Source organism: Euleptes europaea, chromosome 12 (assembly GCF_029931775.1).
Source record: "Euleptes europaea isolate rEulEur1 chromosome 12, rEulEur1.hap1, whole genome shotgun sequence".
Taxonomy (NCBI): Eukaryota; Metazoa; Chordata; class Lepidosauria; order Squamata; family Sphaerodactylidae; genus Euleptes; species Euleptes europaea.
The window spans coordinates 63,713,331-63,963,968 of record NC_079323.1 but is presented as its reverse complement, the minus strand read 5'-3'; the positions used below and the strand labels follow the sequence as shown (position 1 = coordinate 63,963,968).

General features: G+C 43.7%; 4 protein-coding genes and 1 non-coding gene across 5 annotated transcripts; all 5 read left to right on the top strand.

The window, feature by feature from the left end:
• Nucleotides 1-33,561: 33,561 nt before the first annotated feature.
• Nucleotides 33,562-36,751, top strand: ZBTB21 (zinc finger and BTB domain containing 21). The gene has a single exon (XM_056858409.1). The coding sequence runs from the start codon at nt 33,570-33,572 to the stop codon at nt 36,693-36,695; it is 3,126 nt and encodes a 1,041-aa protein (XP_056714387.1). The 5' UTR covers nt 33,562-33,569; the 3' UTR covers nt 36,696-36,751.
• A 13,423-nt stretch (nt 36,752-50,174) lies between these two features.
• On the top strand, nt 50,175-86,402 carry C2CD2 (C2 calcium dependent domain containing 2). Its single transcript, XM_056858234.1, has 14 exons — nt 50,175-50,453; nt 53,871-53,969; nt 59,369-59,488; nt 62,202-62,306; nt 65,321-65,443; nt 65,652-65,772; nt 67,472-67,580; nt 70,787-70,848; nt 71,771-71,898; nt 72,636-72,807; nt 73,906-74,019; nt 80,835-80,962; nt 82,381-82,684; nt 86,174-86,402. Exons 1-14 carry the CDS (start codon nt 50,175-50,177, stop codon nt 86,398-86,400), a joined length of 2,091 nt encoding a protein of 696 aa, XP_056714212.1. The 3' UTR covers nt 86,401-86,402.
• A 6,972-nt stretch (nt 86,403-93,374) lies between these two features.
• On the top strand, nt 93,375-157,247 carry PRDM15 (PR/SET domain 15). The gene is made up of 26 exons (XM_056858554.1): nt 93,375-93,383; nt 101,897-101,942; nt 107,211-107,304; nt 108,502-108,655; nt 109,609-109,861; nt 110,792-110,917; nt 111,649-111,747; nt 114,731-114,955; nt 126,708-126,843; nt 127,369-127,371; nt 128,171-128,349; nt 130,539-130,633; nt 130,999-131,086; nt 136,460-136,627; nt 138,257-138,351; nt 138,722-138,853; nt 142,078-142,212; nt 143,833-143,996; nt 144,752-144,831; nt 145,713-145,832; nt 146,788-146,919; nt 148,413-148,496; nt 148,626-148,801; nt 151,894-151,974; nt 155,094-155,303; nt 156,643-157,247. Exons 2-26 carry the CDS (start codon nt 101,906-101,908, stop codon nt 157,120-157,122), a joined length of 3,546 nt encoding a protein of 1,181 aa, XP_056714532.1. The 5' UTR covers nt 93,375-93,383; nt 101,897-101,905; the 3' UTR covers nt 157,123-157,247.
• Nucleotides 157,248-171,229: 13,982 nt separating this feature from the next.
• On the top strand, nt 171,230-171,301 carry TRNAG-ACC (transfer RNA glycine (anticodon ACC)). The gene has a single exon. It is a non-coding gene; the product is annotated as a tRNA-Gly (tRNA).
• A 48,693-nt stretch (nt 171,302-219,994) lies between these two features.
• Nucleotides 219,995-250,033, top strand: RIPK4 (receptor interacting serine/threonine kinase 4). The gene is made up of 8 exons (XM_056858365.1): nt 219,995-220,176; nt 236,524-236,815; nt 243,219-243,367; nt 244,558-244,607; nt 245,828-245,986; nt 247,103-247,206; nt 247,330-247,585; nt 248,769-250,033. The coding sequence occupies exons 1-8, from the start codon at nt 219,995-219,997 to the stop codon at nt 249,944-249,946; spliced, it is 2,370 nt and encodes a 789-aa protein (XP_056714343.1). The 3' UTR covers nt 249,947-250,033.
• Nucleotides 250,034-250,638: the final 605 nt, after the last annotated feature.

The following is a 250,638-nucleotide window of genomic DNA, read 5'->3' as shown; positions in this document are numbered from 1 at the left end:
TGGTATGGGCCTGATTGAGAACTGCTGTTTTGTTCAAAGCACATGTACAATCTTCCATTTGATGATGCTGTTAGCCTTATCCGCCTTTCATTTTAACGTGCACACAGGAGGGGAAAATTTCCTGAGTTCTCTGTGATAAAATATCGCTGTCCAAGAACTACTTCTATTTTAGCATTAGACTGCTTGTTCAGATTTTGAAGGGCAAAATGGCCTCAATCAAGTGATAGAAGAAGCATACTAGGGAAATTTCAAAGAAGAGTTTTTACATCGCTGGAGGATGTCACTGTGCTCCTTATTGCTGTGGTTACTACAATAAATCATGCACAGTGCAATGGAAACAAGTCCAGAGAGGCTTTTGGTGAAGAAATGAAAATAAATAGATTTGCCAGTCATTTTGGAAAGCAGAAAATATTCTGAACAACCATTTGCACAATTTGTCAGACCTTGGATTTTTCTCATCTGAACCAATTTCTCTTTCAGCCATATTACTGATAGGTTTTTATTTTACTTTGCCTTGATTTTTTTTACCTGTTCCATTCTACTAATTCCTTTCACATCTGAGGTTCATTCTTATAATTCCCTAAATATTTGGACCTTTCCTTTCATTTGCAGAATTCTGTTATCCAAACAGTTTCTTCTTCCTTCCCACTGCTGCGTTCCTTTATTATCACCCACTTGCTCCAAAATCAAGGCAGACATACTGATGAGGCTGGGTCCAGGCAATAATTTCTTGCATTGTCGATTGTATGATTTACTATGAAATTAAATTTGGAGGTATTATTTACAAAGAAGTGCAAAATTTATGGTCTGTGTTTGTTTGGTCTGCGACTGTCACTTGGCAACCCTACCTTGGTTAAGTCTACTGATCCCTCAGTTTGTCCGGTGGGAACACAGTCAGTGTGGCTTGCTGGCGTCAGATGCCTGATACAACAAAACATTCACATGAAAGCCCCCTTTGGGAGATGGAAAAATGGTATAGCATGCTAAAACAGAAATCCTGCTACTGCCATCATGGCTTCTCTACTGAAAATAGGTAAAATTTCTACCCAGTGCAATAGAGTCAGCTTGGTGTAGTGGTTAAGAGCGGTGGACTGTGGCTCAGAGGCAGAGCATCTACTTGGCATGCAGAGGGTCCCAGGTTCAATCCCTGGAATCTCCAGTTAAAGGGACTAGGCAAATCAGTGATGTGAAAGATTTCAGCCTGAGACCCTGGAGAACTGCTGCTGATCTTAGTAGGCAATACTGACTTTGATGGACCAAGGGTCTGATTCAGTATAAGGCAGCTTCATGTGTTCATGTGTGTTCAAAATCTAGGTCAGAGATTATCAAGTGGCAACCCACTGGCAGCATCTGGCTCTCACCCCTGTTCTATATGGCTCTGTCTCCATTCTGAATCTGGACCCTGCCCTAGAGCAGCAAACACCAAATACTATTTAATATTCCAGGCGCCCCTCATTTCCCACTATGAAAGAACTGTAATGAAAAAATTAAATGAAAAGAAGGAGGAGAAGGATGGTTTTTATATGCCGACTTTCTCTGCCACTTAAGGGAGACTCAAACCAGCTTACTATCACCTTCCCTTCCCCTCCCCACAGCAGACACCCTGTGAGGTAGGTGGGGCTGAGAGTGTGTGACTCGCTCAAGGTCACCCAGCTGGCTTAGTGTGTAGGAGTGAGGAAACAAATCCAGTTCACCAGATTAGTCTCCGCCGTTCATGTGGAGGAGTGGGGAATCAAACCCAGTTCTCCAGATCAGACTCCACACTCCAAGAGATGCTGTGTTTCAGTCAAGGAGATCTTATTTGCCAGTTACTTTTAATTAAACATCAAAGTGACAAATGGGAGAGAAGGGGGGACAGATGTAGAAACAGAGGAGGTGTCAAAAACTGTTAGGAATATACAGTGGTGGACCTACATTTTTGGGACCCTGAAACTTCAACTGTTATGGAGGCCACTTCACAACCAGCAACAATAAGGCAACATCCAACAAGGTCCAAAGGGCCTTGCTGCCCTTGCAAGGACCTTGAGGTCCAAATGGTGGAGAACAAGGTGGTGGGGTGGAGTTCTTGAAAATGGGCTATACATTGAGCCCCTTCCCACCAGCAACGAGGTCTGGGTAACCACTGTTGTTATCTTCTTCATTTGGGTTGTTCTATGGCAGATGTATTGGTTCATTCTCTAACAGAGAGGCAGCAGGTCATCAGAGGCGGCTCGTTAGGCTAAAGAGATGAAAATCTGATTTTTGTTGTTAAAATGCACAAGTGAGATGAGTGCAGCCTGAATTGAGAATTCAGATTTTTTTAATGGTTCCAATTGGCTCTAGCCCAGGGGTGGGGAACCTCCGGCCCGCGGCATCATTGGTTGCGGCCTGCGGATTCTCCCATGGAAGCCACCGCCATTCCAGCCGCAGGGCCAGGTGCGTGTGTGTGTGTGAAGCCGGGAAGAGTTCCCCCGATCGCACGGGTGAGTGGGTGAATGTGATCCTGGGCCAGAGAGAGAGAGTGAATGTGTGTGTCTGTGTGTGTGAGAGAGATCCCGATGCGGGGGAGGGTGCTTCCCCCGATCGTGCGGGTGAGTGCGTGTGTAAGATCCCGGGACGCTGCGCAGCCCGGGAAGAGAGAGAGTGAGAGTGTGTGTGTCTGTGTGTGTGTGAAAGAGAGATCCCCATGCGGGGGGGTGCTTCCCCCGATCATGCCGGTGAGTGCGCGTGCAAGATCCCTAGACGCTACGCAGCCCGCGGAGAGAGAGAAAGAGTGTGTGTGTCTGTGTGTGTGTGTGAGAGAGATCCCCGTGTGTGTGCGGGGATGCTTCCCCCAATCCTTCCTTCTTTTCCTTCTTTCTTTCCTTCCTTCCTTCCCTCCCTCCTCTGCATAGCCTCTCCTAGGGTTGCCAACCTCCAGGTGGTAATCAAAAAACGGCTTGCAAGTGCTAAGTAGGGAGTGTGAAAATCAAGAAAGTAGCACAAGACAATTCTTTCTATAATAAGAAGACCAAACTATAGCAATTAATGCTATTAAGAATATGTATTGGAAACATACAAAGAACAAAATTCTGGAGAAAAAAGTATCACATAGGTAATTAAGACCCCAACTTTCAATAAGGGCTTTACAATACAAATATGAGCCCAAATTCTCAATCCTTATTCAGTCTATATAAATAATTTCATAAAGTGCATGAGTGAACCATGGGAACAATACTCAGTCCTTATAGAGTCCGCATGAATAATTTCATAAAGTGCATCAGTAGGTCGCAAAAGCAAGATGAAGGGCAATGGAAATCCGGTATAATTCCATTTTGTGCAGTCTTTTTCAAGCCTTCAATCTTTTTGTGCACTATTCTGCAAAAAATACACATGGTTCTACGATATGCCATTCATTATAAAATGTTCATAAATAGATAGAATAAATAATTAAAAGATCATACCAGTCAATTCACATAGGAGTGTACCCTTTCCTTGTATCTGGACGGCAAAGTAAGACGTCTGAATCAGTAACTCTGTCACGTCATTAAAAAGGGTTTCAGAACAAGCAAACTCATTACCGTATTAACTCTATATGAGGCACCATGAAGTTTTTTAAGTGCCACATATCTGAATAGTAAAAAACTTACAGATAACTAGAAAGGTCCATGAAGTTTTTTAAAGTGCCACATATCTGAATAGTAAAAAACTTACAGATAACTAGAAAGGTCCATGAAAGTATTAAGACCATTTGGAATCAGAGAATTGAACATGAATATAAAACGAGACTCCTGTTGAGACATAAGACGGTCTACATCAACAGTGGAGAAGGGCCTGCCCTTATATTGCCAGACAACAAAAAACTGCAGTTCAAAATCTTGGTGCTTCTTTTCTAGATAGTGGACGGTAAGGTGGCGCCTCCAAATTCCGATTCCGTATGCGGGACCTATGCTCTTGTATTCTGATTTTAATAGCTCTTTTCGTTTTGCCAACATAAAGAAGGCCACATGGGCATCTGATAATAACATATTTACTGTTACAATTAGTAAAAAAATTTAATGTAAATTTAAAGCCCGTTTTTTCGTCCCAGAATTCCTTGACTTGCAGCGCCTGCGCACATGCGTTGCAGTCACCGCACCTAAAATGGCCGGCAGTAAGGGCAGAGGGCTGTATGATGGTGCAATCTGATTTAGTTAATTTGTCCCTTAAAGAGCCCGTTCTTCGTAGCCCGAATTGGGGTGGTGTGGAGCACCCTGGGATCTCCTTTACTAAGTGCCAATGTTTGGCAATAATTTTTTGAATTTCTCTGGATTTATCACTATATTGAAGTGCTGCAGTGATGCCTGTTGCTTTATTTTTGTTCGGAGCACATGTAAGTAATTCTTTTCTGTCTTTGTTGTCCGCTCGTGACTTGAACTGCTGTAAAATTGGCTCTGGGAAATCTCTCTGTAATAAAGTATTGTTTAATAAATTAGCAGCCTCCTGGTAGTCCTCATTATTAGTTGCATTACGTTTAAGACGTAAAAACTGACCATATGGTAAATTCCTCTTGATGTGGCCGGGATGAAAGGAATTAAAGTGCAAAAGTGCTCCCCTATCTGTCGGCTTCCTAAAGGGTCTAACTGCTAGAGTGGATTCCTGAGTAATGAATACTGTAATGTCTAAAAAATTGACTTGTTTAAAAACTGAGGTGGCTGTAAATTTGATAGCTGGATTTCTGTCATTTAACCATGTTAAAAATTCAGAGAAAGTGTTTGCAGGATGAAGAATTAGAAAAATGTCATCAATAAAACATTTAAAAAATACAAGATTGGAAGAAAAAGGATTGTTATTGTAAATGTATGTTTTCAAAATGCGACATAAATATGTTGGCAATAGTGGGGGCACATGCACAACCCATGGCAACACCTCGTTGTTGAACATACAATTGTTCTTGAAACCGAAAGATATTGCTTTCTAACACTAAATCTAAGAGACTTAAAATAAAGTGGGTGGGAAGAGTGGTGTTATCCCTAGAGTTTAAAAGATTTTCTATAATTTCTCTAGCCTCACTTAGAGGTATACTCGTATAAAGTGCTGTCACATCAAGTGTTGCCAGCAGTGCATTCTCAGGAATAGTAATATTTTCTACAAGGTTTATGAAATGTTTAGTATCTGAAATATAGGATGGGGTTTCTGTACTATATTTTTGTAAATGGTATTCAAGAAACTTAGCTATAGGGTCTGTGATAGAATTGATGCCAGCTATTATAGGCCGGCCTGGTGGAGGGAAGCCTTTGTGGATTTTTGGTAGGGTGTAAAACACCGGTACCTTTGGACATTTATTAATTAAAAAGTCAGCTTCTTGTTTACTTATGTAATCCATAGCTAGAGCCTCATGTACAGTGGTCCTAACACTGAGCATTATTCTACCAGAGGGGTCACTAGCTGTAAATTTGATAGCTGGATTTCTGACATTTAACCATGTTAAAAATTCAGAGAAAGTGTTTGCAGGATGAAGAATTAGAAAAATGTCAGCTCTTTTAATTATTTATTCTATCTATGTATGAACATTTTATAATGAATGGCATATCGTAGAACCATGTGTATTTTTTGCAGAATAGTGCACAAAAAGATTGAAGGCTTGAAAAAGACTGCACGAAATGGAATTATACCGGATTTCCATTGCCCTTCATCTTGCTTTTGCGACCTACTGATGCACTTTATGAAATTATTCATGCGGACTCTATAAGGACTGAGTATTGTTCCCATGGTTCACTCATGCACTTTATGAAATTATTTATGTAGACTGAATAAGGATTGAGAATTTGGGCTCATATTTGTATTGTAAAGCCCTTATTGAAAGTTGGGGTCTTAATTACCTATGTGATACTGTTTTGCTCCAGAATTTTGTTCTTTGTATGTTTCCAATACATATTCTTAATAGCATTAATTGCTATAGTTTGGTCTTCTTATTATAGAAAGAATTGTCTTGTGCTACTTTCTTGATTTCCACACAACCTCCAGGTGGTGGCTGGAGACCTGGCAACCCTTACCTCTCTCCCACCCCCCACCCCCCGCTGGGAGATCTACACCTGGTATGGCCCCCGAATGATGTTATAAATGTGCAAATGGCCCTTGGCAGGAAAAAGGTTCCCCGCCCCTGCTCTAGCCTAAGGGCTGACCTGCAGAACTATTAAGCTGTGCACCAATGAAGGATTCGAGGATCCAGCTGCCAAAATGTAGGCTATGAATAGATTCTGGCAAGCTTAGTCAGCCTTTACAGCTGGGGGTTCAGGTGCTGCAAGCCCCCAAGAAAATTTTGAAATTTGACCAATTACAGAGACATTTTGAGTCCATAGGAAATGGGTATTAGAGCATATTCTAAGGTCAATATTAAATACTTCAACCCATTGGCTTATGATTCTATAACTAAAATAACCTTATTTTAATAACAAACACTTAAAAAAACTCCATCGATTTTGTTGAAAAATTCACTACTTAAAAAAAAAGTTGCTTCAGGACCCCTCCAGGATTTGGGGCCCTGAAGCTTAAACTTCATTAGTTTCATAGTAGATCTGCCACTGGGAATACAACTTAAAGGGGTAAAAATCTAATCTTGGACATATGAGTAGTAAAGCATGTGAACATGAATTTTGGTAAACATTCCCTTTAAAAGCTCTTCTGCTCAGGTAACTCAAGGCTCTGCCTTTAATAAGCCTTCCCCTGAACAGCTCCCACAGCACCTTATTAACTTGTTTATTCTTTTCAGCCTTCTGCATTCAAGTCAAATGTGCTACACAAATAATGATTACAAAAGCAAAGCAAAATATATTTCTTTTCACAACTTTCAAATCAGTACAAAGGTTTACGGAGTGCCATTTTACTGCTGGTTTCAGTATTTTGCTACGCCTGTTAGGAACAATAGCAATTTCTGCTTTATAAGTTTAAATAGGGGACTAGAGCAACTGTCCTATGGGGAGCGGTTAAGACACTTAGGGCTGTTTAGCTTGGAAAGAAGGCGGCTAAGGGGAGACATGATAGAGGTCTATAAAATTATGTATGGTTTGGAGAGAGTGGACAGGGAGACACTTTTCTCCCACTCTCATAATACCAGAACATGGGGTGATCTGTTGAAGCTGGAGGGTGAGAGATTCAAAACAGATAAAAGGAAGTATTTTTTCACACAACGCATAGTTAAATTGTGGAACTCCCTGCCCCAGAATGTGGTGATGGCTGCCAGTTGGAGGGCTTTAAGAGGGGAGTGGATGTATTCATGGAGGAAAGGGGTATTCACGGCTATTAGTCAAAATGACTACTAGTCATGCTGCATACCTATTCTCTCTAGTATCAGAGGAGCATGCCTATTATTTTGGGTACGGTGGAACACAGGCAGGATGGTCCTGCTGCGGTGGTCTTGCTTGTGGGCTTCCTAGAGGCACCTGGTTGGCCTCTGTGTGAACAAACTGCTGGCCTTGATGGACCTTGGTCTGATCCAGCAGGGCTTTTCTTATGTTCTTATGCATACTAGTCATGGTGCATACCTATTCTCTCCAGGATCGAAGGATCATGCCTAATATATTAGGTGCGGTGGAACACGGGCAGGACAATGCTGCTGCAGTTGTCTTGTTTGTGGGCTTCCTAGAGGCACCTGGTTGGCCACTATGTGAACAGACTGCTGGACTTGATGGGCCTGGGTCTGAACCAGCAGGGCCTTTCTTATGTTCTTTCTTATGTTCTTAAATAGCCAACTGCAGTATGAGAAACTGACACCTAAATCTGGAGTACCGTATATACTCGCGTATAAGCCGAGTTTTTCAGCCCCAAAAATGGGCTGAAAAAGCCGGCCTCGGCTTATACGCGGGTCAATACGGGGGGAGGGAGGAGGGAAACTTACCGCCGTCGCCGCCACCGCCGGGCCCGTGCCACTTCCTGCCGCCGGGAGCGGCCTGGGGCAGCCTCCTGCAGCCGCAGGATGGCTGCCCCGGCCCCCGCCGCCATTTTTCCCGGGCGGGAGGGGCCTTGGGCAGCCTCCTGCAGCCGCAGGAAGGCTGCCCCGGCCCCCCGGCCCCCGCCGCCATTTTTCCCGGGTGGGAGGGGCCTTGGGCAGCCTCCTGCAGCCGCAGGAAGGCTGTCCCGGCCCCCCCGGCCCCCGCCGCCATTTTTCCCGGGCGGGAGGGGCCTGGGGCAGCCTCCTGCAGCCGCAGGAAGGCTGCTCCGGGTCCCCCTGGGCCTCGCCGCCGCTTCCTCCCGCCGGGAGCGGCCTGGGGCAACCTCCTGCAGCCGCAGGAAGGCTGCCCAGGCCCCCCCGGGCCGCGCCGCCGCCGGACCCTCGCCGCTGGAGAGCCCTGTCAGGTAAGCCTGCGGGGGGGGGAGGGGTTATAAGCCGACCCTCGGCTTATACGCGGGTGCCTAATTTTTCCCCATTTTTGGGGAGAAATTAGGCACCTCGGCTTATACGCGGGTCGGCTTATACATGGGTATATACGGTAAGTTTATTTTAGTCATCTAGCTGATTTTTTGCATTTCACTAGCACAGACCAAAACACATTGAGGCTGGAAGAAAAAATATTGTTTATAAAGTGTCAGCAGCTGATCTTCTCATCTATTAGTGTATTGTATTCTTTAAATGTTTGATTCCAAAACATGATTAAACTGGGCTCAATCACTGACAGAGTTAATTAAAGCAAAATATCAGTCAGAAAACATTCCGATATGGATAAGAAAGGAGAAGACAGTCTATTACTAGGTTTTGCACCCACCAGTAACTAAATGGAATTTGTCCACCTCCCCTGCCAACATAAGCAGCTTCTCCAACAGATTTTACAGTTACAAAAGCAGATGAAGCAATTTATTTTGAGCAGCTGTCTCACAGCTTTATGCATACTTAAAATAAATCACAGCCTCAAATAGCTCATACTAAGGGATAGTGTGGCTATTTTCCTGCACAGATTGATCTCCGCATAAGGTTATCACCCTCCAGGTGGGGTTTGGAGTTCTCCTGGAATTACAACTGAACTCCAGACTACAGAGATCAGTTTCCCTGGGGAAAATGGCAGCTTCAGAGAGTGGGCTCCATGGAATTACATCCCTACTAGCTCTCCCCTCTCCAGACTCTGCCCTCCATGGGCTCTTTCCCCAAATCTCCTGGAATTTCCCAAGCAACAGTTGGTGACCATAGGCTGGAAGGTCATATGAAAATGCTATGTTCTCTGTTTTGATCATCATTTATATCTATGGGCTTCGATCCCACCTAGAATTGCCACATGCACAAGGGCAGGGGATGATGTTCACTGATTCTCCCCTCCCATGGAAGTCCAAAAATTTGTTTCTGCAGGGTTGATAACTCCCCAGGAACAGTTGAGGGTGGGGAAGAGTTCTTCTGTGGGAGGGGGGAATCAGCAAAAATCTCCCCCTCACTCCAAAAGAAATTCCAATCAACACTCATTGCTTCAAGTAGCCATTGCTTCTATCACAATGACTATTTTTATGAGATATACTTTTTTATACAGTTTTTGAGACAGTTATTACAATGTAATAGTTTTTGAATGTTTTTAAACCGAACTGTTCATCAGCGAGAAAAGTAACAGTGATTTAAAGAAAAACATAAACCCTTACAAACAGCCAAATGGGAAATACATGCCTGTTCTACTACGAGTTTTTTTAATAAATCCAGATTTTCACATAAGCTTGATCTCTATATCTCAGTGTAAGGAAAACATGGAGTTAGCTCACCACAGTGGGCAGAATAGCAATTTGAACATGGGAGAGGCAGGTTCAAACTTGCACACTAGGTACTCTTAGGAAGTCCCTCTCCCTCAGCCTAACCTGCTTCACTGGGCTTCTGTAAACACATACTATACAGAATGTGTTATAACCTGTCCTTGGAACAGGGCAGGAAATGAATGAGGCTGAATCACATTCCTACAAGAAGGAGTAGCTGAAGATTTCTCTCTACTGTAGAGGTCAATGTAAAGCCCTAGACAGTAACGAGCTTTTAAACAAGGGCAGGGGATGATTTTCACTGATTCTCCCCTCCCATGGAAGTCCATAAATCTGTTTCTGCAAGACAGAGAACCCCCAGGAACATCTGAGGGTGGGGCAGAGTTCTTCTCTGGGAGGGGGGATTCAGCAAGATTTCACATGCAAGAGCAGAGGGACCCTAGCTTGTTTCATGGGAAATAAAGTGGTTGAGGTACAGAGTACTGAGGTGCCCTTAGAATTGAAAGCCATCTTAAGGGCCATATGGGAAGTCCCTGGGAACATAACTGAGCCTCTGGCCTTCCAAAAGCCTCCCCCTTGAATAATGGGAAAATGGATCTCAAGAAGGTTGCTAACAATGAAATAACAAGTACAATATGAGTACTATCTTCCACACAGCCTATTTATTTTTTGTGGGGGAGAGAATAGTGTACACCTTTCCAGCAAGCCAAACAGGCACAGCAAGGCAGATAAAACACTTACAAGCTCACCTTCAATAACTTAAGAAAACAAGAGGAAGAGTATAGCTACCCAGATTCTCAAATCAACCAAGTAAATATATGCTTAATTGCTGATAGGGTTGCCAGGTCCCCCCGGCCACAGGTTGGGCCACAGATCCAGGTTGGGAAAGGACCTTCTCAATTGTGACACCAAAACTTTGAAACTCTCTTCCTAGGGAGATTTTTTTTTTAATATCCCAATGTTGCTGTATTCCGCCAGTGGATGAAGACTTTGTTTTGTTTGGTGTACTCCCAGTAACTCTTATTGGCCCTTCTACCCCAGGATGTGTTGTGTTTTCAAGTTTACCTGTTTTTATTCAATTGTATAAATATTTTAAATGTGCTTTAATGTTTGGCTGTTCGCCACCTTAGGGACCCTGTTTGGGTGAAAAGGTGGCAAAGAAATGTTTTAAATAAAATAAAAATAAACTAATTAACAATAAAAAAAGTAACACATTTGATTGCAGAAACTGACATTTTTCCAATATCAAAGAAGGAATCCATGAGGTATTAAAATGTAATAAAATAGGGTCATGATGAATTGGGCCATGCATCCTTCCAACAAACTTAAGATTAACATAAGAGAGCCCTAGCAAATAAGATAAGTGTCCCTTTGCCTTCCATTTAGAGGACCAATCTATCCATTGTATCTAAGGATATAAGTTTTGGTACTAAAATCAATGCGGTGGAGAATTCAGGGGCACGTGCTAATCTGGGTTAGTTCTCTTTTAATAAATGACGAGTTTGACTCCATAAATTATCTATAGGATGCAAATTTCCCTGTCCCCCCTGTTTTGGAACTACAAAATCTGATGTATCGGGTTGTTTACAAAAAAAAAATGGAGTAATGAGTCAAGCTGTTTATACATTTTACTCACAGTCTGAACTATTAAAAGTGTTTGGGAAGCCAAAAATTCAAAGTCCTTGGAACAAATCTTTAAATATTGTTCTTTAGTGAAATTTGTTTCTGGTGGCTTAGGTGTTGAGGAAAGAGATATTTTAGTCTCATTAGTAATATTTGCATCTGTTAATAGTGGAGCTTTATCACTGGGGAGTAAAGGTGATTTGAGCAAATAGTGGGAGAACTATTTTTTTGCCCCAATATGCATTGCTTTACACTTGCTCACATTGAATCTCATTTGCCATTTTAATGCCCATTCTTCCAGTTTGTAGAGATCCTTTTGGAGCGCTTAACAGTCCGATTTTGTTTTAACCACCCTAAATAATTTGGTGTCATCTGCAAACTTGGCTACCTTGCTGTTCACCCCCAACTCCAGGTCACTGATGAACAGGTTGAAAAGCACCGGTCCCAACACAGATCCCTGAGGGACCCCACTGTTCATATCCCTCCATTGTGAGAACTGACCATTGATTCCTACTCTCTGCTTCCCAAGGTCACCCAGCAGGCTTCATGTGGAGGAGTGGGGAATCCAACCCGGTTCTCCAGACTGAAGTACATCACTCTTGACCACTACACAACACTAGCTCTCATGCTTGCCTAGTAGTAAACCCTGCTGGACAAAGTGGGACTTATTTCCAAGTAAACTTGCATATGATCAGTTTGTATGAATACAACCTATCTTATTTTAATGAGAAGCTAGTCAAGTGCTATGAATTTTTCATTCCCTGCTACATTTTATGCATTCAACCAGAGGACCTGAGTACTCATAACAAGCTTTTGTTACTTCCTGAAAAGAAAACCTCAATGAACGGCGACTGCCAACGAAAGCACAGCTAAAGCCACACTACAATACAAGCAGCTTTACCCAAGGCATTCTCAACCCCTCCCCCCGAGACGGAACATGGGGATAAGAATCCTGCCCTACTTGATGTAGCTGTTGTGTAAGGACAAGATTGTGCAGGGGGTTGGACTAGATGATCCTGGTGGTCCCTTCCAACTCTGATTCTAACATGCTCACGCATGGGGGATCGCCTTAGGTCGCTTCGAAGCACAATGTAAATATTAAGGGAGACTTTTACTATTTGGGAAAATCTCAAGGTATTTCCCAACCCGGAGCTGGCAATCCTATTTAGACATTTGCCAAAAGGGAAGAAGACAGGCCCACGTGCCCAGCCTCGGCTTGATAGTCCGACTGACTGCTCAGCTCCTAACCATTCCCTCCGTGCTTTCTTTCATTTGAATTTCGGTGCGGGTCAAGGAGACGGACCGCCTTCTGGCGCGACACCCCATCAAGGTCTGCCGTGGGGACAGCCTGATGTCGACTCTTTCCAATCACCTGCGGCTCTGGGGGGAAACACCTGACCGCGCCCCGGGCGCAAAGCCCCCGCCACCCCGCGGCCCAATTCCTGATGGGCGGCAAGGGAATCGATCAGCAGGCGGGTTGTTATGAAAGGCTATTGAAGCTGGCGTGGGAGCCGGGAGCGATAGTTAGAGGCTTGCTTGGCAACGCTGGGTAGCAGCTTTTCGACTGTTCAAAGCGGAAAGGAGAGCAGTCTCACGAGCTCTTGTCTCAATTACGTGCTGTAATGTGGGGTGGGGGAGGTTGCTATAGGAAAACTGGACTGGGAGCAGCAATTTTAACATAGGGCGAAAATGCACGGTCGCTTGAGCCTCCTTTCTTCCCTGTTCCAGCCAGGATGCAGCCAGGATCGAACGCACGAAGGTGCGTTCGATCCTGGCTGCATCCTGGCTGGAACAGGGAAGAAAGGAGGCTCAAGCGACCGTGCGTTTTCGCCCATAGTCAAGGATCGTTGCTGGAGATCGTAACGTATAGGGCGAAAACGCACGGTCGCTTTAGACTCCTTTATTCCCTGTTTCAGCCAGGATCGAACACATGCGTTTTTGCCGAACGTGCGTTCGATCCTGGCTGAAACGGAATAAAGGAGGCTAAAGCGACCGTGCGTTTTCGCCCATACTGTTATATTCATTACTCGAAAGTCTTCCCGTTTCCAATAAATGGCTGGTTTAAAACCTGACCTGCACTGGCTTTTGAACCCCGCTGTTAAGGAAACCCACTGCAGAAATTTCCTTTAAAGAAAAAGTTAAATCGGTAACCCTTTGAACGGACATGATTAAACTGCTTTAAAATGTTTTCAGTGTGGATAGATTTTTGCGGGGAGAGGGAAAGGAAAAATATACCAGCAATTAAGTGCAGACAAGGCCCTGACCTGAATGGCCCTGGCTAGGCCGTTCTCGTCAGAACTTGGAAGCTAAGCAGGGTCACACTCATTAGTATTTGGATGGGAGGCCACCAAGGAATACCAGTTGTTATGCAGAGGAAGGCAATGGCAAACCCCCTCTGTTAGTCTCTTGCCCTGAAAAACCCATAAGGGGTCGCCATAAGTTCGCTGCAACTTGACGCACATTACATACACACATAAGTGTAGGCAACAAAGGCAACACTTTTCATATTGTGGATCAGTTCATGGAATTTAAAAGAAGAGATTCATTAGAAAAACTTAGCTGTCATGGACAATGCCTTCAAGTCGCAGCCAACTTGAGGTTTTCAAGACAAGAGATGTTCAGGGATGATTTGCAATTGCCTGCCTCTACAGAGACCCTGCACTTCCCATTTCCTTACCCCCCCCCCTCTTATTTATTTCTACATCATAAACTTCTATTTATTATAGCCCTTATACAACCAAGATTTTTTGGGTGTGCTACAATAACTAATACTACCAATAATAGTTTTTGCAGTGCTAGTGACATTAGTACATAATTTTAATAACAAGAAGAATTTGAGAACCTGTAAAGCAGGGGTGGGGAACCTTTTTCCTGCCAAGGGCCATTTGCACATTTATGACATCATTCAGGGGCCATACCAGGTGTAGATATCCCGGTGGGGAGAGGCTAGGGCTGCCAGGTCTCCAGCCTCCACCTGGAGGTTGGTAAACCCAGGGGAGGCCACACAGAGAAGGCCTGCAGGGCGCCCCCGCTCCCCCCTCCCAGGCGGGAGAAAGAGGGAGAGAAAGGAGGAGTGACATAAAAAGAGGAAGAGAGAAAAGACTCCCCCCCACACACACACCCATGCATGCCGGCCCCACACCGGGCCCCAGTATCCATGCCCTCCGCCCCCAGAGTCCACAAAAGCCCCCCCCTGAAGCCCGATCGGCTCCCGCATGCATGCTCTGCCACCGGCAGCCACCTGCCTCTTTCCACACACCCCCACCTTGCTGCTCAACAGCCGACAGGCAGCGAGAGGGGCTTACAATGTGCCGTGGCATACCTGCACGCCGCGACTGTAGGGGGCAGCTTTGGGGGAAGCGTCCCTCCCCCTCCCCTCGCTGACCAACAGGCGAGAGGAGGTCCAAAGGGCGCAGCAGCGCCCCTGTAAGCCGCGGCCCCAGGAACACCCTTGGGGAGGGCCGCCCTGCACCCCTCCTCCGTGGCAGGGCTCTGGAGCTCCCGAGGGCCACAAAAAATGTCCTCGGGGGCCGCATACGGCCCCCGGGCCTGAGGTTCCCCATCCCTGCTGTAAAGAATTGTATGTGGGGGGGATCCACTGTGGAACATAGATCTGATGAGATCAGGCCAGCGCGGGCAGCTATCTTATTACTATTCTTAAGGAAAAGCTAGGTAAAACCTAGATCTATATTATTTTAGATGGATTCAACTGAATTTATATGACTTTTACGGTGAAAGAACACAAAACATTTTTTCCGTCCTCAAGTCCCATCTGACATGGCAACCCCTGGTGGGGTTTTCAAGGCAAGACATGCAGAGGTGACTTGCTGTTGTCTGGCTCCACGTCATGACCCTGGTATTCCTTGGAGGTCTTCTATCCAAAAGCTTTCCAGGGTCAACCCTGTTTAGCTTTTAAGATCTGACCAGATCAGGCTAGCTTGGACTATCCAGATTATGGCAACACAAAACATACGGAGGCTCATATTTTTGTCCATGGATAACATGAAGCTAGATACAAGGACAATTTTTGCTGAATGGGATGTACATCTGAGGAAATGTATTGAGAAACATTTCCTGTGGAAAGGGGAATTGTCAGTTTTGGGGGGGGGGATAGTGCTACATTAAAAACCAGTACAATCTTCATTTAATTTTGATTTAAAATGGTGAAAGCAACGTTTCAGCAGAGCAAATCAACTCTAAAATATCGCACCACGCAGGATTACACAAATGTCACATGATGCTGGATGCAACATTTTATAGCATATTTAGTATGCATGGATTTGATCGATGTGTATGGGCCTTCAGCATAACGGATTTATAAACTACCTATGAAGATCCTTATTGTGAATCTGTGTTTTTGTAGCACAGTAGTGGCACAATATATTGGCTGTCTGATTTTTGCAATGCAATCTGGCATATATGATAGCTTTGGGAGGTCACCATGGATCCATGCCAGAAATTTAAGCTCATGATTTGCTCACATGAAACTGCCTTATATTGTGACAGGCTATTGGTCTGTCAAGGTCAGTATTGCCTAATCTGACTGGCAGCAATTCTTCAAGGCCTTAGGTTGAACTAGGGTAGCCATCTACCAGGTGGGGCCTGGAGTTCTCCCAGAATTACAACTGATCTCTAGACTACAGAGTTCAGTTCCCCTAGAGGAAACTGCAGTTTTGGAAGGGTTACTCCATGGAATCACATCCCCACTGAGGTTCCTCCTGTTCCCAAACTCTGCCCTCCCCAGGCTCCACCCCTGAATCTCCAGGAATTTTGCAAGCTGGAATTGGCAACCCTGGGTTGAAGCCTTTCTCATCTCCTACTTCTTAAATCCTTTTGAAATAGAAATCCTGTGGATTAAACCTGGAACCTTCTTCATGAGAAGTAGATGCTTTATACACATTGAGGCCACGAGGCAGTGGATCTGTGGATTCTGCAATGAAATCTATGGGCACAGAAGAGAGTTGTGGTCGGATGGCGGAAATGTTAGTGTATATATGTATAAAACCCTTAACTCTGTCCCTAACTCTGTATCTTAAAGCAGGGTGTTACTCCATAATAGCATTATTAGGTGCTCATTCTATAGTGTGCAAATTTCACACAACCATGATCAAACTGATTGCAGAACAGGACGGTTTGAAGTTACTGCCTACAAATCCGAAGAAACTACTCAGATCCATGCGAGCACCTATGTTCTTGTACAAAAGCAATACGATGAAATGTTTTCATACTGACCTCACAGCTCAGGTTCGCTGTGGCAACCAAGGAGAACTAACCGAGCCCTCTGAATTGGCCAAGGGAGTTAGACAAGGTTGCCTCCTTGCTCCTCTCTTGTTTAACCTATACCTGAATGATATGACAACCAATTTCTCAGAGTTTTGCCACCCCCCAAAGCTTGCAAGTCATCCCACCCCGATTCTACTCTATGCTGACGATGAAGTTCTCCTGTCCCGCACAAGAATTGGTTTGAAAAGATCTTTGCAAACTTTTTCTGAGTACTGCTCTAGGGAAGGTCTTAAAATAAACCATCATAAATCTAAGATTATGATCTTCACTAAGAGGAGAAAAATGCCTCTTTTTCGCTGGGTATTAGATGGCTTTGAGGTTGACCAAGTCAAGGAGTTTGTTTACCTTGGCATTCTTTTTCCCCGTAACCTAAATTGGAATACCCATCAAAAAGCAGTGTCCAACAAAATTAAACCTTGGGTTGGTGCTATTGTCAATTTTTTTCACACCAAAGGTGGGAAATATATTCCAGGGGCTATTCAGGTTTTTAACCTGAAAATTACCCCAATTATCCTCTTTGGTGTTGCCATCTGGATTACAGTCATCAATGAATCTATAGATCGTCCACTGCTTCAGTTCTTATGAAAACTTCTAAATGCCCCTCGATGTGTTGCTGGCGTTACTCTTCGTTCCGAGTTTGGCCAAATGTCACTTGAAGCTAGGGCGTGGTTGGCCGCCTTTAAACTACACCTTAAACTGTGCTTTAGCACTGAGGGGTTCCTAGCTTCTCTGAAGCATGACCCTTTTAAATCCTCATGGCAAAAAAATCTTAGATGAGAAACTGGCGTTGTTGGGCTTCTCGCAGGATATGTTATCAGATCTTGGGAAAACTGAAGCTTTTGCCAAAATTAAAAAGCGCATTAAAGAGCTTGATTATAACAGCACTACTTTTCGTGCTCGTCGTGTCTGTTCATCCCAGTTCTTCGGAATACCCCCTCCACGTGGTCTGCCTGCCTATACATATTATCTGACAACTCCTCGTCTCTGTAGAGCTTTTTGCTTGGCTAGATTGAATGCTAACCCTTCTATGTTAATGCAGGGCAGAATTCTGAATATACCATACTCTGACAGGATCTGCCCTTGCTCTTCTGGCTCTATTGACTCATTAGCCCATGCCCTTTTGGAATGCCGCTTTTACGAGGATCTTCGATCGCACTATATTTCCCCCCTTTTAATATACAAATCCAATGCCTCTGTGACTGACATAATGCCTTTTTTACTAAGTGATAGGGACCCCAAGGCTACATTGTCAGTGGCAAGATTTGTTTCAGTCCTTATATCCCTCCAACACTAGATATATGCTGCTCAAGATCAATTGATCAAGGAGCTTCTAAGGGATAAAAGGAAAGGAAATGTTTGAACCATACTTTTTATGGTGCAATCTATGTAGGTGTGTTATTAGATAGAGTATTTTATGGGGATCTGATGTATCCACATGGAACTGTGACTTCACACTATGGTATTACCACAAAGTGCAGTACTCAAGAATATATAATGAAATTTATGCACAGTTGTGATCTTTGAATGGGGGGGGGGAGGTCCTTAGTAAAAATCACGAGGATCCCTGCTTTAGTGCTAAGGCAACATTATGTTTAGGGTTATTGGTTTCTCTGTGTGCGTGTGGTATGGCACATGCAAGTTGTGTTAGATTTCATGGTTATACCATGTAAAAATTATGAGGATCGCTACCTTGAATCCATGTTTTTTGTTCTATGGAAATGCCATAAAACGGTAGACCTGTGTTTTCTGTTGTGCAATCTATAGACATGGCTGTGATGTGTGATTTCATGGTGAATTTGAAGAAACTCTGTGTTAAAACAATGAGGATCCATGTTTTTGAGCTGTGGCTGTGCCATGAATTGCTGGATCTGTGGTTTTTGTGGTTAAGTTTATGGATATGTGTGATTTTATATGGTTTTTTGTTGAAGTCCATGTAAAAACCACGAGGATTCATGGCAAAATTTCTGTGGCGTATGCCTGCGATATGTAATTCGATGGTAATGGGGGGCTCCATTTAAAGATCACGTGGAGCCATGCTTTCAAATGCATTTTTGTGCTACAGCATGCCATGATGTGCTAGGGGGACAAGGATACGAGCGATAATACGATGGTGTTGTTAGTTCAGCATAAAGGTTCAGGACGATCTATTTGAAATCTAGAGCTCACTTTTACCCATTCTCTTTATGGGCGAAAACGCAGTTGCTTTAGCCTCCTTTCTTCCCTGTTCCAGCCAGGATTCAGCCAGGATCGAACGCACGAACAGGGAAGAAAGGAGACTAAAGCGACCATGCATTTTCGCCCTATGTAGACAGAATGGCGTGCGCTAAGGAGCAACCATCCAGATAAAAAGCTCTCCATACCCTAAACGTCATTCAGCGAGTTCTTTGAAGGCTGCTGTCGAGGCCCACTAGTGTAATGCCTGAAATCATTATTTGCTATGGGAAATGTATTAGAAATGTATTCTTTGATTTGAAATATATTCTTTGTAATCAATAAAGTATAATCTGCACTTATGAATATGCCATACTCAATATATAAGAGTTGGCATCTATGATTAAAGTTACACCAAGCACATATATGTTAAAGGCCTTGAGTATAAGAGGCCCAGCTTTGCTAGTTAGAAGCTAATTAGAGAATCCATAGAAGGCCCCAGTATGCTTTCATGAGCTGGCTCCCCACACATAGGGACCAGCTAGGAAAACTCCCTTAGTTAGTTCTGGCAGCTGGCAGAGTCCAAGGTAAGAATTGCAGAGACTTAGGATCAAACACAGAAGCACCTGACACTGGTGGGTCTTCTCTGCTCATTAGAGAGCATTAGATCACCACTTTCTCTGCAACGCCTTCAATTCTGTTATAGGTTATCTAGTTAACCTATAACAGAATTGAAGGCGTTGCAGAGAAAGTGGTGATCTAATGTTCTCTAACTAGATAAAATAAGATACCTATAAAGTAACCGAGTAGAGGGGGATTATACTGTTAGCAAAAGTATATACAATTAAATTTTGGACAGAAGAGAGTGTAGGGGAAGTCAACTTTTCTTTTTTATCTTTTAGACTGGAAATTCTTATAGATTTTACTCTATATTGTTAAAGCATTAATGAAAATTGATTTATGATGTATGCAATGAGAAAATAATAAAAAACTTTATTAAAAAAAATTCTGTTATAGGTTATGCTAATGTGGGGGTCCCAAGTATTGGGCAGTTGGGTCTTACGTGTGTATTACGCCTCTGTAACCACCCATTATCGAAGTCTATATTCATGCTTGCAACCCTTTGACGTGGGTGTGAATTGTCCTGCGCGTCGGGCAATTTTCACGTGTTTTGTGTATTGGCCCATAAAACAAACTGCTTTGAACCTTCAACCCCCTACTGTTTTATTGTGATTTAATATTGATACAATAAGACCGGCTTATCACTAGGAAGGGCTTCCGCGGAAGTCAGGAGCAGCAGAAGCAGCCAGGCTCGTCTTGTGCGAGGTGGGCGTGTGCGTGTCAAACACACAGGGAGAAGAACACAAAGGGCGAAAAGGCACGGTCGCTTGAGCCTCCTTTCTTCCCTGTCCCAGCCAGGATTCAGCCAGGATCGAATGCACGTCCGTGCGTTCAGTGCTGGCTGAACCCTGGCTGGAACAGGGAAGAACGTCCGTGCGTTCGATCCTGGCTGAATCCTGGCTGGGACAGGGAAGAACGTCCGTGCGTTCGATCCTGGCTGCATCCTGGCTGGAACAGGGAAGAACGTTCGTGCGTTCGATCCTGGCTGGAACCGGGAAGAACGTCCGTGCGTTCGATCCTGGCTGCATCCTGGCTGGAACAGGGAAGAAAGTCCGTGCATTCGATCCTGGCTGAATCCTGGCTGGAACAAGGAAGAACATCCGTGCGTTCGATCCTGGCTGAATCCTGGCTGGAACAGGGAAGAACGTCTGTGCGTTCGATCCTGGCTGAAACAGGGAAGAACGTACGTGCGTTTGATCCTGGCTGAATCCTGGCTGGAACAGGGAAGAACGTCCGTGCGTTCGATCCTGGCTGGAACAGGGAAGAACGTTTGTGTGTTCGATCCTGGCTGAATCCTGGCTTGGACAGGGAAGAAAGGAGGCTCAAGCGACCTTGCGTTTTCGCCCAAAGCTGGAGAAGGAAGCGACTCTTTCCCTTGTTCTCCATTTATTCATGGAAGGTTTTGGATTGGTAGCTCTCTACATGCACATTTTCCCCATCTGAATTCTGAAATATTGTCGAAGGCTTTCACGGTCAGAGTTTATTGGTTCTCATAGGTTATCCGGGCTGTGTAACCGTGGTCTTGGTATTTTCTTTCCTGACGTTTCGCCAGCAGCTGTGGCAGGCATCTTCAGAGGAGTAACACCGAAGGACAGTGTCTCTCAGTGTCAAGTGTGAAGGAAGAGTAATACATAGTCAGAAAGGGGTTGGGTTTGAGCTGAGTCATTGTCCTGCAAAAAGTATCAAAGGTAATGTGCTAATCATTGTCCTGTAAGTATCAAGATAATGTGTTAATGAGGGTGTGGTATGTTAATATGGAACCATTGTATCCCGAAGTGATCTGTTAATGTGTGAAATCCAAAGCTAATCTGCATGGCTATTGTGGACTGTAGTCTCTGTTAGTCTGGAGGTTTTCAAGACAGGAAGCCAAGCCTTATTCATTCTTAAACTCTCGTCTTCTTTTTTCTTTTTTTTAAAAGAGAAGAGGGTTTAAGAATGAATAAGGCTTGGCTTCCTGTCTTGAAAACCTCCAGACTAACAAAGACTACAGTCCACAACAGCCATGCAGATTAGCTTTGGATTTCACACATTAACAGATCACTTCAGGATACAATGGTTCCATATTAACATACCACACCCTCATTAGCACATTATCTTGATACTTACAGGACAATGATTAGCACATTTCTTTTGCAGGACAATGATTCAGCTCAAACCCAACCCCTTTCTGACTATGTATTACTCTTCCTACACACTTGACACTGAGACACTGTCCTTCAGTGTTCCTCCTCTGAAGATGCCTGCCACAGCTGCGGGCGAAACGTCAGGAAAGAAAATGCCAAGACCACGGTCACACAGCCCGGATCACCTACGAGAACCAATGAATTCTGAAAACTCTGCACGGCGGCTTATTGTTGAGTTTTGAGAAAATGGATGGGGGGAAAGTGCAAGAGTGGCAAAACCTTCCATGAATAAATGGCCCCAGAGGCATCGGGGGTGAGGGGTTTTTTTTCCCTGTACCTCAGCGTCCTGCAGACTTTCCGGCTTGAGTGCCTTCTCTCCTCGGCGGCCTACTCATTCCCCGCCGCTCCTAGCAACAGCCGGGCCGTTTCCCACTGGGGTTGGCCGGGCCGGGGCCGCCATGTCCCGCCAGCTCATGCTGGGAAAGGAGGTGCCGGGGCGGCGGCGGCCGGGGGGGAGAGAACCGCTTTTTCCTCGTCGCCCCCTCGCAGACAGGCGCTTCTGCGGCCCTTCCTCTCAGCCTCCCCCCGCCAACGCCAACCGCCGCCAACCGCCGCCGCCTGGCTCAAACTGACCAATGAGGACGTAGCGCACGTGACGAGCGTTCTCTGCGATGACCTCATCCCTGGTGTGGGATGACGTCAAATTCAAGATGGATGGAATCACGGCGGCGGCGGCCGCGCGCACGGGCGAACCGTAAAGGGAGGAAGGAGAAGGGGGGGGACCCCCGTCCGGTGGGGAGAAGGGTGAGTAACAGCCGCCGCCTCTGTCCGCTTGATCCCTCCTTGCACAAAGGCGCGGGTTCTCCCCCCCCCCCGTGCACAAAGGCGTATTTTCCTGACGTAACGCTGAGGTATGGTTTCTCCCCCACCCCTCCCCCCTCCGCGAGTAGGGCTGTGGTCCCCGATGCCTGAAGTGCGCCTGCGCTGCTGTGGCAGCCGCTCCCATGCAGCCAAAGGACAGGAGTGTGCAACGGGCATGCGCACTACGCGCCCAATTCAACGCAGCGGCGCGTGCCGCGCCGCTGCGTTGAATTGGGCGCGTAGTGCGCATGCCCGTTGCCCACTCCTGTCCTTTGGCTGCTTTTCCTTACTGAGTCTGCGCCGTGCCAGTGCCGGAGCGGTCGAGTGCGCATGCTCCGCGCACACGATGACAGGGAGATGGGTGTGGTGGGTTTGTGAGCCTCACGAGGTCATTTGCAAAAGGGGGATCCCCTCCCCCCTCCCCCACGTCATCTCCCCCCCCCTAAAAGAAACTGCACAGGAAATTAAAGGCAAAGCGAGCCGGTGTGCGCTTTCCCCGGTCGTTCATTCGTTTTATCACATCTGTGCAAGACTAATTAGGGTCACTCAGAGCTGGCGTGGAGGCTTCAGCAAGAATGGGCCCTAAACCTTCGGAAACACAGGAGCGTCACCCTAAAGTTAAAGTGGTTCCCAACCTTTTTTGGACCAGGGACCACTAGGACTTTTTTGTTCGGTGCAGGGACCCCAAGGTTCAAAATAAAATTCCGAGAATTTGAAAATAAACTTTAATCATAACTGCTAGTGAAACATTAAACTTGGAATAATATTTGAATATCTATTTTTACAATAGAGAACGTTTAATTGAAAATATTAATTTATTATGGGTTTATAACTTTGTTTCGCGGACCTTAGTTTAGTTCTTGCGGACCCCTGGCGGTCCATGGACCCCCGGTTGGGAACCAGTGCTTTAGATGCACTTTCCCCCCATCCATATTCTCAAAAATCAACAATATTATTAATTTATTATGGGTTTATAACTTTGTTTCGCAGACCTTAATTTAGTTCTCGTGGACCCCTGGGGGTCCATGGACCCCTGGTTGGGAACCAGTGCCCTAAACAGAGATGGGGCACGGGAGGGGGGACCAACCACACTCATGGCCAGAGTCACTTTAGTGTGAACTATTTCTGTTTCCAGGGCTGACCCCATAGCACTGAAAAACACGCCTGGGTCTGAATCCTCACCTTCCCAGCCTGATTCCTCATTAGCTCATGTTAGTCTTTGTTGGTTTACTTAACAGGGCCCGGGATGGTCCTGTTGCATGGTGAAAACTGTCGAGCCTGGGCGCAGTTGCTTGCTGGCTGCTGGGTCTGAGCTGGGCCCGGTGGCTGCAGAGGCTAGGCTGAACCCAGTGGCACAGGGCCAGTCCAGCTTGTGCAATGGGCACCACCACGCCATACCCACTTGCTAGGGGGGTTGGGCCAGGCCTGGTTGCACGGCGGCTGTCACTGGGGCAAGGGCATATGTGGTTGGGTTGAGACTGGAACGGGCCCAGTTGTGCAGGGCCCACTGCCAGCACCACAACCTGGGCCAATTGATGTGCGATGCTGTCCGTGGCCAGATGTGTGGTGCCCAACTGAGCTAGGCTCAGTGTGCCACTGCTGCCCACAGGCCCGGTTGCCACCAATCCAACATGGGTCTGATGGTACAGAGCCTGCCTACTGCACCTCAGTCCCTGTTGTGCTGCATGATGCTGCCAGTGTCAGACCTGGAGCCCTCATGCTCCGTGTAGTTCTACTGGGCCCAGTGCCCCTTTGTGCTGTGCCCACCTGATGGGCCCAGGCCTGGTTGCACAGTGGTCTCCAGGGCCAAGCTTTGTTGGGTGGTGTGTCATGTCTGCTGGGCCAGATCCAGTTGCTACTGGCCTGCTGGCCAGTAACAGCATCAAGCAGTCCATAGGTCCTTGCATGCTAGTTAACTGAGTGCTGGTTAACAAATCTTGGGCTGTAATATGTGTCAAGTTTAAATGGGAGCAAAGAGAGTAAGTAAATCTTATTTGAACAAAGAATAAATCTTGTTTGATGGGCTGTGGTAAGAAGAAAAACAACAGTTATTGTGATGTGAAAAGCTGGCATCTTATTCATATACTTACAAATAAATGTCAGTTTTTTCCTATCTGAAACCATATAATAACTGTTTTAAATATTCCCCTTGATATTGTACAGGTACAATTTAATGTGTTCAACAGGGAAAAGAAACCTTTTGTTTTCGTGTTAGGCCTTCTAGGAAGTGCTGCTCTGGCAAGCAAGTCTTTCCTGTACACACTGCTTTAATTGACATCAGACAAATTTTGATGTGTAAACAATTTGTTGCTCTGGGCATGGATTAATTACAAACTGTAGAGCTGTGGCCCACGTTCATTCTAACATGTGACGCTACTGTACCATGTTGGGCAAAATTGTGTTCAGGTATTTCACTTCAGTTTTATTAGAAGGATGTTTGACTGCCATCCATTCCATGGCATGGGCAGGACTGTATTCTGCTAGCTGCACACCATAAAATGTAGTGTGGCTTTTTGTGGTGTCACTCGTCTAGTTTTCCGTTTATGAAAACAAATATTAATGTCTGTTGTTTGCAAGGAAAAACAGGTGTCTAGGTAAAGCTTGAAAACGGTAGAGTTCTAGCACTTGCCATCTCTATTGCTTTCAATTAACTCTGTCACTGGAAGAAAAAAACAAAAATTTCTGGAGAACTGTTAACTTTATAGCATTCAAATGTCAGGATTCATGCAAAAGCAAAAATGCAAAATGGTTGAAAGTGTCAGAAAAAGTCCCTTGCTGCATGGAAGGATATGTGGACTGAGACTCCTAAGTTATAGCAGTTAAACTCATATGGAACAACTGCACTGATAGGGTGGCTATGACAGGAGGCTTCGATTAGTAGATAAGCATCTTAAAAATAAATACAGCACAATTTCTTTAGTTCAGGCCTTTTCCAGGGATCCAGGGTAGGTTATAATGTATATAAATTTATCTTTATACCTAACATGGCTCAAGTTTTCTAGTGAACTATGTTGTGCCAAATATATAGTAATCTTACCAGATTTTAATGGACCAAAATATTCATAACTGCAATCAGAGTAGACAACAATACATGTTTAAAATAAATATTTTCAGTTTTTACCACTTTTTCCTGTTTATTGGACCAGGACAAAAATAGCTGAGTTAGGTCTGCCAGGCAAAGCCTTCCAGCTGATGGGAGTGTGGGGGATACATGGGGCATGCTGTCAGTGACACTGTGATGCGACTTCTGGGGAAAACATGGAAGTGTGTCATGGCTCTCTGGGAATCAACTATAATTCTATGGTAAAACCATGGCATTTCTGGTTATTCGTAGAGAGGCATAGTTGCACTTCTGGGTTTTCCCTGGAAGTGACATAATGTTTTTGGCCTGCTGGCATTTTTTGTTTATTTTCTCCTGCTACTACTCTGAGGTTCAGAGCTAGTGGGTGAGGTGCCTGGCAACCCTGCTTAGAGTCCATGAGCTTACTTGAGGCTTTTGTGAAATTTTGTTTACTGTACAGCAGATCTTGTCATCTCAAGTAACTTTTGAAACTGTTTTGAAAGGTTTTTAAAAATGGTTTGCTGAAGGCATGGGAATCTGTTCACAAGATGCAGGAGTCCAAGGCCCCTTGTGGTGTGCATAGCACTTCAGAGTAATAAAGAAGCCCAGTCAGTCCCTATTCCAGGGTGCCTGCAACTTTAAAATCAACACAGGGCAAAGTAACAGAGGAGAGAAAGGAGGATGGAAGTGATGGCCATGTTCAGCTCAGCTACACATCCTGAGGCTTTGTTTATTTACTTCATTTATACCCCACCTTTCTCCCCATATGGGGCTCAAACTGGCTTCATTATTCTCCATTTTATCTTCAGAACAACCTTGTGGGGGAGGTTAGGCTGAGTGTGTGTGACTGGCCCAAGGGGTCACCCAGCAAGCTTCCATGGCAGAGTGGGGATTCAGACCTGGGTCTGCCATATCCTAGTCTGGCACTCTTTCCCCCCTTCCTTCAACATCCTTCTCAAAACTCACTTCTATGAAGCCTCTGACACATCTCCTTAATCTTATCCCATAATATAATTATGAAAGCCAGTAGTGGTGTAGTAGTTAAGAGTATCCTCATGTAAGCGTTTTGAGAGTAGGGTTCCCAGGTCAGTCTTCGCAACTGGCAGGAGATTTTTGGGGGCGGAGCCTGAAGAGGGCGGGGTTTGGGGAGGGACTTCAATGCCATAGAGTTCAATTGCCAAAGCGGCCATTTTTCTCCAGGTGAACTGATCTCTATCAGCTGGAGATCAGTTGAATTAGCAGGAAGCTGATTTTTTGTTTCATAAATATCAGAAAATGCCAATTTTTTACATACTACCCAAGATTCATAAAGCCATAAATCCCCCTCCCAGGAGGCCAATAATGTCTGGGATAAATGGGATTTTAGACCCCATTTCAAAATTTCTTGAACATCACCTGCATAGATATGCAATAGAAACTCCATCCTATATACTGGATACTGGCCACTTTATACAAAAGATAGAGGGCTTAAGAGTTCCCCCAAATGCAGTCTTAGCCACATACGATGTTGTATCACTGTATACTAATGTGCCTCTTGAGGAGGTTAGAATAGTTATCGAGGATAAATTAAATAGTCGTGATATTAAGAATCCACCTACGCACTTCCTAATGGACTTGCTGGACCTCCTTTTTGAGAATAACTATTTTAGGTTTAAACAATACCTGTACAGACAGATAAAGGGGGTTGCTATGGGCTCAGCGGTGGCACCATCTGTGGCTAATATTTTTATGATTAATTTTGAGTCATATATTTTTTGAATGATATTTTCAAACAGCACGTATTGTACTTTGCCAGATTTGTGGATGACTTGGTGATGATCATAGATAATGAAGCCAATTTTGAGTCACTCTCAATAATGTTAAATGCTGCTGACTCTAATATCAAATTTGATTGTAAAATGCATACTCACAGCATTAATTTCCTGGATGTTAATATAAATAAGAATAGCGAAGGGGAGATATGGATTTCACCATATAGGAAACCAACGGACAAGATGGCATTATTGCATTTTAATTCTAACCATCCTGGCCATTTAAGGCATAATCTTCCTTATGGCCAGATGCTGAGACTTAAAAGAAATTCCACAAGAAGGGAAGATTTTGATAGTGCAGCTTCGCAATTAAAGGCAACACTCACAAGAAGGGGCTATCCTACACCATTAATAGATCATGCTAAGGATCGAGCTGATACCCGGTCACATAAGGAATTATTTTCACGTAACAAAAGGGATCATAAGAGATTGATTTCCTCATTCCAGTACACTCCTTTGATTGGAAATGTCAGAAGGATTATAAATAAACATTGGCATGTTGTTGCCTCTCTTCCAGACTGCTCTGAACTACCACTTTGGGGATATAGAAGAACAGCATCCTTTAAGGATAGCTTGGTGCACACCGATAGAATCGATCCCCCCATGAAAACTAATAGAAGGGGTCACTATCGATGCGGCTCGTGTGTCATGTGTGCCTATGCTTTGCCAGTTAAAAGTTTTACTTGTGTTCAAACGGGATTCAAATTTGAGATAAAATCATATACAGATTGTAGCTCAGTCAATGTAATTTACGCCCTCCTCTGCCCATGCCAATTAATTTATGTAGGCATGACCAATCAATCGTTGAAACTAAGGATTGGCGCACATAGATCGCGTATCCGTAATCGCGTAATGGACACACCAGTGGTTTCTCATTTTGTCCAATTTAAACATCGGGATACCGATATAAGATTTTTTGCCTTATGGCAATATCAGAAGAAGCGGTTTGCCAAAGATAATGTGGATAAAATTCTTAGTCAGCAGGAGGCCTGCTTCATTACTATGATGAATACGGTAACTCCCAATGGTCTGAACGCCACCTGTGATTACTCAGCTTTTCTGTAACGCCGCCCTCACATTAATTATTGTAGCCCACATTACCCTTATAGTTTGGAAGAATCCTATTGAAACATATCCAGCATAATGTTACTGAAACATTGATTGTAAAGCATATGATAGGATGTATATTAAGACATGGAAAGTAGTTTATATTTGCTTTAAATGTATGAGAGTTTATATTTTATCATGTTTATATTTGCTTTAAATGTATGAGAGTCGCTGCATATATATGTTTAAAATAACCAATGACACTCTTTGATAAAATAATTTTTTTAAATGATTAAAATAGAAGAATCATTGGAACAGGAATTATAATAAGCATTGGAAATCTTCAAGCATCAACAAAGCGCAACGTGAAAACAAGAAACCTGCAAAGGAAAACAAAAAGATACTCAGAGGAGCAGAAAAATAAGTTAATTATAATTTATGGGACTATTTACTTACCAACTGAAGAAATTGACTTTGAAACAGGACACTTACCGGATCCCTGTCTTGCTTATTTGTAGTCCTTTTTTTTATTTATGTTATTACTGTAAAATTTGCAATTAAGGAAGTGTATGAACCATATGGTCCTTGTGAAGTAACAAATGACTATTACACATTAATTGTATTCGTCATATATTCTTGTGTTATTGGTCTATCTTTTTATTTTACTTAATGCCATAGTGACATACAGTTGACTAACTTTATTTTTGCGGTCCAAGTTGTGATATTATTGTGACTACCTGGCAGTTGGCAACCCTATTTGAGAGGAAGTTTGAGATGTAAGGGACAGCAGAGGGAGAAAGGGAGAAGTCATTTAACAGGAATGGGGTATTCAAACAGTTAAGAATAGAAGAGCAAATGACAAGGGCACAGGTGTACTGGGATGAAAGGGCAGAGCAGGGGTAGAGTCATGGGTTTGCATTGAAGGATAAGCGGTTTGTGCTGGATAATTGTTTCATTGAGGGAGGTGTAGGAAGAGGGAGAAGGAAAGGAAGCAGAGACGTCAGCACTGATAATTGTGTGCTTCAGGGATGAAGCTTGAAAAATCCAGTGACCCCAACGTGTTGCCCATAGACACCATGACATGTGTTTCCTGGCACCCGCCTCCTTCTTCATTAAAGCAAAGAGCTGGTCCTGGCTTTCTTCTACCTCACTGGAGCATATGCTTGAGCAGACTCCAGGAGGCATCACCTTTGTGTCTGCAGGGATCACCTATTCAGAGACATCTGTCTTCATCATAGTGTAATGCTTGGTTTAGAGCCTACCAATATTTTCAGGCCCCCGTGGGCAGTCATTTTGTGATTTTCGGCATCCCCCTCCAGTAGGTGGCCATTTTTGGTGCCCACCTGCTCAGTGTTCTAAAATTGTTTTAAGTGTCCAAAGGTTCAGCACATTTGAGCGTCCTTGCTTTAGGGAATCAGCGGTAGGGAATATGTGCTCAGGTATCTAAGTAGACAGGGAAATGGAAGAAAAAATAAAAGAGGATGACCTTAGTTCAGGGAAGTTAGTTCTTTTATCTCCACAAGCATTCTGCTGCACAAGAGCATGAATAAAAAAGGAGAGCTAGGGTGAGAATGATACAAATGAGTTGATGAATTAAAGAAGGAATGTGCAGCACTTAACAAGTGAGCAAGCAGGTTCTTTTTCCTAACTTTTTAAAAAAGGATGCTGAATTCTTAAGAGGTGGCTTGTGTTATCTTTTCCATGCCATCTGCTCTGTTCCAAATGTTTTTCCCCAGCTACTGCTCCTTCCACGTTTCCCACATATCTCCCCCCCCCGAATTAAAAAACAACAACCTTGGATGGTGATTTTTAGTGGGAAATAGGTGGCAGGGAAAACAGTAAACAGCCTCCTTAGAAAGAATTACTCAACATCTAATGTTTAGTTTGGTCCTGAATATAATATTGGGGTATTGAGAGTAGAAGTGGTTCTGAAAAGTTCAGGGAAATGGACCTAGGCAGACAATGGGAATCATAAGGTCCATTGCATTCAATCTGCAGAAATATAAGGGCTTCTTCACTGGCTGTTTCAGTAGTGCAGGAATTAGATTAGTATGGATAGGCAACCTAGGGTGTTTCCACACAGGTTATTTGCCTGAGTTTGATGCTGTTGGGAAGTATGTTTTTTTCCTGCTTCCCCACAGCATCATGGTGTATTCATGCACCTCCTAGGGTTTCCCCAGCTTTTTAGAAAAAATATTTCTCAAACCTGCTTTGCTCAGAAGTTTTGGGAAAGATAACAGCAAAGCCTGTGTTGCTGTTGTTTGGGTGGAAATGTTTGGATTTTCCTGGCCCCGCCCAAACAACAGCCATAACCCACAGTTGTAGTCATTCCCTCTCTGTACTATGGAGGGTTTTTCTTTTACTTGGTGATTTAATAGTGTTATCTTGATAGACCGTTATACCAAAACGTGCATCAGGTCTTTGTATTCCCAGCTTTAATTTTAAAAAAGTAAGTCTCTAGCCCTTTTCCTTGCTGAAATATATGGAATAAAGTGTATCTCTGCAACAAAATGGGCCAGAGACTTTTTTTAATGGTATATTGATATAATGCTATTAAATTGCTGATTAAATTAAAAACTACCAGGAAAACCTGCAGTGAGGAAGCCCTATTGCTGCCGTGGCTGCTAGTACAGTGCAGCAGCAACAGGGAACCACACAACTACGGTAGAATTGTAGCTTCCAAATGGCATTGCCCTTTTGGACAGCCCATGTAGCTTACCTTTGCTGGCTGGTCATCTACTAATACTGCTGGGCCTGTTGCTGTCAGTGCAGCTTGTGGTTATTTGGCAGGGAGCGGTGTTTTCAGGAAAGTTGAGCATGCCTACCTTTGCTGTACTTACTCTCACACATTCAAGAACCCAGAGATCCATATTGGGAAATTATGTATGAAGATATTGTTTTAATATACATTTTTTTCTCTTTCTTCCCCAGATTATCTGAGATACATACTTCAAAATAATTGCAAATCAGGATGTAAAGGAAATCTTGAGCCTAAACTTTCTGTCACTTCAAAATCTGAGACAAGTAAAAGCAACTTTTGTGGTAAGCTATATATTTTTTAAACACTGTTTAAGATTAGACTTCCAATCTAAGTCAAATGCAGTTGTGTAAAACTCCTACATGACTGCTTATGTTGTAGTGCAAACAAATGCACTCAGTGGTCTTCATGGCTTATATGCTATTCAGAAAAGTCACAGTGAAACAGCACTAGGTAAAACTGGAAGGGGAAACTTATGGATAAGTGGAAACAGACACATGGGTCCGCAGTTCACAGCTACACATGTTCAGTAATGGTTGATTATGTGTATATCATTACTCCCCCCACCCCCAGAGAAGGTTAGTGCTGTCATATATTGTTCCCAAGACCAGTCTGTGAGACACAGACAACACCCTCAAGCAGGACACTAAGCTAGTACATGTATAATTTGGTATCCTGAAGAAATGAAACTGTCATGTTGACTGAATCCATTTGTCCCCTTAACTCAGTCTTGTCGTAGCAGGCCAGTAGCTGCTGTTCAGTGTTTCAAGAAGAGGTCCATCCAAGCTCTGTTACCAGGCAGCTTTTAACTGGAGATGCCAGGGATCACTACATACATAAATGTATTCAGTACATTTTTATTTGGACCTTTCACAAGGTCAGCAAAGCCATTCAGAAATCAGAACTGTTATTGAGTTCTTGTGCATGTCTGTATAGTTCACTTCAGGATTTTTAAAGCAAAGGTAGAGAGGATTTGATAAGCTTGTGCAACAAGCAAAAGACACCTTGCCAAATGTTAACTACAGAACTGTCACAAGGAGACAAACAGGAAGGAAACAGCAAGGAAATGACAGAAGTGCACCTGGTCCTGATGCCTTAGGTAAACTGTCTTCAAAAGATAAGTTTAGGATAAAAACATTTATTCCTATAATAGATGCAGTTGAAGCCAATTTAAGAAGAAGAGTTACTGTGTACAGTGATGTTGCACAATGTTTTCCTGTCTTGCCAATCTGACAGCATCTAAGCAAGAAATTCAGCAAGGTGTTGAACTGTTGATAGACGCATACCCAGAAGATGTTGACCTGAAACTTACTGATGAATTTTTGCACTTCCACTTATACGTGAAACAAAGCCATAGGCCTACAGAAGACCAGTCACTGTCTCATACAGACCTTTATCAAATTACATACAAGGAAAAAATTCAGATGGCCTTCCCTAACGTGGAAGCAATCTTGCAGCTATTTCTTAGCTTAATGGTCACTAACTGCTCAGGAGAGAGGTCTTTTTTCAAGCCTCAAAAGAATTAAAAATGAATTAAGGGCCACAATGGTCATTTATGCATGGAAGTTTTACCTGAGGTTCATTGCTCGCTGGACCCACACTTTCCTGTTTGGAATCTATGCACCAGCAGTCTCCAAGCTCAAATCAAGTACCCAACCCTTTAAATGCTGCATTGTAATTGGCTTACTTGTAGTGCTTACTGTGAGAGAAAATCCCCCCCAACCCAATTGCCACATAAAAAAAGCATTTTAAGAACAACAACATAAAAAACGGAGCAATCTGAAAGGAGCAGGGGCAGAAATCCAAGCCTCAGTTTTAAAAAGATTTTCTTCTGCTCAGAAAGAGCTCCTAAGAAGCAGGAAATATTTCAATCCCCGCCTCTGGACATGCTGCTTTGTAATTGGCTGTAAGCAAAACCAAGCTTGTGCGCCCCACACTTTGCCTTATGCATGGGGATTTCACCCGGGCTTTGCTCAGGGAAGATGGAAGAGTCGGGTTAACAGAGGAATGGGAAGACTTGGACATTGCGAGGGCTGGCAGCAAGGTCATCTTTAATGGGTTAACCACTTTACAACACTGGCTGTCCAAGGACGGGATTTAATCTGTGTTTAGAAAATGTTGACACTATTATAAAATCTGATTTCAAATATCTTTCTGCTGTTAGGTCTTTATATTCATGTTTTATAGAAGACTTAGAAAACCCAAGCAAATTAATTGTGTGAACTGTACAATCCTAAGCATAGTTACATCCTTCTCAGCCCGTTGACTTCAATTTAGAAGGGTGTAACTCAATTTAGAATGGCACTGTTAATTATCCATCACAGGTGGGTGACAACTTCAAGATAGATTAACTATAAGCTGTGCAGAATCGTACTTGGCTGTTTTCTTCTTTATTTACCAGTTAGACCTGTCACAATTTTGTGTGGTAGTTTTATTAATTACTTTTCATTTAACCTGTTACAGGTGGGCTGGGGGAAACCCTGTTTTTAATATGTTTTCGTTCCATAAAAGTGTACCACAACCCCATTATGGTTCTTTCTGTTTTCTTGTCTTTCAGGTAAGCCTAAATCATGGAGGGTCTCCTACATTATATAAACCCTGCACATGCTATCTCTCTCTTAAGTGCTTTAAATGAGAAACGTCTAAAAGGGCAACTCTGTGATGTTGTTCTTATAGTGGGAGACCAAAAATTCCGAGCTCATAAAAACGTTCTGGCTGCCAGCAGTGAATACTTTCAGACTCTATTCACTAAAGAAAATGAGACTCAATCGGTGTTTCAGCTTGACTTTTGTGAACCAGATACTTTTGATAATGTACTAAACTACATTTATTCATCATCCTTGTTTGTGGAGAAAAGCAGCCTTGCAGCTGTGCAAGAAGTGGGGTACAGTCTTGGAATTTCTTTTCTTACTAACATTGTTTCTAAAAGTCCTCAAGCTCCTTTGCCTGCATGTCCCATTAAGAAAATAACGGTTCAGGAGGAAGAGGAAAGCACTTCTCAGAAACGAAGTGTGATAGTTTGTCAAAGTAAAAAAGAGGGGGGAAATGTTGGTCATACTCCGCATGAATTAAGCCATAGTTTTAATCTCTCGTCTTCAGTTGCCATAAAAAATAAGCAGGCGCAAGTAACACAGTCAACTGAGTTTCTGCACAGTCTACCACTAAATGAAAAGAAATGGTTGAAAGACAGTTTTTTAAGATACTCAAAGTGCCATGAAACTTCAAGTGCCCTGGATGACCAAAGTGGAACTAAAAGGAATGCAATATTATCACAGAAACCATTTTCAGACAAGGAAGTGGTAGCAACTGAACCAAGAGGAAAGTCAGCTGAAGTACCCTTGAAAAGGCCATGTCCACCAGTTGTATCTGCACGTAGTTCTTCAGAATCTACATTTTTGTTGAGAGAGACAGGGAAAGGAGCTGCTCCAGGGGAAGATAGAAATTTGCTATACTATTCAAAGTTAGGGTTAGTGATTCCATCTAGAGTACCTGTTCCTGAAAACCAAAGTATTGATAGGAGTGGACCGCTTGTAAAAAGTCTCCTAAGAAGGTCATTGTCCATGGATAGTCAGGTCCCTGTTTATTCATCTTCTGTTGACCTGAACCCTTCACATGTATCTTCAGCAATCAACAACACACAAGGGAGAACATTAAACATAATATCCCCAAAACCATCCATGAAAGAGTCTTCAGGAAAGGCAGCTGCTGATAACCAGACACAGGTAATTCACCCACATCGCCTTAGATCTTTTAGTGCTTCCCAGTCAACAGACAGGGAGATAACATCACCTCTTAGAGAAATACGGATAAAAACCGAGCCTCATAGCCCTCTTTCAGATCCTTCTGAAATTATAAGAGTTACAGTGGGTGATGCCTCATCTGCCAATAAAAGTCATCCTTTTAAAATTGAATATGACCATAGGGATTTGAGTAGACTTCCAGCTAAAAGAAGGTTTCAAGCAGACAGAAGGTTTCCAATCAAAAAAATTAAGGCGGATGAACATGCTTCCCCTGGGTCAGAGGACAATTTTGAGGAAAACTCAAATCCTGCACCCCTTGATGCTGACTTTCCAGATTCTGACATTAGCAAAGAAGAATATGGTGAATTTGAAGAAACAAAGCCTAACAAAAAGTTTAAGTGCAAACATTGCCTTAAGATTTTCAGGTCAACTGCAGGCCTTCATCGTCATGTCAACATGTACCACAATCCTGAAAAACCTTACGCTTGTGATATTTGTCATAAAAGATTTCACACAAACTTCAAAGTTTGGACACATTGCCAGACACAACATGGAATTGTGAAGAACCCCTCCCCTGCTTCCAGTTCACACGCTGTCTTGGATGAAAAATTCCAAAGGAAATTAATTGATATAGTGAGAGAGCGAGAGATTAAAAAGGCTCTGATTGTTAAACTAAGGCGTGGCAAGCAAGGTTTTCAGGGTCAGGCTGCTACACAAGCACAACAAGTCATCAAAAGAAACCTAAGGTCAAGAACCAGAGGAGCTTACATTTGTACCTACTGTGGGAAAGCCTATCGCTTCCTGTCACAGTTTAAGCAGCACATAAAAATGCATCCAGGGGAAAAAACAGTTGGAGTAAATAAGGTTCTTAAACCAAAAGAGGATATTCATGTTGAAAGCCCAGTAGAAAATAAAAAAGTTTACCAGTGTCGGCTTTGTAATGCTAAGCTTTCCTCTCTTATTGAACAGGGAAATCATGAGCGGCTCTGCCGGAATGCCACAGTTTGTCCTTACTGCAGTCTTCGATTTTCTTCACTAGAGTTGAAGCATGACCATGAAATTGCATGTGAGTACAAGAAGCTCACTTGTTTAGAGTGTATGCGCACTTTTAAATCCTCTTTCAGTATTTGGCGTCATCAGGTTGAAGTTCACAATCAGAATACCATGGCTCCAACTGAGAATTTTTCTTTACCAATTCTGGAACACAATGGTGAAGTTAGTAGTACTTCCAGATTGCATTCTCAGTCAGAGCCTAACAAGATGAACAACTTTGCCACAGCCAAAGAAGACAGTGTATTCAGTGATTCTTCAGAACAAATTAATTTTGATTCAGAAGATTCCTCATGTCTGCCTGAAGATTTAAGTGTCTCCAAACAGTTTAAAATTCAGATCAAAGAAGAACCTGCAGATGATATAGAGGAGGAGGTGGTCTCTGAAGCCAACCAGGAACCCAAGGGAGCAATTACTAATAAAGACACTGGTTTATGGCCTTGTGAAAAATGTGGGAAAATCTTTACAGTACACAAGCAGCTGGAGCGTCACCAAGAGCTTTTGTGCTCTGTGAAGCCTTTTATTTGCCATGTGTGTAACAAGGCGTTCCGAACCAACTTCCGCCTGTGGAGTCACTTCCAGTCCCATATGGCACAACCTACCGAGGAACCTGTTCACAAAGATCCTGACATGTGTGCACCAGCTAATTCTCCATCACCACCACCCTTGCCTCCTCCCCCACCACTTCCACAAATACAGCCTTTGGAACCCGATAGCCCTACAGGCTTGACAGAGACCCCTTCAGCTACTGAGAAATTATTTGTTCCACAAGAATCGGACACGCTCTTTTACCATGCTCCACCACTTTCAGCCATCACATTCAAAAGACAGTATATGTGCAAACTTTGCCACAGGACATTTAAAACAGCATTTAGTCTTTGGAGTCATGAACAGACACACAACTAAAAACATAAAGAATGCTGACAGAAAGGTTTAAAGGTCTCTTAAATTTCCATGTTGTTTCTGAAGCTATACAGTTGAAATTAAAATACTCTATCTCTCTCCATATAAATATCCAGGGGAAGCGACAGATTATATATATATATATAAAGGGACAGGAACACTGAACAATTAGAAATGTATGATTCTGCTGTGGGTGTGGAGATTAAGGTAAACTACATTATTGTTAGTAATTTGCTCATGTTTCTTGGTATTGTGTTCCAGGGTCTTCTAGTAACAGCATAATTAAGTAAAATCTGATTACATCTTCCTCATCCTGTGATACTGGTATATATGAATTCATATTAAGAGCAATTTAGGGATTCAAACTAATGAAATCCTGCAACTAGTTTATGGTTTTCACAGAAAACAACTCTTTCATGAGTTCCATATAAAAATCATCCAGGGGGGAAATTTAGTACCTTGCTGTGCTGACGTAGTTATTATGAAACATTAGCAATAACAAATAAAACCTCAAATTTGAATTAACTTGACCCTTATTGAAAACTTTGATAATTAATTGTTAAGAATGGATGGGGGTTTTGTTACTGGGATTTTTCTCTATGGAAGTTGTGCAAGATACCATACAATCTAAAGTTAGCAATATGTGGATACTTGGATTTTTTATACAAAGTAGCAGCCAGCTTGCCTCCATCCATTTAAAGAGTTTTTGAAGGAAGAGTATCAGAACAAAGTTACACTGCTTTATTCAATGTCTGAGGGGCTGATATTCTATAGATATTTTGGTAACTAGAGTTATTGTGATAAAGGAGCAGCCAGCTGTGTGTTCTAATGCAAACTATATTACTGTCTTTTAAATATCAAACAGCACTGCGTAAATTTCAAAAATTAAGTTGTATGTGGGTTTATTTCTGATTTGTATTGGTGTGGATGTGATTTATTAAGTGGAATGTATGAATATGCTAGTATTTGAAAAACAGGAGCAACTACAATTCCCTTAGGTGAATGTGGCACGCCTTGCCATGACTACAAGAATATTTTGACTAAAAGGTTAAAATGCAAATATTTACACATGTATAAGCAAATGAAGTAAAAATTCAAAATACCCATTAAATATACCTCCGTCAAATTGGAGGGATAAAGTGACGCAACAAATGTTGCATTTCATAAATATAGTACCTGCAATGAGCAGAATATTTTTTCCATCCTGCACGTCATGTGTTAGGCATTTTATTTTGTATATCTGTTTTAAAAAGAGTAATAGAGCCACAATCCAAATTTTGAATTAAGTATTAAGCTTTATTGATTTCATTGGTCTTGGTGTTGGATTGTGGTTGTAGACTGCCATAGTGACCCTGTTAAGAGAATCTAAATCCCATTCACTCTAGGGCACTGGTTCCCAACCGGAGGTCCATGGACCCCCAGGGGTCCGCGAGAACTAAATTAAGGTCCGCGAAACAAAGTTATAAACCCATAATAAATTAATATTTTCAATTAAAAGTTCTCTATTATAAAAAACATATTCAAATATTATTCTAAGTTTAATGTTTAACTAACAGTTATGATTAAAGTTTATTTTCAAATTCTCTGAATTTTTATTTTGAACCTTGGGGTCCCTGCACCGAACAAAAAAGTCCTAGGGGTCCCTCGTCAAAAAAAGGTTGGGAACCACTGCTCTAGGGCAACTTGCACACACATAACTGTGTGCATGTTGTAGTCATAACACATTTCTTAAAGAGCTGTGTGTACTCAAATGTATGTATACATCTTCTGCACATACAGGGTACTCATGAATTGGTTTCAACCACTGGGGAGCTGTGTATGCATATGGGTACTCTTGTATTTGGAGGAGTCAAATGGAGGGGATGGCAAGGTGTAGGTAGAGGAAGGCTTTCCCCCTTGAAATGGAAGAGTGGATTCATTAATATAGGTGTCTGCCAGGAACCACTGTTTTCTAATCAGGAATTCCAGATTAAAACTAACTCATTTCTGGTCCTTAAAGCCTTTGGGACCTTCTAACAGAGTGGGTTGGGACCTACAGCAAGGAAGAGGAATTAGCAAAAATTGGTTCCACCTTCATTCTTTCATGAGTGTTTAGTGTAGAGCTCATGCAAAAAGGGAAGCAGCAATTTATGCTGACTTTCCTTCTTGAGGTGAAGACCCTCGAAGCTGCTGCATCCTGCTGTGATCTTGAAGCTCCCTCAGGGAGAAATAATTCCAATGAACTCATTCCAGTCATGGTTCATTGAATCCAACCCTCTGTTTGCAAGGACTGCTGCATGTAGTAATAATCCCATAAAATTCCTTCATAGAAAGTAATCGTGTGCGCCTTTATATAGTTTGGGCTTCTCAGTTTCTTTTCTGAAAAACAGGACCTCACTTCTGCTACATCAGGAGCCATTGTTGAAAGTTGAGTTTTAAAAATAGTTTCCAATAAAGCATGAGGAACTTCTATTCTGAAAAACATACTGCCATGTGTGCATCTTCTGTTACACTATTTAAGGTTATGCTCCCAGTATTCAGGAAGATTTGAAAGGCATGACACGGCTTTCATGTGGAATAAAACATCAAGCTCTAAAAGTAAACATGAGGCCTGTCAACACAGATCACAAAGTAATTCTTTCAGCTAAGGCAGCTGAGGGAGAAATTCTTCTTGGAAATAAGTCTTGTTTTATTTTAGGGGGCCTACTCCCAGAAAAGTGTTATTAGGATTGCACTGTTAGTCTAGAAAACTCTAGTTTCACCACAGAGTTGTGATACTGTGTGGTTGGGGTCCCATCAGCTATGAGGCAGTAGAACAGTGAGAAATTTCCAAATGTTTTGATTTTTACTTAAAAGCAGTTTGCTGGGGGCTAGAAAATAGACCAAAACAGTGGCACTGGCGTGTGTGTTTAACTCCCTCCCCAAGTGTTTCCCCTTCCCCCTGACTGCAATTTCTCCTTCCTTTCCTCTTTAGTTTCACTGGGGAAAAAATCACAGCTACCTGTTGGGTTAGCAAACACCTGGCCTGCAATAAATGTGGTTTGTTTAAAACATGGTTTGTGTGACAAACTCCAGCTAGACTATTAAGGCATAAGGAATAAATCCTGGTTTGTCTGCTTCTACCTTCTCCCTGCCTATCCCAGCATGGGGAAACGCTTCCTATACTGCTGTCTCTGTTGCCAAGTAGCCACAAGGGGTTGATGAATTCATACATCACAACAAACTGGAATGACTATAAACTGTGGTTACCAAACCAGTTACAAACCCTGGAGTTTCTTGTTCTTGTTGCAGATATCATAACTAGTAAAGGTTTGATTGGACCACAGTTGTTCATGATGTCCAAATGGAGCTCAATATTCACAACAGCTCCTGGTCAGGCATATATGCATAGGTGTGGGAGAACAAGGCATCATAGGATCTTAGACTAGGACTGCAGATTAACCATAGCAGTATCTTTAGCTGTTTTATGACTGAAGCTTTCAGGTGCTTGGGGTATATACTGTGTCTTAGCTGCCTATGCTGCTAATGGATGGGACTTGTGGTATGGATTGTGTCCACAGTAGTAAGAAAGGGATGAGAATGAATGTTTGCTAACACCTGTGAAAACCTTTTTTAATTCAGTAAAAATCCATTTAGTTAGGCTCTTAATTAATTCCAATCCCATGCATGTTTTCCCAGAACTAAATTCAGTGGGATTTATTCTCAAGTAAGTACAATTAGGATTGCTGTTTTAAAGAGCAATCATAAGCAGGTCTATTCAGTAAGGCTTACTCCCAGGAAAGTGTGTTCAGGATTGCACAACTAATCTCATTCTATTTGCCAGTTTTTAAAAAAATGAGTCCATTGGTTTTGTTGGTGTGCTACCAGTGAACTCCAGTAATTCTCAAGTAATGTTTTCTTCTTATCCTAGAAGCTGAATGTGTTTAAAGCATGAGTAATGTTGTATTATGTTTAGTAAGGCATTTGTCAATAGAACAAGATTCATGCACAGTCTTTTAAAAATGTCATGTTTTTATTCAGTTAAAGCCAACCTCTTTTTTAAAAAAACTTGTGAGCCATGGCAAGTAACAGTAATAGTTAATCTTGAGTGTCAAAATAAAATGAAATCATGACAACAGTATGAATGTAATTCATTCTGCTTGTTGAAGTGGGACGCATCCACTACTGCGTAGATATCAACATTTTTCTTTGGAGCATGACCCGAGTGTTCAACTGCATAGTTTGGAAAAGCTGCAGCTGGTATATCTCTGATTCACACAGCACCTATCTCCACCTAAATGTGTGCCTGAGGATAGTAAAGGCTGCTCACGTACATAGAGAAAGATCACTGTGAAACTGGTCCTGGCAATTCCAGTTTTTCTATAAGAAGTACGACATGGTCAACATAGATTACCTGAATTCATGGCAGCAGGTCTTTAGTTGAAAAACTTCCTGACCTCAGTTCGCATCCTATAGAGTAACCAGTATTTTGTCTACTAGGACTCCTGTGCCTGTGACAGCTGTGAGCTAGGGAAACTTTTAATAGGTAAACCTTTTTCCAAGTATTGACTAGATGTTGCTGGAAATAATTTACTTGTTAAATTTCTGCTTGTAAGCCTGTCCACAAAAGTACTACCCCAGCCTAGTAAACATGCCTTCCAGGCCAAATACTTCACTAATTTTATTGTTGAGCAGAATTTATGTTTTAACATGAGTATTGCTGTGATATATTGGGGTAAAGTAAGATAAATAAATCATAAATACCAGGTTTTAAAAGTTGTGCTTCATTTTTTAAAAAGTAGGGCTCTTTCTAAAAAGTAATATATGCCATAAGATGTTTTTTGTTAGTTTCTAATGTTGAGAATTATAATTTTTTTCTTTTTTATATAAGTTTTTTTATTAACTAGGAGAAAATATATCTGTATCCCTGGAGCTCAATTTTTTTGGTAAAAGTATAGACGGGTTTCCTTTTGGCTTTATATTAAGTACTTTAAAAAGTCCTAGGAGTGTTTATTTTGGTGGAAACGAAAGAAATATGCTTCCACATATGAAAGATTAATATATGTTATAAATTATGGGGAAAAGTTAATTATATACATAAAATCTTGTTGAAGGAATATATTTAGTTAAGCCATAATAAAAATAAAATGGAAACTATTGATTTGTTATCATGCTTAATATTGCACCTATTTGATCGTAAAATACAGTGTTCTCTGCTAAAGAGGAGAAATACCTTGATACTCTATTTTTTATGAAATTTCCTGTTTTGTTATGAGATGAGAAAAACATGCAGGTTTTAAATACATAATGTATAGTTCTTTCTTTTATGTCTGTCAATAAATGGAACAAAATCCAGTCCTGTTGCAGATTGTCACTTAGGGGAAGTTCACATTAGCATGATTTATTGTTTTATTTATATTTATTTTATTATATTTATATCCTCCCTTCCCCTTTTCTAGGCAGGGCTCAAAAGTGGTCTTTTAAATTAACCACATAAAATAACTGGAGTACTGTTAGGCTAGAGAAGACACTAGGGACCTTCACTGATGTTAATATCAGAACCCAGGTCTTTCTTGTTCTAGTCTTAACACCACACTGGCTTTCTGTAAGCCATTTGCTCCAAAATAATTCTGATTTCTTTTAGAGAAGAATTTCAAAGTGATCAGCATATTACAGCTTGCTTCAGAAACACATATGGGAGATGTTTCCTTTGTTCACTCTTGCATTTACTACTTTTTCATATTGTACCACTTCTACCTACTTTTCACAGCATGAAAGTGATTCTTGGGCAGAACCCAATGGCTTTTCAAACCTATGGTGCTACTTCACTTTCTACTCTGGGACTGGGCTACCTAATGGTGGCCATTCACTGAATAATTCTCATGTATCAGAGGCTGCCAACAAGCACAGGAAAAACAGGGGGTGGGGAACCCCCAGAATGTGACTTAGGCAGGAGGTGTATGCTAGTTCTTACTGAAAGTGATGAGGTGACCTATCACTGCCCTCAGCGTATTCACTGTTCTTGTGCCCCTCAGTCATCTCTGTTTTAAATGGGTCATGCAGCCTTTGGGAGCCTTGGCTGAGAGGTGGGATATAATTAAAAAAAAATCAGGTTTTTAAATCCTACAAAACCTGCCAGATATTGTTGGTAGGAGTTGCCATAGGCAACAATACCCCCTTCAGGGTGGCAAAAACTTTCTTCGTGCTGTAATCCCGTTCCATTAGCAGTTACAGAACAGTCACAGGATATCTACTTATAGAGGACTTGGTAATGTTTGAATTGTCTTGCCTGAATATTAGAAATTTTCATGATGCAGTAGTTAGTTCATAACTGTTGCAAGCAGATGTAGAACTTTATCAGTCCAGTCTGTCTTTTTTTAGTGTCATATATTCTAATCTGAAATAATTTTGCACTGTTTAATTTCCCCCAATAAAGGAACCCATTCAAAATGAGCAGTCTGTAAGCTCCTTCACTGTGTTACTGTTGCCACTTTATATGACAGAAAATGTCTAAAATTATGAACTTCCTACGGTAATAAAATTATTTTTAGTATAAGACCCAGTCATTTCAATAGAATTCTAAATACACTTAAAATTGCAACTTTAGCACTTACTTGGTGGTCAGTTAAAAGATAAGATGTGAATTTTTGATAGCTCTGAAATCGAAGTTGTGTTGATTAGCACCACAACTTTAAAAGATCTTGTGGGGGAGGATTTCATGGCATTGAGATGGTAACATGCACAACCTGTTTCCTTTTTGGTGGCAATGATTTTCTTTCTAAAGGTCAAGTCACAATGGTTTTTTAAAATTAAAAGTAAATGGTTTTTTAAAATTAAAAGTAAAATAAAAAAACTGCAATTATAAGGCCCAACTTTCTTTATAGTATTCCTTTTACAAGAAAGATTTAAAACAAAATGTGTATTTTAGCTGCTTTAAAGTCACCTGGAGTAACCTTTGCCACCACACAACAAATACTATTCAAGTTCTATTGGAGTTGCTTCTGATTTTAAGAGAGTCTGTTTTTATAATTCTGTCTATCCTGTATACTTTATATACTGGTTTAATACAGCTGTGTTGAATTTTAAGTAGGAATACAATTAACTTTTTAGGACTGAGAATTCATAGTTTCACAACTCTTCTTGTAATGTAATGTTGCTGCTTTGTATTACTTTTCTACAGTATGTTTTCTTTACCTAGATCTTTATTAAGAAAGTTTGGAGTAAAATAAACTTGTTTCTTTTGAGTGATTGTGTCTCGTTTAGGAATCTGATATGAAGGGTGAGCTGTAAGCTTCGCTGAGGTTCCAGCCTCAGGGAGGAAAGAGTAAAACCCCCATTTGGGGAAAAGAGCAAGCTAGCCATAGTGGCTGTTATACGGCCCTTTCTCCACAGCTGCCTTGCTCTCCTCTAGATGCTTTGGCAATCTCACTGTCTGGTCTGATGTGCTGTGCCTCATGCTGAGGAGGGAGAGAGCAGAGTGGTGCACAAGGCATCCCGTAGTCATGTGGCTCTTTGGTTTATGGTAATTGTGAGTTGCGGAGTGACAACAATGACGGACTTAAGTTGTGTCTGCTCTAGCAGTTCTTCATGCACTTTGCTGGAGTAAGGAGGGGAGAATCCCATGAGTCTCAAGCAAGCATACATAATATTCCCAGGTAGGTGTCCCGTCTAGGCATTATTCAGGTATGTTTAGTTTTAACAAGACTGCTGCATCATGTGCTTCACTTCATAATCTCATGACAGTACGCACCTCATAAAAATAGTTTACCTCCCCAGTTGAACTCTTTAACTTTAGGAGTTCATACCCTGCTTTTCTCCCCAGTGGGGAATCCAAGACAGCTTACAATACTTTTCTTCCCTCCCTCCATTGTATCCTTACAACAGCCCTGTGGGGAAGGTTAAGTGAGAGAGAAAACGACTGGCCAAAGACCACCCAGTAAGGCCATTAACGCATGGGCATTTAAAAATATTTTTCTCCCTCCTCTGTAGTGCGCCTTTCGGTCACACATTCAAAAAAACTGAACGCATGGACCGATAAGGCGTGCTGGTGTGGAGAGAGGGAAGTGGGGTCCAGTCTGCCTCTGTGGGCAGAGGCAGGAAGGAGCCGCCGTCGCTCTGCCTTTCTCCGATGGAGGTGAGGGGGATGCCGGAGGGAGAGGAGGTGGCAGCAATTGGCTGGGCTGACAGCGGCAGCAGCTCCTTTGCCCTCCCTGACCACACGCCCCTCTCCCCCCCCCCCGCACCAGCCGGGGCTTTCAACCCACCTTACAGCAGCCTGCTACCAGGAGCCCACCATCAGAGATGGAGGTGCAGCAGCGGCGCACACTTCCAGCTGCTGCCTCCACCCGCCTTTGACTTACAACCACCTTTGACTTACAAGTGAGAGCCAGCGTGGTGTAGTGGTTAAGAGCTGCGGACTCTAATCTGGAGAACCAGGTTCGATTCCCCACCCCTCCACATGAAGCCTGGTGGGTGACCTTGGGCCAGTCACAGTTCTCTCAGAACTCTCTCAGCCCATGCAGAGGCAGGCCATGTCAAACCACCTCTGAATGTCTCTGGTCTTGAAAACCTTATGGGGTTGCCATAAGTCAGTTGTGACTTGACAGCACACACACACACATCAAAGTACAGCCACTTGCTGTGTTTATTTCTGTAAACAAAAAAGCACCCTGGAACAAACAACCCTGCAGAAATTAATTCAATTTGTGACTAGGAGCTTTTTGCACCAAACAAGGGAATCCATCAGGAGGTATTCAAGTATAAAACATCCAATTTCCCCCCCAGAAAACACTGATCCAGGGAAGCATTGTCAGGTGTTCTGGAGAGACACAGCTTCTCCTTTTCTACAGAAAGGTGACCTGTTATGGATTTTATGGAACTTGTATGAGTTATTAAACATGCAAAAAAAGGGAGGGGGTCATAAATGTCAATTGGCCGGGCCGTGGCGCGCCAGCCCAGATTGTGAGCAGGAGAGGGGTGGGGTGGCTGCCTCAGCTGGCTCAATGACCGGCTAAGAACTCTCAAGGGGCCAGATCTGGCCCATGGGCCATATGTTTGACATCTCTGCTCTAACAACTACACCTCACTGGCTCTATAACCATATAACTTAATTTCAATAACAGTTAAATACATCCTTAAATTGCTTCCACTGGAATCAATGGGAATTCAAAGTGTTTGCTGAACTGCGCCCTTCATCTGCTTTGTGACTCCTTCCCACTCCCACAGCTTACTTTGTAATCCAAGATTAATCACAAAAATTAAAACACACTGCGATGCGGAAGCATGTGCCTGTGAGAAATACACCTATCTCTCTACATTCTCCCATAAAACATGCAAGTGAGGATATTTGACATCTCCCTCCACTTTCAGCCCTCAGGTTTTGGGACTAGATTGATTATCCACATAATAGGGCAATCACACTACATTTTGACTTCAAGGCTTGGTGTCTCACTCCTGCATTACTGCAGAGGTCAGAGTTCCAAATGGATTACTCCCCTCTTCTACAATTTTTTGCAGGACTTCAGCTTCTACTTTCTCTCTCTGATACAGATAGAATAATTCTATAGTCTTTTTTGCTGAGTATAAAATAGTCCTATTTATTGAAATGCTTAGCATTTTTACAGCGCAATACACAAAGGGGGGTGGTGAAGTGCTGAAGAGGTGGCGTGACCCTGGCCCTGGCATAAATGGCACTTACCCTGGTGTGAGGGACATTTACGACGGCACCAGGGCACTAGCACTGGGGAGCAACGCAGCAGTGCCACACATGGGTGCTGGTGCAGCTGTGGCAGCCATGCACACCGGCACAACTCCGGTGCAAGGACTTGTGCCGGCGCCAAAGGGAGTGTGCCTGGGGGGTGGGTCTGGCATTAGTCAGCTCCCTGATCCCTTTGGCCACAGGTACGCCCATATCTGGCAGCACAAACATGCCAGTGAAAACGTAGGTGCAGGCCCAGAGAGCTGCATACTGCAGTTCAACGGAGGTTGAGGGAGTGTACCTGTCAGGTTGCTGGCTGCAGTGCAGCATGCTGCTCAGGAGGCAGCTTGGCTGTGCCATCCCCAGCCGCTGCGCAGCTAACCCGCCCCCTGCCCCCGGATTAAGCTGCCTGTGTCCAAATACGTAATGTGTATTATTCTTTAATCTTCACAACAGCCCCGAAAAGTAAGCTAATATTGTTGTAAGGAGGTGTGTATATATATAAGCTGAGAGAGTGGCATATCTAAGGCTATAAAATTAATTCCTGGCAGAAGCATCATTTGAGCTATGCTACACCAGCTCTCCATAAACCATTTAAAATTAAACATCAGGATTTCATATAAAGGCTACCTCTAATCACAACAGCATCCAGCAACAAGAAATCAACAAGGAACATGGGGGCATACAGTGAATGCACATGTGGGGGGAAAAGTGAAACTCAATTTTAAAAAGTCAATTGTAAAGAAATAATGTCAAACACTCCTGTGCTGAGGCTGAAACTACTTCTATTTGTGCAAGCATCCTTAACACTCAAAAATGTTCAACAGGCATTGGCTAATGTTTTGACAGAATGCTCATCAAGTGCACGTGAGCACACACGCGTACCCCGGTGCCTGCCTCCTTACCTTTCTGGCAGGAGTAGGGAGTGGGAACAATATCCCATGGGGGCTTGCTCTATAAACAAAGGGAAGGGCTCACATGGGACCCGTCTTTCCTGTAAATTGCCCTTTCCAATCTTCCCTATCTTGACTTCCTGCTGGGATCATGAGAGCTGTATCGTGGCCTCTCAAACTGAACTGGAAGGCTGAGGAAACTACAGCCCCATCAGCCACAGCATTTCAGTAAATTTTGAGCAGGTGCCTACAGTTACTGCAGTCTGACAACCTATGTGATGATGAATGCCTCTAGCTGCAGGGACATAAATACAAGTACAATGCTGCTTGTTTTAAATTGTGAACAAAAGAATGGGATGCTTGATGAGAGATAATGGGCCCTGCGAGCAGGGGAAGTTCTATTTCCAAGCATGTCATTGGTCAGGATTGCAACATCACAGGCTTCAAAGCACAAAAGGTTGAAATGCAATGGTAAATCAGCCTTCCTGCTTGGCCAGCCATCAGCTCAAAAACACAGCAACAGCACATTTAACGCTGCCTTTCAGCTTTTCACACATGCACATCAACAGAAGCAGGGTAGGAAAACGCTTCAAGTAATGTGTCTGAATGAAGGCTGGCCTTCATAAGGGGATAAGGCTGAAAGCAACATATGGAAAAAACTTTTATTGGGCTGACCTCTGTTGGTGGGAATATGAAAAAGGCTGCGCTTCAAATTCATCCTCTTGCTATATAAATTAAGATTTAAACCGAATGCGTGAGTTTCTGTTATGGTTGGGTCAATCAGCTTTTGACATTCTCAAAAAATAGTTGTGGCTCTACTGTTAGAACGTCTCATTTTAACAAGACAAACCAAGATCATGCAATTAAATAAGGTTTGCCGTAGTCCTGTGAGTATGCAAGTTTAACTAGGGAATGTTTTCTTTGGACTCAGTGCCAAACAATGTAAGATGCTGGGGCATCCCATGACTGGATTTTGCTGAAAATAGTAGACAGGGGAGCCTGTTGGGGAGCAGGGTTGTGGCGCTGTAGACAGGGGTGGGGTTAACTCTTGTCTCTGGGCCATTTCCCTGATTGAAAATGTCCTCCAGCTGCTTTTAGTCCCTTTAAGGGGGGGCGAGGAGCACAAACTGGGTCCATGTTTTTTCCCCCTCTACAGAGATTAAAATTAGCCCCCAGGGAGATTTCTAATCAGGAAAACAGCATGAGGGGGACAGTTAAGCACCCACCTTGCCAGCACCACGGCCGTCCACGTTAGGCTCCCCTGCAATTGCTTGCTGCAGTTAAATTACACATCCAGAAATCCAGCGATGGTCCACTGAAGAGTCTTAATTCCTTCAACGGCACTCAACACCAATGAATATTTTAACCCTATCTGACTTTTTTGTCAGAAGCCATGAAAGAAGGATTGTGGCCAGCTCCTTCCCTTTCACTACAAATATCCATAATAATCCAGGGTTCTTGACACTGTTGCAACTTGCATCATGGAAACCAGGCCTTGTCCACCCCCACCCCCAGATGACCATGGGACCAGTAGAGCAAGTCCAGTTCAATGCATTAATGTTTCAGTAGGCGCAGAGTGTTAAGCTGCAGTCCAAAGCTCTGCTCACGACCTGAGTTCAATCCCAAGGGAAGTCGGTTTCAGGTAGCCGGCTCAAGGTTGACTCAGCCTTCCATCCTTCCGAGGTCGGTGAAATGAGTACAGAGGAAAGCACTGGTAAACCACCTCTGTCGGTCTCTTGCCATGAAAACTCCCCCCAAAAAAGGGGTCGCCATAAGTCGGCTGCGACTTGAAGGCACTTTACACACACACAGCTCACTAACATTGCAGGGACTTGGGATTTAATATAAAACCGTGGTACCCACTTCACAGTTTTTGGAGAGCCACATTGCATTTGCCATCAACCAGAAGGGCCACAAAGCAACATTTTGCCCTGTGCACCACCCCACCAATCACACAATAATATAAAATATAACTATGAATATGAACTATATAACTTTTTTAATTACCACGTTACCTCTGAACATGTAGATTTGTCTCTTGCTGGCACACTTGCAGGCAGTCCTTGTATGTAGACAGAGGGGAAGGGCTTCCTTCTCTGCCCTTTCACTCTCTCCTCAGGCTCGACAGTGCAGGAGAGAGAGAGAGAGAGAGCCAAGGTACCCAGAGGACGGCAATCTGGTAGTACAGAAATGGGAGTAAAATCACCACATCATTGTGGCCAGCTTGCTCTTGCCCCTAGGACTGGCTGCAATGGTGGTAGTTTTACTTGGTCTCTTCCTCCTGACAGCTTTGAGAGCACAGAGGCTGCAAAGGCCAGCGAGGGTTTGCCATTTCCTTCCACCCTGGCATTATGTCCACAACTCAGAGAGGCATATGCAGCTTACAATCCTCCAGTCCCTCCAGTGTTTCAAAGGGGGAACCACCTGCCAGCCACAAGCCCTACCAGGAAATGGCCTTGCCCACTTTCCTGAAACATGGGGCTGGTACCACTTTGGGAACAGGGCCTCAGGCGGCAGGTCATAGAGCCCCATGTGGTTCCAAGTATCATCGATCTAAAGGCCATTCTGTCATTTGCCATCCTGTCAATGAAGCTGGTCAATTCATGATTTCAGGGTTTGCAAAAAAATGTATTATTAACCTGCATATCCTCAAGTTAATATGCACTTAGTGGTCTGTCTTGAAAGTACTAGACGGGGTGTGAATGAAAGACAAGGACCCGCAATGCACAGTGGGTAGCCGTGTTAGCCTGTCTGCAGTAGTAGAAAAGGGCCAGAGTCCAGTAGCCCCTTAAAGACTAGCAAAGCTGCCCCGCAGAGCAAGCGCGAGGCGCGGAGGCGCGCGCGCGCCTTGGACCAGCGCGCCCCACCCAGCCTCTGCTGCCCCGCCCCAGGGAAGGAGGGAGGGAGGTGTGGGGGCGCTGGGCATGGTCAGCCATGGCGTGGCCGGCGTGCTGGCTGGGCGCGCTCCCCGCCTGGCCCTGGCTGCTGCCCCTGCTCGCGGCCGCCCTGGCCGTCGCCCTGGCGCGGCGGGGCCTGGGGGCGCGAGGGCCCGCCGGGGGGGAGCCTCCTCCTCCGCCGCCCCCTCCTCCTGCCCCCGCAGCCCCTTCGGACGAGGCGGCCCTCCTCGCCTGGCTGCTGTCGCTGCCCGGCTGGAGGCGCGCGTGGCAGGACGCCTGGCTCGCGGCGCTGAACGGGGAAGCCGGGCGGAGGGAGGTAAGCGGGTCAGGCTGGCAGGGCGGGCACCGGCGGGGGCTCCTGGGGCGAAACGCGCGCGCTCGGTGCTCCCCGGGGGGGGGGCGGGTTGGCACCCAGGATTTGGGAAGCAGAAACTCGAAGCATGTCGGTCATTCCCAGGGGGTCGCCGTGTTAAGTCTGTCTGCTGCAGTCGAAAAGGGCAAGGGTCCAGGAGCCCCTGAAAGACTCACAAGAATATTTTCCTGGCAGGGTAGGAGTCTGTCTGCAGTAGTAGAAAAGGGCAAGAGGCCAGTAGCCCCTTAGAGACCAACAGAAATATTTTCTGGCAGGGTGTGAGCTTTCGTGGGCCACAGCTCCCTTCTTCAGATACAGCTAGGATGCGAATCCATCTGTCTTTGATTCCCAGTGGGTCGCCGTGTTAAGTCTGTCTGCAGTAGTAGAAAAGGGCAAGGGTCCAGGAGCCCCTTAAAGACTAACAAGAATATTTTCTGGCAGGGTGTGAGCTTTCGTGAGCCACAGCTCACTTCTTCAGATACAGCTCAAATGTGAATCCATCTGTCTTTGATTCCCAGTGGGTAGCCGTGTTAAGTCTGTCTGCAATAGTAGAAAAGGGCCAGAGTCCAGGAGCCCCTTAAAGACTAACAAAAACATTTTCTGGTAGGTAATTCCCAGTGGGTCGCCGTGTTAGTCTGTCTGCAGTAGTCGAAAAGGGCAAAAGGCCAATAGCCCCTTAGAGACTAACAAGAATATTTTCTGGCAGGGTGTGAGCTTTCGTGGGCCACAGCTCCCTTCTTCAGATACAGCTAGAAAGCGAATCCATCTGTCTTTGATTCCCAGTGGGTCGCCGTGTTAGTCTGTCTGCAGTAGTAGAAAAGGCAAAGGGTCCAGTAGCCCCTTAAAGACTAACAAGAATATTTTCTGGCAGGGTGTGAGCTTTCGTGAGCCACAGCTCCCTTCTTCAGATACAGCTAGAATGTGAAGCCATCTGTCTTTGATTCCCAGTGGGTCGCCGTGTTAAGTCTGTCTGCAGTAGTAGAAAAGGGCAAGGGTCCAGTCGCCCCTTAAAGACTAACAAAAACATTTTCTGGTAGGATATGAGCTTTCGTGAGCCACAGCTCCCTTCTTCAGATACAGCTAGAATGTGAATCCATCTGTCTTTGATTCCCAGTGGGTAGCCGTGTTAAGTCTGTCTGCAGTAGTAGAAAAGGGCCAGAGTCCAGGAGCCCCTTAAAGACTAACAAAAACATTTTCTGGTCGGTAATTCACAGTGGGTCGCCGTGTTAGTCTGTTTGCAGCAGTCGAAAAGGGCAAGAGGCCAATAGCCCCTTAGAGACTAACAAGAATATTTTCTGGCAGGGTGTGAGCTTTCGTGGGCCACAGCTCCCTTCTTCAGATACAGCTAGAATGTGAATCCATCTGCCTTTGATTCCCAGTGGGTAGCCGTGTTAAGTCTGTCTGCAGTAGTAGAAAAGGGCAAGGGTCCAGTAGCCCCTTAAAGACTAACAAGAATATTTTCTGGCAGGGTGTGAGCTTTCGTGAGCCACAGCTCCCTTCTTCAGATACAGCTAGAATGTGAATCCATCTGTCTTTGATTCCCAGTGGGTCGCCGTGTTAGTCTGTCTGCAGCAGTCAAGAAGGGCAAGAGGCCAGTAGCACCTGAAAGACTAACAAAAAATACCAGAAAATATTTGTGATAGTCTTTCAGGTGCTACTGGACTCTTTCCCTTTTCTACTACTCTAAGCATGTAGGTCGTCAGGTCCCCCAAATTGCTTAAGGCTTCCTTTGTCGGGGACTTGTGCTCTCCCCCTATTCTTGCAAGTAGTACTTCAAGGGGAGCTGTATGCAATCAACAGTCCAATAAGCATGGAGGCGCATTGAATGGAAGGTGCCGCGGATGGCTCTGCTTTCACAGCAGGTGCTTTCCTTGAAATGGGACTTTCCCCCAGAGGCAATCAGTATTCTAGTAAGACTAAACAAGCTGAAACTTGGGAACTACTTCAACGGACCATGGTGTGTTCTTAATATTTGGATTATATGGCATAGTTCTTTCTCTATTATATGACCCTCGAAATTGATGGTGTTTTCTCTCCCCTAAATCACTCACATGTAGTGTAGAAATAGCAGTGGAAATTTCAGGTGATACAAAACACAGCAGCAGTGGCATTAGCTGATACTTAACCGAATACAGAACCTTTATTGGCATTTACTGATACTTAACCATAATGAGCACATCCCTGGCTGCTGGTTTGTTTCCTGGCTCAGCTTAAGGTACTGGTCCCATCCTTTTTAAAGCCTCATGGCTTGGGTTCAAATAGCTGAAGGTCTGCTTCCACATGTCTCGTCCTGCCTGAGTGCTGCCAGAGATGGTGCTTTCCTGTGGGAACCAACTCTGTCTGATGAGGTTGTTCAGGAGGGGACCGGTGGTCAGACTTCTTCAGCTGTTCACCCTAAGCTCTGGAACTACCTCCACTAGGAGGTGAGAGAGGTTCTGTTCCTCATGGCCTTCCATACTAAAGACATTTCTATTCCAGAAGGACTTTGAGTTGAATTGACAATTGTAGGATGACTTCTTCTGGTTTCATAAATAATTGTTTAAAAAATTATTATTGAGTTTAATTATAGCTTGTAAGTCTTTGGATTTTTATTGAGGGTCTTTTTGGCTGAAAGTCAGCATGAGCAAATAGAATGAATGCTGTCGTAGTTTTGAACGCTGTTTTTTACATTGAGAGCTCACTTATTCATTTCCCCCCCTTAATCTGCCGTGCACTGTTACCTAATTTACATCTCTGCAGCTTGTTCAGTAATAGTAGCTTAATCTTTTAAAATAACAAATCAGATTATAAATTAGAGGGTGGGATATGGGCTAGGAAGCCAGCAAACTGTAGGAAAACTGATAGGAAAGTAACAATGCCTTGCATACGTACCTACATCCTTTCCAAGAGAGCAACTGCATCCTCTTTTGATGAGTTCACTGCCTGGCAGTGCAATGTGTTTTATTCCCTCTCCGAGCTTTCCAATCAAAACAATGCCATCATCTGGAAGTCAATGAAGTTCTATTTTGCTTCAGCTACTTCACTGAAACATCCTTAGACAGAAAGTTAATGTAGCAGCCAACACTGATGTCCAACATATAATGTATACATTGTTAAATTCAACTTTATTGCAATGAACATGATTGCAACACTTAGATTTCCACACTGGCTTGGGGAGTGCTTATGTCTTTTGCGATATCAGATGGCGACCACATCTGTGTGTAGAGAGTGTGTTCCGTTTAGCAAATTTTGTGTGTCATTTTAAGCATGGCTTTGTTCTTGTTCTCCCAATATTTGACTACTTTGAGTTGCTTAGAATGGTCTTGTGAACTTTCTTTATTAATTTTAAGAAGGCTATTAATAAAATAAGCCTGCCGCTTCTTTCTCCCCCATCCCTCCCAGGATTCATGCTTGTTCACATTTGAAGAAGATGCAGCTCCTCAGCCTCTTGAGCTTGTGGTGCAACAGGTTGTCAGTGTGGTAACGTCTGCTGAAGAAAAGGTAAATGGTGATTTTCCCTGCAGCGGTTTACTCTGAAGAGTCTTTCTTCCTCATTCATCTCCTCCTTATATTCTGAACAGGGATGCTAGAAAGGTTTCAAGGACAACTGGAAAACCATGCTTACTGTTTTTCCAGCATGGTAATTCCATATTTTCTGTACTAGCTTTTCTTTGCTTACCCATGTTCACTCTCTTATTGGGTTTACTGGAACAGAGAAAGCCAAAGTATTGGTGTAGATCCTCTGTGAAATGACAACAGTTCACTATCAGAATATTTCCTGTTTTGTGCAAATTTGTTTGTGTGGCTCACGTTGTGTTTGCAGAATTAAGACAGTTAGATTTGACTGTTACTACAACATATTAATGGCTGCTTCTGTGGAGAACTTTTATTCTCTCTGAAGACCTACTGGCAATCTTTCCAATGGAAAAAAAAACTGGCCTATGATGGTGACTAGTCACCAGTCAGACACAGGTATGCCAAGAATTCTGGAAGCAGACTAGCACACTCGTGTCTCTGAAAAGTAAACGAATACAAGTCCTGACATCAAAGTTGGTGCTGGAGTTTGTTATGAGAGTGTCTTGTGAGCAAGGTTACTAATGTCCGTGTGTGTGTGGAGGGGCGGTTCTACGTCTGCCTGTGTAAACATGAGTAGACCAAGGTGTTTCTTGTAGGCTGGTCATTAAGGACAGGATTACAGTCTTATCTCTATATTTTCTTGCTCCTCTTGGTTTAAGGCACACCCAGAACAAAGTTCACTTAATAGTGTGTGTAATTCCCAACAGTGTAAACTGAGGGAGTGGCACTCTAGATACTTTCACTTCATTATTAAAAGTAAATTTTAACTAGCAAACAGTCCAAATTTCCCTGGTTTGTTAATCACTTGATTGTTTCAAAATGGGAACTATTGATTGAAGAAGTATCATAGAGCAACAAAAATTCTCTGAGCATTTTTCTTGGTTAGAATTGACTTATCTTTACAAACAAAAGTAGAACTGGCAATGCCTAATACCCAACTGAAACCTTTACAAAAGAGTAAGTTGTGTGGCTAGCAGGATTCTTGATACATTGACTTTGCTGGTGAATTGTTTTTAATTATGCATAACCAGTGCATTGTGCAAGAACTCCTAAACATATAGCATTAGTGAAGATAAGAAAACGTGGACCTGATTAGTGTGTTGTAAGAAACTAATATATCACATATGTGCTGAGGATCCTCTCCCACAGCAGGCTGCATTTTGGCAAATCCTATTCCTGTTTTAAAAGTATATGCAACTGTAAATTCCAGAGTCCTTCCAGATATATCAACTCTGAGTAGGTACTAATTCCTAAAGAACTGTGAGAAAAAGCTTTTGATCTTTGTTAATAATTCTGAAAAATAAGATCTTGGCTGTAACTGAGGAAACAAAAATAGGTCTATGTTTGATGGGAGAATTTTAGCTTGAATGCATCTATTGGTTGGTGGCATTTACAGTAATCTTTTTGGTGCTTATATTTTAAGAGGCTTGAAATATTAAATAGCCACTCAATTAATATCTGATCTATAACTATAAAGTTAACAGAATCTTACGAGAAAACTATATGCTACTGAGGCGTGACCTAAGATCTTGAATTGGTGGCTCTGTGTGTGTGTGTAGGGGGGGATATCATTGTATAGCAAGATATTTCCTTCCTGCTTTTCCGCCAGAGTATCCAAAATATCTCTCTGAAGTAGTGTGCCATGAACAGTAGGCCTTCACAACTTGTGATCTGGCAAGCTGAATGCAATTCTGTGGCTATGAATTGTGGCCAGCCCAAGTAACAGTCTGTTTTTCAGTGCTAAATGGGAGGCAAAAACAGATTTATTGAGCTCCTTGTAGGCTACCATACATAACTGGGGGGCGGGGTGGGTTGCACTCAGCTCGTTAGATCACAAGTTAAGTAAGCCTGCTGTATGATCTGTTGACCAGTCAGTGGTCTGCTGCTTACTTGTTGATGCTTGCTAAATTTGGTGGAATGATTTTTTGGTGTGGTCTTGTGGTACCTTTACAGATTTATTATCCCTGTCCATGAAGATTTACAGCACGATCTCCTAATACTTAAGAGTCTCTTGTGTTTTGCTGTAGGAATAAACACAGCTAACTGTCCAGGATTTTTTTTTTACCGTGTTTAGGTCTTAACACTGCCTTTGCTGGCTGACTTTAATTTGTGTGAAGTTTATCTAACTTCAGTACTTTGTTGCCACAAAGGCCGCACCCACGATGCAAGGACTCACAAGTTCCCTGTTGCTGCTATAAATGCAGAGGTGCTCACACTGGCAACAGAGTAGCACCCACATGGGAGTTTTGGGTGCCGTTTCCTCTGTCACTCGCCATTTTTCCTCCACGTGCTATCAGAGAGCTGGTTCCATCAGTAATTGTTACTGGGCTGTAGCACAGTAATGTTATATCAATCTGTTGCCATGATCTGCTAGTTCATCTGAATTCTTAGATTTTATTTAAAGAAAAAGCAAACTGGAAATTCAGTGATGTAGCAATTTACTGATTTTTTTAAAAACCCTATGGTGGGGTGGTTGAGGCGAAGAAAATGGGGCAGATGTGTGGGACTTTCAGAAAATGCACACCTTTACATCCACATTGCATGCAAACACACTTTGTAATCTGTCTGGAAAAAGCAAAGCCAGGGAAAACAGGAAAGTATATGATGTTTGGATGCGTACAAACAACCCTGCCACAGTTTGGCATCCAAACTGGAGCAAAACCTCCATGTAGAAGCCAGCGATGAGTATCTTACTGGAGGCTGTATCCTGGGATACGTTAGCTTCCTATGCTAGCAGTTGCCAAACCACATAGTTAGCCACTGGTATGAGAAGGCATACCCCTATTCTCTCTCTGAACTGTAGCCTGAGCGCTCTGCCTGGCTATAATCTTTTAAATGCAGTTCTAAAGTATTCATGCACCTGACTGTATACTGGTTGGTGCCTAGAAGTGATGGGAATGCTGATTATGGAGGTATATATTTCAAATTGGCCTAGTTGCAGTGTAAAACACGGATCATAAGTGAATGTTGTAGAGGTATGAGATATGCTATTTCTTATCTCAGAATATTCACAGTCTTCTGAAACAGGAGCAGCCTGGCTTATCTGAGTTTCCACATTTTCACTAGAGACAAAAATCTACTGTGCAGAGTTTTCTCCCATTACTTTGCAAACCAGCTGCATTTGAAGGTTTTGAGCTGTCTGTTTCTTTGGGCTGAAGGGGAAAATCTGAAAGAGTATTGTAAATTAAAAGAAGCATATACATGATTAACTTCAAATTTGTGCAAAGCAAAACCATCCATCTGACTGGCTATCAAAGGATGGCTTGTGAAATCAAGATAATTCTCTACATGGAGAAAGGTGCTTGCATAACAAGTAATCAAATCTTGTAAGGGTTGTTCAGTAACTGAGGGGAAATGGTTTGGAATTCTGTGGCCAATCAAGCAGTTTTCTGGATTATATGTAGCTGGATAAACTGAAATAGCATTTAACTAGGAAAACCATGTGTTCTGTTCCCATGTTACTTCTAAAACCAGGTAAAATACTTTAGAAACTGTTCTTCAGTGCCTTATCTTGCAATAAGTTCTACTGTAAATTCAGCCAAAACAATACTACCATAAAGAAGTTTAGACACATTTTGCAGATTTTGAATAATGCAGCCATGAAGTAACTTAATATTTACCTGTTATGTGGATTGAGAGGTAAGTACTTTCAGGGCTGCAAACTCATTCTTAACTAATAACTGGCTTGTTACATAGGAGTGTATGTTTATAGACTGAATTATCTTGCCAGTCGTCCTGCTTCTAAAATTACTAAAGATAGCTGGGCTATGTTGAAAGTCATATCCATTATTTTTATATGCAGCCAAAGAAAATTTTACTTAGAGCAAAAATCTTCTGCAGTGCTCTGATTAATAGATCTATTTCAAGTGTGTATCCCCTGACTGCTTTCCTTATTTTGATGGTTTACTTTGTGGCAATATTGTTTAAAAAGTGCAGTAAATGCCTGAGGAGTAGTTAAATAGTGTAAGTGAAAGCTTTCTTCTGCTTTTTAAAAAAACAGGAAGCAAATAGTTAATAGGAAAAACTAGGCCAATTTGTTCTTGGGAAGAGGATATCTTGAGAAAGAAAGGCAAGATGTGTGAGAGCATTACAGTCTGCTATTAGCATTTTCAAATGTAGGAAAGGAATAAAGGAGTTTTCCCTTGCTTGCTAGTTGCCTCATAGGTGTGCATGCCATTGTGGTGGTTTCTTGTTTTAGTCTGAAAAAGTTTACTTCAAGTCTTAACAGAAACAGGAAATAGGTTTTTTTTTTTAGTTTGGTCCCACAATCCTAGACTGACTTTACAAATTTAATCTAAAGCTGCAAAGCTAGCAAATTAAACACTATATTTTTGTGTTCTAATAAGATGGTGAAAATACTATTAAATAAATCAGCATCAAAAAGTTATATGTTTATACTGAACTGTAAGAATGCGATGTCTAGAACATGTGAAGTTCTGTTTTGCTTTTCAGAAGGACAGGAGGGAAATGTGAGGATTGGGTGGGGGGGCTTTTAAGATGTTGTTATTAGCTGTTATGGACCTGTTTTGCACATTGCAGAAAACGTTTAATTTTATTAACATACCTTAATGTAACTGCTGGTTAAGCCAAGGCTTGCTTTGCACATGAATCTGATAATGGAGTTTGTGATTCATGGATTTGGATCTACCTACAGCTCGTCATACCTAAAGCCCTTTTCAAACCCCTAAGCAGGTATAATGAATTTTCATCGACCCAGGAGAAGGGGCACGTGTGCAGAACAGAAACATGATAGCAAATTCCATCCATGACCTTTCATTACTTGGAACATATGTATAGAGCCTCTTTTTACAGAGCTCTCCATGCTTTTTTGGATTCCTAGTGGTGCAGAATGTGTACATTCAGTGTAAGTAGTCTGCATGCATGTCCATTCTCCAAATGTGTAAGCATTCTACACAATTAAACCCTTTCTAGTTGTTCTCTTATGGAAAGCGGTGGGATTTATGCTGGTCATGGGTCAGAGATAAGGTGATGTGGTAACACCTCTCTCATAGCTTAGAAGAACTGAATAGGAGAACTTTCCTGTGTAACATTGTTATGACAGTACAAGAAATTTACTCTTTTAAAAAATCTCAATCTAGTTTTAGAATCACATGTTGCTGAAATAGACTGGCTTTGTTTTAAAAGAGGGAAAATATCCCATACTCCTTTTATGTTGCAGATGTTGGTAATGTATTGCAATGGTCAACATTTGAACAATGGTCTTGAGAAATGCCGTAATTTAGCACCAAAATAAATACTCTGACTAGTTTCCTTTATTAACGTATCCATTCTCTAGCTAAAACCATGCCTCACTTTTATTCCAGGTGGTCTCTTGTAATATAGCTGGAAATGCCATTAGTTTTATAGTCAATGTGGCCCATCCGTCAGTTGCTCCTGCAGAATGTCAGTCTTACAGTATAAAACTGTCACCATTTCATTTGCAGGTAATGTTTTGAATTCTGTTTAAACTCTACCATGTAGACTAAAAGAAGCAAAAGGCCTAGAGTGGCTACAGAGGGTGGAGGCTCTACAACTTCAGTTTCTCCTATGGTATACCATAGAGGAGTAAGAAAAATTGATGGTTTCCTGTAAGGACACTAAAGGCCAGAGGATGGTTGGGAATTGAAAAACTGATGAGACTGCTTTTGGCCAGCTGCCTCTTTCAGAGGGTTTTTTTCTTTCCAACGGTGAGGGGAAAACTTGGAGAGGTTTTTGACTAAAACTTAACTGGCTACAATCCAGTTACACCAGCACAAATATTTAGGGTAGAATGAACATGTGGGCATTAAACTGGGCAACATACGTACACATCCCAAAATTCCTGGTCAAGGAAAAAGTATGTAGGCCTTTGTAGGGGATGAATATGCAAAGAATCATCTCTCTAGATATTAATCTGCATGCCAGTTGCACTGCTCTTCCCAGTTTCTGCTTTGTGATCCCATCCTTCTCCTTCCCTCTCTGGAATGTTTATCTGCCTCAGTCAGAACATGAGCCTGTTGAGTCATAGTTACAGCCTTATGAAATGGCCTGCCAAGGAGATTAGAAGGCACCATCTTTGATAAGAAAAGATGTGAAATCCTGCTATGTAAGGGGATGTATGGATGAAGGCTAGTACATAAACCAGATTTGCTTTTTTTTGGCATGTTATTACAAAGTGAGGGACCCACAAGGACTTGTAGGGGTATTTCATTTCCCCTCCGCTATTATTTCCTCTTTCCTTATCCTGAAAGGCCCCATATCCTCTTCTTTTTTCCTGCTTCTTTTCCTCCTTCTCACCCACCAGCCAATCAACCTTTAGCTGTCCCTGTCTTCAGCTTTCGCTCCTTCCCTACTCATGTCAGTCTCTACCTGGGAAAACTATGATCCAGTTGTCATGGTGGAGATCCCAGAAGGACTTACAGGAGCACCTCACTTTCCCCTGTATCTCCCTCCCCACATTTTTGCCTCTTTCCTTTCTCCTGGGGTGTTCTCTATATCTTCACATTTCCTGATTTCTACTCACCTACCCATCTGCTTACCTTTTATATCTTCAGCTATATTATTTATTTGCTTCATTTATATCTCACCTTTATCCACAATTGGGGCCCAAAGCAGCTTACTTCAGACGGTTCTATTTTAACCTCACAACAACCCTGCGAGGTAGGTTAGACTGAGTGTGTGTGACTGGCCATCTTCCATGGTAGAATGGGGATTCAAACCTGGCTCTCCTAAATCCCAGTCCGGCACTGTAACCACTATGCCACAGTGGGATTTGTGGGGTGGCTGGTGTTGAACAGTAGCAAACAGCTGGTCATGGGCAAGTCGTGTGGTAGTAAGGCACCTGGTAGTTGCTGCTGCTTCTGGCCCCAATGAGTCCTTCCCTCAAAGGCCTGGAATGGCCCTGCCCTCTCCCTCTGCCTTTTACTGAAAGAAACCAAGACTTGAAGGCTGGCAATACTTGTGACTGCTTAGCAACCCCCACAATGGCCACTGAGAGGATGTTCATTTCTTACAGCTACAAGCACCACTTCTGTTATTTTGGGTTGTTGTAACCCCCTCATGTGTTTTTAGAATCTCAGATTTTTCTGCAGACCTGAGGCTTTTCAGGTTTGTATAAAGATTTATCTGTAGAAAGGTTTGTCTGTTTATGGCTCCAGTCTTTATATGTAAGTATCCACAGATCTGAGGATTAGATACTTTGAGAATTAGCTATATCTATGAAGCTTAATTGTGTGGATTGTTTAATTTTTATTATTGTTGTATGTTGACATCATTAACATTGGACCCTTTGGGGGAAGGACAGGATAAAAAAACCTTTCACATACATCAGCCAGCATTAGCTAATTTGCAAGCTTTGTTAATCCTCTGAAAACGTGACATTAGTTTTACAACTGAAATCACTCATGTCAAGCTGGCTGCTATGTCTGGTTTATTAAAGATAGTCCATATGTTCTATTTCTGGCTCAGTTGTTAATTTTCTTTAAGACAGAGTTTAAGACTGCTTGCTCAGGTAGTTGGGGTCTGTGTACTGAATACTGAGGCTTGGTTTATTATTCAGCTAATATGCTGTTTTCTTTAAAAAGCATATTTATCCAATATGCTGTTTTCTTTAAAAAACATATTTATCCAATATGCTGTTTTCTTTAAAAAGCATATTTATCCAAAGTTAAGTTTATTTTCAAGCTTTCACTGATTTTACTGGAAGAATTCAATGAATACTGAAATCCTGTTAATAGTCAATGGGCTTGGAAGTACAATGGGTGGCTCATACCTTATAAATGTTATAGATGACATTCAAGATGGAAAAGCTGACTTTTGCTGAAAGAAATGCTTCTTAAGAAAACTGTTTTTCAAATCAGTTACTAGAACAACCTAGAGGAACAGCACTTATTTTTAACAGTAGTAATGGTTGGATATTAGAGATTGCTGTGGCTCAGGGTAGACACAGCAGGCTGCTGTAATTGCGACTGAGAAAGTGGCTGCAGTCAAATGAATCATGCATGCAGCTGGATTCCATGTTTGGCTGTTAAAATAAAGAGCAGCACAAAATATTCTATACCTGCCAATGAGCAAGTGGTTGACAGTGGTTGACAACCAAATTGCTGAGTGTGTCTAGAACTGAATCATAACCCTGTTGATGCTGGCAAAACTGAAGTGGCAAATTTAATGTATCAACAGCTGGAACTTTCAATGAAAGCCAAAGAAGACGACATCCAGGTCAAGTGGTCTCTCATACACACCTCAGAAACAAACACTAAAGTCAAGCCAATAATAATGCAACAGGTACGTTTCTTAGTCTGATTTATCACAATTAAAGATTATCAACATGTAAAAGGCTGACGTATTCCGTGTGAGTTTGCCTCTTAACTGAGATCATCAGAGGCCCTTCTCCAGGCACCCCTAGATTTAGATAAGGCAGAACAATTGTTGCTTGTTTGGGGACCGGGGTAGGGAGGCTTGCACCCTTACAGGGTGTGTTCTTTTCAGCCTCAGTGTGATCTCAGAGTTTGAGGCCATCTGTGTGCAAAGCCCCAGTTTGGGACTGCCTTTAGCTGGGGTGGGGGACCTTTTCCTGACAACATTTGAAAAGTTTACAGGAAGGGTCATGGCTCAGTGATAAAGTATATACTTTGCTTGCACAAGGTCCCAGGTTCAATCCCTAGGTTTTCCAGTGAAAAGACTTCAGGTAGCAGAAAGACCTTCTTCTGCCTGAGCCCCTGCCACTTAGAGTAGACATTACTGTACTAGATGGACTAGAGGTCTATAAGGCAGCTTCATATATTCAGAGTTTGGATTGGTGGCTATTGGAGAAAGAGTCTGTTCTTTGAAGTCCAGTTGCTGAATATACTCCCTAAACAAATGTTCTTGGTTTTCATAATTTAGACACCACATTAACAGTGCCATCCTACACAGTATTACTCCAATCTAAACAGACTGAAATAACTGGCCTTAGACTGTAGTGTCTCTGTGTAGGATTGTGCTGTTGTTTTAGTAAAAATTAGTATTGTTTGACTATGACTGCTTCTTGTTTTGTACTGTTGGTCATGTATCTTGTTTAGCTTGCTTTAACACAAACTAAAGGGTTAAAAACAACCAGATCTGCAAGCTGCCATGAGAGCTGATTTGCTGGAAAAGCAAAGTGAAACATTCCTAAATAAAATCCAGATCAGACAGGTTGAGGTTTCCCAGTAACCTGTTAAAGGTGCCTATTCCTCTTTAAAATGGTCTCTTGGCTTCCAAGCAAATATGTTTTGAAATTTGATGTACTCATGCAATCCTTCAGCGTGCTACTTTGGAACTCTCCTTTAAAGGGCTAGAATTAAAGGTTGTTGATATGTGACTTGCATGAGTAATTAAAAGCCCCGCTTTCCATGCAATAACTGCTTACAAAAATATCTTCTTATAAGCTGCAATATGGAGGAATGTGCTTAACTCCACGCACAAAGGTGAATTTCCTTACTTATGAAGATCAGTCTCCTGAACTACAGAGCAAGCTGAAAACTTGGAAGTTTTGAAAAGCAGTTTGCAGTGCAGCAAGAAAATGTTTTATTGAGTGGTAGAGGGTCCTCCAGCAGGTGGTCTTCTTTACATAGGGAGCTTTTATGCTGTCCTTTCCAGTACCAATCTGCAAAAAAGTTACCACCAGAGTCAGAGACCATTTTGGAGTGGTACCTCATAAGATACAAGGGGCTACCATGCAAACATAATATGGTAGATTTGGATTGGATTCCAGACATTACCGAATACTGGATATTCATCAGCAGGAGGAAGGACCCCGAACAAATGCTGCTGTAACTTAAATGTCAACATAACACTTAGGGATAAAAATTATATAGGGCTGAAGTTTTACTGAACAGTAGACACTTTGAAGGAGGAAGTAACATATTTCAGACATGTGCTATATCTTATGATCTTAAAAGGAGGATGGTATAACTTTTAGTTGTACATTTTGAAAAATACATGGTCATCCTTGTGTGACACTTTTGCGCTTGAAACATCATCATCAAGGACTTAAACTTCTCAAGCAAAGGAATCACTTTTCTGTATAATACTGAAAATTCTCAAGGTTGCTCATTGTGCCTAGTTGGCAGGTATTGGAAATGCAGCATTCTTACTGCAGACCCTTTGTGGTGAGCCGTGTGGATCAGCAATTTCACTAATGACTTGCAGTGGGGGCTTGCCAAGATTCAAGCCAATCAGTGTGATTTCTGCTCTTGATCTTATTCCTTGTTTTCTGACTGCTGGCAGTGTTGTTCTAATAAAAAACATTGTGGCTTTATAGTCTCATGTTAACATTCTTTGACTGCAAGGAATGTAATGCTTAGTGCTTTGTAAGCCTGTAAACTTACTGTTCTGTACTTTTCCTCCCTCAAAATTATTTTGATGTGACAATGTTCTGTTCTGCTTCGAGTCTCGCTTTCATGATTTACCCGGTTTTCTTGCCCTCTGAAATGTGCAAGTGCTGCAGGGTTTCTGCTCAGCAGCTTGGACTTACAGCCCCTCACTTAAACCTTTCAAGCTGAATTAGATATAGAAATAACAGGCTATTACTGATACAATCAAAATCAAATTTCCTGCATCGGGCAACTTGAATATTAGTGATCAACATTAGTTTTATCTGTAAAGATTCTAAAATTAACCCATCAGTAAAAATAACACAACCTATTGTTATGTGTAACAGAGGTAAAACTATATGAGACATTGGAGATGGTTGATCAGGTCTCCAATTCCTTCAATTAACAGCCATGAGGAGAGGGAAGTACAAATGAATGAGGGGGTTAACTCTTTTCCCAATGTAAATCTGCCTCAATCAGAATCTGTCCCCATAGATAAAGTGTAAAGGTATCTAAATTGAGGCAAATACTAGCATGGAAGGAAGGTTATATTGGGTAGAATTTCCCCTAATGTGGTGATCCTAGTGTGTTTTCTTGGTTCCCTCCCCACAACCAATGTTTGCTGTTAAAAATTTGAAGAGATGGGGAATAATGATTTGACCACCCAATCCATTACCGTGTGTTAGATCATTCCCAAAATATCTACTTTGCTTTGTGATAAACTGCATGTCATAGGATTACAGGGTACCTGATATCTGCATACCTGTCACAACCTATACAACCCAGGCCTAGCATTCCATTAACACAAAAGGAGCAAATGTGTGTGTTGTGGTAAGTTCTTCAAGAGCAAATAGGTCCAGAAGCCTTAAGTGAGCCATGTTGTACGCTCATGGAGAAGATGGTGAAGTTTTCTCTTGTGTGATTTTTCTGGGTTTGTAAGCAATGCCGTTGTTCTCTTTCTAGGTCCAGATAGGTGGGAATAGTACAGCATCAGAGCAACTTAAGAGTGTGGTGCAGAACCTCATCAAGTCAGCAACTCCTTCTATGATTTTAAGTACAAAAACTACAGATGTAAATGCTATACAGGTAATTCTTGTGTTAACTGTCCACTACAGGTTCACCTTTATTGTTCATAAGGTTTTATAACTCAGTGCCTGGGATTAGTCTGCATGATTAATCCATGTCTTTTATATGATATTTAATGTTAAAACTATTGAAGTTAATGGATGCATGTTACATTAGGTGCTTAGCATTTATACACAATAGTTATAATTGTATTGCTTCCTTTTGGCAGAATGTACAAAATACAGGAACTCTTCCTCAGGGCACCAGTCCCCCTAAACCTCCAAGGGCTCATGAACTAAAGCTGCTCATGAAAAACATCAAAGCTACACTGACCAGTCAAAGCATTGCAGGTAAAACAAGTTTTTTTTACTCTTCTTCCCCCTCCCAACATGGTACTACTCTAGCACTTTTTTAAATACCAGATTATGATGAAAATGTTTCTCACGTTATGTTAGGCAGCCCATAAACCCAGAAAGGATCCCATTGCTTTTGTAATACATAGTCTTTTTGACTATTTTGAACTCATTTCTCTCAAGCATCAGGGTTCTCTATGTAAAAACAGGAAACTGCAGAGTGAGACATTTTATAGGGTGTCAAAAGTTCAAATGTCCTTCTTTTCTTAGGTGAATAGTCATCGTCTAAGTAAAAGTCAAAGAGTTGGGAAATAAAAATAACATTTAAAGATAGGCCAGGTAATTCTCATCAATATGACGATTGGGAGAGGAGGAGTGGGGCTCAGACCCACTTGTGCTATCAGCAGTTATAATGATGGCATCTCTGCCTACCCTTTTCCCCCCTCTAGTATAGTTGGTTTTTAGGAATCTGCTATGATGATGCAGCAGCCAGCCTGTTTTTACCAGCATCTCCTAGTCATTTATGTTCCAAAGCTTGTAATGGAGTGCAGTTTTAAAAGAACACTTATGGCTGTTACCTGGCAAGTATTTATATGTAGGGGAGTACATGTGGTTTTGAATAGGAATCCTAGGAAGTTTCTAGATCTGAAGAAGTTAGAAAAATTTGATAACTGAAATATTCTTAGAAAAGAGCAGGAATCCAGTAGCACCTTAAAGACTTAACAAAATTTTGGGCAGGGTATGAGCTTTCATGAAATATTTTTGTCCCTGTTGAATGGATTGACAACTGGAACGGCTATCTTAAATGTAGCTCCCAAAATGTGAGCAACTTTTGAGCAGTATTTCTCAGACCCGTTTAAAGTTGTTTCTTTAAATCAAGAATTCTGAGTAAAGAGAGAAGCAATCAAGCCAAAAAATCAAGTGGCCACAGCTCTGGTAGTGTACCTTTGAAGAGCTGATATATAACTTGTCCATCAGGTTTTGTCAGCCTCTACGTGCTCATGCTTGCATACTTAGGGCATGCAAGCATTGAGAGTAAAAATACCTTACATATATAAACTGGAAGTCTTCATTTGCCTGCTTTTTTAATTGGTTTGTACTCCTACTTAATATGACTTGAGTTTTGATTGAATTGGTATCAGTGTTGTACATTACTGAACAGTAGTAGTTTTAAAAAACTTGAGTCATTGGTCACTAACTAATGGGAACTTCCACAGATGACTAATGGGAACTTCCAGACTTCAAAGTAGTTTCAGAACAGTTCTTTGCTCATATTAGTTCTGTACTTCTGGCTTTCGCTGGCCTCATTCAGAACCCTTTCTTGGAAAACAAGAGCTTTTATTCTGGCCTTCCATGAGCACTTCCCCTTCTGTGCATAGAGCATTCCTCCATCCATAATTGGGAACTGGTAATTCCCCTGTACATGTACATCTATGTGTATTCTGAGTTTATGAATTGTGACTTAACTTCCTTCACAATCAGTTCTAATAAGCTGTACTGATTTATTTGACCTGAACAATAACAATAGTTGGTACAGTTTATACTGCACAATTGTACTAATGAAAAAGGCAAGAGTTTAGGGAAGAAAGTTGTACTTGCTTGTTAGAATGCACAAAATATGAAATGCATAGAGATCATGAGAAGTATAAGAAGAGCTGTTCTTATATGGAACTTCCTTTCGTCCCTCTCATTTTAGACTGCATTGACCCAGTATGTACTGTTCAGCTCAATGATCCTTTGCAAAAGTTTTGCACTTCTGTAGCCAATAATTCCACAGACTTCTCTTGGAAAGAAGAGTTCATTTTGTAAGTACTGATTTCAGTAACACTCTTAGAGTAATGGATTCCAGACTGTTTGTTGTTAAGAGTAATGGAAATTGCGTACTGTGTATTCTGCAAATGCCACTACAGACAAGGAAAAAACTTAGCATTCATAAATGATCCTTCCAAAACATTTACTAGATCAGATGCCTGGGATAATTTCTAAATCATTATTTATTTTAAACAATAGGCATTGTTCTTGCTGACTGTACAGTTGTGTGATTTCCAACAAGCGAATTAGGTTATTTCCAGGCAATGTTTTCCCAATGCAAACAAAAGTGCTTCTTTCTTGGCAGGATCCTGACAGAGCTGAACTCCAATCTGTTGCTGAGTAATTACCTGTTTTATATAATCCAAGAATAATATTTTGTTACTAGAAAAATGTGGTACCACCCACTACTAACAGTATTTATGTGTCAAGTATTCCCAGGATATCCACAAGACTTGAGTTACGGCAACTGCAAGTGATACAGTACATAGTCCTGCTCCCCGCCCCCCGTGCTATTTTGTAAAAATTTGATATGTTACCCATTCTGTTTTTTGGGTTAGTATGGAAGGGAAGCTGGATCTCTAGGCACTGACTGGTTAAGGCCTAAAAGCAAGGGAAGATAGTCTCCAAATAAGAAAAGACACAATGAAGCTACTGCCTTATTGGGACTGATTAGAGGAATAAAGTAGCCAACTTGCTTCTGTGTGCTCAATTAGTTACAGCTGCTTTAGGTATTAATCTTGCTATCCCCTCCTCCCTTCTGTTGCACCAGAATGCAGATTGGTAACCCTGGGGTCAGCCTTCCTTCCGTCTCTCCACCCCCCTCCATCTAACAGCCACACCTGAGTTTCTACTATTGACTGAAAAGGCAGTTAGGCTTGCAGGGTGGTAATTAAATTAGCTTATTGTGACATAATACAGTCTTCATCTCTGGGTGAGAAAAACATTGGTTGTGAGGACCTGGTAAGACCCGAAGGTTGTAACGTTCAGTAGTCATTGGGCAGGTTCTCTGGAAATAAAAACATAAATCTTAAATAATGGTGGTTGAGGAAAACATTTATTTTTAAAAAACAAAATCAAACGTATGTACAATTATGTCCTCAGTAAAAGACGATTAATAAGATGAGGCTCTAATAGTCACTCTCCCTGCTGAAATAAATACCCTGATTTCCCTACTCCTCCATCCCAGCCAGCAATTTACATGTTTACTGATAGATGTCCTGATTGACTAGGCAGCTTCCTTGTGATGCTGGTAGCTGGCTGATTCTTACTGTCTTGCAGTCTTCCTTCTGGTCCTGCTAAGACAGTTTTCTCGTCTTTACAGATAGCCTGGGAAGATGCTAGAAGATCGGTGGCTGAGTCTATCTGTGCTCTTTTTCCTGCCTTGTCTTTAATAGGGAGTCCTCCTTGCCTTAAGCCACTCACAAAGCCAGTTCCTGGAAGACTTTGGCTAGTGGATTGCTTCACTTCTTCTGGCTTCTCAGTGGCGTCTCGGCTGCTTTTTTCAATTATCCCTTATATACTCTCCTTAAGTGGGAACTCAGCAAGGTTCCATCTAATCAGCTACTGACACTTGTCAAGCCTGACTGATTGGTTCTGGAATGCCAGACTTCAGGATGTTTCCCAAATGGAAGACACTTCTGAGCTTGAAAGCCCTTCTAGGAACCCTTTAACCTGCCCTTAGCAAGAGTCATCTTGGTTCCCCAACTGAAAATACACTGTAATACTCCTGTTTTCCCCACACAAAACCTTTCTATACATTCACAAATATAACTATTACATTACACCCTTTAATTAAGTTTCAAACAATATTTGTTTTATTGTCAGAGAGAACTTGTTTCTCCACAGCTACACTTCTTCTGTATTTCTTCCACCTATTGTCTAATAGGCTTAAGGCTATTGGACAACTGATTAAATGAGAAAGTTGTTTGCGTATCCCTTAGAGATTTTGCACTGATACAGTTTCATCATGATTAAAGGCAGTGCTTTGCTCTTGCCAGAGATGTGCTTTGCTAAATTTGATGGCTGTTGCAAGGGTGGCCAAGGAGACGTCTCCCTGCTCGCCCAGTAAGGCTGTACTTTTTCTACTATCAACAGAGACGTGATGGGCAGAAACTGAAGCTTTTCCCATATGGATTGCAGTTGTAGTGAAAAGTATGAAACTATGTGTGATGCTCTTTCTCCATTCACACAGAGTGCCTACCACTCTTTGCACCTCTTTGTCTCTCAGATCAGGGTACACGTAGGTCAGGATGTCACAAGCTACCCTTCTTATCTCTTTTTAAAATATATAGAGAGCTATGACCATTTCACACCTCAGATACAATCTCTCACTAACAGAGGCTTCAGTAGACAGGGTTGCCCAGCCCCCTTTAATAACAGACCCTCACTCACACAGAGTTATTGGGGTTGGGGGCTCAAACCGGCATGGTGTAGTGGTGAAGAGCAGTGGACTCTAATCTGGAGAACCAGGTTTGATTTCTCACTCCTCCATGTGAGCGGTGGACTCTAATCTGGTGAACTGGGTTCGTTTCCCCACTCCTCTACATGAAGCCTGCTGGGTGACCTTGGGCTAGTCACAGTTCTCTCAGAACTCTCTCAGCCCCACCTACCTCACAGGGTGCCTGTTGTGGAAGGGGGGAAGGGAAGGTGATTGTAAGCTGCTTGGAGACTCAAGGTAGCGAAAAATGGGGTATAAAAACCAACTCTTCTTCTTCAAACACTGTTCCATTCACACACTGCCACCATTTAATCAAATTTTATTATGTTCAGATATAGATACTGAGATATTAAATTGTGTGTGTTTGTTTCCCTTAGACACACAGCTCATTGTGTTAAACAAAACAAGAAGCTAACTTTTATTTATGGTATTAACATAACACTGAAGAAAGTAAGGTAGAAGTTACAACATTTTCCTTCCATTAAACTTTAGAACTGTGGTTCTGTTTGCACCACTGGGATCCTTTGGTTACAAATTGACTATTTTCAGCCCACTCTAAGCAGCCCTTCTCCCCACAGGTTGACTCAGACATCCTCCTTTTCCTTTGCAGCTCCCCAGCTGCCAACTCTCAACTGCTGCTCTTCAACTCTCCCCCCAACATTCGGTCAGCTCTCATTAGTCGCTCCTAGGGAGATGCAGAACCTGGCCTGTCTGTGTCACTATGTTTATCTGAACAGTTAATACAGTTTTGCTTCTTTACAGTGAATTAAATGCCAGATCAAAAGATCTTCAAGTAATGGTTTTAGAAAATGGAGAAATGGATAGTAAGTACTGTAGACAATTCATTTCTTGCTTCTAATTTTATGTTGCAAAAATATCTAAACATACCCATATTGATCATGATCTGGAATCCAGATCATGTGTACCTTCATAATTCCTGGAATGTACAAACTTGAAAAATTCACGAAGTGCTGTAATCTTTATCAACAGTATTTCTGCAGGAAATTACTACTTTGTGGAGTTCAGTAGATTCTTAGATCCTTAACTTCACAAACCCTGGAGGGCTTCACTATTTTTTTATCCAAGGAACTGAATGTTGCCACTTTCTGGAGTGGGCTGATAGAGTTCATAATGCTTTTCTCTGCCTGAAGTTGTTATATATTGATGTTCTTGCATGCCCTCTTGAAGCTACTGCCTGAGGATCTGACAGCATGGCAGGCCTGCATAATAATCTCACAAATCCTCACACAAACACACTTGATTTAGCAGGTTTGAGTCATTTTCTTTAAAAATGGTTAAACATTTATAATGCTAGACACCATTAGGCTAATCACTCCTGAGCCTGGCTGCTCTCTTTCATCTGTAATATATAAACAGTGAGCCACTTCACAGATGTTGTAGGTAGCTACATTAGTCCAAAACTAAATCTAAAAAGCCTACTAATCTTTTACTAGAACCAATCGGATAACATGAAGTGGTGTGCAAGCGTTTAATTTTTCATCAGGAAATAATTGTTCTACAAGAGATTCTGGGAAGTACCAATGCTGCCATTCTTCTGTCAAGCTATTTAGAGTTGAATTTGATTCATGTGGTGCAAACTAATCCCTCCTTCACCACGTCATTCCTTTTATGATTGTATTTCTCTCAAACCCTGGAGCATTTCAAATTTGAATTAGAACTTATTCTCAAAGTAACCTTCAGTACTTCACTCAGGTTTTACTTTCATGTTACTTCTGTCTTTTTCAGGTGGTTTCTGTGCTTTGGCTACTGTACCTTTGGATCTGTTCAGAAAACAGCCTTCTGGGCAAAAAAGATTTGCACTGAACAGCAAGCTCGGCAGCAGCAGTACTTCAGCAGGATTTGTCTCTTCAGAGGTAGATTTTTAAATTTACAGCTGGCTTTTTCCGAGTTTCTTGTCTTGCATGTGAACATATGAAGATGCCTTATATGGAATCGGATCAAGGTCAGTATTGTCTACTCTGACCAGCAGCAGTTCTTTCGTGTCTCTGGTAGAGGTTTTTCACTTTGCCTGCTGTCTGATGCTCTTAATTAGAGACGCCAAGGACTAAACAGAGCAAATGCTGTACCACTGCATACAAAGCAAATGCTGTACCACTGAGCCATACAGACCATCCCCACATAACTGTGATCCTGATTCAATCAGTTTTTATTAGAGACGTATCACTGCAGAATAGAGAGCCAGTGTGATAGTAGTTAAACTTGGGTCCAGGAAGTGGGAGAGGCTGGTTTGAATCCCCACTCAGCCGTGGAAGCTTGCTGGGTGACTTTGGGTCAGTCACTCTCTCTCAGCCTAATCCACTTCACAGGGTGATGATTAGGATAAAATGGAAGAAGAACAGTGTTGCAAGCTGCTTTGGATCCCCATTGGTGAGAAAGCAGAGTGTATCTAAACAAATCTAAGTAGGTATAAAAGTTCATTTGCATATGAGTGTGATTTTAGAAAGGGTTGGTGGAACTATGAATTGGACCTTGCAAGGTTCCCCCCCTCCTAATTGTGTTTTTTAGGAGCACTAGACATGTAGTATTTATCAACACCTTCCCCACTGAATAGTTGTTTCCTGAATTTTAAATCCTAAATGTTTTTCTCTAGTTTTCATACATAGAACCTTCTGAATCCAGACATCTGAAAGTTCCTGCCACATTTCCTGTTGCAAAAGTAGAGAAGGATCGAACTGTGATGCCCTGTGGGACTGTGGTCACTACTGTTACTTCTGTGAAAGCCAAACCTTTAATAGAAGGGAGATCATCTGCTCTACATTCAGGTGAAAACATAGATGAGAATCCAGGATTGCCTTTGGCGCTTCATTTTCATTTGATATATAGTTGCATGTGGAGGCAGGATACAGGTACATGTGGCCAAACACGTTCATTGCTGTAGTGTTTGGTTACCTTAATTTTACACAAAGCCTAATCTGCATCAATCTCTGTAGTAAACTGCCATGGAATAGTCGCATTGAGGGCTCAGAAATAAGTACTATAGCGCTTCAAATGCATTTCAAGTATGTGCTTACTGTTGTGCTTGTATCTGTTTTGGCAAAGGAGAGGGTGTTGTTTTTCTCATACTCGTCCCAAGGTAACAGGCTCATGAAACAGTTTTTTTACTGTTGTAAAAAGCTGCTAACATGAAAACCATCCCAAAATGTAACCTTTATTTGTGCACAGACAACTTTTCTGTCCACAGACAGAACATTTTTCAGAAGTTCTGATAACAAAATGAATGAGAGCATGTACAGAGTGCCTTTGAATAAGATTATTTCTCAAGTGAGTGTATTTATTATTATAGCTGGGAGAAGATTTGGTTTTCTTTGGGCAATTAAATTGCTGTGGGGGGGGCACTCCAACTCTTACCCTTAAGTAGATATTCTGTTTAACAACTGAATTACTGAAAGAGGTGTTTTCCATCATCCTTTCCTTTCTTCATCGTGTCAAAGACAGGGAAAAGGCTGAAGGACAGTATTTCCCCCCTTAACACTAAAAGGAGCTTCTCTTGTCATTCTGCTACTGCAGCAAGATTTCACTTTGAGGCGCATGCCTATCTGAATACACTTCTCATGACATCCTACTCTTAATGACAGAAAATGGCTGCTGCCTCTTGGGTTTGAAGGAGGGGGGTGAAATTTCTAGAAAGGAACGAGCATGTGTTTTTTAAAAAAACACCCTGGATTCATTCTATTGTCTATGGTGGGGGATTGGAAGATTTAAAGAGGTAAACTTGTTAGCCATCAAATGTCTTCATCTGAGAGAACAATTGACTGGTCAGGTTTTTTTTCCTTCTCCCTGGGGAAGGAAGATTGACAAGTCTGGCCTATGAAGTAAAGACAAATCCTAAAAATAGAACAGCTGTCAATCTTGCATTTTAGATTCACCAATGAGAAGTCCTTCTAAATTGAAAGTAATTGAAAAGGATTTGTCTGTTCAAGTAATCCACTGTCAGAAAGCTTCAGTAAGCAAAGCTTTATCGTCCTCGGATACAGGTAAGCGTCGTGTTTTTTTTTTCTTTAGTTGTACATAGAGTTAAATTAAGCAACAGCCTTCAAATGGTGATGGTTGCAGCATAAAAATATTAATTTGCACATGGTTTGCCTTTTAGGGCTAGATAACATGATAATTTCAGAGATGGGGCACAGTGCAAGAAATCTTTTCCTAAATATCTGTGAGAGATCCCCTCTCTCTGAGTTTGCTTCTCCAAATCAAATGTTCAGACGGTGGTAAAGAAACAAAGGATTTATTGAAGACATCAGGAGATGAGACAGGCACAGGTAGAAAGTTGCAAGTGAGGGGCTATTCGGGTTTACAGAATATATTGACTCCAGGGCACTGGGGCACTGGGGTTCACACTTATTGTTATGGGAAGTTACAAGCTTGGCATAATACAAAACATCAGACGAGTCCCAGGAAGTCTGGTGAAGCTATCACACTTCCAAGGCCGCATCGGCCTGAGGGAGTACTGACAGGAAGAACAGCGGGGGGGAAGATACTTGGGGCAATCAGGCCTGGCGCCTGAGACCAGAAGGTGTGAACTGCTTTTACGAGTTCACTGATAACAAAGCAGGTGATGGGAAGCAGAGACACATAGACAGAGACCCTCACATTCTGCCCCCCTTAAGGCCCCCCTCCAGGGTCCTCGAGAGGGCGAGGCTTATCGGGATAAGCGAGGTGGAATTCTCGGATCAAGCGAGGGGCCGCCATGTGGGGTGCGGCCACCCACTCGTCGTGAGCGGACCCAAGGTTTTTCCAACGAACAAAGTAAAACAGTTTCCCTTTCTTCCATTTGGAATCTAAAACCTTGGATATTTCCAAATGGGTATCCCCCCCTACCACGGTAGGAATCTCGTGTGCGGGAGGGGGGTGGAACTGGGGAGCTGGCACATAAGGTTTGAGGAGGCTTATATGAAAGACTGGATGGACCCCCTTGAGGGTTTTTGGGAGTTCCAGTTCCACGGTAACCTCGTTGATTACTCTGGTAATGGGGAAAGGTCCCACATAACGGTCGCTCAGTTTTTTGCAGGGACGAAGAGAGCGGAGGTTTTTTGTGGACAGATAGACTTGCTCCCCCACCTTAAGTTCCCATCCCGGAGACCGGTGTTTGTCTGCCTGTTCCTTGTACTTGCTTTTTGCCCTCTCAAGATTCTTGAGCAGCCATGGCCAGGTAGATTTGACTACCTGAATCCACTCCTGAAGATCAGGGGTGGACTGGAGATCTGGCGTGACGGGAGCGGAACCGAAAGGACCGAATTCCGTCCCGTATATTACTTGGAAGGGACTAAAGCCGGTAGAGGAATGAGGCGCATTGTTGTACGCATATTCGGCAAATGGCAGCAGGTCGACCCAGTCGTCCTGGTGGAAATTTACATAGCAACGCAAATAACATTCTACTACCGCGTTTACTCGTTCAGTTTGACCATCCGTTTGGGGGTGATAGGCGGACGAAAGGCCCTGTTCCTCCACCCCCATTAGCTTTAGGAAGGCTCGCCAAAATTTGGCAACAAACTGGACCCCCCGGTCGGAAAGGACCTTCCTCGGGATCGAGTGTAGCCTGAGGACGTGTGTGACGAACAGTTTAGCCAAGCCCTGGGCTGAAGGAAGACCTGCACATGGAACGAAATGGACCTGTTTGGAAAAGAGGTCCGTGATTACCCAGAGAACCGTCTTTCCCCGACTAGGAGGTAGGTCGGTGATAAAATCCATGGCGATGACTTCCCAGGGGCGGGAGGGGTTCTCAAGCGGTTTGAGAAGCCCTGGGGGTTTTCCCATCCGTCTTTTAGCTGTGGCGCAAGTGGGGCAGCTGCGCACATACAGCTCTACATCGGATCTCATACCGGGCCACCAGAACTGCCTCCGTACCAGGTGAAGAGTTTTTATGAAACCGAAATGACCCGCCAACCTGGCACCATGTACAAGACCCAATACCTCTTTACGAAGGGAGGATGGGACATACAGTTTTCCCCCTTGCACCCACCAGGTGTTGGTTCGTTCCAAGCCAGTGGGGAGGAGATGGTGCTCCTCCTCCTGTAAGGAGGCGTCCCGGAGCCGCTGTTGGAAGGCTTCCGGGATACCCTTGAGCGTAGGGGGGGTCTCTGGTTGTTGGGCTTGGGACCGGGTAGTGACGGCTAAGCTAGGAACCTCCCCTCGCTGTTCGGGAGTGAACAGGGAGTCGATTGGGCGATCGAAATCGTTGCGATACTGGGGAAGTCGTGACAAAGCGTCGGCTAGGGCATTTTCTTTGCCAGGGACATGCTTGAGGGTGAACCGGAACTTTGCGAAGAACTGGGCCCACCGAATTTGTTTGGCGTTGAGCTTTCTAGCTCCCTTGAGAGCCTCGAGATTCTTGTGATCGGTACACACTTCAAACGGCAGTTCGGCACCTTCTAAAAAGTGCCTCCATATGGTGAGGGCATGTTTGACCGCCGCCGCCTCCTTCTCCCAAATAGCCCAGTTGATTTCGGACTGGGAAAACTTCTTGGAGAAGTAGGCGCATGGCCTCAACCGCCCCCCTTCATCCCTCTGCAGTAGGGCCCCGCCCATGGCCACATCCGAGGCATCCACTTGCACCACAAAAGGCTTGGTGCAATCCGGGTGAGCCAAAACGGGTTCGGATGAAAAAAGCAGCTTTAAACGTTCAAAAGCTTGCTGGCACTGGGGGGACCATTGCAAACGGGCTGAGGGAAGCGCGGCGCTAGCCCCCTTGTCCTTGGTACGCAACAGGGCAGTGAGAGGAAGCGCAACTTGGGCAAAGTTGGGAATGAAGTTTCGGTAAAAGTTAGCGAATCCCAAAAACTGCTGAAGCTGGCGGCGGGTAGTGGGGGGTTCCCAATCTCGCACCGCCTGGACCTTTGCGGGGTCCATTTCTAACCCTTGGTGGGAAATCACGTACCCAAGAAATGTAATGGAAGGTTGGTGGAACTCACATTTGGATACCTTAGCATACAGCTTGTGCTCCCGCAGCCGCTGGAGCACTTCTCGCACTAGGCGCACATGTTCTTCCATGGTTTCAGAGTAAATAAGGATGTCATCGAGAAAAACCACCCCCCCCCCCGAAACAGCAAATCATGTAAAACCTCATTAATCAATTGCATAAATACACTGGGAGCCCCCGAAAGTCCGAACGGCATGACTAGGTATTCAAACATTCCAAAACAGCTGGAAAAGGCCGTTTTGGGTTCGTCTCCTTCTTTAATGCGAATGCGGTGGTATGCTTCCACCAAGTCCAGTTTGGTGAAGATTCGGCCCTCCTTTAATTGTGCTAGAAGGTCGGGAATAAGAGGGAGAGGGTAAGCGTTAGACTGGGTGACCGCGTTTAGCCTACGAAAGTCAATACACAGTCTTAGATCTCCCGTTTTTTTCTTCACAAAGAAGGCTGGGGCCGAATAAGGAGCTTTGGAAGGGCGTATGAAACCCCTCGCCAAGTTGGCATCCAGATAGTCCCGTAACACCGCCTTCTCACTAGGGCTCATGGGATAGACCTTCCCTTTAGACAGCTTGCCTTCCCCCACAATTTCGATGGCACAGTCCGTCTCTCTGTGGGGAGGTAGTTCGTCACATTCTCTAACATCAAAGACATCCGCAAACTGCGAGTATTCTGTGGGCAGTTGAGGAGGAACGGAGGTTGGGGTGGGGGACCCTACCAATGCGGCGGCCGGAGTCCTGAGTACCCGTTCCTTGTCATGCAACCCACAGGGGCTTTCGGGAAACGAGAGCACCCGTTTAACCCAGTCGATGGAGGGGTTGTGTCCCCGTAGCCAGTTCATCCCTAACACCACTGGGGTTACAATAGGGGCGATGGTAAAATACAAGCGTTCCCAATGTTCTCCCACAGACATAATCACGGCTGCAGTTCTGTGGGTCACTGGGCCCCGTTTAAAATCGCTCCCGTCCATTTGGGAAAAGCGGAGGGGTCCCGGAAGCCGCTTGCGCCGGACTCCCAGTTTCTTGGCAGCTTCCTCACTAATCATGGTGCGGGCACACCCCGAGTCAACCAAAGCGGGGAATTCTAAACTGGGACCCCCTTTGGGTAGGGACAGGTGAACACGCACATACACATTGTCCTCTTGGGCGCTTACCATCGGTGGAGCTCCTTGCACAACGACAGGGGCGGTCTGCTGCGGAGCCCCCTCTACAGCAGACCGACGGCGTTTTTTGCCGGCTGTTCCCACTCTTCCTCCTCGCTGGAAGAGGGGGACGGAGTGGTGGCGTTCGGGGATCCGTCCGAATCAAAAGTAGTATTTGTAATCCGGGACCCCGTTGGGCCTGTAGAGGTGGAGATCACATCCTGGGGGCGCGCATGGAGAGCGGAGGGTGCGCCGGAACGCCGGCCCGGTGGTCCGCTCCTGCGGCGGGGCTGGTCCTCAGCGGCCGCCTTCTGCGGTTCGGTCGGGGCTTGGCGAGGGGGGTTGGGACGACCCGAACGAGAGGGGCATTGCGACGCAAAGTGTCCCTTTCCCCCGCAGGTCAGGCAGACACCGGTCTCAAAACGCTTGCGGCGTTCAGCGGCCGAGGGACCCCCGCTCCCTCCCGGTCGGAAGTCTCGGCCCCGGTCACTCCGGGGTCTCGGGTCTCGTCCAACGCGTTGTTTGGACAAGGTCAGGAGTTGTTTGCGATTCTCGATGTCGGCAGCGTGGCGAACCCAACCTTCCACATCCGGGGGGTTCCCTTGCATAAAAGCCCAATGTTGGAGGTCCGGGTTGAGGCCCTCCCTGAAACACTGTACCAAAGTGGCCTCACTCCAGTCCAGGATTCGGCTGGCCAGTGACTGGAACTCACTTGCATACTGCGCCACCGACTTGGTCCCTTGGCGCAGTTGCATCAGGGAGGCTTTAGCCCGCTCACCCAGAGTCGGGTCCTCAAAGCGGTTTCGGAGTGCTACCATAAACTCGTCCAGGGTTCGCAGCACCGGCGAGCGGAGTTCATACTGCAACACCATCCAGGCGGCCGCCTCCCCTTGCAGTAAGGAAGCCACGTACTGCACCCGGGACTCCTCGGAAGTGAAGGTTCGGCCTTGTTCTCGCATAAAAATGTCCACTTGGACCATGAAAAAGGTCAACTGGTCCCCTGAACCGTCATACGTGACTTTCAGGTCCCGACGGGACGGGAGGCTAGGAGGTGCGGGAGGGGCTGCCGGTGCCCCGTCCGGGAGATTGCCGGCGGGCGGTTGCACTTTCAGTGCGTCAAGGGCCGCAGCCATCTCACCCATCACACGCTGCATGGTCTCCATCTGCTCCTGCATAGCTTGGCGATCCTCCTGCCACTGCTTGCGTTCTTCCTCCATCAGGGCCTCCTTGCGTGCCGGGTCCCCTTCGAGTCCCGTGCTGGGGAAGGCTAATCGGCGATCCTTCGCCGCGGTTCGGGAGAGAGACCAACCCTTGGGGGAGTCCAGCCAATTGTTGAAAAGTCCCCGGGGACGTCCGTCCCGGCCTTGGTCGGGGATGGGGTCCCTAGGTTTCTTTGGCTTGGCACCCTCCTCCTTGGGTTTCTCCGGCACCACCGTGGTAGTAGGGGTGTTTTCCTCGTCGCCTTGCATTCTGTCCCAAAAGGTACAGCAGCAGTCCGAGAGGCAAAGACTTGCAACTTAATGTGAGAGATCCCCTCTCTCTGAGTTTGCTTCTCCAAATCAAATGTTCAGACGGTGGTAAAGAAACAAAGGATTTATTGAAGACATCAGGAGATGAGACAGGCACAGGTAGAAAGTTGCAAGTGAGGGGCTATTCGGGTTTACAGAATATATTGACTCCAGGGCACTGGGGCACTGGGGTTCACACTTATTGTTATGGGAAGTTACAAGCTTGGCATAATACAAAACATCAGACGAGTCCCAGGAAGTCTGGTGAAGCTATCACACTTCCAAGGCCGCATCGGCCTGAGGGAGTACTGACAGGAAGAACAGCGGGGGGGAAGATACTTGGGGCAATCAGGCCTGGCGCCTGAGACCAGAAGGTGTGAACTGCTTTTACGAGTTCACTGATAACAAAGCAGGTGATGGGAAGCAGAGACACATAGACAGAGACCCTCACAATATCCATGTGAATAAAGCATGGATTTTACTGTGTAAAATGGCAAAACCCACTTGCAAACAATCACGAACGTACATTAAAAGTGGATTGAAGTGCATTATTCAGCATGTGTGAAAACGCCCATGTCTCATGAGGAGTCAATACATCCTGAAAAACACTCAAAAGGAAGCCTTTTATAAGATGGTATCTCATTTAAGATGGTATCCCATTTAAGGTTTCTGTAGTTTTTTAAAATTTTAAATCAATGCTTTTTATAAGTGTTTAGACACAGAGCAATCCTAAGCAGGTCTACTTGGAAGGAAGTCCCATTTTATCCAATGGGCCACGTTTCCATGAAAGTGTTTTTTGCAGCCGTAGCCCTTTAGACAATGGTTCAAGCATTTGACCCCCAGCTTAAGGTTACTCCTACTTTTCCCACATGTGTGTTGAGGCAGAGGTTGAACACATTTTGGATTGATTTTTTAGACTTGTTTTCTTTGCTGATTTACATTTTTATTGTTAGCCTGCTTGAGCTTATGGAAAATTGGGAGAAAAACATTTAAAATAAATTCACTGGTTCAGTGCTCTGCATATATTTTAAAATACTGACTAGTATTTTATGAAAATGAAGTCTGTACTCTTAAAAAGTTGAGCTGTTTCCATGAGCACAGTTCATAATTTAAGGGTTAAAGCTTTAGCATCTGGGCTGTTTCTGGTTTATAGAAATAACAAGCTTTCTAAGATCAAAGTCTTCCTGCTTTGAGTCCTTGTTTTAGTTATTCTCTTAAGCACATTCTTTTCAGAGTTACTGGTGTTGAATGGCACAGATCCTGTTGCTGAAGTAGCCATTCGACAGCTGAGTGAATCTGCAAAGCAGAAGCTCAAATCTCCCAGGAAGAAAAGCACGATCATTATATCAGGGGTATCAAAAGTAAGATTATTAATAAATATTCTTAACTTCTAAAAGAGTCCTCCTGCATTTCTTAAGTGAATTTTGACATAAAAGAAGTTCCATATTCTTTCCCTTAGAACTTGTGAATATATTGTTCAGTTTATGTACAGTTATTTGACCAGCAAATGTGAATATATTGAAATTGCAACTAAGCAAAACATACATTGGTGATTTTTCAGGCTTTAGCACTCCATAGAAACACCAGAAATTCATGTTGACTGGCTATTATGAGATGTTTTCTCATATGAAGTGGTATAAACAGAGAAGGCAGTCATCTGTCCAGTGGTCAGATCAGAATCCCCAGTATGGGTGCTGGATTTAACCTCTTAAAGTTGGAGAGCAAAGCCAGTGTCAGCCACATTTTTACAAGAATGTCAGAGTTTGACTTGACACTTGCACATCACATATCTACTATCACGATTGAAATCCATGTTGTAATACACTAAGAGTTTGTGCTGTGATGTTGTGGATTTCCTGTCTGCTGAAAGAATGAAGCTGTTGGCAGTAAAATTATTTCCTCTTCTTTTCTGAGAGAAATGAAAGGGCAGTATGGCTGAGAAAAGACAGTGCAGCAGAAGTGTGGACAGGAAACAGAAGGCTAAGAGGAAAGGGAATGAAAGGGATGGGGGTACCCAGAGAGAAGACTGCTAAAGAAAGACAAGAGGGTAGGCAATGGGCTTAGACACAGCAACATGACAAGAGGCAGAGGTTTTGAGAAGAAGTTAATGAGAAGGGGAGCCATGGAACATGTGGGGTGGCTACTGGAAGTGGAAAAGTGAGCTGAAAATCAGGAGTCTGACTTTATGGTACTAGGTAGCAATAGAGGCATGACATTGAAGATGGGAGAAACCAAGTAGAAAGTGAGGCTGGGGCAAGTCTTTTTATAGGGCCTTGAGTTCAGGAAGTGCTATTTGCTGTTGACAGGGACAGGAGCCATTACATTCCCTAAGGGTTGCTGTACCTCTGAGGGCTTTATAGAAGGAAGAATTACATGAGTTGTGGCGCCTCTGGTCACTCCAGCTTGGTGACTTGACAACCATAAGGAATAACTGAATGTAGCATTGATTTTGGAATAACCAGCATATTTATGTGACTGTAGACCTCTACGTCTTGGAGAAGAACTTGTATATTGATAGGCTTGCTACTAATAGAAGTGGTAGGTCTTTGTTATGACTCTGGCAAAAAGGAGCACACATAATCAAGGGCTGGGAATTGCACAATTCTGTGTAGAACCCATGGGGAATTTGTATTCATATTCCTCAGATAACAGCCCCCCCCCCCATATCATGACAAAGCAAACTGATATGATAAAGAAAAGGGCTAGAAAACGTTTATTCTAGCATGTGTTTCAGTTAGTTGTATGTTTATTTTCTTTCTTTTTTAAAAAAATGTTCCAGACTAATTTATCTCAGGATTGTGAGGCTGCCCTTATGATGGACTATGCAGCAGCCATGGATGGCTCCTATATACAGAATGACATTACTGCTCTGGAAGAATCTGTTGCACAATCCCCTCCTGATGAAGAACTGTCATTGTCTGCATCCCAAACACTACCTTCCCAGGAAGACAGACATGATGCCTGGACCTTAGATGACAGCAGCCAGCAGTGGCACAGCAATGCACTACTAGACCATGACTGTGATAAGGTGTCTGAGAGCTCCATCAGTATCTCAGAATCTGGAACTGTGAAGAAATCCAAAGGTATAACAATTTTCACTTTCTCTTTCAAAGGGTAGCCATAAGAAGTCATCTCATTAAACAGTTGTACAACCTCTTATGATTAACGTTGCAAACAAGCTTTAAAACGTTGCATTTCCCACTATTCCATTTTGCCATGAGGCCTGTTTTTATACATAGGGCTTTTCCACATGAGGCTTTTTCATTGGTTCTGGCCCAATATTGCTTTGGTTTATCCCCTGACTTCCACACAGATTGTTGTGCCTTTAGTTGTCCCTTGGTTTTCTGTGTCCTGCCCCCTCCCATCCACCTCCAGCCCCCACTGTTCGATGGTTGAACCGTCATGGTCAAACCTCTCCCCTCCTCCAAGACAAGTGGTTTTTGTTTCATTTTTTTTTAATGGCCCTAAAATATCGATACATTGCTGGAACGTTGTAACAATAGGCTTAGCATGGTCTCTGAATTCTCAACTGTCATTTAAAAAAAAATAAGTCGCTAGTTCTTTCCCTCATGGAGTTAGAAGAAAGAAGGCATACCTCCACAAGGGAAGGAGCTAGAGACTTGCTTTTAAAAAATGAAAGCTGGGAATTCAGAGGACATTCTGAGCCTGTTACAACGCTCCAGTGATATATCATTATTTTAGGGCTTTTTTTAAAGAGGATGCTGTGATGCCACCAATGATACCACTGATGACAACAGCACTTTCCCTTGAAAATCCTAGTTATTGAAGGCATGTGTGGAAGAAAATAAACTGAATCCATGACTGTGAAAATGCAGAGGCAAGGCAGACGGGTGCAAGAACACTGCCCAAACTGATTCCAATGCTTGTGGTTTGACGCCCAAGAAAACCAGTCAAGCATGCAGAACAGCCCATACATGAGGACTTCATGTACTGAAATTTTTTGTTTTCCTCTTCTTTCACCTCTGTTCCTTGGTAATCAGTTTTGCACCATATCTGTAAGTGGTACACTTGAAAGAATGGCTTTGGCAAATAACTACATTATAAAAGGGCTTTGAGGGAGTGTTTGAATGTATTTGTCCATTAGGCTTTTTAGATATGAACAAGATGGGGTTCCCCCCCCCCCGCAGTTTCCCATTGTCTTGGTGCCTTGCTTTACAATGAGCATTTAATGTAAAACTTTCACATATTTGTGCATTTTGTTTAGTTGTGTGTATAAACACACCGACACTAAAAACGCATTCTGAATTATTTTTCTGGTTTAAGGAACAGCCTTTAGAGAATTCCGAGTAATTGTATTTGAAGAGCTGTTTTATTATAGTAAGGACTGTTTCACACCCTATTAGGGGGTACACTGCATGTGTATACTTGCAGTATACTGCATTGTATGTGAGACTAACCCACTATCTTTTGAAATTCTCTGTGTTCCCCGTTTACGTACAGCGGCCTGCTACTTGACACCAGTCATGGCTCATCACAAAAGGATGGATCCCACGGTTCCCTTCCATTGATAGAGGAATGTTCTGAAAACAGAATGACTCCTGTTATTGGAAGATTCCTTTGTCGATAGAAGGACACTTTATATCCAAACCCATATATACAAGTGGTCCAAAAAAAGGATATAGACCACTTTAGTTCAAAGTGATACATGACATACAGTCATGCCACATTCTAGTGTGTGAAGCAGTCCTTAGAGCACAACTAAACAGTGCAAGAGGACAGTCTGCCACTCCTTGAATGACAAGAATGTGTTCATGTAATGTAAGTTTGTGAAAACTCAAAAAATATATAAAATATGATAGTGTTCCAATGGGAGCAGATATTCTATTTGCATTTAGCTTTAAAAATTCAACAGTGGCTTTCAAGTTAGCTAGCTTTCTATCTTGCAAGGAAGAATACTTCTGACAAATAAGATTTAAAGTTGAACACAACTTTACGTTCAAATCAGTTATTACAAAACTCAATATAACTTGCTATTTGCATATTTTGAGGTTTCATTATTTTGACTTCTTCCTTTCTTATCCATTCTGTTTGTAAACTTAAGAGGACTACTATGCTACACAGAATTAATTGCCTCCACAGTAAGTTATTTCTGTCTGTTTTTGAGAACCTGTAGCTTTACTGTGAGACATTTAATGTGACAATGAAACCAATTTTATTACTTGCATTTGTTTTTTCTTGACTATTTTTCCCTCCCAAAGTTCTCTAGCGACAGATCTTGAAACAGGCTGTTAATATGAGATGGTTAAACTATACTTATTTTCTAAAGGGAAAACTAGAGACATTAGGTTGTATCTTAAACTCCACTCTCCCAGCAGAAGTAGCTGCTTACATCAGCTGGAATCTCCACCATCAGTGAACTGGAGTCATAAGATACAGTACCTGGCAGGGTGATAAAGACTTGGAAATCTTAATTTGCAAGAATGATGCCAAACTGCATGTGATGAAGGTCTCATTTGGTCCGCCTCAGTCACAAGCTGAGGGTGGGATGCAGTCTGAAGTGCCAGAAGAACAAATGGGTGGGATGTACGCGTATGCTGAATAATCCCTTCCCCACTATTACAGCCCATCCCCATGTTGTATCCAGAAACCATCCCCCAACTATAACTGAAGGATTGAATCCTTTTTAATAAACAATAAACAAATATGTTTCCAGGAACTAATACCAAATGTATCTACCAGTGATCACAGCCACTAGTAAAACTTAAAACTGTCATTCAGTTTTTGCTGGCCTCAAAACAAAGCATCAGAGTTATATTCCTCTATAGTAACTTCTACAGGTATTTTGCCCAGTCCTAAATAGGTTCATCCAGAAATAAATCCCACTGAGTTCACTGGGGCTTATTTCCTGGTTGGTATGCTTATGATTGCAACTTTGTAGAGGCATGATCCCTTCAAAATTATACACTGTTAATTCCCTTTTGATTTCAGTAGGATAAGCTGAAGAACATGCTTAACATTTCCACTGAAACCAGTGGGCCTCTGCAGTGCTTAACTGTGACAGGGCCATGTCTGCTTATCTAAACAGGTTGCAAAGAAATGTTTTCTAATTTGTTATTTCTCTCATCAAAACAGAGAAATTCTCACTTTTTTCTTCAGTACTTTGTCTGTGCCACATACTTGCTAGAGATGGGAGATTTTTTGCACAAAATTAAACTTGAATGAAATTATTTAGAAGGTGTTCTTCTGCCTTAACAAAATCGTATACCATTTACTATTAATTTAGTTTTGGTGTGAACTATTCCACATTGAGCATTTCTACTCTATTTTCAGGAATTCTACTATGCCTTGCAACTAAGCAGATAGCCACTTTAATATACGTTCACACATAAAATGGTAAGGCAAATTGCTGTTGGAATATTGCAGTTGGCTAGCTCTGAGTAACAATGGATTATAGTGGCTAAAAGTGAGAGTTGTGGTCCAGAAATTTGTACCAAGTACTTTGTTTAGGAAATACTTCTACTTCAGTTTAAAAGTAAACGGTGACCGAACAAGAAATTGCTGTTTTCCACCTAAAACATTTCACTATTACTTTTATGTCTTCACTACTTTAGGTGGAATTTTAAAAAAGGGTGCAAGATTGTTTTTCCTCCGACGACACCATCAGAAAGACCCAGGCATGAGCCAATCACATAATGACCTCATCTACCTACAACAGCCAACATCTGATGGTACTCGAAGAAAGGGAGGAACCCTAACACGCATTCTCAACAAGAAAATTCTTTCTAAGAGCAAGAGCAAAAACAAACTTAATGGCACGTCAGTTGAACCATACTCATAAAATCTAGTATATGCCAGTTATGTGATCAGCTGTTTACAGAAATATAAACAAACTGTCATGTGCTTAATGAGATTCGCTTAGTGCTGTGGTCCGTGGAAAAGGCTGAAAAACAAAGCAGGGAAATGCAACTTGGGGGAAAAGGCTTACGGTGATTTTAAATTGCGTAGTCTAAGATCCAGATCCTAACCCACACTCACTTGGAAGAAAGCTGACTTGAAATAAACAGACCTTAATCCAAAACACATCTAGGAATTAAGTTTTTAAAAGTCCCCCCGCACCGTTACGGAACATAACTTGACTGAGCATAAGAACAGCAGAAACTATATAGTAGGTGATTGTTTGTATGAGTTAATAATGTATCATAGTCATTTTTATAAAGAATACATTGAAGGGCAGCAGTGTACATTTTAAACGGTATTTTGTCAGACAAAGACAAAATAAGGTAAATAAATGAATGTGAACTTGGAAATGCATTAAAATATTTTTAGAAGGAGAAATTAAAGGCTGAATTGGGCAGCTTGCTGAAGTAATGTGTAAGTAGATTTGCCTCTAACTTATAGTAAGTAGCCAAACGAACTGGTCGTCGTCCAACTACTTATACTGAATTTATTTAATATTTTGTGCATATACCATGATAACCCTTTTAGAAGATTGCTTGAAGTCAGTGTGCTCACAAAATATTTGAACATTCTCCATGTTCTTCTATGATATGGAGAAACTAGTGAAAATTGCAGCAATTTACCTTGGGACAGACAGCCTGTGGAGTATTAGACAAATGTGCTCTGTCATATTTTTATCTCTAGTTTTGTTAAAATGGTGCATGGTTAGTTTTTCCTGGACTCTTCCTTCTCAGTTTAGTTTTGGAGCTTAAATATGTCAAAGAATCTTTGTATTTAAGTTTTGAAATGTCTACAGCTTAAATACCAATGGGGGGGTTATGATAGTGATCCTAGGCATACTTACTGGGATTTAATGCTCATTGTAATCAGTGGAACTTGCATGTCAATTTAGGATCGGGTTATAAATACGTTCAGATGTGTCGTGGTCCCCCCCCCCCCCCCCAATAGCTGGTAACCGTTTCAATAGGCTGAGAAGCAAAACTGTATTAACAATAATTTGCTGCTGTACCTCTTATAAATACTTGAAGACATTGAAAACTACTATTTGAGAGTCTTAAGATGTGCCACTGAATTTTTAAAAAATTACCAAAGGCATAATGTGACATTTTGCTTTAAAAACCTTTTTAAAAACACATGGAATTATGTAGCATCATCATATTGGACTAGACTACCTTTAATATTGTAACTAGAACATTTCTATTTTCAAAGAGGAATTACCTTCCAAAACACTAACTTCTTTACAGTATTTAAAAATGTCAATAGTAATCGACTGTGTGTGTATATGAGAGAGAAGAAATTCCTCTGTTCAAGTCCCTTTGAAACAAACAGAAGAGATGAAAAGTTGCGTTTTAAAAAAACAACTCCCATTTCAGTGGAATCTGGAAAGTGCAGGATATTTGTAAAATCTCAGATACCTGCTACTGACACAGATTTGACAGAAAAACAACAAATGATGTATTTATGCACGAGCTGATTTTTCACTTGAAAGATGAAAAATATTGTCTAGAGGTGCATTCTGTTTCTATAAAGACTACCTTTCAGTTCAAAAAGCTGTGCAGCCATTACTTTAGATGCTCAGCAACAAAATATTTTTTGTTGAAAGTAGCTCGTGTTATTCAGGTGTTGCAGGGAGAACTTTTAAACTAAATCTGTTTTGGTATTCAAAATGAATATCTTTTTTCACGATCACTTCCACTGCCCCTTACTACAGTAAACTGCTGTTGACAGTGGTTCTTGTAGGTTATCCGGGCTGTGTAACCGTGGTCTTGGAATTTTCTTTCCTGACGTTTCGCCAGCAACTGTGGCAGGCATCTTCAGAGTAGTAACACTGAAGGACAGTCTCTCAGTGTCAAGTTGACAGTATTTGTACCTGTGTTGAAATATGTATTTCACCATTTAAAAGTTAAGTCAACTATTAGGAGTCTAGTTATGTGCATTTACCTGAGTAAAAATCAAGTATTGCATCACACAATGTCATCCATCACCCATTTGGCCTTTTCTAAACTTGCTATATATTGTTTGGAATAACTTTCTGGGAGAACAATTTGTTGCAAGTTTTGAGGTTTTCAAGATCACTGGCCTAGCAACCATATGAACAAATTATTTCCATGAATAGTAATAAGGTGAGCTCTGACCAGACTTGCTAGTAGGTTTTCCATGAAGATCAGCAAAACTTTCTTGTAATGGTATATGTGCAGGACTGTTTCCTAAATCCCCAATCTGGTATATGAATCAGGCTTGAAACCATCACACAGTGTATCTGAGCATTAGCAAATGTCATGTTGGCACTTTCTCTAGCAATGGCCAAGCACTTGAGGTTGATGTCATTGGAGCTGAAATAGAATACATGGGTCCACTATTGCATGATTTGATTCTTCATATATTTATTTCAGAATCAACTGTAACCAAAATATCAATAAGCTGTTGTGAGACAGAGCCTACTTCATAAGATGCACTGGACTATCAGTGCAACTCTCCTTAGGATTGCACTGTTCGGCTCACAAAATTTTATGATACAAAATGCTACAAGGTGCTTAAGTCTGTGGTTCTCAGACTGATTCAAAAATGGGTTGTGACTGTTTCATAGGTGGATCGTGATTTAAAATCCTGAGGTGGGCGAAGAGGTTTGGGACTCTTCTCCTCCCAGATAACAGTGGGGGAAAAGAAGAAAAAGTTGGGTTTATATGCTGACTTTCTCTACCTTTTAAGGAGAATCAAACTGGCTTACAATCTCCTTCCCTTCCTCTCCCCACAACAGAGTTGCTTAAAGCTCCTATTTGCTGGCACCCCTGCTCATTGCCAGGGTTTCAGCATGTTCCACGTCACCAGTGATGAGGAAGGCAGTGGGGTAATGTCCATTGCCTCACAGAACTAACTACTGCCAAAGGTCTGAGGCATTGTGATGGTGGATCCCAGAAGAATCATTTAGAAATGGATTCCCCTTTGAAAAGTTTGAGAACGACTGCCTTTTGTTTTTAATGTGCCACAAGACTTATTTCAAGTTTTCTTGTCCATCTACCTTACATAATTCCACTTGACTGGACCAATTCAATTCAGATGTATGTGAAATCAAAGGTATGGGGGGAAATTATATTCCACTTTTTGTGGTGCCAGGAATTAAAAGCTGTAATGGGAGGAGGGGGGGGGAAACAAGTTACAGACTATTGTGTGGCTGCTTCTTCAGCATTCATGTGTGTACTTAAAGTATATTTTGTACTAGGTACAAGTGCCATCAACAGGTTTGTGTACCTTTTAACTTGACATAAAGTTTAAGTGATTTCCAGTGCCCATCCAATTATGTTCATTGTTCTAAGTTCATATCACTCAGAGCAAACAATAGCAGCTTTCAGCCACTTGAATTTCCCTAGTCTTTTGGTATGTTGATTGGGATACTTCTGAATCTTTAAAAAACAAAAACAAAGCCAAGTATTTTGTTGCAATTTGTTAAGGCATTACTATAAAATGCCTCATCTATAATGTATGCAGTGAGCCATCTCTCATGAAATGTATAATGCTAAGCAAACACATGGAATAAAATAGCAATGCAAAAGAGAATGTGAACCTAGCCTTATAACATTTTTGAATATGCAAAACAAAAACTCAAATTAAAGTCAGTGTTTACCAAACCTTCAGCGTGTTTTTTTTTTTTTAACAAGGCCATCCTCTAAAAGCATTTCTCACTGCCACGTATTTATGTCAACTGTACACTCCAGAAGTGCGCAGGGCTTTTTCTTTAGCCAGACTTAATGTATTACCATCAGCCTTACTAACTGGCCGTTATACTGGTGTCCCCCTTCCCGATAGACTGTGCCCTTGCTCTATGGAAGAGATGGAAACCATACAACATGTTCTCCTTCGGTGCCCCTTGTATCAAAGATTACGATTAAAACTCTTAAATCCTAGTTTGAGACAGATGGAGGGACTTTCTAACCGTTCAAAGGTTCTCACCCTTCTTAATAACCAGGACCCTAAAATCATAGAAATTGTGACTAATTTTTTTGTTGGTGTGATTGCAATTCGCTCTTCTTTTTAATAAGTTGTTACGTTTTTATTGTACTCGGATGAATGTTGGATATGCCAATAAAGGTATCTGAACTGAACTAAAAGCGTTTCTCAAAGCAGGAATGCAAAGGTTAAGTAAATCTGCCACAATAACAAAGCAGTGTTTTCTATCCATGCTGCTGAAACACAGCAAATTATTGCTGCTAATAGTATAAGATTCACAGTGAGGAATAAGATAGAGCAGCCGGTAGTAGTTTCCGTTTTTAATACTTTGTATCTTTCCAGTTTTGTTACACTCCTGCTTACAACATTCTCCCGGTTGATCATGGTGGTGCAGGAAATCCTGATTTGACTGAGGAACAGGAGCAAAAATTTGAAGATTTTTTTTTTAATGGAATTGTGGAGAGAAACAGACACACGCAATACTTGATTTTAAAACCTAATGTTAATGCTCTACAACAGGGGTCTGCAAACTGCGGCTCCCGAGCCGCATGCGGCTCTTTGGCCCGTTGAGTGCGGCTCTCCGAACTTGATTCGGAGCCCCTGCTCTCGCGCCTGCTTGAGCAGGCAGCCGGGCTGCGGAGCCGGCGCGCCTGAGAGAGCGAGCGCGAGAGAGCAGGCGAGCGGGCGCGCTGTCCCCCCCCCCCACCAATGGGTAGACCTGGCCTCCCAATGGGACTCAGCCGGAGGCCAGATCTATCAATAGGCTTTTATGGCGGTAGACCAGGCCTCCAGACAAGGACTCCGGACAGGGTGGGGGAAATGGCAGGGACTTACAATTTAATTTTTATCAATAAATAAGATCACTATTAAGTATATCAAGTTTTATTCAGTGTACCTATAGTTTAATTAAGACTTAAAACTTTAAAGTTTATTAAGTTAATAAACAGTGTACCTACCTATATAGTTTAAGTTTAAGAAACTTGGCTCTCAAAAGAAACCTCAATCGTTGTACTGTTGATAGTTGGCTCTTTTGACTAATGAGTTTGCCGATCCCTGCGTCTACAACATAAAACGAAGACCACAGATTTGAACAATTCCGCACACATAAGGGTCAGATGGCCCAGAGCTCCTCCAAGTTTGGCCAGGGGCGTGAGGGTGACCAGCCCTTTCTTCCAGCTCCTTGCTCTCCCACCCCGGGGGCTAGCCCCCGGGGTGGGAGAGCAAGGAGCTGGAAGAAAGGGCTGGACACCCTCAGACTTTAGAGAAGGGAAGACAACAAGGGCAACACACACCCAGCAACGCTGTTCTGAAGAATTTGTTCTGGCGATGTGGATTTAGGCGGCTCGAGCATCCTTAAGAGGGTGGTCCTGATAAAAGAGTGTGATTTCTTAACAGCGGTGGTTTCCGGAATGGCCAACTCAGCCACAAGAGGGTGGGTGCGAAAGGGAGACAACCCCATATAATTTTATTCCGCCCAACAGGTCGACCACGAAATCACGAGCTACAAATTGGGATCGGCAACAAAGAGCTACAACTGCGGCCGCAAACACACGGGAACGAATCTGACGCCGGAGTCTTGGCGAGATATTGACTAAAAATGACTGGATAAATAAGATGCTGGAATTGACAGAGATGGCGAAACTTACGGCTTTGATAAATCAGGCTGACAATGTACAATTTTGGGGGGAATGGGAGTCGTGGAGAATTTACTGTGAAAATCAATTTTTAATGGGACCATTTAAAGGATATTCTTTGATTTAATCTTTCATATATATTTTGTATTAAGGTTATATTAAGTTACTAAATTAACACATTTTAATAAGATAAGTATATATTAATTAAATAACATGGGGATTAATTTTGTTAACAAAAGTATATACAATTTATTTTTATTGGTTCTTGTAGGTTATCCGGGCTGTGTAACCGTGGTCTTGGTGTTTTTTTCCCCTAGTTACACAGTTTTTCCTAGTTACCGTCACACAGCCCGGATAACCTACAAGAACCAATGAACTCTGATCGTGAAAGCCTTTGACAATAATTTATTTTTAGATGGAAGAGAGTGAGAGGGAAGTCATTTTAAGCTTACATTACTACTATTATTTGCTTTTTATTACATTCATCAATTTTTAGTAATAGATCTTGATTTATATGTTGTTATATTAAATGAAGAAAATAATAAAAATATAATAATAATAATAATAAAAGATAATAATAAAAGAATCTGACGCTGGAGCTTGACCGTCTGTTAAATAAACTAAAGGTTTTACTATGTTATATTCTCAATGTGTAATAGATAGTCAATTTGAATGATTTCTACATCTCTATGTACTTTTCTATTTAGATACAGTGTTCTACAAATGAATAATATTTTGAACATGAGTTTATTTTCAACGGAAATTGTTATATCGTTTTTATATATTGTTGTTTTTATTTACTTAATGTCTATCCTTCCCCTATTTTTTCCCTTCTGTATCCCCTTAATCTTATAAATAAATAAAAAATATATTAAAAAATAATAAAAAAATAATAATTTATTTTTAGATGGAAGAGAGTGGGAGGGAAGTCATTTTAAGCTTACATTACTACTATTATTTGCTTTTTATTACTTTTAACAATTTTTAGTAATAGGTCTTGATTTATAGGTTATATTAAATGAAGAAAATAATAAAAAAAATTATAATAATAACAATTATTCCGACGCCTGAGCCGGAGCGATGCTGGGCGGGGCCGCTGCACGCCGCCCCGCGCGCCGCGCTATCATTGCAACATCTACGACACGGACATCGCGAGCCATAGGAACTACGATTCCCAGGATGCGTCGCGAAAACCCACCCGCCGGCTTCCGGCGGCGAGCCGCTTCCGGCTCGGATCGGAACCCGGAGCCCGGACTCGATCCGGGCGCGGACATTCCAAAAGCAGGTAACGCCAACCGCCGCCAACCGCCAAGCCGCTCTCTCGCCCCCGGGGGCCGCCCCGCGGCCGCCCCGCGCCGGGGGCCCCCCGTCCCGCCCCGCCCTGGCCTTGGGGCGGCCCGCCGGAGCCCCCCGGCCCTGCCCGGCCGCGCCTCCGTCCCGCTCCTCCTCCTCCACGCCGCCTGTTCTTTGTTACAGGCAGCCGCCGCGTGCGCCGCGGAGGGGGGCGAGGCGCGTCCGAGGGAAAACCCGGCGGAGCCGCTCCCGGATCCCTGGCCAGGCCCAGGCGCCGCCCGGCGCGGCCCGCCTCGCCTCCGCGGCCCCGTCCCGCTTCCCTCAGCCCCCTTCCGCCCCGCCCGCGCCGCGCAACTGGGAGGGGGGGGCGGCCTGGGGGGGGAGGGGGAGGAGGCGAGAGGAAAAGAACACGACGGGGGGGGCGGGGGGTGTTGCCTTCTGCCTGCTGAAGGGCGGCCTCCCCCTGCGGGGGTCCCCGGGCCGCCGTTTACTCCCAGCCCGCCTTGGCCGGGTCGAGGACGGGGGCGCGCTGTTTCCCCCCCCCTTCGCTCCCATTTCAGAAAGATAATTCCCAGTGGGCAGCCGCGTTAGTCTGTCTGCAGTGGTAGAAAAGGGCCAGAGTCCAGGAGCACCTTAGAGACCAACAAGAATATTTTCTGGCAGGGTGTGAGCTTTCGTGGGCCACAGCTCCCTTCTTCAGATACAGCTAGGATGTGAATCCAGCTAGAATGTGAATCCATCTGCCTTTGATTCCCAGTGGGTAGCCGTGTTAAGTCTGTCTGCAGTAGTAGAAAAGGGCAAGGGTCCAGGAGCCCCTTAAAGACTAACAAGAATATTTTCTGGCAGGGTGTGAGCTTTCGCGAGCCACAGCTCACTTCTTCAGATCTGAAATAGAAAAGGGCAAGAGTCCAGGAGCACCTTCAAGACTCACCAAAATATTTTCTGGTAGGGCAGGAGCTTTCGCGAGCCACAGCTCACTTCTTCAGATACAGCTAGGATGTGAATCCACCTGTCTTTAATTCACAGTGGGTCGCCGCGTTCGTCTGCAGTGGTACAAAAGGGCCAGGAGCACCTGAAAGACTCACCAAAATATTTTCTGGCAGGGTGTGAGCTTTCGTGAGCCACAGCTCACTTCTTGAGATCTGAAATAGAAAAGGGCAAGAGGCCAGGAGCGCAGGCTCACGAAAGCTCCGACCCTGCCAGAAAATATTTTGGTGAGTCTTGAAGGTGCTCCTGGCCTCTTGCCCTTTTCTACTAGATCAGATCAAGGTACTTCTTTTTGCAATTTTGCATTTTGTGAGCTTTTTGCATTTCGTGAGCTGTGGCTCACAAAAGCTCCTACCCTGCCAGAAAATTTTATGTTAGTCTTTAAGGGGCTACTGGCCTCTTGCCCTTTTCTACTAGATCAGATCAAGGTACTTCTTTTTGCAATTTTGCATTTTGTGAGCTTTTTGCATTTCGTGAGCTGTGGTTCACAAAAGCTCCTACCCTGCCAGAAAATTTTATGTTAGTCTTTAAGGGGCTACTGGCCTCTTGCCCTTTTCTACTAGATCAGATCAAGGTACTTCTTTTTGCAATTTTGCATTTTGTGAGCTTTTTGCATTTCGTGAGCTGTGGCTCACGAAAGCTCCTACCCTACCAGAAAATATTTTTGTGAGTCTTGAAGGTGCTCCTGGACCCTTGCCCTTTTCGACTACTGCAGACAAACTAACACGGCTACCCACTGTGAATTAAAGGCAGATGGATTCACATTCTAGCTGTATCTGAAGAAGTGAGCTACGGCTCACGAAAGCTCCTACCCTACCAGAAAATATTCAATATAGTAAACTCAACTGTAATTATGAGTATAATTCACAGTGGGTAGCCGTGTTAGTCCATCTGCAGTGGTAGAAAAGGGCAAGAGTCCTGTAGCACCTTAAAGACTAACAAAAATATTTTCTGGCAGGGTGTGAGCTTTCGTGAGCCACAGCTCACTTCTTCAGATACTGAATCTGAAGAAGTGAGCTGTGGCTCCTGAAAGCTCATACCCTACCAGAAAATATTCAATATAGTAAACTCAACTGTAATTATGAGTATAATTCACAGTGGGTAGCCGTTTAGTCTGTCTGCAGTGTAGTAGACAAGATCAAGAGTCCAGTAGCACCTTAAAGACTAACAAAAATATTTTCTGGCAGGGTAGGAGCTTTCGTGAGCCACAGCTTAAAGACTAACACACCTTAAAGACTAACAAAATATTTTCTGATAGGATATGAGCTGTGGCTCACGAAAGCTCCTACCCTATCAGAAAATATTTTTGTTAGTCTTTAAGGTGCTACTGGATTCTTGCCCTTTTCTTTTCCAAAAGAGCGAGAGCGAGAGAGACGCTGCTCCGTGAGGGGCCGCGTTAAATCTTCAAGCCGCCTCAAGGCTGCTCGTTGTTGTGTGCATGTGTGAAGGTGGTCTGCTTGTTTTTTGGGGGGGGGGTGTGATGCGAGGCTCGTGCCTTTATGCATTTTTGAGCTGCACCCCTTCTTTCTGTGTGCACAAGTTACTGGCGTGGATTAGAATCCCTTTACAAGCAAAATGCGCTGAAAGGTTTTTTTTTTAAAAACCACGATTTTGATGTACACAAGTTAGTAAAATGAACGCGGGTAATGGGTGGCATCCCCAAAACACTCAGAATCCTTTTTTGCGTTCCCCGGAATCATCACCATTTATTCCCCTGAGTTGTACAGAGACTGGAAACGTTGTCAGCTCGCCAGGTTTACCTAATGGCAGAGGAAGGCCACCGGCAAAACCACCTCTTAGTCTCTTGCCATGAAAACCCCAAAAGGGGTCGCCATAAGTTGGCTGCGACTTGAAGGCACTTTACACGCACACAACGAGTAGGCAGGCAATGGCAAACCACCTCTGGACATCTCTCCCCTTGGAAATCCTATGGGATCAGCTGCCGTAAATCAGCTGTGACTTGACACACAAAAAGGATGATTCTTTTGCAGATTTTTAAGACCAGGTTTTACTTTACTGATGGCAACCATAGGTCAAAATACATGCACATTATTGTGGAAATGTTCTGTTGATTTTGAAAGGAGGACCATAAAACAGCGATGTTGGACTGTTTGTTCAGTGTCAAAATCCTAGCCTTTTTACCTACACTGAAATAGGTAAATATGACCTGTGCACTTTTCATTGGCTCCTTTTTTTACGTTGTACATTTTCTGTTATTTGTCCTCAAGAGTAATATACCAATTAACACATTAGTGCAAGTCATGATCTGTGTTCATTTGCCTGGTGCCATGTCCCCCAGTTGTATGATTCATGTACGTTCTTCCAAAAATCAAGGCGATGTTCTTACAAAAATCAAGGCAACACAGTATATGTCAATTTGTATAACGTATCCAGGCTAGCCTGATCTCGTCAGATCTCAGAAGCTAAGCAGGGTCAACCCCAGCAAGTATTTGGATGGGAGACCTCCAAGGAATACCAGGATCATAACACAGAGTCAGGTGAGGGCAAACCACCCCTGAACATCACTACAGGGTCACCATAGGTCAGCTGTGACTTGATGGCTATATATATATCTGAACTGGGGCCCACATTAGAAAAAAATGTTGCTTAGACAAGGCTTTTAAAAACTACAGATATAGAAATACTGTAACGGGATGCAAAGCATATTTTTGTCAATATGTTGATTTTTATAGCCGTACTCACAGAGACCTATAATACAGCACTTTACCTGTATGAAATTGTTGTCAAATTACATCCTCATAGGGGAAAAAGCTGCTGGGATGGGCAATTTGGAAAAAGGAAAAAGTGGGCCTGGGGAGGATTGAGAAGTCCATTCCATTCCACTCCCCTCCTCTTCCTTCCTAAGAGTCCCTCCAGAAGTGGCTTTTCCTGTGTAAAGAAGTCCACTGAGCTACAATTGCATGGGTTTAGTTTAGCCCTTACATGCCTGCATGCATGAGAGGGAATTTAAATAGGCCTGTATATGCAGTAGAGCAGCCTGAATAGCCCTCTCTCATCAGATCTTGGAAGCTAAGCAGGTTCAGCAATGGTTAGTAGTTGGATGGGAGACCACCAAGGAAGACCAGGGTTGCTATGCAGAGGAAGGCCATTGCAAACTCTCTCTGGTAATCTCTTGCTTTAAAGACCCCATGAGGGATTGCCATATGTCATTTGCTATTTGACAGCACTTAATTATTACTATATGCAGTAGCAGGCCTGGCATCAGCATACCTTGAGGTGGGGCAGCTGCCAGGGCCTAGGACTTCTGGTGGGACCTGCTGCCTCTTGACATCCACCTACACACCTCGCCTGCTACCTGTCTGTACTTGTGCTCCAAACTGCCCAGAGTCATAGTGGAAGGGCATGTGGGTAGTACACAGTGGTGCCACTCCTAGTAATGGCAGCAGCACTCCCAGGTGCATACAGAAAGGAGGACATGATGTAATGTTGATAATTTTATTGTTATTAGTGTTATTTGGGAGTATGTCTCATTAAACACAGTGGGATTCACTTCTGTGTAAATATGTGTAAGATCAAACTGTGCAAGTACACAGTGAGTTATTTCTAAATGAAATCTATTCCAAGCTATTCCCCCTCCTGTAACCATGTTGCCAAGTTTTGTTCTGTCCTAGAAACAACAGGGGCTACAAAGAGTACCAGAAATGAAGCTATCGGGTCAGCAGCACAGAGACAAATCCTATGAAATTAAGGCTTTAGAAAACCCTAGACTAGATCATTTTGTGATCTTTTCCTGGGTCTTCTAGAGGCCACACTAGCTGCTCTTCAGCAGTGATGAGCTACCAGTAGCTCACAAGCTATCTTTTGGAAACCCCTGACCTAGAAGATATGGAAACAACAATGTTAGTGTTGCCATCTGACTTTCCTTGGACAGTTCATGAAGAGAATATCAAAATCAAGGAATACAGTCTCTACCCAGCCCTCCTGCGCTGTTTGATTCATCCTCAACCAGGACTCATGTTGTTCTGCTCAACTCAGATCCTGGGGAAGAGAGAATGAATTGATTAGGCTGAGTGTTCTTCCATCCTTTCCTCTTTCTGATCTTCACCCAGGATTCATGCTGACAAATCTTGAAAGAGTAGATCTGAGCCAGGAAGAGAAAGATGAACCAGTTCAACACAACACCTGGAGAAGGGAAGCACTTCCCAAACTGATCTGCCTTATTTCCCAGTGCAAGACTAGCTACAATTTAAAGGTATAAGAGCCCTGCTGGATTGGATCAGCCATCTCAATCTAGCACTCTGCTTGCAAAAATAGCTGGCCAGGTGTCTCTAAGATAAGCAAGCCAGGCATTAAGGGAACATTTTTATTTTTATTTGTACATTTGTTTTTATTTTATAGTCAGAAGCGTACAGAAGGAAAAAAGGGAAAGGGAAAAAATAAAGATATCCAACATACAATAAAAAAATAGATTCAGAAACAAATCAAGCAGACTACATTACCCTGCTTTTCTACACCATTTTAAGATCAAATAATTGCCTAAATTATAAAAAAAGAAAAAATATTCGGACAAGTTAAATATATAACAATCTGAAAATAATCACCTTTCATATCTATCAAGCATATGTAATATCTCTGCATTGAAGTAATTATCTAGATCTGAAATTAAAATATAATTGCGATGTTAGTATCTACTTTCTTTTCTGACCCATTGACGTACCACCTCGGCAATACTGGTATATGTGGGTCAGCCCTGCAATGGCTAGTCCAAGATTGGGGACAGGGTAGCACAAGGGGAGAGGGTGTTACCACTATACCCTTTGGTATGTAGAGTCCCTCGCCCAGCTAGTCCAGAGTTTTGGGCTGGGCAGCCATCTGTTTGTAGTTAACACTCAGCTGTATCTGTTGATGGGCAGCCGGTCGGATGCTGCCCCAGATGTACTGGCCAGATGTTTGGAGGCTGTGGTGAAGCGATTGAAACAGAGTTGGCTGAAACTGAATCCATCGAAGACAGACATTCTGTGGCTGGGCCAGGGAGACCTGGGGTTTGGATGCCAGCTCCCAACTCTTGGCAGTGTGCAGTTAACACTAGCACCGACTGTCAGGAGCTTGGATGTGACTCTTGATGCCTCCCTTTCAATGGAGGCACAGTCACAAATGTAGCCAGGGTGGCATTTTTCCATCTTCGCCAGGCTAGGCAACTGGTGCCCTTCCTATCTGGCCCTGACCTAGCCACAGTTATCCATGCAATGGTCACCTCCAGTTTAGACTACTGTAACTACTCGCTCTACACAGGGCTGCCCTTGAGACTGATCCAGAAACTTCAACTGGTCCAGAATGCAGCGACGTAGGTCCTTATGGGGGACCCCATGGACAGCACATATGCTATCTGTGCTCCACCAATTGTACTGGCTCCAAGTTTCTGGTATTGACCTTCAAAGCCTTAAATGGACTGGGACCATTGTACCTGCAGGACTGCCTCTCCTGATACACCTCCCAAAGAGTGTTACTGGGGGTCACTGGCCCCAAAAGCATTTGGCTTTCCTCAGCCAGAGCCTTCTTGGCTCTGGCCCCAGCCTGGTGGAGTGGAACTCTCTTATCAAGTGAGACCCGGGCCCTGCAGGACTTGATGCAATTCCACAGGGCATGTAAGGCTGAGATGTTCCTCTAGGCCTACAGTTGAAGACAGTGACATTTTCCATATTAGCTGGCCTCCCTCCTCCCTTTTTTTAACCTATTTACCTATATTTTACCTACTTTTATTTCCCTTCCCTTATTGAGGGTACCCTGTTGTTCCTCCCTTCCCTTATTCTTTCCCCTCTTTGACTGGTTCCCTAATATTGTTATACAGTTTAAGAGTGCCATTGGAATTTTAATATATAATGAGGATTTTAATTGAAAATGCTGTGATTTTAATTGCCGTTTGAATTTGTTGTGAGTCGCCCTGAGCCTGACTTGGTTGGAAAGGGCAAGATAGCTGTCGAAATAATAAACAAACAAACAATAAAATTTTCCCTGGCATTATTGTCTTTTCCAGGGTCTCTTGTCTTCTTATGATGGAACCAAGTATGATAGCCTCAGTTTAAACATTTGAATTTCTAGGGAGAGTTCAGGCTTGATTTGATCTAAAACCCACTTATTTGTCTTTTGGGTGGTCCATGATATCTGTAAAACTCCTCCAACACACCATTTCAAATGAATCCACTTTTTTCCTATCAGCTGTTCATTATCCAATTTCACACCTGTACATAGTAACAGGGAGTACTGTGTTATGTGTTATCTTGATTTTGGTTGCCAGTGACACATCCTTACACTTAAGGATCTTTCATGCTGCCTTTCCCAATCTCAGTCTCCTTCTGATTTCTTGGTTGCAGTCTCCATTTTGGTTGATGATTGAGCCAAGAAATAGAAAATCTTTTAACAATTTCAAGTTCTTCATCATCAACCTTAAAGTTGTGCAATTCCCCAGTAATCATTCCTTTTTTCTTTTTGATGTTCAGCTGTAATCTTGCTTTGGCATTTTCTGCTTTAACCTTCATCAGTAATCATTTCAAGTCTTCACTATTTTCTGCCAGTAATCAACTACATATCTCAAATTGTTATTGTTCCTTCCACCATTTTTCACTCTACCTTCATCTAAATCTAATCCAGTTTTCCTTATATGTTCTGCCTATAGATTGAAGAGAGAGGGCAATTTGTATTGCCCTGCTTATTACATCTCTCATCCTATTTGATTACATAGTTTTATACCATTTAATTTGCCTTGAGTCTCATTGAGAAAGGAATGTTATAAATAAAGTGAATAAAAGTCAGCCAGTAATCTTTGCTTTGTATGCTGTTTCAGGAAACAATACTGAGATTATTATCTCTTACTAGATGTGTGTTCCTTCTAGTCATCTAGAGTGTTTTATTTTCACATGAAATGATCTTTGATAGGGTCACAAATTACTTCCATTTGAGGTTTAAATTTGTTTAGTGGGGCCATCTTTTCTTTCCATACACAGATAATTTTCCCTTTCAAGTTTTCTTTGCAACCATAAAGAGCAACCTAAGCTCTATTTTCAAGTATGGGCCATTTCAATCCATTTAGTGATTTGTCTAAAGCTTCCATACATAGTGAAATTAACACCTGCACAGTCATCTCGTATGATGGTATACTTTTTCCAGGGAAAAAGTTTTCTGTCTAGAAAATTTGTCTAATCCCGTTCAGAAACAGTTGAGATAGCAGAAGGTTGCAGGTCACACAAGAAGTGCCTAGAATGCTGCATATTGCCATCCATGCTATATAATACTGTTTTCTAACAGTTGCACAGATTTGTTCTTGAGGCAGGAACATTCATGGATTATATGGGCTTTCAATTTTGTGTATCGCTTGGTGCAATCAAAAAGTCTGTAACACACTTCCCATTGAATGTAAGTTGGGTCAAAATTATACCTACCTCTGGTAGGATATTGAAGTATTTTTACAGGGATGTAGAAGTCTACATAACCCTGTTGGGAAGTATTTTATCAGGCAGTGCTTAACAGTAATTGGTGTTGGTGTCTCATCTGTTTTGACAGATTTCAGAAATGGCAGAAGATGGCAATGAGGAGACAATGTTTATATGTGAGTATTCCTCAAGAAATGGCAGAATGATGATACACTTTGTCACTACACCATGTTAACTGCAAAAGGGTAATTAACGTGTTTTTCAGTTCTGTTTGTAAACCTAACTATTTATTAGAACTTAAAAGTTTGCTTAAGTATAGATGAGTATTTCCAACTTTTAAATTTGGAGAACAGAGTCTCTACTTTTTCTTGTCCTGAGGTTGTTGTTTTTTTTAAAAAAATATGGCATTTCAATTCTTCAGTAACTAATTTTCTCATATGTTCATAAATGGAAGGGCCAGCACTGGCTAGTTTGTTAGAAAGTAATCCTTTTTTCACATTGCTCTATCTAGCGGCTATGTTCCAGAAAGGAAAAAAAAAACACATTGTATTAACAATAGACATTGCTGATATTGTATGTTGTGTTTTGTGTCTTGGACTATAATATCATTCTATCATTCTATGGAAATCTCAGCTGTTAACTTTGACCCATTTGTAAGGCATTGTGCAGTCAACATTTACTCTAATTTGGACACAATAATTCTTGCAAGTCAATTTCAGAACCAGAGTATGCTCCCATTTAAACCTGTCTGACCTTAGAGTAGGGCTCCCCAACGTTTTTGGGCCTGCATTAGGGTTGCCAGCTCTGGGTTGGGAAGTACCTGGAGATTTTGGGGATGGAGCCTGGGGAGGGCAGGGTTTGGGGATGGAAGGGACCTCAACAGGATATAATGCCATAAAGTCCACCTTCAAAAGCAGCCATTATCTCCAGGGGAACTGATCTTGGTCATCTAGAGAGCAGTTGTGGTAGTGGGAGATCCCCAGGTGCCACCTGGAGGTTGGCAACCCTAGCCTGCAGGCACCTTTGCAATTCTGGCACTGGATAGTGGGTGTAACCACAAAGTGGCTGCCACAAGAGGCAGGGCCAACCACAATATGGCTGCCACGTGAGATAGAGCCAACCACAAAATCTCAGGGAGTGAGATCATGTATAACTTCAGCATTTCAAACAGAAGCTCTGTTTAACAGGACTCATTTTAAAATGAACATACTGTTTTAAAAATTTTCTTGCATACACACAGCTTATCTTCAGTCATATAGTGAAGATGTGCACAGCCAATCAGATCTCCAATGTCCAAAGTCCTGCTGGGCAACAGCCCCCTCTGGCCCTACCCACTTTCTAAAAACATTAGGTGGGCACCAGGAATGATGTCTGCAGGTGCCATGGCATCCATGGGCATCATGTTGGCGAGCCCTGGTTTAGATCCTGTACTGACCTTTGTTCTGTGTGCTCCACCTTTCTGAGGTCAGGCAGGTGGCAACCATATAGGGGGGACCTTTAAGTTGTGGCACCTCTTTTTTGGAATCCCCTCTGTGTGGTTGTGTGCTGGGCATCTAATTTAATGAGTTTTAGATGCTATGTTGTTGCCACGCCCCCACAAACATGTGACCGTGTATTCAGACTGACATAGGGAGTTAGCTTGTGTGTTTGTGCAGGGAGTGGGAAACAAGGATCTTTTACTAAAAAGAGGTGGCTGAGAGTAGCACATTTCAGCAGGGAAAGGATGACATGATTTAAAGGTTTGAAAAAATGGAGTTTATTGTGGGATTTGGTACAAGAGTGTGTGTGGGAGACTTATGCTAAGCAAATACCAAATCAAAGCACATGTAAATAGTATATTCTTTATCCAAACTAACAATATAACAACCAAAGATTGAGCAGAGCTACTCCAGTTTGGAGCAGGAGTTACTTTTAAGCTAATGGTGTAAATGTGGGGGAAATAGAGAATAGGACAGGGGAGACGTGGAATCCATTGGGACAGAGGTGTCCAGTCTTCCAGATGTGAGGCCTAAATAACAGAGGAGCACAGTGCCGGCTGTCTGTGTGGTGCAGGATGGGTTGGAAAATAAAGAGATAGATCAAGATGGAGAGCAAAGTTATACCTTCCGTAGTTTGTGGAGAAATCAGGATGGAAGAAGGAAGGATCCAGTGTGTTGGGAGACTGAGTTGCAATCCAATTTGTAGCCAGGATCAGACTCAGTGATTTCCACAAGGAAGTAGACTTAACCATGAGGCTAGGATAACAGGTAGGCTCCAGAAACTAGCTACAAAGATTTGGAGGCTGAAAGGTGGCTTCTATGCACCTTAATCACATTGAGAAGGGGACAGTAGCTCTGCTGTAACGGGATTCTTTGAATCTTATTGGGAGATTTGAACTTCAGGGGAGTGGAAAGTAGAAAGAACTCCAAATATGGGTATGATTCACCATGTTCAAAATTACGGGGAAATACAGGGAATATCAACCTGGGGTGATTTGGGTACCTGCCCAGAATACCAGGGTTAAGAAGACCTTGATGGCCCTTCCTGGGTCTTCCATTAAATTACTAGAGTGGTCCTAAAAGGCAAGTTATTCCTCTGCAAACTTTGATAATTTATTATGGCCCGAACTTTGATGATCCCTCAGAAAGCCAAAGAATAGAACTGTTATCAAGGGAGTGTCCACCCCTCTGGGGGAACCTGGCCACTTCCCTGTAAATCAACTTTTCGGCTGCCTTTCAGCCTGTTCTCAGTTTTCATATCAAACATGGTTTTCCTTCCAGACTCTCAGACGTCATGAAGGTGACCCAAAAATATGCTTCCCGACTCAAGATTACTTTCAGGGTTGTAACATGAAACCATTTCTGTTTTCCCAGGCATTTGTAGGTGGAGTTTTTTAATGGTTCTGGGCCTTATTGTTTAGTTGTTCTACTGCAGTGATTTTTTGATGTTTATAAATTGTAGTTTTCGTGCTATATTTTTAGTCACTTTCATACTGTTCCTTTTATTGTTAGCTATATATTGATGCTTATATACTGTTAGAATATTCATTGCATAGTTTTCTTGTTTTGTTGTTATAAGCCATGTTGTGAGCTTTTAGTCTGAGTGCAGGATAAATATATTTTAAAGAAACAAATACATCTGCTGGGTTGCTAACAAAATGGAATTTGTGGTTGTATGTATGATTTTCTGCCCGAACAAGAAGGGTAAAACTCTCATTCTGCCCCATTTGCTTTGTATAAGTTACTCTATAGGTTACTCTATAGAAATTTTGGTTAGTGTTTCAAAACCACAGCTAGGGATAGACCCCACCACCTTAGGTATTACTTTCCAGCATTATGATGCCTTACAATGTTCATTTGCTTTCCTCGTCTTTCCCTGAACTTCACAGTCTTCTAAAGAGAACCTCAGGACCATTTCTGGCATTATATTTCTTGTCTTTTTAAACAAAAAATGTGCAAGAGAAGTATGCAGAGTACATTTGAAGAATGCATATTATGGGTCCAGCGGCCTCCCCTTATGCATGTTCAGTATAACTTGTGACCTGAGCTGAAACATGTACAAAGTGTACACATGTCGATTTTGTTTGTTACCTTGGGAATTGCTGGATTGCTGACAGTGCATTGAGAACTTATACACGTTCACTTTGTTTGACTGTACACTCTGTCTACAACTGATACTGATCATGCTCAGAGGGGAATGTAGTCCTAGTCTTACCCCCACACACATTCACTCTACTGATCATGCTCAGAGGGGAACGAAGTCCTACTCTTACCCCCATTCACATTCACTCTACTGATCATGTTCAGAGGGGAATGTAGTCCTAGTCTTACCTCCACACACATTCACTCTACTGATCATGCTCAGAGGGGAATGTAGTCCTAGTCTTACCCCCACACACATTCACTCTACTGATCATGCTCAGAGGGGAATGTAGTCCTAGTCTTACCCCCGCACACATTCACTCTACTGATCATGCTCAGAGGGGAATGAAGTCCTACTCTTACCCCCACACACATTTACTCTACTGGCGGTAGAACTTGTGAACAACTCTGGACTTTCTGCAGAATCTCACATAATTGAACTTTCAGACACTGCAGACACAAGTGCCTTAATTTTTTTCTGGTTGCTTCCCTTCGTATATTTATAAATAATTTGGGAAATGTGGCATTGCAAACTTCTGTCAGAGTAATGGGATTAAGGATACATCAGTAAAACATATAGGTTGTAATTATTCCAGTTCTGTGGAAGCATGTATTTAAATAATCCTATTTCAACAATCCTAAATTATATTTCTTTTTTGCTGTGGGAATCTCCCCTGCCTGCCGAATGAATGTTGCCCGGGGGGGGGGGGTGGTGGTGTTGTGTGTGTTTGGGAGGGTTAATTTCCAGCAACGAACATCATGGTTGCCTATGCCTTCAGTATCATTTTACAAGCCAAACGTTTTGTTTCTTCTAATAAAGCAGCACTATTGCTAGGCAAGTTATGCTGCCTTTTCTTGTTCGTCCAAGATACCTTTGTATAGGAGGCATAAAAGAACACATAGTGCTGTTCAGTTGTGCTGCCTCTGCAGTACTGACAACTGTGAAGCTTTTTAACATTTTACAGGCAAGCTAAGCAGATGTACTTGAGATACTGCTCATAAATAGTTTGACTCCATTTGGGATGCTAGGTAATTTAATTAGGTGCAATAGCACAGGAATAAAAGCAGATGACTGGGTGTTGAAAACCTTTTTTTTTCTCTTTATGATACTACTGCTGACTCAGCATGAATGTCTATGCCATTATTTGCTTGTGTGTTTGTTGCCTGCATACCCAAAGGTGCATCAGGTTGGGATGATTTTGGCACAGTAGTGCTTGTTGTCAAAGCGACCAACCACTGTTTAGTTTAATAAGCAGCTTGTCTCTTCAGCAGTGGGAACTGCTGTGAAAAAACAGCAACACGGGCATTAAAGGACTGGCAGGAATGCACAGTTATCTCCTGAACATACATCTCTCTTCTTTGGAACCTGATTTATGTGATGTCTCTTGTTTGCTGTAAATAACATCTCTAGACAGTATCTAGATGTAACAGGAAGTAAGTGACATGCTTGCTGGGGATGTTTGCAGAATATGGAAGACACTACAATGATATATGTGTGTGTTTTAAGAACTAGATGAGAGTACTTCCAATTTTAGCCACCTAGATAATATTTGCACTATCTGAGTCAATTCATAATATATAATTTTCATGTGTTTCTGCACCTTGCTCTAGACATCTTTCCTCAACTGCTAAAATATATTTGAAACATGTTCTTGAGAAATTTAATCCCTGAAATGAAGTGAAAGGTACTCTTGTTTCAACTGGGTTTGTTGCCACTGGCTTGTGGAATATTGCAGGAGATGGAATTAGTTGGAGAGGCTTGAATGTTCTCCCTACTTACTGAGAAAGTTAGTCCAAGTTGGTCTTTCTCTTGTCTGCCTCCAGGGTGTGAAGACTGTAGTCAGTATCATGATTCAGAATGTCCAGAACTGGGGCCGGTAGTGACTGTCAAAGACTCCTTTGTATTAAGTAGAGCAAGGTAAGTTAGATTGCAAACTCCATTGCTTTTAAAGGAAACGAAGCCAGAGCTGCAAAAGAGAATTTATTAAACTTCTGGTTTTCCATTTTTGCTGCATTTCAAATTTGAAATATGCCTGATCTTGGAGACCTCGCGTGTATCCTGTCCTGACTGGCGGCTAAAACAATTCTAAACTACTGCCGGAAGTTTTTCCTCTCTGGCACAATTCAGTACCAGGAAGGCAATGATGATGGCTCTGCAGTAGAGAATAATTAGTTTGATCAGCCAGGGCAAAAATTTATGTAAGCTTTATCTTATATTTGGGCTACAGCAGAGGTAGATTGGCTGTCAAGGCCACCTGAGAACATCCTGGTAGGCCAATGGCCTAGGAAGCTGCCCCCCTACTGGGACTGTCCCAACCCTAGAGTGGCTCTTTGTGAAGTGGGCAGGAGCCACCGCTGCTGCAAATGGTTAGCACCCATGAGGGGCAAGAGCTGCTGCAAGCCAGCAGTCCCTGCGTTGGGGGAGCCAGCGGAATTTTAGCCAATGCTGAAAAACACTTAGGGAAAGACAGGTAGCCTTCTTTAATCATTGGCAGTCTAAATGAAACTGTCAAGACGGATGATTGATTTTGGGTGAAGATTTGCTTATTAAGTAAGCTTACCATCTTTGGTTATGCTCATTTGAATCTTTACTGTACATCATTTGCAAAGTGGTTTGTAGTCTGTCTGTCTTCACAGTAGGCATGTATGAGGTTGTTATAAAATTTGAGACTTACAGCAGCTTTAGATTTTGAACATACTGCACAGAAAACATTTTATTTTAGGGAAAACGTATGTAGAGCTACATAATTTTTAAACCGAAATGTTTAACATATAGGAAAATCATAACTTTTAAAAGAAATTTGAGGTGACGCTGAAAGTTAGCAATATCAGTAGAAGACATGAATCCATGGCTTCTAAGATTAAGAAGTTAATTGCTTGTCCACACTGGTGTTCCTACCATGTGAAAGTTCAGGAAGGCCAACGTCTTGTTCCATCATTGTGGAAGGTTGATTTCAAACTTTTGCTTCTTGCACTTGCTAATAATTACCTATTTTTGACATTGCTATGTTGAGGGGTGAGACTGAATTCATCCTTCTGTGGAGGCTGGCAAACCTGTATCAGACACAGTTTATCTCTGACTTACTCTGACTTGTCCAAAATACTAACTTTTTAGGTCATCCCTTCCATCCAATTTGGAGATTAGACAACTTGAAGATGGAACTGAAGGTGTTTTTGCAGTGACTCAGATGGTCAAGCGTACCCAGTTTGGCCCTTTTGAATCCAAAAGAGTTGCCAAACTGGAAAAGGAGCCAGCATTTCTGTTGAAGGTACCATGTATCCATGCTTAGGTAGTTTGTCTATCACAGTTTTATCTTGCTCTTCCTCAAGATAGACTAGACAGAGAAGAGTGATTGGCCAAAGGTCATCCAGTGATCTTCATGTCAGAGTGGGGATTTGAACCCAAGTATCTACAGTCTTGGTCCAATGCTCTAACTGTTATGCAACACCATTCAACTTATATTTTAGTTTGATCTTCTGTCAGTTACCAGGTTGCCACAAAAAATCATTTATGTGTTTTATTATTATTTTCATTTGTGCAATATCCCCTCCCCACCTAGTCCTTTCCTCCCCCTTTCCCCGCTGCTGAGCACCACCCCTTCAATACCACCTTAGGGTGTGGTTAGATTAATTTTATTACCTGCAAATTTCTGTCTCTGGAGTTTGGGCGCCATTGAGCATTATTGGGCTATTTTAAATTGTATTTTAAACTATTTTAATGGGTTATTGTTTTATTGAGTTTTAAACTGTGTAAGCCGCTCTGAGCCCGACCTTCGGGTTGGGGAGAGCGGGGTAGAAATGTAATAAATATATAATAAATAATTTTGGAGTCAGTTCTTCTGTTGACTTTCAAAGGATAGAGTCAAATATGAGTAGGATTTTGGAATCATCATATGGTAGGGATTCAATAGGAAGAGGAGCGCAAAAGGTCCAGCACACAATGGGCTTCATTCCCAAAATTTGTTGGAAAAGTGAGATTTTCACAGCCTGGAGAGATTCTTTTACAGCAAAGAACAGAATTCCTATTATTGGAAGCTGTTTCCATCATGGGAACTGGTTTCTAATGGTTTATTCCCCATGTCACAACAGTAATACCTGAATGTTGGGACCACGTGGACAGGGCAGTCTAGTAACAGAAGTGCATTCTTGTATATAGTGTTATTAGAAGTGATCATTAGTATTAAGTTTATATTCAGTATCTTTCTCAATGGGTGTGTCTCAGGTTTTTCAGAAGGATGGTCCTCCAGTATATTTTGATACCTCTAATGAAGATGATTGTAACTGGATGATGATGGTGAGATCAGCCACACAGTATGAACACCAGAACCTGACTGCCTTCCAGCATGATAATGACATTTACTTTACTACTTCCCGGGATATCCCACCGGGAACTGAATTAAGAGTATGGTACGCAGCATTTTATGCAAAAAAAATGGAAAAGCCTGTTCTAAAGCAGGTTACTAGCACTGCCAATGGTACGTGTGGTTGGATTTACTATGTTACCGTATATAGTGCAGGTCTATGTAAATAGTGCCCAAACAGCTAAAAATTTCAACTATCTCCCAGTCCTTTTAGACAGAAGGTTATAATGAAGGTTATAATAGATAGTTTGGTGGTTTATCTCTCTGTGTCCATATATTGTTAACATATTGTAAACTCTAGTTAGAGAAAGTATATGCCTCCTATTAAGATCTCTCAAATTATAATGTGAATTCTATAAGAGGCAGCTGGAAAGTTTTCAGCCTAAGTAGAACTGAATTGGGGTATGTACGCAGCATACTACTCCCTCCCCCTCCCTCCAAATGAAAAAGCCACCTCTAAAGCAGGATACTGACATTTTTCGGTGGTACTATGGCAAGAGGAGGAACCCCCTTGGCACAGAGTGGTAAACTGCAGTACTGTAGTCCAAGCTCTGCTCACGACCTGAGTTCGATCCCAACGGAAGTTTGTTTCAGGTAGCCGGCTCAAGGTTGACTCAGCCTTCCATCCTTCCGAGGTCGGTAAAATGAGTACCCAGCTTGCTGGGGGTAAAGGGAAGATAACTGGGGACGGCACTGGCAAGCCACCCCATAAACAAAGTCTGCCTAGTAAACGTCGGGATGTGGCGTCACCCCATGGGTCAGGAATGACCCAGTGCTTGCACAGGGGACATTTACCTTTATTTTTACTATGAGAAGTGCTGGAATAATAATTTCTTTTAAAAATATTCTCATCCTTAATATGTCAGAGGTATTTTCTTTGACTTTTCTGTTTTTCTCAAGGTATAGGCGTGTAAGAACTTTTCAGACCTCCTTCATATATCAGTGTAGCCTATGTTACTAACATATGTGGTCTCTCTTAGCATTGTAACACTGATGTAATAAGTGGGAGAAAAATTAATAGAAATACTCTCTCTATAATAATAGACATGTGCTTAGTTGTGATGGAATGTGACCAAGAAGGAAACAAAATTACTTCAAAGCCTTCTGACACATGTGTCTTTTCTGTCAAGAAAGTCAAGAAATCCCGATTTCATGAGGCCGATCTTACAGGTATGAAAACCACTTTGGTCTCCATTCTGTATCTGCTATGTTGGTGGCTAGCGTCAATGACTCAGCAGTCACTCATTACAGAGCGCACCTGTGATGAGGTGGCTGTCAAGTCCTCTCTCATTCATTACAGAGTGCACCTGTGAGATGAGGTGGCTGTCAAGTCCTCTCTCTCTCTCTCTCTCTCTCTCTCTCTCTCTCTCTCTCTCTCTCTCTCTCTCTCTCTCTCTCTCTCTCTCACTCACTCACTCACTCACTCACTCACATACATACATTTTGGTATTTAATTATTGCCCCTATAAATTTTGACAAGTTACCTGTGCTCTTGTACCGCCAGATGCCTCGTTGAACATTTCCATATTTTTAAATAAAGGAGTAATTAAACTGGCCCTGAGCTCATTAAATATAGGACACTGTCAAGTCTGATGGCGTTTATAAAACAGTTAGGTGGAGTTAGTGGGTGGATTTAAACTTGTGACCCTCCATTTGAGAAAACATAGATTTACATCCCAAAATACTGCTTCGTTTTGAACTCTCTGCCGACCCCCGTATTCTTATCACAGTGCAATCCTAAGTGGAGAGACACCCTTCTGATCCCATGGAAGTCAATGGGCTTATTGCAGAGGTAGGTCTGCTTAGGTTTGCTCTGTCAGTGTTCCACAAATCTGCATAATGATTTCAGTATCCTGTGTTTTGGGGGATGCCAATGTTCATTTTTGTTTGCTGTGATCTAGAGAGCACTCCAGATAGTGGTGGGCCTCTTGAAACAGAGTCTAACCAGTGGACATGTAAAGTATGCTCAACAACTTTCCAAGAACCTCAGCTGCTGACAGGTAATGGAAAGACTCCTTAACTTCTACGATTGCATGAATTCACTGACATAGCGTCTTAGTTGTTGTGCAGGGTTTCTGCTGCTGTTTGTAAGACCTGCATTTCAAAGGCTTGTTTCTTTCTTTCTTGTCTTCAGAGGTAATATAAGGAAATGTGTAAATAGTTGCCTCAGTGTATCAAATTCTGGAGGGTGCTTTTATTCTGATTTGATGTGCAAGGTCTCCAACGTTGAGGTGAAGGAGGAAGGTGTTGTTTTGTGTGTGTCCTGGAGCACCCAGAGAACTTTGGATCAGTGTTCTGCTCTGTTTCCACCCTGCGCTTGTGTTTCCATACGGTCGTTAACTTCTTGACATTACACTGATGCTCGCAAAACAAAAAAGTAGCAGAGAAACTAACAGATTCTCCAGAAACACAAATATTAATTAGAAGTATGAACAAGACCAGGGGCCCCTAACATGGTGCCCGTGGGCGCCATGGCACCTGGTAATACCATTCCTTTTTTAAAAAAATAGCTGTGCATTGTTTACATGTTAAAAACACTAAAATGGGTTCTTACGGTCAGCACACGTATAATAAAACGTATAGTAAATGAAAAAGCGGGGGGGGGAGAAATCCCATTTATACTACCATGGCAGTTTTGAACTTACTTTCAGGACAGATCTACATTTCACTGTCCTTCCTAACTATAGCAGAACCTCGTTCTCTCCTTTGAAGGCATACTAAAAAAGCTCAAAGGCTCAGACCACATAAGGTGTTTTTGGGACATAACTACGTGTAAAGACCAAAACAAAAGTTTTAGATGTTGCGATTAATTCCCTACATAAAACAACTAAGTATGAGTAGCATAATAAAAAGTATACAAAGATGTTACCATCACAGTTGTTTGCATGCAAGTTTGTTAAAGCATTTGAGGAGTTTTTGGAATGGAGAAAGTTGGGCTCAATGGTAAATTGTGGAAAAAGGGTAATCCAGTAGCTATTTCGGTCAGGGATGGAAAGCCTATGCACACAACATATTGTAACACATAGCATTGGGAATCCCTTTTCCCTTGAGCCACACCAACACATCCTTTCTCCTCAGAATACTAGCAAGTTACTCTATACTATACATCCTCTCACCACACAGTCTGGATACAGTATTGACATATTACAAAATGCCCTACAAAGCAATAGGTTCCTAAGGCGAAGAAAGACTATATAAAATAAAGAAAAACTATGCAGGCATCAGTCAATTGTCCAACAAAAAACAAACCTCCAACATCTTCTATACTTAGCACATTTTTCTGAAGCTAGTTTTAATGCCCAACAATCTCAGATTAATCCACTATGAAATGTTTACATGTTCTCTGTCAGAAACAACATTTAACCAGAGATAGGGTCTACCAAGCTAAATCCACACTCTAGACTGGCCTAGATACTCATACAGTACAAATGACCTTACCAGGCTGTGTAACCATTTTACATACAGTTGAAATGTCACCAAGTCAACATAGACTTACAGTATTACTCTTGAGATAATGGACCCTTCCCCAGAAAGTCTGATTACCCAGGCAACAGTCCAAGGATTAATCTGCTAATACCATTCCTAGTGCCCACTGAGTGCTTTTAGAAAGTGGGCGGGGCCAGGTAAAGCTTTTGCTCAGCAAGGCTAATGATTGGCCTTTGGAGATATGATTGGCTGTGCAGATTTTTTATAATGTTGCTTTCGCAGCAGCTGCTACCACAACAAAAGGATCTTCACGGTGTGACTGCAGGTAAGCGGTGACAGCCATTTTGTGGTTGGCTCCATCTCCTGCGGCAGCCATTTTGCAGCAGCTCTTTTGTGGCAGCACCCATCACAATGTATCAGAATTCCAAAGGTGCCCACAGGCTCAAAAAAGTTGGGGTCCCCTGAACTAGACTTTAAAAAAGCATTCAATAGTAGGCCATATGAAAATTGATCTTAAAAGATTAAACAAAATGGGCAAGATAAAGTTGAACAGAAGAAGTAATTGCTCAGTTAAAAACATCATTGATCCAAAATACAACTGAAACCATGACAGTTTGTTCTGATTTTCTTAAAGGTAATGCAAAAGTAGCCACTTTCTAGATTAACCCCTTTAGTGGTTTTTAGAAAACAGAAAATTCAATTTTCTGGAAATTGGACCAAAACTCCTGCCTCGTCAGCCATTTAGAGCAAAATCTGTTCCTCATACTCTCTGATATATACAATAGGAAAACAAGGTAGTAAATGCTTGCTTCCCCCTGATTCACAAGAACAGTGCTGGTAATTATATGAAATCTTTCTGTAAACCCACAGCTGGAATTGATGGAAATCTCAAAAAGTATAAGCTCTCCTCAAAAGGAACTTGACCAAACAGTTTTCCATACCATGTTGATACTTATTCATGTTATGTCAGCGAGCAATCCTAGCTGAAACTATAGATAATAAATTGCACTGAGCATTCACTTCCTTCAGTCCACTGAACTGAAGTATTCTCTATACGCTTATTCCAGTTCATGGGAATAATATGAGCAATCTTAATAAAAGCAAAGGAATTGCAAAGAAATAGACTGTACACATTCCGTTTTACATGTAGAAACATTTTCTGGAATGGCCCAAAGTTTAGTTATCAGAAATAATCCAATAATTTCCATCTGTTCCAAACTGTAACTGGGGACTCCCAATTACAAATTTTATTCCTGAAAGCATTGGTAGAAATCTTCTGGAATACAATTAAAAAAATGCTGTACCCTGTGCACCATGGAACAATTTTGACAGAAAGCGGATAGAACAGATCCCAAGAACGTTACTAGCCTTTAGAAGTTATAAGACTATCTCTAATTCTAAGTGCAGCCTTATTTGCAACTTTGCAAAGCTAAAGATGTTTCTGGAAGGCAGTCTTTTTCTTTCTTTCTTTCTTTCTTTCTTTCTTTCTTTCTTTCTTTCTTTCTTTCTTTCTTTCTTTCATTCATTCATTCATTCATTTTCAATCTTTCCTTGCAGAACATCTGTTGTGTCACTTGGAACAAGCCAAAGGAGCTCCTCCGGGCAATCAAAGTGACGCACTTCCAGAGGAGGATGTGGAGGCTCACCCTTCAGATCAGCCTATAATCTGTGAAAACACCAACATTAAGGTGGATATGAAAAAAAAACCACGAAGGGGAAGGAAGCCAAAAGTGGCGAAAGCGGAAGCTCCCCTTGTGACTGTGGATGATAATGACCATTCTGGTGAGACCCCCAAGTTATTAAATGTAGATATCAATGGTCTTTCATTAAATACCTAACGAATTGATTATATTGTGGTGTATATGCCTCACTTTTCACATCCCTCCATGCTGCAGAGTTGGTTTCTCTGTAAGACTTAAATTATACATACAAATTATGGTCCACATTAGTGTTTGTAATTTACAGCTGCAATTTTTCCATGCAAAGAGTATCTTTTTTTCATGACCATAGAAATTTCACTAGAAATAATAAATCTTTTACACTTTTCAGCCACTACCTTCTCCCACTGCCCACTGATACACATTTTCACAAATGTTTTGCCTCTTCTTCTCACCTGGATTATCTGTCATCATTTATGAATGACCTTAAAGGCAAAAATGGATATCAGATGAATCCAGTAAGACATGTTATTGTATTGTGGCTGCTTTGCATTACTTGTACCGTATTTTCCGGCGTACAAGACGACTGGGCGTATAAGACGACCCCCCATTTTTACAGTTAAAATATAGAGTTTGGGATTGTCCCGAGTCCGCGGCCTGGGGCCGGCCCTCGGGACTGCGCCCCAACCCCACGGCCACCCCCGGTCCTCCTGGGGCGGGGAAAAAGAGGGGGACGGGGGCGAGAGTAAGGGCCCTCGAGAAGGGCGAGGCTAAAGGCAAGGGGAGGACTGAGCCGACGGCCCGTGGAGGGCGGGGCTAAAGGAGGGTTTGGAGGGGAGGGAAGCCCATAAAGACAGAAGCTGAAGCGGAGGCCGGGGAGGAAAGGGGGCATGTTGGGTGTGCTAGGCGGCAGCCAAAACACCCTGTGCCGGGAGAAGAGAGTGGCCACCCCAGCCCCGGCCAGCCAGCCGCATGCCTGCCTTGCGCTGCCGCTGGAGCACAGCCGAGCACTTCCCTCCGTGCACCCCGGCGCACCTGGCTCTGACTCCGAGCTGGGCAGTGAGCGCCCTCGCCGGGCTCGCCTCCCCTCCCTCCTTTGCTGGACATGGACAGAGCGGAGGCGGCTCCCCAGGCAGATTCTGCAGTCCGGCTCGGAATTCAGCATCCGGCGTATAAGACGACACCCGGCGTATAAGACGACCCCCGACTTTTGAGAAGATTTTCCTGGGTTAAAAAGTAGTCTTATACGCCAGAAAATACAGTACTTACTTTTTCATATGTTTGCCATCTGTATTAATTGAAATGCCAACAATTTAAGGGCTGTTTCCATTTGTATCTAGATAAGACGTGTCATTCTGCAGTCATCCCCAAAGATCTGTGTAACTGAATATATAGCTTTATCCATGTCCCAGTTAGTATTTAAACAAGTAAACATCTACTGAAGTCAGGGCACCAAATCATTTAACACTGCAGTTCTCAGCAGAATTACACCCTTGTAAGTCCACGAAAATTAATGGGCTTGAAATGGTATAACTCTTTAGGATTGCACTGTAAATAATCTTTGGCTTAATCAGGGTTTTCGTCTGAAGCACAGATGTCACACATTGTCTGAACTTACACTTAGTGTAATGTCTTGGGATCCAGTGCTCCCCCAGCAGTAAAGTCCAAAGATACAGAAAGGAGAACTTGAATAGCAATGACCATGGCCACAGAGTCCCCAGCAATAGTAACACCAGTCACCAATTACATTGCTCCTGGTGACAGCTGTCCACTGCTTGTGTGTATGGAAGGCACCTACCAGCAAGCAGCAATGCCTAGATTATGTCAGACAGCCTCTTCCTCACTTGCCAACATACACATGGCACAAATTTGCTGCCTGAAGGCACTGCATGTTTTGACTCAAAATGGTCAGTGAGAAGTAGCTTGTGCCTGCTACTGACATCTAAATCCCCTGGTAGTCCGAGCTAAGATAGCACCCTTTTTGCCAGGTAAATATAAGGAAGGAGGTAATAATGTTATACCCATTCCACACATCCCCCTCCAAACATAACCTCACTTTCTGGTGACTGTTTAGTGCCTCTACTAAAACCTGGCTCACCAGGTTAGACAGCAAGCAGCTGTTGCCTGCAGACAAGAGTCTGAAAGCCTGCATCAGAGCATCTGAGACACACAGGGATGAAACAAATGCTGTCCCAACCAAAGAATACAGCCAACTTCACAGGTGTATGGGGAAGTACGTCCAGAGAATATTTATGCATTTTCTCTCACTCTTTGCAGGGCAACGGTTCAAATCCTAATGGGGGGTACAATGCTTTTTTTGTTTTTGTTTGCAAGGTGGGAGCTATTCATATAAAAAGAATGGAAACTACAACACCAATCAAAAGAGTAAAGTGTCTCCTGGTGCTGTAGGGAGGCAGAGTGAGAGGGAAAAGGAGAGGGGTTTGAGTCACAACCTCAGGGAGACAGCAGTACAACCTCTGCATGATTCTGGCTGGTAAATATGTTGGTCTGAAAAGAGAGGCACAGGCAGAGTAGAACTCACACCTCCTGTTCAGCAGACCAACACACTTAACCAAACAGCCACATGAATAGTCAAATGTAAATCTCATTATGGAGCTTTTAAAGTCTTTCAGATGCAGCATGTACCATGAGGCACCCCCCCCCCTTCATGATCTCGGCTATAGGACCTGGTGCCGAAGAGTCTGTCAAAGACAGAGGTTTCTGACCCACCACATCCTTGCAGGGAAGATTTGATTCGCCTGTCCCCGGACTTGGGACCCTGGCATAAATCCCCTTCTGATAGTTTGACTGAAACTGGGTTTTGACCCTCACAAGCACAGTAGAGCATACCATTAAAAGCAACAAGCTTTTTTGAAAGCATTAAAGAATGGGTTCAGGCTTAATCATAAGCCAGGAATGCAATGTGCAAGGTGCAATGAAAACAACAAAACTAGCTACCTAACATACACTTACAGATGTGAAGGCAGGCATGTTACAACATCTTCAAATCAGCATGAGTACCAAAGCAGCAGGTAGGAGATGCAGCAAGATGGTCCCTGGCGCATTACTGGACTTGATGATATTACTGGGCCGTGCTTGGAAAAATTGTGTCAGATGGCTATAAGCTAACTTTATAGGAAACAACCGCTGACCCTCTGACCAGTACAAGTCAATCAAGGAAGTAATCCCAAAGAGGACTGTCAAAGACAAGTAAAATCCCCCCTCCTATCTAACATCACTGAGGGCAGTCATGTCAGATCACTTTGAAACGCAAAGGCTAGATCTCAAGCTTTTAATCTTGGCTTGGGAACAGTGGAAGGAAGAGTTTCTGGCATTTGATATGGAATTCGCCCGGTGTAATTTTTTATCATTTGGCTGACACAAAAGGAAACAGGCTATTGATTTAAATTTATAACATCCAAACGCTGATGTTTAAACTGTCAAGTTGGTTGATACAGAGGTGACCATCTCTCTTAACAGGGTCACTTTGCACTGCTGTAGTTTCCTAGATATAACTGGCTTAGCACACAGGAAGTTGCAGGTTCAGTCCATCTCCTGAGCCCCTACTCTTTTCCTCTTTATTTTGGCCAACCCTACCTGTCACTTTTTCATTTGTTGCTCGTTGCCCCAGCAGGCCACATTCGCCATCTCCTTCACTTCAGGCAGGTCAACTGCGTAGCTTATTTCACTGGCCATATCCAGGAGGATTGTGAGCTCAGGAGGTGGGAGTTGCTCCCTTGCTTTAGTGTTCAGGTAGCCAGAGCCTGGAGAAGCTGCGTGAGGTGTTGAATAGCTCTGGCCCGACATCCTAGTTCCCCATGATGAGAACCCATGATGAGTGAATGCAAGGAGAGAAGCGACTCATAGCTATGACATGCTATGAAAGAGACAATATGGGGAGTTCCGAAAGCAATAAAGAGGAATGGGGTTGCCATCTTTTTTTATTCCATCAGGCTCCTTTGCATTTGAAAGTTGATTGACAGACACTAAAGCAGCAGGTGCAATGTTCCTGTCTGTACAGCCACATGTCAGGAATGACTACTCCTTTTATCCAACTGTCTTTACAAAACGTTTCAAAGACACAGGCATTGCACTAGAACAGGAGGGTTGACAGCCCTATAGTCAAATGGCTGGATGCACTCTGCTGCTGGCAGGGGCCTCACGCGTGGGCTGCATTGCAATAAGAGACAGGAGCATCTTTGCCTCTGTACTTGTTGGAGGGCTGCATGGAAGAGAGAGCCAAGAGACAGTACAGAATAATGGCCAGCGGTTGCAACAGGTAGCAGCCAGGCCCAGGCAACTGGGAAGGGAAGGGGGAGAAATGAGGGAGTGATGGTGTCAGGCATGGCCTGACAATGCCATTGTCAGGCATGGCCTGAGTTTGGAATGTTGTGGTTAAGCCCAGGTGCCGTGGCCAAGGCCGAGTGCTATCCTGTTTTCAAGATGTTTAGACTATCCCGGTGGGTGCTCCAGGGAGGGGAATTGCCATGGTGACTGGGGTTACCCTGACATTGTTTCTCTACTTAAACTGTGTGCTGTTAGTTTGGTTTTCACTAGTATCCTTGACTCTGAGTAAGCCTCTTTCACCTGTTGATTTGTCTCAATAAATCTGCTTTCATTTGACTGCTGTCGGCTGAATTCAGTTTATGGGATCATCCCAGGGCAAGGGCTCACATTAGGATACTAGTCTTCTTATTTGCTAACGTTGGCTGGAGCCATGGAGGGTTCGCCTGGACACTTGTCTCCTCGGCTTGGAGCGCAGGACGAGCTCCCCGAGGACCCCAACCTTCTGAGTGCCGTCTTTGAGGAGGCGCACCGGACTCACGCGGAGTCCAACCGGCTGGTTGGGTTAGTGATTGATCAGTGGTGTCGCCTGGCAGCGGCGACCCCCTGGAAGATGTGGGATGCTGACCTATGTGCCCACAGCGACCTTTTGTGGCTGGACGCTTTACTGGAGGAGACCCGGTTGGCACAAGAGGACTTTGCTCTCCTAACTCGGTGCAGCAGGACCCGGCGGCCCCAATCCAGGGGCCCGATTTCCATTCCCCAATGGCGGGGGCTCAGCGGGCAGATGTTCCGTGAGCTGTTCCGGATCCCAATCTCTGCCGCCGGGATGCACAGAGCGCTGCCGCCAGGACAGTCCTGGTCCTCATGGACTTACCGCCAACCACGGCAATGGCGGCTGATGTCGAGAAGGTACTAAAACCTGAGTTCAGTCCTTCCTCTGCGGATCTTGCTCAACAGGTCCAACAGCTGTTGGGCCAGCACAAGGAGATCCAAATGCTCTTGGAACAAGCGGCCGAACCAATTGTGACGGCCGCCGCGGTCGCCAAACTCGAGGCGGACCGAGCGCTCGCTGACCAGAAGCTGGCGGAGCAGCAACTGTTGGACGCGGACACTGCTCGGGCGCGGGCGAGGGCAGGAACCGGAGCGCGATCGAAAGTTAGCGGGGGACTGGACTGGTCTCTCCCCTCATTTTCTTTGAGCTCCCCGGAACTTGGCCTGCCCCGGGATGTAGCTCGCAGGCGACGGCTTGCCTTTGCTTCTGATGTGCAGGAATACTCGGAGGAGGAGGACCTGTACGAGGAAGAGTCGGACGACTGGAATACGAACTTCTGAGTCAGCCAGGCCTGACGGACTGGGGGGGCTGAGGAAGAAATACAGACTCTGAGATTCCAAAACCGAGAGTTATTGGATCGTATGGCCCGAAAGCAAGTGTCAGATAGGGCTTCTGACAGCTCCGTCCTCAAACAAGATGGTTCCCCCGCAAACAAAATGGAGTTCTCCGTACACTCCTTCCCCCCCTGTTTTGCACACGAGCTCCAGCCAGAGATTTACAATTGTATTGGGACCCGCCCGTGTAAATCTTCGATCTGATATCAGGTCCCGCACCCAAAGTCGAGAGCTCGGCCATCTCCTCCACTGATTGTTCATGATTGTTTCTGTTTAATTTTTACTTAAGTCGTTACCGGCAGGAAATGACTACATTGTCTCTTTGTTCCTGTAACCCTATTGTATCAGCCCTATAAATGTATCCCCACTCCCCCTGTCATGTATTCCAACCTTGCGCGTCTCTTACTGAAATCACTGACTTCTGAAATAAATCTTTGAATCGCTACTCTGTCTGGATTGAAGGTCTGTTGCCTGAAACGCTGTGAATTTGCTGAAGCCTGACAGCAAGACGAGATGGATGTGCTGATGCGCCTGTATGGATGCCTACAGCAAGCCCAAGCAATAATTGTACCGCACCGGTTCCAGGTCAGCAGCCCCCGGGGCAACCGGTTCCAGGGCAGCCGGCTCCGGGACAGCTCGTTCCAGGACAGCCGCCGGCGCCTCTGCCAGCAGGCCCAGCCCAGCCTGCAGTTCCGGTCGTACCATGGCAGCAGCCCCATTTGCAAGTGACTTTTGACGGCTCCGCGGATGCGCTGCCCTGTTTTCTACACCAAGTGGATAATCACATGAGAGAACAAGGACATGCCTTCCCCTCGGAAGATAGCCGGGTGAGATTTGTTTCCTCACTTTTGACTAGGAGGGCTGCTGAATGGATGATCCTACAGTTTGACACTCGGGCCCGATCCGTACGTTCGCTCAATGACTTTATGCGAGCTTTAAGGAGACGTTTCGAAGATCCGTTTCAAGGGGAGAAGACCAAGGCTGCCCTTCTGCAACTCCATCAAGGATCTTCTTCGGTCAGAGATTTTACGGATGAGTTTCAGAGACTGGCCAGTAAGATTGTCGATTGGACGGAGGCAACCCCGAGTGCATTACTTCTGTACCGCTCTTAACCCTGAGATTTTGAACTGGGCATATATGCAAAGGGATCCAGCCACTCTGGAAGACTGGATCCTGTTAGCAGAGGAAGTTAAAAGCCGCCGCCAATTCATTACTCTAGCCCGGCGCCAGGCTAGAGAGGGGGACAGCCGGAAGAACCCTCCCAAGGCTGCCGTTTCAGCTCCACGGAGACTGGCCCAACCTCTTCAAGACCGTACGTTGCGGTTTCAAAGTGGGGCCTGTCTCATTTGTGGGGCCATGGGTCACTTCGCTGCGGCCTGCCCGTCAGGTTTGGAGCGACCGAGTTCCACTCCCCGACCAGAGGGGACACCTCGCGGGAGAGGCCGCGCCCGGGGAAGGGGCACCGCGGCTGATCGCAGTGTTGCTCCCGCACGGAAAGCGCCCCCTCTCTTCACGTCAAGGAAACTGCGCCTGAGGATTTGCCTGCGGACCCATCGGGGTCCTGGATTACAATTGCCCCGTTAGGGGACAGCTCCGCTTCATCGGAGGAGGGTGATCACTGGAACTCCCCTGCCCTGAACTTGGAGTCACCTCTTGATCAGCCAAAAAACAGACTGGGTCTGCGGTAGATGGAACGCCACCGCAGACCTCCGCAGGTGCCCCTACAAAACCCAAAGCTCCCTTAATGATGAGTGAAGTGGGAAAGACTGTGGATGTGGATGTAGTCTTGCAACATTATAGAAAGGGGCCCCAGTTACATGTAAAAGCTTTAATTGATTCTGGCTGTTCCCGTACCTTAATGAATGAAGCCACCTTCAAGGCACTTAAAGTGAAATCAGTGCCTTTACCCACCCCCGTGCAGTTCACCCAGATGGATGGCAGTGACTTTAGGGGCGGACCGGTGAACCGCCGCACTGATGGAGTGGCGATGGGAATTGGTCATCACTGGGAGCAAATTAACTTTACTATTGTGCCTAAGGTGCGTTACTCGGTGGTGTTGGGAGCAAATTGGCTCAAGGGACACAGTCCCACCATAGACTGGGAGGCTGAGACCTTAGCATTTTAATAGCCAGCTATGTGAACAGCACCGTTATGAAGTTGCTGTCAAAACAGTAATCCGATCAACCCCTGCCCTAACCTCAGATGCTGTCAAGCTGTCCCAGCTGCCTCCCGAATACCAGGATTATGCAGATGTTTTTGATGTGCGGGAATGTGACGTATTGCCCCTCCACTGCCGCTCAGACTGTGCTATTGAGGTGGTGGGGGATGAGAAGTTGCCAAAGAGTAAGATTTATCCAATGAGCCCGACTGAAAGAACAGTGCTCCGTGAGTTTTTAGACAAGAATTTGGCTCGAGGCTTAATCCGACCCTCCACCGCGCCCTATTCTGCACCAGCCTTCTTTGTGCGTAAGAAAACAGGGTATTTACGTTTATGTATTGACTTTCGGAAACTCAATGCAGTTACTCAAACGAATGCCTACCCTATCACTTTAATCTCGGATCTCCTGGGACAACTAAAGAAGGGGCACATTTTTACCAAATTGGATTTGGTCGAAGCATATTACCGAGTTAGGATTAGGGAGGGATGAGCCTCTAACAGCCTTCTCAAGTTGCTTTGGGATGTTTGAATTTCTTGTGTTACCTTTTGGATTGAAAGGGGCCCCGGGGGTCTTCATGCAACTCATAAATGAGATCCTACATGATTTGCTGTTCAAGGGAGTGGTGGTTTATCTGGATGACATTATTATTTACTCTAAAACCATTGAGGAACATGTTTCCTTAGTGAGAGAAGTGTTGCAACGCCTCAGGGACAATCAGCTCTATGCTAAAGTGTCCAAGTGCGAGTTCCGCCAGAAACAATAGACTTTTCTTGGCTACGTTATCTCGCACCACGGACTGACTATGGATCCTGAAAAGGTGCAGGCAGTGATCACTTGGGAACCACCCACTACTCGTAAGCAAGTCCAAAGATTTCTCGGGTTCGCAAATTTCTACAGGGCGTTCCTCCCCCATTTCGCTCAAATTGCTCTGCCCATCACGGACTTCCTTAAGACAAAGGAGAACGGAAGTGCAGCTGTCTTGCTTACTGCCCGGGTTAATTAGACCCCCCAGTGTCAAACTGCTTTTGACACTCTCAAAAGGCTCTGAACTAGTTTCGCAGCACCCGGATTGCAATCGAATGTTCAAAGTCCAGGTGGATGCTTCCGACGTAGCAATGGGAGGTGCACTTTTGCAGCGGGGGGAGGATGGTCAATTGCATCCGTGCGCTTATTTCTCTAAGATGTTCACTCAATCTGAGCTCAATTGGCCCATTGGAGAAAAAGAGGCCGCTGCTGTTAAGCATGCCTTTACAGTGTGGAGACAGTTTTTAGAAAGCTCTAAACTATCTTTTGAGGTATGGAGTGATCACAAGAACCTAGTAGCCCTGACGGGAGCCCGCAACCTGTCTGCAAAACAAGTGCGTTGGGCGGACTTCTTTGCCCAGTTTCGGTTCGTTCTGAAACATGTACCGGGGAAGCAAAACCTGCTGGCTGACGCTCTATCCAGGCTTCTCCAATATCCGACCAAAGTTGATCGACCCACACAGTCGCTCTTTACCCCCGCCCAACGCGGTCTGTTGCCCTCCTTGGCAGTGCAAACCCGGTCCAGTCCCCACCGCCACCGCTTTTGAAGGGAGGGGAGCCCAACGCCCGGCTGGGCCGACAGAGCTGCCCTATCCACATTCCTTGCCTGCACTATCACCTTCTCCGCCCGAGTGCTCCACCCCGCTCCCTCTGACTGCGCCGGCTCCATCCCCCTCCGAGCCGCCCGCCAGCGCAACTCCCAAAGCAGACGGGGTGGAAGGGTGGAAACTAACTGATTCCTTTAAGGACGCCCTCCTTCGCACTTGTCAAGCAGGGATCTCCTCTCAGACTCTACCAGCTGCTTTAGTTAAACGCAGGGAGCGTGGTACAAGGATTCTAAGTTGTATGTTCCAGAAGTGTTGAAGGGAGGTTTTGGGTTTGGTGCATGGCACCAAAACCGCGGGACATTTTGGGTTCCTTAAGACATTGCATTTACTCAGAAGACAGTTTTGGTGGGCGGGTATGCGATCAGACGTGGACTCCTTCATCCGCAGCTGCCCCGTTTGTGCATCTGCCAAGAGACCCCAGGGCAAGCCGCCCGGACTTTTACAACCTTTGGAGACCCCCTCCAGACCCTGGGAAGTCATTGCAATGGACTATGACCGATCTACCCCCCAGTGGGGGAAAAACAGTACTTTGGGTGATTACAGATCTGTTTTCAAAACAGGTGCATCTTGTACCTTGTGCAGGTATCCCTTCCGCCCCACAAACTGGCCCGCCTATTTGTGTCACATGTCTTCCGGCTGCATAGCTTTCTGCACAAGATAGTGAGCGACGGGGGGCACCTACATGGCCAAGTTTTGGAAAGCTTTCCTCAAATTAGTCGGGGTGGAACAAGGTCTGTCTAGTGCGTTCCATCCCCAAACGGATGGTCAAACGGAACGGGTCAATGCTGTTTTGGAATGTTATTTACACTGTTATGTCAATTACCATCAAGATGATTGGACAGACCTGCTGCCCTTTGCTGCATATGCATACAATAATGCCATCCACCAGTCTACAGGGCTCAGTCCTTTTCAGGCTGTATATGGTACAGAGTTTGGCCCCATTGGCCATATTAATGTTCCTGGGGAGGAGGGAGGTGCTGACGTCGCTGAGTGGGTACGTGTGATCCAAACGACCTGGCCGTGGCTGGTTAAAGCACTTTAGTCCTGCACAGGATGAGTGGGTGCGTTCTCGCGATGTTTCCGCCAATCGTCTAGTCCGAGAGTTCCATGCCGCCTATCCGCACAGGCCCGCCTTGGGAAAGTACGGGGGCCTTTGGAGGAGCAGAATATCAGGCATGGCCTGACAATGGCATTGTCAGGCATGGCCTGAGTTTGGAATGTTGTGGTTAAGTCCAGGTGCTGTGGCCAAGGCCGAGTGCTATCCTGTTTTCAAGATGTTTAGACTATCCCGGTGGGTGTTCCAGGGAGGGGAATTGCCATGGTGACTGGGGTTACCCTGACATTGTTTCTCTACTTAAACTGTGTACTGTTAGTTTGGTTTTCACTAGTATCCTTGGCTCTGAGTAAGCCTCTTTCACCTGTTGATTTGTCTCAATAAATCTGCTTTCGTTTGACTGCTGTCGGCTGAATTCAGTTTATGGGATCATCCCAGGGCGAGGGCTCACAGATGGGACTAATGGCAGTGGCTGGGTGCTCTGAGCCATGAAAATGTAATTACATTTCGTAAATAGTAGGTCAAAATTATGAGCATGACAAAATTATGAGTATGATAGGCTCCTTAAAATGTATGTATATTCCTTGCTCCCGTCCATCTACTTGGGATTCAATAATGTATGCAGACAATTCACCTGCATAGATTTTGTATGGAATATTTTATTGGTCTTGAATCATTGGTTGCCACAATGGAATTTTAAGAAAGGGCAAGAGATACATTTGTCTTCAAGGATCTAGCTCTCCTGGCAGCAGTGATAATACCATCATGACAGAAGATGTTTAAATTGAAGTGAGGAGTGGGGAATTGGTTGGTAGCTCACCCTAGCGTTCACTTTATTCAAGCTGTGGTATTTTACTTCTGCAGGGGTGGACGAACGTTACCTTGTATGCAATACAATCAAAGGTTTTGTGTTAGTGGGAATATGGCAGTGGAAGACATAATCCATTATTAATTTGACTGCCAAACAACAAAAATAGCTAAGCCATTCTATTGTAAGGAATTATGCATACTGGTCAAACCACAGAAATTGGAGTAACTGTTGACAAAGAGTAGTAAAGACATGATGTATAGTTTGGCTACTTATCTGCTGGTAGTTATGAAATGCAGATGAAAATGTATCAGTGAGATTGTTGTGGATTGAAAAGTGAACAAATAACCTCTTTGCTCTTTATTTTGTTTCAGTCTATATGATGGATAATTGATTCTTATACTGCTTCTCAGTTTTGTTTTTTGTGTGTTTGTCTTATCTGCAATTTTTTATGGCCAAACAAATAAGTGTATTCTTAAACTGTATGGTGGTACTTAAAAATTACAATTCATTGTCTTGTTTTGTTTTTAAATAATGAATTCAATTAAAAGAGGATCATGTTGCTGAAATTATAACAGAAATCCCGCCTGATGAGGTAGCTCTTCCTTCTGCTGCAGAAGAAAGGATCATGGAGCTGGTTTTAGGGAAGCTACCCAGTACTGGAAACAGTATGAATCCCATAACAAAGTAAGTTCCTCTGAAAACAAATGGTGAAAATTTTTGCATCCTACACTAGTTTTCTTCATTTTAATATGAAAGAGGTGTGGAAGATTCTCGTGTGGGACAACGGGTAAGGGGATGTACGCTGCCATTCAACTCTGTTAAGTGTTGAACCTTCCTCTGGCAAAAAAGGCACTTCTTTGGGGGTGGGGGAGAGGGGTTCCTTGCACTGGAAGTCTCTGCACATAGTTGAGTGCTAGTGGTAGGACTATAACCTGGTATCTCTGATTATCTATAGTAAAATAGCTATACTAAAATTCTTCTTATAAGGAATATAAAAGTCAAATTTTGGTCTGTGATAAGGGCGTGTGTTGAAACCTCATAGCCTGATGAGAGTAACTGGTTTTATTTTACATAACTCCTGTATTGTAATGTTCCATTTAACCTTTATTAAAAATAGGCCATAGATATTTGCTGATTTCTAATTTTAAATGTTAGCATATTTCTAAATTAGGCATCCCTTGTAGATGACTTCTAGATGGTTGGCAGGAGAAAGTAAGGCCTGACCCAGGAACTCTGGGTCCCTTCAGGTGCTCTGATCTATCTAACAGATCCAAAATGGCACTTCTGGGAAGATTCAAGTCTGAAGGCCAACAAGGGTATAAGCTTTCAAGAGTCACTCCCTTTGTCAGATACCTAATGAAGGGAGCTTTTACTCTCAAAAGCTTGTACCCTGGAAATCGTGTTAGTCTTTAAGGTGCTACTGGACTTGAATTTTGTCCTCCAGACTAACACGACTACCGACCTGGCACTTCTGGCTGTAATCCATAAGCGGGGTTAGAATCATACAGAGGGTTTGGACATGATAGACCCTGGTTTCAATCCATGTTGAATCACCAGTGCTGAGAGAGTTCTGAGAGAGTTCTGGAGGAGTGAGGAATGAAACCCAGTTCTCCAGATTAGAGTCCATCGCTCTTAACCACTACACCACACTGGCTCCTGCAGATTATATTAGTAGGGTTCATTTGGGGAACCATCTGTTCAAAAGGAAATAGAGTACCTCCAAGGAGAAGCTTCATATGTGGGGAGAGCTTTTGACATGGGGATGCTTTCAAAGAAGTAAATTCCCCCACATGAGTACTGAAGTGTTACATTTTAGTGAGAGGACTATACCAGCATGTTGAATCAGTTGTCCTGCTACAAAGAGTTGTCAGTAAATGAGACAATAGTTGTAAAGCATGCCAATTGTATTAAACATGTTGATTTAGAAATTATCTATGATAAATGTCTCCCAAAGCATTCCTTTCACATCATGGTTGAACCTTTTTGTTGTGACTTCTTTCCAATCTGGTAGATATCCTCATCATCAAAGCTCTATGTCCCTCAAGAGAAGTTTAATCCTCTCTAGTAGACATGGGATACGGCGAAAGCTGATTAAGCAACTTGGAGAACACAAGCGGGTATATCAGTGTAACATCTGCAGTAAGATGTTCCAGAATAGCAGCAACCTCAGCAGGCACATCCGCTCTCATGGTGGGTTCAAGCTGGTTTTCTTTTTGGACTTTCCACAGCTAATTGTTGTGGCAGATCTATAACCTAGCAGATGAAAATAAAACAAGATTTAGGGATAGTTGAAATATTAGTTAGGTGGACCTAATGCAGATTTTTAGCATTCAGATTACTAGTAAATGTAGTTTGGCAAAGCCCAAAGAGAATCCCCCAGCAACTGAAATGTAGAAATTGGTTTATCTTTTCCTAGAAACTGTATATTATGTGTTGAAGTGTTTTAATTGACTTAAGACTTGAATAGTTCATGATGATGCAAGTTTATATAAATGCAGAACAATGTGTCTGTAGATATCAAATAGTTAGTGTGTAGTTATTCTTAATTTTTTATAATTATTTAATACATATATATATATTAATTAAATGTATAAACCACAATTGGATCAGAACAGTTGACTAAGAGCTTTACTGGTTAACAATGCAAAAATGTGATGGTGTGCATTTGTTACATCAAGGAAGCATTTCTGTTTTGGGGATATATGATTCAAACTTCATGTCATGGTTGGCCTGATTCAATTCTTTCCCTAGCTAGTGCTTGCTGGATAGTATCTGTGAAATATCTAATGACAAGCAACATAGCCTCCCCAACCATTTAGTGCTTCAAAAAATATATATATCAGGTTTTCAACAACTTTTAACAACAAACATATCCTTGATGGCTACGACTCTCCTTCTATGCCAACACAGGGCTGTAGAGTTCAGCAGCCACTAGTAATTTTTGAAGGTAGGGTTGTTTTTGGCATTGTGCGCCATTGTTTCAGGAATCTTGAGTGAAACTGGTGGCAGCAACAACTACTGTTTGTTTATTTGTGTCCTGATGATGCCCAGTCAAGGTCACCAAGGAGACTAACAGTTTAAACAAGCATCATAAAATACATCATAAAGCTATTTAAACCAAAAACTAAAATGCCTATTTAAAAACACACAAAACAGTAATGAAAAGCTAGGACAGGAAGGGGGGATCATGAGGGAATGCCTGAAGAAACAGAAAAGACCCTTCACGTGTTGGCGTAGGAAGACTAACAGAAGTTTTTCTTGTAGTCCAGCTCATTTCCAGTATCACGTCCTCCTTTTTTGTAAAAAATAATTAAAAAAATACACCTCATTCCCACTATACACATGAATAGGTGTGCACATGAGTAAATATGAGTAAATACCCCTATCATGACTAGTTTGGCACTAAGCTGCTCTAGAAAAAGAGTCACTTGACCAAAATGGTATTTTAAATGTTCATATATTGGATTAAGATACCTATAATGTTTTCACTGTTACCTCTGATACTTTTGTATACTCTGTTAAATCTGTTTGCTGCTTAATCTTGACTAGGGCTGCTTCGTAGGTTGCACTTTGTATTAGGAAACTGATTCACAAATGAAACAAACAAAACCAACACATTTTTATATGTAGGGAAGGAACAGTACCCTTCTGTGTATTTTGCATACAAAAGTCATAATTTTATTTGTTTGTTTGTTTACTTGCTTCATTTATATCCCTTTTTTCTCCTAAATGGGGACCCAACGCAATTTATATCATTCCTCCATTTTAGTCTCACAATAACCCTGTGAGGTAGGTTAGGCCAAGAGTGTGTGACTGGGCCAAGGTAACGTGACACGCTTCCACAGCAGAGTAGAGATTTGACCCTAGGTATTACAGAACCTAGTCTGGCACTCTAACCACTACACAACAATGGCTCTCGTTCATAATTTCAGGCACCCTTTATGAACAAGTCTATACACATATTTTATACCCAGAAATTGATTTGTGAGTTCAAAATATAATACAAAGCTGATCCTGAGTTATTCCTTTCAGGGACAGGATGCTTTTACCCAGTATCACTCTTCTTACAGCTTCAAAGATATCCGTACAGAATTTCACATATCTAATGAGAAAGAAATGGTAATCTGAATGTTTTCTTTATGGTCTACAATTATAACATTATAATTATAGAACATTATAAAACACAGTAGCAGTCAGATGCAATATCATTTGTATAATTTTCTTTTAATGTTTGAGACTGTAGCATAACTATTTGGTCTGTCTCTCCTTACCTTCAAACATTGTTTATTTTTTATTTTTAGCTGTCTTAGTTAATTCTAACATTTCCATGTGGTGAAGTGAGTAACTTCACCTTGTCCTGTTCTAATTTGATCCCTTAGGTGACAAATTATTTAAATGTGAAGAATGTGGCAAGCTTTTCAGTCGCAAAGAGAGTCTGAAGCAGCACGTTTCCTATAAACACAGTAGGAATGAGGTTGGTATGAGGCTCCACCAATATGCTATAGTGAGCTAAAGGGCGGGGGTGTGTGTGTGCAATCACTCCAGACAAAATCTACTGATTTGTGATTGAACAAAGTTATTTTCAGTGACATCTTTAGAATAGTTACACATTTCTAAGTCCACTGAAATAAATGGTGTAGGATTGCACTGGTTGTCCCCAGACAAATCTGGTAATTTTACTTTAGAAATGACTGCAGAGTCATGGTCTATGATATAAAAGTAACAAAATCTGCGACATCGTGTATTGAAAATGTAATTTGTGTGGTGGGGTTTTAAAAAGTAAATACTCTTATCGCATGTTATTTGTGCTTTTCAGTTTTTTACCTTTTTTATCCTCAGGTTGACAGTGAATACAGGTACAGGTGTGCTACATGTGAAAAAGCTTTTCGGATAGAGAGTGCATTAGAATTCCACAATTGTAGGACAGGTATGCTAATAATCAAATCACCTTAACTAAGTTTAATAATTATGATCCAGAGCTTTGCTTTGCCAGCAGTGCAGAAGTACAAAAGCAATATTAATAGGCCAAATATGTTCAGCTCCAACTATCTAAAGTGGAATAATACATGGACACTTTCTCCAAAGTATCTCTTATAGTCCACTTTGGCATAGTGTTCCAGTTGATCCATGATACACATTCTGCCTTTGCAAACTATGTTAGTAGTTTGCCAAACATTTTTTCTATGACAGAGAGCACGTAATGGGAAAGAAAATATTCTGTACCCTTCAGGAGATAAATATCCCCAGACTACAGTGGATATTTTCTAAAATTTAAAAAGCCTTTGGAGAAGTGTTAAATTGGCCACAGTTAATATGAGAGTATATGAAGCTTCCTTATACCACTGAGTCAGATTAGTGATTGAATAGAGTTTAATTGTGTCCACTCTGTATAGCAGCAGCACTCCATTGGTTCAGCAGCAGCACTCCATTGGTTCAGCAGGGATCTTTCTCCAGTGACTCTAGGGTGCTGCAGTCTAGATTGTTGGGAGAAGCTCCTCCTTCTGGATGCAGGCAGGGTTGTGAGCTATTCTTTGACTCCAATAGGAAGGGTTTCTTCTTTGCTTCCCAGTTCAGCCCTGTCTGGCAAGCAGACAGGACATCGTGAGCCTGCTCTACTAGGGATGCCAGCCTCCAGGTGAGACTTGGGGATCTCCCGGAATTACACCTCATCTCCAGACTACAGAGATCAGTTCCCATGGAGAAAACGGATGTTTTGGAGGGTGGACTATGGCATTGTACCCTACTGAGGTCCCTGTTCTCCCCAGGCTTCATCCCCAAATCTCCAGGAGTTTCCCAATGTGGATCTGGCAACCCTCCCCTCCCCATCTCCCGTCAGTGGCCAGGGGGACCTGACAACTGTATGCACTACTGAGCAGCTCTGCTTCATTTTTCTTTTCTACTCAGAACCTTTAAAAAAATCTTTCTGTATCTCCTTTTCTGTCCCCCTCCCATCTTAGTTGGGGGGAGGTGTAATGACTTTGGCCAAGCCTTGAAGCCTGGTGATAGCCCAGCTCCACTGGAGGCTAATTGCCCCACGCCAGAGTTTCTACTGCGGTAAAGCTGTGGGAAATGAGAGAAGGACAGCTTCAGCAGCAACAGTGGCTCTAGTTGACCCTGGAGACCATCTGCAAAGCTGCAGCATCAAAGGCAGCCTTGGAGGAAGCCCCACACTTAGGACAGCTCGAGGCTTGGACACTGGCCTCTTTTTCAGCCTGTGCCTAAACCCCACTTCAAATAGAGCTGAGAGGCATGGCTTGGACTGCAGCAGCAGCAATGGCCTCATTTATACCCATGCCTAAGCCATGCTGTCAGTGGAGGGCAAGAGGTGCAGTTTTGCCAGTGGCAGCTGGAGGGGGGGACACCACCCCGGGTGGCAATTAGATACAAGTGGAGGGATAACATGAGTTGCTGTGATTTTGGCAGAAACTAGGGGCTGTTGGGAGGTGAAATGGCGATGAGTCACACCAAGATGCAACTCCTTAGGTCAAATTCCATGCAAGACCACAGCACAAGTTGTCCACCTTCTCTGATTAAGATCGCTAGCTGACAACTATGTTTTCTGACCTATCTCAGGCTCTTTGCAGGGAGTCTGCATCATGGGAATGGGCAGTCTCGTCAGCACGAGGGCCTCACCTTGGACATCCTAAGAGAGGATTCCTCATGATTAGGGAGCTCATCCCTAGGGGTAATCAGCTGAAGGACTCTGTTCCAGAACACAAATCAGATAAGAATCTATCATCTCGAACTGAGACCTGTAAAATTAGGGTTGGTTTTCCTTCCAAAACCATTTGAAAGGATGGTATGGGCTGATATATGTGGCCATTGTGTTAACAAAGTCGTGTGTCAATCAACTGGAGGCGATTAGGGTGCAGTTTCTGCACTTAGTAGCAGTGCAAATCCTAAGCAAGATGGAATCTGCTGTCCATCAGGTTGGTCCATCTAACAGGAGCATCCACTGTGACAGCAGACTGACTAAACTGATGTAAACCAGACCAAGAAGAATGGAAGTTACACCCAGAGGTCCTTGAACAAATATGCAATTTGAGCCCTTTGGATAGATCTCTTTATGCCTGAGGTAAATTTCCTCATTGGTGCCTGTAAGCAAAGGGAGTCAACACTTTCATGATGAGTGGCCACTGTGTGTAAGTGCTATCAAGTCGCTTCTATGGTAACCTTATGAATTAATGACCTCCAAAATATGCTATCATTAAGAGCCTCACTCAGGTTTTGCAAACTGAGGGCCATGGCTTTCTTGATTGAGCCAATCCATCACATGTTGGGTCTTCCTCTCTTCCTGCTGCCTTCAACTTTTCCTAGCATTGTTGTATTTTCCAGTGACTCTTCTCATAATGTGACCAAAGTATGATAGCCTCAGTTTAGTCATTTTAGTTTCTAAGGAGAGTTCAGGCTTGATTTGATCCAGTACCCACTTACTTGTCTTTTTGGCAGTCCATGGTATCCATAAAGCTCTCCTCCAACACCATACTTCAACTGGATCAACTAGTTTCCTGTCAGCTTTCTTCATCGTCCTACTTTCACACTGATACATAGTAATGGAGAATACTATGGTATGAATTATCTTGATCTTGGTTGGCAGCAACGCATCCTTATACTTAAGAACCTTTTCTATCTCCTTCATGACTGCTCTTCCCAGTCTCAGTCTCCTTCTGACTTCTTGGTTGCAGTCTCCCTTTTGATTGATAATGGAGTCAAGGAATAGAAAATCTTTTAACAATTTCAATTTCCTCATTGTCAACCTCAAAGTTGTGTAATTCCCCAGTAGCCATTCCTTTTGTCTTCTGGATGTTCAGCTGTAATCCTGCTTTGGCACTTTCTGATTTAACCTTCATCAGTAGTCCACTAGTAGCCACTAGGGATGCTCTAAGCTTCCATCCCATGAAACTCCCAGCAAAGGTCATGCAAAGAGTAATAGGTCAAAGGGCAAATGTAGGGTTGTTTCCCAGGAGGACTCAGTTTCAGGATCTGTTTGGATGGTCCTGCCTTCCCCCTTGACCAGTCGCATTTCTTTCAGATTTGTTGTCCTAGGTGGCCATGTACCATCCTTGTCAAGGCTTTCTGAAACTAAATGTCTTAAGTCAGAGAGGGGGCTGTTATGGGAACTTGAAATCCCTGTTATTTCTACCTCGGTAGTGGAAAGTGCCATCAAGTCGTAGCTGAGTTATGGCAACCCCATAGAGTTTTCAAGGCAAGAGACATTCAAAGGTAGTTTGCCATTGCCTGCCTCTATGTAGCAACCGTGGACTTCCTTAGTGGTGTTCCATCCAGGTACTCACTAGGGCTGACCCTAATTACCTTACAAGATTGGGCTATCCTGGGCTATCCAGGTCAGGGATATCCAGGTCCCTGATAGTATCCTGTAAAGGATCCACAAACTTTCTTATAGTACCTGGTCCAGGGTTGGAAGTCTGGAGATACCACATTTAGATGAAGACCTTCGTTACTTAATTGTTGAGTGACCTGGAATGAGGGTTGAGGTCAGACATCCTTACATGGCTGGTGGTGTCCTTTTCAGCAATGACAGGGGATAATCAAAGATGCTCTTTTCCCCAACTCCAACCATCCACAGGTTTTCTACCTGAATCCTCACCATTGTACTCCCTGATCTGATTTAGTGACTTTTTGAATATTTGGTTGTTAGTCCTCTTAGGGAATTCCCTTATGTTTTCCTAGTGGCAATTGCATCAGGATATAGGATCCCTAAAATTTATACTTTGTCAATATACAGGGAATGGTGTGTTTTCCACTAGGATACAGTAGTCTTTTCAGCCAATCAGACCTCTATTCCTACAGTAAATTCTCCTTTTAATACATCAGAGGAAGGAGGATTGCCTTCATTTCGATGTTACCAAGTACCGCAGGAGAGAAGGATTGGCACTGTTTAGATGTTCAAGGGGGTCCCAGTTTCTGGTTATCATCAAGGTTTGTTTCAATTGGAAAATCCCCCTTGGGAGCCAGAATCTCCGTGTCGAAGTTGAGATGTTGGATTCAAGGCTGTATGTTTTACAGTATACAAGGCTCAGGGTAGAGATCCACCAGAAGGCACAGCTACTACTGCAGTCAATCGTTTTCTTCCTTCCTTTCAGCAATTTGCAAAGTATCCCCATGGAAATCTCTCCTTAAGTTTACCTGTCATTGCCATATAACAAAACTTTCACATTTGGATGCTGTCTTTGGTAGAAGGTTCCTCCAGCAAGTGGTGACTGATCTTTAGTTTTGTGGTCTCACCCTAATGTTGATGGCTATTCTATATTTCAAGAGTCTAGACCCTAGGGACCATTGGAGAATAGAAATTTTATTCACTTGCTGTGAATTTCCTTTCTCAGTGGTTCCAGGGTGCGGCTGACTTCCTTCCCATCTGGTTAATAGTTATTAGAGTCACTGGAATAGTTGAGTGATACTAACAAGTTCTCTGCGTGGCTTCTTTTGGGAGGACCAACTCTCTTGCTTCAACTCTAGACAGTTTGTGTCAGCTGAGATGTCCTATTATTGTGTGTTCTTATTTCCTTTTTATATAACCCAGGTAAATATGGAATACTGGGATTGTTACGTTATTTAATATGCTGAGTTGATTTGTTAGGGGCTTTGTCAGGCTCTTATGGAAAGCAGAGAAGAAACCCCTCCTACTGGAGTCAGGAAAAAGCTCACAACCCTTCCTGTGTCCAGGACAGGCTTCTCCCAGCAGCCTAGAGTGCAACATCCTGGAACCTACTGAGAAGGGAAATTCACAGTTGAGTAAGTAATTTTTTTTTTCATTCCAAGCCTTGCCACCTGAAATTTTCTTTGTGGAGGGATGCTAGGGATCTTCTGAATGCAAAACACACTACCTCTGAGCTGTGCCCTTTCAGTGCAGCAGCATTCACAATCACTTTCATGAAGTGGAGACTGCAGTGGCTGTGTATTAGTGTGAAGAAAACTGAAATGCCCCAGGTCCCTGTAGTGACCATGATGATATCACATGCTATCCCAAATCATCTCAGTGGCCCACCAGGATAAATTGACACTTGGAAAGGATCCCAACTAGCATGCCTGGAGGAAGCTAAGCGTAATAAGCTCAGGCTACTCTGGACACTGCCACAGCTATGTTGTCCCCTCATGTCAAGGTGCTATTAAAGACAAGTTACTGAGGAGTACTGTAGCATAAGACAGATCAATTTGCTTGTTGGCTTTGAGAGACGGATCCTGTCCAGATGCACAAGCAGGTTTGATTAGCACATTCTTAGAAACGACTAAATGTAAATATTACATTTGGTTCTTTGTTTTTCTTCTCCTTTTCTTGCAGATGACAAGACATTTCAGTGTGAGATGTGTTTCAGATTCTTTTCTACAAACAGCAACCTCTCAAAACACAAAAAGAAACATGGGGACAAGAAATTTGCCTGTGAGATCTGCAACAAGTTGTTTTACCGGAAAGATGTCATGTTGGATCACCAGAGGCGGCACCTGGAAGGTAAGTACATTTGTAATGAACATCTTAGATCTTGACTTAGTGATGGAGGTTGGGATTTGAGCAAATACCTGTTGGTATTCTCTCAAAAAACAGACAGCTATTCCATATATATTGTAGAAGTAAATAGATCCTGGTTGGTTCTTCTTGTCATTCATGATAATGAAGTCATATGATGGATTACAAAGCAGCCATTGAATTATTCGAGTGCAGCTGTTTGGCTCAAAGGCACAATCTAGTTGCTCAAATACTAAATGAAATCTATTTAAGAACTGCTCATGAATGCCAAATATGGATTGTATAAATGTTGTTGGAAATGTTTCTATCCTTCCTTTCTATCTGAAACAACAGATACAGGAAGCTAGCCTACCGTAAATACTCATTTTAGTTATTTGCACTGGCAATTTATTGCTGGATATGTGTGTGCCATTGAATAAGTTGCAACTGATAGAAGAGGCTTGCTATTGAATTATAACTGTTTGCCTGGGAAGCATGACAGAGACAGTGCAGATGAAGTATAGTGTGCTCACTTCCCTCCTGCACAGTTGAGGGGAGTTTCTTTTGAAAGATGGCATCATCTGTATACTCATTGCAAGAGTATAGGATAGGTGCTGCTACTTTTCAGCCTGGTGTGGAGGCAAAAGCTTCTCACTCAAGTGCCTGTGAAGAAATGCCAGCTCAGGCAGGGGGGTAGTTGTAGCGCACCCGTGAATGGCACAGCCACACCGACCTCTGATCAGTTTGCTGCCAAACACAACAAGCTGAAAATGGTATTTTAAAGAAAACCCCATGAAACTCTCCATAGAGTCTCATGGGGTTATGCTTGCCTTTTTGCAGGCATGACTCGGCGCCTGCAAAAAGTGGTATTCCCAGGCTGAAAGGGCTTTGTAAGCTACCTAAAGGCAGCTCCGCCCCCGGAAACGCCTCCTTCAGTGCTGGCGTGAGCCCATGTACCAGAGATATGCTGCCAGCGAGGCTGTGTCGGCGCTGGGGCTCGCACTGCCACACAACTCCCCTGCGACAGCATAAGTGCCCCTGCGCTGGCCTTCATGCCAATTTGGCTGGCATAAGTGACACTTATGCTTCCGTACAGGTCACACTGCCTGCTCACCCGTTTCGCCCCTCCCCTTTCAGGATTGCACAGTTAGTAATATACCCAATGTATGCCATGCAATGTCTTCTCAGCCATTTGTTCTCTAATTTTCCTGTGAGGTCAGATTCCTTGTCCCTGAATAACAGCTATAAATAAGAACATAAAAATATATATATAACCTTTCACTATATTCTCAGTATGGTTTCTGCATTAGTTATCTTGCAACTTCTGCAAAAACCCTATAAGACTCACTCCAGCCATGAGCCTGTGGATTAATGTAAATAAGTAATTTATTGTTACATGCTGAAGTGTCACAACAGTCTGGCCTGGGGCCAAGACCACTGCCTCTGGATCTCACCTGTTCATTTATGTACAAGCCCTGTAACTGGGCAGTGCTGATAGTGTTCCCGTTTTCAAGCATCGTTTTCATCTGTATTATAGTGTATGTTGTTTATATTTTAAAAAATCATAGGTGTAAGTAGACAGCTTGGTTTATTTTATATTTGTTCTTTATTTTTGGTGGGAACTGTTACCTTAAGGAGTGAGGCGTGTAAAAAGAGAGGACTTTGAGCACAGCACAGACAACATGGTCCGCTACAAGAAGGAGCCCTCTGGTTGTCCTGTGTGTGGAAAGGTAGGATATCTCATTGGCTTACCTCAGTGGGAGCTTTTATTTTAAGGACTGCCCACCCAGGGTTTTTGTCATTGCAAATTAAAATTGCTATATCAATTCAAAAATAGGTAGGCATTTTTACTAAATCTGATTTAAGGATTTCTAAATGACGTTGCTTAGAGAAATGGGAAGGAATTGTGAATACTTCTTTATTAAGATTCACAGTCTAAATACTTCGTCATTTCTGTGAGGATATGATGATGGTAGAAGAACTTAGAACTTTATTAAATGTGACCTAACTTCATTTTAAATAATAAACAAGGACCGCTTGAATCTTTCATATTTAACAAGAAAATAACGTTAATCCGCTAACCTGTTTGTCTTTTTTTAGATATTTTCTTGTAGGAGCAATATGAACAAGCATCTCCTTACCCATGGAGATAAGAAATACACCTGTGAGATTTGTGGGCGTAAATTCTTCAGGGTGGACGTACTGAGAGACCATATTCATGTTCATTTTAAGGTATTGTGTTAATTTATTTTTGTACATTTATTTTTGAAAGCTGGCGAGGTGTAGTGGTTAAGAGCTGTGGTTTAGAGCAGTGGACTCTAATCTGGAGAACCGATTTGATTCTCCACTCCTCCACATGAAGTCAGCTGGGTGACCTTGGGCTAGTCCAGTGGTCGGCAAACCGCGGCTCCCGAGCCGCATGCGGCTCTTTGGCCCCTTGAATGCTGCTCTCCCCAGGGCCCGGGCGGCCGCGGTTCCTGGCCCAGCCCAACCACCGGCGGGATCCCGCCAGCCGGCCAGGAAGCCGGCTCCCCGCCTCCCCACCCCCCATCCGTCGGCTCAGCGGCTCCTCTGCATCCCCGTGCCCAGCCAGGCAGAGGCGCCGCACTCCCGCCGGGCTCCAGCGCGCCCCAGGCGGGAGGAGCCAGCAGGCGAGTGGGAGGCAGCACCCCCCTCCCCTGGCCTCCCCATCTCTCTCTCTCTCTCTCTCTCTCTCTCTCTCTCCCCAGCGGGAAGGGATCAGAGGCAGCGGGGAGAGGCGGCGGCTGGCCGCCCAGGCTGCTGCTGCAAGGGGGGGGGAGAGGCAGGTGCCGCCTCGCGCTGGGCCAGAGCGGGCTGCGCTCCCCGTGCGCTCCTTCCGGCCCGGGAAGGAGGGGAGGGCGGCAGCAGTGGGGCGCAGGGGAATCCCTCCCGGAGGCTGACTCTGTCGGCTGGGGGTGGGGGTCAGGCACGATGGACTTTGATGGACCATGGGTCTGATTCAGTATAAGACAGCTTTATGTGAGTGCAGTTGGTGGGGGGGTCCCCGAATCTCTCCTCTCGTTGGACCTTTCAAGCCGAACGCCTGCTAGTGCCCAGCGCTGGGAGGGCGGGGGAGGGCGGAGAGGAGTCCCCTTCCTGGGGGGGGGGCGGCGGCGGCAGGGGGGGCCCTCCGAGGGTTGGGCAGCCAGCCTCGGTTGCCGTTTTATAATGGCGGGGGCTTGGGAGGGGGGGAGGTCTGCACTTGCACCGTTTGGGAGGGGCTGTGGGTCAGTGGTGGAGCATCTGCTTGGCATGCAGAAAGTCCCAGGTTCAATCCCCGGCATCTCCAGTTAAAGGGACAAGCAAGTAGGATGGTGGCTCTCAAAAGAAATCTCAATCGTTTTACTGTTGATATTTGGCTCTGTTGACTAATGAGTTTGCCGACCACTGGGCTAGTCACAGCTCTCTTAGAGCTCTCTCAGCCCCACCTACCTCATATAAAGGTAAAGGTCCCCTGTGCAAGCACCTGGTCATTCCTGACCCATGGGGTGACGTCACATCCCGACGTTTCCAAGGCAGACTTTGTTTGCGAGGTGGTTTGCCAGTTCCTTCCCCTGTCATCTTCCCTTTACCCCCAGCAAGCTGGGTACTCATTTCACCGACCTCGGAAGGATGGAAGGCTGAGTCAACCTTGAGCCGGCTACCTGAAACCAACTTCTGTCGGGATCGAACTCAGGTCGTGAGCAGAGCTTTTGACTGCAGTACTGCAGCTTAACACTCTGCGCCACAGGGCTCTTACCTACCTCATAGGGTGTCTGTTGTGGGAAAGGGAAGGTGATCGTAAGCCGGTTTGATTCTTCCTTAAGTGGTAGAAAAAGTCGGCATATAAAAACCAACTCTTCTTCTTCTACATCACTTATACCTTGCTTTTCTCTCCAGTGGGGACCCTCCTCCTCTCCTCCACTTTATTCTTCCAACAACACTGTGGGATAGGTTAGGCTTAGAGTGAGTGACTGGCCCAAGGACATCTGGTGAGCTTCCATATGACAGAATGGGCATTTGAACGTGGGTCTCCCGGATCCTAGACTGACCCTCTTAACACCTACACCACACTGACTGTCAAAGCCACTGGTTTGCTCAGAGACAAGTCCCAGATCTTCAGGCTCTGAATGTGGTGCTCATGGGTGCCATGGCACCTACAGACACTTTTCCTGGCACCCATCAACTTGTTTTAGAAAGTAGAGAAGACCAAATAAGTCTTTTGCATAACAGCCTTTCTGATTGACCAGTGGAGATCTGATTGGCTGGGCAGATTTTTAAAAACACTGCTTGGTCAGCAGCCACTATCACAGCACTGAGTGGCTGAAGGTATGCAAGGATGTGTGTATGCAACAAATATTTTAAAGTAGTGCATTCATTTAAAAAGGCATCCTGTTAAACAGAGCTTCTGCCTGAAGTGTTAAAGAGTTACTACTGGTGCATAATCTCCCTCCTGTGGCAGCCATTTATTAGTTGCATCAACCACCCTTTGTCAGAATCCCAAAGGTGCCTGCAGGCTCAAAAAAGTTGGGTCCCCAGCTGTAATGCTTTACAGTATGCAATGCAATTTTACTTAAGTCTGTATTTGACTAGGGGGTAGAACACCTATCAAAGAGAAGAATTAAGAACAAGATTTCATAAGAGGAACATTATACAGATTGGTTTGGCAAGCAAGAGAGGCTACAGGCTGGTTTTTAAGTCTTCAGCCACAATACTTGCATGGCACCCATTGCTGTGAATTTCTTTAAGATTGAATTGGGAGCTGTACATTGGGTTGGATCCAGCCACCATTTTTGCTCAATCTCTGTCAATTATCTTCCTTACCACCCCTGTATCATAAGGCTTTTGTCCATACAGGTCCTGTGATCTCTAGCATAGCATTTATGGTGGACCGCAGGGACCCACCCCCTCCTCCCTTTCTCACCAGTGGAAAAGTTGGTTGGGCGTAACCCATTACAAGTTCTATTAATATTTCTATCTAAAACATGTTATGGATGTTCTGGTGATGTTATGAGATATGGAATATGAGGGAGAGTTGCTATCAAGATTTACCAGAAAATTTTTATTTTATTTTCTGTATTTGTTATAAATAAGATGTGGGAAACATCTGCTGACACATCACTGAGGGATATGCACAAGCATGAATATGATTTTAATAGTTCTAGTTGTTGGCCTTTAACAGATAGCATTCCATGTAATAGTAGACAAGAAGTTCTTGTATGTACCATTATTTTATTCAGATTTGGTCATCTGAAATCAGGCATAGGAGCAATGGGCCGTACTCTGCACAATTCTGTCTTGTTATTAACAGAAGTTCAACCAAAAGGGAAGTGAAGGTGTCATTTATCTCAGTTGCTGAGGATTTGGCTTGTATTAGTATTGTGGAAACATTACAACTGTGTCAGGTTTGTTTTTTGGTTGGCAAAGGTTTGAGTTTAAACCTCTACTCTGTGTAGGACATTGCAATAATGGATGACCACCAAAGGGAAGAGTTCATTGGCAAAATAGGAATCTCTTCAGAGGAAAATGATGAAAATTCAGATGGAAGTGTGGATTCCGAGCCTCACAAGTATAGCTGCAAAAGGTGCCAGGTAGTTTTACTCCTTTCAAACATTTTGTGGAGATATGGGGTGGGAGAGTTGAGAAATGTCAAAAATAGTAAGAGAGTCTGCCACATTCTCTCATCAAGAGACCTGTGTGTTCTACTGTGTGCACATGGAGTCTTGCAGGCCCAGGCTGCAACATTTATGCCAACATACATTCATGTGCTGCCTCCAGTGACTGGAATAGAGCAGAAGTTGCTGGCTGGAAGACTCCATGTATACATTAAAGTCCTCGCTAGAGCTTTTGTATGCAATGGCAGTTTGCAGGATTGCGTTTTAGTAGACAGTTAGACTGGGGACATACCCACAAACTAGTAAGAAGTATAGGGACTAGTACAGTTTCATCAATAAGTAGTATAGGGAGTCATGAAGAAGTCTTCTTACTCATCCCTGGAACTACATGGGCAGCTTCTGGAATTTAAATAGTGGTCTCCGAGGAAGGTTTCAGTCAGTAATCCAAGAACCACTATAATATGGTAGTTCCAAATTCAACACCCCCAAATCCACAACATTCACTGACTCTAGGGCAAGCTTTTCAGCATACAGCCCTTTCTCATCTTAGTATTGTGTGGTTCCTTCAATACTTCTGTCTTTAATGTGATTGTTCCCTTTTTGCCTCACGTTCTTGGACCTTTTTGTTATATATTGCTGTCTACCTAATGTCCCTCTGTCAATCTTCTGCATATTCATGAGTTAATTTCTGCAGCTTGGTCCCATTTATGGTTCAATCCCTCTTCACTTTGAGGTTCTTCTCAACCTCAAGAGCAGAGAAGGATCTGTCCACCTCTTCCTTCCGCTCCCCACTTTACTATTTTTGTCCCCAGTGTCAGCAGAGACCAGGGCAAAAAGCTTTTGGGAGTACCATGCTGTTGCACTCCAGCAGTCTTGCAATTAAGTGGCTTTGCCAAATGTGCTCCCCTTGCTGCCCCAAGGCCCCATAGGAAAACCATGGGAGCACAGTTGCCATGTTTCTAATTTGCAAGATCACACCAATGCTTTCCTATGGGCACTTAGATATATATTTTATAATTCCTGGTTAAGGCCCTACTGCTATCTAAAAAGCTCAATGACTACTTACAGAACTAGCTAAAGAATCTCTAGTTGGCAGAATGACAAGCTGGAGACCAGAACTGTGCTCCAGTTACTGATTCTGATGCTTCACTAAGAAGATTCACTAAGAGGTAGATTCACTGGCTAGAGTGCAATTCTGGGCTCTTGTCAGCAATACTGTTTCTTAAGAAAAAATGTCCAAGTTCTGTAGCAGTGTGCTTGTGACGGTACAATTAAATAGAGACCCCGTGGCAAATGAGCTCCTTTGGATTCCTTAAGGTTCCCTTTAAGGTATGCTGTGTAAGGTTTTATTCCCAGTCTGACTGATAAAATTCCCTTCTTTCAAAGGTATTGGAATACACACAATAGTTGTTTCCTGAGTAAATAACACTCCAAGCCAATATATCAGCTCAGCCAATCAGAGGATTCATTGCCACAAATTATACGATTGTTGGTTCCTTTTACTATTTACTTCAAAGTTGTATTAACTAGTGGTTGCTGTTTGCAAAATTTTCTTTTTCCAGTATGTGATGCCCTCACTCTTGTTTCATTCTTTAGTTAACATTTGGCCGAGGAAAGGAGTACTTAAAACACATCATGGAAGTCCACAAGGAGAAGGGATATGGCTGTAGCATCTGCCATAGACGTTTTGCCTTGAAGGCCACTTACCACGCACACATGGTCATTCACCGGGAGAACCTGCCTGACCCCAATGTGCAGAAGTAAGTAGATGATTCCAACAAAACAAAAGCAAGGATGTAATGTTGCCATCTGTACATGGGCAAATATGATTGACTTAATTTGGATTTAGGCATGAGAAGGCCGATTGCAACCTATTTCCTAGAGATGTTGGCAAAACAGCAAGTAAGAACAGTCAAGGACAGTCATGTAGGCAATAATGGGCTAGTGCTTATGGGATTTCTACTTACATTTTTCCCACCTTGGGACAGTTATTTAGGCTGTTTTACACATGAGCACCAGGGCCAGCTACACCATTTTCCTGCCACTACCATGCACAGATCATATGATAATTCCTGTCTCCCTAACAGCCATTTCCAGTCTGCTGACAGAAGAGGAAGAAGGGAGCAATTTTACCCACACGAGCTTCTGGACCCTTGTGACTGTTGCTTCACATGAACCTCGTGACCCTGGGAATGGCTGCTCAGGGGAGGGGAGAGCTTGGGAAATGGGCAGTCCTTGTACTGGATCCAAACTATATCTACTGAAATTCAGTAGTCAGCTGTGACAGGAAATTTTAAAAAATAAAAACCTAGAATCAGTGAGCCTCTGCAAGGTGCTATTCTAGTAGGTAGTTGGACAGATGTACTGAAAGGCAGCTGGGTTTTCTGTGTAATTCCCAGGTGCTTTTGAACATGTGTTTAAAAATGTGTTTTTCTTCAAATTAAAGTACAAGATCACAGACTTTCAGTTAATCAGAAAAAGGATATCACTAGCTGATCTTTATTTCCCATTTTAGATATATCCATCCATGTGAAATCTGTGGAAGGATTTTTAACAGCATAGGGAATTTAGAGCGGCATAAACTTATTCATACAGGTAGACTCATTTTATTATCATTTTCTTAACAACAAAGGTTTCGCTCTTCTGCTGTTAGTTTATTCTGTACTGTTTTGTTATTCTGTAACCCTTTTATGAGGAAAATACATTGTAATTATTTGTTCTTATGTTGAGGTGATTAACATTCTGCACCAAATGCCACAAACCCTTTTGTTGGGGAAGACCCCTTAGGAGAGGAAGGATGCCCTTAGTCACCTGCTGTAAAGCAGACCTGAACTGTAGGAAGCACATGGTACATTCCATTGTGCAGCATGTGTTGACCTTCCCACACTACATGCCTCTTTGCTGTATTTCCTCTCATCACGGGAAGGAGGAGTAGGTGGAACTGCTGAACTGGAGCAGAGGTTATCTACGAGTCACAGAAGTCACCTGGGCCTTGGTCGGGGCAGGCATAGAGAGCTGGCTCTCCCAGCCATTCCAGCTGGTCAGGGGTGTTCTCTTCTTCTGGGCACAGAAGCATTTCTGTAACACTTCTGTTCCTTGTATGGTCTCTGTGTACAGTGTGACGGGGTGCATTCCTGGTTGAAAACAGGCCCCATAGTTTGCTTCAGCCGCTTTCTTACTGCTTTTTTCCATCTACATCTTGCTGTTCTTCTCTTTTTTGCTTATTTTTCATAACTTCTTTAGGGAACCTTTCTTACAGCTGTTCTGAGATATCTCTGTAGCTATTCTCTGTCCTTTTCTGCTTACTCTGTCATTCTATGTATCCTTTAAAAATTCTTTGTCCTGGAAGAGTGTCCACTGCTTTATAAAAGGTGCTGAAAGGTACATTTTTGGATTTACTTGCACACAACATTTGTGTGTTTTTTTCCCTTTGGTATTTTGTTTATATAGCGATCTCTTTTCTTTGTTTTTAAAAGGTGTGAAAAGTCATGCCTGTGAACAATGTGGTAAGTCATTTGCAAGGAAGGATATGTTAAAAGAACATATGAGAGTCCATGATAATATCCGAGAATACCTATGTGCAGAATGTGGCAAAGGTATGAGTATTCCTTTATATCTCTAAATATCTGTGATGTGGCATAAAATTACCGCTGTAAAATTTTGAGTCTACATTAATAATTAGGGAGGTCTAAATGATTTGGAATCAGGTTTTTTTAAAAACTGATATACTATTCCTATATAATTTTACATCAACATAGCTATGCAGCAGAGCACATTTTAACTTCTGAAGTCCCATATGCATGACCAAACGGTATGGTGCCACAGTACTGATAGTTGTTGTTTTTTAACTTACCATACATATTTGAAAGGAAGTACCATTGATTTTGGTGAATCCTAGTTCCAGGCATTTTCAGTGTTTAATTCATTATGAGGGGGGGTTAGCCTCCCCAACCCTGCCCTGATTTCTTGACCTCAAGAGGATCCCCCTGCTGGTTTTCCCCAATTTGGCAAACAGCATCCCCATGTAATTGGTGTTAGAATACAATGTTAATTCACCTCTCCCAGTGCTGCAGCCGCTCTCTGACTTGGAAGTGGGGCGGTAGTGTGGCTCTCAGCTGTTATTTGTCAGTAAAAAATGCTCAGGAAATCCTTTTGCAGCTCTTCCAGCATCTCCTGTAGCTAGATCCTAGGCTGTGTTTTCAAATGCTGTTTTCAAATGCTGCAGCTGAATTAATTTAAAGAAACTTGACAGAGAGTTCGTGCGGAGCATCACAATTCATTTCTGAAAGACCTATTTCAAAACCTCTCAGCCGTCTTTTGTTGCTCTTTTTCATTGACTTCTTGAAGGTTTTATATGGATTGTTCTCTAAAACAAGCCATAGCACAAAGGTAGCTCCAGCTAAGTTTGAAGAGGCATTTTGTGCCTTTCTCCAGGAGGTGGCCATTGGCTTAAAACATTCGCATGCAGTCTTTTTTCTTGAGTATTGCTCAGGGGAAGAGGGATGAAAGGGTTTCTTTACCATACCTCAACTTAAGCTTTATCCCTTACAGGCATGAAAACAAAACACGCATTGCGCCATCACATGAAACTACACAAAGGAATAAAAGAGTATGAATGCATGGAATGCCATCGGAAATTTGCACAGAAAGTCAACATGCTGAAGCATTACAAAAGGCATACAGGTGAGCCTGTTGGCAGGAGTCCATTGACTGGGCCATTGAACAAAGCAAGCTGTATTGCCTGGAAGTCCATCAGAGAGTGTTCTGCTATTTTCCTAGCTGATGTCATTGTACAGTACAGTCATTCTACAGTCACTGACATCAGTGACTTCTTATGTCCATATCTTATGCATGTTTCCTAAGAAAGTATAGCTGAGTTCAGCTTTCTGGAAGATGTGCATAGTGTTGTATTTTAGTAATTAACATGGCTATATTTTACTTGCCAGTAATTTTACCTGGCACCAGCTGTATCTCCTTTATGGAATTCCCAAGTTACTATGGAGGAAATAATGACAGACAAATACATGTAATTTGGAGTGTAGATAGATCTACAGAAGTTGACTCTGCTAATGTTTTTTTTTTATTTTACCAAATGCACCTAGGTAATCCCCCCCCCCAAAAAAAACCTCTTTTCCAGAATAAAGAACTACTAGCATGAGTGGAGTAGCTGATAAAGGCAGGAAGCTGAAGGAAGATAATGTTTTGAATCACGTAAACTGTGAATGTGAAGAACTGATGAATGTGAAGAACTAATAGAAGTGATGAGATGCTTTGGCCTAAGAAGTGCAGCTGTGTAGTCTTTGCTAGTGAATCACACAATCTTTAGCCTGGTGTTAAGGGGTCCTTCATTTCATGATTGCTGAGGGTCTAACAAAACAATATGCTATTCCCAGGTCTGCCCTGGGTCTTGTCAAGCAGTTGTGAGCTGAGATTCTTAGTTGTAATTCTCACCCAGTCTGAATTAGGATCATGGTGTGTGAAGAGAGAGAGCCAAGGCTATTTTCCTGACCTGAAACAGCTCTGTGGAGCTGCTGTTTGCCCTGTACCAATACTATATTTTTCTGTGGAAATTTTCTGCCCCATATACATAAATATAGTCTTTGTTTATTTATAGGGCTGTTGTGCTACAAATCAATCATGTTAGATGGCCTAAACATGGGATATAAACCATGGACAAAATCGCCAGTGCTTGTACGTAATCCAGGCTTGTAGTTGGTGTATTTATCTTCTTTTACTAAAAGGATTTAAATTATTTATTTATTTAAACAGAACAGATAATTCTCTAATTCAATTTTTTCTAGAAAATGCACATCACTGTCCGTTAGGGAAACTTGCATGCCCTGATGGAAGTTTCCACAGTGGGACAAATAGTAGCTTCCTAGGGCTGTTTCAGGTTGGGAAACTGGTAATTGGGGGATGGGGAGACTTTCCCATGCACCAGTGTCTTGATCTAAATGCCCCCACATGCCTGAGAATCCATGTTTCAACCAGGAATTTCCAGCACATGTCTGTTTGATAGGATCCAGAGTAGACCTGGGAGCTGCTTATGCAAGCTACAACACCTGTCACCCACTCATTGGGTTACATGAATTGGAGCTTGCACTGATTTCTGCAGATGACCCACTTGTGCCAAAGCACAGTATCATTTTGATCGTAATGTATTTTCTGTTTGGCAGGAATCAAAGATTTCATGTGTGAGCTCTGTGGGAAAACGTTTAGTGAAAGGAACACAATGGAGACGCATAAACTTATTCACACAGGTGAATGTTTGGTCTGAACAGTTTCCAAAGTTGACTTAACTACTTTTGTATTCTATACCATATACTAAAAAGTGTTTGCTGTGATAGAAATGCAATACTAAAAGAGCTTTTTGTTTTATTGTCTGCTAGTGGGGAAGCAGTGGACATGTTCAGTGTGTGATAAAAAGTATGTCACTGATTACATGCTCCAGAAACACATCCAGCTGACCCATGATAAGGTAGAAGCTCAGAGCTGTCATCTCTGTGGAACGAAGGTTTCTACCAGAGCATCAATGAGCCGTCACATGAGACGAAAACATCCAGAGGTGAGTATGCTGATATTGTAATGGTGGTGATTCTCCTTTGACTTCCAAGTGAGACTCATTAATTGTATGTTTCCTTGTTCTGAATGTTATTTTTATGCACCAGTGGCAGTTCAACAACTTTGATTCATTATGAAGGTTGCTGAAATATGAATATATCACACTGACAGTATCCATGGATGAAGGCTGAACATACTGGACAAAATCAAAAATACATGGGGGCACAGCTAGACATGAAGCTGTCCCCAGCTTCATCCCTGGGACATGCCTCCACTTTGTAGTACCTGGGAAAGACATTTAAGAGCATCATGGGAGGCTGATTCTGGTTGGGACCACTGTAGCACAGGGGGAGGAAGGTCTCCTGCTTGTGGTGTGGCTACAGTCAATCAAATGACCTTTATTGGCATATTCTCAGAAATATAGCATAGATGGTACACAAGAATTCTCATTCCATACATATCCCATATAGATATGATTTAAGCTTTGATCCTAAACTTGACAACTTCTATCAAAAATTCCACCACCTTTAAAGTGACTTCAGGGATAGAGTCGTTCATTAAAAACCGGCATATGGCAGTTTCGTGGCTAGATTTCATTTTATCCATCAAGGGTAAAATTGTTTTCTTACGAGGGCCATCATGCAGAAGACAATTTATAATTATATGCTGAAGTGTATCATGTTGACTCAAACCGCATAAACGTATTCTTTTTTCAAAGGGGATATTTTTAAACCTGCCCTTTAATACCTCTGAGGGGAGGGCATTAAGTCTGGTGAGCATAAAAGCCCTCTGTTGGAGGGGATCCTCAAGTGTATCAAAGTACTGTTGTAGTTTCCCGTATTTAACCTGTAGACCTAATTTAAGAGGGGAGCATGTTGGCGGAATAGATGGACATATCATTTGTTCTTCTTGGTCTAAAATTCTTTATTTGATAGTACTGAATGCTAGTTTTTCGACTAACATTGACAGATCCTCTAAGGAAATGCCGATATGGCCAAGTTTAGCTAGAATAGTGGAGAACCAACTAGATTTGTAGGTGTCTTTTAGCAGATGGAACATAAGAGTTCCTTGATTTGCCCTAAAGTGAATTTTAAGCCAGTATTTAAAGGTTGAGATCCAAGCTCTGGTTTCAACTAAATTCTGGCCTGTTTCTAAGCATAACGTCACATATGGGATATATTTCGGTACTCCTAGGATTTGCCTCAAAATTTTTGCTTGAATACCCTCCACAGAGTTATTTAGTGCTGGGATCCAGATTGGGATGCCATAAAGGATTTGCCCCAAAATTTTAATGTTTAAAAATCTGAGTGGCTGCAGTAATATTTTGGTTATCCTGGGGGGGGGGATTGTTTCAATTGAAGTGCTGAGTGGGTGGCTAAATTTGTCACCCTATCTTTATGGCCTGAGGCTACAGATAAAGTGCAGTGGCAGAGGGGCTTACACATGGCAGGTTTCCTTGCCCCAGTCCCCTTGCAGTGGCCTTCCTCCCCCCCGAGCCACTGGGATTGTTGCAGCTTTTTAAAAAATCAGCACTAGAATATCATTATATCCATATACCATTGTAACAATAGGTGGAACAAGTTCTATGAATTCCCAACTTTCATTATTTTTATGTCCGCCAGGGAAGGAGCTAGAAACCTACAGTTTTTAGAAAAATGAAACTAAGAATTCAGAGAAACAGTTACACCTGATGCTACAACGGTATATTGATATAATGATATGTTAGCACCATGGAGAAGGAAATGGCTGCCATGGGGACAGGGTCAGGAGAAATGGCTGTTGTTATGGGCCAGAAAATACAATTTTTCCCATCCACACAGCAGCCATCCAGGCTTTGCTGTGGTCTCCTCCAAAACTTTGGAGCAAAGCAGGTTTGAGAAAAATTCACAGGAAAGCCTGGGAAACCCTGGGAGGTGCAAATATGCACCATGATGCTGTGGGGAAGCAGGAAAAGATCCACTTTCCAACAGCATTAACCATGGGTAGATTACCCATGCGGAAATGTCCTACGTCAGAGGTACAAAGTTACAAAGCTAGGCTGGGGAAGCACCCACTTGGGGACAGCAATTTCTGACCTTTAGCATCCCTGAACACTTCCTAGAAGTGGTGAGTCACGAAGTTTATAGCTATTTACATTCTGCTTTAGATGTTGCTTCCCCCTCAGAGCTGCTTATTCAGCACTGACCCAGTGGAGCAGTTCACAAGCTTCTGAACCTTCCTATGTTGTAATTAAACACATGTTAAACAATTGCAGAGGAAAGGCTGCTGCCTGGTTATACAATATTTGTTTCTGTACATGTGGCATTATGGCAGCTCTTGTGCAACGTTGTCCTATCTGAAAAATATAAACATACATAAAATCTTAAATAATTAAAGCCTTGCTATGAGGAGTTGGTTGTTGTTCAGCCACCAATACATGTGTTTCCTACATGTTCTGCATGTGTTTCCTTAATTAATTCAAGAAAACTGCAGTGCAATTATATGCAGAGTTACAGTCTAAGCTCATTGAGATGAATGGGCTTAGGCTGGAGTAACTCTTCTTAGGATTGCACTGTTAGAGGAGCATTTCAGCTTTGAACAACTGTGTGAAGTAGGCTGTGTTGGGTAGGGGCCATGGTTCAGTGGTACAGCATCTGCTTTGCATGCAGAAGTCCCCAGGTTCGGTCCTCAGCTATTCCAGTCAAAAGGATGAGTTGAAAGACCTCTGAGACCGAGATGCTGCCAGTCAGAGTAGACATTACTGATCTTTATAGACCAGTGATCTGACTTTGCATCAGGCAGTTTTGTGTGTTCATGTGCAAGACTTGATCAAATCTCTACAGTGATTTTCATGGATGAGAGAAGAGATTAGAAGTTAAGTTTCTCATAACCAAATATGGCATTCTGGCTGTCATGTCACATTAGCTATTGTAAATCAGTCAGTCAGTTTATATGATTTAAATGGCGTAAATTACTTAATGGCCAACGAAAGTGAACAATGTTGCACTAAATCTGTTGTACTGATATGACCACATGAATATAAAATAAATCCATGCACATGATGTTACATATTAATCCTGTTTTAGATTATTAATTCCTTAATATTTTTATTTTCAGGTGCTTTCAGTTAGGATCGATGACTTAGAACAGCTCCCAGAGACCACTACGGTCGATGCTTCATCTATAGGGATTGTGCAGGTAAAATTGATCAGAGTAAAATGTGAATTTTTCTTACAACTTTCTATTCCTCTTCCTGTATTTTTGGGGACTTTTACAGTGTAAAAAAAGGATGGGAACTGATTTTCTTTGATGCTGTATGTATGGTCCTAATTGAGTCTTCAGGAATACTAGATTTCATTTTAAAATAAGTATTTCTCAATCTTGTGATTAAAGAGAGATCATTAAACTTGCAATACAAGATGCCCACCACTGGCAAGCAGTTTTACCAGTGAATAGCTGCTGAACAAAAATAAAAGCATATCCATAATTTGTATGATTAATCAGATTTTTAAAAATTCTTCTGCCACACTTTGCATATATTGGTCACAACACCCAAAGGCTTAGAGTCCATTCACACCACTTCAGTTTCCCAAAGACAGTTTCAGTCTGTCCTTGATGAGATCCCATGGGGGCATGTCCATGAAAGTATTCAATATGTTTATCTCCCAGGTCATCATAAGAACTGTAATTTGGACATTTTATTTTATTTCAAATAATCTAATGACCCAACAGTCTTGGGCAACATAGGTCACTCTAATAGCACTCTCTGGTTCCACCTTTGTGTCGAATCTACTGCAGTCAAATTTTTTGCCACAGACAGTGTTATAACAAAATCCATATTAGGGAGAAGAGAAGCCAGGGAAGAGGAAGAAGCACCAGAAGCTATCATTGGCTGAATCCAGAGAGGTCACCAACACACAATCAAAAAAGATATGAGCTAAAGAGTTTGGATATTTTGATGCAGAGTGCTGTTTCACATTAATGTTTTCCAGGATATATTTATTTTATCATGAGATAATGCTTTAAGAACACTGTCATAAACAAGAAAAGAAAATACACTTCTTAGTTCCTTTGCCGGTTTAAATAAATCACAGTGCCAGCATATTTTTACATGGAGACATAATATCCCTAAATTGACCAGATCAGTGATATTTATGCATCTGCCCACAAAAAGAAATCTAATTGATAGAGCACGTGGTTTTTGAATGCACCTTATATAACAAAATTCGTAGCGAAAGGAGAAATAAGTATGGGCAGAAGATCTAGGAAAAGCAGAAAACATTAAATATCTAGGTATTTGGCTAAGTAATTATAGAACTAAATGTTTAAATTTAAATTGCGGGAAAATAGCTGAAGAATTAAAAGAATATGCTCAAAAATGGCTTCCTCAAAATGCAACATTTCTAGGTCGAGTCAACTTAATCAAAATGATAATCCTACCAAAAATAAAATTTATTTTCAATAACCTATTTGTAGATATACCAAAGAAAATGATTGAAGAATGGCAGAAGATCTGTAATAGATTTATTTGGCAGAATAAAAAAAAACAGATTTAGAAATATTAATCTATATGAACCTAAAAGCAAAGGAGGGATAGGAATGCCAAATTTACTAGTATATTATCAGGTAGCCAGGGTAAAATGGTTAAAATCATGGGTAGTAAACGATGGAAACGAATCTTATATTAAAATTGAGCAAGACTTTGTTAAATGCCCGCTAAATAGATGGCCATGGTAAAAAAAAACTGATAGGAAACTTTTTTATGACAAAGACAGTAACTGTATTAATACCATTCTAAAACAATGGGATGTATTAAGAGAGAAACTAGCCCCAGATATTTCCCCACTGTCTTCCTTCCTTTGGAACATCTTAGCCGAGAATCCAGAATTCCAACTTCCTTGTAGAATAAAGACAGATAAACAGAATGATTATCATTATTGGATTAAAAATAATAATCATTTAGAACCTCTAGAAATTTTTTTGGAGAAAAAAGAAGTTAATATTACATTTATAGAATATTTACAAATGAAAAAGTATTGGAATAATTTAAAAGAAAAAGAATTAACTGAAATTAGAGAAAAATCAGAGTTTGAAAAACTAATGCTCCAAGATAAATTTTCAACTTCAAAAATATATGCAAATTTTATTAAAAGATAATTTAAATTTAACATTGGGTTATAGGGACAAATGGAACATTTACTTAGATAAACCACTGAGTGATCAAGAAGGAACATATTTTTTCAAAGGGATTAGATTTCAATGTCAGTTTGCAAATAAGAGAAAATCTAATTAAGATGGTATATATGTGGTATTTAACTCCAATTAGAATAAGTAAAATCTACAAATCAGTGAACAATAGTTGGTACTGTGATAAAAAACAAGCAGACTTTATACATATGTGGTGGAAGTGTGAGAGAGCTATAACGTTCTGGACTGAAATAGTGAAATATCTATCTGTCGGAATGGAGATTGACATCCCATGTAAACCTGAGATACTCTTGTTAAATTTAGTTCCAAACCTAACTAAAGATAACCGATGTATGGGGTTACACATGATAACCGCTGCTAGAATTACTTTTGCCAGACACTGGAAACAAAAAACGATTCCAGAGATAGAGGAATGATTGGTTAAAGTTAAAGAAATATATGTTTTAATTAAGGCAACAATGCATCAGAAAAATGGTGGTACAATGAGTCTAGATGAGCTATGGTTACCAGCTGTAAATAAAATGGAAAATCTTATAATTAAGGGTGAGAAAGGACAATGTGCAGCGATGATAGTCTAGTTATTTTACAGAGGATAAACCGTGTATTCGGTGTGGTAGTATGAATGAGGATATTGGAATAAGTTGTAATATAGAAATTCTGTATTTAAGTTTACACATATTTTAAATTATGAAGATTGCTGTTTATTTTATTGAAGAATTTTTTTAAAAAAAATTCGTAGCGAAACTATCGGACCATTGCTGGAAAGCTCTAATGAAATTAGGCTTGAATATCTTCCGTCAGATAAGAACCACCATACGACTCGATTGGTTGCCCAGTTTTGCACCCTGGTCTGCAATCACAAAAAAGTGGGAAGGGCCCTCAACACTGAAGAGTGGCAGTGATTGCAGTTACTGAAATGACCTCATTTTTAGTATTTGCCCAGGAGAGTGTCCAAGTGCCAGTTTGTTGCCAGACGTGTAGTTTTTTGTATATTACTTTTATCCTTTTTGTAATTAATGTTTCCTTTATTTATATACTGGTCGTGGACTGTAATAATAAAGAACAGTGAACAGTGATATTGTATGTTATTGAAAACTCTGTCCATGCAGCCAGATCTGTCTCTGGAACAAGGAGAGCTACCAGAGGCCAAGCGTGTGAAGACTCATAAACGTGGCCATAAACGAAAGCCTAAACCAGGTGACGAGGAGGAAGTCCAAGTACCTGAGGACTCTGCCTTCAGTGAATATACAGAAAAAGAAGTCGAGTTCACAGGAAATGTGGGGGATGAGACCAATTCAGCTGTGCAAAGCATTCAGCAGGTAAGTGTCATTTACAAAGGGATTGAGAGCGGGCATAAGTTTAAAATGGACTGTAGATGCTGGAACTATTAAAATATTCTAACAAGTATATGGAGTTGTTTCGGGCTGTTTATGTGATTAATTGTGTATTGCTCATCATTATGGTGAATGGGGTCAGAAAGGGATCCATAAGAAAGGGATCTATAAATGTCTTGCTGTGTCTGAATGCGAGTTCCCACTCAGTAGCTAAACTCATTCCCATATGAGAAAATAATCAGCTGCATTTTACGAACATCCACTTGCTTCCTGCTGATGACACTGGTGACCCTAGCATTGTGGAGTGGGTAGTGGGGAAAGGCCCATCCTTCCAGAATCTGAAATGTAGCAGCCTTTTCTTCCGTAAAAGTCAAAGCAGTTATTAGCTATGAGATCCAAGCTTGCCCCTGCCTTTTTTGTATAGCTGTGTCATCCACACAGATCTGACAACCTCTTGGTCAAATGACCCAGGACTCTTGCTAAGATAGTAAAACCTAAAGTTCATCCCATCACACCCTTTAATTCCAGTTTTATTTGGAATTATTATCATTATTGTTGTTGTTGTTAGTAGTAGTAGTAGTAGTAATTTTATCCCACCCTTCCCAACTAAAGCCAGGCTCAGGGCGGCTAACAACATAGAATTACTATCATATAAATAATTAAAACATAAACAATAATGGCGCTCTGATCATGGCTCTCAGACGACAGCATCATTTCCAGGTTCGGAGAAACCCAGCGTACCCAGCGTGGGGAGCCTCAATATTTTAAAAGGGAAAAGAGGGGGGAGAGGGGAGGGGAAGCCAGGTAAGAGAACATTTACTGCCCTCAACCACAGGCCTGGCAGAACCTCTCAATTTTGCAGGCCCTGTGGAGCTGTGCGAAGTCCCACAGGGCCCAGGTCTCATTGGACAGAGAGTTCCACCAGGCTGGGGGCAAGGCCAAAAAATGCTGCTTTATTTGCCTGTTTTCACTTGTAAGGAATGATGAGGTAATTAAAATTAATACCATCCTCTCTTGCGACAGTGGTGCTTTTAGTTTTATGTAGTAAATCTTAAGTACAAAGGATGCGATCCAGATGCTTTCATATTAATGACAATCTTATGTTTGTCATGAAATGTACTGAACTGAATTAGTAATTCAGTTTGTTTATGACATCTCCATCAGTGGTGAACATTCTTTTGCAAGTCCCAGTTCCAGTGAAAATTCGCATGAAATCTACAATTTATAAATAAATATATTATCCAATCCGAATGAATTATCCAGTACTGATGATTACTTTGCTAATTAAAGCCACTATTAAAATTTCGATTGTCTTTGTCCTCAGGTGGTGGTGACCCTTGGCAATCCAAATGTTACAGCGCCTTCTAGCTCTGTTGGTCTAACCAATATCAGCGTCACTCCCATCACCACTCTAGCAGGGACTCCATTTACAAACCTACAACCTGTAGCTGTAGGCCATCTTGCAACTCCTGAACGCCAGTTACAACTAGACAATTCAATTCTCACAGTGACATTTGATACAGTTACTGGTTCTGCCATGCTGCATGGCAACCGACAAAATGATATTCAAATACAGCCACAGCCTGAAGCAACCAGTCCTCAGTCGGTGGCGCACTTTATAAACCTAACAACTCTGGTGAACTCCATTGCTCCATTAGGGAGCCAGATGTCAGAACAGCATCCCTTGACGTGGAGAGCAGTGCCTCAAACCGATGTCCTGCAGACTCAGGCTCAGCCAACGCCACCACAAACAGGGCAGCAGCAGGTTCCAACAGAACAGCAGCAGCAGATGTACAGCTACTAGTTTGTACTTGAAAGAAGATTCCAAACTGTGAATGGGTTTGAATGAGCCCTGGGGGCACTTAGCAGCAGCAACTGCTGGATACCAAACAGAGGTGGAAGGAAGGAGCTTAAAGAACGACATGTAAGGTGGTGACACGTCAGTTTTAACATACAGTGGCCTTGAGAGTCTCCTGATCTACAGACACCACCCTGTTCATACAAAAGGTGGTTAGCCCCAGTCTGTATTGGTTGGTTTGGAGTGCTGAGGTCTCACAGAGGGATTGTAATACATTCAACTAACAAGGTAGAGAAATAAGAAAAAGAAAAATACAGCTACAGCAGTTTCAAAAATCTTAAACCAAGCAGGTTTAAGTATAAAAGTCACAGTGAACTAGGATTCACTAGCCTGGCTACGAGATGTAAGAGCATAGTTGAGGAGAAAGAAATGCTTTGTTTTTTCTAGCTTAGACAATCCTGTATCTAATGGAAAAAATAAATGGGTGGCAGTAGGGTGGGAATTGTCTGTGATGTGAAATGTACTTCATTTCATTAATCATTTCCATTATGGTGAAAGAGAAGCCCTTCTACCAGGAAGGCGGTGGGGCGGCGGGGAGAGGACCTCAGCTGAAACAAGCAACCAGTCTGATATTTGAGCAGCATTTATGGTCTTATAATTAAAAATAAAAATAAAACTTGTTTCAAGTTTATGGTGGAAACTCCTATTATGAAACTCCTATAAATTGATAAACGTATTCCCAGAACTGTTCTTTGAGTAAAAATTACATTTAGTTAATAGTCCTGGAGAGCAGTATTTCCCACTGAAACTGAGTTTGCTAGTTGGCTGTGAATTCACCAGTTTTCTTCGATCATGTAATAAACACATATTTGAATAAAGGCATTTTACCCTTTGTACATTCTGTGATCTTGGATATTTGCAAATTAAGGGGGATTTTGTAATTACTTCATGTATCTTTTAATTCTTCCACCTGTAATAACCGATGCATGGATCATGCTCAGAACCCCACAGCAATATACTACCTGGGTGCAAACAGTAATGCACCGTTTACTGAATATTAGGGTGACCACAAGGAGGCAGCCTCAACTAGCACTTGCTAAGCTCAAGATCTTTTGCTATCTGTCTAGGGTGAAGTTGGCATTTCTGCAGCCTAATAAATGTACTTGCCATATCTTGTGTTAAGTTCTGTCTTCTATGAAATAGCAGTGATTGTACCCTCGAAAAACAAAGGGAAATAGCCCAGCAGTTGCTAATGAAGAATGAATAAAAGTTCATCTTGCCTCTGCCTTTGTGACCAACAATTCTTCCTAGCCAAGAGATGAAGAACTTAGTATGTTTGAAAAATTGTGTATTCTTTGCCTAGTAAATTAACTCACAAATTGACTCAGTTACATCTGTAGTTAATATTTACAAGAATCTTTTTGCCTAGCATAACAGTGAATGCTATAAAACTAAACAAAAAACCAACAAAAAACCCATATAATCAGCAATGAGTTAAACTGAAAATTGTATTTTTCACGATCACCATTTAAATTCCTTTCCTCATTCTATATTATATCCATATGTCCTTCATTTTCTATTTTCTAGCCGTTACATGACAGAAGCTTCATAGTGAGAAAACCACTATGTGTCATCCTTGACTTGCCTTCACATCAGCTGCTCATTTAGTGTCAAAAACTGGAACTTTATTCATGACCAGTCCCCAAGCTCTCATTATATCCCAAGGCTCCCTGATTTTTTTTAACCACCGCTGCCTGTTAGAGAGGGAGTCCTACTGTCACACCCCTGAATGTCCTTTCCAAATAGATAGTGCAGCATCTCAGCTTGTTGCCTCTTCAAATTCTTCCTATCTGATTAGATCATGCTATGTTTGAAAGGGAGGGAGAGTGCTGATCGCATTATTTGGTCATAATAAGACATTAACCCGAAAATCTGTTGGCTTTAACCTACTCGTTAAAAGCTGCATCATATGGTACTATTTATATAGCACGTTTTGTAATACAACCATCCCTAAAGGTAGATGTGTTGATGAGTCTAAGGTCATCCTGGGAACTCATGCCTGATAGAGATTTGAACCAGGTAGCTTCATAGTACCTTGACCTGGATGGCTCAGGCTAGCCTCATCTCATCAGATCTTGGAAGCTAAGCATGGTCAGCCTTGATTAGTCCTTGGATGGGAGACCACCAAGGAAGTCCCGGGTCACTACATGGTGGCAGGCAATGGCAAACCATTTCTGTTCATCTCTTGCCTTGAAAACCCTATGGAGTCAGCTGCAACTTAACAGCACTTCCCACCACCACCAGCTTCATAGCTTACATCTCATTTTCTTAATCACTAGGTCTAGTCAGAACATAACTGCCATAAACTAGTCCAATTTTAATGCACAACAGACGGGAAATAAAGCAGTTTATTCACACTGGGTGAACACAGATGACCATTTCCCAAGATATGCCTGCCACTGCTTGGTAATCCAGTCATCAGTACTGCCGTGCTGACTGGAATCTTATCATTTCCTTTCTTCTCCAGATTTCTGAATGTGTAGAAGTGAGGTTCCGTTCTATTAATTACTTGGAATGATAATACAGAAAGTCAGATTATTAAATGGAGATCAGTTTTGTCAGACACTGAAATTACTCAAGGCTTTTCCTTGCAATTGTCCAGTTTTTGAGTGCAATTTCTGTAAAGGTTATCGGCAGGGGCAGGGCTGAATGTTTGAACAAGACACACAAAATAATTAGAAATATATATCACAACCATTAAAATCTGTGTTCTTTGACAAAATATAATGGATTTAGTAAACATATATAGAACATAGAGCACAAAATGAATAAGTAATATATACTGTTTTCTATAGTTCTTGGTAAATACAGGTCTGAAGCACGCAATGCAGGAGGCACAGGTCTTCCCTAACCCACTGACTATGTCTGTCCTGACTTCAGAACAAGAACAGCTCTTTTGTCTCCCCAGGGCCCTTCCCAAGGCCCTTTACAGCTTTCCCTCCCTTTTCTTTTGACCAGTTTGTCCCCAGGGTTTGTGGACAAATGATAGAGCCCTGTGGCCCAGCTCCTTATTTTCTCTTCCCCACGCTCAGGGAACATTATAAAATTTCAATTGAGAGAGGCTCATTATCATAAGTACCACACACATTACTATCTGCATTATTATATCATTTTTACAGCTACATAATATTTTTCTTTTTATTCTTTGTTTTAAAACTTAGATGGCAAGTTATTTCTCTGAAAGTTATCTCATAGTTTTTATTCCACCCTTCCTCTAAGGAGCTCAGGGTGGCATCCGTCGTTCTCCTCTCTGTTTTATCCTCTCAAGGACTCTGTGAGGTGAGATTAGGCTGAGAAAGAGAGCCAAACTGATTACTCCAAGGTCACGCAGTGAGCTTCACGGCTGAGTGGGGATTTGAACCTAGATATCCCCATTATTAATCTGATGCTTCAGATTATTTCATGTATTCTGTTATTATCCAGATGAGGGCAAGACAAGAGATATCCTCTTGTCAAGCATAAGACGTCAGGCAAGATAAGTGTTCAGGTTGTATTTTCAAAAATGTTTATGCATCAAGATAAATTCTGCATTAACAATACAGAATTCTGTACCTTTTATACATTGTATCTGAGCAAATTTGATCTCCCCCCCCCCATAATTCATATTACTTTGCATCACTTTTGCCTAGTTCTCATGGCAATGGCAGAACTTTGGGCTGTGTGGGGATTCTTGAGAGTGAAGGCTTCCTCATATAAAAGAAATCCCTTCACAAAGAAAGTAAGGGAGAAGTGTTCTAAACTAGTTTGTTAATTTTTTTAAATGTGGAGGGAGTTTATTATGGCAAAGCGTTCAGTAATGTGAGCTCCCACCTGAAGTACTAGAGCTCAGACACTGGCTTACCTCCTTAGAACTACACCGTAATATGATGAAATGTGTGTTACCAGGCATAATTTAGTTAGACGGGCCCCTGACTAGAAGCCTTATTGAGTCATTCTTCTGGCTTCTGAGATATCAGGTTGGCGTTGTTCTCACGGTTGGCAAGCATATCTTAATTAAATAATATTTGTATTGGCTAGTGTCTGATCTACCAAGACCAGAAGAAAATCACTTTGTTTCTTCCTTGTTTCACTGCAAACATCTACACCAATGGTTCCCAACTTGGGGTCTGGGTATCCCTGGGGGCCACAGTTATTGCAAGGAGTCCACAAATCGATACATGCACTAAGCACTGTCATTTTGATCTTTTTGTCAGTATGCATTTTCTCAATCATTGGAAACAACTATTTCTTACAAGTACTATCATGTGAAGGAGGAGGAGTGAACAACATTGTTTATGTTAAAAAGGGGTCTTCATACTCTGTAAAGGTTGGGAGCCACTGATCTATACTCATAGTTAATGCTGACACACCTTCTTGTGCTCGAAGATTCAACCGCTTGTACAAAGCTAATGAAGGCAACAGCAACATGTAAGACAGGGTGAGTCATACAAGAAGTATTTCATTTGTTTGTTTTATGGTGTATGAAGTCAAGATCTGCTAATTTTAACCCCAACCAGACAAGCTTTAAAGAAAGCCTTGTCTGCATGAAGAAGGTGGAATCATGCCCAATGAGTGTCCATGTGTACTAATACAAGTTAAAACTACTTGCAAAACCAGAAGAAAGAATGGGAAACTTGCTCCTGGGGGCAAATGTATCTTATCTTCATTCCCTCTCCTCCCTCTTCTGCTATTTTCCCAGGCTGTGAACACAGATCTCAACATGCTCTAAATTTTCCTGCAGGCATAGCTTATTCAAGTGGTTATTTGAGTGAAAAACTGGGTTAGGAGAATTAAAACTTCCAGAAGCAAGAAGAGGTGTCACGATCTTCTGGTATGAGAGTCTGTATATAGCACAGCATACTGTCTGGCTTGTAAAAAAAAAAAAAAGTAGTGTTTCTGGGCAGCAAATAGGCAGCTATTATTCACTTTCAGTTATACAGAGTAAAAACTATATGAAAATTTCATTTCAGCAAAATTGCATCAGATAATGTGAATGTCAATAATAAGTGTAACTACTCCTTGGGATGCAAAGGATTTGTATTATGTTTTCCTGTTACATTTACAATAATTTAAGGTCATCTCATTCATTCAGTACAATTATGAAGACTGATTTATGCACTAATTAGAGTTTCTACTGCTGGTGATAAACTGAGCTAACAGGAGCTAATGAATGGAAGAATACCTATTGTCCTATCTACACTTTGTAGTTTATGGAAAAACTCTATTCCTTATCATTATGGGTTGTTTGAGTGCGTTGTATGGAAATGTATTATAGCTGTTATTGCCACTGCCAATTCTTGTTGTGACTGGTTATGTAAGCATTCCTAACAAGTTACTAACCAAGTTTGGGTTGGGATATGAGGCCACATAATATATGTCCCTTGTGGTAGGAACTATGCTAAAATTCTGGAAGTTAATAACAAAAGTCTACTTAGCCTTGCTGCTAGGGTTGCCAACCTCCAGGTAGTAGCAGGACATCTCCTGCTATTTCAACTGATCTCCAGCAAATAGAGATCAGTTCCCCTGGAGAAAATGTCCACTTTGGCAATTGGACTCTATGGCATTGAAGTCCCTCCCCTCCCCAAACCCCACCCTCCTCAGGCTCGGCACCAAAAACCTCCTGCCAGTGCCGAAGAGGGACCTGCCAACCTTACTTGCTGCTATGATGAGATATCATAGAATCATAGAATTGATGGGATAGATTGACTCTATTAAGGAAGCCACAGCCTTCAGTTAGCAATACCTGAGCGAGGCTGTTAACGATTGGACATTTTGGAGGACTTTGATTCATAGGGTCACCAAGAGTCAGAAGCGATTTGGCAGTACTTAACATACACACACACACACACACACACAGAGAGAGAGATTAGCCTTGCAGTGTCATTTTACGCAGAGTTACACCGTTCTAAGCCCGTTGACTTCAGTGAACTTATATGAACTTTTGTTGTAACTCCATCTTCATTTAATTTTGTGGAGATGAGTGGGAATAATGCAAGAACAATTGGAAAATTGAATGTCAATATTTATATCCTCCGCAGTCAGTTGTACATAATCTTTCAGAGTACCATAGCAAAAAAAAAAAAAAAAAAGGCAAATTCCTGCAGGATCTGTAGGATCCAACCTAATGTGAAAAGTAAGGAAGGCAAAAGAAGGGGGAGAGCAAATATGCCCTAACACAGGGCGTCTCCAACCTTTTTGAGACTAGCAGCACCCTTGGGAGGCTGGGAAGGGTGACATTTGGGAAGGGGAGGGAGCCCAGAAAGGATGTGATGCCGCAGAGCAGGGGTGTCAAACATAAGGGCTGCTGGCAGGATCCGGCCCCATGAGAGTTCTTATCCGGTCCGCGAGCCAACCGAGGCAGCCACCCCCGCCCCTCGATTTGGGCCAGTGAGGCACAGCCTGACCAAGTGACATTTATATCATATCTGGCCCTCATAACAATTGAGTCCGACACCCCTGCCATAGAGTCTACTCGCCAAAGCTACCACTTTCTCCAGGTGAACTGATCTTTGTAGTCTTGAAATCACTTGTAATTCTTGAAGAACTCTGGGCCCCACCTGAGGATTGGTAAACCTATGAGATGTCAGAGCAAGACCACAAACTACCCATTCATGTACACTGTTTAATGTAAGGGAATGTAGAAGGAGAATGTATACGGGGAAAATAGGTAAATGCAGCCAAAGGAGGAGTGCTAATTTAGCGATGTGTTGAGGAAGAACAGCTAAGTTAGTCGTTTCCTCTGTGCCATTTTCCTGATGCAAATTGACCCCGTACTTGACCCCATATTTGTTATGCGGGGGTGGGGATATAGATGCCATATAAATACAATATTGTATTATTATTATTAAAGAGTTTGGAATAAATATCATGAAGACTGAGTTAGCTAAAGTGCTGTTCCTTTTCATTCCGAAGAAATCAGGAACATATTTCTCAAGTTTCAAGAGTTCTGTGCAGCTCATCTGTTTGCTATCTTAGCGAACCAAAGGAGATAAAAAGGACTATCTGAACAATTTTGAACCCTGCTTCTAAAGTACCTTTCATCTCTGATTGACCCAAAGCACTTTATAAACAATGGCTAAAAGCAGCAAATATTTAACAAGTATGAGTAGTTTTAGACATGCAAATATTTTCTTTGATCTCATACGCACTTTTTTACTTTTAGAAAATCATTCAGGTGTGAGAGCATGTTCAGGATTTTTGAGCATATGCATAAAACAGCACAGGAATGTAGGCTTCAGAGACCAACAAAACTGGTAAGAGGTAAAAGGAGAGCCACTCCATTCAACAAGATTTTGACACTGTTGCGTGGACAAATCCAGGCACAGTACCATGCACTGCCCTACGTGAAAATCAAGCACCATGTCTATTCTGCCAGGGGTTCCCAATTAATAATTACCTGTCAAAGACAAACATTTGAATGTTCTCCACAAGTGACAGTGTATATATGTTGGTTTGATTTTTGTACGTGTGTGTATTAGTGAACATGCAGGGAGAAATTTTTGTGTAAAGCAACACAGCCCTGAATTTGGGCTCACAGATACAAGGAAATGTCCTAGGATTATAAATTATAAAACCACAGCTACAAGCACTGGAATTTCAGTGGCCAATTCAGAAGAGACGGGAGGTCCTCTTTTCAAGTTTCATGCATAGTTACTGACGTAGGTTGCAACATGGTATGTACTCAGTTTAAGTTACTAGGGAAGATGAAAGACTTGAGTCCGGCTTAATGAGGTAGGTTTTGAGTGTGGAGGAGGCTACTGCAAGCCTAGCATTTAGAAACAATTATCATTAATATAATTATGATGCTTAGAAAAATGAGAAATTAATTCCTTAACCAATAATTCTCCCACTGTTTCAATTAATCCTTTGTGCACAATGAGGATGGAGGGGATTTCTGAAATGTGACTTTTAATTATTGGAGCAATTATATAGTTTACAGGTTCTTATCACATTCAGACCTTAATTTTTTTTTAAAGAGAAGCAGTGGGGACTCGGGATTAGCTGCGATGCATTAGTGATGAGGACAAGATACTCTACACCTTTTCATGGAGTGGCTAAGAGAATGATCTGTCCTGGAAGCCCTTGGTTCACATTTCATCTCACCTATGACTTCACTTACTCCCAGCCCTAGGTCTACACTTACCTTCCTGACAGGATTACTGGTATATGTTAATAGCTTTGAACACTCAAACTCTGTGGGGGGTTTTTTCCTTTTCACCTATGCACAGCAACCAGGAAAAGAGCTATAAGTTCTTTAAGCTGCACATTTTTTGTTTATTTTACTGTACTTATAGTTTGCCTTTCTCACTGACAATCAAAAGCAGATTAAAAAGTTAGGAAAACAGTCCAATAAAATAAAGACATACCATATCACGTACCACAAATAATGCAGCAACTGGAATTTAAATATTCAAAATCAATGCAGTTCAAATAAGATAATATGAACAATATTAGTTTAATAAATAATAACCCTATTTCCTTTATGAAAGCTCCCTCATAACTGATTCCATTTTACACAGTCTGTGGAATGACAGAAGTGTGGAATCATTCTTGTCCTCCTCAAGCAGACCATTTCCACAAAGGGGGAAGCCACAATGCTTGGCTAAGGGCAGCTGCTGATCTCACCCATTTGTGGGGTGCTCTATGTCGAGGACACCAAAATTATTATTACTACATTCTGTTACATTTTTATCCTACCCCTCCTCCATGGAACTCAGGGGTTGCATAAATAGGTCCCCCTCCCCTGCTTTATCCTCGCAGGAAGGTTAGGCTGAGAGAGATGGACTGCCCCAAAGCTAAGTTGCATAACCAAGTGAGGTTCTGACCTAATTCCAAGTCTAGTGAAGTCAGTGTGCTTAGAAGAGTGTAACTTAAGTGCGCTGTAACAGTCTAATAGCTACACATCCTGCCTCTCATTAAACTTGACTGTGCACTGCAGTCAGGTTTAACTTTGCCATTCCAGTCCAGCCATTCTGGAAAAGCAATATGTAAAACGGTAACTTTATCTTACTTTTGGAACTGTAATCGCACGATGGCTCTGCTATGGGAAGCATAAATTCCACAAAGTTTGAGATGTTCCAAAGGAGAAGGAACAATGCCCTTTTGGACACTTTGAGCCCATACCTGAGGTTGGGGGGCGAATGGGCTTAGGAGGCACGCAGGAGCTTACACTGGCATTAGAGGCACTTGCGCCGTCCAGAAAGGGCTGGGCAATGGCGTATGTCGAGCTAGGCTGGCGCCAGCGCCACAGAAGTGTAGAGGCGGCTGCCATCCCCCGAAGGAGCATTCCTGGGGGCATTCCGAACACTCGGACCATTCCAAAGTGCATTTGGCTGAGGAACGCCCACTTTGATGGTGCAAAGTTACTCCAGGTATTAACCTGGCGCAGCCCATTGAGCCCCATGCAGTCTCCCATGCGACCAGATCAGTCATGCAGTGAGCGCCCAGCCCACCTTGCCCTGGTAGCTGGGGAATTTGCATAGGTGGCCGGCCAATGGTGGAAGGCAGGAAGTGGGTGTGTCCCCGGAAGGGGGGGACTGGCTGGGTGGGAAATCCTTCAAAAGCGGCTCTTTGAGCCACATCTGACAAGTAAGCCTTGTGTGGGGTGGCATGCTGCCGGTCAACTCCCCGAGGTGGGGACTTTGCGGTTTTTCACCTCTCAACTTTCCTCAATGGGAACTCTGCCTGGGCCTCCCCTGGATACTGGGGGAGGACCGTCTCATGCTCGAGTCTCCCTGGCAGACTTGGTGTGTGGGTGGGCAAGCTCACACTTGTGACAGGAGCCGTGGGCAAGGTGACTGTCTCTACAGAATAAGAGGGCACTCTGATGAGCCCTCGGGAGAGTGTGAGCCACTCGGTATTGCCCTCCAGTGCAATATGTTTATGGGTTTTGCAGATGACAAGGTCTGGCTGTTGAGGAAGCGGCAGCACCATCGGGGCAGAGGCAGTGATGGTGGAGGTGCCTCCCCATGCCCTCGGCACGTGCCAACCCACTCCCTCATGGCACTCCTGGGGTTCAACAGTGGTGTCTATCTAGTGGTTGCCCCGACCAGCCTCGCAGCACCCCAGCCAGCATGGGCAATCTGAGGATGCTCTTCTTGGGGGCTGCATGTTTCCATGCCGTGCCTTGGTCAGCTGTCAACACCTCCCAGTCCGCCTTGTGGACCCACCTGGCCCTTGACACCAGCCTAATAAAGTGACACTCAGAACTGGTGTACGTCTCTGTCCATTAGGAAGGGGGGTTGGGGATCAAGGGGTGTGGCAGCCCCTTGGGGGCAGCAAGGTTGGGGCAGCATGCACCACTGGAGTCCTTGGCGGGCCCTCAGGGATGGGTGGGCTGCAGGCCTTGTGAGGAGGCTCTATTCCTTTCTGGAGGTGTGGGGGTAACCTCTGTGTCGGTCCCCAGTGCCCATGGCACAGAGACTGGCATGGGGTGGTGAGAGCAGGGCGAGGGAGAGATGCTAGGAACATACTGGAGGTGCGCCCAAATGCCTCAACCCAACTGTCACTCCAGAAGCCACCCCTTCATTTGCATGCCACCATGAACGGCTTTCGGATCGTCGGCCCAGCCTGCCCACTTGCATCTGCCCTCCCGGCTCGGGATGAGCAGGGGAGGGGGAGATCCTGCAGGCAGCCATCCTGTTGGCGAGGTCAATCCCCAGACCACCCTATCTGGAGGGGTCCTTTCCTCTATATCACCTGGCTGCTGGTCTCGAGGTGGAGGCATTCTGCTGCAGCTTCCTCATCCCCACCACCACCCCGATCTGGACATTGCATGGCCATGGGAATACTAATCCAATCAGAGGGCCTCTGCCCTGGCATGGGCTCACAAAGCCCAACCCACCAATTTTCAAGTGTAGGTGTAAAGCCAAATGTGTGCCCATTATGTGGAGCACACCCAGGGGGCAGGACAATGGAACCTGAAGATCTGCTGTTGACCGGTGTGACAAGCTCTTTTCTCCTATCAAATATCTCCCCCATTGGGGGGGCTCTCTTGTGCCAAGAATAATCACCTGGGTGAGTTGGAGGCAGGGTGCATCCTGCCGTGGCCAGCCCCTCCCCCCAGGTGGTGGCCCTTGACAGTGCTTGCCACTCCTGGTCCCTTCACCATACCACACTCACACACTAACACCTGTGCATGGGCAGCTCACACCTGCTGCCTCTGGTGCTCTCCATGAGGATCGGCCAGTGAGACCTCCCCGGCAGCGTCTGGGCCCCCATTGTTTCACCGACCTTCTGGGACAGTGGCCGGTGAGCTCGCCACTCCAATTGCCCATCCACACCCCACACAGGCTCTTACTGGCACTGGAGAGTGCCCAGGACTGGAAGCTCAACAAGACGAGTGCCCAACGCGGCCACTCATTGATCTTTTCTGTGCCTTGCATGGTCACCCACCTCCATGCCAGGTACTTGCCACATCTCGCCCATGGCCTCTGCCGACTCTGGCTGGTCTCCAGCAGCGTGTCACCCTGGGGTGCCTTGCCACTCCCCGGGACCCCTCTCCTCACTCTCCACCCCATTTCTCCCCCACTGTAAAGTATTCCTTTCCACTGCCATAGTCTCCACTGGTGGGTGGCCCCTCACTGTGACACGCAGGAAGGGGCTTGCCCACATGTGGACCCACCCAGGGACAGCCCCCCCACCAGCACCCCTGGGGCCAGCAGCAACGACCCCAGAGGCGACATGTTTCTCGGGGACAGGGGGGGGGGTTGGACTGAGAGCTCTGGAGGGACAGATAGGCCACTCTCTCTTTGCCATCAAGTCACAGCTGACTTACGGCAACCCCGTAGGATTTTCAAGGCAACAGACATTCAGAGATTGTTTCCCATTGCCTGCCTCCATGTCACACCCCTGGTATTCCTTGGACGTCTCACATGCCAGTGTTGAAAGAGAGTAGGGATTCAAACCCAGGTTTCCCAGATTCTAGTCCAACACCTTAACCACTACACCACACTGGCTCACTTCATTAATCTCTATCCAAACCCTTTATAGGGTCTCACTCTGGGAACTGAGGTGTTTAAAGCTAAGGGCGGCGCAGGTATGGCTTTTGTTTTCCTGGAACCTTGAGTAACATGATTTGGAGAACCAGCGTTTATCTGGGAAGACAGAAACCCAATTGCTCATACTCCCAGATATTTAGATAAATTGTTGTACTCCAAAAATTAGTCTGTGGTCGTCTATGATATAATTACTCTTCCCTATGGCGGCCAGGTATCCTTTCCCCTGCCTCCTGGCTCTGCGTTTCTGCTCCTGCTCAGTGGAGCAGTAAGAATAAAGCGAGGGAGAAAGTGATACACTCTGAAGTGATGTCATGGTGTTGCAGTAATGCTCTAGGAGTTTCTCAGATCCCTATGATTTTTACCAGACAGATTTGGAAAATTCCTGGAGCATCGCCATGATATCATGGCATCACACGCCACAAGTCCTTGGTTCCAGGATCACCTGGAGCCAGGTTTGCTGGGGCCAGGCGAGAGGGTGGCATTTCTGTCCTGGGCTCGGGGGCTCGGTGGGCCGTTGCCTGGTGGCCAATCAGCTCTCTCCCCCAAAGAGAGGGGGTGGAAAATAGAGAGCGGTTAATAACCATTGGAAAAAGGTGGGGGGAATAGAATGGCGTGGGGGGATAGTTCCCTCCCCGGTCCGTCTATTCCAAATAAAAAGAGAAGCCGCTTGAGGGGGGCTTCAGTCCGTTGCCGGCTTTTGACCCTCCCTCCCTAAGTTAGGCATGGATGCTAGTTAATAACATAGTTGTATTATGTATTGCTTTATTGTTACAATTTATGCGGGGTGTGCATCAGGCAGGATCCATTTTGGGAGGAAAGCGGTCTGCGAACCCCTTTCCTCTGTTGTGGGAATCCCCATAAGGGATTTAGGGGAGAGACATGGTGGCAAGGCAAGCCAGTTCTGGGGCGGCCAGGCTGGTCTCTCCCTAGGATGGCAGAGGATTTTATCAAATGGCTCACGCCCAGGTATATCCCGTTACTGCCATCCCCAGCTATTCCAGCGGGACCGCTGGAATAGTAACATCAGTCTGCATTGGGGTCAGCAGATGTTCTGGATCCTGCCCCCAGATGCTGCGCCAATCCTTACAGCTGTTTTTTACAGTTAAGAAAATAAGTTGTGGCCAGTTAACACCACAATTCTCTTCTGTTAAATAAAATTGTATTGTTTTATTGGACTTACGGTTATTTCAAAGGTTAGTCAATCCTCTCAGATAGCCTTGCACCAGCAATGAAAACATGCCTCCCCCCACTCTTCCATGTAGTTTGCAGTGCAGAGGCACTATTATGCTCCTACTCATACTGCTTTTTCTTGTACCTACAACTAGGCAATTATTGGCCTACTTTCCCCTTGCTAGAGTTCTTCAGGGTTCAGCTCCCTTCCTCGGATCTTAACAAGTTGAATCTCTGAGTGGAGTAGATGCATCTTGTCTCTGGACACATCTATGTGAATACTAAGGGAGGGGGAAGTGACATTGTGGCAAAGCCTTGAGGTCACCTCTGGTCATGTAACCAGAAGTGACGTCGTGGTAGCAGTCTAGCAAAACCATAGGGGTTGGGGGGGATTGTTACAGCATCACAGCAATGCCATGGTGTCACTTTTGGTTACACAACTGAAAGTGATGCTGCAGCATTGCTTGATACGATGCCTGGCCCTACCTCAAAAGCTCCCAAAGTTACCAGCCCCTGTCTGGCAAGCTTACCTAAGGCCAATTCAAACATGTCCCCTACATGGACATTTGGCAAAAGTGGAGTTCCCTGCTGGAATCTAATTCCCAGGCAAGCACAGCCTCAATTTGTTTCAGGACTGTGATGCTCAGAGAAAAGGGTTTCATCCTACCCCCCCCCCAATGCCATTCTTCTGATTTTGGGGAGCTGCTGGTGGCTACACATACGTTCCTCTATGGGGCAAATATAGGGTTGCCAACTTTGAGGAGGGGAGGGTTTGGGGAGGGGCAGGAACTCAGTGGGGTATAATGCATAGAGTCCACCCTCCAAAGCAGCCATTTTCTCCTGGGGAACTGACCTCTGTCTCCTGGAGATAGGTTCTATCTAGGGGATAAGTTCTATTAGGGGGAGGGGCTGTGGCTCAGTGGTAGAGCATCTGCTCACCATGCAGAAGGTCCCAGGTTCAATCCCCGGCATCTCCAGTTAAAGGGACAAGGCAAGTAGGTGATGGGAAAGACCTCTGCCTGAGACCCTGGAGAGCCACTGCTGGTCTGAGTAGACAATTGGTTCAGTATAAGGCAGCTTCATGTGTTCTAATTCTGGGAGATTTCCAGGCTCCACATGGAGGTTAGCAAACCTTGGGAAATGCAGCTGTCTGGGGCTGCTTCAGGTTAGGAAGATGGCACCAGGGAAGGCTCTTTCCTTGCAGAGTACATCCTCAGTCTGAATTGAGCAAGTGCTTACCTAGTAATTAACTTCCAAAAAGAACTCCCCCACACATACATCTGATTGAAAGTTCTTGTGGCAGCCATGACGAATTTTATGTATGAATCACCTCTTAGAAGGTACATATTGCAATCACCTGCCTAAAACTCACCAGGTATAGGTCTGATCAGTGTTTGAACTGATATTGCCTTAGGAACCTGACATAAATTATCTTGACCATTATAGAATATAGTAAATATGTTGACCGCTTGTAGAACAATTATGTTTGTGTAGTATATTGGATCCAAATAACAAATAAACATCCTTGATTTTTAAATTGGTGATGTGGAGAGAGAATTTACCATTAAGAGACATTCCCTTATATTTTAAGTGTTAAAGGAATAGTTAATTTGTTGACTTGCCCTAAGATCACATGATATTAATTTGTTCTAGAGCAAGGCTTAGATGTTTTAGTTGCTGTTCATACTGCCATTGTTCTATGCCATTTCTCATCTGTGGAGCCAGAAATGTTGTAGGTGACATGCTATTGAAAAATAACTGTGCTGCGTAGAACATTCAGCTGTGTGTCATTATTGTTTTAATTGTGTGTCATCGGCCCCCCCATCTTTTCTCCTCATCTTCAGCGCACTGTACATGATTTCGTCTCTGTTAGGGCTGCCAGCCTCCTGACTGCAGAGATAAATTTTCCTGGATAAAATAGCTTCTTTGGAAGGGTGGACTCAATGGCATGATGGTCCTTCTGTTCCCCAATCCCTGCCCTCTCCAGGCTCCATCCCCAATTCTCCAGGAATCCCCAACCTAGAGTCAGCAACCCTGCTCTCTAGCCTTACGGCAGCTCTGGGAGTAGGGTTGCCAGCTCCGGGTTGGGAAATACTTGGAGATTTTTGGGGTGGAGCCTGAGGAGGGTGAGGTTTGGGGAGAGGAGGAACTTCAATGCCATAGGGTTCAATTGCCAAAGTGGCCTTTTCTCCAGGTGAACGAATCTCTATTGGCTGGAGATCAGTTGTAACAGCGGGAGATCTCCTGCTAGTATAGAGTTGCCCACCTCCAGGTACTAGCTGGAGATCTCCTGCTATTACAACTGATCACATTCTCCTGCTATTACAGGAGATTACAACTGATCAACTGATCAGTTGAGATTACAACTGATCACATTCTCCTGCTATTACACTCCTGCTATTACAACTGACCACATTCTGCCACATATGGCAACCAGCCCTAAATCCAATTATCGACACTATTTTATTATTGTGTGTGCGAGTGTGTGTGTGATCTGAACGTGTAAAGGCCTTTCTTACTTCTAGATATAAGTTGAATGTGTGTAGCTCTGCAGATCAGTACTAAGATACCTACATAAGGTTTTTTTTCTTTTCAGGTTCTGCCTATAACCCTGGAGAAAGGGAGTCAACGTAGGCACTATGAAGCCAGCTGAACCACTGTAATTAAAAACTTAATTAGAAAAGTTAATCCAATGACTGTTTGATAGAATTAACAGGAGTACTACTTAAGTCATGTTACTTCCCAAGTGTGTTTTGTATTGTAAGGCTGTTTTTAGGTATTTCTGGATCTTGTGGACTACTATCTGAGAAAGTTAGGGTGGTCATCTCCGAGCTGGGAAATACCTGGAGATTTTTGGGGCGGAGCCTGAAGAAGGCAGGGTTTGGGGAGGGAGAGACTTCAATGCCATAGAGTCCAATTGCCAAAGCGGCCGTTTTCTCCAGGTAAACTGATCTCTAGTGGCTGGAGATCAGTTGTAATAGCAGGAGATCTCCAGCTAGTACCTGGAGGTTGGCAACCCTACAGAGAGCCAGGTTTGAATTCGAACTCATTCTGTGGAAGCTCGCTGCGAAACCTTGGGCCAGTCACACTCCCTCAGTCTAACTTACCTCACAGGGTTGTTATAAGGATAAAATGGAGGAGAGGAGAAGGGTGTAAGCCACTTTGAGTCCCCATTGGGGAGAAAGGTGGGGTACAAATGACTTAAATAAATAAATACAGGCTGTTATCCTCCAATTATAACGGCAAGTCTGAAAAAATTAGTCTAATAAAAGAAATGTGTAACTGTGACATAATCGGAAAAACAACTTTTTTCTTATTTAAAGCCTAACTTTATCACAATGCACGTTCTAAAGTATGTGATTTTAGAGAACGGCCTTCAGAAACAAGTTCAAGTTCAACTCATATTACCATATGAATGGGAAGAGTGCCTCTTTGTAGGAAAATGTATGGAGGAGTTTTGTAATCATATTGATCAACACTTAAAAATATAAATATTATCCAGTAGAAGAAACAGGTAATTACCTATTCTCTTTATACTGTATCTTTAATATTTAAATAATAATAATGAAGATTATTGGCAGAGGAGGAGGGAAAGAAAAGCATTCTGTGCTTTCAACACCTGCATAAAAGGTGCAATTGTGTGTTGCTTTTCTGGCATAGATTCAAAAAGCTGCATAAGCTAAAGGTCTGCCTGTCAGATAGCCTGCTTAAAAGTACAGAAGGCCTTGCCCTCAGGGCGCTGAATAGTATGTTAGACTTGGATCCGGGAAACCTGGACTGAAATGGCTCCTGAAGGATCCAATCTTGTCCAAGGCCTTTATCGTTTTGTCTTTGTTCCTTATCAGTGAAATGAACTTTAGAATCTTGTAGTAGCAAGGATTAAAGAGATAAGGGGAATATACTTTGTAGAAGAAAGGTGCAATCAATGATTTATATTCTAATTAGCAGTCCACATCAAAGCCAAGATACTAAACAATTAGCATCTTCTTTGGCTGTCAGAATGATTATTTTTTTTAATAATGTGAAATACAAACATAAGATTTTAGACCAGTTATTGTCAATTGTGTATTGTTCAAGCCTGGTGGAGGAATCCAAATACTGCAATTGAAAAATAAATTAATAACATGTAGAACTGGAGAGCAACTTTAAAGAATGACTATCAAAATTTGTTGTAGCTTAAAACTAAACTACATGGTATGTTTGACATGTGACTACTACAGGGGCTTATGATCAGATGAGTTCCCCTTGAAAAATCAGTTATCAAGAGTACAGGGCTCTGATTCAGGTTGGGATTGTGGTACATGGATGTTGGAAGGAATGGACTGTGCAATGTCGCTTAATGCTAGCACAGGCCTTGGATCTACTGGGGAGGGCAGTAGAGAGTTAGTGTGAGGGCCATGTGTTTTGACATCTCCTGGTTCCCCTTTGAACTCGTACAGAACTGTTCACACCTCCCCGTGCCTTCCTGGGCCCCACGTCCCATCTATCTCGCCCAGGTGCCAGCTCTCCCTCCCCTGCTGCGCTTTCTGTCTCCACTCCCTCAGGCCGTGCCCGGCCTTGAAGTGCAGATGGCCCTCACTGCCTCCTTGGGATTGTTTGATGTTTTGTATTACACCAATCTGTCTTGCAATTTCTCACAACAGGAGTGTGAACCTTTCTGCCCTGTAGTAGATATATACTGTAACCCTGATAAGCTAGTTCACTTGTAACTTTGGATCCGTGTCTGCTCAATCCTTCTGAAGCCTTCAATAAATCTTTTGTTTCTGCATCAAGTCTGAGCAAGTGATTTGGCGAAGTAGCACAGGGGACTGGGACTCTCACATTAAGTTACAAGTCCCTGCCTTTTTCGCTCTGCATCTGTACCGTACGGGACAGCCATGCGAGGCGAGGAGGATCCCACTACCCCCCCCAGTTCGCCGGACAAGCACGAGGCGCCGGTGCTTCCAGACCCCAAGGAGGAGGAAACCAAACGGAAGATACCCGTGGTCCCGAAACCTGGACCTGACCCGGGTACGAAGCCCAAGAACCCTTTCAACTCTTGGCTGGACTCCCCCAAGGACTGGTCGCTCTCATGGACCGAGGTGAAACACCGCCGCTTGGCTTTATCCGGCACGGGACTCGAAGGCGACCTCGCACGAAGGGAGGCCCTGATGGACGAGGAACGGAGGCAATGGCAAGAGGAGCGCCAGGCCATGCTGGGACGCATGGATACCATGCAGGCTGTGATGGGCCAGATGGCAGCCGCTCTGGATGCGCTGAAGGTACAGCCGCCCCCCGGTAACCCCCCAGACGGGGCACCGGTACTCCCTCCCGTCCCTCCTAGCGCCCCGACCCGCCGTGACCTGAAGATCACGTACGATGGGTCGGGGGACCAGTTGACTTTCTTTTTGGTCCAAGTGGACATTTTTATGCGTGAGCAGGGCCGGACCTTCACCTCCGAGGAGTCCCGGGTCCAGTACGTGGCCTCCCTCTTGCAAGGCGAGGCAGCAGCCTGGATGGTGCTGCAGTACGAACTCCGCTCCCCTGTACTTAGGAGCCTGGATGAATTTATGGTTGCTCTCCGGAACCGGTTCGAGGACCCGAACCTGGGGGAGCGGGCTAAGGCCAACTTGATGCAGCTGCGCCAGGGGACTAAGTCGGTGGCGCAGTATGCAAGCGAATTCCAGTCCCTTTCGAGTAGAATCTTGGATTGGAGTGAAGCCACTCGGGTGCAGTGCTTCAGGGAGGGATTGAACCCGGATCTGCAACACTGGGCTTTCATGCAGGGTAACCCCCCTGATGTCGAGGGTTGGGTACGCCATGCGGCAGACATTGAAAATCGTAAGCAACTACTAAATCTGTCCAAGCAGCGTACCGGTCGGGATCTTCAGCGGCGAGGGGACAAACCAGGCGGTCCCAGAGATCCCCGAATACCGGGCGGCAGCGGCCCCTCAGCCGCTGAACGCCGCAAGCGCTTCGAAGCGGGAGTGTGCTTGGTTTGCGGAGGCAAGGGTCACTTCGCCTCGCAATGCCCGTCCCGCACCGGGCAGCCTCCCCCGCCCCGTCTGACCGAACCAGAGAAAGCCCCGGCGGAGGGTCAACCTCGACGTCGGAGTAGTGCTCCTGGACGCCGGAGCGCACCCTCGGCGCTGCACGCGCGCACCCAAGATGAAGCTTCCACTTCCTCCGGTCCATCGGGATCCCGGATTACAAATGCCACCTTTGACTCCGCCGAGTCACGGAATACAATTACCCCATCTCCTTCGTCCAGCGAGGAGGAAGAATGGGAGATGCCGGCAAAAAACGCCGTCGGTCTGCTGTAAGAGGGGCTCCTCAGCAGACCGTCCCGATTGTTGTGCAAGGAGCTCCCCCAATGGTAAGCGCCCAAGAGGAAAATGTGTATATTAGGGTCCACCTTTCCCTTGCCAAAGGAGGTCCGAGGTTTGAGTTTCCCGCATTAGTTGACTCCGGGTGCGCCCGGACCTTAATGAGTGAAGAAGTAGCGTTAGGCGCAAACGGCTCCCGGCCCCCCTCCGTTTTTCACAAATGGACGGTAGTGACTTCAAAAAGGGGCCGGTTACCCACCGCACCACGGCAGTGGTCATGGCCGTTGGGGAACATTGGGAAAGACTTTATTTTACCATCGCCCCCATTGTAGCCCCCGTAGTATTAGGGATGAATTGGTTGCGGGGACATAATCCCTCCATAGACTGGGTGAAACGGACACTTACGTTCCCCGAGGACCCCTGCCTTCTACATGATAAGGACCAAGTATTCTGTACCCCAGCCGCCGCGTTGGTGGGCTCCCCAGCGCCTGTTACTGCTCCACCCCTGCTACCCTCCGAGTATGCACAGTTCGCGGATGTGTTCGATGTGAGGGAATGTGATGAATTGCCCCCACACCGGGAAACCGACTGCGCCATTGAGATTGTGGGGGAAGGCAAACTGTCCAAGGGGAAAGTTTATCCCATGAGCCCTAATGAGAAAGCGGTCTTACGGGACTATCTGGACACTAACTTAGCCCGGGGTTTTATCCGTCCGTCAAAAGCCCCGTATTCTGCCCCCGCTTTCTTCGTCAAGAAGAAGACAGGAGACTTGAGACTGTGTATTGACTTTCGCAGGCTGAACGCTGTCACCCAGTCTAATGCTTACCCCCTCCCTCTCATTCCAGACCTGCTAGCACAATCGAAGGAGGGCCGAATTTTCACCAAGTTGGACTTGGTGGAAGCCTACCACCGCATCCGTATCAAGGAGGGGGATGAACCCAAGACAGCTTTCTCCAGCTGTTTTGGCATGTTTGAATACTTAGTCATGCCGTTCGGACTTTCTGGGGCCCCCAGTGTATTCATGCAATTGATTAATGATGTATTACATGATTTGCTATTTCGTGGGGTGGTAGTATTTTTAGATGACATTCTCATTTATTCGGAAACTATGGAGGAACATGTCCGTTTGGTGCGGGAGGTTCTCCAGCGGCTTAGGGACCATAAATTGAATGCTAAAGTGTCCAAGTGTGAATTTCACCAACCTTCCATAACGTTCTTGGGGTACGTCATCTCTCACCACGGGTTGGAGATGGACCCCGACAAGGTTCGGGCGGTTAAAGATTGGGAACCCCCCTCCACACGCCGACAGTTACAGCAGTTTCTAGGGTTTGCCAATTTTTACCGCAATTTTATTCCCAACTTCGCCCAGGTGGCCCTTCCCCTCACTTCCCTTTTGCGCACCAAGGGGAAAGGGGCAAACGCCGCTCTACCTTCCGCCCGTTTGCAGTGGTCTCCTCCTTGTCAGCAGGCCTTTGATAATTTAAAACTACTTTTTTCGTCCGAGCCAGTCTTGGCCCACCCGGACTGCAATAAACCGTTTGTAGTCCAGGTGGATGCCTCGGATGTAGCTATGGGAGGGGCGCTGCTGCAACGGGACAACGGTGGCACCTTACGGCCGTGCGCCTACTTCTCAAAGAAGTTTTCCCAGTCTGAGATTAACTGGGCCATTTGGGAGAAGGAGGCGGCAGCAGTCAAGCATGCTCTCACCATTTGGAGACACTTCCTGGAGGGAGCAGAAAGCCCATTTGAGGTGTGGACCGATCACAAGAATTTGGAGGCTCTCAAAGGAGCCCGCAAGCTCAACTCGAAGCAAATTCGTTGGGCTCAGTTCTTCGCCAAATTCCGGTTCACGCTCAAACATGTTCCCGGTAAAGAAAATGCCCTGGCCGATGCTCTGTCCCGACTACCCCAATACCGCAATGATTTTGACCGTCCCGTGGACTCCCTGTTCACCCCCGAACAACGAGGGGACGTCCCGGGACTAGCCGTCACCACCAGGTCCCAAGCTCGATCGCCCGGCAACCCCTTGCTCAAGGGAATCCCGGAGGCGTTTCAACAGCGTCTCCGGGACGCCTCCTTACAGGAGGCGGAGCAGCAGGCCCTTCCTTCCGGCATTGAGCAGCAGGGATCCTGGTGGACACTAGGAGGAAAACTTTATGTCCCGGCACCTCTCCGCAAAGAAGTGTTGGAACTGGTCCACGGTGCCAAACTTGCGGGGCACTTCGGTTTTGTAAAAACCCTACACCTTGTGAGGCGGCAATTTTGGTGGCCTAGCATGAGAGCCGACGTGGAACTGTACGTGCGCAGCTGCCCCACCTGCGCCACGGCCAAAAAACGAATGGGAAAACCTCCCGGGCTTTTGAAACCCTTGGAAGTCCCTTCCCGGCCCTGGGAGGTGATAGCCATGGACTTTATCACCGATCTACCTCCCAGCCGGGGTAAGACGGTACTCTGGGTGATCACGGACCTATTCTCCAAACAGGTCCACTTTGTGCCCTGTGCAGGGCTCCCCTCGGCCCAGGGACTGGCCAGGTTGTTTATCACTCATGTCCTTAGACTTCACTCGATCCCCAAGAAGGTCCTCTCCGACAGGGGGGTTCAATTCGTTGCCAAGTTTTGGCGGGCCTTCCTAAAATTGATGGGGGTAGAAGAGCAAGGACTCTCTTCGGCCTACCACCCGCAGACCGATGGGCAGACCGAACGGGTGAATGCAGTGGTTGAATGTTACCTTAGGTGTTATGTCAATTATCACCAAGACAATTGGGTTGACCTGCTGCCTTTTGCTGAGTATGCGTATAACAATGCTCCCCACTCCTCCACGGGGTTCAGCCCTTTCCAGGTGGTATACGGAACGGACTTTGGCCCCTTCGGCTCCACTCCCGTCACCCCAGAACTCGAGGCAGTGCCCGAAGTTCAGGAGTGGGTACAAGTAGTCCGATCCTCCTGGCCCTGGTTACAAAAGAACCTTGAACGGGCCAAACGTAAGTACAAGGAGCAAGCTGACAAACATCGCTCCCCAGGGTGGGAACTCAAGGTGGGGGAACAGGTTTATCTCTCCACCAAAAATCTGCGCTCCCTCCGACCTTGCAAAAAACTCAATGATCGATATGTGGGTCCCTTCCCCATATCCCGGGTGATCAATGAGGTCACGGTGGAGTTGGACCTTCCGAAGACTTTACGGGGCGTCCACCCCGTCTTCCATATTAGTCTACTCAAACCCTACGTAGCCGCTCCTCAGTTCCATCCCCCTCCCAAACCTGAGCGGCCGACTGTAGTGGGAGGGGATACACACTTAGAAGTGTCCAAGGTCTTAGACAGCAAGTGGAAAAAGGGAAAACTGTTTTACTTTGTCCGATGGAAACATTTGGGTCCTGCACACGATGAGTGGGTTGCAGCCCCCCACATGGCGGCCCCTCGCCTCGTTCAGGAGTTTCACTGCGCTTACCCTGATAAGCCTCGGCCTCCCGACCTTGCGGGGGGGGCCTTAAGGGGGGCAGAATGTGAGGGCCATGTGTTTTGACATCTCCTGGTTCCCCTTTGAACTCGTACAGAACTGTTCACACCTCCCCGTGCCTTCCTGGGCCCCACGTCCCATCTATCTCGCCCAGGTGCCAGCTCTCCCTCCCCTGCTGCGCTTTCTGTCTCCACTCCCTCAGGCCGTGCCCGGCCTTGAAGTGCAGATGGCCCTCACTGCCTCCTTGGGATTGTTTGATGTTTTGTATTACACCAATCTGTCTTGCAATTTCTCACAACAGGAGTGTGAACCTTTCTGCCCTGTAGTAGATATATACTGTAACCCTGATAAGCTAGTTCACTTGTAACTTTGGATCCGTGTCTGCTCAATCCTTCTGAAGCCTTCAATAAATCTTTTGTTTCTGCATCAAGTCTGAGCAAGTGATTTGGCGAAGTAGCACAGGGGACTGGGACTCTCACAGTTAGTTAGTATAGGGTATAGTATAGGACCTTTTTTCCTTTTAACCACTCCCACTGCTGACCCTTTGTTACCCAGAATGCTATTCTTAGGGGTTTCCTCTTCCTTCTCCTTCCTTCTCTCTCTCCCTTTTGTCCACCATGAGGCCTGGACATGTGCTCTACAATCTCTCTCCATCTTAGCTTAGTTAGTTAGTTAGAAGCCTTTACTCTATCTTTCCTATCCAGTATGGAGTTCACCTACAATAAAGAACTTCTATTTCTTTTCTAAAGTAATAAGCCTGAGTGTAAACTTATTCCTCAAGCAGCCAAACTATAGACTTCTGCTGTGCACAGACTCAGCTCTGCTTTCAATGGAGAGAAAGGGCTCCTTCCTCCCCCCAGCACCATTTTCCTATCACCAAACAGCTCAGAATGGTGATATTTGCCCCTCTGGCAGCTGCAGCTGTGCTTATGGCCAGCTGCTAATGGGCCAAATAGCACCCTTCAGGACTCTTATCAGGTTGGCTCAGTGGTGGGAAGACCGGAGTCCCTTGGATGGAGCCTGGAGATAACACAGTTGCACTTACCTGTAACTTCTGTTCGTCAAGATGTCTTCTGTGCAGGCACACAGTGGGACTGCGCTTGCGCAGGCCAACCTCGGAAAGGATTCTTTTAGCTTCTTTAGAACGATAGGGGGCGCCGTTGCCACTGCGCATGTGTCCGCTTCCCGCCCGATGACGTGGCGTAACGGCGCTCCCTCTCCCCAGTTCTGTTCTTTGCCCTCTAGAAGAGACTTCTAAAGTGAAATAATAAACATACAGATGAGAGCTCTCCAAGGGGCAGGAGGGTGGGATGTGTGTTTGCACAGAAGACAACTTGACGAACAGCAGTTACAGGTAAGTGCAACTCTGTTTTCATCTGCGATCTTCTGTGCAGTCCCACATTGGGAGACTATATAGCCAGAAACTCACCCGGAGGAGGGGGATGAGCTCTCAGCCAAATAATGACTGTAACACTGCTTTCCCCACAGCTGCATCCTGCCTTGCGTCCACATCAACAGCATAATGCTTCACGAAGGTTTCCGAAGACGCCCAGGTAGCGGCTCTACAGATCTCCTTGATGGAAACTCTCTTCCGAAAGGCAGCTGAAGAAGATTGGGCTCTAGTAGAGTGGGCCCGCAAAATCTTGGGACACTTCTTACCAGCCCTCACATAGCAGTGTCTTATGGTCTGTACTATCCACCTGGACAAAGACTGGGAAGAAGCTGCTTCCCCTTTCTTGGGGCCAGCAAAACAAACAAACAAGGAATCCGACTTACGGAATTGCTTCATGTGGTTTAAATAATATAATAAAGCCCGTTTAACATCTAGTGAATGAAGTGTTCTTTCTGCTGCAGACTGAGGGTTAGAGAAAAACACAGGTAATGAAAGGTCCTGTCCCAGATGAAAATCAGACACAACCTTGGGCTTAAAATCATTACTTGTACGCAAGACTACCTTAGAGGGATAAAAATGAACAAATGGAGGGTGGCATTTCAAGGCTGCTAGTTCACCTACACTACGTGCAGACGTAATAGCCACTAAAAACACACCTTATAAGATAAGCATTGTAAAGAAACCTCACTCATAGGTTCAAAGGGAGGTAACATCAACTGGGCCAAAACTAAGGATAGGGACCATTGTGAAAACGGAATATGTCTTGTGGGAAACATGTTCGCTAGACCCTTTAAAAATAGCCTAGACGTTGGATGGGAAAACAAGAAGCAACCATCCGCCCCCACATGAAACGCTGAGAGGGCTGCCAGATGTGTTCTAATAGAAGACAGACCCAAACCCCCTTTCTTCAGGGATAGTAAATAATCCAAAACTACAGGCAGTGGGCATGAAGATGGGAAATACTCTGTAGATGTGACCCATTTAGAGTAACGTTCCCATTTAAAAGCATAGGAGGCCCTAGTGGAAGGCTTCCTGGAATTCAGAACCACCTCCAAGACCGGGTCAGAAAGTTTAACTATGGAGGATTTAGGAGCCAGGCTGTTAATTGGAGTGTGCCTGGTTCCTGGTGATGCATCTGACCTACTGACAGAAGGTCTGGTGCAGATGGGAGGTGCCTGAAATTGCCCTGTGCAAGGCTTCTCAGTTCTGTGAACCAAACCTGTCTGGCCCAATACGGGGCTATCAAAATACAATGAGCCCTGTAAGCCTGAATGCGAGCCAGCGTCCTGGTAATCAGAGGTATTGGGGGGAAGGCATAAAAACGAGCCCTCACCCAAGGTCTCAAGAACGTGTCCCCTAGGGACCACGGGTCGTGGCCTGCCCTGGAGCAAAAAAGGGGTGCCTTTGCATTCTGAGATGTGGCAAATAGATCTATTTCGGGAAACCCCCACTCTAAAAAGATGGGTAGAATGTAGTCCCATTTGAGAGACCATTCGAGGTGGGGGAAAAAAAAATCCCGCTCAAGGAATCTGCCCTGACGTTCTGTACTCCTTGAATATGGATGGCTTGTAGAGACACGTTGTGCAGAAGTGCCCATTTCCATATGTTTTCTGCTTCTTTGCATAGGCTGAGGGAAACCGTGCCCCCTTGTCTGAACTGGGGAAAGCGGACGCATGCACAGTGGTGACGGCACTATCATTCTAAAGAAGCTAAAAGAATCCTTTCCGAGGTTGGCCTGCGCAAGCGCAGTCCCAATGTGGGACTGCACAGAAGATCGCAGATGAACTTCTGGAATAACAACTGATCTAAAGAGGTCAGTTCCCATGGAGGAAATGGCTGCTTCAGTGGGTGGACACTATAGCATTACACCCTGCTGAAGTCCCTTCCCTTTCCAAACCCCACCCTTACCACACTCCACCTCCAAATATACAATTTCCCAACCTGGAGTTGGCAACCCTGCTCCCCATACTGTGAAGTCCCAGTCTGAATTGGGGCCTTGCATAGTTGAAAATCAATTTTCCATGGGGAATTTGCAGCTGACTTCTGGCTTAAAAGTCCTCATGGCAATCATATGTCAAATGTATGTTAGGCCCTAATTAAAAGTTCCATTTGTTATCTTGGTGGAAATATACACCTGAGGTGTGTGCATCCAGGGAGTCAGGCAGTCCACCTTGGGGGAAGATTTTGGAGAAACATTCATGGGCAGGAACCTGTCCGTTATTGTATTTTTACCACCTATGGGAAGGTTGCAAACTGGATTTTACACCTCAAATACCAAAATGTCTTGGACCATCTCTGGAAAGGACCATTTTTAATGCAGTGTTCTGTAGAGCATTCATCCTTTTTGTTCTTGTGCAGAGCAGTGTCAGTGCCAAAAAATTGTGAATTGCTGGCTACAAATGCTAAGGGACTGGCAATCCATGTACATTTGCACAGCCACCACACCAAACTGAAATGCATAGGCTCTCAGTTAAAAGCATCTCATCAAAATTTGCCAAAGTGTCCCCAGAAAAAGCATAGCCAGAACCAGATACTAAAGATTTCAGAAATATTTGTCTGCCATTGGGAGCAATGTGATGTAAGTTAAACTTCTGCCAATATTTGCTTTCTTATATTTTCTAATGCCCTATTAAAGGTATGAAAAGAAGAAATATTTCATAAGAGACTTTTCCAAATTGGGGAGGGGTGGACAACAAGAGAAAATTGCTTTCTTCTGTCTCTCTCTTTTTGACTTTTTTTCCAGGCCTTCCCATATCTGGTAAAAGTATAGTGTAGATTTTACACCAGATAAAATGACCTTCCATTCATCTGGCAAAACAATTATTTAGTAATGGTGGGCAGGCTTTGGTTGGGAAAGGGAAGAGGACAAGGACCTAAGAGCTTTGGGGAAGGGATAAGGCCATATTAAAATCTACTTCCATGGAGACTATCTCCTAATGTTACATTTCTCAAGCTATATTTAAAAGAGAGAGAGAAGCAAATCTTCCAGTAATAGAAGTTGTTTCTTTATATCCCAGGAGTGAGAAGCTCTTTGTCACTGTCCCATACAATGTAAATCTATCGTATTTATATTGGTGTATTTAAATTGGTCTCCTTCCAAGAAAAATCTTTTTAAAAAGAACCTAGTTTTAGAAAGTGAAGTGAAAGCTGCACTGAGTACAACTGGGAGAAACAAATCATCAGGAGCAGATGGGATATCAATAGAGCTATTCCAAACCACAGAAATAAAAATCCTAATAAGAATAAGCCAACAAGTAAGGAAAACAAAACAATGCCCACTGACTGGAAATGGTCAGTTTACATACCAATTCCCAAAAAATGAGATGTCAAAGACTGCAGCAACTATCAGACCATCCCATTAATTTCTCACGAAAGTAAAGTGATGCTCAAAATCTACAACAAAGACTGTGTCAGGTCTCAGCAACACGTTGCGTTCCTGGTAATAAAGACTTTCCTCCAAACGGTGCAGCGAGTTAAAAGTTTTATTTCAGCAAGACAGCGAGTTCAGCAGATCATAGAAACATAAGGCTAGAATACAGACATGGGGAAATATCGGTGTGAGGGCTATGTGTTCTGACTTCTCATCCCAACCCCTTTGAACTCGTAAAAAGCAGTTCACACCTCCCCGTGCCTCCCTGGGTCTCACGTCCCATCTATCTGGCCCAGGTGCCAGCTCTCCCTCCCCTGCTGTGCTTCCTGCCTACACTCCCTCAGGCCGAGTCCGGCCTTGAAGTGCTGATAGCCCTCACTGTCTCCTTGGAACCGTTTGATGTTTTGTATTGCACCAATCTATCTTACTGTTTCTCACAATAGGAGTGTGAACCCCTTGCCCTGTAGTAGATATATACTGTAACCCCGATAAGCTAGTTCACTTGTAACTTTGAATCCATGTCTGCTCATATCTTCTGAAGCCTTCAATAAATCCTTTGTTTCTGCACCAAGTCTGAGCAAGTGATTTGGCGAAGTAGCACAGGGGATTGGGACTCTCACATTAAGTTACAAGTCCTGCCTTTTCGCTCTGCATCTGTACCGGACGGGACAGCCATGCCAGGCGAGGAGGATCCCGCTACCCCCCCGGGTTCGCCGGACAAACCCAACGCACCGGAGCTACCGGATCCCAAGGATGAAGGGGCCAAACGGAAGGTACCCGTGGCCCCACCCCCGGGACCGGGCTTGGGCACGAAACCCAAGAACCCCTTCAACTCCTGGTTGGATTCCCCCAAGGACTGGTCGCTCTCACGGACCGAGGCGAAACATCGCCGCTTGGCTTTATCTGGCACGGGACTCGAAGAGGACCTCGCACGAAGGGAGGTCCTGATGGACGAGGAACGGAGGCAATGGCAAGAGGAGCGCCAGACCATGCTGGGACGCATGGATACCATGCAGGCTGTGATGGCCCAGATGGCAGCCGCCCTGGATGCACTGAAGGTACAGCCACCTCCCGGCAACCCCCCAGACGGGGCACCGGTAATCCCTCCCGTTCCTCCCAGCGCCCCGACCCGCCGTGACCTGAAGATCACGTACGATGGGTCGGGGGACCAGTTGACTTTCTTTTTGGTCCAAGTGGATATTTTTATGCGCGAGCAGGGCCGGACCTTCCCCTCCGAAGAGTCCCAGATCCAGTACGTGGCCTCCCTCTTGCAAGGCGAGGCGGCAGCCTGGATGGTGTTGCAGTACGAACTCCGCTCCCCTGTACTAAGGAGTCTAGATGAGTTTATGGTTGCTCTCCGGAACCGGTTCGAGGACCCGAACCTGGGGGAGCGGGCTAAGGCCAACTTGATGCAACTGCGCCAAGGGACTAAGTCGGTGGCGCAGTATGCAAGCGAATTCCAGTCCCTATCGAGTAGAATTTTGGATTGGAGCGAAGCCACCCGGGTACAGTGCTTCAGGGAGGGACTGAATCCGGACCTGCAACACTGGGCTTTCATGCAGGGTAATCCCCCTGATGTCGAGGGTTGGGTACGCCATGCGGCAGACATCGAAAACCGTAAGCAACTTCTGAATCTGTCCAAGCAGCGTACCGGTCGCGACCTTCAGTGGCGAGGGGACAAACCAGGCGGGCCCAGAGATCCCCGAACACCGGGCGGCAGCGGTCCCTCGGCCGCTGAACGCCGCAAGCGCTTCGAAGCTGGAGTGTGCTTGGTATGCGGGGGCAAGGGTCACTTCGCCTCGCAATGCCCGTCCCGTACCGGGCGTCCTCCTCTGCCCCGTCTGGCCGAACCGGAGAAAACCCCGGCGGAGGGCCAACCTCGACGCCGGAGTAGTGCTCCTGGGCGCCGGAGCGCGCCCTCTGCGCTGCACGCGCGCACCCAAGAAGAAGCTTCCACTTCCTCCGGTCCATCGGGATCCCGGATTACAAATGCCACCTTTGACTCCGCCGAGTCTCGGAATACAATTACCCCATCTCCTTCGTCCAGCGAGGAGGAAGAGTGGGAGATACCGGCAAAAAACGCCGTCGGTCTGCTGTAAGAGGGGCTCCTCAGCAGACCGTTCCGATTGTTGTGCAAGGAGCTCCCCCAATGGTAAGCGCCCAAGAGGAAAATGTGTATATCAGGGTCCACCTTTCCCTAGCCAAAGGGGGCCCGAGATTAGAGTTTCCCGCCTTGGTTGATTCCGGGTGCGCCCGGACCTTAATGAGTGAGGAAGTGGCCAAGAAATTACATGTCAGGCGCAAACGGCTCGCGGCCCCCCTCCGTTTTTCACAAATGGACGGTAGTGACTTTAAAAAAGGGCCGGTTACTCACCGCACCACGGCAGTGGTCATGGCCGTTGGGGAACATTGGGAAAGACTTTATTTTACCATCGCCCCCATTGTAGCCCCCGTGGTGTTAGGGATGAATTGGTTGCGGGGACATAATCCCTCCATAGACTGGGTTAAACGGACACTTACGTTCCCCGAGGACCCCTGCCTTCTACATGACAAAGACCAAGTATTCTGCACCCCAGCCGCCGCGTTGGTGGGCTCCCCGGCGTCTGTTACCGCTCCACCCCTGCTACCCTCCGAGTATGCACAGTTCGCGGATGTATTCGATGTGAGGGAATGTGATGAACTGCCCCCACACCGAGAAACCGACTGCGCCATTGAGATTGTGGGGGAAGGCAAACTGTCCAAGGGAAAGGTTTATCCCATGAGCCCTAATGAGAAAGCGGTCTTACGGGACTACCTGGACACTAACTTAGCCCGGGGTTTTATCCGTCCGTCAAAAGCCCCGTATTCTGCCCCTGCTTTCTTCGTCAAAAAGAAGACAGGGGATTTGAGACTGTGCATTGACTTTCGCAGGCTGAACGCTGTCACCCAGTCTAATGCTTACCCCCTCCCTCTCATTCCAGACCTGCTAGCACAATTGAAGGAGGGCCGAATTTTCACCAAATTGGATTTGGTGGAAGCCTACCACCGCATCCGTATCAAGGAGGGGGATGAACCCAAGACAGCCTTCTCGAGTTGTTTTGGCATGTTTGAATACTTAGTCATGCCGTTCGGACTTTCTGGGGCTCCCAGTGTATTCATGCAATTGATTAATGATGTATTACATGATTTGTTATTTCGTGGGGTGGTAGTGTTTTTAGATGACATTCTCATTTATTCGGAAACCATGGAGGAACATGTCCGTCTGGTGCGCGAGGTCCTCCAGCGGCTTAGGGACCACAAGTTGTATGCTAAGGTGTCCAAGTGTGAATTTCACCAACCATCCATAACCTTTTTGGGCTATGTGATCTCTCACCACGGTTTAGAGATGGACCCCGACAAGGTCCGGGCGGTTAAGGATTGGGAACCCCCCTCCACACGCCGACAGTTACAACAGTTTCTGGGGTTTGCCAATTTCTACCGCAATTTTATCCCCAACTTCGCCCAGGTGGCCCTTCCCCTCACTTCCCTCTTGCGCACTAAGGGAAAAGGGGCAAACGCCACTCTGCCTTCCGCCCGTTTGCAGTGGTCTCCTCCTTGTCAGCAGGCCTTCGATAATTTAAAGCTGCTCTTTTCATCCGAACCGGTCCTGGCACACCCGGACTGCAATAAACCGTTTGTAGTCCAGGTGGATGCCTCGGATGTGGCCATGGGAGGGGCGCTACCGCAGCGGGACGGCGGGGGCACCTTGCGACCGTGCGCCTACTTCTCTAAGAAGTTTTCCCAGTCCGAGATTAACTGGGCCATTTGGGAGAAAGAGGCAGCAGCGGTCAAACATGCCCTCACCGTTTGGAGGCACTTTCTGGAAGGGGCAGAGAGTCCGTTTGAGGTGTGGACCAATCACAAGAATTTGGAGGCGCTCAAAGGTGCCCGAAAGCTCAACTCCAAACAAATTCGTTGGGCTCAGTTTTTTGCCAAATTCCGGTTCACCCTCAAACATGTTCCCGGAAAGGAGAATGCCCTGGCTGATGCTCTGTCTCGACTACCCCAGTACCGCAATGATTTTGACCGTCCCGTGGACTCCCTGTTTACCCCCGAACAACGGGGGGAGGTCCAGGGACTGGCCGTCACCACCAGATCGCAAGCTCGCTCCCCCGGTGATCCCTCGCTCAAGGGAATCCCGGAAGCGTTTCAGCAACGCCTCCGGGACGCCTCCCTTCGGGAAGCGGAGAAGCAGGCTCTTCCTTCCGGCATGGAGCAACGGGGATCCTGGTGGACACTAGGAGGAAAACTTTATGTTCTGGCGCCTCTCCGCAAGGAGGTGTTGAAGCTAGTCCACGGCGCCAAACTAGCGGGTCACTTTGGCTTCGTAAAAACACTCCACCTGGTCAGGCGGCAATTTTGGTGGCCTAGCATGAGAGCCGACGTGGAATTATACGTGCGCAGCTGCCCCACCTGCGCCACAGCCAAGAAAAGAATGGGAAAGCCTCCCGGACTATTGAAACCCTTGGAAGTCCCCTCCCGACCCTGGGAGGTAATAGCCATGGACTTCATCACCGATCTGCCCCCCAGCCGGGGCAAAACTGTGCTCTGGGTAATTACGGACCTGTTCTCCAAACAGGTCCATTTTGTGCCCTGTGCCGGGCTCCCCTCGGCCCAGGCTCTGGCTAGGTTGTTTATCACCCATGTCCTCAGGCTTCACTCGGTCCCCAGGAAGGTTCTCTCCGACAGAGGGGTTCAATTTGTTGCCAAATTTTGGCGGACCTTTTTAAAATTGATGGGGGTGGAGGAACAAGGGCTCTCCTCTGCCTACCACCCTCAGACCGATGGGCAGACCGAACGAGTGAATGCAGTGGTTGAATGTTACCTCCGGTGTTATGTCAACTACCACCAAGACGATTGGGTTGACCTACTGCCTTTTGCCGAGTATGCGTACAACAATGCTCCCCATTCCTCAACGGGGTTTAGCCCTTTCCAGGTGGTGTATGGAACGGACTTTGGCCCCTTCGGCTCCACTCCCGTCACCCCTGAACTCGAGGTGGTACCCGAAGTTCAGGAGTGGGTGCAAGTGGTCCGGTCCTCTTGGCCCTGGTTACAAAAGAACCTTGAACGGGCCAAGCGTAAATACAAGGAGCAAGCCGACAAACATCGCTCCCCGGGGTGGGAGCTCAAGGTGGGAGAGCAGGTTTATCTATCCACCAAAAACCTGCGCTCCCTCCGACCCTGCAAAAAACCCAATGATCGTTACGTGGGTCCTTTCCCCATATCCCGAGTAATCAATGAGGTCACAGTGGAATTGGACCTTCCTAAAACCTTACGGGGCGTTCACCCCGTCTTCCATATCAGTCTACTCAAACCCTACGTAGCTGCTCCTCAATTCCATCCCCCACCCAAACCCGAACTGCCAACGGTTGTGGGAGGGAATACACACTTAGAAGTGTCCAAGGTCTTGGACAGCAAATGGAAAAAGGGAAAACTGTTCTACTTTGTCCGATGGAAACATCTGGGTCCGGCGCACGATGAATGGGTTGCAGCCCCCCACATGGCGGCCCCTCGCCTCGTACAAGAGTTTCATTGCGCTTATCCTGATAAGCCGCGGCCTCCCGGCCTCGCGGGAGGGGGGCCTTAAGGGGGGCAGAATGTGAGGGCTATGTGTTCTGACTTCTCATCCCAACCCCTTTGAACTCGTAAAAAGCAGTTCACACCTCCCCGTGCCTCCCTGGGTCTCACGTCCCATCTATCTGGCCCAGGTGCCAGCTCTCCCTCCCTTGCTGTGCTTCCTGCCTACACTCCCTCAGGCCGAGTCCGGCCTTGAAGTGCTGATAGCCCTCACTGTCTCCTTGGAACCGTTTGATGTTTTGTATTGCACCAATCTATCTTACTGTTTCTCACAATAGGAGTGTGAACCCCTTGCCCTGTAGTAGATATATACTGTAACCCCGATAAGCTAGTTCACTTGTAACTTTGAATCCGTGTCTGCTCATATCTTCTGAAGCCTTCAATAAATCCTTTGTTTCTGCACCAAGTCTGAGCAAGTGATTTGGCGAAGTAGCACAGGGGATTGGGACTCTCACAATCGGTACATATATAGGGTAAATACAATGGGGTTGATTAGGTTAGAGAAACAAAGAAACAATACAGAAGTTAACTACCGGTAAAGACTTAAGACGACGCATACAGGAAATAAATGCGTGCATTAACTGGCTGATCTTTCTAGGCTCCCGGTATTTTCTTGCGGGACCCGGTATCAGATCAGCGATTACTCGGGCGGGTCTCCATTGAGGTGCAGATCTTGGACAGGAGACCAGGTGCAAACGGGGGGGGGGGGAACGGAGTGCAAAAAAACTCCATTTTGTTCATGAGGGGAACCATCTTGTTTCATATCCGGGGCCGGCAGAGAGCCTATCTGACATCCTGTTACCATATGTGGAATGAGAAATGCCTGACGTTTAAACTAGATTCAGACAAGGAAGAGGCATTAGAGATCTTATTGCAAACTTACATTGGTTACTGAAGCATAGGAGAGAATTTCAGAAGAAAATCAGCTTGTTTTTCATAGATTACAACAAAGCTTTTGACTGTGTGGATCATGAAAAGCTATGGCTGGTTTTAAAGGAAATTGTTATGCCACAGCATCTGATTGTTTTGATGCGTGACCTGTACTCAGGACAAGAGGCTACCGTTAGGACAGAATATGGAGAAACAGAATGGTTTCCAATTGGCAAAGGTGTCAGACAAGGATGTATTTATTTTCTCCCTATTGTCAGGCCTGTCTCTGCAGCTTGGCCTGACTTTGCTTCAGGCCTGAGTCTGACACCTCTCTCTTCAGAGCATATCACTAAGGAAAGTCAGCTTTCCTTAGTGATATGCTCTGCATATAGATTGAAGAGATAGGTGTCAGACTCAGAGTTTTGTCCTCAGTGTCCCTTCAAGCAAAACTCGCTCAGGCAAGACTCTGAAACAGGTTAGGCTTTATAAGGGGTCAAGATTGGACAAAGTCAGTAGTTGACTGCCAGCTTAGCAGAAGAAGGCGACTAATGGAGAATAGGATTAGAATACAAGGTTAAATTACATTGCATAGTGTCACGCAGTCCAGTAGAATCTATGATAAGCGTTCTCAGGGCAGAAAGACATAACAAAGTATAACAAGGCATAACAAGAGTGCAGCTGTGAGCGGTGGTAAACAGGATGGACACATACCACACCAGTAGGCAGAGAGATAAACTGTACAAAGCATGAGAACCAAAAGACACATGACCGGGGCCTTGTCAAACAGGCCTTGTCAGACAGGCCTGAAGCAAAGTCAGGCCAACCTGCAGAGACAGGCCTGACAATAGGGAGAAAAAAAAAACATTAACAATTTTAGATATTGTTGGTGATACCACATTACCGGCAAAAAATAGTGAAGTCTTAAAACAACTACTGGTGAAAGTTAAAGCAGAAAGTGCCAAAGCAGGACTACAGCTGAACATCAAGAAGACCAAAGGAATGGCTACTGAGGAATTACTCAACTTTAAGGCTGACAATGAGGAAATCCAAAGTGTTCAAGACTTTCTATTCCTTGGCTCCATCATCAACCAAAAGGATGAAATCAGAAGGAGATTGAGACTGGGAAGGGCAGCCATGAAGGAGCTAGAAAAGATTCTTAAGGATGTGTCACTGACAACCAAGATCTATTACTAGGTATAGGTGTGAAAGTTAGATAATGAAGAAAGCCGACAGGAAGAAAGTAGATTTCCTTGAATTATGGTGTTGAAGGAGAGTTTTACAGCTACTGTGGATCGCCAAAAAGACAAATAAGTGGGTTCTAGATCAAATGAAGCCTGAACTCTCCATAGAAGACAAAATTAGAAGAAGAAGAAGAGTTGGTTTTTATATGCTGACTTTCTCTACCACTTAAGGGAGACTCAAACTGGCTTACAATCACCTTCCCTTCCTCTCCCCACAACAGACACCCTGTGAGGTAGGTGGGGCTGAGAGAACTCTAACAGAGCTGTAACCTGGCCAAGGCTACCCAGCTGGCTTTGTGTGTAGGAGTAGGGAAACAAATCCAGTTCACCAGATTAGCCTCCGCCACTCATGTGGAGGAGTGGGGAATCAAACTCAGTTCTCCAGATCAGGCTCCTCCGCTCTAAACCACAACTCTTAACCACTACACCACGCTGGCTATCGTATTTCGGTCACATTATGAGAAGACAAGACTCACTGGAAAAGACAACAAGGCTAGGAAAAGTTGAAGGCAGCAGGAAAAGAAGAAGGCCCAACATGAGATGGGTTGACTCTAAACAGGAAGCCACGGCCCTCAGTTTGCAAGACCTGAGCAAGGGTGTTAACATTAGGTCATCTGGAAGGACATTGATTCATAGGGTCGCCATGACACACACTCTTAAGGAGCAACACTGTCTACACTTCCTCCTTCCCTTACCATTCCCTTGAGTAACCTTTAGCAGCCAATCTGAAAAAATGTGTTGCTTTCATACATCTAGTAAGTAATAACTAATGTGGTTCTTAATTAGGGCTGCCAACAGTACTGGAGAAAACTGTCCTTTCCCTTCAATAGAGGCTTAATGAAATGTTACTTACCAGGTGACGTTATTTACCTCCATGCCATGAACAGCTTCAGCTACCCATTTCCACAGTCTCAGGGACAGGACATTTTTCTCCAGGCCTGCTGGCAACCTCAGCCTTTAGATCCGGGGTTTCCAACATGGTATCTGTGGGTACCCATGGCACCCGCCAACACGTTTCCTGGGGCCTACCAAGAATTGTTAGAAATTGGAGAGGACAGGCAGAGCAGGGCTTCGGATTGGCTGGGCAGACTTTTTAAAACTACCACCACAGCACAAGGATCTTCAGTGAAGGTAAGCTGTGTATATGCAAGAAAATATTTTAAAACAATATGTTCATTTTAAAAGGCATCTTGTTAAACAGAGCTTCTGCCTGAAATATTGAAGAGTTATCATTAGCATTAAGAATGAGCTCACTCCCTGATATTTTGTAGTTGGCTTCGCCTGAGGCAGCCATTTTGTGGTTGCTTTTACCTCCTGTGGCAGCAATTTTGCAGTTGTGCCCACCACCCTGTGTCAGAATTTCAAAGGTGCCAGCAGGCTCAAAAAGGCTGGGGACCTCTGCTTTAGATGCATTACCGTTAGGTTAAGGTATAGTGCCCTCTCTGCCATCGGAGAGTATTTTCCTCTATGATCACAGCTGTTTTAGTTCTCCTGGTTGTCATTAAAATCAGCGAACATTAAAATCAGCGAACCAAGATCTTAAGCAGTCATATGTACTTTTCCAGCTCACTCATCTTTTTCAGTTTAAAAAAAAACCCTGAAAAGCAGTTTGCCATTACAACATAATCCTTAACATTCACTCCAGTGCCTCACTGTCTCTGAATTATGAAGACCTTGCAACATTTCACCCTTTACAGTTTGTCTTATAAAGAGAAACATACTGAGGTGCTATTTTCTCTCCATATAGACAAGCACGCAAGCCTTAAAGAGGAGGACGTGTGCTGAGAGGTCTTCTTAATTTTAAGCATTAGTAGCATAATGAGAGACCTTCATATTTTTAAATAGAGGTTCAGGAGTCATCTTGCCGGTGCATGTACAAGTAACTCTTTTGCAGAAAATGTAAAAATAACATTTATGGGAGTTTTTTTTGATAGGGTAGCAATTTCATTTTCATGTTAACTTATAATTAATGTTTATGGAAAATAAGTTTTTTTATTGTTTCAGTTTCTTCACTTATTAAACTGACGTTTGTCTTTGATTTCACCCACCTGCTCCTTACTATATGTGGCATTTTACTCAATCTTCATCTGCATGTCTTTTCAAGTTCCAACTTCAGTTCTGATTATTATTAAGTGAATAATGTATTTCCAGCTTGGTTGGCAGGCTAGGCTGGCTCAAAATAATAAAATCAAATGAATGGGCTGGGGATGGAAGAGGAAACATGAGAAGGGGAGGGAAATCTGTGCATCTCACCTGCCTTGTTAATGTCCCTTTAGACATGGAAAATGCTCCTTAGAAACTCTCCATCTCCTCCTTTCTTCAGTTACTACAGCGGACTGCAGGTTACTCTGAGGATACTGAGTTTGTTGGTCTGTGATGCATTCTTATGGTTCAAATTTCTCTACTGGGCTACAGCAAGAGTTGCCAACCTCCAGGTGGATAAGATAACAGAAACAGCATGAAAGCTCAAACAATTAATCTCTTAAATCTCTTACTTATAATATCATTCTGTCAGTCAAATACAAGTTTATACAATAATGTCAATCAGTAATGTATCATATAATATAAACAAAAAACATCACTCCCACAGAGGAGTAAGCCAACAATCCACAGTCCAGTCAAAAATATGTACTCGTGTATTAATGTCCCTTTGCAGCAAAGCAAGGCATGGGGTTCAAAGTTCCTTCTGTACTGTGACATCGAAGTCTTCTTAGCCAACTAGTTGCAAGGCAGGGAACACACCTTCCAGAATTGGGTCTCACATTTTCGCTAATAACATAGCTTCCTCAGCCTACTATGTAGAGAAAAGAAACTGTATCCTAACATTTATACATTGTTAATGGCACGCGAATGCAAAATAACCCTGCAATGGTTACATACGTCAATATACCAAGTATTTTCACCTAGACCTCAGAGGGTTCAGCCGTAAGCAATGTCTCAACTGAGACTTTTTGAATTACCAAATGTTCTGCTATTGAAATAGCTCACAGGTGTTAGATAAGGTAATTATGCAATACTGGGAACAGTTCTATTTAAAGAGATATTGCACAGAGTCTGCTTCCACATCATGTATAAGGTTTGTGATACAATTTAGCACCAATCAGACTATGACAATAATTTAAACAAAATGTAATTTTAAATAAAACAAGCAAGGTCAAATTTGGTGTTTAAACCACCCAAAGCTAGAGTCCAGAGCATGTAAATAAATCTCATCTCTTGCCTTGCCAAAACTTGTTGTACATTGCTCTGGTTATACTGATGACCGCAGTAGATCCATAACACAAAGTACCGCAAATCATTTTTGCTATGTCCCTGTGCAGCGAAATGGGCTACAAGGGGGGCTTCCATAACTCTTGCCCTAATCCGAGATCTACCACATGGATTCTTATGGACCTAAATGGTGCTGCCAATGTACAATTTCCCACAGGGGCAAGAGATGGTATAAGCAACCCTGCTTGTAGAACAATTAGAAAAATGTTGCAGTTTGAACCAAAAGCCGGTGATGGTAGAACTCATGTCTTTCACTGGGAGGCTCAGAGGACAAACTGAACAGGATCCACATTTAAAGTGGTCGACAGTTGAAGGATGAGAAACCTGTGCAGGAAAATCTGAATGAACTAGAGTGTCCTTGAGGGACCGTGTCCTATGGAGTCCAAACATTGGAACCTCCTCACAACCAGGAATAGTTTGAATCACATGCCAATGCTTCCATACAATTTTTTGAATTGCATGTGAGTAAGGACTATAAACCAAGGAACAGAAGATTTTATTGTGCTGATGTGATGATTGAGATGCACTCCTGCTTGTAAGGAAGACCAATCACGAGCATCAGCCAGAATTCTAGCTGTTTTAAGCACTGCATTGGGATATTTCTTCGCAACCAATGCTGTCTCCAAATTCTGAGGAGCAGCCACATAGTCACAATTTAAAGTGGAATTGCTTTTAAGATGTAAAAATGACTAAAAGGAAGATTTTTCTTTGAATGATAAGGGTGACATGAAGCAAAATGTAGCCCCAAATTTTTAGACATGAGTTTGCAATACGGTTTACCTCCAAAGTCTGTTGAAACATAACCTCCAAGTCCAGAAATGGGATACTGCAACTGTCACAAGATCCTGTAAACAATAAATGGAAATATAATGTTAATCCATGAAGCAAATTCCTGAAATTAAATAACAGAATCAAAAATAAAGAAAAGATCATTAATAAAGAAAAGATCATCAATGTACTCTGAGGACATAGAGTTTGCTGGTCTATGATGCACTCTTATGGTTCAAATTTCTCCTCTGGGCTACAGCCAGAGTTGCCAACCTCCAGGTGGAGCCTGAAGATCTCCTGGAATTAAAACTGATCTCCAGACTAGAGAGGTCAGTTCCCCTGCAGGAAATGGCTGCTTTAGAGGGTTGACTCCATGGCATAATATCTTGCTGAGGGCTCTCCCCACCACCACCCCAGGCTCCACTGTCAACTCTCCAGAATTTCACAACCTGGAGTTGGCAACCCTAGCTACAGCAACAGATATGTAGCTCAATAAGTTAATAAGAGAACAGAACAGGCAGTGCTATTATTTTTTCTTCATGTATAAATACAGTATAGTTATTTTCTGCTTACATTGATAATAACAGCATGCTACTCTGAAGTGAGTCACACTCAACATAGGTTCCTACTGGCTTTAATGTACTGGATTGTATTTTCCTTATATTTATTGCACATATGCCAGTTTGGTTAATATTTGAGAACTGAATGTGTCTAATTCCTATTTTACGTATTCTCTGCTGCAGTCATAAGGGAGTTGATTTGTACAGCAAAAGAGCTGCATCACTAGGGGTAGCTGAACATCCTATATATCTACCACACAGAAGAAGAGTTGGTTTTTATACCCCACTTTTCTCTACCTTTAAGGAGTTTCAAAGCAGCTTACAATCACCTTCCCTTATCCCCCCCCACAACAGGCACCTTGTGAGGTAGGTGGGGCTGAGAGAGTTCTGAGAGAACTGTGACTAGCCCAAGGTCACTCAGTAGACATCATGTGGAGGAGCAGGGAATTAAACCCATTCCTCCATATTAGAGTCCTCCGCTCTTAACTACCATATACTCTGGCTGTCACTTCCATATGGCTTCACCCACTGAGTGTCAAAATGGTATTGGAGTTCAGCTCGAGAGCAAAGTAGTCATTCTGGGAACAGGCTGCAGGGAGAAAGGCATGGGTGGGGTTTAGTATCTCCCATCCTCACACACTTTAGCTTTAAAAATTGAACACTCACACGTTATACATGAATGGAGCAAGCCCAGGTTTAAACAAGCAGTCTGCTTCCATCATATCTAGTTTGGTCCCAATGTTGCCATTTCCAATCTTTTGACTGTATGCATGATTCCATTTTTCTTTTTAGCTGAATTACAGTAACCCAGGATGTTTTTATAGGCATGTTGCCACACATGCACACTACAGTGAGAAAGAAATCCTCTGGTCTGATCCAGCAGGGCTGTTCTTATGATATAATGTTACAATGATTCCATTTCAGTTGCAGGAAAACTGCAAATTGAAACATATCTTTCACTGTAGGGGAACACATCAAGATGGCATAGAAATGTTTTAAATAAATAAATATCAGACCTTGTGCTATTCAATAATACGATCAGTTTGGGAGTTGAGAGTATTTGTAGGTTTCCTCCATGGGTAGGGCTACATATTCATTGGGACTATGATTTCTAAGAGAAATAGGCAGGGAGAGGAATGAACAACTGGTATTAGTCTTGTAGAAGAAGACTAGTGTGAAAGTATCCACTTTCTCCATCACATTAACAATATCCGTAAGTAATCCATTGTCAAAGAAAAAGTGTTATTGGAATCTCTTGTGAAAGCATCAATTTTTTTTTAGTTCCAAGTTGGGTAGTTACTACACGGAGGATTTTGCAATAAGAGCTGCCTTTGCTACTATTGCCTCCCACCTCCAGTTTTCTTAGTCCCTTATAATGATCAAAGTCAAGATAAAAATCCACTTAACTTCAGAGGACAATACTTCTTAGTTTGTTGTTATTGGGTAAACTATAAAAGCTGGTTGTGTTGTCTTTCATGTTCTCCAGTTTTAAGAGCACTTGTGATCTGCGTGAACATGTTGAAACGCACAACAGTTCTGCTTTGTACTGCCGTGAGATGGAAGGCTGTGTTTTTACCTCTCGGACACACTGCACACCCTTAGGCAGCATAACAGGAGAACACATGAGGTGGGCATTAATACAATAGTGTGAATTTGGGCTGTGTTTCCAAATGTTGGTTTGTACAAAATGGCATATGTGGCTGTGGTTGCCGGGCTAGTGCCTAATTGTGTGGGGCGCTCTAGCGGGACCCGGCCCATTAAGAGTGAGAACCCAGCCATACCCCAGCAGAGTGACCCAAAGATGACATACAACCAGCTTGGAGGAATGGCACAACTTTATTGTTTGCAGCAGCAAGGCATTGGCATGGCATGGGAGCGTTATCCTACCATCGGCCTGCCACCATTGCAGGCCGATGAAAATACCCAGCCATGCTGGGCCACTTTTGAGATGGCAGTTCCTGGGACACACGAGGGCGGCAGCCAGCTGTGTGGTCCCCCGCCACTTGGAAGGAGGCCATTTGACAGCACATGGCAAGGCATGCCCCCTGACAGCCCCCGCCGGGTTGTTCATGGCAGCCTTCCATCTTGGCCTGTCCCCTTCCAGCCTCCCCCAAAATCCCTTATTGGGATCCTCCCTGTTGGGGAAAAAGGCACGCAGGCTAGTTTCCCCCCCAAACTGGATCCAGCCCCCATGCCAAACCGCCACAAGAGGCGGGCGGAGCCACATGGCCCCGACCGCCTCCCGCCAACACCAAGCGCTGCAACCAAGTGTAGATGTTGTGCAACCAAATGTCCCTACCCCAAGTAGCTAGGAGGACTTCATCTGGACGAAACCAGGCTCCGCTCTGATGCGTAATGTCTGGGTGACATATCACTTGACCTCCCAGAGCGACGGGCTGGCATGACCTTCTGCCTGGCCCCATCCACAGCTCCTGTCCAGGCCTGCTCTCCCACAGGTCTGGCCATATCCACACGGGCGGCAGCCTGCTGTGTGGTCCCTTTCCACTTGGGGGGAGGCCACCCTGACAGCCCCAACTGGGCACAGCTGTCCCGACAGCTTAGCGCTGTAACCATGACCACAGGTTGCGCCAGATGTCAGATGCTGGAGGTCCATCCAGGCTCTGGTCACCCTACTGGTATGCTATATTACTGGACCCCGGTGTCAGCCAGCTCTCCTGCCTAGGCCCTCGGGTCCTCTCACACCCCTGTATGACCAGAGCGTCCGGGAGTCCATGAAGCTTTGATCCCTGTCAAAGCACAGGTGCCAAGGCACGTACACCCAAATATAAGAAGGCCAGTCAACCAGCCGATACCGCACAGTCCCCGTTCAAAGGCACAATACTGAGCCTGCAATCAAAACTCACTCCGAGGGGCTGCGAATCCAGCAGAACCCCTTAAATTATGCCGTCCTGTGGGCTGGCGTACTCCCTACATTCTACGGATCTCTCCCTGGCAAAAGGCCAAAATCCTTAGTTGAGGGAACAAGTCCAGTCCCCCCATAAGCAAACCGCTGGCAATTTGCCACAAGTTAGTGGGGGCTGACTCCCAAGCCCACTTACAAATGTCATCCGCCCTGGAAAGGCTGGCCCATAGGCGCCACTCCCCTTACCTGAACCCATCCCCGTGTCCAGACCACTACTGATGTAGCAAAGCAGTAGAGCGCAGAGCAAAGGACTGAAGGGTCATCCTGTCCACCCCAGTGCACACTGCAGGGAACTTGTGCCCAATTGGTGACCCCTGCTCTATGCCCAGAGGAAGGCGAAAAACCTCCAGGACCCTTAGCCAATCTGGCCTAGAGGAAAATTCCTTCCTGACCCCAAATCGGCGATCGGCACTACCCTGGACATTTGAGCAAGGGCCACGGGATGATCACTCAAGCACGGGGGGGGGGGGCTAGGCTAGTCAGACTAGCTGCATACTCACCCCTCCATCACACAATCTGTGCCCACAGGCCCATGCCATAATTCAACCGATGAACTGAAACTAAAAGGAGGGGGGCAGATGCTGCATGGCAGCCAAATGCCCTCCTATAAACCATTGACTTCTGCTTGCCAATGGCCTGGATGCAAGAGGTGGCATGAACCCAGGCTGGTGTTGTGGCGTGGTGGTGAAACAACTGGGCATCAGCCATGGGAACGTTGAGCCTTGCCTTGCTCCCTCAGGATAACCTTAACAGGAAGAAAGCCAACAGGCAGTATCAAAAGCAGCTGGTACCCAGCTCCAAAAGGCCCCTCAAGGATGCTTGTCCGTCCTGCACCTATGACAAGGCAAACAAGTTATTGTCCGAGAGATGCGTTGACAAGAAGGAATCCCAGGTAATCTTTGCTCAGCAAGCCAACAGGTAGTGTCAAATCAGCTGCCACCTCTCCTCCATCTGTTGTAAGCACAAAACAGGTTAATGCGTGAGAAAAAACAGCCTGTTCCTTTCTTCCTTTGACGGTCCTGTTTGGGGACCTGATGCCCCTTCGGGCACCAGCCTGCCTGGTTAACAAGACTAAAGAGCTGAGAAATGGCCCCAGGTCCAAAGGTTCCCATATTATTGTCAAGCAACTGTGCAGGGTCCCCTGAGAGTGCATGTTGTGGCTTCTCCTCACCCCGACATTGCGAAGTGGTACCATGGAGAAACAGGCTGCCAGCCCTTACCATTTGGAGGGCTGCTCCCAAGGCTCACCTCACCTCAGCTGGTAACTGGAGGACCCCACATAACAGTCACTCAGCCACGTAGCTCCAGTCGTAAAACCTGCTTGTAGCTACTGTTGGCATGCTACCCCACCTATGGGGGGGTAACAAACCCCGTCACTGATAACCCCACAAATAACGTCCCAAAGTGTTGGCCATAAGAGCAGTAACCATATGGCATGGCTGAGTGCCCTTGTAGCCCCAGCCCAATAACACAGCGCATAGGTAGAAACACCAGCTCCTCAAACAGCATCCAGTAGACGCACTGAATATGGCGACAGGTAAAATACGTGGCCACAGCATTATCTAAGGACTCAGTCATCCAGACTGCCAGTTTGTGAACTCATGCCTGAACCAAAGTCTAAGGTTGTGATGTTATGCACGGCCCAACTCCTAGTACAAATAAAGCAATCAAAAACCTACACAAGCCGCTCATGAGATGTTCTCCTCAGTGGGCAAAACATCAGAGCTGACAAATGCTCTGCAAAACATAGGGCTGTTTAAGTAGGCAGGTTATGCAAAGAAAGCTCAAAGCAAACTTAAGCTGAATGTACCAGGTGACATGGCAAGCTGCCACCAAAGAAAGTGAAGGTACTAGACAAAATTGTGGCACAGCTAACAATCCAAAGGCTGGCCTCACTGAATCCAAGCCACCCAGAAAATTGGCTCACACCTCTGCATCATCACTGAAGTCATAGGTATAAACCAGCCATTCATGGCCATCAGGCTGAGCCCCAAATAAATATATATTATTTTTATTTATTCATCAAAATGAATTGCACACTAATAGCCGAGCTGCTGAGTTGCCCACATTAATACTGATTCATGTGTGACCTTAAGGCGAATTAATGCAACAGCCAAAACTGATAATCAATTAAACAAGGAGGGGGCAGGCATGTTACCCATAGCCTGATCCATACCGGGGAAGACTAAGGATTGGACTTAGGATCTTCTGCACGCCCAGCAGATGCTCTCCTGACTGAGCAGCAGCCCCGTCTGGTATTAATCTGAGGCCAAATCCAGGGCAAGCTGCATCATCTCTGAGATAACCCACTGCAGCAATGTTAAGTCTAAGGGAAGGCTACTGCAGGTGCAAACCTCCAACCCACCGTACTGGGATACCAAATATGGAGGCGAGGGGGGAAGTGGTTTGAGCCAAGCCTCTTTATGCAAGAGAGGATAGCAGCCCAGAGCCCTGGATGCGCTCCGCAATTCCTACCTTTTATCAACTAATGTTTCTCATATATATCTATCTATATATATATCTATATATTGTATTTAGGACGCCACTCCCTACATGACCTGATAGGCGAGGCAGAAAAAAGGGGGGTGATTTTTAACCTGCCCAGTTAAGCTAAGCTCGTTCCAACCTCAAAGGGAACGAAGCCAAATGAAAATAAAACATAAGCAAAAATTTAAAGGGGAGGGAGCTAAGTACCCTGCGCCAAAACCAAAACGCCACCCAAGAGAATCAAGCCCCTGTTTCCCTAGACTGGCAAAGCAAAACTTCTCTCAGAAAAATGGCTATATACTTGTGGTTCCGCAGTTCCGCCCCTGTGTAAATGCACCCCCGTTTTCAAAAGGCAAGGCAAAGTGCCCGCTGGAGGGGTTAATCTCGAGGAGGAACCCACAACGTGGTGGGCACCAAGCCCTGCAATGATGCCCAAACACAGTCCAGCCATTACCAAATGCCTGAGGCAATGGAAGGACAACTGGGATCCTAAAATCCACGCACCTGGAAGGGGCCCAAAGGTGGGGCAGAAAGGGCTGGGTGGAGAGACTCCTTCTCCCCAAGCAATCCGATATGACCCAACCCGGCTTTCAAGACCAGCCAAGAGTCCAAAATCAAGCCACAGCGACAACAGAAAAAAAGGGGGGGGAATGCTACCCTCCAGTATTAAGAATTAAGCAGAGAGAACCACGTACCCAGGGAAAGTGAAAGATACTACGCCCCTGTAACAAACGTGAGTAAAAATTAAAATAAAATACGGACTCTCTCTTGGCCCCTGTTAAATTAAGCTGCCCACACAAACACCCACTCCGATAATAAAAAGAGGGGGTGGGTGCAAGGAGAAAGTCCATGCGTGCGAAAAATTCCTTCTCCCAAGTGACCCATAATGCACCTTACAGCCAGTTTAAATAGGAAACTGTTTGCCAAGAACAGCCCTGGTTTTGCGAGGGGGGGGGACCGCCAGAGGCTCAAATACTTGCGACTAGATATCTGCAGTCAACCATCCTCTCCTCCCCCGAAGTCCCAGAAAAGGCGCCTGCAGCAGACACGTGGCCTCAGCCAGCAAACTCTTCCTCACAGCGCAGCTGCTGTATCGTCAGGCGCCAGGCGCCAGTACCGCCAACAAACTCTGCTGCTCCCAAGACACGTGGCTGCAGCCCGCTCAAGGATTTTCAGCAAAGGTGGAGAAATGGCTTCCAAAGCGCCAGGCAGTAGGCAGGCCATGCCACACACACACACACACACACAAAAAACCACAGCCTCCCAAGTGGAGGGGAAAACACATGCTCTCCCTGCTGCCCAGCCACCCCTAAGGGTGAAGAAATTGCCTCCGGTGGGGAAAGCCTCCTTGCCACCTGCCTGGCAGTGTGGGGGTAGCGTGCTTGCCCCGAGCCCCTCATGGGCTGGTAAACCCAGAACAAACCTCCCCACCGCTCGCTCAGAGGCTTCGCTGCCGCCGCCGCTCTCCTGCCTCGGTCCCCTTCCCCTTTTGCCTCGCAGGCCCTTGATTTCAGCTGGAGGAGGGAGGGGACCAGGCCAGGCATGCTCTGGACGGAGCTCCTCTCGGCTTCACAATTGGAAGCCGACTGAGGGCTGCCCTGAGCGCGGCCTCTTTAAATGCCGGGAAGCCGGACCCGAGTGAAAAACTCAGGTCCGGCTGCTCAGAGGCCAGCTCCCCCCCCCAATTGGGAGCCCGAGCCTGATTGGCTCGTTCAAACTGGCTCCCTCCGATGACGGGCGGGCAGGCACGCAGCTGCAAAAGCAGCGCATGGTACGACGCCGCTTTCCCCCATCCCGCTGCCTGAGGAGTGGAGGAGCCCGCGCCGGCCAGAAGCCCCGGGCTCCCCCTGTTCAGCGGCCGCCCGCCCTCGGAGCGGGGGGGGGAGGGCGGTCCGGTTCGCTTGCGCCCACCACAGCCCAGCCCAGCAACCTTGGGCTCTGCGGGTAAGTCGGAGCCCCGTATGTATGCGTGACTTAAGGAGCTGTACATAAAATGGTCTCAGGATTGCACTGAAAAGGTATTCTTCCATATAAAGTTCAGAAATATACCAAGGAAGAGTACACTTGCTCCCTGAATCAAAACTTGTCCAAGTCTTATTTCTATTTTTTTGTAAAGTAGCCAAATGCCACCAATTTAAGAGACTATAAAGTTTAATGAATGAGGTCCCTATATCAATTTCAGTGTACTGCTCTTATCTGTGCATTCCAATAAAAAGAAGTTTCCTTAAGTTATTTAGAAGTTATAAGAAAACATTTCAATGGATCAGTAAAACATGTAGCAATTTAACATTTAACATAGTAGGTGTGATATAGCTGAAGTTATGACTTTTATAACCTTTTCCAGCATGTGGGCACCTTTTGAATTCTGACACACAGGGTGGGCGCAACCACAAAATGGCTACCACAGGAGGTGGAGCCACACACATACAGGAAGGGCAATTTCAGGAGAGAAGAGGGATAATTTAAAATATATGTATATACTAGGAAAGAGGAATGACAGAATAAAACCCACACTCTAGTGGCAGCTGTTGTTGAAACAACATTCCAATCTGCACAGCCGATCAGAAACACTTCTGGGAAAGAGCCCAAAAAACTGTGGGCAAGGCACCAGGAAAGGTGTTGGCAGGTGCCGTGGTGCCCTGACTAGGGTTGTGCAAAAAATAGTTTTCAATAAATTTCAGGTTTGGGTTTATTGGGCCTGATTTTTTTTGGTAAACCCAGAATAAGTTGAATACCCATGCTGGTAAATTTTGGTATTTGGTTTATTTCTGGGTTTGCCAAAAAAAATTGAGCTCATTGTAGTCTATGGGGGATTTTTTTGAAGCTCTTGAGGGGCTTTTGGAGATAGAGTTCCCAAGTTTTCAGGGTAGCTTCAAGAAACTCTCCTTGTATAAACCCCAAGGTTTGGTGAAGATTGGGTCAGGGAGTCGCCCCCCATCTCCATGAATGGTAAAGTTTACAATGTTTTTCTATGGGGAATGGGGGCTACCCCTTCAGGACCCCATAAAATCAGACCCCCTGTCCCAAACTTTACCAAGCTCTTCCATGCATAAGTGGACATTCTTCTGTTCATGCAGGGTGTTGGGGATGGCTCCACCTCAGTTTGTTTAAGGAAAAACATTTTACTTAATTTGGTAAAATGAAACAAAAGAGATCTAGTCTAAGATGGTCCCTATTTGAGTAAGAACTTTTGCAGAATGGGATGCAGTAATAGAACAAGATTTTTATGTTGCCATTTTTTCAGAATACAAGGTAGATTATAAAAAATAAAGGAGTAGAATGCAAAACATGTACAAAACTGTATTGTAATCTCTTTTGTATTTGAATTTGAAATATGAGACATTGTTAAACTTTGAAGTTCATACAGGGTATATCATTTGTGATTCTCTGGAGTGAAGTCATATGTGCAGCCTTATTTGTTTGGCAGTTGTCACCACTGGATACAGAGTGGCAGATGTCACCACATGAGTACAGAGTGTCATCAGCTTGTTTGCATTTTCCCCATTTTGTTTGCTTTAGATACAAGGAAGATAATGAAGGATATTTGAGGTTGAACAGTGCAATATAGAATACACCTGTGATGAATTCTGGCCTTCAGAACCAAATGTTACCAGAGATGTCTTCATTAAGTCCAGAAGGCACTGTAATTAAAAAACACACTATGCTTTTTGGAAAAAAGATGGTTCATTAGCAGAGATGCATTCCATAGGATGGCTACCTTAGCTGCAGACTTTCAGTAGAACAAAGTACGTGAAGCCATTGTAGTTTGAACTGCACACCTTCCTCTTCTGCGTGAATTCTACAAACAGAACAACAGGCAGTGGTGGTGTGTGGAAGCAGTAATTTCTGTTGACTCCAGTTCTTGCTGCACCCCTTTGCACCATATCCCACTCTGTTCCTGGGGGCCTGCTGATCCTCAGAAGGAACTTATCAGGATTATACAGGAAGAAAGGGGAGAGATTAACTTGTTCTATTCACAGTTCATTGGACACAACCCTGTATCGTCCATGTTGAAGAAAATGCACATTCCTACCTGTCCATTGTCAAATGTGATGAAGACTCATGCATTAGTCATATTGCATGCTCAGGCAATAGAGAGCAGCAGTTGGTTGAAACTTCCCAGTGCATGAATGTTACATATGCATGTGAAGTATGCTTGCATCTGCAAAAGTATAAATAGATTGAACACATTTTCCTACAATAAATTATATTAGTTAAAAGAAGTTAGCATGTGAAGTGGCCTTAAAATTCTTCATTGTATGTATATATAAGAAAACAAAATGGTATGTCCTTGTTTGAAAACAACTTTGTCTTACACTGCTATTGAGACCCCACCCAAGAGCTAGAGTTGAACTTCTGTGTCTGGATGTTTTAAAGGCACAATATTGCAAAGTAAACTCACCCATCCTGTTCTTCAAGAGAAGAAATGCAGGAGAATAAATCAAAGGAGGCAGAGTCAAATTAGACAAGTTTATTTTTCGTTGTCTAAAGTGTATGGGGTGGAAGGCTGGGCACAGGTTTGCATGCTGGTTTCAGTGTTGTTTCCCTGATTGAAAACGTGTGTAGAATATCAATCTCTGTTAAAAAAAACCACACACACTATATTTTAGGTGAAGATTAAAGCCTTTAGTTGGAACCTGATCTACTGTCAGTCCAGTTTAACTGAAATGTAGATCGACATCCCTATTGAATTCAGTGAAGCAATGCCCTGATTCTACCGATTTGCTCTAGCCCTTGTGCCACTGCAAAAGAAACTGATGCAGGCCAGAAGACAAAGGTCGATTATGTATGGCTGGTTTGTCTTACAATTCTCTCGCAAATGCCCCAATTCTCTGTGGGGATTATGCATGATGTTCCCCTCCCTTAGGGCTCAGCTTGTTTCTGCAATTTCCACGGGTTTTCTAATCCCTGTTTTATCCCGAAAATAAGTTTACTTCCCAGCTTATCTTGGATGTAGGTGCATAGTTCAGCTGTGGGTGGATCTTCCCATGTCCCAACATGCCCCCATTCTCCAACCCCTCCTCCAACTCCTCCTTCAGCCAAACTTCAGCCATCCCCTCAGCAATGCTCCAGGAAGCCATTTCAAAGATGAAGGCAGCCATGGTCGGCTCCTTCTCTGTGCCCCCTCACCGTGTTTAAATTTTTTCCCCCTACTGCTCCCATGGTATCCCGATATAACATCCAAAATACTATTAAAAATCTCAGAGAGCCAGCGGAGGCTAGGATCATACGTTCGCTCTCTCTCTCCCTCCCCCACATTTGGGTGATAACACCCAAAGTGCACAATCCTAGGCTCCACTGGCTCTCTCTGCGATTTTTAATAGTATTTTGGATGATATGATGATATATTGGTATTCCATCGGCGCAGAAGAATTAAAAAAAAATGTGGTGAGAGGGCACAGAGAAGGAGGCTTCTGTTTTAGTGATTTTCAGCAGCGTCCAACCACGGAGATATATCCCCCCATTTCCTTTTGTGTGATTCACAGGGATGAATGAACAACTTGCCCGTCTATTCTAGTCAATTTCAGCAGCGTGTGTACAAAGGAGAATCTCCCCCCTTTTACTCTTGTGGATGCAACTCTGTACTCCATTTTGGATTGTGAAATGGCCACTCACGAGGGGAGAGGGGGGCAGGGTGACATTTTAGTCAGTCAATGACAACACAGTGTTTAAAGGGGCGGGGACTCAGGCACTTCCTGATTTCTCCAGCCGAAGGTAATTTACCATAGGACAGTGGTTGGCAAACTCTGGATGGGGAAAATGTGCATCTGAGTGGCAAATCCAAGACCTCCTCCTCCTCGCCGCCGCCTGGGCTCCTTCCTACCTTCCCTCAAGACCCGACCCAGGACTGCCCCGGGCGGACACTGACGGGCCCCGCACGCCACTTACCTCCGAGCCCGGGGAACAGGCAGTGCAGCACGGCGGGAGCGCGTCATGGATGGAGCCAAGCCGCGGTGCCGAGCCGAGCAGGAAGGGGCGAGCGACGGGGGCCGCTACAGCCATCCCCGACGGGAGGGCAGGCCGGAAAGGCATTCTCCCGGCCAGCATACCGGGGCTGAGCGGCGAGGCCAGGAGCGACCCAGGGCAGGGCAACGCCCCAGCGGGCCGGCGCGCAGACGCCGATGGCTCCAGCACCAGGCGGCCCTTACAAGGGAGAGGGGAGCCAAAACAGGGCTGCCTAGAGGAGGCCCCGGGGGGAGGTAGCTCTCGGGCCGGCTGGCTGGCAGGAAGACGGGCCCGGACGGACACCAGACGGCCCCCCGACCAGACCACCCGCTGGAGAGGAAAGGGGCGGGGTTGGAAAAGAAGTCCGCCCACCTAAGCTGTTTGGCCGAGAGTTTCCTCTGCCCCAGGATGGCTTCCAGATTACAGTGGTCTGTCCAGACCTCGAACGGTTCTGCTGCCCCCTCTAGGAACTGGCGCCAGACCGTGAAGGCGTGCTTAATCGCCATGGCCTCTTTCTCTCCGATCGGCCCGTTAAGCTCGGGCCCAGAGAATTTTTTTGAATAGTAAGCGCAGGGTTTGTGCGTCCCCTGCGCATCCTTCTGAAGGAGCGCTCCCCCCATGGCCTTATCTGAGGTGTCCACCTGGAGGGTGAATGGGCGAGAACAGTCCGGGTGGGCCAGAACAGGTTCTGAGGTGAAGCAGCATTTCAGTAAGTCAAACGCCGCCTGACAGTGGTCGTCCCACACCACTTGATAGTTTGCAGCTTTAGCCGCCTGTCCTTTACCTTTAGTTTTTAGGAGGTCCATGATGGGGAGGGCTATCTTGGCAAAGTCAGGGACGAAAGTACGATAAAAGTTCGCAAAGCCCAGAAACTGTTGGACTTGCTTGCGAGTCCTGGGGGGTTCCCAGTCTCGGACCGCCTGAACCTTCTCGGGGTCCATGAGCAACCCGTTGGGGGACACGACATAACCAAGGAAGGACAGTTGGTTCTGGTTGAACGCACACTTAGACAACTTTGCATATAAGTGGTGTTCTCGCAATCGGCGCAGTACCTCCCTCACCAACTCCCGGTGTTCTTCCGGGTCCCTAGAATAAATTAGGATATCATCTACATAGACAATAACCCCCTTAAACAAGAGATCGTGGAAGATCTCAATCAGTTACATGAAGCACGACGGAGCTCCAGAGAACCCAAACGACATCACCAAAAATTCAAATAGTCCATAATGACAAGAGAAGGCTGTTTTTGCCTCATCCCCCTCCTTTATCCGGACCCGGTAATAGGCTTCGGCCAGGTCCAGTTTCGTGAACACCCTGCCTTCTTGGAGTTGACTGAGAAGGTCAGGAATGAGGGGAATGGGGTAGGTGTTTGTTTCCGTCACAGCGTTAAGCCCCCTATAGTCCACACACAACCTGAGGTCTGAAGTTCCCTTCTTCTTCACAAAGAAGCAGGGTGATGAAAACGTGGCCTTGGAAGAGCATATGAACCCCCGGGCCAAGTTCTTATCAAGGAACTCCCGCAATACAGTCTTTTTTGGGGGGCTCATGAGGTAGACCCGGGCTTTGGAGGGTGTAATGTCTTTGGTCAACTCGATGGCACAGTTCGTAGTGTGGTGAGGGGGTAGTAAATCACAGTCCTTCCCCTCAAAAACGTCCGTGAAATCGCTATATTCCGGGGGCAGTGTCGTGGGTTCCACCGCCGCGGCACTCTCCCCCCTCCCTCGGGCATGTCCTTCCTGCAGTGTCGCTCGCACTCTTTCCTCCAAGAACCTACCCCAGTTCCCTTCGTCGCGGCGGGACTAAGTCGCGACACCCCCCTTTACAGGACCTCGGAGGGGTTCTCTCGTCGGACGATCCTTAGAAAACTGGAGCGTCGGACTTCCGCTTCCGCCGCCGACTACCGCGGCAGCGCGATCCTCGCGCCCCGATCAAAGCGGCAAGGGGGGGAGGGAAATCCCCCCTCTCCGAACGATCGCCGCGGCTCCCCTTGAAGTAGAGGGGAAGCCGAGCAAGCGGCCGGCTCGCGGCTTGCCCTTGATGCGCTCCCTGCCTTGGAAGCGGCGGGGGGCGTTCGGGCGAGCCAGCGGAGAAGCCGGCGCCATTGTTCTCAGGCTGATCGGGAAGGCGGTTTAAAGGCACGGAAGAAATAAACAGGTTTTTTTTCCTCTTTTTGATGTATAACTAGAGAGTCACGGGGGTGTCTGGTAGTACAACGGTTAAAGGGAAGCAAGCTGGTTTCTCTTTCTATACTCTCTAACAAATACAAAAAGAAACTTGGCTTTTTGCCAGACTGTGGCGCAGTTGAATTTTTGCTTTGCTGACTCTGACAGTTTCAAGAGACACCCAGCAGACTTGTGAACACTGAGCTGGCAATGAAACACTGATGGGTAACATCTTATAGGAGCCAACTGCTCTTCAGGATTGATTTTATCAGTGATATGCTCCATTACTGAGATTCTTTGAACTGATGTTGTGAGACTGTTATTTCTCCCCCCCCCTCTCTTTTGGATTACAAATGTTGCTTTTTTGAGCGTTTCAATGGGAGATAAAGAAGAAAAAAATAAAAAGGACTCAGAAAAGCATCCTAAAGTACTTTTTAAAGACCCCAAGACCCTTCAGACTCAACTATCTATACAACCAAAAAGAAGGCCATCTGTTACTAGTCCAGCTATCTCTCCAGACTCTTCTCCAATTACTGGATCAACCTCCTTGGCAAAAATGACTAAGAAAGCTGATGCCACGCTGAATTCCTTGCAAGAGCTGTTAACAAAAACACTTCAGGAAGTGACATCAGTAAAAACAGAATTAGCTGAAGTTAAAAAAGAAGTGACAGAAGTAAAATCTGAAGTTGTGTCAATGAAGCAGGATATGGATTATGTGAAGCAAGGCCTTAATCAGAACACTGCAGCTATTTCAACATTGCAGGACTCTATTTCAGCTTTAACTGTGAAGCAAGATAAGCTGGAGGCAAAACAACAGAAGCAATCAAAAGAAAATAAAGAAACCAGAAAAAAGGTTGACACCATGGAACTAACAATGGAGGCTCGCCAGGAACGTGAAGAACGGCAAGATGATAATGTGGCGATGTTAGAAATGAGGATAAAGGAGAGCTGGATTCGTATACGCGGTTTTAAAGAACGGACTGAAGGCTCTGATCTGAAAGAATATCTGAAAGTGCTCTTGACTGACTTTTTGCAAGAAGAAGAAGCAATAGTGGAAGGGATGATAATTACAGCTTATAGAGTCAATTCTGCTTATGCAGCCAGAAACAAAGTCCCAAGGGATTGTTTGGTACAGCTTTTTTCTAGATCTCACCGGGACCTGATACTAAACAAACACTACAATAATCCTCTAACAATAGATGGTCAACCAGTGAGACTAATGAAGGAGATCCCAGGGAGACTACTGAGAAAAAGAAAGGATTTTGCAGAGTTGGTGGCAAGGCTGAGATACAACGGAATACAACATAGATGGGAATACCCTCAAGGTGTCTCATTTATATTCAAATCAAAGAGGTTCAAACTTACAGACATGGCCAAAGTTGATCAGTTCTTTCGGAGATATGAAGGAGAATTAAGTAAACCACCACAACAACCAATTAAAGAACTGGTTGAAAAGAATCTTACAGAGAATGAGAAGGCTGCAGAAGCATCAGGAGGAAAATCATTGACGGAAGAAGAGGATACAGACTGAATTGGGTCGGAGGATTTATGAGAAGGAGATGGGGTCATCATTGGGGGAAGAGGGGAGGAGGGGTATTATATTTGGGGGAAACTGAGTTACTAATTAAAAAATGAAAATATTATCATGGAATGTTAACGGTTTAAATTCTCCAAATAAGAGGAGAAAAATATTTTATCATCTACAGAAATCAAAAGCTAACATTTTTTGTCTACAGGAGACACATATTTTAACAAAGGAGGTTTTAAGGTTAGAACAAAACAAATTAGGTAAACTGTTTACCTCATGTAATGATAAGAAAAAGGTCAATGGAATAGCTATGTATATTCCTTCAATATTTGAACCAAGGATGTTGTATAAAGACAGGGAAGGAAGGATCTTGATGGTAGAGGTTCTATGTGGTTACCAAAAAATAGTATTAGTTGGTATATATGCACCTAATGATAACCAAAAATTATTTTATATGGATTTAATACCAATATTGGCTGAATATGCCACGGAAAATATGGTATGGATGGGTGATTTTAATGGAGTAACAGATCCTCGTTTAGATAGATCAGCAAAAAAAAAAAACGGGGGAAATCTGAAGGTAAAATACCTGGTATCTTTGATCATCTAACAGAACAATGGGAAATGTTTGATGCGTGGAGAATGAAAAAAGGTAACAAAAAGGGATATACCTTTTACTCTTCAAGACATAATTCTCACTCTAGAATAGATATGATATGGCTATCTAAAGATATTATATGTAAATTAGATGATCTTGAAATTTTACCGAAGGTTCTTTCAGATCATAACGCAGTGTTGTTCCAAATGAATGTGGGAATCAAGAAAAATAAATCTTGGCATATTAATGAATATTTATTAAAAAATAAGAAAATTACAGATAAAATAAAATCAGAAATACAACATTATTTTCAAGATAATATAAATAAAGGCACATCTGAAGATGTTGTTTGGGATGCGGGAAAAGCAGTGATAAGAGGTTTTTTTATACAACAAAACTCGAGGTGGTATAGAGAAAGAGAGTCAAAAAAGAAAAAAATATTGGAGGAAATTAAACAGGCAGAAATACAATTAAGAAAAGCACAAACTAAATTATTAAAACAAGAACAGGTTGATAAAATAAAAACTTTGCAACAACAATATGAGATTTTATTAACTACTGATATAGAAAGAAAAATACTATATAATAGGCAAAGATTTTTTGAACATTCAAATAAACCAGGCCAAATGTTAGCATGGCAACTTAAATATAAAGAGAGGAGAAGGCCAATATTGAAAATAAGGAAGGATGGAAAAATTTTATTAGATAAACAAAAAATTACAGAAACTTTTATAGATTATTATTCCAATCTTTACACACAGGGAATAGTTTCAGAAAAAGAGATAGAAAAATACCTAACACAATTTGTATGGGATAAAATTTCACAGGAACATAAAGAATTGTTAGATGCTGAAATAACATTAGAGGAGTTAAATTCAGTAATAAAGAAAAGTAAATTAAATAAAGCACCAGGAGAAGATGGTTTTACAAATCTTTATTACAAAACTTTTATGGATCAACTTTCACCAAATTTACTGAGAGTGATGAATAACTGTATACAGGGAGGACCCATTCCAAATACCTGGAAGAAAGCAAATATAGTTTTAATACCTAAACCAAATGCTGATTTACTAGAAGTTAAAAATTACAGGCCAATATCATTATTAAATAATGATTATAAAATGTTTGTAATGATTTTAGCGACCAGACTGAAGAAAATTCTTAATGCTGTTATACATGAAGACCAAGCAGGATTCCTTCCGGGGAGGTTAATTAACCAAAATGTAAGAGTTGTGTTAGATTTATTAGAATATGCAGAATTTGATAATACACCTTTTGCAATGATATTCTTAGATGCAGAAAAAGCGTTTGACAATGTAAATTGGAATTTTATGAGGAAAGTGTTAGAATATATGGGTTTTGGTGATAATTTTCAAAAGGTTATTAGAAATATTTACACTTGTCAAACTGCTAAGCTAGTAATTAATGGAGAAATATCATCACAATTCGAAATACAAAAGGGCACCAGACAAGGGTGCCCTCTTTCACCATTGTTGTTTATTATAATATTAGAGGTATTGATGAGAAAAATTAGAATGAATGTAGAGATTGTAGGTTATAAAATAGGGAGAAATCATTATAAAGTTAAGGCATATGCAGATGATTTAGTGTGTTTTTTAACTGATCCTATTACTCAGATAGTCGAATGGAGCAAAATGATTGAGGTTTACGGAAAACTTGCAGGCTTTAAAATAAATAAAAATAAAACTAAAATATTGGTTAAAAATCTCACACCCTTGCAGCAGCAAGAACTAGTGAGAGCAACAGGGTTTGGTATAGAACATAAAATAAAATATTTGGGAATATGGTTAACTTCTAATAATTTTAACCTATTTAAAAATAATTACGAAAAAACATGGCAACAAATAAATATCGATCTGATAAATTGGGAAAAAATACCTTTATCATTGTGGGGTAGAATATCGGTAATTAAAATGATGATATTACCCAGGATGCTTTTCTTATTTCAAAATTTACCGATTATTAAGGGGTTCAAAGTTTTTAAAATTTGGAAGAAGGATATCCAAAAATTTCTGTGGGGAAAAGGAAAACATAGAATAGCATATAAAAATTTGATTCAATTAAGAGAAACAGGAGGACTAGGTTTGCCTGATTTGCAACAATATTATGAGGCTTCTTGTTTTCTCTGGTTAAGAACTTGGATTAAATTAGAAAATTATCGATTATTAGAGTTAGAAGGGTATAACCTTCGATATGGTTGGCATGCATATTTGTGGTATGAAAAGGAAAAAATAAATAGGGATTTTAAAATCCATATTATTAGAGCTGGGTTATTCCAAATATGGATAAAATATAAGAAGATTTTAGAAAAAACAACTCCGGGGTGGATTAACCCAATAGAAGCTTATATGAAGAGGGGAACACAGTTAAATTTAGATATAGAGATGTATAGGGGTATTATTGAATGGAAGGAGAGTAAATGGGTCTTAAAAAGTAGGGAAGAATTAAATATAAAAGACTGGTTTTTATATTATAAATTACAAGATATTTTCAATAAAGATAGTCAACTTGGATTTAGTAAAAATAAATCCGAGTTAGAAAAAATATTAGATAAAGGAAATAAAGGATTGATTGGTAGGATGTATAAACTATTGATGACAATTAATCTAGAACAAGAAAGAATTAAACCAGTCATGATTAAATGGATGCAGGATTTAGGATTCAATATAGATTTGGATAAATGGGAAAATTTATGGAAAAGAGAGTTTAAATTCACAATAACTAATGAAATTAGAGAAAATCTCTATAAAATGTTTTATAGATGGCATATAACGCCAATTATGATATCTAAAATGAATAGTCATGATAAAGGTATTTGTTGGAAATGTGGAAAAGAAAGAGGATCTTATATGCATGTCTGGTGGACTTGTAAAAAAATTAAAAATTTTTGGAAAAAAATAGTGAAAGAAACAAATAATTTGATTAATAGTAATGTGAAAAGAAAACCACTATTTTGTCTATTGGGAATACCCACAAATGATATTCATAATCGGGATAGGATTATTTGTCAATATAGTTTTGCTGCTGCAAGGATTGTGATAGCTAGAGTTTGGAAACAAACAAGTAAACCCTCAATTATAGAATGGAGAGAGAAATTGTGGTTATATATGAGGATGGCCAGATTAACGGAAATTTTGCACGGAAATGATTTGAAAGAATTTAAGTTAACATGGTCTAAGGCCACCTCATATTGGGATAAGTTGGCAAAAATGGATTTTACTCTGTTATTTAGTGAGTTATAGAAAATTATTTTTTAAGCAATATTAGAATTTAGATAATTAATAAACAAAGCTACCGGATACTTCTACGGAAGTCATGGTGATGGGTCACTTTTGGTGGGTGGGGGGAATAGGGTATTTCTTTGATGAGTGTATTAAAAAATGAAATGTATTCAATATGTTATGTGAATACCCATTTAGATTTATATATATGTATTTTGTTTGTTTGTATGTTTGTTTCTTTTTTTTCTCTTTTCTTTTTTTTTCTTTTTTCTTTTTTTTTTGTATTGTAAAAATCAATAAAAAATTTATAAAAAAAAAAAAGAAAAAGAAAACTGGAGCGTCATTTTTCGGGTCTCTACCTGCGTTGCCAGGCGGATCCATTCTTCGATTGTCTCAGGGTCGCCCAGGGTCAAACAGCCGTCCAACACTTCCCAACGCAGTCCCTCGCGGAAGTGTTGGACCTTGGTGGCTTCGCTCCACTCTCGTATTTTACAAGAGAGGGATTGATACTCTTGGGCATACTCCATTACAGAGCGGGCCCCCTGTTTTAACCAGCGCATGAAGATCTTGGCCCTCTCTCCCCGGTGCGGGTCCTCAAAACGGAGTTGTAAGGCCCCAAAAACGTGTTCAGTGAGTGCAGGATCCCAGGTTCGGATTCTGTCGCTGTTACCGCCCACTCTACTGCCTCCTTCTCCAGTAGGCTGACGGCATACCAGACTCGGGCTTCCTCTGAAGGAAAAGTCTCTCCCTGGTCCTTCATGAACCTGGACAGCTGGAGTAAGAAGTGGGGCAGCTGGGCGCAGGACCCATCAAAAGAAACCTTCAGGTTCCGGGTTACAGCTCGCTTGGGCAGAACGGATGGGGGAGTCGCAGCGCCGACGGGTGATTGAAGTCCTCTCACCGCCCCCATTAGCGCTGTCATGTCCCTCAGCAGGGTTCGCAGTTGAGCCTGGAGATCCCGGTTCTGGAGGGCCAGTGTGCAATTCTGCTCCTGCAGCCAGGCTTCTCCTTCTCCCGAAACGAGGGCTGAGGTGGCTGGAGCATGGATGGTCGAGGAGGCGTCCCACTGGTCGGCCGTCATCCAGTCTCGGCTTAGTTCCCCCTCTTCTCCGAATAAATCGGCCAGCGGTCTGCGGTACGAGTGATCGAGGTCAGGTTCCTTCGCCGGCCTTTGGCCGCTCCTCCTGAAGGCGCTGCCGGTCTCTGCCATACACCTTAGCTCGGCGTGTGTCGGCAAGGAGGTCCACGTTGGCTCCTTGGCGAATTCAAATGGGCGTCGTAACGGGGTAGCTTCTTCCCGTCTCCCTCCTCCCTGAGGGCTCGCTCCCTGCCAATCTCCCTGGCAGCGATCCTCGTTCGTTCGGAACGAGTTGTTAGATCGAGTAGACATCCTCTCCTATTGTAAATTATTACAAAAATAAAAAAGATGGATTCTAGCCTACTGTCAGGTCTCAGCAACACGTTGTGTTCCTGGTAATAAAGACTTTCCTCCAAACGGTGCAGCGAGTTAAAAGTTTTATTTCAGCAAGACAGTGAGTTCAGCAGATCATAGAAACATAAGGCTAGAATACAGACATTGGGGAGTATCGGTACATATATAGGGTAAATACAATGGGGTTGATTAGGTTATAGAAACAAAGAAACAATACAGAAATGAACTACCGGTAACGACTTAAGGCAACGCATACAGGAAATAAATGCGTGCATTAACTGGCTGATCTTCCTGGGCTCCCGGCATTGTTTTGTGGGACCCGGTATCAGATCAGCGATTACTTGGGCGGGTCTCCATTGAGGTGCAGATCTTGGTCAGGAGACTGGGTGCAAAAGGGGGAGGAATGGAGTGCACAAAAACTCCATTTTGTCCGTGGGGGGGAAACCATCTTGTTTCTTATCCGGGCCGGCAGAGAGCCTATCTGACATCTGCCCAAGACACATAAGGCAGAGAATAGAAGAAACACATGGTCCATATATGTATTTATAATCTGCCTTTTTAGCAATCTGCAGTTCTCCTGCAGAACTCAAGGCAGTTCACAATATAAATAAAACATTATATAAAAAAATAAAAACAACAATTATAAAACCCCATAATGTCATAATTTATAACTCCAATTAGGACTGCCAATATATAAAAACTAAATCAGTCAAATGCAGTCCTAAATAAAACTGCCTCCTAAAGATCAACAGCAAGGGACCAAGTACACCTCCCTGGGGAGGTTGTTCCATAATTGTGGGGCTGCAACTGAAAAGGTCCTCTCTTGTGTGGTCACCAGATGATTCTAATCCTAAAAACCACCTTTGAACTCTAGGATCTATCATTGCACTCCCAGAACAGTATTTCTACTCAAAGGAACTGTTCTCCAGTCTCAAAACAGTTTTTTCTATTCAAAGTTTTTTCTATTCTTCAAAGCTGGTGACTATCATTCCAGTCCTGAACACGTGTGCCTAATACAGTGATCATCATTCCACTGTGGGGGCTGTCATTTGAGTCCCAGAACACTTATGCTACTCCCAAGGACTGTCGTTCTGCTCTGGGGTCTGTCATTGTCTTTCCAGACCAATCATTCCAGTCTAAGGGACAGTCATTCCACTCTGGGGACAGTTGTTCCAGTGCCAGAACACTAATGCCACCCCATAGGACCATCATTCCAGTTCGAGTTCAGTTCATCTGGTCCCAGTGAATGTCATTCCCTTTTGGAGCTATCATTTCAGGTCCAGAACACTGTTGTTCCAGTCTCAGGACACTTATGCTACTCCCATGGACTGTCATTCTGCTTTGGTGGCTGACATTCTAGTTCCACAACACTTACGCTACTCCCAGGGGATGTCATTCCACTTCAGTGGCTGTCATTTCAGCCCCAGAACACTCTACTTGAGCCCAGGGACCATCATTCCAGTCTGGGGGCTTTCCTTCAGTCCCAGGGCAGTTTTTCAGGTCCCAGAGACCATTCTTCCACTGTGGGGGCTGTTGTTCAATTCCCAGAACACTCCTGCCACTCCCAAGGACCATCATTCCACTCTGGGAGGTGTTCTTCCAGTTCCAGAATTCTTATGCCTCTCTTAGGGACTACCCTTCCACTCTGGTGGCTGCCTCCCCAGTCCCAAAATAAATTGCCATTCCCTGGGACCGTCATTTCTCTCCCAGAACATTTTATCTTGGGCCAGGGACCATCAGTCCACTCTGGGAACTTGTCATTCCACACCCAGGGCAGGTTTCTCAAAATTCATTCAACGTGTTCGTTCCAACTTTTCTGTCCTGTAATATTTGTCAATGGAGCCCATGCAAGTGAACTGGCATTCTTGACTCCTAGTATATCCAATAGGCCTTCAGGCATACCCCCCTTTCCCCCAATGAGTATTCATTTCAGTCCATCCTAGAGGAAACAGCCCCTTGCAAAACAGGGAACGGAAGGGGGAAGAAAGCAAGTAGCCCTTATGTCGGTAACGGAATATATTTCCTCGTCAGAATCGATTAGGCGGTGTCAATGGCATTTGATTCCACCTGCTGAAGGGTTTCCCCACTCCTGCTTTTGATCAGGTGAGCTCGGACTGCCAAAAGCTGCTGCTCCTGCCACCCCCATAAAGGTGTTAAGGGGCCGCGTGGCCCTTGGCTGCAGCAGGCCAACCCGGCCAACCCCCTGGAGCGAGGCGCCTTGTCATGTTTAAAGCCCCTAAGAGCGGGAGACGCTTGATCGGGGCAAGAGAGGGGTCCCGCCCGCCCCTCGGGCACCTCCCTGGAGCAAAGGCTGCGGCGGAGTTGCGACACGCTGCTTCGCCCTCCCCTCTCGGCTCGGGAGGCTCGGGTTACACGGGCAGGCGAGGCCAGGAAGTGATGTCAGCGGGGCAGCGGGCGAGCGGGCGAGCGAGCGCGCACACCTGGAGGCACCTGGGCGCAGGCGGGGCCGCGGTGCGGAGGGAGAGGAGCGCGGAGCGCGCGCGGAGGCCCCGGCCCGGCGGCCGCATGGAGCAGGCGGGGGGCTCCCCGTGGGCCCTGGGGCTGCTGAAGGCCTTCGACTCGGGCGAGCTGGCCAGCTGGGAGAAGATCGGCTCCGGCGGCTTCGGGCAGGTGTACAAGGTGCGCCACGTCCACTGGAAGACGTGGCTCGCCATCAAGTGCTCGCCCAGCCTGCATGTGGACGAGAAGTAAGTGGCCCGGACGGCGCGACCACGGCAGGGGGGGGGAGGAGAGGAGGGAGGAGAGGGGGGAGAGCCCCCGGGCTCCGCAGGGGCGCCCCACGGGCTCCGCAGCCCCCAGCAGCCCCCGCCCCGCGGAGCCCGGGCCCAGCCCGGGCCAGGCGCGGACGGCTGGGCTGGCGGCGGCCGCTCCGCCCTCGGGCGCCTGGGGCCGCGCGCCCCCCGGGACCTCGCCTCTGGGGCCTTCTGGCTCGAGGGCTGCCCGGGGAGAGCGGCTGTTGTCGGCCTCGCTCGGCCAGGGGCCCCGGCGGGCTTAGCAACTGGCCGTCGGTGCCGGGCGGGCCGCCGTGGGCAGGGGCTTGCCTGCCTTCCTTGCCTGCCGCGGCCGGGGGACGGCGGGGCTGCTGCAGCCGCGGGTTCTCCAAGCGCCCCTTCGGAGCCCCAGGCGTTGGGTGGCGGGGGCGTCCGGGGCGCGCCGGCCCCACGGGGGTCGCGGCTGCTCGCTGCGCCCCTGCGGGAAGCGGGGCCGGGTGGGCCGCGGCGCTTTGCAGGCCGTCGTCGGGACTCGTGCAGCGAGAGGGCAATGCTTGGGAACCGGCCTCGCCCGCCGGCGCTCCCCCCCCCCCTGCCCCGGCCGCTGGACGGGGCGGGGGGCCGGCAGCAGGCGGCTTGGCCTGAGCCCGGCCCGTTGCCCCCGCCGGCCCTTGGCAAGGCCCTCGCCGAGAGCGGCCCGCGCCCGCCCCGAGGGGCTTGTCCGGGCGCGCCCCGACGGGGCGAGGACGGGGGGGTCCTGCCAAGGCAGCGGGGGCGGGAGACGAGGGAGCGGCCCGAGAGGCTTGCGGCGACGGAGCGGCCTTGCAGGGGGGGCGGGGGGCGCCTCGGCCAGGAAGGCTTTCCTTTTGGGGAACCCCCCCTCGGGTGCGCGCCCACCGCGGGTTTGCGGGCTTTGGGTGGGTTTCAGGCCGGGCGCTCGTGCGGACGGGGCCGTTTGCACCTCTGTTTGAAAGGCGTCGTGGCTCTCGGACCAAGGTCAGGCGTCCCTCTGGTTCCCGACCGGGGGTCCGTGGACCCCGCGAGAACTAAATGAAGGTCCGCGAAACAAAGTTATCAACCCAGAATAAATTAATATTTTCAATTAAAAGCTCTCTAGTAGAAAAATAGATATTCAAATATTATTCTAAGCTTAATGTTGAACTAACAGTTATGATTAAAGTGTATTTTCAAATGCTCTGAATTTTTATGTTGAACCTTGGGGTCCCTGCACCGAACAAGAAAGTCCTAGTGGTCCCTGGTCAAAAAAATGTTGGGAACCACCTTTCCACCGCGGAAACGCCCGGCCGCTGGAGCCGCCTTTCTTCCCTGTTCCAGCCAGGATCCAGCCAGGATCGAACGCGCGGCCGCGCGTTCGATCCTGGCTGGATCCTGGCTGGAACAGGGAAGAAAGGCGGCTCCAGCGGCCGGGCGTTTCCGCCCTAGCCGTCTGTCGCAGCTCCCCTTCTCCCATTACCTGTCCACACGTTTTCCATGGGCTGTTCTGCCAGATGGAAACTGGCGGGGGCTTGTACACGCACGCATCTTTGCCGCTTGGAGAGATAATATGCACGAACTTATTGAAGTTAGCCAAACTTTTAAAAGTTTTTTGCATTGAATGTGAGTTTGTGAACTCCGCTGGACAATCGATGGTGGCTCTTAGCAACGAATTTAAGAGCTTAACTTTTTTTAAATTGAAATTCTAACCACTTCTGGAACAACTTTATAGCTGTCAAGAAATGCTAAACTGATCAAAATTTTCACATGTATTTCTCGTGCATAGAAGCTAAGCAACGTTTTAACAGCCTGTAGGAGTTATCCCTCTTGTAAGGTATAGTTGCTGATAGAACTGTCATAAAGTGATAGATATGTTTTGGAGTTTGGGTGCTTTGTGCAAGCAAGGGAAAGGCTGAAGTAAGTTTTTTTCTGATCAGTTGGCCCTAGGGTTTTAATTGTACCGTGCTTTTTCAGCAATTGCTAGCCGCTTCAGGATACCATAACACACACACACACATATGAAGAATTAAGAAATTAAATCAAGAAATAACAGAGCTAAATCCTACTAATTTGCACATCACCGATCTAACTGTAAAGTTCTGTAATTTGATAGCTAAGATGTCATTATATATTGCAAAATATTCAGTACTAGCAAGTACTCAAGCAAGTTTTGAATCTAATAAAGAAATATAAAAATAATAAAAAATACAATCTAAGGCCCAAATTTTACTGCCTAGTGCCACTGGTGGTATATTTTTTTATTTTTTTCTATGCATAAATATATCTTGCTGTTCAGAGGCTACCCTCTGAAACTGTCATTGTGATTACAAGAATTGCTATTGCAGGTAGTGTATCAGAACTGCAGTCCTGGAAGAAACCTTGAAGGTGATCTAGTCCTGTCCAGTGTTGGACTTACCCACTCACCAGTTCCTACAACTCAAGCTATGTTATCCAAACTATGGTGTGCCACAAGTTAAAAGAAGATGTGGTACAGAACAGATAATTTATATACACATGTATATATACGTGTGTGTGTGTAAATATATATATATGTCAGGAATTATTTTCTTCAGATTTGCCTTTCTTATCTATGTGTGCACATAAGAAGGTGAAACCCTTTTTTCTTCTAAGTGGATGGAACCTGCTCTCACACAGTCCACTTACATACATACACATAGAGTTCATCAACACTTCATTGCCCTTCCTGAATCTATTTTTAATGCTCCTGTATCATGGCATGCAAACTTCTGGGCCTATAATTATCTCAAAGAGTTAAATGCTTTGGCTCTTAATGTCATAGGATTGGTTTTTTTTCTTCAGATAGGAGTGATTATTTCATTTTGTATTTTTTAGTTTATCCTTTCTTCAAGGAGCTCAGAGTGGCTTATGTAGTTCTTTCCTCCATTTAATCCTCACAACCATCCTGTGAGGTGGTACACTGAGAGCATAACTGGCAAAACTTCATGGGAGTGCAGGGGTTTAAACTTAGATCGTTCCAGTTCTAGTTGTATTTATTTATACTTATTTTACTTCATTTAAAGGGCAAAAACGCATGGGAGGTTTTGCCTTGGATTTGCTGCTCTCTAGATGCACATTCCCCCAATCTGAATTCTCAAAACTCTGCATGGGGGCTTAGTTTTGAGAATTTGGCTGGGGGAAATGTGCATTTAGAGAACAGCAGATCCAAGGCAAAACGTCCCATGCGTTTTCACCCTATAGACTGCTCTCTGAGCCTAGATGTGGATTAAAAACAGTTAAAAGTAGTCAACTGTGAAACACGACTGAACTACAAAACTAGAGTAACACTGTAACAGCATAGTGCGTAGATCATACAAGGCGATGGAAACTACCCAAGATTTCAGACACTGACTGTTCCTCTATTAGATTTGGACACCCTAGACACTGCACCAGATAGGAGGATTGCTGGCAGAACAATAACAAGAGTCATGAAGCCAGTCTGTATAGAAGGATTGTGTTGTCATGTGCTCCTTTTACTGTGATTTAGACAAAGATCTTGGCTTCCAGACTGACACTGAAGTATAAAGGAGTAAAATTCATTCCACCATTTAAAGCAAGCTTGGGCAAATAAGTCTTGAATCATGACCCATATGGCAGTGTTTGTACTTGTTTGCTGGTACAGCCTAGAGAGATACAATAGCTATTTTGTTTCTGAAAATGCCTTGCTGCAGGAAGGAAGGTAATCTCAGATATGGAAAGAACAATATGTGATTGAGTAATGAATAAACCATGGCATTAAAAAATCATGTAAGTGAAGGATTAGAGGCTTCCGGACTCCTTAAAAAAAACACAAATTGGCTAGAGCAGCAAGCTAAATGAAAATAATGAAAGCAAGTTTTAAAAAATGTATTTAGAGATGCAGTCCACATTTTGAAGGATGGCTATAATATGGCTGGCCCCAGCTATATGGCACAGTATTATCAACTGTTTCATTCATAACTGTGTATGTATATAAATGATGATTAAATGTAACTATTAAACCTGTTGGATTAAAGCTAATGTCCAATACAGAAAAAAAGTTGAGGGCATTTCCAGCAGCCTGTGTGCATCACCTGCAATGCCCCAGGAAGGCCTGCAATGATGGTGGACGGGGTTTAACCACTTCAGGCTGCCAGCAGAGATATCATACTAGCTCACTTTGACACGCCATCTTGTGCCCTCTTGGCTGGGAGCAGTTCCCAGCATACTGAGCCCTGCCTTAGCTAGGCATGTGTCGGCTTGTCCTAACAAACTGTACCCGTTGCAACTCCAGAGGTCAAAACAGGCAGCACTGAAGCGGGAAGTGCTTTGGGTGTTTTTTTTAATATATACATATATATTTAAAGTACATTAAATGAATGGAATGTAAGCAGGATTTTTTCTTTTAAGCCCATTGTAATTATGATTGGGAGGCGAGAATAGATACCGTATGGCTTATCTGTGTTTGTATCAATTATCAAATGCTTTATCAAGTGATAGCTGTGGTAGTATAACTGGATTGAATTGTATGGCTGGTATTCCAATCCGTAACATCTTGCATACCATTTGTTTGGTACTTAAGAATTATCACATTCACATTTGAGGATTTCATTTAATGTGACTTGATTTCTGTGGGTGGGAAGTGCATGCAAAGATTCCATTCCTGGTGTTGAGGTCTTCATTTATCTTTGCAAAGGGCAGTGGAAGATTTTTTTCCCCCCGTCAACAAATGGACAACTCTCTCCCACAGTCTCCCACACGAGTTCCACTGTGTTGACATCCTGACTGTGTTTTGTGGGGGAGAGTGAACTGAGTGTTCCTCCCTTCCATTACCTGGAAATAACCATAGTAGACTGAGGGAGGCGAAGTGGGGTGTCCAGAACGTTTTTTGAGGGGGGAGCTGGTGTAACTTTCCCAATATATCATTGCTTCCAGTTCTGTCACCCTGAGCTCTCCAAGTCCTCGACTAGTTTCTATCAATTCTCTCTTGCTCCTGGCATCTTCTCTTCACATTTTTCTTAAAGATTGTCGTTTCTATGAATCCCTTTAAGGCTTCTTTCCCAACTTAAACAGAGTAAAATGTATGCTGCATTTGATTGCCGACAACCCATCTCTTCCTCCTTCAATTCTGTCCCTACTGTCAAACTTTATAAATTGTTTTGCAGAAGGGCCTTTGTGTGTGTACACGCGCTTGTGAATACTGTCAAGACACTCTGGATATTTATGGTACTGTATATTCAAGTATGCCCAGACCTGGATGGCCCAGGCTACCCGGATCTCGTCAGATCTCAGAAGCTAAGCAGGGTCAGCCCTGGTTAGTATTTGGATGGGAGACCACCAAGGAAGTCCAGGGTTGCTGTCCAGAGGAAGGCCCTGGCAAACCACCTCTGTTAGTCTCTTGCCATGAAAACCCCTAAAGGGGTCACCATAAGTCAGCTGCGACTTGACAGCACTTTACACACACACACATATTCAAGTATAATACTCTACAAAGCTGTTCACAACCCCCACAGTACTCTGTGATTAAAATGGCTTCTGGTGTAAGCAGTAGTTCAAGTGTGAAACCTTAAAGCAATTGTTTGATTGTTGCTCTTAATTCACTTAGGTTGTATGTGTATTAAAGAATTATAATTATGTTGAGTCAGCAAGGGAAACCGTGGAAAAGTAACTTGACTTTAGATGTTTGTGGACCAAGCTGCTAGGCAATACTGCAGTTAGATAGCCTACAGGCTTTGAGTATATACTTTTTGAACTTGTAATGTATCTCTGTTAAACACCATTGAGTTACAGTTTATCAGCATTCACAAAGCAGAAATACTTTAATTTTATTTTCCCCATTTGCAATTATTCTGGCATAAGAAAATGTCCCTTAAAATAAATTCATCAGGCATCCAAGCAAAGAATTCTGCCTGTCCACACTGCTGGGAAGAATCCAAGCCAGTAGCTTTTTATCATGTGAGCAATGTTTTCTGTGGGCCACTCATGCTGCACAACATTGTTGCTTCCTGAAGAAAGAGATCAACCCCTTATCATTCTGCATAGTACCTTTGGGTGTCTCGGTGCACCACTATTGTTTTCTCCCTGCTGCCATCAGCTTCAGTGTACAGCTTGATCATACTTGCCAGATCCATTTGCATGCCAGATTGGGTGGTACAATAGCAGCAGCAGTGGTGAAGGGAGTGGTAACATCTGCTGGTCGCATAAGGATTTTCTCCTTGCCACTGTGCTATAGAAGTTACCTGCAGGGTCTAGAATGTGGTTTGCTGTTACCATTTGGTAGTGACAGAACACTTCTGTTGGTGTAAATGGCAGTTCTTTGGTAACAGTTATACAAACCAATGTCAGCTACTAAGCACTGAAAGCATAAGCCTTCAAAATGCATTGAGCCGTTGAAACCATTTATGCAGTATTTGATTCTAGATTATTGTTTTCAAAACCACACTAGTAACTTTGCCAATATGGTCAACTTTGTGTCTTCTGCCAATGATACCTTTTGTACAATACATCAAAACCTTGAACCCCAGTGGATCAGATCAGTAGTCCATGTAGTCCATTAGTATGTTTCACACAGTGGCCAACCAGTTACTTTGAAGGGCCAACAACAGACCATAGAGGCCAAGGTGGTGCCTCCTGACACTGGTATTCAGAGGTTTGCTGCCTCTGAATGTGGAGGTTCACTTTAGCCACCATGTCTAGTATCTATAGCTGGAACTATCCATAAATGTCTAACCTGCTTTCAAAGCTGTCTGTGCATGGCTACTTCCACTTCAGTGAATTCCACAAATTTTTTACTCAGTAAAAATTATTTCCTTTTGTCTGTCCTGTATTGATTTCCAATCAGCTCCCCAAGTGCTAGTATTAAGGGGGAGGGAGAAAAAGTTCTCATAGAAAAGGTACTCCAGCCCCTTAATCAGCTTGGTTGCCTTCATCTGTATTTTTTCCAGCTTTGCAATATCCTGTTTGAGATACAGTGACCAGGACTGCACACAGTACTCCAAATAAGGCCGCATCATAGATTTATACAGGAGCATTACAATATTAACCATTTTATTTTCAAATCCTTACCTAATAATCTCCATCATGGAGTTTGTCTTTTTTTACTGCTGCTGTGCACTGAACCAACCTTTTCATCAAGCTATCCACGAAAACCCTAACACTACATCATTCCCTCCCCATCAGTTCAGACCTCAGCAGTGTATATTTAAAGTTAAGGGTTTTTTTTGTTTATATTTGCCTATATTGAACTTTGCCATGTTTTTTCTCTATCTTTAATAACAGCTTCTACAAATTTACTTGGGACGGATATTAGGCTAACTGACCTGTAATTTTCAAGATCCCCCTGGACCTTTTTCTAAAAATTGCTGTAACATTTGCTACTTTTCTGTCCTCTGGTATAGAGGCTGATTTTTAGTGACCAGTTAGACATACTTATTACTAGATCAGCAATTTCACATTTGAATTCCTTAAGGACCTTTGGTGTATGCCATCCAGACTTATTTTCAATTTGCCTAGTTGTTTTAGAACTTCATTTCTAGTCACTTGAATATGACTCAGTTCTTCAGACGCCCTTCCTAAAAACAGTGGCTCTGGGGTTGGGTATATGCTACACATTTTCCACCATGAAAACTGATCCAAAGAATTCATTAAAGTAAATTTTCTAAGGAAAACTTCTTGGTATTAACATTTTTCTCAATAGAGACATTATTTAGTAGCTCTGAGAGAGCCCTCCTTAGAGAGGCATGGTGCAACCTAGGGAGATACAAATGCTTCTCAATATACCCCAGTGTTCTGGCTGAAACAGAATGGAAACTTGAGTCTTTGTTTCAGTGGTACTTTATTCAAAAAGCCAATACCTGCATTTTTGTTGGGGTGCGGGGAGATTAGTTTCGTAGAGTTGTTGCACAAGGCACCTTAGAATAAGGATCCCCATCCTGTTTGAGGCTATGGGCACCTTTGGAGTTTTGGGAGGGGGTGGTGAGTGCCGTTCCAAAATGGCTGCTATGGGATTCAGAGCCAAACACAGTATCTACCTCCTTCTCTTTGCAAAAGGAGCTCAGAAGAAGCACTGCCTTTAAAGAGTGCCACCTACTTTCTGAAAAGCTTGGTGGGTGCCGTGGTGCTCACGCGGACCATGTTGGGGTACCCTGCCTTAGAATGTGCTAAATATGGTCTTCTCCCCATTGAGCCATAGTCAAGGGCAAGTACAACAAACTTGTTTTGTGTTTGAAAACCTAGATATAAAACCAAATGCTTAATCCTGGTTTAGAGATATTACTAGACATTACTATGGCTGTGTATCCTCACAGTTACATAGGCAACACATATCAATTTGTAGATGTTTTCATTAAGATATTTAAGACTCTTACCCATAGTGTGTTATGAGAAGATCACAGTAACGCTAATACTGTCAAACTGATCTGTGAATGGAAATATTCTGATAATCATCGTAAATCACCTTGAATGTTCAAGGAAGGTTGTTTAGAAACTTTTGAGGTCAATAAAATAACATATGCTACTTTGGAGCAGCTTGAGCAACTCCTGCAAGGCCCATTCATTTAACATAGCTTTTCAAATAGCCACTAGGGAGGGGTGGCAATCATTGGATACCTGGAATGATAACTCTGTGGGTCCCAGTGAGAACCTGGGGCTTCAGTGAAAGAATGCTGTGGCTGCAATATGAGTATCACTCCATTGCATTTCTATATATACATGAAATCTAAGCTCTTTGTGCTAGATGAAGCTAGGGATAAAAAAGACTGGGTGTGCAGCCAAAAATACTTTGCTTCCAAGGTGGTATTGATAACAAAATCCATTCAACTTCTGGAAACCTAATCTTTCAGACAATTTGATCTGTCTTTATTGAGAGCCAGAATTCTTGTATCTGATGATACCACTGAGCTTGTTCTGGCTAAGTAATATGTGAGCAAAGTATTGATATATTCCCAGAGTTGCAGCTGTGATCTATGTGTTGAAATGACAGAATGGCTTCCATTTAACAGCAAACAGATGTAACATTTTAATACATGTAGGGTAAAAACAGATTTAATATTTCTACAGTGGCAGGGCCTATTCAGAAGCCACCTTGTTGCATCTAATTAAAACATATTTCTATCTCCAATGTCAAGAAATGAAGAAACTAGCTCTGTAAGCTAGCCACAGAGGCCAGCTGTAGAAAGCATTGATTGGTTGAAGCCAGTTACATTTACATACCCTCCTCCTGCCTCCAATCCTCAGATCAGTTTCACACAAGAGGCCACAAACATTATAGCTATAGCAAATCAAATACAGCCTTGTGTGTGGCAACCAGTGCAAGGAAGTAGAAAAAGGGCTGTGCTTAAGTGCTGCCTTTTCTACATCTGTGGAGGGAGGAGCACAGCTGTTGTCCAAACTAGCGTTTAGTCCACCAGTTGTCATGTCAGTTGCAAAACCAGGAAGAAATCAGACTTGCATCACACCAGAAGAACTTGAAGCTCTGTTATTATCCACAGAGACCCTAAAGAGGTTCAAAGGATATGACAAATCTTACTGCCACAGAGAGATCATTGAAGTTGGTCTTCTGAAAATGGATGAGACTAGAAAAAGAATAATCATCAAAATCTTTAATCATAAATTTGGAAGACATCCTAAAGGACTGTTTACTATTTTCTTTGGTCCTAACACAGGGAAGTACCTTGTACGCTCTCTGTTCAAAATGTGTATGCATTTCTTTTAAAAATCTGAAAATATTTCTCTACTTGAAATAAGAAATGAAGGAACTATTGAAATTCCTTCTAGAATAATGATCTTTCTTCAGAGGCTTTTGTTCCTGTGAGATTTTTGTCCCCATGAGATGTATCCATCATTCCTTGTTCTACCAGAATTCTCAGCCCACCAAGAAGGAACTCCTGGTTGCTCTTCCCACTTCTTTTTCTGGATTTTGCCTCTTCCGCCCATACAGTTTCCACCAGGATTTCTGATAGTGTGGGAAAGCCAAGCAGCTACCGTGTCTCCTCCCCCTTGAAGTCAAGTGCTGCATAGCTCAGAGAACCTGCTTTGAAAGGTAATAATTACATGACACTTAAGGCCAACTTCACCATTTTTTTTGTAAAGTTCTCACACAGAAGCATTCTTCTGTGTAGGTTGTCTTAAAATTAGATCGCAAATAGCTATACTCTAATAGCTATACTATAATTGTACTTTGGTCACATTATGAGAAGACAAGAGTCACTGGAAAAGACAATCATGCTAGGCAAAGTTGAAGGCAGCAGGAAAAGAGGAAGACCCAACAAGAGATGGATTGTCTCAATAAAGGAAGCCACTGCCCTCAGTTTGCAAGATCTGAGCAAGGATGTTAAGGATAAGATGTTTTGGAGGACATTGATTCATAGGGTCGCTAAAAGTTGGAAAAGACTTGTCAGCACTTAACACGCACACATACACTATAAAACCTTAATGGGAACTGAACTGGGGAATGGCAGCTTGCAGCCTTGTCACATCTTGTGGTGTTCAGAAAGTCACCATGTTAATAGAGTATTGTAAAAAGTTCACTTACATTACCGTATTAGAAAGGTTGTGCAGATCAGCTTGTCTTTGAAAGCTTATTGGATAAGATAGTTCTGGTATTGGTAACAATTACAATACATTTTATTGAAAGACAAGCATTTTATTGAAGAACAAGCCAGTCTGGATAGTTTGGGTTATTTTAATGTCTTAAATGTGGCCGACAATGATTGAAATCATGGGCAAAATAACCACGTAGTTCTCAAGAACAGTCTGTTAATTCGCTGGAAGGAGTTAAAGAATGTGCAGTTACTGCACTGTGCATACCTCTTCTTGTCCATACATGTCTTTGTGGCTCCTAATTACTTCCTGCACCACTTGTACAAAAATCACTATACAGCTTCTATTGACCAAGGTTTAATAATGTAACTGCTATTGACAGTGATAGTTCAGTTTTTGCCTGGCATGGCTCCTCTCTCTTTAAGCGCGCCACGGGTGGCAGAAATTTAACAGGTAAGGATTGTCTTGGCATGACAATATATGGGATGGAAGGCTTTTGCATAGTTTGTCACTGTGAAGGGCATAGAAAAACAAATGGTGGCAGCCCTAACAGTGTTTTCTGTACTACATCTGTTGTCTGAGACTTCAAAACTGCTTACTGCAAAAAAGTGAAATAGTAATACATACTTTTGTGCCCTGTACTGTGGAAAGGGAAGGCTGCATTCTGGAAAAATACTGTTGAGCCTTCCAACTGGGAATGCACTGATCTCCTCCTGTTGTAGCAAATTATTTTACTGACTTTTGCTGGATCTTTATCTTCCTTTTTGAAACACTAATGAAGCATTTAACTGGCTTCTGTCAGGATGTAGATGCTAGAAACATACACTTTTAAAGTAGTACTGCTTGCCTAGCCAGTTTTTATAATTGTAATCTGCAGAGTACAATCCTTTGGGCATTACAATAAAAGCAGATAGACACACATTTAGGGAGACAAAGGGATGTAGAAGCAGGTTGTGGTATTACTTTGGGTTATTGAACAGATCTTTCTGGAGCTACCACAGATCTCTTCTGAATGGTTTTGTCCAGAAGGCATCGTGTCCTTGCATCTGTTGAGTTGGGGGGGGGGGGATCTGTCCCTAAAATGAATTGGTAGTGTATGGGACTGACTGTGTGTGTGTGTAAAATGCTGTCAAGTTGCAGACTTATGGGGACCCATTTTGGGGTTTTCATAGCAAGAGACTAACAGAGGTGGTTTGCCAGTGCCTTCCTCTGCACAGCAACCCTGGTATTCCTTGGTGGTCTCCCATCCAAATACTAACCAGGGCTGACCCTGCTTAGCTTCTGAGATCTGACGAGATCAGGCTAGCCTGGGCCATCCAGGTCAGGGCTATAAAGCTATTTATGTGACAGTAGAGGTCTAAAACAAGATGGAAGCTCACCCCCCCCCCCAGTGGGATTGTGGAGTTTTGCTAGGCTTCAGAAACACTCCCAGAATTTCCTCTGTCTGCTCTTCAAGACTGCTTCTCCCATGCTGGTCATTCAGAATTCTCTTTTGAAGGAGTCTATGCCAGTTACTGACATTGTTCTGGGAAACTGGAATAGAGACAGAAGAAGGCTAACGGTGATGATCTAAACACCTGTGTTCTGTTGACAGACTGAAAGATAAGAAAATAAATCTAACATAATCTGTCTAACAAACTGTGTGTAAATGGACATGATGGAACAGGACATTGCCAATAAAAGCTCTTGATACCTTTCTGCTTGGAACTCCAGTAACTTAGTTTAATGATGCACATGCAGTTCTTCTTACAATGTGGCACTTTTTAGTGTAGCAATCAATTTAGAAACATTCAAGATAGTGGTTTCTAGATCAAAGCAAGCCTCAGCTTTCACTAGAACCTAAAATGAATGCATTGAGGCTATCATACGTTGGTCACATTATGAGAAAAGCCTCACAGGAAAAGACAACAATGCTAGGAAAAGTTGAAGGCAGAAGGAAAAGATGAAGACTCAACATGAGACTGATAGACTCAATAAAGAAAGCCACATCCTCCAGTTTATAAGACCTGAGCAAGGCTGTTAATGATAGAATGTTTTGGAGGTCATTAATTCATAGGGTCACCGTAAGTCAGAAGCAACTTTATGGCACACCACCCACCCTCACCCATACACACACCCACAGAGGTAGTATCTGCCCAATTGAGGATAGTCATTCTAGTTCTCTGTGATGTTTGTTGATTTGGCCAGTGTGCAAAGCATTAGGTTTTGGACTCAGAATTTCAACTCTATTGCTTACCCAGCATTAACATGAAGGCTATTCCATAATGGGATATGGATGTGGTGTAGTATCACTTCAAGTCTTTTCATAGAACAGGATACACACACACACTCACACACACACGCACACACACACACACACACACACACACACACATATATATATATATATATATATGTGTGTGTTTATAAATGGACCTTTGGCTTGGCTTCTTTTTACATGTTAAGATAATGGTTGACTGTCCTCACTAATTCTACCTCATTGTTCAGACACATCCTCCTTTTGGGCATCCCAAGTTAGCTGGAGTTTGATGAATTATGAATGCTTAGGGGCAAGAGTTGGTGGTTCTGTTCACACCTTGGCACTCCTTTCCCTCAGTAAAGCACCTTGTTATTTTTCTTCAAATGTAATTACCCGTATCAAAGAGTACTTGCTCTAGGGCAGAGTAACAACATTTGTGGATGCTAAAAAAGCCCTCCTTATCTGAACACACATCCATGGAGCTGCTTTGTACTGATGTCAGACCTTTAAAGCACATTCCTGAGCTGCTGGCGTGAGGGGACAGTGGGGAAGAGGTGCGGCTGCGCCACCACCTAACCCGTTCCCCGCACATCGCCAGGACCAAAAAAAGCCTTTTAAAGGCTTTTTTGTTTTGTTTTCACTGGGGCTAAAATCCCCATTGAAAACAGCGAGGGTGCGCCTGCTAAAAAGCAGGCACAGCAGTGCCATCCTGGCTGCCGGCGTCTGGGCTGAAAGGGCATAGGGAGCTGCCTAATGGTAGCTCTGCCCTCTGGAACGCCCCCGGGAATGCCTCCTGGGATGCCAGAAAGCCTGTCGGGCCTCCTGCGCCAGCACCCGGGCCACTTACGCTGGTGTTAGTGGCCCCAACGCCGGTGTCCCAGGGTGGCGTAGCTGTGCCAGCAGCTGAAGACCGGCATCTGGTCCTCCACACCGGCGCTAGGGCCACTAACACCAGCGTAAGTGGCCCTGGTGTCCGTGGTGCCTTCCTGGCCTCCTAAGGTCTTTTGCCCTGGAGGCTCAGGAATGTGCTGTTAGTCTCCCTAGGTTGGTGCTCTCTGTGGAGACTCCAGGGTCTCAGGTCTCTGCAGACTGTCTCATTACCTGGTCCTTGTCAATGGAGATACCAGGTACTGAACCTGAGACCTTCAGCATGCAAAGCAGATGCTGTACCATATAGCCATGTCCCTCATCTCTTACCGCACCCAAACTGTTGTTTAAGAAGAACTTCTTCAGAAATTGACTCCAGGTCTTCTGGAGACTTGGCTGTTTAATTTCCTTGCTGTGATTCATTAGCCCTGATTGTCATAAATGTTACATGACTCTTGCTTCTAAATGTGAACTTGTCAGTTAATGACTGCAGGTTTGATTCAAACGTTACTTAAACCTTACCTACCAGTAGTAAGCTACGTCTGACGATGGGAGGGGGATTTTGGCTGGTGGGAAGTTCCCTTCTGTTAGTGGAGCACTGCAGGTAGTACTTGTAATTTGAACAATAAATTTTTATTTGATACTTCTCACCAAATTCTGAGACTTTCCTAGGACAATAATAATAAACTATTCATTTGAGCTGTACCTACTTAACACCTGTTCTCTTGTTATTTGAGTACAAAGTTGGTACAGATGCTGGATCTTTCCTGACTACTATACCTGTTCAGCTGGCTTAATACTCTTTGATTCTCTTGAACAACATCTCATGACTTCATTAGTGTGTGCTGAGTGGATATTTTTTTAAAAAATTATTTGAGGCCTTCAGCTAGACCCCCACACAAGCTGCTTGTTCATCTGGTCTACTCACTGCCACACTAAATCCCTTGTGTGTGTTAAGTGCCGTCAAGTCGCTTCCGACTCATGGCAACCCTATGAATCAATGTCCTCCAAAACATCCTATCTTTGACAGCCTTGCTCACATCTTGCAAACTGAGGGTTGTGGCTTCCTTTATTGAGTCAATCCATCTCTTGTTGGGTCTTCCTCTTTTCCTGCTGCCCTCAACTTTTCCTATCATGATTGTCTTCTCCAGTGATTCTTGTCTTCTCATAATGTGACCAAAATACGATAGCCTCAGTTTAGTCATTTTAGCTTCTAGGGTCAGTTCAGGCTTGATTTGATCTATAACCCACTGATTTGTTTTTTTGGCCATTCACGGTATCGGTTAACACTCCTCCAACACTACGTTTCAAAAGAATCTCTTCTACATCCCGTAGCTTGCTTAAAGTAAATAGAGTATTTTTGTGTATTAAATTCTAGTCTATATGCTGTTACTTGTATTCAACACTAGCAAATAATCCTGGAAAACCAGCACCATTGTGACTTTTCTGGGAATTCTGTGCATGCAAGTTGCACATGAATGTCAGTTTGTTATGGACTCCAAGAGAGTTGAATCCTGTAGCGTAATCTCTTGTCTTGCTAGGTATGTACAAGCTACTCTCACTAGCTTAAGTGTATTTCATATTAGTAAGGCTGTGAGCAGTGGGACCATTAAGCAGGCACCAGAAGAGGTTTATGAGGGCATAACTTCTTGTAGTCAGGCAATCTAGGAGGGTGCACAGGGACCTGGTTCTTGTTCCTGTCTTTCCAGTCATGAGGATACGTAATCAGTTCTTTTTAAAATGAATCCAGGAAATGGTTTACTTTATGTCCACTTCCTAATTTTTTCACCATAGCACAAATAAAATTCAACACCATGTAACATATTTCACATTTGTTAAAAGAGGCAGCACTTAACAAGAGTTTTATGATACTCAGTATGTCGAACCTTCTTGTGTCTTTGTGCAGTCTTGAGGGTTGACTGCTTATTTATAAGACAAAATAGCAATGCTTGTTTTTAGTTCTACATAAATTATTTATATGAACTTAGACTGTAAGATAATACTGCAGAGGTTTTCTTATTGTGCTTTATGTGAAGTCCATGTAATTTTTTTTGTTGAATGGTTTTGACTTGATAATGTGGATTACAAAATGGCATGCATTTTATAAGAAAAGCGTCATATGTGAACAGATTAGGTCCTGTTAATGGTAGAGAATAAATCTCCTATTGCCACCCTCAAATGAACTGACTGCCATATGATTAAAGTACCAAGCTGATTGTAACTGAGTACCACTACAGGGTTTACGGTAACTGTCTGGTTGTACTAAATCTGGGGCTGTTGCCAACAGTGCCACTGAAGGACTCCTATGCCCCCCCCCCATTATGCCAGGTAGAATTTACCCATCTCATGATGATAAATGCGGCTTGGTTTACTAAACAACCATGACTTGCCATTGCCACTAACCCCCACCTAGATCTTCTGTATGCACCAGACAATTTGTAGAAGAGAAGGTTTCTTACTGTAATGAGAGATCACCTTCTCCCTTTCTAGTGCTGGGAGAGAGGGGGCAGTCAATATTGCCCTTCAGTCAATGATTAGTCTTCTGTTTCTAAACTCTTAATAGTGATATAGTGAGAGTGAATAAATGTGGAATTTATACAATTCATTTTGGTTAAATCACATGTAAAATGTCTGCTCCAACAAATGCCCGAAACACTATTAATAGAGGTCAGCTAAATTACCCCCCCTTTCTTGCATTTTTTATCTAGAGAACGTATGGAACTGTTGGAAGAAGCCAAGAAAATGGAAATGGCAAAGTTTCGCTACATTCTCCCAGTCTATGGCATCTGTAAGGAGCCAGTGGGCTTGGTCATGGAATATATGGAGACGGGGTCACTGGAAAAGCTCCTGGCCTCTGAACCGCTGCCTTGGAAACTGCGCTTCCGAATCATCCACGAGACAGCTGTGGGCATGAACTTTCTTCATTGTATGTCCCCACCCCTGCTACATCTGGATCTCAAGCCTGCAAACATATTACTTGATGCTCATTATCATGTTAAGGTAAGTCTCTAGGACCTGGGTATTTGCCCTAAAAATTACCTTCAGATGCATAGTGATATCAAAACAAAAGGTGTCATAGAACTCTCCCTTTTTTCTGCAGTAGCTCAATATGACTACCCCATTGAAATAGCCATATTAAGGTGGCAATTCTGTTATAATAAAATTTCAATTTTGGGAGTTCACAATAAATTCTTACCTCATGCATAATATAAAGGTTGGTCATGAATTAAGATATTTTTGCTTTAGGGGTTATATTGCTGTCTAAGAACAACTAACCATCTTAGGTACTATAAAAGATTGTTAAAAAAGCAAGACATCAACATAAAATAAAGGCAAAAATATTTTCTTCTGCATTAAACATAACTAGCTACAAATTTTATGCAATGCTGTGGGTAAATTGTACTGCTGTGGTTGAAGGCTGATGGTTTAATCAACCTTGTAAATGCTATGTATTTTTATGGATAATTTTAAACTGTTGTAAAAGGTCATGAACTGCTCTGAGCCTGGCCTTGGCCGGAGAAGGGCGACCTATAAATCTAATTACTTTACTACTACTACTACTACTACTAATTAATAAATATGTGGAATTTTTCCTTTGCAAGAAATATTACAGTGGTGGATTTTAACTTTTTCTCCCCAGCCCACAAAAGAAGTTTATGTTTGTCAACAATCTGGTATGAAATTAAAGCTGTGTGTGGGGAAGGTTGTGTGTTGACAAACTACTAAATGAATATAAGAAAAGTTTGGAGCAGAAAGCATATTCATTCTGTTCTGTTGGGACAAAACCATAGAAATAGATGCTGGCTGAGATAATGGCAACAATTCCTGTATGTACGTATGGGATCTTTTAATTCTAATACTTAGGCATTAACCATGTATCACCCTATGTTAACCATAAAAGCATTTCCCCTATGAATTTAACTTGTTCTTGCTTTAATTTTCTTTCTGTTGTTTCCCCTCTTTCTCTCTGTGTCCTGGAGTGTGTTTACATTTTATTTCTGCACCCCAACTCAGTTTGCTTTTTATTTATTCCTTGAAAAAATTCTTTGAAAAAGTTAATGTTTTAGAGAACATACATAAAAGCTAGATTTAATTTTTTTTTGGCCATCAAGTCACAGCTGACTTGTGGCAACCCCGTAGGGTTTTCAAGGCAAAAGACGTTCAGAGGTGGTTTGCCATTGCCTACCTCTGCATCACACCCCTGGTATTCCTTGGAGGTCTCCCATCCCAGTACTTGCCAGGGTTGAGGCTGAGTGTGTGACTGGCCCAAGGTCACCCAGCAAGTTTCCATGGCACAGTGGGGATTTGAACTTGGGTTTCCCAGATCCTAGTCCAACACCTTAACCATGCTGGCTCTCACTAAATTTCTATACTGTGGATCAAAGTAAAGTTTGCAGTGTTGCATGGATTCCTTGGAATATATTTTTCCAGTTGCCAATTCACTTATCTTTTAAGAGTTTAATAATGTTCTGATACAACAGAACCATTATTACAAAATTATTGGGAAGCAACACTTCTGGTTGGTCTATACCATTGGCTTGAAATCTGCAGAAACGTAATGTACATATTTACTATTCCATGATTTACTATTAACTTGCCAATGGTATTTAAAGTAAATGCCAAATATGACTTGACAATCATATTTATTGTCACCAGCTCCATACAGCAGGTGTTTCTCTAGGAAATGCATAGGATTTTTAAAAAAGTTATAACAGTTCCTGGTTTGGATCCAAAGTTTGTGTGGCGTAAGTACAAGTTATCTGTATATGAACGGGTGTCGCACAAATTCCTCCCCCCGCCTCCCAATCTGCAGCCCTCAAAGCCATCAAAAACTGGCTTTAGAAAGTTGGGGACCTGCCATGCTGGGGATATAAAAATTACTGTGTGCAAACCAGCCTTGAGAGTTTTTGCTAACTTAATCTCTTAGCAGTTTTGAACTGTGGAAGAAACATATCGGCCAGCTCCATTTCATTCCACCTCTGTGCCAAGGAGTTCAGAGCAGCATTATAGCCTTTCCTCAGCCCTGTAGCGTGAGAGGTGGTGAGCTGCCCAAAGCAATTTGAATCAGTCCAGATATGACTAAACTAACCATTTCCCAGTTTCCTCAGATAGGCTCCAGAATCTAGCAACTGCCTTCAGTTGTTATGGTCTGTTCTTGCTCTGCAATTTATTGGTCATTGGAGACTGGTCCACTTAACCAGTTGTTGAACGCAGCTTCATAATTGTATGTAGTAAGAAGTGTTTGTGTCAGCCACTGAGTTATATAAATGGTGAGATCTTTTAAGATTGATGTGGAGGGTTCTAATGCTGTTTACTCAGCATTTGTGATGCCAAAATACTTTTTTGAAATTGGCTGAGTATACCAGCTTTCCATATACTACTGAATGGTAGAGTGAGCACTAAGTAATTTGAAGCAGTTGCTAGATACAGAGCCTGTTCTTTCGGAGCCATCATTTAGGATACGTGCCTTAATTTTTTTTCATTGTCACCAATTTACTATCGTATTATATTGTAAGCTAGAATCCAATATCTACATTTTCAGTCTGTTATGTATGTATACTAACAATATTGCCAAAAATCGTTTAGCTTTGTGAAGGGTTGCCTACAATGTGGGGGGAAGAGACGTTAGTCTGATATAAATTTGTTGATTTCCATTTTAAGACAGTCTTAAAATTTTGGAGGGGCTATATACGAGTTCAGTGGTAGAACATGTGCTCCCAGGTTTATACCTTGGCATCTCTAGTTAATATGATGTTAGGTACTAGGGCTGGGAAAGAACTCTGTCTGAAATACTGGAGAGTTACTGCCTGGCAGAATAAAGATTGCCCAATATCTGACTCAGCTATGATGTGTTCCTTCATTTAGGTCTCATTTGCTATCTCTGTCTTGGATAGAGAAGCTTGTAAACTATGATCCAAGTACACTTTTCCAGCAAATTAACATTTTTCATCAACAAATACAATACCTTTATTGGCATCTTGGAATAATAAAACATGCCAAACAGCCGGCTAAAATAGGTTAAGATCATTCTTATTGTTCATTAGTAGTGATGGTTTATCAATTAAAATTGAAGTTTTGTGAAGTACTTAAGTTCTCTTGAACCGGAAGATCTTTGAAGATTCTCTCAGTAAGGGCGGTAGCTAAAAAGGAGGCTAATAAAGCAGTGAGGTTCTTGTCCTGATCTGCTAAAAGGAAGCGAGTCAGGTCCCTTTTTGATCTTATATGCTGAGAATCTGGCAGATGGCTGAACATTACATGGTGAGGTCTGCTGTGGAATGAGCAGTCCAGTAGGATGTGTTCCACTGAGTTGGGGACTCCAGCGTCACAGGCGCATAATCGGGCATTGTGAGGTGTACAAAGAAACCTGCCATAAGTCACTGCCGATGGAAAGGCATTTAATCTGGCCAGCATGAAGGCTCTTCTCTGGGATGGTAGAGCTAGACTATACAGGTAATTAGCGTAAGATCCATTTTTCATCCAACATCAGGTTTACAACTGTTCTGAAATGTCTACTTTCACTTCTTGTTCTTTATACTAGATTCTAGTTAAAGTGCTGTGAATTAAAGTTTAGAAAGTAAATTGTGTTAATGAATAAGATTAAGGATTACTATCAGGATTTAAGACATGGAGAATCCCTCAGACTCTGAGCTGGTGCATTTAATTCTGTTTTCCTGTGTTGCTGCATAACGAGTGTGAGAAGGAGGCTCTTGGAAGCTAGACTTAAAGCCCCCCCCCTCTTTTTTGTAGATTAACTGGTTCCCATTGATGTTAACAGCAGCTGTATGACTAATCCTTATCCACAGTGTTGGAAATGTATTTCAAATCATATACTTTCAAACCAGCAAAAACGTCTATTGGAGTATGCCTCTGAAGGCATAGCTCTTTCGGCTTCAGTTGCTGGAACATCTTTATGTTCCGAACTGTTCTAGTCCTGATTGTGTTCTGATGAAAGAGCAACAAGACTTGCATAAAATACAGATTTGTGGTTTGGAGACTAGAATTGCCTGGTGGTCATGAAGAAAAAGTGAATGAGGTCAGTAACTGGGCTTTGAAAATGGGGCATTATTGCCCCTGGTTAGTATACAATTTATTTTCACCTGCAAAAAAGTATAGAAAAGATACATTAATTTGCCTGAAGATACATTCATTGGCCTAAGTACAGCTGATGTTCATGTACACTAGTTATCAAGCATTAAAAATGTTATCAAGCACTTGTTTCAGACCATACCCTGAGTCTGATATGATATGACTTAAAATATTTTTGAACATTTTATTTTTGACATCCACTAGTCAATGGGAGCAGGAAAAAAAATCTAAAATTGGATCTTATGTATGTATTTGGTCCCCCCAGCCCAGTCTTGATTACTGGATCCAGCATGCCTTTTCCAATAGTCAGATTGTGAGCAATCTGCAATGGCAATAGTAATCATATTTATACCTGTCTTTGTGTGCTTTTTCAGTAATCTTTATGGTGAGGGAGGCCTTGGGACATAAGTGGCTTGCCCACAGTAGTGTTCCTTCAATGATATGCTGAGTTAAAGGTATATCTGATCTTAGTTCAGCAGTGAATGCATTGGATTTCATCTCTCTGCCACACCCTTTTCTCAGTGCCTTGTATCTATTTTTGTTGGTTTCTTTATTTCCTTTTGTAATATAAAATGAAAACCTTGTTCAAGAGGCTTGGAGGCTGTCATGGGCTTGGTGTTTCCATTGTAAACTAATTTAAGAATATAAGAGAACAAGTGAAGATGCTTCCAGCCCCAACCACACACCCCCCCCCATCCCCATCCGCCGGTTAGTTGGCAGGAACAGGTTTATTGGAGCACGCGGTACACTGAATGCCAAGCAACCTCGAGCCAGGTTTGACGTTCTTATATGAATTGTAATAGCTCTATTTGAAAATATCATTTCTCTATGAAGGGGTATGTGTGTGTTTAAATCCCTTTTTAAAGTTTTGGGATTTTCCTGCAAACGGGGGCGGGGGGTCCCCAAATTTGTAGAAACATGTCTCCTTTCTGTATGTGGTCACACTATGCAAGTGTTTTGATCTGCACTCTGAGGCCAAGTTCAGCATTAAATACAGTCATATTTGTTGATTCATTCTCCCCACATACACACATGTAATACAGGCTTTAAAAAAAGATGTGCTTATTATCTATCCCATAATGGCTTTTTGAATGGCAGATTAATTTAAGTGTTTCATGCTGGTATGTGCTTATTAAATCAAAATAAAGTTACCCGAAGACTTCAGTTTCTCTCTTTGTTGTTCCTTTGAGCCATATTCCACATTAACTTATTTTATCCACAAAACAGAAATATGTATATAAAGTAAAGTAATCATTTTTGTACATATCTGACTTATGATGGGGAAAGTTCTTAAGCCAGTTATGGGATCTCCCTGTGCTAGTCTGCTGAACTTATGGAGAAATCTGGGGTTCTCAAGATTTAGAGTACCGAATCCCGTGCTTGTGCACAATGACTAAGAGGCGTTTAGCAGTTAACACCCTTGATGATGAGACCACTGTGTAGATTGTGTTATGAATGCCCTGTGTGTAATCTGGGAGAAAAACTAGTGCATGTTAATGTGAAAGCATAAATGCAGTGCATGTGGATGTGAGCTTTTAATTGTTTGCACTTACTCCAAAGTTGTTACCTTTACTCTCTCTAGCTATGTTTCTGCGTAGGTGTGTTTGTTTTCATTACTTCACAGGTATGCAAGTATTATTCTAGCTTCTGTGGGAAAACTTGTTGTTCATCATACTTGATTAACATCATCAAACCAGTCAACTGACCAATCTGATAAATGCTTTTTCTTTTTTAAAAAAATGTTTATTACTTGGAGTGACAAAACATTAATTTTACAGGTGAATCTGGCCAGTTAGCACTTTAAGTATGTGCTTTACATGCTTAATTCAACATCAGTTTGTATATTTACTTCATTTATAGACCACCTTTTTTCACTGAGTGTCAAGGCAGAGCTTAATTCTCAGTAAATTAAGTGATGCACTTAACAGCCAACACTCTCCATTTAATCTACCTCACAGGGTTGTTGTGAGGATAAAATCAGAGAGGAGGAGTCATGTAAGCCACTTTGGGAACCCATCTCGAAGAAAAGTGGGGCATAAGTGGAGTAAATAAATCTTTCTGTTCTCCTGATAATCTTCGTTTTCTTTATTTTTTTGTTGGATGTTCATATTTGTTATATATTATATCCATACAATTAGTTAAGTGCTAACTTTGGCTGAAAGTTGCAGTCTTAAGGTTGCATATATTTTCAAGAAAGAATTGTAAACAGTAATTTAAATAAGCAGAATAATGTAGTAAAATGGAGCATCTCAAAAATAAAGATTTCAGTTAAATAATCTCTAAAATAATTTTGCATTTGTGGCTTTCTTTTTACCAGATTTCTGATTTTGGATTAGCCAAGTGCAACGGACTTTCTCAGTCTCACAATCTCAGCATGGATGGACTTTGTGGCACCATTGCATACCTGCCTCCTGAACGCATTAAAGAGAAGACCAGATATTTTGACACCAAGCATGATGTCTATAGGTGTGTAACTTTTCAACCAGTGCCCTGCTAGGGCATCTTTAAATGCCTGAAGAATCCTTGTTAAGTTCAAGAATTTAGCAATTATTCTTGTTCCTTAAACTACTTCATTGCATTCTAGTATCAACAACTACAGTGTGTAACCCCAATATAACTGAAGGTATCTATGGGAGCCACTGTGGATTTAGTGCAGAAAATACTGCTTTTGTTGAGGTGTAGTTGGCACATGTGTTGAAGTGTCTCCTTATATTTGCACTCAGAAATCCTCATTGGAGATATATCTATATTGTTCAGAGGGAGTAATATTAAAACATAGTTAATTCTTATCCTATGCCTCCCCCTGATGCCATCTGGTTTAACATACTAATGTAAGGCATTCAAAGCATTGGGCAGTATCCTATCTTAAGCTGGGGAAAGTTCATCCAGCCTAAGGAACCTTTCTTCAACTTAATTGGCATTGGAGGAAGAGCTATTTAAGTTGGAAGAAGGCTCCATTGGTTGGAAGAATGCTTTAGATTTTGTTTATTGGAGTGGTAGAATACAGGCTATGGAGTCAGAATGCTGTTACAAAGGACCCAACAGGACCCAAATCATGTTGACTGGCTACAAGTCAGAGAGGTGTAGTATATGGATGCCACTTGATATCAGTTGGTAGCTGGCTAGTGACATTGCCTTCCATATAAATAATTTGTGTTGAAGCATTTCCATTAGAACCTATTGTTTGTTGGTATTAGAGGAAAGGGTGTGGCACAACAGATATATAATATCCTTTTCTGGGATCCATAGTGTGTTCTAATCAGTGAAATGCATTACTTCCAGATCAGGACAGCCAAGGATCTGTACATCAATGCGTAATTACCTTTCAAAATTCCCATAGCAAGAGGAGGCAATGATTCTAACTTATATGGCATTAAAAATTCATAGAGGTGAATCTCCCATGTTCAGAGGCTGCATATTTCTCAATGTCAGGAATACACAGGGCAAACATAATTTTCATACCTTGCTTATGTACTAGCTTCCAGAGACATCTAGCTAGCTAGTGTTGGAAACACTGTGTTGGACTAGATTGATCTTGGTCTGTTACAGCAAGGCAGTTCTCATGTTGCTAAGACCAGTGCTTACTCTAAAATTTGTTTCTGATGAGCAGCATAGCTAGACAGCTGACAGTCTAACTATAAATATTTCTCTTTCAGTTTTTCCATTGTTATCTGGGGAGTCCTCACACAGAAAAAGCCTTTTTCAGGTAAGCAAGTAAATATGCATTTGCTTGGGTCATACTTAAAATGATTTATAACAAATTCCTCCCAGATGAGTATATGTGTTTTTTAGCAAACTTGTCATGATGTACATTTAGTATACCAAACTTCATAATGGCAAACATGCATCCGTAATGGTTTCTTAAAATAACATCTGTGCCTTTCAAGAAAGGTTTTGAGGGAAATCCCAGCTTCCATTTTTGCATACATAGCCAGGGTTTGTAAGGCACTAAAAGGCCCCTTAGACAAACCTCCTGCTGTAAGGCAGGTCCAAGCCTTGTATCCATTAGTTCCTTAATAATCAACCAGGCAATCTAAATCTGTGTGTGCTACAATCAAAGAACAAATGGACTGCAGAAAGAATCTTATGCAGAGTTTGGGAAAGTAAGATGACGTGTGTAAGTCATGTGTCCTCTGTCATCACCAGCAGCCTCTGGATCAGTAGCCAGTATTGGATCCTGATGATAACCTGTCCACAAGGAAAATGTAATAGGGTACATCTCTGTGCTGCAGGGAGGGATGGAAGAGGGAGGATGGGGCAATCCCCTCCATCACCCTTGAAGGTGGTTATCAAAAGTCTTGTTAATATTAACTATTCCTAATGTTGAATTCTGGTAAATTAATGTACACTTTGTAGTCATTGGTTCTTGTGTCACACTTAAATAGCTTATTGTTCTCGTAACTTTGAAGTGTACCTGCTCAGCCTCTTGTATATGCAAGCAGGCTAAGAAAAATAGAATGCTCTATCTTCACCCTTCTATAAAAGTTGCACAAATTATTCTCAGAATTCAATGAACCGGTTATTAAGGGCCAAACTAGCTGTAATATTGGGGGTTCAGAGCCAAATGGAGCTCTAAGCAAGTGGAAGGGGATTTCACTTTTCCTCCCTGTGCCTTTGTATTTATGTTTGCTCCAGAAGAAGTGCCAGCTCTGCAGGCATCTGGTGATGGAGAGTTAAACATGACCCTTCTTCGCACTATGGCCCTGATCCAAATTGCATCCCAGCATTGCTCTGAAAGGGAAACATGCTTGGGCCCTGGAACTCCCAGTATTGCATGTAGTTGGGTTCTGAGACAGTTAAAACACATGTTTACCTGGGGGAGGTGGGGAGAGAGGAACCATAGTGGGGAAGAACAGGTGGTTTAAACTGTTATATTAGTGAATATAATTCTGAGAGAGAATTCTAACTTGTACTTTTCCTTTGCAGAAGAAAACAACATTCTGCATATTATGGTGAAAGTAGTTAATGGTCACCGTCCAGAACTGCCAGCGCTCTCCAAATCCAGTCCTCGTGCATGCAATCATTTGATCAAACTGATGCAGAAGTGCTGGCAAGATGACCCTAGCAAGAGACCAACATTTCAAGGTAACCTTCCTTTGGCTCCAGATAGTTGGTAATGTAATGACTCACTTCAGTGTTTAAGGCTATATTAATCCCTTATAGAACTCCACCAAAATCTTGTAAATTGATTCATGCAGAGTACACACAATCCCCTGTTGTGTGCAGGCAACAGAGCAGGGAGCTTCCTTGCTACAGGAAAGGCATTAGAAGAGAACATGTCTGATCATGATTGGGTGTTGATGTAGATGTGAAAGATGTACAGATCCAGCTTAACTCTCCAAACTGCAGTCTTGGGTGAACTTTCTAATCTGTATGTCCTAGGTGTGCTGGATTTAATGCCAGGCAAAACATTAGACTCTTTGTTTCTTTTGGGCCGCATTGTCATGAATTCACTCACAATAGTTGTAAGTTGCTCAACTTTTTACAGCTTAATAGCTGTACATATTAAAGACTCCTAAAACTGGCGCAATGTTGAATATGCAGTAGAAAATGCAATATAGCCTATGCATCTGGAATTTCCAAAAGCTTTCATTTCATTTGTTTTGAATACAAATATTATTTTAAAAGTTAAATCTGAAAATTTCTTATAAAAATAAACAGAAAAGAATGGTGGTGAAGGAATTCCAGTCCTGGCAGGGAGGAGACACTTCCCCCCCCCCTCAAGTACACCTACTGATCTGCCCACTTTCTTAGTTCCTGTGACTAAATTTACAAATGGCCTACGTATCCTGTTCAGTTGTGCAACAGACATACTTCTAGTTCAGTAGGTTTTATGGTTACATAATATGATATTTACTGTACAGAATTTCTCCACAGATATGACTACTTGCATAGAGGAAGTGAAGAATATTTGGGAAACATATGGGAGGGGGAGGAGAGGTGCTGTACCTCATGATTTGCATTTTGATCAAGGACATGTATCTGCCACTTGAAATTATGCAGTGTTATGCAAAAGGAGTGGTTGACCCTACTTCCAAGCAGGAAGCAGAGTCTCTAATACCTTTCTCCAAGCTCAGAGCAACTAACATTTTGTCTAGAGTTGTGTAAGACTGTTTAAAAGGCAATTGTAGTGGGTGGGAAGTGTTCACAACTACTTCAGCCATGCATCTTTTGTGACCATCTCTTTTTTGTTTCTTTAAGAAATCACTTCTGAGACAGAAGATCTTTATGAAAAACCGGAACATGAAACTAAGGAGATGATAGTTGAAGAGGATGCAAAGAATACTCAGGTGTTGTACTCCAAGGTGTGTATTTGAACAGTATATGAAAGATAAAAGGGAACTTGCCTTTCCCCTTACCAACATTTGGAAAGCCAACACTGGACTCTTCCTGAAATGTGAATGTTTCTTTTCCCCCACCACTTTCAGGAGATGTCTGTGTTATGCCAGCTAAAACAAGAGTCTGATCCCACATCAGTTAAGGATTTTAGTCTCTCAGAGTTGTTGTCGCAGCTGGATTCAGGAATTTCACAGTCAGAAGAGCCTGAAGGGCTCAGCCGCAGTGCTTCTGAATCCAGGCTGGCATCCAGCGACAAGAGGCTTTCCGGAGTGTCCTCCGTGGATTCGGCGTTTTCTTCACGAGGGTCCCTGTCACTCTCATTTGAGAGAGAGAATTCTGGAAGTGGTGAGTGTTTTGATTGTGCAAGACAAGGCTTGGAAGATGCCCCCCACCCCCGCAGCACAAAATGCAACACAAGTGTGTCTTCATGTCTCCTTTTCATTTTGCTATGAATGGATTTGGACAACCATTATGAGAAAGTGAGTGGAAGTAACTGAATGATATAAAGGGGTTGTTTTTGGCCTGATGACAGGTTGCAGCATGCCAGAGCATTCCATCCAGATGTGTGTGTCAGGCACAGCTCATCACCATTTGGGGACAGCCCATGTTTCAGAGGCTTTCTTTGAGGTGGGGAGCCATGACCTTGATGGAATTTCAGTGTCTCAAAACAGCTCTCTGATTTCATCCTTTTAATTTCTCTGTCCAACTGCTAGTGAACACCAGGATTCTCTACCCACACATTAAAAGCTAGGTGCCTAATGGTGTGTCCACACATTCAAAATATTTGAGTATTTTGAATAAAATAAAATATTTGAATAACATGAAATATTTTTTTCATGTGGTATCTATTAACCGTTTGCCAGGGTGCCCTAGTCCATGGAAAGTTTGACCCAGGCCGCACATAGCTGCATTTTTCAGTGACTGTTTTTATGATCACAAACCCATTTCTTAGACACTAGCATTGCAAGAATAAATTCCAAACTGTCTTTATGAAGTGCTCGAACATGTTGCATTTGGGTCATGTCACATGGGTGAACACTTGACTGTATGAATTGGCTCTAAGTGTTTACTTCTAGTTAGAACTAGAATATTTATTTTACTGGGTGTGTTCAGAGACTCCCACAAGATGCTAGACACACATTTGCTTCTGATTTTTCCTTTGAAATTAAGTAGGACTTAAGTGCTCAAAGTACTGTCATTAAAAGCCTACTAGTCTAGATTTATATGTATGCGCATGTACCCAGTAAGCATGTGATCCCAGTAAGTCATATGAAAGCTATGCATCACAGAAGCTAATATGCTGGTTGCCCAAAGCATGACTATAACGATCCAGATGGGGTTTGCTGAAACTTGTGTTTGTGCAGAGAGAAAAGGTGTGTGGAGGCAGGGCAGGATTATATTTTGGGATTTGTGCTGAAATTGTCAGGTAGGGAGTATGGAAACTGGAGTTTCTGTCTTTTCCAATAAGGCTAATACATGAGGGAGTTTAGTTATAATGAACTGTTGATGTTACTTTTTGTTTCTCCAGATATTGGCACAACTGATATCCAGAAGAGAAAGCTGACGGAGGCAATCATATCTGGGGACACAGGCAAACTGATGAAGATCCTTCAGCCTCAGGATGTTGATCTTGTTTTAGATGGGAACTCTAGCCTTCTGCATTTGGCAGTTGAGTCAGGCCAAGAAGAATGTGTCAAGTGGCTTCTCCTGTACAATGCAAACCCCAATATGACCAACAAGAGAGGTTCTACTCCCCTCCATGTAGCTATAGAGAGAAAGAATAAAAGCATCGTGGAGCTGCTTCTGGCAAGGAAAATTAATGTGAATGCGAAAGACGAGGACCAGTGGACGGCCCTTCACTTTGCTGCCCAGAATGGGGATGAGTTGAGCACCAGAATGCTGCTGGAGAAGAATTCCTTGCTGAATGAGGTAGACTGTGAAGGGAGGGCTCCTGTCCACGTTGCCTGCCAGCATGGCCAAGAGAACATAGTGCGCATCTTCCTGAGAAAAGGGGTTAACATAGATGTGAAAGGAAAGGATGACTGGGTGCCTCTGCATTATGCTGCCTGGCAGGGTCACCTACCCATTGTAAAACTTCTGGCCAAGCAGCCAGGAGTAAATGTGAATGTGCAGACAGTGGATGGAAGAACGCCCCTGCACCTGGCAGCTCAGAGAGGGCATTACAGAGTGGCCCGTATACTTGTAGAGCTGCAGTCCGATGTCAACATCAGAAACGTGTTTCTTCACACTGCTCTCCACGTAGCTGCTGAAACTGGCCACACCAGTACTTCCAGGCTGCTTCTCAACCGAGGGGCAGATGTTGAAGCGGCGACAGCAGAAGGGTACACAGCGCTCCACTTGGCAACTCGCAATGGCCACTTATCCACTGCCAAGCTCTTAATCGAGGAAGGTGCTAATGTCCGGGCTAGGGGCCCTTTGAACAGGACAGCTCTCCACCTTGCTGCTGAAAATGGACACGCTGAAGTTGTACAGGAGCTGGCCAACTCAGAAAATATAAATGACCCTGATGATGAGGGATTGATGGCTTTACATCTTGCAGCAAAGGGTGGACACACACATGCAGTTGAGGTTCTCTTAAAGCATGGTGCCCTCACCAGTGCACAAAGCCTTGCGTTTCAGACCCCGTTGCAGCTGGCTAAGCAGTGTGGGAACAGTGCGGTTATCATGCTTCTCAGTGAGACCTAAGCAAACAGATGCTGCTTGCTTAGGGTTAATCTTTCCAGTGAGACTGTGGAAGCCTACCCTTGGGGAGGGTCCTGTTGGACTGCTACTGTGGGATATGTCTCTGCTTAACTTTGGTGGGCGAATCTGAATTCCAGCCAAGCAGAAGCTACCTGATGATGTAGCCATGCAGTCGAATGAACTGAGTAAGTGTAGGAGTAGGAGCCAGCAAGATCATGGAAGCGGTCTGCTTACTTTCCTATATTGCCGAGCTGAGCAAGCCGTATGTAAAAATATTGTACTTCAGCAAAGAAGGGCTTGACTATGAGGTGTAAGGAACATCTTTAAATAGGGCTAAGCAGATGCTTGTCTTTTTTTTCAATGTAGAGTCCATTATCTAATTCAATTATTTTTTTACATTCATAGAAATGATAGGAGGGCAAAAATGCCACTCCAGAAGATTTTTGGAATAATTTGTTTGCATATTTTTGTTATGCAAAAGTCAGTCTGAAAATTGGCATTGATGCATGAAAAGTCATCTTAATCTTTCTTGAAATATCAGTGTCCTAAAGCACAAGATTTTTGGTGAGAAAAAGAATGTGTAAAATACTAATTTTAATGCCTCACATTTCTGTGTTCTCGGACGGTGACGGTTTTTCCATGGTCGTCACTGGCTAGTGTTTGCATTAAGAACTGTCAGCACTCTAATGCTAACC

Excerpts from the sequence above, each read along its gene's own strand:
- C2CD2 (XM_056858234.1), top strand. The coding sequence starts at position 50,175 with ATGGCGTGGCCGGCGTGCTGGCTGGGCGCGCTCCCCGCCTGGCCCTGG. Across the intron at positions 70,849-71,770 it reads AGAAAATGGAGAAATGGATA|GTGGTTTCTGTGCTTTGGCT; the intron begins GTAAGTACTGTA and ends TGTCTTTTTCAG. Across the intron at positions 74,020-80,834 it reads TTTATCGTCCTCGGATACAG|AGTTACTGGTGTTGAATGGC; the intron begins GTAAGCGTCGTG and ends CATTCTTTTCAG.
- PRDM15 (XM_056858554.1), top strand. The coding sequence starts at position 101,906 with ATGGCAGAAGATGGCAATGAGGAGACAATGTTTATAT. Across the intron at positions 109,862-110,791 it reads GGTTACTAGCACTGCCAATG|ACATGTGCTTAGTTGTGATG; the intron begins GTACGTGTGGTT and ends CTATAATAATAG. Across the intron at positions 131,087-136,459 it reads ATTCCACAATTGTAGGACAG|ATGACAAGACATTTCAGTGT; the intron begins GTATGCTAATAA and ends CTTTTCTTGCAG.
- RIPK4 (XM_056858365.1), top strand. The coding sequence starts at position 219,995 with ATGGAGCAGGCGGGGGGCTCCCCGTGGGCCCTGGGGCTGCTGAAGGCC. Across the intron at positions 244,608-245,827 it reads ACAGAAAAAGCCTTTTTCAG|AAGAAAACAACATTCTGCAT; the intron begins GTAAGCAAGTAA and ends TTTCCTTTGCAG. Across the intron at positions 245,987-247,102 it reads CAAGAGACCAACATTTCAAG|AAATCACTTCTGAGACAGAA; the intron begins GTAACCTTCCTT and ends TGTTTCTTTAAG.
- ZBTB21 (XM_056858409.1), top strand. The coding sequence starts at position 33,570 with ATGGAGGGTCTCCTACATTATATAAACCCTGCACATGCTATCTCTCTC.